At 39.5% G+C, this 243,421-nt stretch overlaps 11 protein-coding genes, 1 long non-coding RNA gene, 1 other non-coding gene and 1 pseudogene across 35 annotated transcripts; 7 read left to right on the plus strand and 7 right to left on the minus strand.

The window, feature by feature from the left end:
- Positions 1-16,510: 16,510 nt before the first annotated feature.
- Positions 16,511-16,583, minus strand: TRNAR-UCU (transfer RNA arginine (anticodon UCU)). The gene has a single exon. It is a non-coding gene; the product is annotated as a tRNA-Arg (tRNA).
- Positions 16,584-17,639: 1,056 nt separating this feature from the next.
- Positions 17,640-29,163, plus strand: LOC105670780 (calpain-D-like). Of its 2 annotated transcripts, XR_010888851.1 has the most exons (12): positions 17,640-18,040; positions 19,012-19,373; positions 19,451-20,820; positions 20,974-21,213; positions 21,312-21,704; positions 21,828-22,129; positions 22,220-22,256; positions 22,375-22,700; positions 22,769-23,111; positions 23,186-23,364; positions 23,677-24,979; positions 25,107-29,163. XR_010888851.1 is itself a non-coding variant. In XM_012364499.2 (11 exons), the coding sequence occupies exons 1-11, from the start codon at positions 17,640-17,642 to the stop codon at positions 23,855-23,857; spliced, it is 4,134 nt and encodes a 1,377-aa protein (XP_012219922.2). In that variant the 3' UTR covers positions 23,858-29,163. The 2 variants fall into 2 exon arrangements, 1 of the variants encoding a protein (XP_012219922.2); XM_012364499.2 differs by having other exon boundaries at positions 23,677-29,163.
- Positions 29,164-29,192: 29 nt separating this feature from the next.
- LOC136998253 (uncharacterized) lies at positions 29,193-30,006 on the minus strand. The gene is made up of 3 exons (XR_010888867.1): positions 29,923-30,006; positions 29,380-29,531; positions 29,193-29,319 (listed from the first exon to the last, which is right to left on the minus strand). It is a non-coding gene; the product is annotated as an uncharacterized lncRNA (long non-coding RNA).
- Positions 29,948-32,219, plus strand: LOC105670836 (SET domain-containing protein SmydA-8). Its single transcript, XM_012364572.2, has 4 exons — positions 29,948-30,372; positions 30,623-31,000; positions 31,085-31,420; positions 31,550-32,219. The coding sequence occupies exons 1-4, from the start codon at positions 29,948-29,950 to the stop codon at positions 31,854-31,856; spliced, it is 1,446 nt and encodes a 481-aa protein (XP_012219995.1). The 3' UTR covers positions 31,857-32,219.
- nord lies at positions 31,999-39,790 on the minus strand. Of its 2 annotated transcripts, none has more exons than XM_012364570.2 (7): positions 39,329-39,790; positions 35,405-35,535; positions 34,777-35,083; positions 34,079-34,322; positions 33,624-33,857; positions 33,294-33,449; positions 31,999-33,049 (listed from the first exon to the last, which is right to left on the minus strand). In XM_012364570.2, exons 1-7 carry the CDS (start codon positions 39,574-39,576, stop codon positions 32,660-32,662), a joined length of 1,710 nt encoding a protein of 569 aa, XP_012219993.1. In that variant the 5' UTR covers positions 39,577-39,790; the 3' UTR covers positions 31,999-32,659. The 2 variants fall into 2 exon arrangements, with proteins under 2 accessions (XP_012219993.1, XP_012219994.1); XM_012364571.2 differs by having other exon boundaries at positions 31,999-33,022; positions 39,329-39,785.
- Positions 39,791-45,615: 5,825 nt separating this feature from the next.
- lov (jim lovell) lies at positions 45,616-195,551 on the minus strand. 7 transcript variants are annotated; one of them, XM_012364560.2, is made up of 7 exons: positions 194,853-195,551; positions 194,409-194,521; positions 181,251-181,372; positions 178,947-178,990; positions 102,668-102,797; positions 59,428-59,806; positions 45,616-57,724 (listed from the first exon to the last, which is right to left on the minus strand). In XM_012364560.2, the coding sequence occupies exons 6-7, from the start codon at positions 59,613-59,615 to the stop codon at positions 55,636-55,638; spliced, it is 2,277 nt and encodes a 758-aa protein (XP_012219983.1). In that variant the 5' UTR covers positions 59,616-59,806; positions 102,668-102,797; positions 178,947-178,990; positions 181,251-181,372; positions 194,409-194,521; positions 194,853-195,551; the 3' UTR covers positions 45,616-55,635. The 7 variants fall into 7 exon arrangements, with proteins under 7 accessions (XP_012219983.1, XP_067206854.1, XP_012219985.1 ...); XM_067350753.1 differs by lacking the exon at positions 102,668-102,797 and having other exon boundaries at positions 194,409-195,551; XM_012364562.2 differs by lacking the exons at positions 181,251-181,372; positions 194,409-194,521; positions 194,853-195,551 and adding an exon at positions 179,379-180,872.
- LOC105670833 (diacylglycerol lipase-beta-like) lies at positions 185,466-193,719 on the plus strand. Its single transcript, XM_012364568.2, has 14 exons — positions 185,466-186,361; positions 189,150-189,248; positions 189,576-189,788; positions 190,578-190,894; positions 191,423-191,566; positions 191,657-191,825; positions 191,915-192,038; positions 192,117-192,260; positions 192,335-192,446; positions 192,525-192,617; positions 192,763-192,917; positions 193,002-193,139; positions 193,218-193,336; positions 193,488-193,719. Exons 2-14 carry the CDS (start codon positions 189,154-189,156, stop codon positions 193,663-193,665), a joined length of 2,001 nt encoding a protein of 666 aa, XP_012219991.1. The 5' UTR covers positions 185,466-186,361; positions 189,150-189,153; the 3' UTR covers positions 193,666-193,719.
- Positions 195,552-195,573: 22 nt separating the features above from the next.
- LOC136998243 (uncharacterized) lies at positions 195,574-198,564 on the plus strand. Of its 3 annotated transcripts, XR_010888857.1 has the most exons (8): positions 195,574-195,966; positions 196,042-196,240; positions 196,334-196,522; positions 196,633-196,750; positions 197,152-197,427; positions 197,551-197,633; positions 197,725-198,002; positions 198,117-198,564. XR_010888857.1 is itself a non-coding variant. In XM_067350805.1 (7 exons), exons 1-7 carry the CDS (start codon positions 195,947-195,949, stop codon positions 197,839-197,841), a joined length of 1,002 nt encoding a protein of 333 aa, XP_067206906.1. In that variant the 5' UTR covers positions 195,574-195,946; the 3' UTR covers positions 197,842-198,564. The 3 variants fall into 3 exon arrangements, 2 of the variants coding, with proteins under 2 accessions (XP_067206906.1, XP_067206907.1); XM_067350805.1 differs by having other exon boundaries at positions 197,725-198,564; XM_067350806.1 differs by having other exon boundaries at positions 195,577-195,970; positions 197,725-198,564.
- Positions 198,565-198,758: 194 nt separating this feature from the next.
- Positions 198,759-200,931, minus strand: LOC136998245 (putative nuclease HARBI1; annotated as a pseudogene).
- A 673-nt stretch (positions 200,932-201,604) lies between these two features.
- Positions 201,605-204,640, plus strand: Tif-IA (RNA polymerase I-specific transcription initiation factor RRN3 homolog Tif-IA). The gene is made up of 8 exons (XM_012364462.2): positions 201,605-201,873; positions 202,065-202,268; positions 202,421-202,640; positions 202,722-202,830; positions 202,925-203,077; positions 203,148-203,618; positions 203,689-203,864; positions 204,041-204,640. Exons 2-8 carry the CDS (start codon positions 202,065-202,067, stop codon positions 204,352-204,354), a joined length of 1,647 nt encoding a protein of 548 aa, XP_012219885.1. The 5' UTR covers positions 201,605-201,873; the 3' UTR covers positions 204,355-204,640.
- A 297-nt stretch (positions 204,641-204,937) lies between these two features.
- On the plus strand, positions 204,938-217,047 carry LOC105670771 (uncharacterized). 7 transcript variants are annotated; one of them, XM_012364479.2, is made up of 20 exons: positions 204,938-205,138; positions 207,497-207,882; positions 209,448-209,566; positions 209,742-209,902; positions 209,987-210,913; positions 211,243-211,424; positions 211,610-211,652; positions 212,733-212,888; positions 213,289-213,418; positions 213,494-213,700; positions 213,793-213,957; positions 214,045-214,221; positions 214,411-214,562; positions 214,651-214,736; positions 214,852-215,184; positions 215,258-215,525; positions 215,599-215,684; positions 215,771-215,990; positions 216,095-216,510; positions 216,787-217,047. In XM_012364479.2, the coding sequence occupies exons 2-20, from the start codon at positions 207,641-207,643 to the stop codon at positions 216,914-216,916; spliced, it is 4,200 nt and encodes a 1,399-aa protein (XP_012219902.1). In that variant the 5' UTR covers positions 204,938-205,138; positions 207,497-207,640; the 3' UTR covers positions 216,917-217,047. The 7 variants fall into 7 exon arrangements, with proteins under 7 accessions (XP_012219902.1, XP_012219903.1, XP_012219904.1 ...); XM_012364480.2 differs by having other exon boundaries at positions 212,751-212,888; XM_012364481.2 differs by having other exon boundaries at positions 209,987-210,892.
- Positions 217,048-217,217: 170 nt separating this feature from the next.
- On the plus strand, positions 217,218-219,347 carry AQP (aquaporin). 4 transcript variants are annotated; one of them, XM_067350809.1, is made up of 5 exons: positions 217,218-217,629; positions 217,853-218,138; positions 218,232-218,506; positions 218,773-218,911; positions 218,990-219,347. In XM_067350809.1, the coding sequence occupies exons 2-5, from the start codon at positions 217,958-217,960 to the stop codon at positions 219,190-219,192; spliced, it is 798 nt and encodes a 265-aa protein (XP_067206910.1). In that variant the 5' UTR covers positions 217,218-217,629; positions 217,853-217,957; the 3' UTR covers positions 219,193-219,347. The 4 variants fall into 4 exon arrangements, with proteins under 4 accessions (XP_067206910.1, XP_067206911.1, XP_012219914.1 ...); XM_067350810.1 differs by having other exon boundaries at positions 217,218-217,602; XM_012364491.2 differs by having other exon boundaries at positions 217,223-217,629; positions 217,954-218,138.
- Positions 219,348-221,729: 2,382 nt separating this feature from the next.
- LOC105670772 (1-phosphatidylinositol 4,5-bisphosphate phosphodiesterase-like) lies at positions 221,730-228,995 on the minus strand. Its single transcript, XM_012364486.2, has 19 exons — positions 228,709-228,995; positions 228,542-228,601; positions 228,322-228,462; positions 227,921-228,000; positions 227,643-227,778; positions 226,895-226,995; positions 226,638-226,804; positions 226,331-226,541; positions 225,890-226,148; positions 225,614-225,805; positions 225,327-225,474; positions 224,691-224,848; positions 224,052-224,454; positions 223,752-223,922; positions 223,512-223,652; positions 223,235-223,409; positions 222,946-223,149; positions 222,589-222,835; positions 221,730-222,522 (listed from the first exon to the last, which is right to left on the minus strand). Exons 1-19 carry the CDS (start codon positions 228,877-228,879, stop codon positions 222,454-222,456), a joined length of 3,234 nt encoding a protein of 1,077 aa, XP_012219909.1. The 5' UTR covers positions 228,880-228,995; the 3' UTR covers positions 221,730-222,453.
- Positions 228,996-229,356: 361 nt separating this feature from the next.
- On the minus strand, positions 229,357-242,454 carry ine (inebriated). 4 transcript variants are annotated; one of them, XM_067350746.1, is made up of 12 exons: positions 242,106-242,454; positions 239,804-240,613; positions 235,962-236,149; positions 233,313-233,447; positions 232,838-233,060; positions 232,415-232,682; positions 231,967-232,195; positions 231,583-231,695; positions 231,195-231,335; positions 230,917-231,117; positions 230,420-230,596; positions 229,357-230,143 (listed from the first exon to the last, which is right to left on the minus strand). In XM_067350746.1, the coding sequence occupies exons 2-12, from the start codon at positions 240,592-240,594 to the stop codon at positions 229,973-229,975; spliced, it is 2,637 nt and encodes an 878-aa protein (XP_067206847.1). In that variant the 5' UTR covers positions 240,595-240,613; positions 242,106-242,454; the 3' UTR covers positions 229,357-229,972. The 4 variants fall into 4 exon arrangements, with proteins under 4 accessions (XP_067206847.1, XP_067206848.1, XP_067206845.1 ...); XM_067350747.1 differs by having other exon boundaries at positions 242,304-242,453; XM_067350744.1 differs by lacking the exon at positions 242,106-242,454 and adding an exon at positions 241,418-241,725.
- Positions 242,455-243,421: the final 967 nt, after the last annotated feature.

A 243,421-nucleotide genomic window follows, 5' to 3' on the forward strand; every position in this document is an offset into this window, starting at 1 on the left:
TGGACTGAGTCAATCGATGAAAGATCGATCAATCTTGCGACTTACAAAACATGAGATATTTTCGATCCATAAATAGACATCTTAAGAAAAATAGATGATTAATATCAGAAAATAAATCAGGTAATAACCTGCCGCATTCTTCTTGAAAACAGTTTCTTAAAATTGCTTATACGAGATGTATTTATTTTTACCAAATAATCTTATATTAACTCTGATATGATGACCACAATATTATTAAATATTAAAATATAAAGTAATAAACTAGAATTTATAACCGCTATAATTAATATAAATATATATATAAATATATATATATATATATATATATATATATATATATAAATAATATTAATTTAATAACCTAATATTATTCACTATAATTAAATTTATTAAAACATTTTAGGAAAATTGACATTTTTTGACGAAACAATATTATTATATGCAAATAAATATTAAAAAAGAATACAATAATTATTATATAATTGTAGACATTATTCCATTATATAAACTGTAGATTTTTTCTCGGAATCTTCTGTTAGTTCAGTCTCTCATAAAAAATTGAACTCACAATGCCATAGCCGCGTTCACAATTGTTCAGAATAAGTCGAGATTTTTATCATGAATATTGTGCAACGCGTTGATAAGGACGATCATGGCTTTTGATGTATTATACAATAGTGAAGTAGTAAAATACGTTTAACGATCCACCGAATATTTGTTAGACCGATATAAACTCGTTGTACACTCGAAACGTAACATCTCTGCGAAATATATAATAGAGTTATATAAAATATTGATTATCTCGTTTTTATTGCAGTCTTATTAAAAGAAATTATTATAATTTTAGATATATTATAATCTTTTTGTTCTACTCTTTCTAAAAAAGACTTTCTAAATAAGTCGGAAAATTTACCACATGTCATAAACATCTTATGCGACTCCCAATAATTTTTAAATTATCTATTATTTTTTTATTAACATTTAAAAAAAATATATTATCGAGAATAATTTTACGTTTTTCGATAACATGAAGAATAATAGTTTTGTACAGTTTAAGTCACTGAGAAAAATATGTTTTTTTTTCTCCTATCGTTGTTTTTATCTAGTTTTTAATTTTTATCTGAATGTATTTTAAGTTATTTTAATATTCTAACATAAGTATATTGCTCTTTGTGAAGCTTCCACTTACGAAAGGAATAGTCTATATGGCAATGCTTCTTGTCGAGACGTCTAGACGTCGCACTTAACATCATCGGCAAACGCGAACAAAAGCGATCGGATACAACGAACCGCTTTTTCTTCTTATCTACTATATCTATTTCTCACGCAAATTCGCTCATACATATGCGCTCATACATATTCGCTCACACATATCACGATTTAATTTATTCTCCGTTCAATTTGATGGTAAACAAAAGTGATGAGCAAAAAACGATAGTACTCACGCGAAGGCTTCAGAGTGTTCTACAAATATTTCAAAATGTCATGATCTTCTGCGAATGTCACGAGATATTAATGCAGGCTTTTTGTACCCCTTTCTGATGCGCGCTGACACCACGTGTTACTCTTTAAGCAAGCGCTGCAGTAAAACCAACGTGAAAGCACGAGAAGTATTTTTGGCGTGCGTGCTTAATGAGACGAACAGTAAAGCATATTTTACATTTTTCCTCATCGGGTTTACCGTGGACTACCTCGGAAAGGATAATGGAACCATGACTCACTACTTAAAAACGAGTTTCAGCTTCGCGGTACTCAATAGCCTGCTTCGTTCTCGGAGACTAATGTCGCGGTGTTACGAAGACCCGTGTGGGCGGATATTTCACTGATTGTGGGATATTCCAATCTTTTGCATTACGCAACATTCTATTTCAACATCTGACCGCTTTTTACTTCCGTCCTAAATTTTAATTTTCGATAATAAATTTCTTTCTTCTTTTATCCTGGTGAATAAATAATGTTTCCTCACTAATTGATTTATCTGAAAAATTAAAACTATATAAATTACACACACACACACACACACACAGACAAATAAGTATAGATTTAGCGATTATTTTATAAATAGATTTATTTACTAGTAAAATGGTTCTATCTCGCCCTTCCATTCGTTTGAATTGTTTTTGACAGAAAACAAAATTATCGATCAACTGTGCTTCAAGCCGGAAACTGGTCCATGAAAACCATCCATTCGAAACGGAGATAAAATGGTAAACGTTGCCCAACCAACTCTTGCCAAACACGACGACCGAGTTTCTTTGCACCAGTTTCCAGGCTTGCGTCAGGGGGTCCTTTCTATTTCTAGGTTAAAGAAAGAATAAGATCGGTAACACGGGAACATTTCCACGATTCTGGTAAATGCAAATGTACCTAGATATTTATAAAGATAAATCTTGGATTTTCTCTCTTTTCCGCGAGGAGAGAAAGCGACATCGTATTTCTCACGCGCACATTTAACAGCAAAAATTTAAAGATATTTCAAAAAATACGTGATATGTAAATTATTTTTCCCTCAGCTTATTTTCTCGATTTAACTACAACATAGTCTCACAAAAATGGCTTAATATTCTTATTAGATTTGGTGTTCTTACTTTTCAAATACGAGATCCTAAACTCACATAGACCAAAGATAGTTTCAGTCAACGAAATTTCAAAGGCAAATTAATCCGTGTAGAAGGGGTGTCGAAATTGACGTCATGGACGGAATGTACATGTTCTTGCGTCGGGACCATGAGAGACAGACCCTCCCGGTCGTCATGGCGACGAGCCAATGGCCCCGAAGAGACCGTCAAGGAGCGGCAGCCTCACACCCCTTCGTCTCGATTAATTCCCAACTGATCCCCTCAGATTTTGTACATCAAGGAAAGATCAAGAACCTGTCATTTGACCCGGTCCACACATACGACATTACACATCATTACGGCATAACAAGCACATATATCCTTACACAATCAATCAATACAGGATTAAATTTCTGCCACAGGAGATTTTAAAAAATTTACTTATTTTTTTATTTTTGATTTATTGAATTACTAAAATATTCTTAAAATTTTTTACATTTTGCGTTTATATTATTTAAAATTATATTAGATATCTATATATAACTTTTATTAATTAATAAATTAATTGTATTAAAAATAAAATAATATTTCTGTCAGCGATACTACTTGATAAATGTGCATTTCTTTTCTGCGATAAAATTCAGTAATTTAAGACCGATTTTATTTTAATTTGATAACAAAACGGTAATGGAAAATTTGCAGAAGTATTTTAATTCTATCCATCTTTTATTAATAGCGATAAATATTGATAAGATACAATTTTCATTTCGCCAAACAGGCAACACCTTTGTTTATCGAAATAGATTGAGCGAGGGAAAACAATACCAAGCGTGTATTTTTCTTCTTCGACATAAATCGTGGAGCAATCGTTAAGTGCAACGTCGTTTGAAATACATATTCCATGAAGCAATTGTACATTGAACTTGTTTTCGAAAGTGGACAAACAAATCGGGAAACGGACATCAGCACGAACAGAAATAACACCGACAGTCTGATTGTCCCTTTAGCTTGGGGAAACGTAGCTAAAATTTGGGGTGAATTGCGAATTGGGGAGATCAACAAAGAGTCTCTTAAACAAACATTGTAACACTTCCAATTACTGCAGGAATACAAATCGGAAAATACATTCTTTTTTTCTCTGTTCATTTAGGTCCAAAGGCATACAAACTTAATATTTAACCTTTGAAATCATTATTTCTCGTTTTTCATCTGGAATATCTCATTGTAATTTCAAAGCTAAAAAAAGACTTTTCAAAATTTATAAATAAAAAATTTAGTAATTCAATAAATCGTGTATATTAAAGAAAGAAGTTTTGTAAATTTTTTACGGTAGAAATTTGATTCCATTAATTGATTTTATAATTTATTCATGTTTTATTAATATTTTTACAATTGATAAACTTTTACGAATCAACTTTCATAGAATTCAGATCTTGTTTACAAAAACGATAGAATGATATAATATGTAGGGAAATATAAATTAATAATTAGATAATATGAAATATATATATTAAAATCCAGAATTACACAAGCCAAATATAAATGTCAAGTGATGAACGAAATATTCCCAATAGGTACTCGAAATCCCTGATAGCAAATCTGCTCAATCCTCATAGGTCATTAACTACGTCATCGATATCACATTGTGAAATTCTATTTCTCGGTTATCGCCGGATTAATGATTGATCAATTGCGTTTAAGCTTATTTCAGCTTGCATTTAATCGTATCATTCATTATTGTGTGCATCGTTAATCTTCGGAGAAAAATCGAAATATTACGCCAGAGATGTATCTAGATACGCATTCACATTCAATAAAATCTCTCTTCCACTAAGCTCGTAATCAGCCAAATCTCATCCTTATCGAATTGTCGTAACTCGTCTGATTAATAACAACGCAATTATTAGAGACACGTGTGAAAAACATGACGCAACTATCGGTGTCGAAAATTTTTCTCTCTTGCTCTACGTAAAATCGCGCTGAAATCGCATTGATTTGCGTCCCACACGAAATGCGTGAAGCTTCTCGATTCTCTGCTGGACAGAATTGCGGCGAATAAACGCGACGCGTGGTATCAGTGGGACGGGTGCACGCGATCGGCGGCTTTAGGATTAATTAATTTGACACCGCACACGAGTGACGCGAGTCACGAGGAAGCTCGTGATAGCCAGAGCGATCCGGATTTAATTAATAATTAAAAACTGCGTACGTAACGCACATAGTTAATTCACAATCGGAAATTTCAATCGGATTATTTTAGACTTCTACGAATCATCGTGAAACACACGAACAAAGCTTAATACGATTCCGTTAATTATTTACGGTTTACAAAAGACGCTCTAACTTGATCATGAGATTTTCTCTCGCAACTGCAGTTTCAGATTCATCATTTCGCTCGTCTCGAATCTCGCGGTCCTTACATAATGATGCTCACTATTACGAAAGTCAACTCGCAATGTTGTCTCGCGAATGCAACAGACCGCGATGATGAGCCAACGTTTCGTAATACTGATTGAAACTCTAGATAACATAATATGTAATCACTACTGACTTTACAGATTGATAGTTAACGAGTTTGTAAAGTATTAAGATGTAGGTACAATTTAAGATATCATTAAGCACGAACAGCACAAGTACAAATGTTCAACGACCTTGGATGAGCACAGTACCATCATAACATGCACAGGATATTCTATATAATTATTATATATTTTATCTACAATCTTTTTCACACAAAATTAAAACGCAGAACATAATTCGTCAGTAGTTTCTGCTCGCATAGAAATTCGCATGCAGTTCTATACGAGTTCAGCAGCGATATCTTGATCATATAGTGATCTGATAGTTGATTTCGTTCGCGTGATATTGACAAAGTCCTCAGAGGGGGGTCTATCTGGTTCGTATGAGGTTAACTGAAGGAGTGACGAGTTAAATGCTTCCCATAGATCCGTTTATACTGGCCTTCTCAACTAGGCATTTAGATGAATAATATCCATTTTATTACTATTAGGAAACGCGCAAGGCACGCTTTACGATGTCTTGCATGAGTGAATCATGGTTTGAGTGTCAAATTGATGATACAACATCTTGTTCACGCTTAATTCATCAAGAATTCGTCTTTAATCCTCGACGTTATATTATTCGTTCCTTATATTTGTTTATTATAGTATTTATCGTGTAAAAGTTGTTTGAAGTAGCGTCGGATAAACTAAATATCGAATGCTAGTTTTACTATCGCTTTTGTTTAAAAAAAAATACGAAGCAACAATTATGACGTTATCGCGAAAAATTAATTCTTGGCATCGTGTTACATTTTGAAAAATCATTGAATCCATGGTTTAATGATTCAGTCCATTATCACGAGCGCTCGCTAATCAGGCACGTGGCATGAACCTCGAGTGCATTATACGAAATAACAGTCTACTGACGTGCGTACGCGCCATACTGTCATTCACCAAGCTCGTGGTCGTTGTTCACACGTGATCACGGTGTTGCGTTACAATGTGCGATTACAATCGTCCTTAATGTAGTATGTCCGTCATGTAACAATCGTGAATTCTTACTACATTATATGAACCGGAAAGCGAGCGACTGTCTACATCTCAGTTAAGCGAAAGCGAGAGATACGTAACGTGACGATACAAAGCCAGCGAAATGCAACATAATTTTACAACACGTGTCACAATTAAAAGCATTGAAGTAAAATAATTTAAATAAAATAAATTTATAAATCACATTGAACAACATTTACATTTTTATATTTTTACGAATTAAAATTTTTATTTTTCTAAAAAAAAAGGATTATTATATATTCAATTATTTAATAAATAATGCGATACAATTCTGACTGTATGATCATTGCAGTATATACATTCATGTCAGCATGACATTCATTAGAACACTTAGAACAAGTCAACAAAATGATTAACACCAGCTACATAAAACACGAATGTCAAATACATGAGTCGAATAATATTTTGCACGGCCTAAATTAAAAATTTTAATTTATATTTCAACTTTAAAGAAAAAATCTCTTTTAGAAAAGAACATTTGTAAGACTGATGTTTATTTATATAATTATTATATTTGCTATATTGTATATATAAATATTATGATTATCCGTATAAATTATCCATTTACATTTAAAGTTTTCTCTCGGTTTATCTATGTTTTCTTAACTTTTGAAAATATCTTCCTGTAGCACTCCTAACTTCCGCTGTTATTACACGCAACTGCTCAATTATTCTTAATTAGACGATCGTGCAGTTGCAATAAACTAGCTATTCGCCTGTAGTGCACCACGTAGAATTTTTAAGTACGTTTTCGATTGTTGGTACGTAATTATACGCGGGCTCATAGGCCGCTTTAATCCCGTTGTAGCTATTATCGTCTCGCTTCACGTCAGACTTTCACTGCTGCTCGAAGAAGCAGAGTGATGACGTCGATCAAAGGTTTTTCTCGTGCCAAATCGTCACCATCAGGGATGCTATCATCGATGTCTTATTTCAATAAGAAGCATATGTTCGTAATGCTCTTACAAGAATACATAAATATTATTCCACCGGAATGAAAACAAATATGTGTGTCAAGGTTTTGTTTGCACGAAATGATGATTTCCACTGGCGATTGATGTTTTCTTACACAAGATTTATTTCACATATTTTTTTATTTTTCCAACTGTTATCATTATCGTTTTTATATCCTTCAAACCACACGAGTAAAACTAATAGAAAGCGCCGAGTATCGCAAAACCTACGGCAATGATATTTTAGTGTCAAGTTAACGAGATATCATTTGCTTATTCGTGGAGGAACTTTCAATCTCGCAAAAAGGGAACACCTTTTACGTGATTATATCTCGACATACAAGTACTAGGAATGTTCTTTTTGCATCTTAATACTGCGCCTTGCTCTCCTCTATCTTTAGAACGGAGCTTGCCCCTTGATAATCAAGTTTTAGCTGCGCGGTCGCCTCGGTAATGACCGTGACGTATGACGACGATCGATTATCGAATTAATGGAGTACGTAGGCGACACCTCGAACGTGTTTCGTTCAAGGGAACTCGGAAAGGAAAATTGCTGCGACGCAATTTGTTCTGCGCATTGCCGGAATCACTTTGAAACATTTATACGTGACGTCAGTAATTTTTATGCAATTTCACTTCACTTCAAGATATGCTTGAAACACTAAAAATAGATTAAATCTGCTTTCAATAGGATTTGCAGCTTACCTAAAGATAGTTCTACCTATAGATACCGTCAATTTGTTATTTTATATTAAAATAGATGTTTATTGAAAGTATTGATTTTAGTAAATCTAATAAATTATTGTTTTATCTTATATTTGAAAAGTTTTATGGAATAATTGTTAAATTTCAAAGATGTAGATCACTGAAAAACATACATTAAGTACGTATTGCGTAAATTTCGAATGATTTTGCGGAAGTTTAAAATTATATATCAAATAATGTAATTAACAAAATATAGTTGACAAACACTTTGGACTTATTTTGCATCAAGCTAGAATTAAGAATGGAAAAATCGCGTATATATAAATATATATTTAGTGCAAAATATAAAGTTCTAAATAAATCTGTGCTTCCACATGTCTTTATGGTAGTTCGTAGCATATATCTAGCTGTAGAATAAAAGGTTCTACTAAGTGTTCTTCTAAGTGTTAGAGCCGGCACAGCCAACGATTTAGTCTCACAATCCTGACTCTCGGAGTTTAATTAACAATTTAATTTAATATTTAATATTAAAGCCATAATTAATTCAATTTTTAAATGTCATCGTGTGATCAAAATATATCATTTTTACTATATTTCAAAGGAAAAAAAAGATTATAACCAATTTCTCCAATACTCGTGCCGTGAAAGGGCGAAGAATACTGGCTTTTGGAATTTGGTTCGATGCGAATCGTTCATATCAGTCCCAGTTGACGCCCATGTATGGAATAGAGACATACATGGATAACACTTTGAGACTTGCAGACTTCTTCTCTCCTTAAAAAGAAAGGGAGATGGTTTTGAACCCGGTGAGTCAGGATTGTGAGACTACATCGTTGGCTGCACGGCTATTAACACTTAGACGAGTAGTAGAACCTTCTATTGTACAGCTAAGTAGTACAAACTACCACAAAAACTGTGTAGAAGCACAGATTTATTTAGGACTCTATTTTGCATTAAATATATATTTATACATATATACGCAATTTTTTAATTCTTAATTCTAGCTTAATGCTAAATAAAATAAGTGTAAGAATAAAATAATATTATCTAAAATTAAATACAATATAAAAAAATAGAAAGAATAGATAAATGCGCAAATTTTAATAATTATAAAAAATTATAAAAAATAAACTCGAAAAAAAATTTGATTTTCAATATAATTTGTTTCAATTTATATGTCGTTAATGGCTTTTAAAACAGTTGCAAACATTTTATGCGGCGTTGTCGAAACGAATTACGAATAGATTCATGCAAACAGAGCAAATTGTTTAGGTAACTATTTTTCGGCATCGTATTTGCATTGGAAGTCCCGAGTTCTAGTGCGATAAACGTGACTTGCGCGATAATTGCATGTGCTTAGAATAAGACATTCGCGAAATTATAAATTTTGTTGAACATTTAACACAAGTTAATGTGCGTCATGTGTGCATGTATGTGTATTTGGCTATATAATCGGTAGAATCAGATGATTGATGCGTAAGCGAGAAATATTGTTCTCTCATTTCGTTCATTCATTTCAGTTCATTCGTCTCATCGGTTCTTTCTCGTCAAATTCTTCAGACTATAATAATTTATATTGTGAGATCCATGAATCTCTATTTCGTATTTCCAATATTTCAGATTTTTAATTATATATCTATAAAATGAGAAATAATAACTGTCTCGAACAATTTCTGTCCGGAAATGGGAGAAAATTGTCCTTTGCATTCCAATTATGGGATAGAATTCATTGTTTGCTGCTAGCTGCAGTTATTTTTGTCTTTCACAAATTTCATTCATGTCGTAGGAAACTGCGTTCGACAACAAGATGAGGCATCGCTCAAGCTGACCTTTGCATTCACCTTTCCACTCGATCTAGCAATCAGCTACCTTATATATTTACACGTCGTAAGGAAATGCCTTGTATCATCGCTCGATAATCCGCCCACTCGAGTGCTAAGCAATGTAATTTGGGAATCGTAAATGCTTGCTCATCACGACGCTACTGTAATTGACATTTTAATCACACATTGGTTCGCATCGGTTTATTGCTTATTTATTGTAGAATCCCACATGTTAGACGCACACATGTTCCCCCCCAAATGTATAATTTAAGAGGCAATAACCTGCTAAGTCGCGCAGCAGATTATCGCTCCGAGCTAACAAATGAGCAATTAAAAGGATAGAAATCATATTCTTCTCTTGTATGAGTTCACATTTTGACATACCATTTTACAAAAGAATGCAGCATTTCCGAAATTGCTATTTTATTATCTCAAAGGAATAGTTTAGATGATCACATTTTCTTTCAATAAAAATAATGCAAATTAAAATTCAAAATTGGATAATGATACATCCAATAATTATAACTATAGATGTAAAAAAGTAATTATTTTCAACACCTAATTATTTGTCTATAATATTTTAAAACAGTTGTGCATTTGCTACGCACACCTTGCATTCGAACGAACTATCACCGCGCACAGGTGACAGGAGTATTCGTGTAAATAGCGAATAGAATGGGCCGAGCGAAAGGCAAGTTCTACATTTTTGCAACGGGGGCAACCTTGCCATGCCTAATGCGAACTTCACGCTAGACTTGTAATATTTCGCACATACGCCTAAAAATATATAAGCGTGTTAAAGTGACGTATGTGAATTAGCGCTTTGCAAAATTCTGCGATAAAGCACGGGCGGAGGAGCGGTAACGCGATCGTGTGAGATGGCTCACAATTTCGGCTGAGAGATCTTTGAATAACTCCGCGCTAGAAAGTGAATCTGACTGCGCTTTCGACGCCGCTCTCGCTAACGTGGAACGCTATGACGCATAAGTACGATGCGGGATGCAACTGAAAGATGAGCTCACGAAGCGCAGCTAGCTCCGACGCTGAAATAAGATTTTATGGCTGCCATAGGTGCCGTCTATTCCAGTTTTAAAGCGGACGCGTCACACTATATTATGGTGAAACACAATGAAAGATGAGAATAAACAGGATGCTGAACACAAGATATTCTCGTCTTACGGCAATTTCGTATCAAGCCTTTTGTCAAAGCCTTTTTCATTTGCTTTAATCTCTCGTTACTCTTGCGAAAGTCGTCTCTCTGTTGCAACAAAAAAAAAATTCTGCAGAGGTGCGTGATAAAAATTCACCGATGTGCACGAGAGACCTCCGGAAGTTACATAAAATCCGCGTGCATGCTGCGAACATGTTCGATACACGTGACGTGCAATGAGTAATAATTGTACACATGTGTATATCTAATCGTGCGACGTGGGCATTTCGGTTTCTAAGTATATCCATGATTGTTAGTGAACAATAAACAGAACGGTAAATTGTAAAAAAAAAATGCGACTTTAATTTTCGATAGAATAAATATGAAAAAATACTTTTTCTAAATAATAAAATAAATACATATTCTTTAAAATTATTTTTTTACTTAATTATTGCACTTCTACTATGTAGAGATCATCAAAATTATATCTCGAGGTCTCGTTTGAAAGAAGAACAAAGTGAACGATGCATTGTAATCGCACTACAATTGGAACGAGACTATCGCGAGTTCAATGACGAAATGCACGTTATCGCCGTAGACTTGAGTGTTTTTCAATTTCTCGCCGAGTCACGTGAGCACCGCAGCTCTGATATTGTTACGCCTTCCGGAAAACAGGTTCTTGATTACTTAATACCTGTCGAGCGGTTGATATGCTTCCATTAAACTGTTCAGTAAAAGGAATGCCTTGCAGGCAGACAACTTTAGTCACACGTGACAACATAAAGAAGTCTGCATTCTTAATGTAACGACGAAGTAAACCGAAAGATGACTCATACGCTTCGATTGTAATTTGCATCGATCCCTGCTTAATATATTCAAAATACGAACATGCAAATAGTGTGATCATGATGAGCGTAAGTTGAGTCAGTGCGCAATAATACATTAAGTCACGTTGCGGAACTAAAAATAAAAATTAATATTATTCTTACGCGAATAAAAAATTATTCATATATTTTTCATACATAATAATTTATAAACATAACTTATCGAATTGAATCATGTAGACATTTTTTTAAATTATTTATAAAAACAAATAAAAATTAACACTTATTCTTTTTATTCCTATTTATTTCTATTATTCGATTTGGCAAAGTTATATTAATTAAATAATTGTATATTTTAAATTTCTAGATATGTAATTTGGAACATATATAATTACAAAAGTCTCACCTTTAGAAGTGTATCTCTGCTTACAGTACATTTTAACTAAAAATTCAAGCACACATTTTGCTAAAAAATAATCCCGAACGATATACCGTTGGCGCTGCCCAAATGCGCGCTCATTAATAATTGATAGCTTATCTATTTATCTCTCTCGAGAGGTACACGAACTGAATTACAGAATTATCACGTAGTAGCAACAATTGTGCGCTGCATACGAAGATTATTCATGTTCAAAACGTGCCTATTGACATGGAACATTTGCATTATAATGTTATAATATGCTAGTGGCAGAAATACGTCTATGTAGAACACATCGAAATCTTGACAATTATGCCATGGGAATTGTTACAATTAGAATCGGAAGAGTTGGCCGCGATAAATGTAGAACATTGCGTCTACAATATAATAGACTGAAACTCGAGCATTTTAGAAAGTTATTTCCGGGAATTGGAAAAATATTTATTGAGAATCAATGCATGGCTAGACAAACTTATTGTTTATACACTCATTGCATTATATAAATGAAAATTTTCATAACATTACTTATATAAACACAATTATAAATCAAATATAATATGCTAGTAAGAAATATTAATATTATCAAAATTATTATAGTTTTTATTTAATTTTATATATATTAAATACATTTATGTAAAGTTATAACTTTAAATATTGTATTAATGAACAGTATGTTTCAATAGAATATTTCGAGACGATGGAAATCTCTTTTATTAAATTTATCTGTGGAGGTTTCCCAAGCCACACAAAATTTCCGCTGGCAAGGGGAAATGCGTTCTGTCGCGGTTTTACTGATAAAAGTTTACATGTATATACGTAGCGCGCGCGCGGTCGCCTTGTCGCGAGTGTCGTACTGATTCATCATAATTTACCGGCGAGCAAAACGCGTTATCATTATGCAAATAATTACATTTGCGCGACAAAACGCGGTCTACTTATCGCAAAGTATTCGACTTTAAAAGGAGCTGTGGTTCTTATTATTAGAATATTCTACATACCATATGCAAAAAAGGAATTATTACGTCAAAAATTATCAGTTCTGAAGTTAAAAATACGTAAAACATTATTTTGCAAATCCGGATATAGATAATACGATGATTAAGTGTTTAAGGAATCTTCCTCTGCACCGTCGATTCGTAAAAATAGTCACAATGAAAATAAATTTATAGCAGTCGCCAACCGGATTCAATGCCATTGACCGTTGATACGTAATATTGATTTACGTATAATCATAGCTCGCGAAAACTGCGGGGGCCAATCCGATAACCTATCGTAACGACACAATCCGTGTTTTTATCCATTCTGCAGTCTGCTTAGGAGGTCGAAAGTTGTCGCGTTGATAAGATGCTTTTGCGTTGCACGCAGTAAGATAACAGTAAATATTGACCGCAGATGTCGGCATCAAAACGTCTCGTAAAAACAAGATGACGTAAAGGCACGGTAAAACATATATTCTTTGATGTTTCCTACACAAGCAATAACTTTTTACAAAAATTTTCGGAAAATTGAGATTCTCTATGTAATATAAAATATCAAAAATCCTATTTTATTTTCCCATCAGTTACTTAGAAAATTTATAGTTATACATATATATTTTACTGTTATCAATTATTATGTATATTATATATATATTATACAATATATTTCTTTCATACTCTAAATATACTGACCAGAAAAAGTTAATGAAGTATGAGCTTGACATATAAGAATGACAAGAGATGCTTTCTCGTATATTTACATTATCGATTTTAAAAGAAAGTTTTTTATAAATAATCGCGACATTAAGCATTTTCTTCGCAGCGAGCTGTTTACCTCAAAGTGAAGCGAAGAAAAATCTTTCGACGCGTGAAGGAGCTACGTCATAGAGTTAACCGTTATTAGACATGCATCAGTTAACGTTATAGAAAATAAATGACGTAATATAGCAGGGTTGCAGCCTCTTGCGATGAATATAATTTTTTCATCGAAGTTTCTTTCTTTCATAATAATTCGTCGGAAACTTGATTAGAATAAAGTACGATATAGAAATTTCTAAAATTCGATTTTAAATTAAACAACCAGCATTTAAGAGTATATTTTACTGATATCTGTTTTCTCTATTTTATAATACAAACAATTATAAAAAATATAGAAATGTATTGAAGATATAAAATGTTATTTATGTTGAAGACTAATTGTGCGCACTCTGCAGTTGCCATGCGCGAAACAAAAGTAATGCAGATGCCAAGCAATTTATTCATGATATCGCTTCACGGAAAATTTTCCATTTATAAGTCTGATTATGAGACCCTCTCAATGTTAAACGGTTAAATAACTCAGGGTAAATGGACAAAGCGGTGTCAATTGTCAGATTTAAGAATTTTCCAAGCAGCAGGGGGCTTTGTTACAATCGCCGCCGTTAATAATGTTAATGTATAATAGATTTAGAAACAACACATTTTATTAGAATGCGATTCTAAGCGTATAAAATTTTAACGTATAAAAAAATGCTTTATTTGTATATTTAAAGCGTTAAGAATAAAATGAGGACGACATTATAATCATACAGCATAAAAGGTACGAGAAAATTTATATTTAAATAAATAATTTGCATTTAATATCATACTATGACAAAGAAAAGATGCAAATTTTTACTAGAGCTTTAGTATAACTAGAGACGTATCTTCGCAACTGATAATAAATTATGAATTATACAATGATATGGAAGAACAGCGAAAGGACGTTTCAGAACGTAAGCTATCACGTGTATAGTAATCGCTACTAATTAAGAGCTTCGGTCCGCCGTTGCAAATGAGAGAGGAGAAACAATACATTTATTTATGAAGCTGTTCTATGATTACGAAGTGGAATCGTGTACTCGGCGACTAGCTGTCTGGTGGTAAATTGTACTGGCTCCATTCCAAAGAGCGTGACGGGCGCGGGAACGCGGCGAGGCCGATTGTGTCCTCGTCGCAATTTGAAAGTCCGAGAAATCATCTCACGACGAGATGAAAAATTAGGACTACGCTGTCGTCGCTTGGCCAGTCACGCGCCCGTCACGCTGATAGTAGGTGAATAATGGCAAAACGGAAAGTTTGCACATCGTTCCTTGGTGAACGACAGTGGGAACATTGGTATTATAGAACGGAAAATTTAGGACTTGGCAAAGTTCGTTTGTTGCAATAATGAAAACACTATTTCCGGTGAATCTTGAAATAGAGACGCAAATACGTTGTTTGAGGTACAATTATAACGTTGCTCGGTGCGCATTTGCACATTTTTATTATGTAGAAAAGATTTTGTAAAGTAATACGTAACATTTTACTTTCAGCAATTGTAAATTAATTTAGCTTGACGCTATTATTATATTTTATTCAAATAATAAATTTTGAAGGAAATTTTTATTTATATATCATTTCTCATATAACTATATGAATAATTTTCAATTCAAGCTGCAGAGAGAAAGAGGACAAAGATATAAAAGATATTATTCCAAATTTATTTATCAAGATAAAAAATATCAATTCTAAAAATATGATGTAGCGCACATCTCTTTCCAGTTAAAGTCCATTTATCTTGCTCTCTGTCTCTTATGCTCAGGCTCCAAAATTATATTTTCGCTTCAAGAAATCAAACAAAACTAAAACAGTGTTACGAGTCGGCGTGCATTCAAAGTAAGACGCTTCTAAGTAAGAAGCAAAGAAGGGGCGTTTCCGTAAATAAACCGACAGGGTGCTGCTTGGGTGACCAAAAGGGGATGGCACGTGAGCTCTCCGGAGAAACAAATCTGGCAGGTCCAGAAGACGCGGAAAGTTTCGTGTGTCATCCCTTAATGATCTACCGAGTATTTACGGATGATTAAAAGCGACATATGCTAAGATTTTCGTCAACATCTTCATTTGCAAATTCTTTCAGCAATTTATTTCTTAAAATACATTTTTCTTAAAATTATCGAGATATTTTGGTATTCTCAGAAAGCAAGACTATCAATGTATCTAACTTAATTCATGTTTGATGCAGAGTAGATTTTAATTCAAAAGTTTTATGAATGTAACATATTTATAGGTGTTACACACACGAGATGCGCAGCTCTTTCAATAAATTTACGCAAAGTAAAACTGCACATAATCTTCCTAAAATAATGCTGCTGACGTAGTGCGTTACTTATGACGTCAGTTAATTTTTTATTAAAGTTTATTGGAAGGAAATACCTTTTGTTTTATAATAAGTTGATAGATAAGCTGATCTCTAGTTTTACTTTTTGTCCGCATAATAGTGTTTAAAATTATTTATACGCCGGCATGTATATAAAACTTACGAAATTTAAAATTTGCACACTGAAATAAGTAGCCACAATTCATAAGTGATCATAATCGATGTATGTTAAACGAGTTGTGGAATTTATCAAAGTTACAAAAGTTATTATATTATTTCAATGTTGTTTTTGCAATTAATTGTTTTAATACTTTTTCAGTGCAAATAATATACGCGTGCAAAAAAAAAAAGCGGTTTAAATTACCGCTCGTGCCATCCCTGGTGGGGATCGAACCCACGACCTTTGGATTAGAAGTCCAACGCGCTATCCTCTGCGCCACAGGGACTTGTTGGTATCCTCAGCTCGCTTGCTATAATTCTGTATGTGCATCTTTCAGACTTCTTTTGACAGATGTCGCCAGTCCGCGTGGTAATTAAAATATCCAGTAATGTATGCTCTGAAAATTCATAATGAATATATAATCATTCACGAAAATATTTACAGACAGAACTATTTGCATAAACCAAGGAAATATTATTAAAATAACGATTACTTATTATAACTTACTATTATTACAATTGTTTATTTCTTTTTATCTATCTATTTAAAGTTTCTTGATAATTAATGTTAATATATAATTAAAGATTATAAAAAAATAATTAATAAAAAATAAATTGCAAATTGATGGATCAAAGAAGCTAATTGTAGACAAATTTCTTATATCAAATGCCAGTAATAACTATTTTTATAAAACATTATACATTTAAATAAGAAATGATTTAAAGAACACTAAAACTTTATAAATGGAAATGAAAAAGAAAATCATTAATAGAGTCTCGTATAGAATCTACTGAAAAATATTAAAATTGAATAATGTTAATTTCAGAAAATGGTCGATGGGCGCAGGGTAGTGTCAACCTCACGCCGTTCCTGCGAGGTCGCTTGTGGCAAGAGGGTTGCTCGTAGAAGAGGGGATCCGACAGGAAAGATGGCCGTCGCGGAACATATGACAAAGAACGGCGGGCTCCTGTCGCAACCGACGACGGCGACATCCTCGCGACGACGACGACGTGGAGGACGCGTACCGCGGCACCGCTGATCGCCGTCGTTAATCGCCGCCCGTCGGCGGCCGCGTCGTCGCGTCGCGTCGCGGCGTCCTATCCCGGTTGCAGCAGTGACGGGGTGACAGGAGGAAAGGAGAGACTTGGCGTGTGGGAGTTCTCACGGGTCAACGCGAGCCGAGGTCGAAGTCGGGGACCGACGTCGCCGCCGCCGCCGCTATTGTCGCGTACGTGCTGGTGCCAGTCCGGTGTGCCGGCGCCGTTGACGCCGTCGTGTCCGTGTCGCGACCAGTGGTGAATATAGCGCGGCGCAGCGGGGGAGCCATGACTACGCGTGGAGAATGGGCTCGATCGCGTCGGTGCTGCAGTGGCATTGCTCGGAGTGCACCCTGATAAACCCGACGGAGAACGCGAGATGCGCCAGGTGCGGGTTGACGCGGCTCAGGAGCGACGAGAGGGCCAGTCGCGGCAGGCCCGTGCGTGCCTCGACCAACGCGGAGTGTAGCGGCAGCGCGCGGCAGGAGGGAGGCGAAGCGGCGGTCGTGATCGCGGAGGGAAGCCAGCGACGGTTGACGACAAGGTGGCGACACGAGGACGGTGAGTGTCCGCGCGAGGAATCCACCTCCGGGGAGTCAACGCCGCCGACACCGCCGCCGAGGACAGACAGATTGGCGCGTAACCCAACGGAAACATCGTTGCCCGTCGTTCAACGCGGCGAATCCCGACGCACCGTTGCTTGCAGGTGAGAGTCGCATTTAACACTTCTTCTCCTCCCCCCCTTCCTCCCTCCCCCTCTCCCTGGTTCTGCACTCCATGTGTGTTTTGTGTACATTATGAGATAATCTTGTCACTCTACGTAGAGGCTTATAAGAGTTGTTTGAATGCACCTCACACTGTATCTTTATATACTTGACAACTACCGTTGTATATCTTTTATTTATAGAATATGTGAAGCCTTATATATTTTTTCTAATTATGTCATATTTATAAGATAATAAGATATAATATTTTGTTTTTGCTAACAAACGGTGATTGTTTTGTTAATTTTCAAATATATTGGAATTGTTTCTAAAAGTACTTTGTTATTCTTGCATCATAAGAATTCTGTTTTAATTGATGATAAATTAAATTTATGTGAGAGTGTAGAGTCGAATGTTTACACTGATATATTTTTATTTGTATGTATGGTCAAACATTTCAATCAACAGATTTGACCCTCTTCAGTATGTATATATATTCTTAGTCCTATATTCCATGTCCACTTTAAATTTTGTTCCTTAACATAATACTTGTAACTGTTTTTTGCAATTCTGTTATAATTAACACATTGTTTTTACTGTATCTTCTTGATTATGGTATGTAATGTCTTGATTTTTTTATTCTTGATTCATTTTCCTTTTAATCAGTCGATTTAAGTCAGTACTACTTTTTGTATGTTGTTAGAATTATGTTTTCGTAATGGTTGTGTTGGGTTTCTGCAATATTAATTATTATTTTTATGTTAATATACTATAGTCTTTCTCAGTGTTCTTGTAATATAATTTTTGAGTTTATGCTTTGCCTGTCAGTGAGAAACTCCGACATTTGACCTTATAGCTGACATTCTCATAATTTAATTTTTACAATCGATAAGATGAAAATGATATATAATTTTGTTTAAATGTATAATTATGAAGCAATTCTTATGTAATATGTGTTCCTGTGAATTTGTAGTTTTGGAAGATACCTGTCTGCATCCGATGTTAGGAAGAGTTCACACCGTGGTTCGTGGAGTGGCAACTCGTCCGAAAAGAAACCGCTGAAGCGTTTTTCGTCCTTACCTTCTTTAGTTACACAGTGGACTTGTATTCGATGTCTGTTGGACAATAACTGCAGCTCATTGATTTGCGCAGCTTGTGATGCCAGTGCTTCGATAGCTCAAATCGACGGGAGGCAGATTGGCGCACGCAAGAGTAAAAAGATTAATCTGCACAAAGAAAATCGTCTTAAAATCGCCTCTGGACTTTTGGCCAACGTCCTAGATGGAGGTGCTGGCACGAGTGGCTCCGGTAATGATGATAAAATTAATGATACAGGTGAGAACACAGTCAGTCTTTAAAGTACAAAATATAATCTGCGGAGCACTGTGAGTTATTATTTTAACAATTTTCAGGCATGGCACAGTTGACAAGCATAAGTCGAAACGAAAGAGGAAGAGTGGGCCACAAAGACTGGATCTTGCCATCAATTGGAGCGATGGAGTCCACTACGCTTCCGTTCACAGATAATACCGATACTCAACGCTCTCCAAAGCGCCACAGTCCCTCGATGTACGAGCGAGTTAAGTCTAAAGTCAGCCGTTCCCTATCGAACGGTTCCGTCGTTCAAAAGTTGTCGGATCACGTAGTTCAAAGACCCACGAGTCTAGTGGTGCCAGAATCGCGTCAGGATGACGGCTTGTGGAGCTGCGACAATTGCACGCTGGACAATGCGCCTGATTTGGAGCAATGCGAAGCGTGCGATGCTCCGAGAAGCCCTGCGCCCTGCAGTGGAGTGGTTATCAGCGTGCCGGCTTGGGTGCCGCGCGCGCTATCGTCCGCCGGGCCTCTATCTTACAGAAGATCCTTTTCCGACGCCGATTCGGTCACGAACGTTACGCAGAAGAAAACTGTTAACCGTAGAAGTTTGAACGACGAGGAACCGCCCGCGGTGCCGCCACATTCCATTGGCTTCAACACGAGACCAAAGTATTCCTACATAGGGATCACGGATCCCGACATACCGCCGCCGTTGCCAAAGAAACAGAGCAGTAAGTTAGGTCTGGTGCCGACGAAGGCGCACAGCGAGGCGACCAGTCCGGTCCTCGATCAGGGGGTGTCCAGCATGAGCCCGCTCAAGCGTATGTGGACTTGCAGAAAGTGTTCTTACGCGTACAACCCGCTGTGGTCCGGCGGTTGCGACATCTGCGGCTCGTCCAGATCGCCCCCGTCGTTGACGCAACCCAGCTTGATAACCGTCACGAAGGACCCGAGTAGCTATCCGACGCATGCACAATCTCCGATCGTGGTTTCGAGAGACAGTGTCAGATACATACCACCGAAATCGGCCACGCTGGCCACGGCGGAGTCCGATCTGGACGATCAGATCGATCCGCCGTCGCCGGTGTGGACGTGCAAAAAGTGCACCCTTTTGAACGCCGCGTCGAGAACGACATGCGAGGCCTGCTGCGGTTCGAAGCTGAAGAGCATCATGCATCTGGAGGACGCCACTTTGCGGAAGGGCGAGAGCTGGGTGTGCCCGTCGTGCACGCTGAGGAATCCGCTTTCGGCGCAAAACTGCAACGCTTGCAAGACGTTGGCAGATTTCCTGGAGGTCCCGAAGGACAACAGAGCTCTGGGCCAGCGGAGTCCGAGCCCGAGACTCTGTTCAACCCCGACAAATTCCAAAGCGGTCACCCCGAGACATAGAAATTCTGTAAGAAGAAACGGTTCGTCAGTGGGCGATAAGAGGCACTCGAGAACTAGAGATTCTTCGCACGCTCAGGTGAGTATTTTTCATAGAATGTTCAAAAATGAATATAAGCTTAACAATGCTTGACTCACTCTTGCGTTAGTTTTTAATTTGTTTTATTTGATTTGTTATTCCTTAATTCCTTGTCAAATATTTGTAACGCCGGTCATTTCTTTATATTTCCAGTGGCAATGTAAGCTGTGCACTTACGAGAACAAGAGTACAACTGCTCTTTGTGAAATGTGCCAAAGCTCGAAGTCAATGTCCCAAATGTCGGGGGAGAGAGGGATATCGAGGCTTCTCGAGTCGGGCACCAGTACTCTTCGAATACAACGGCAAGAGAGCGTGGTGATGGAAAATCTCAGGCAACTGGAAGAGAGAGAGGCGTTAGAAAAGTGGGAGCGCATTGTGCGATATTGCAAGGAGGTGAAATAAATTTAGAGTATATTATAAACTGATTTTAAATTAATAAATTTACAGCGATATGATTATAATTATATACTCATCGCGTTTGTATCTTGCAGACAAATGAACCGTTCGTCGATGATTCGTTTCCGCCTGCTCCGAAATCCCTGTACTATAACCCCGCGGATACAAAAGATAATCACGTCGTCCAATGGAGAAGACCACACCAAATTAACGTGGACTCAAGTGTCGATTCTAAACTGCCTTGGGCTGTCTTTAGGACACCCCTACCTTCTGATATCTCGCAAGGTGTCTTAGGAAACTGTTGGTTACTGTCCGCTCTGGCCGTTCTGGCCGAGAGCGACGAGCTCGTGAGGAGAGTTCTGGTCATGAAAGAGACATGCCCCGAAGGTGCTTACCAGGTTAGACTGTGTAAAGACGGAAAATGGACGACGGTGCTCGTTGATGATCTATTACCCTGTGATAAAAGAGGTCACTTAGTGTACTCTCAGGTACATATTCATATACATCACACAAAAACATGGTATTAATTACAGATTAATTATAGATTGAGAAATAATTTTCATTTTTTTTTACAATGATACTGTTAGTGATGTGTACATCTTACGTTAAAGGCAAAAAGAAAACAGCTTTGGGTGCCGCTAATCGAGAAAGCAGTTGCTAAGATACATGGTTGCTACGAGGCCTTAGTATCCGGCCGTGCCATAGAAGGTCTAGCGACATTAACTGGCGCCCCGTGCGAGAGCGTGCCTTTACAACCTTCAGCATTGCCAAGCGAAGACGAACTCGACAGGGACCTAATATGGGCACAACTCTTGTCCTCGAGGCAGGCTATGTTTTTAATGGGTGCTAGCTGCGGAGGTGGTAATATGAAAGTCGACGAGGAGGAGTATCAACGCAAAGGTTTAAGGCCGAGGTGAATTAAAATTTTCATTATTTCCATTGTATATATCAATTTTACCTCATTTACTAATTGCTATAATTCATTTTTTGTCAATTATTTCAGGCATGCATATTCTGTCCTCGATGTTCGTGATGTACAGGTGGGTGTCACAACTTAATTTATCAATTTATTCAATTGGATTCTTGTCATTATCTGTAATAACAATCTCTGAAATAACGTATACATGCCAAGATAAAAAAAAAGTGATTATTACGCAGGGAATACGGTTGTTGCGATTACGCAATCCTTGGGGTCACTACAGTTGGAAGGGCGACTGGTCGGACGACAGTCCTATATGGACTCCACAATTACGTGAGATGCTTATGCCGCATGGTGCTTCGGACGGTGTCTTTTGGATATCTTTTGATGATGTTTTAAAGTACTTCGATTGCATCGACATCTGTAAGACGAGAGTTGGATGGAGCGAAGTGAGATTGCGCGGTACTCTCCCTCCATTGTCGTCTCTCAGACATTTGTCGTGCGTCCTTCTGACAGTATTGGAGCCTACCGAAACGGAATTCACGCTGTTTCAAGAGGGGCAAAGGTGAGACGATTAAACTATTTCACGGGCGTGTCATAAAAAAATATACTAACAAATACATAATTTTATAGAAACTCGGAAAAATCGCAACGTTCTCAACTGGACTTGTGCGTGGTAGTTTTTCGCACGAGATCTCCGGCCGCTCCGGAAGTCGGTAGGCTAGTGGAGCACAGCAAACGACAAGTGCGGGGTTTCGTCGGCTGTCACAAGATGTTGGAGAGAGATCTGTACATCGTCGTGTGCCTGGCCTTCAATCACTGGCACACCGGGATGGAGGACACGTCCAGCTATCCGGAATATGTTCTCGCTATTCATAGTTCAAAGAGGCTTCTGGTCGAGCAGATATCGCCACCTGCATTTGTCTTAGCCGATGCTATTATAAGTCTAACATTGGCTAAAGGGCAACGACATGAAGTAAACAATTGTGTTATAGTGAATGATGCGTAAATTATTTCTTAAATTTATATTAATACACAAACATTTTACAGGGCAGAGAAGGTATGACTGCCTATTATTTAACTAAAGGGTGGGCCGGTTTAGTGGTGATGGTCGAAAATCGTCATGTGAACAAGTGGATTCACGTAAAATGCGACTGCCATGAGAGCTATAATGTCGTGTCCACGAGAGGACAACTCAGAACTGCCGATAGTGTTCCTCCCCTTCACAGGTAAGATATTTGTTAAAATACACATTTTATTCATTTTTATACCTTAGAATCTTATATCATGCCATTTGATAGGTCTATAATTTTACTATGATGCATTATAATCTTATATTTTAGAATTCTAGATCATTTATTCAAAATACAAGATTTCAATACATCACGATAAAGAAAATGTTCTAAAGTTTCTAATCTAAAACATTCTAAAGTTCTAACCTAACAAATGTTATGATACAACATTATAAGGCATAAAAATTAATTTAATGTTATGTTCTAGTACGTTTAAATTTTACACGACTACTTTTTTCTTGGTTGTAGACAAGTCATCATAGTTCTAACGCAATTGGAAGGTAGCGGAGGTTTCTCAATAGCACATCGACTCACGCACAGATTAGCTAACAGTGGAAATTTGCACGATTGGGGACCGCCTGATACACAGCATTGTCCTCAAATTGACACTCAGGTGGAAGGTTTGCACAGTCCTCGCTTGATAACGTGAGAGCAACAACCGAGAACAAATAGAGGCTGAACGTTACTCGAGGAAAGTGTTGTCGACTATGATCGGGAACGATTCTCGTACACACGACGTCGAGCAATTGACTGAAAACAAAACCAAAGCTAGAAACATTTCAAGGTACTATAAGACGTTCTGAAGACATTAGAATACTCTTTGTGCTTTCTAGCTGATGATACTCCACGGATGCTCTTAGCGTTGCAACATGCTCAGCATTGGACGTAATACAATAAGTAACAATTAATGTACAATGGTTCTGGACCCAGTGGTTAAGAAAAAGAATAGTTTCTGTCTAAAGTAGGCGGTGAATTATGCGCTTCACTCGCGCGGATGAGAGAAAGGACGAACTTAAAAAGGAGAAAAAAAAAGATAAAATAAAACACACGTGCAAATTAAGTGTTTCTGCTGGAACCATTGAGCCGTAAAGAAGACTTATGGAAAATTGAATATTTATGAAGAAACAAGTTAAACACATTTTGCTTGTTATATAAACGAAAAAAAATTATTTTCTCAACGTAACATTTAAGCATCGTAAGAAATGACAAAACCTAAAAAGATTACACAATAATATAATATAAAATGAAACCATTAGGAGACATTAAGAATGTGTGTGAACACCGTACACATTGTTTTTGGAATTGCTTAGAATGTAGTACGATTGCAGATCGGGACATTTCCGATTTTAACCGATGTTCACAGCCGATCCTATTGCTGTAAGGCCGTATTTGAAACCCGCATTTAAGGGAACTTGAATTCTTAGTTCCATTTAACGTTATGCACGATAATAAAAAAAAAAAAAGTGGAATCTTAGGATCTCCATATATCGACTGTAGCGTAGAATGTTTACCTTATCTAGACTTTGTTGTTCCCATCTTGCAACTGGATGGAGAGTTTGTGCTAAAATGGATGTAGCGTACGGCTACAGAACCAAAGATCTCTCTTGAAAGTTTTAAAATATATATATATTTTAACGCGTTCACTGCCATTCTATGCAATGTACATATATAACTTTTGCTTCTGTTACAGAATTGCTTGATCGATTGATAATAGAATTAAAATGGATGATGGTGTTTCTTGCACACAGTGATTACACATTTCTTTGCCTCGGTAAATACAGTCGGAAAATACATGCGCAAGCATGGCAGTCAGCGGGTTAGACGTCGTTGATTCTGTGTTCATGTGCTATTTGAAAAGAAAACATGTGTTAAGGTGTTTTTTTCATTTGTCCATCTAGCCACTATCGCAGCTCTAATATTGATTCTCATGAGAAAAAGGGTTCACCGTTTCGGTTTGAATGTCAAACTGCCATATTGCATGTTTTTGGACATTGATTGATTGATGCAATGATCGATTGGCACGCATGACATGTTTCGCAATGGCAATTGTATAGAATAAAAAAAAAAATTGTCCGGCGCTTTCTACATACATTGAATGTAGTGATGAATCTATACATTGAATGTGGTGATGCGACAATACGCGACGCTGCGATCAGCTAACGATGCTTGGACCCGAAAAATTTAAGAGATCTTTCGTTTTAACAGACTGAGAGCATGTGAACGCTATTTCAATCAATAGTACAAAATTCCTATCTGCTACAAATTCGCTTATTTACGCAAATGATGTGCGGGATATAAGTATATAAGTTTTATTTTGAGATAATTATATTGTTGGCGATGTAACTTATAATAAGTGTTGGTAACTTGAATTGTGCATGAATTTATAATTCATTTCGTTGTTATCGAGTCGTATGATTAGCGGAGATTGGTTTCGCACCGATACATTTTTACGCGTAAATTGAGTTGTGCGAGTCCCCTTGAATTATTCGAGCCACCTTTTCATAAATCGCGAATCATGATTCCATTCTTCGTGCGATTGTCTCCCGCGCGGAGGCAGAACGCAAGCGGGACACTCATTTCCCCATTTCGTCGATCTCAAAACAGCAGGCCGAATTGTCTTAACGAGGCCTAAGTGTTAGCAATTAGCTTTAAGGGTTAAAACGAAGAACATAGTTTTGGGAAATGTCCGTTTAAACAATCCGTAATGCGCGTATTGACGGAAATACGTCCAGATAATCAGTCTTTACAGTGATGCGCTCAAAGTTCACGTAAACGTTCACGATCGAGAGTCGATTCCCTCGCGATCGCTCGCGATTCAAACGACGCTCGGGCGCCGCGTCGATTAATTAAAATAACGGAGTTAATAAAATAATTAAAAAAAAAAAAAGTAAAAAAAATTAACGACTTCGCCCGGGAACGTCATTTAACTCGCCGGGACGTTCAAGGAATTTATTCTTTACGAGTACTCTTAATATTTGCAGTAGATTCTGTATTGAGTGGCCTTCGTTTATAAAAGATAATAGTTTCGTAAATATAAGACACGGACTACCGGAGTTGTGCGCTTCGGGTAATTGGGAAATAAAACGTCAAGGTTCGCCAAACGGTACTGACGACGGCGTGCATGCAGCAGGAAACTGAGAAAGAGAGAAAAAAAAAAAAAAAAAAAAGTTTCATCCTCGAAGCGCACAACTCTCATCATGAGATCACACGCGCACATTCTTCAAACACACATAAGATACCGAAGGCTAGAGAATCCTCATTTTTTGTACCAAGCACGAGTTGCATTTACGCGAGGGCGAGGTGCTTCGGCGAGTACGGAAAACGCTGCTACCCAGTGCCATACGACGAGAGACTCGTAACGACGGGATACCCCGCGTAAACGGATGGCGACGCCCCGACGACGACCGTACATTTCGCATGTCATAACGTAACGTATAAGCGTTTCTCCGCGGAATAAGCAAACAAATAATTCTATTTTACATATTGCATAATCACCGAGGCTAAAGCGTTTAAGACGTTCCCGTTTTTTGCGGCGCAATAAACCGCGTGTCCGGCGCTCTTGTGTTCGGCCAAAGCGGCGATGAATGTATCGCGGCGTTAAATATATTGACGGACGTTTGATCGGTCGCGCGATTTACTTTTACACCACGCGTGCAGCAAATCGATGTAATCCCACGGCGAAAGGAAGTCCGCGGGATCCCGTCGGGACATCCCGCTGGGTGATCATGTCTTTGAAATATTCCGCGTAAAAACAGAGATGCCAATGTATATCCCGCGGATATTCATTGTGGGATAATATCGGTGCGTCGTGGCTGCAACAACCAACGTTACTCTCCACTCGGCTGGAAAGTACGAGAGAGAGAAAAAAAAAAAAAATGTCATGCACTCGGAGATAAATCGCGTAATGTTTCCCGAGGAAGAGTGAAGTCTCTCGCGAGCGGCATTTCGGGATGATGCTGGTTGTTCTGGCTTCGCGATTTTGATATATTTTGATACAAAGGCAAAGCACGAGCTCATCGCCGTTCTGTCAAACGGTCGCCGTGAAAAGATCTGCACAAACTAGAAGCGGACAAGATGTATATTTAGGAGCAATAAACCCGCCGCGCGTTTAGCGCTACGCTTCCCCGATTTTCATCTCGCGGTTCCTCTCGATAAGTAAGATTGAAAGCCACACGGCTACATTTAATACGCGTCGCACTAATTCCGATTGGCACTAAATCACCAGTTAGTTTCTCCGCATTTTGTAGCTAGGATTGTGGAAGCGACATTTCAGCTCGGCGAAATAAAGCTCCGCACGACTGAGTGTTATTAATACGACTGACGCTTAACGCTAAACGCGCGGTGTGAGAGTGCGGGCCTACGTAAACACAAACATCCTGAAGGAAGTACCATTTGTACATAAAGAGGAATAATTTATTCTATTTATGGGGGAGAGAGAAAGAGAGAGAGAGAGAGAGAGAGAGAGAGAGAGAGAGAGAGAGAGAGAGAGAGTGTGTGTGTGTATGTATGCGTGTGTGTGAGAGAGAGAGAGAGAAAGAGGAGAGAGGAGTCTGCGAGGAGTCGCGCACAGTTGTGTTAAATTTTGAGTTGTTTTGCATGTGCTTCGGTGTTTCCGTCGTGCGCGGCTGCAAACAAGCGCGTGCGACGAATTTGTAACGCATTCTATATAAATATATATATATATACATACATATATATATATATATTTATATATATATACATAGCGCAGTTAGAGAGTGATATACCAAGATCGAGATACGACGATGACGTGCGAGGCGTAAATATCCGTGCAGGTCGTCTCGCGCGTCAGCGGCGCGCGTGAGTCCTCGAAAAGTATGTCGCCTCACCTGTGGAATTTCCGCGTTCGCTCGATTTATTATTTATCGTTCGTTTTAGCACGCGGCGTCCGCGTGCCGTCGCCCCGCGGGAACCGGCGGATCGCTTTACGGACGGTCGCACGCCATCGCAGAGTACCTAGGAATATATTCTTAATATGTGAAGAAAATATAAGGAAAAAAAAATATATATATATATATATAAATATATATATATTAACGGTGTCTCGTTGTATTTGTATAATAAGATGTAAAGAAAAGGAAAAAAAAAACAATGGTGTCATTTGCATGGTCATTTTGAGCGACTCGATCTTCATAAATGATGCTACGTACCGGGTGCATTCTAAATTGTGTACAAGCGTTAACTGCGTATCCATATTTTTATCCCGACGCAATGGAATTAGAATGATCGATATGATTCTGTTCGGTGAGGAGAACGACGATGTGAAAAATTCAACTTTGTACATGATACGCTAGAAACCCTCGATTAAAAGAGGCTTAGGGTGACATTCTGTGAATTTCACAAGTTTGTTTTTTTATACCACACGCGTGTCACTTTCTCGAGTTTCATCAATCGAGCAGGATAATATTGATCTTTCTAGTTCCAACGTGTCGATCTTCGTGTGGTGAAATTAAAATCGATGCTCGAGCAAAAAATGTGTGAACGAGAACAGAGTGAGATCAGGGGATGAGGGCGAAAATTATTCGTGGCGAACATCAAATCACGTTTCATGCGTATCGCGGATTATTGACGACGATTATTCCCGAGGTCGCTAAAGAATTGTAAAGAATCAGGTGTATAGCAAAATGTCGAAAAAAAAAAGAGATGTTCTTGGACGCGTTACTTTTATGTCGTTCAGCTCGCGGCTGTGATCATTTTAGAAACACCCATGTACGAACCCGAACCAGCAATCAACTTTGTGATAGTCTGTGTACTGAATCTGATGAACATCGTTAAATTAATCTCATCTCCTATAGATAAGGTGTATAATTATTAGAATCTCATCACACGCAAAGGAGAAAACATATTTACTACGTCATAAAGTGATAATGAGATTGTGTTGTCCCCTGATTTGTATCATGTAGGCACGTTTAATAATAAATCGAAATATTATCTAAATTGCATTCATTATTTTCATTTTCAAATTCCTTCGAGATTAATTATTTCTTCGGATGATAACCTTTCGATCCAATCGATTCGGAGAAAACTCACAGGAAAAATGATTTTATTTCCTTTTTCCTATGTAAATACTCGAGTACATAGCAAGCATTGGTCCTAAAAATATCACAAATTAATTAGAGGTTATTCATAGCAATAATGATTATTATAATTTACCTAGTTTTTGAAAATTTTGATTCAAAGTATGGGCGCGCGGGGCACGTAAATGTATTAAATGCGCATATTATATTTGACCTATGATGTACGTTGGTAGATAAATCTTCGGCGCTTCCTTTTGCCGTACGAAAATAGCATGATGTGCGTCTGATCTATAATTAAACATGGTCACCGCGTTAGCAAATGCCGGTTCAGTATAGTAAAGTTAGCGGCCGGTGTACGTGTAAGCGGCGTGTTCCGCGGTAAGCGTTCTACTTTCCGGAGAAAAAAAAATTGATTTCGTCACAATACAATATTATAACACAATTCCGATCGTCTGATATTACTTGAGCATTATTTTTGTCTTTCAAGCGAAAGTGTTATAAGTATATGTTACATAAAACTTTAAAGAAATCCGACAGCGCGAAGCAACGTGCCATGCACTTTCGATTTATGCTTTCCCAGTTCGAATTCCTCCTCTCTGGGTTTAAATTAATTCAATTAAGGGTCGGACTTCAAATTAAGAATCTGGCCGGTCCAGGTTGAGGATTAAATCGACCTCGCCGATAATTTCAGGAATTAATTGGTCATGGAGACCGCTGCGAGCCACGGCGTGTGTCCGGTTTGCGGTAGAAACGCCACGCTGAAGTGCGGCAACTGCAGGCGCGAATTTTATTGCGACAAGTCGCACCAGTCCGAGGACTGGCCGCGTCACAGGTCCGCCTGCAGCGCCTGGAAGGTGGGTCACGCGCCCGATCTCGGACGGCACCTGCTGGCGACCAGGGATCTGGCGCCGGGCGACGTGATTCTCTCGGAGACACCTTTGGTCTGGGGACCGTCGATTCATGCGAATCAGCGACTATGCGTCGGCTGCGGCGGGCAATGCGGCGAGATCGATGTGAGATGCGGAAGGTGTTGCTGGCCGGTGTGCAGGCCCGATTGCGAGGGGCTGTTCGATAAGAAGAGGCACGAGCTGGAGTGCGCTCTTCTTGCGTGCGCTAGAATTATTCCCAGGTATCGTGTGTCCCGGCACGGGTTGATAATATTTCAAGCTCCGTTTACTTCGGCGCTTAATTAGCCAAGTGTTTAACGGTTAAATTTTATTTAATCATGACTCTCTCTCTCTCTCTCTCTCTCTCTCTCTCTCTCTCTCTCTCTCTCTCTCTCTCTTGTGCTGCGAAATGTTAAACAATTTTGACGCTGCGGTTATTTTTCAAGTCGGACTTGTCTTCGTCTCGCCATTAACTGCACGATTTACGATTAGATGCGAAGTTCTTTTGGTGATTCGCATGCTGATACTGTGGCGCACGAAGTCGAAACGCTGGATGTCCTTGGCCAATCTGCAGAGTCACGAGGACGCGCGGGGACCCGGCACGGAGGCTCACGACGAGGTGACGAGCATATGTCAGAATCTCGGGCCGTTCTTGACGATGACGTCCGACTGTAGAGATATTTTGCCGAAAATCTGCGGCCTGATCGACGTGAACGCGCTGGAGACCGCGCCACCGGAAGGCTCGGTGGCGATTTACGAGAACGCGTCTCTTCTCGAGCACTCCTGCTTGGCGAATACGCGACACAGTTTCCGCGTCGATGATAAAGGCAGGCCACGCATCACGGTGTACGCGATTACATTGATTAAAAAGTACGTATTTCTGAAAATTAGTCAACTCTTTATATTCTTATAAGGAATTTATTATTATTGTTACTGCGTAATGGATATTTTCAGAGGAGAACACCTGAGTACTATGTACACACACGCACTTTGGTCCACCAGAGTCAGGCGAGAGCATCTTTTAGCCACAAAATATTTTACCTGTCGATGCACACGTTGCGCTGACCCGACGGAGCTAGGCACGCACTTAGGCACCCTAAAGTGTCCCTGTAAAAATGGTTTTATGTTGCCGAACGATCCTCTGAACTCGAATACCGACTGGACCTGCAACGTGTGTCCGGGAATAATCACATCTTCGGAAATCGCGCAGTTGACGGATAGACTGGAAGAGGAAGTTACGGAAGTCATGAAGCAAGCGACCGAGCATACTCTATCTGATCTTCTCTCACGGTAAAGTAATGATTTTCTGTTCGATTTTTATTTGTATTCATTTTTAATGAATTAAGTTAATTAAATTTTTATAGCGCCAAAAAGTTGAAAAATTACTATCTTTGAAAATTTAACGTACAATTTATTCAGACTGACGGTGCTGCTGCATCCTGGCCATCAACACTGCATATCCGTAAGCCACTCTTTGATACAATTACTGCCGCCGAGCGACCCACGGAAGTCAGATTTGTGCAAACGCATTATGGACACGGTAACCCGATTGGATCCGTACGGTGCGCGTTTGACACTTTACACGGCGGTCACTCTACGAGAGCTCGCGTCGTGTCCTGGCGAGGACAAACAAGCCCTTCTCTCGAGAGCAGCCACGTTGCTGAAGACGGAGCCACCGAATTCGCCCGGTGAAAAACTTCGCAGACTCATCGAAATAAAATTTTAACTTTCTTATACAGCTTGTAGCGATAGAGGATGAATTCAAACAGAATAGCTGTATTTGAATTATTCGAACATGAAGTATAAAAGACGAGGGAGGAGTCTTGATTTTTTTTACGAAAAAATGTTCTAAGCGATACTTCCGTGAATAATTACTAACATCAAAATTTATTTATTTCATTTTCTCGACTTCAAATATAATTTATATCCAATACGAGTAACTGTAAAAGTAGCGAAAATATTCAATGTACTTGTTTAGGGTAAGAAGTGTACATATAAAAAGACTTACAATATTAAAATGTAAAGAAAAAAAAATGTACATATATGTTATACAAATATCAAAATACACGTTGATGTACGCTTATGGTCATTCCGCGTTTGCCGCGGATGCTGATTGTACGTTGTCGTAAAATCTAGACTAGATGACTGTGCCTCGAAACGCGACTAAACGTAATCCTTCAATCCTGGAAGCAACCTCTCAAGGCATATTAATTATTAATATCGATCTGCCTTCGACGTTCACAAACTGATTGGCAAACAGATTGATAGCAAAATGAAATAAGTCACATAAATAAAAAAGCGATTTAAAAAAAAATCCGATACCATACGCTCGCATTTGTACTTTTCGTCCGAGAGAAATTTTGAAACACGACTTGCGTGTTCAATCGTTAAAATATGCGCGTCTTTTCTCACGTTATATATATATATATATATATTTTTAATAAAAACAAGTAAAAATTATCAACGATGCTCATGCAGATTATCGTTGCATCGCCCATACAGTTCGCTTAGGGAATTACGTAGATTATGTTAACAGGAACGTCGTGTGCGCACACCCAACAGCGGATACGACAAGGACTGGCCCTTCAGCTGCGCCGTGATCTGCAGGAGGTAAGCCTTGCCGGGCTGCAGCCTCTTCAAGGTGAACGTCAGCGCCCTGTCTGTCGGAGGGCTAAGTTTCTCCTCGCACTCTTCGAACGTGTACTCGGACCGCCTGCGCCGATGGAGGCCGCACTGATCCGGAACGGTCGTCACGCTGGCCAAGGACGACGAGCTCCGCAGCTCCTTCACCAGAGTGCAGTACTTCGCAGCGCCGGCCGACTCCACGCCTATCGTCACCTCGTTACATCTCCTTAAGGATCGGTACTCCCGCGGCGGGCTTCTAGATGGTATCTGCATCAAGAAATGCGCCCAATTCGCCTCGAGTGGACAAGATTGAACAATCGAGATTTATTTGCTAATAAAAGACAAGAGGACGAGCTTCGAAGCTTGACAAGTGCTTTGTCGAATTAAAAAAAATGATGCAAAAAAGTTGATGGAGAGTCAGACTTATCTCCATCTGAGAAATATATCATTCTTGTATTTAAAGAAGCGTAAAAATTGAACAGGAATAAAGCGGGATCTGCGATCGCGATAAAAAATTAATTTGTCCGATCTGACGTACTTGCGGATAAATGGTGGACGATTCCTGCGTAGCCAGCACTTTTATGGTGGACACTCGAACCAGCTCCTGCGGTGTGGTCGATATACGTAACGTGTAAGTCTTGCCGGGTGGTAGAGGAGGTACGCGCAATGAGGCATATCCGACCACCTCCTTTTCCTGCCGAGCACACACAACACATTTACACATTTAAATGTGCGTCGTACGAGAATTTCGATTAGCTATTGCAGAATAATCGACTGCTGCAGTATTATTTATTTGTTAGCGATAAATTTTTTTTCCACGTAATATTAATCACACGTTAATCTTTTCTGCGATGTTTTCGATGTTTACCCGCGATATTCCTTGTCCGCTTAATTTCGCTTTCACGATGCCTCCGCCGCAGGGAAGTATGTGAAAAATGCTCGAAATGTTGTCCGGCGGACGATAACGGAAATTGACGAAACCGTCTGTCTTCCGTAGATTAGCTGTGGTGTAACGACCGTTGCGCAGCGTCAACTCCGGCGTCTTCTTGAATCGGATGGCGTCAGTAGTGACCCGATTGGAAACGTTATTCCGGGTGTTTACCTGTCGAATTAGTGCACCATTTTTCATAATTAACCCAACGATAACCAAGCGAAGGATGAGCGAATCAATGTTATTCGAAAAAGCATATGTGATTCTCGCGTAAAACCTTTACGGAGCGAAGACTAAACAGAAAATATTTTTCTTTCTCACTTCAAAATTAATTTTATAGATTTGTGCGATTTTACGAGCCATCGATTCGATTAATATGACGAGAGACCGACCACGTATAGTGTAAAGTTGTACGTAGTATCGTATCTCATCCTGTGAAGCGTCAGCTTCGTCTGGCGCACGCAGTGCAACCCTTCCGGGATGCCTCGATGATGATGCTCCTTCGCGGAAGAGCCGGTTCTCGCGGAGTGCGAATGAGCTTTCAGAACATTTCGAGCGGCGCAGAGCGTCGATGGGTGCGGCTGCGAGCCCGAAGTGACAGCTAAACAGTAGTTCGAGAGATGAGGATCTACGTGGCTGAAAAAACAAACGTTCCATCTTTCGAAATTGCAGTTGGAACGGTATGGGCGCGCGGGGTAAAATTGAGCTTCGAGCTAAAATTGAGTAACAATGGCAAAAAAATTGCTAATATGACGTTCAATATTCAGAAATAGTTATGCGAATATATTCGATTGTATTAAGAGTAGATTTTGAATATTTTGAGTTGCGTTCTTATTAATTACAATTTTGATTCCACGACTTTTGAAAATCTAGAAAATTTCGCGTTGGCGACAAATTGCGGTAATATTGATTGTAACGATGATTATGAAGCGTTTTGTTATACAGAACGTCTTGTAAAATGCTGAAATCTGTATTGGAATTTTAAATCATTTCATGTCTATAAACAAAAAAAAAATTCAAGCTTAAGAAAACGCACATTTCCGTTACTCATCTCGAACTTTCGCAAACGCGATGAGGATGCAATTGATACCTTTTGTTCCAGGATATCGTCAGCCGCCGTTTACTCCGTCGCTGCTGAAATCGCAGAGTGCGATGCCGATGCTCCTTCTCGTTCGCGTACATGCCCGGTATGTGATCCAGGGCGCTGGACGTCGCGTACAGAAGCACCGTGCCGGGCAGATGCTCCGTTGAACCGTTCGCGGACTCCACGGACTTGATCTCGAACCAGTAAAGACCGGCCCGCGTCTTTGGTATCGTGAAATTTTGGTCCTCCGCGCCTTCGTACGTGAAGAGAGGTGAGCCCGGCTTCAGGGTCTTCACGGGCCACCGCGTTTGCGCTACGTGGGTAAATTAATTCAGAATCGTTCGACCGACTTGTTGGTGGAGTTATACGGGAGTGCTCGATTGATCGCGTTTTATCGCACGCGAAGGGACATTACAAACACTTTGTAAAGTACATTATGCCTTTTCAGAAGCGTACTTTCGAGATATTAACTTTCAAATTATATCATTGTTAATAATTTCAGTGTACCGTAAAGAATTAAAGCATTCGGGAAACTAGATAATTTAATTATGACAAATTAAAAAATTTATGTTAATTTGTGAAAATAAAATAGCTGACAAACTGCTAGTGTTATCGTATCCAGAGTTTCACGTACATTTTATTCCTTCCGCTTCCTGATCGTTTTCAGGCGGCTCCACGTAACTGACCGTCCAAGATATCGGACCGCTGCACGGGCTAACAAGTAACGTGAGAGGCGGGCCTTCCCGTGGACTCAGGTAATAGAACCTGTAAGAATTTCATCTGCATCCAGTTTGATATTGGTGTGCGTTCGCGGCACGTTGAGCGTACGCAAACGTCGAATGTGCGATCGGCGTGACGGTTGTGGCGCGACGCGGCTGCAGTCCACAAGTCGGAAGATATACTTTATTTGCAATATTTTCATCGGCCATTTACGATCGATAGGATTTCGCTCCACTTCCGACGCCGCATTCCGCGGCGTCGTGAAGCGCGCTGTCGCAAAAATTGCCGCCGACTGATCGGGTTAACCCGGCGTGTTCTCGTTATCATAATCGACGTCGATCCGGCGGTCAACGTTAATCCGGTGAAGAACACCGCGCGGCGGATGTTGCATATCGTAATCGACATAATTATCCTGTAGTCGCGCAGTCTTCAAGTCACGCAACGCGCATACACACGTATAGCCGTACGTACACGTATACTGAATCCGTACCGTTATACTTAGTTACAATGTTTGATCGAACTGATACAATTCCTTTTTTCCTCCCTCCGCCCTCCTCTTCACCCTTTCGCTCTTTCCCTCTCTCTCTCTCCCTCTTTTTTTCTCGAAAATTATACCGCTCAACTCTTTACGCCTCGATGATGCTGCTCATCCTGTACCGCCTCCGCTCTCCTTCGTACTCCTTCTCGCGTCGTTGTCGGACTCTTTCCTCTTTTTTGCGTCGAGGTCGACAACGCACGCGGTTCAACCCGTTAGCTTCCGAGCGTCGCCGCCGTCGTCGTCGTTGTCGTCGTCGTTCACGAGGAACGTCGAGACGCCGCAGCCTCCGCAGCCGCCACACGTGCTCCTCGCGCTCGCGTCTGGCGGTGAGACAGCTATTGTAAAATTAGCGTCGGGGCACAATGCCGGCGTCGCGGCGTCTGGGGTCGCGCAGCCACGACCCCCGTGATCTAAATCCGGTATCGCGTAGTTGTCCCGTACGCGAAAGAGAGACGGGAAGAGAGACAGAGGCGGGGAGAGCCTCGAATTGATCCTGTTAGACGGTCTGTTTTCTCCCTCTCCCGCCGTCTCTTTTTCTCTTGTCGCGAGTCTGCCGCAAGTTTCGTGGAAAATCGCGACCGAGATAGGTAGGGCGCTTTACGGCGCGTGGCGTCGCTCGTCCTCTTCCTCCTGACGCGCGATCCACGAGGGGAGCGACCCCGCGTAAGGTGCGACTGGACGCGCGTCACGAGAATGATGGTATAATGTCGATGCGAACGGCGAAGTTAAAAGTACTTCGGAATTATTCAAATCCTCCGATTTTATCGGGCCGTATTATGAATAAAGTTTTCATTCGATGCTCCTATTTAGAACTTTGCAGAGAGAAAGGGAATATTGCGTAACATTATATTAAAATATGTAGCTCTATCTGAAAAAATGTAACAAATAAGCGATTTAAAATAGAAATGTTCTCGAGGAACAAAAATGAGAATCGAAACATTTTTTTTTCTAAATTTAAAATTTAGAATTTGAAATTTAAGAATTTAGAATTAAAAGTTTAGAATTTAAAATTTAATAAATTCTAAATTTAAAATGTCTCCGAATATATTGATTTGTAGCATTTTGGCAAGTTTGTATCATGATTACCATCGGCATCACGAAAGTGATTTTGGAATTACTGCTTCCAATAGCACATAAAAGGCATCATTTAACAATAGAATTCGTGCCACGTGATATCAGCGACATAGGAAGTGTTACGGTAGCGTATTTGCACGCGTGAAGATATTTGAGGCATAAAGATCGAGGAAATCTATCGATTGTCATGCTCGAAATTCGACAGACGTAATTCTATTTTGATACTGGAATAAAATATTCTGTGAAAATACTCATACACAATCGTAACTTAAATTCGTAGTTTAAATTTTACAAAATCTTATTTCGATTTTTCAAAACAGCGCAAATGTTCGCTTTAAACTTCTTTCCAATAGTTAAGAGCACAATTTTACAGTGTGCTTACTGACGTTATGTCGATGTTCTGCGAATTAAAGTCATCTCTGAGCTCGCGATTTGATCAAGATTCGACATCAAGAATTTTCGATAATTTAGCCTCGACAGTGCGATAATTCACATGGCATCGAGAACACTGCGTTCATTAGCTGCCGTCTTTAGTTTGCGAAAAATTTCTTTCCGTAAGTAAAGAATTGAGCATAAATATTTGTTCACCGTAAAATCGAAAATTTGTAAACCAAGAGGAGAGTGTAATTCTGTGCTTTTGACTTCAGCCAAAGCTTCGTGGAAACCGTCTGATAGAAGGACTTTATGACGCGTAGCGTCGCGACGGATCGGACCATTAGACGCCGGGTGCATATTGTAAGGGCGCAAAGGAGCACGAGGACAATAACAGAGCGACCAAATTTTATCGTCCGGTTCCATCATATATGCAACAGCCGTCAGCGCGCAGCATCCGCTTTTCCTTATCACCGGGAAAGTTCGATGCAACTATCGAGTCACATAAGTGATACGCAGTGAATCTAGATTGCAGCAAATTTCAAACGCGTAAAAATAGATACGTAATTGTTTTCATCCTTTTTTGGGCAATTAATAAATTCGCTAAAATGAATTAAAAACTAGTAAAAGTAAATGAAGCGAGAATTGAACGAGTTATATTGTACATTTTTCTCATTCATTGACTAAATTAATTATTTCAAGAGTTTGTTATTCAGAAGATTTATAATGGAAATAATTGGAAAATAAAAAAGTTTTTTCAGCTTTTTTTTAGATGAATTTCGTGGAAATAGCATCGATGGCGCACACTTTTATTACGCGCAACGGCCTTCGTCTGGTTTTCGCGCGTATGACGCCGCTACGCGCAACCTTACATCTCATTGCATTCATCGTGAACGAAAGTGTCGGCTACAGTCCTTTATACACTGCTCCGATGTGGGTCGTATGTATCGAATCGCATGCGTATGCAAAATGTGCATCCGATTACGTACACTAGCATCCGCCGCGGTTGACGAAACGCGGCACGGGGTGCGTGACGTTGCTGTAAACGTTCGCGGTTCCCCCAACGTGCGTATCGAGCAAACAATTTACGCACTCAAAAATAGTTACTTAAATATTTCGCGCCGACTAGAAGCATACGTGCGTACACGCATGGCTATAATTGCGCGTGCTAATTTTGCCGCTTGAAATTTATTGGAAGCGAAAAGCAATCACTGCATCGGATTTTGTCGTAAGCAAAGGAAATATTTCCAATGCATTTTGATTGATGGTTTGAATGCGTTCCAATTAGAGAAATAAAATATAAAATTTGCGAAATTTCGATATTATTAAGTTAATTTATATTGCAAATAGTTGTAGAAAAATAATAATTAGCAGAAATATATCATATTAAAATCAAATAAATTTAAATCACAAGTTAATAAAATTCATAAAAGTTTCAACAATGTATTTGACGCAAAGTGAATCTTAAATTAAAATTGTATTCACTTAAATTTTTCAACTAGATTTGTTTATGATGAAAGTTATTCTTTCAAAAATCAAAGAGCTTCATTAAATTTTTCACAAAAATTCACATTCAAACTAACAATCAATCAAGCGCAGATTTGATTGCAGTAATACAATATCATAATTATCCGGACTAAAATGTGCCAGCAATTCTTCTCGGATAATTAAACGCAGCGAACCGAGAATCGACACCGCCGCCAATCAAATGTAAGGCGGTGTATCTGACTTTCGTTGCCGCCGAATGTAAATTTTCCATCAACATCGTCTAAACGCTTAAATCTTCTATCAACAATGCTTAGATAAGACGTCGAGAGAGAATTCTCGCAAACGGCGGAACAATAATGTACTCACTGAGACACGTTGCCGGGCCGGATGGTCGCCGGTATCTGATACTCGGGATGCAGCACGCCGGTGCGGTTGAACTCCTGGACGCGGCTCGGTTTGTCAGCGCCGAACGGTCTCGGGCTGCCGATCGTCCGATACAACTGTTGCTGTTGCTGCTGCGGTTGCTGCAGCTGTGCCAATTGTTCCCTGTCGCAGAACGGGCAGCCGCGCGCGATCGACGCGAGCATCAGGATGCCGATTACGGTGTACGACATGATCGCGTCAGAGATGGTCCCCCAGGTGCTCTTTCGTGTACAGCGACGGCGGCGGCGACGACGACGACGGCGGCGGCAACGACGGCGACGACGACGACGACGACGTCCGTCGTCTAGTGGCGAAGGAGTTCGACTGTGTGCCGAACGAGCGAAGGAACTGCCGTCGCCGCCACCGCCACCGTCGTCGCCGCCGCCGCCGCCGCCGCCGCCGCCGGTTGGGAAATCACGCCGGCGGCCGACGAAACGAAGTAACCCCTCTCGCTTCCTAATCGGACGACTTCGCGTTCGCCCCCCATATTCTGGGAGAAACCCTCCTTCTTCTCTTCTCACCGGCTCTCTTGTGTACCCTCGTCTCCCTCTCCTTCTCGTCGCGCCCCCTCACCTTTCTGCGCCGCGTCTGACCTCGTGGATTTGTTACCCTTCCCGCTGTTCCGCGAGCTTATGTGGGTGCCTCTAATTCGCGGCAAATTTATGGGAAATGTTACTCGTTACGCGTAGCATCTTAAATTGTCTGCGCGTTTCATCTTGAGTTTACCTCATCTCATGTTTTGTTCTTCGCTCTTACGAGCGCCTACTGAAACGAATGCGAAAACGCGGAATTAAAGCGTGGAAATTGCATTATTTCAACGTCAAGTTCTAATCTTAAATATTTTTCATGCTGTTTCATGTTGTTCTCTTTTCAAGTAACGAAACGAAACTATATTTATTTCTTTAGAACGCAACGGTCTCAATTCTTTAATAAATGCATCCATCAATCTTTTAAATTATTTCACTTCTTTCTACGTTTGTTTTTTTCAAAATATCACAGATATATCCATGATCCGCGAAGGGTGAAATTTGTCATAAAATTGGAAGACACGCGATAATAACGCTATCGAGTTTGCGAAATTCGCACCTCCCACCCACAACATCTTCTCGATGAGAAAGAAGGTGATTGTCGGCTTCGTACGGCGGTGGGTATCGGCTGGTTAAGGTAAAACAAGGTGGACGGACTAGAGGGGCGCGGCGCGGCGCGGTGCGGCAAACGGCCTTCCTGTATCAACGGGGCGCGAGGAAAGAAGGAGCCGATATGACGCGAAGATCCGTGCATAGAGGGAAGTTATATACGGCACGGCGCGCTGTATCATGGACCAACCATGGGACGATGATGACAGCAGGTCTGGCGAGTGGCAGGCCAATAAATCATGGCCTGCGGTGTGGGAACCTCTGCCTACATGCTACGTGCGTATGGGCGTACGCCATCGGTAAAACCTTTACTCCCGTGCGGGCCCCGATCGCGGGGTGGTGTTGACGACGGGTCGCCGTATACATACACGCGACGTTATGCACTCATACGTGTGACGTGCACCACGTGCTCGCCTCATTCGATCTCCGCTCACGCTCGCGCGCGACCGCTCGTACGTGAACGTGTGTGTGTGTGTGTGTGCGAGCCGGGGCATCGTTATGCACACATCGCGTTATATTGTTGCGTTGTGGAAGCCAATTCGCCGCGATGAGTGACGGTCCGACTTCATGAAGTTGGGCCTTTTTTGGCAGTCATTTTTGCGGGCCCGCCCGGACCCGCGGGATGCCGCACCGTACCGCGCCGCGGCGAGGAGGAGGCGTGCAGCAACGATGACCGCTTCGTATACAAACGGCTCGCTTCCAAAAACGGCGTTGCTTATCGACGCCGAAAAGATAGAGAGAGAGAGAGAGAGAGAGAAGGAGAGGAGAGAGGATCTTCTTTTATTTCTCTCGTAGGACCAAGGGTCAGGAGGCAATCGATATCCGTCACACCGAGTTAATGAAACATCATTTCCTCAAACACTATCGATTAATGTTAACTCTAACATATCGCCTTAAGTTCGCAATATGTTTTTCTGCCGCGCACAATAATTATGCTATTTTATTCTATTTTATACCCCCATTATTAAAATTTTTTTTATTCTTGTCTTACTTTTCTAATTAAGAATCCTCCAAGCCATTTATTGAGCTATTCAGATTTTGATAACGAATCGAGACCTTGTCTTCTAAGGTTGACTAATTTTAGCTCCGCTTCAAGAGTTTCCAAGATCACATGCTGTGATGCTGGCGGTTCCTATATGCCCGGCAACCTACGATTTTTGTATATTCGTTGTCGAGTTGGACGAAAGGGAGGCAATTGGACGCTCGTAAAGGGCCCGGATAGGGCCTGCGAGGTTGGCGCCTATACACGTCGACCGAGTTCTCTCGGCTTCTCTGAGAGAAAGAAGGCGGGGCTCTCGCATAAATTTCCATTGAATGCACATCCCTATGCAGGGCCGCTACTCGATTCAGCGTCAAATAAAAAATATGTTTACGAGCAAAAATGTCGGGCATTACGCCAAACATGCAATTCTTACAAACGTTATTAAGTAGTTTAAAATATCAAATTAGTATCCTCCAACAACGAATTTGACAAATTTTTTCTCATGAAGATGATACGTGATATTGCCTCTCGGTTCATTAATATTAACATCTCATGCATTGCTGTAATAAGCGGCATTAAAATTAATTAATCATGCGATCATAATAAATGCGAAGTCATGGTATCAATTTTTCTTAAGTTCTTTTTTTGTAAATATAACGATAAAGCTGATAAAATAATGATCTTATTAAATAAAATATTATTTGTTAAGCTTGTTTCTTTTTGTGCAAGACTCTCTATCGCAATAAATCTAAAACGAGTGCGAACTTTTCAGTCATACATGTCGAAAATCAAAGACTACCGCGGGTCAAAAAACAGTGAAACGCGAGACTTCTAACCGCAAAACACACACACGAGGAACAAAGATCGCCGTAGCTAATGCTGTCGTGCAAAATTTCTAAATTTAACACCGTCTGGAACATCTCGCACGTGCTTCCCGAGCTTCAGCAAAATTGATTAATCGATCGAGTTTCGAAGCAATCATTAAAAAAGCATCAAATTGATGAAATAATGCAAATTAAAAATGTTCACCAAAAAAATAAATTGCGAAAGTTTTGTATATATTATATGCAAAAATGTTAATTTTTTAAATCTGAAAATAATTATAATACTAAACAATTATCTTATTTTTAATCGATCTGATTATTTTTGCATTTATAAAGTTTATCGAATATATTTTTCAATTTTATTTATCGATAATGTGAAGAAAATCTTATTATAAACGCTTTGTGTTGGTATTGTTTATCACAAGCTGAACGTATTTACACAAGTAGCTATGCAAAAAATTTTCTCTCAATTCATGAGGATTATGTGTATAGCTTGCCTCATCGCTCGATTGAAGGAGCCTCGAATGTCGGCTTCGATGATCCACCTGTGTATCGAGTTTAACTTGCTCGAATAGCTGGCTCTCCTCCTCCGTCCCGCCTGTTCTCCGCAGCATGAAGACCTACTCCGCTTTAGGTGCTCACCACCTCGTAATACTGATTCTGACTAAGAACCCGCCGACACCTTTCAAGTGTTACATGTGTTACAGGGTGTCGAGTGTCGCATTGGTAACCTTAGATCTTATTTAAAACACGACTGTATGTAACGCACGGTAAATGTCAGAATACGAATTTAGATAATAGAATTATTTTATTATAAATCAACGGATAAAAATAATTAAGGACATTCAACTTTACAGTATATAGCGTTTCTGCAGAAATAAAACAGTTGATAGCGTTCGAAAATATTATAAGAAAAAGTTATCAAATAAAATAAGCAAGTTTATTTTTCTTTAACTTTCTTGAAAAGTTACTTTCGTAATTTTATACATTTATACCTCAATGTTTACATAATATAAATGTAAATTTTTCTATTTTTAATATCAACCATTATTTGATAAACTTGTTGTATCTAATGTTTCTTTCTGTTCCATTAATTACCGTTACAATGATTTATTGAACTGTAAAGAGCAACGCCTGCGACATGTACCGTAATAATTATCGTTTTTGTGGCTTTGTTTCAATCCTCTTAGAAAACGCGGTTCTCGGAACAATTTATATATACTTCCTACTTATTTATCCATTTAAGAATAATGGAAAAAGTTTCTTCATCAAAAAAGAACTAATTGGAAAAGCATCAACAAGCATTAAATTTATACCTTTTAATCAATCGCAAATAAATTCATCAATAGGCTTTATTTTGCGGGAGAGAAATAAAAATACTTTTGCGCGATAAATTCGAGAGGACGGTGAGTTTTTTTCCAGTCAAGTAGAAATTGTTTTAAAAATTTGTCACGACGGTGTCCACCCGCGCACATTATTCGTGCAATTAAACGTTTAATTTAACGTGACGCATTATAACGAAAATATATTCCTCACGAACAGCCTTGATGCGAATGTACGCGTATGCGTGTGCACAATGAGCCGCGATGTTAATAATTTCTCGACCGATGCGACCGATTTTATTCAAGCGGCAGACCAGATACGGCATGTTTGCCGTCTGCGGGAGCACTTGTCGTATATTGCGCGCGGCATGCACGTATTTATAGGTGTCTTCAAAATAGTTCGAGAGCAAAGTGTTGCAAAGACCGTAGAAATTCGAGCGAATACACGCGCGCGTGATATGTCACATCGCTCTCTCCAGAGTCGGCCCTCTCTTTACAGGACGTTATCCCTGTTTCGACGATACATCATAACACAAGAAAATTTTTTCACAACAAATGAATGATAATTTCCCTACAAGCTTTCGAATTTTCACCGTTAATTATTTCTCTAATTGCACAATCGCTTCGAATAAAATCATTCTTACATTATTTTCGATACTGTTTACTTATGTGTTGCAAATACAACAGTAAATAATAATAAAAAACATAGACGACCGGTGCGTTTAATAGTAATAGTATTAAATAATTTATGCAATGACAAAACTATTTCGTCCCATTTTTAGAAAGCAACTCTATCTCGATTCGTGCAAAATTTTCCATTGATAGAGAATGTTAATTCGCCTGAGCAAGAAAGAAGCGTGTGTATTCGAAGAGCTCTCATGTCTCTCAGTGGTTTCAATGACGTCGAAAATAATAGTTGGAAAATCGCGATGCGTCTCGATAGAATTGGCGATTGCGTCTCATCAGCCATAAGGGCGCATAGTGCACGCTCCGTTGCGAGCAGCATCCGTCAGGAGCAGGAGCTCCCGAAGAGCGTGTGTTTGTGTATGAGAGAGATCGCGCACGCGTATGCGCGTTACACACAATGCATACCGGTCCCCGTGCTTCTCTCTCCCGGAATCCCGATCTTTCGGTTCAACCGACGTATTACTTATTTATTAGGACCGTGCCCGGGTGGTCCGCGACATGACGGAATCGATTACGCGAATTCGCGGAACCGGCCTTCCTGGCTAAAGCCCCTTCGGAATTATGCTTCCACTCCTTCAGATTGGGGCCTCTCTATCTCTGTCCCCCATATCTCCCCTTCTCTCTCGATCCGCTCTTTTACTCCACCTCTCCTTCTCTCTCCTTCTCTATTCGCGCTTCGTGTCCTTTCTCGTTCTTTTTTTTAAACTTATACACCCTCTCTCGTCCTTCCTGCCCTTCACTTCTCTCCTCCGAGTGTCCACAGGCACTCCCATTCTATCGCGTCGTCGAACCTCTTCCCTCTTCGCATCCTTTTGCCCTTAGCTTATTACACAATCAGAATAACAATAATTTGCTTCGAAACTGCTTCGACTACTCATCAATCTGAGTGACAGCCGGTTACCCGCGGCTATGCGCTAAAGGCACCGGCCATTTAGTTATCCATGGCTCTAAAGAGGGCAGGTGAGCAGAGAGGCAGTTTTGAATAATATCTCGATGCACCTCGCAGACTTCATTATTGATCCCGTTGTAATTCATGTACGATCATCCATAATTAATCGACACATTAAACTACCAAAAAAAAAAAAAAAAAAATAATCGTAACAAAACACTTAACGTATATGCAGAAACAGGCAACTCCAGGCAAGAGCTTCTTTTTTACAGAGAATAATTCTACAGAATTCTACAAAGTATTTTCTACAAAACTAGATAAACGGCAGGGCAACATAAAATAACTTTCGCAACAGGGATCGGGATGGAAAGAAAAAGTATGCGACGAGCGTTGCAATTGTATGTACAGACTTTATTAGGGTTTAGAGTGAATACGATTGGGTCGTGTACCTGTGTCACCATGGGCGTGAGTAATCCATGTGTTTTTATGTGTTAGTCCGAAGAATGAACGTGGGGTTTAGGTAGCTAGCCTCGTCCTAGCCTCGTGTGCGCATTCACACCACATAATTGATTCGCTTTGAAACCACTTACGCTTACGCTTTTGTAGTCTCTCTCACCGTTTAAGTATCTCACCTAAATTTAATTACGCAATAATTCGATTAATCAATAAATCTGTAATAATAAATCCGTATAAACGTTGAGTTGTGTGCGTGAGTGAACTAGTGGTGCCGAACCTGTCGTAGGACCGGCTAGGAAGTCTCTGTAGTAACCAGCGGTAAACGTATCACAAGTTATGTAGCATTCATTTATTCATTATTCGGCGCGGATGTTGGAGGCTCGAGAACGACCAATGTCTAAAACGCGCGTCCGTCAATGCTGCATCGATATCTATCAGACGTCCTTCTCTCCGCGAGAGAAAAAGATCGGCCGATGACAGTGTGCGAATCCTTCTCCTTTCATTTCTCCCGGTCTTAGGTACGCGATTAGACGTTAATTCGACGATTTGTGCTCCCTAAATTAACGCGTCGATTAATCGCGCGCGACGATTCGCTCTGCCGAAGGAGAAGCCTCATCTTGATAGTATTGTCGCGACGCTCCTCATCCGGAAGCGCGAATCGCATTCCCGATCGCGGGATCTACCGTGCTCTCGCGGTCGCCGTCGATCCTCCAACACTCGGAAGTATTGTAGTTATAGCGTGACGCGGTGCGCGCCGCGGCGTCTTAATCGTTCCGCTGTTCCCACCCTATAAATAGACAGGACGCGCCGGCTGCCGCCGCGGGCGCGCGCCGCGCTTAGGTAATCCTTCTTTTTTTTATTGTATATCAAACTTTATAAACTGTAATACAATGTAAACCTGTAAAAAATATACTGGGTGGCGGCGGCTCTGTATAATATAATAAGTAGTATTATAATCGTTATGGTACAGTTGTAATTAGTATAAATATATCGTTATATTATAATCTGCGACGTGTTGCTTCCGCGCTTTATAACCGGATTACTCTTTCTTTCTTCTTTTTTTTTCTCTCATTCTCACTCCGTCTTTCTCTTGTGCTCTGGTTCCTCATTCGTACGTATCAACAGATTCAGCTAAAGTTATCACATGCTTCTCTATACCGTTTTTCACGATCCTCATTATACCTCGTTTCTCTTTCTCTCTCTCTTTTTTTCGCTCGTTCTCTCAATCATTCTCTCGATCTCTTTCTCTCACTTGCTTCTCTCTTTCGTCGTACGGTAAAATACGATCCACCGGTATCTACATATTCCGCTTCTTACGAGAAACGGTATATATAGTTGCGTACATACAAGCGCGTCGCTCTTTACGTCGGTTATACCACAAGGAGACGGCTTCAGCTAAAAGCGTTCTCTCGACACGTTAATTCGCGAATAACAGACGTTTTTACTTAAATCGCGCCTAAAAGCGAAATAAGAATACCAATCTTTGGTCTTCCTTCTTTTATTCTCGAAAACATGTGTCGAATGTGATATTTCTCATTTTAAAAGCGTTTGCATCAAAAAATGCACATTTAATTTATGAAACAACATAAATTTCAACGCATCAATGACAAAACACCTTTGTTAAAATCATACTATTGGATTTCTCTTTCCTTCTCTTATAAAGTGTGATAAGTATTCGCAAGGATGCGTTTCTCACAAAAGTTTTTAAACGCTTAAATAGTAAGTAGACCCATAGTTATCGATTACAACAATTGACAAGAGACAAGATTAAAATTTAATTATAACGTGAAGTAAATAGTTGAAAGATTAATTAAATTTGTCGCGTTGGATCTTTAAGAATTTCAAATAACGCGTTTCGATAAAAGAGTCAGTAAGAATCGAGATGTCAATAGCACCGATAGCACGTAACGTTTACCGTACTTCGAAATAATAAAACGCGCATCCATTCATTCATTCATCCGTTCGCACGGTATTTTATCATGCGCTCGGGGCGAGGCTAGGGCGATTTAGGAACTACGTGACAGCACAACCGATGCAAGTAACTATTTCATCTGTTTCGCATGTTTCTTTCCAGTTTCTGTTTCTTTATACAATATGAAGTCCTTCGTGAGAATTCGAAACGGCGATCTCTGCGTCGGCGACGTAATCGACGGTGACGCGTCGATTGGAAAAGAAATACGAACGCGGAGGGAGAGAGAGGGGAAATAATCGTTTTGGAGAAGGTAGGGATCCCTCTCGCGCGGAGTAACGGCTGCGAGAGAAGCCGCGAAAGGTACAAGTCTCGAGCGCGAGCCCACGGTAATTCGTGCGTCGGTTCGTTCGGACCGTGCCGCCGGTTGGTAAGCCTCCCGGCGGAGGAGTCCGGAGGATATCTCGGGAGCATGTTTCAGCACCATCTTCCAACGACTGTGTACACCACTCGCTGGATCTCCCATTCGACCGAACACCCGCGGCTATCGAGACCGAATCAAATGTTGGGAGTCGGGAGTTCGCGTGTGACACGTCGATTCAACAATATCGAGCGCCGCACTTTTACAACAACGTAATCGTGACGCAGAAACCGCACATTTCTTACAATGTGCTCGCCTACTTCGTCGTTTGTGTTTTTTTGTTTTCTCGCTTCACCTCTCTTTCTCGTTCGATTAAAGGTTGTATCCGAAGAACAATGCTCGCGACGCACAATCATCGATAAATATACGTATATGTATAATATATATAAGTATGTATATCTATATATTACGCATAAATAATCGACAGCGCGTTTATCTCTGATCTTATGTACAATTGTAGATTACACAAAATTAAAAATAATATTTTGCGGAGGCATGTCTTCTTATTTCTCATTCTCTCTTTCTCTCTCGTTCTCTTCTTCCATTTCTCTCATTCTCTCCTTTGCTTTCACTCCATCGCTTTCTTTCTCCGTCTTTTACTCGTTTTCCTTTTAATTATTGGAAAGTTGTATTATATAGTCGTCTTCGTACAGTAGGAACTTAAAATGGTGACTTCGCTGATCGCAGTCCCAGAAAAATAAAAACATTTTGCCCCATTCGTCAGTCATATCGATGCCAGTGTGGTGGCCGATAAGCGGATAGCATTTGCAATGTAATAATGTAACACAGAATACGAACGGCGTTCGTGATCGCGATAAAGTTACTACTGATGTGTATGAGTCAGAGATGAAAATCGGTGCGAATATACCGGAGAGTTCAAGATTTCGTCTCGGTGTTGTCGATATGTGAAAACGAACGCGACGATTGACGCGCAAGATACGCTCTCTTTTTTTCTCCCGCATGTACACAGTATCAGATATTAATATCGCCGAAATTAGCCAGTTTCAATCTCTGGGGGCGACGAGGACAGCGCTGTCGAGCGGTAAGACGATGATGATGATGATGATAATAATAATAATAATAATAATAATAATAATAATAATAATAATAATAATAATAATAACAATATTCTATTTAAAAGCTAACGAAGAAACAATACATAACGCACAACAGAAAAGATCGCATTTAAAAGCAGAATTCTCACGCGTTCTCGCGATCCTTTACCTATCACGCGACTATGTTTGGCAAATAAAATGTTAACAATCCTAAATAACAATACGGCAACATTAATAAGTCATATCCGTGCTTAGATTTGCGCTGCAAATTAACAAATTGATCACATGCTTAATTCAATTCATAATAAGAATGGCGCGATGTAATAATAATAATAATTGTACTCCGATAATTTTAATAACATAAGTAATGTGTTATGGAAATTGGATCACATATTTTCATATTGCAATTATATCTTCAACGTATATTTCATAAAAATTATATAAAAATTTAATTTATATAGAATGTTAAAAAAGATCGCAGAAGATAAACTGAATAAAAAAGATGTTTAATCAGCGTAAATCGAGAAATTGATGTCAGAGTTAGAAGCATTTTTTTCTTCGATTTTAAGTAAATATGCCTCTAAGTTTGAAGCCCTCTCTTTTTGAACATCCTATATAATAAAAATAATAACACAGCGCTATTTATATAACGTGCAATAAAAATGTGTGATTCCAACATTCGGATACAACCCTTCGCGTGTTTCTTTTTACTCTTCTTTTGTGCGTATATGCCTGTCCGAAGGTTCAAGAACGAATTATAATTACAATCGCATAACTAATTAAGAATTATAATTATTATTACCGGCGCCGATATATTCGAGCGTATAACTAAGCGGACGAGCGAACAACAAGCAACAAACGCAAGATCGGATTTGTTTAAAATCTTTCGGATTTGCTGTTTGCTTCGTCCTCGCTCAAGTGTATGCCGATCTTAAAACAAATCGCAACGCAACCAAGATAATGCGTCGATTTAAATTCAACTAACGTGTGTTACTTGCGATGGTGTAATATTCCTTCGCGATAAGAAAGTAACCAATCGATACGCGTCTCTCTATTCGCACCCTATACGACAGTAATAATGCTCCTTTTTTCCTCTGACTTGTATGCCTGTGTATGTCACTTTCTCTCTCTCTCTCTCTCTTTCTCTCTCTCTCTCATTCTCTCTTTCTTTCACGCACATTCGGATTTCCTGCCACGCAACGAAACACTTGCCTTCAATCCTTCTTCTTTTTCTCCTTATCTTCTCCTTCCTTTAAAGCTCTGCGCGTCGCCTCTCGCGAGAGAAGCGAGAGACGATAAACATCGCGATCGAGGGTGAAAGTTCTCTCATGTTCATTCTCCTAAAGGGATGCCTACGAACAACGAAACAGGCGCGAGAGTTCAGGTATCTAACTAACGTACCGATCGTTTCTTTTTTTTTTTCTTGTTAATTGCAACATAATACTGAAGTCTGCACATGGTGCCTATCACATATGTCTATATATAATATATATGTACCTCTCGCACGCACTCCCACACGCATACAAACAGTCATTGTCTGCGCGATTCGATACAGTTAAAACATAGCTCCTCCTTCTACATCTCTGTTTCTCATTCTTTCCCTCGTCAACAGAGTGGATAAAAAATTGTTAAAACCATTTTCAACGTGGCTGTACCATCTTGAACGTCCGTTGCCTCAATGTCGTTTCACGGTGTTCTATATTAGTTGTTAAAACAAAACTTTACACCTAATTTTCTGATTAAGTAGAAAATTATTTCAAGTACGACGGAATAAGAAAAAATAAATAACAAATATTAATATATAACAATTAAAAAATTAGACAAATTCTAAAGCTTGTTATCTAAAATGTGATTTAATATAAATTCTGTTAATTTTTAAATCAATTTTTGCAAATTAATGGCCAAAATAAGATTTCAAAATAAATATTTTCAATCGTTGAAAATAATATATAATGTAATGTAGTGCTGAGTTTTGTAGAAACGAACAACTCCAACGCGACGGTACAGCCCGCTGGAGCAGTTATAAACTCTTTTAAAACACCCTGTATATATATAATATATATATATATATATATAGTATTAATAATCAATAATAATATCAGTTTGTATTGTACAGGCTGTTTTAGGGATGGGGGCCGAAAGTCTGTGGTCTCTCTAATATTTATTTCAAACCCCATGTCGCATCCATGCGCTCCCTCCGTTGTTTGCGTTCTACTTACGTCGCTATCATTATTATAATTATTATTATTTTCTCATAATATATCTTACCCTATTTCTTTCTAGGAGTAGCAAGGAGTGTGACATAACGGATCCTATCATATCATTCTTATCTGTGCCATTCCTCGCCACTTTTTGTTTCACTTTTCCTCATCTTCCGCTCTTTTTTTTTTTTTTCTTAATCTCTTTAACGAAATAATCGTATCGTTAGTTATTATAACTTTATGTAATTTACCATTACCTTTACAGTTTAATATGTAGCATTTTCTTTATCTATCGTAGATTTGTCTGTGGCTATCCCTGATGTGTTAGTTACCCTGCGCTTCCGTCTGGTTGTCGAAATATTGTTGTGAAATTGTGGTCTACGATTAAAAGTTCATCATTTATTTCGTATTTTTACCTTCATCCACCTTTTTTGCTTTCTTGCTTTCGAATCAGCGCAATTCCTGCGAGTCCAGCCTTTGATGCTACGAACACGAAAACATTTTTCCGTATCCACGTCATCGAGAATTGAACTCTCCAAAATTATGCTGCTGGCAATTCTTAATTTCCTTTAAAAAAAAAAAAAAAAAAAAAAAAAACAGTCCGCCAAGATCGACGATCGCGCACGCTTGCGTCGTTCCTCGTCGAATTATCAGTTCGCAACGAGTTAGCCAGAGATAGTCGTTCGCGTACCGACAGATTGTGCGATTCTTTATTCTGCTCGATATTAATTGTGTATTATTTGTCGGATTCTTAAAAACGCGCTAAAACACATCGCGGAAAGGGAAAACAGAAGGATTCTGCAGCGAGCCAGATAAAACAGTCAACAAGTAAAAATATTATTTACAGGCATAACATGTCATTCACGGATAGTATTGTATTAGTCCCTAAAAATTATGCGCAACCGGAGCAACCGCGTTGACGGCGAATCAGGTTTTCGGGGATTGGCAAACGGGAAATCTTGGCAAGTTCGCTGTTATCGCGTAATCCACGACCGTCGCATAACTCGATAAGATGGTTGATTATATATAAAAAAAAAAAAAAAAAAAAAAAAAAATATATATACAGACGATTCGCATGAAAGTGACGACCAATTTCATATCAATGCTATTCCTACCATTTTATTCACGTGCGTTTGAGAAATTCAATTCAAACGCATTTCGTGTTCTAAATTAAAAAATAGAAATAATTTAAATATTAATTTTATATATAAATATACATAATTATAATTTAATAGCATTCAATATAAAAATACCAGACAAAAATTTAGTTTCGTTAACAATAGGTTCGATTAATTTCATATTTTGCAAATTAAAGTTTGCGAATTTTTGTCATCTCTGTGAAAATTTTTATTAATTCAGAATTTATTACGACATTATAAGCCAAAACTATGGAAATTAGACTCTATAAAAAAATTTACAAATTTTGAATAAATATAATAAATATTCTAATAAAAATATTACAATAAAAAACGTAAATATAAAAAAACTAATAGTCTCTAATATCATTAAATTTATCAAATCACAAAGAAAAATTGAAATACTTGAAAAACTTTACGATTAATGATTAGATTTATTAAAGCAAATTAAAACGAGCTTCTTGACAGTCGTTAATTAATCGTTCAATTTTTGAAAAAGTTTTATTTTATCTTATTTTAAATCTCATTATTTGTCGTTAATTAACATCGAAACGATTGTCACTTTCCATTCGAGACGTCTGTATTGACAATGAATTATGCGAGCTTTCCCAACGATCGTAAGTCTATGCAGCATCATACTTCGTTCAGCCGTTTGCAATACTATTTGGTATGTAATCGCTTTTGCAGCAGGAACTATTTCGTAGCAGAGATGCGAGAGCCTTCTCGATCGCGCCGGCAATATTCTCGATGTCGTATCGTTCGCGCGAAAAGACCCAACGATTTTCGCAATGTCTTCCCCGAAAAAAAATCTGTAATTGTAAACAGCGCGCGAAACAAGACGACGGTCTTCGGTATCGCCGGCGAGCTTGACTGCGTCTAAACGTTCCACAGATATACATTCGAAAGGGCGCGACATACATTCGAAAATTTTTATATCAGGACTCAATTTTTTTATGAAAAAAGCTCCTATATTTACCTCCAATTTTATATTCATTTGAGATATATTTTATTCAGAACCACCTTCAGAGAGCAAAATTATCGAATGGATGACATTTATTCAGAATTAATTTTCGCTCTCTTGTGTCTCCCGTGAAGACACTATTGTTCTCGATCTAAAAAAAATCATCCTGATATAAATCAGATGTGTATATCTAGCCCAATGTAATTATCGGCGGAAGAAAGACACAGCGACCCAAGTGGCAAGCACAGAAACGAGCGGAGAGCAGTTAACGGCGCTTAAGCATGGATTTTGAGCAAAAGCTCGTGGATGTTTATCGAGAGTGTACCCTGGGAGAGCTGCGAGTCGGTTGGTAAAAGTCAGTCTTTTGAAGGATAGTGTCTCATGGAGAATCGCGTGCTTGTAAATCTATATAACTTGCACACCTGCGACGAGGAGCTTCACGAAGGGAGTCGCTTAATTAATTATCGCATAATTAACCCTTTGGCCGCGACACGTAAAATTATTCTCTCAACATATCCATTCGATAGGTGGAACTCTCAATTTTAGCTAGACGTATTGTTGCATCCGCGTCAGATTGACAGTATCGATAGTTTCACTTTGAGTTTACATCGCAATATCACCGATAAAACTCAATACTGAGCTACTACAAAGATAAGAAAATTCAATCGATTGAGAGAAATATTATGGCAAGACACACTGTGTGGCAAGAAGTAAGCAATAGCAGATGATAGTCCTAGAAATTTAGTAACTTAAATTTAAAATTAAAGAAATTTAATTTTACTTAAAAATAATCATTTCGTTACGCCAACTAAAATTTCTATACTTTTATAAAGGCAGATGTATCATAATCATGTTATAATATTATAATAAAATTATAAGCAATGACAAAGAAGGCAATAAGAACCAGAAGCGCGATTGTCGGAACGCAAGCACTTATTTGCTCTGACATGTACGGTTCGTTACTGCGATCGCTGAGTCAAATCTTTGTCTCAGTAATTATTTTGATCGTTTTTATATTTTCTCAAACTGAAGATAATTCAAAATTGCAGCTGAAATGTTCTTTGTGTATTAATTGATAAGAGTTAATAGTTCTTGCACTCAGACAATCGTGCTTCTTATTGACTTCTTCTCTGCCATCGTTTGTCTTTTAAGATTTGTCTTACCGTATTAATTAATACAAAATTATAATATCTTTAAATTTTACAAATTATATAATAAAAAATTAATTGCTAAAAATATGGATAATTATTAATTGTTGTCGACTTTCGATGTGAATGTGTATATATTTAACACGCAAAATATTTTTCGAATTTTAATCAAATTTTGTTGTTTTTTCGTCCCATCAATCACGCAATTTGAGTCCTCTCTAACTTGTCGAAACTCAATCTTGCGAGTGTCTGCTAAGATAGTTGCCACAGGATCGCGTCTCTTTAACCGCATCAAGTCTAACATTTTATGTTTTTAATGGTTTTTTACAATTTCGATAAAATTATAAGCGCGTATAAACTTGTATTAGTTAAGTTCCCGTTTCAGCAAACTTATTTAAGCAAACGTGTCGACAATTACGTTAAACTACATGTAAAAATGCATATGTTAATTAATTAAATTATTTATCAATTAATTTTTATAAAAAACGTTTAATTTTTAATTTTTTTTAATTTTTCTTAGTTTTTCAATTTTTTTTTTATTGTACCTAATAATTTTGAAAATTAAATCTAATTCTAAGTCTGAAATTAAACAATCAAATTCTTTTTAATTAAGAAAAATCAATTTTTTAACACAAATGTTGCATCTATTTAATCCGTGTACCGCGAATGCAATAATCAGGCGTAACATTTTAAAAAGATTCAAAACAGTTGCAAAATACCTCTAAATAATTTCCGACATCGATTACTACGGCACATTCTTCCGAATCGCGGATTTATTATATAACAACGCAGCCGATTGCGCTTACTCGTGGGCGATACGATGTTCGCTGGAACAACACTCGACTTTCTGTTCATATATTGCTAACTCATTGCCACAGAAATAATATTTCCCTTATTTAATGTTTTTACGTGAAATTCAATATTAGCTTTTTATACAGTTTTCATCGAAGTAAAACTATCGATACTTGGATCCGACGGAACGACATGTTTACGGCGTTCGCAGCCAAAGAACCAATCGACCATCCTGTCGTCTGTCCTCGCGGGCGAAAAGGTAACAAATAAATCATCGCTAACATCAACGTACGAGAACGTACTGGTCAAGCCCAACGATCCCAGTCCAATCCTAATCGGAACCGTTTTGCTGTAGCAACGCGGGCACCGATTGCGACGATTGTGGTTGCATCGACGACTCGTGGTGATGATGATGATCGACGATGGGCGATGGTGTCTCGCTGCTCTGTGAATTTGCCAGGTCGCCACCACCGCCACTGCTGCCGCTTCCGTCACCACCGCCACCGCCGTCTCCGCTCGGATTCGCAGACGATTCGAAGGTCTTCTGCTCGCTCGGCGGCAAGAGATGCACCATGTTTACCGGCATGGGAAAGGGCGCGGTGGCAAAGTCGGCGGGGTAAAAACCCTGCGGCTGCGACAGGTTGCCGCCGAGTAGAGAGCGATGGGGGAAGCCACCGTTGTCGCCCGGATGCTGCAACGGTAAACCCGGGATCGGATGGCTCATCTGTGCGGATTGCTGGACGGGCTTGACGGTGTTGTTGTTCATGATCTCCGAGTTGTTGGCGCCGATACAGTCCCTCCGCAACTGTTCGAGCTTCAGACTCTTTCCGTATTTGCCGCGTACGTACATCAGCAGACTGTTATAAGGAATACCGAACATACGACTAGCCTGCGACGTGGTTAATTTCTTCTCCCAAACATGCTGCAAGGCCATCGTCAGCTCATTATTCGTCCACGATCTGGGCGGACCGCCACGCGGCGCGCTATGCTGCCCTTTCGGTCTATTCGTCGCGTACGCGCGGGCGTTGTGATCGTTCCATCTACGCGGCGCGTCGCCGTCGCTTCGATGCTTCTTCGCCTTCTTGCTGGGCGGCGGACCGAGGTTCGGGGTGCCGAACAGACTCTGCAATGCCTCCGGCTTGAAATTGTCTGCGAGAAGCGAGTCCGTGAGAAGGTTGCTTCGGTCGTATGTGCCGGTGTGTGGAAAGAGCCCGCCGCCGAGGCCGTCCAGCGTTGGCGTGAACATCGCTGCGATGGAACTGCGCCGAGGTAGCATCGGCGAATCCCGCTGCTGCTGTTGCGGCTGCTGCTGATACGGATGCGATTTGCCGGGCCCGTGCGGACTGTCCTCGCGCGGATGATGCGCCTGGAGCGGCGGCGGCGGCAGTTGGCTCTGCGGATGCCCGGGCAGCCATTGGCTCGCCAGCTGGCCGAGGCTTGTCAGGTACTCGGGTGGATGCGGCTGCGGCAACGACAACGTCGACATCGTCGGTAGCGTAACGGTGGCAACCGCCGCCGCTACAGCCGCCGACGCGACGATGTCCTGCACGGGGCCGTCGGGATGCAGCAGGCTCGTCCCCGTAAGCGGCGAGCCGCGAGGACTGCTCGTCGCCTCGCTGCCCTCCGTCTTCACGTGATGCTGATCCATTCCGCTCGGCGACAAGGGTTTCTTCATCGATAGATTTTCCGCCATGTCCTCCTGTAGATGCTGCTGTTGCTGCTGCTGTTGATTCTGTGCGTTATTGATAGATTGCTGTTGATGATGCTGAGATAATTGTTGTTGTTGCTGCTGCTGCTGCTGCTGCTGTTGTTGTTGCTGCTGCTGCTGCGTCTGATGCTGACCACCGCTGAGATTGAGAATTCCGCTCGGCAGCGGACTCAAACAGGCCGGCGGGCTCGAGCGTCTGCTCAGATCTTGCGGTACCAACTCGCTGGATCGTCGGCGCGGACGCGCTTGCTTTCGGCGCGCCATTAACGGAGAGCCGCAGCTCTCCCGGATGCCGAAGTTCATGTGACTGATCAGCGGCAGCTTGGCAACCGTCTGGTCCCTCGTTGGTTGAAACAGGATAGGCGGCATTTCCCTCGTGCTCTCCAACGCGTTATCGTCCTCTTCGGGCGTGTCATGCCGCATGGCTTCCGGCATGGGTGACTCGCTCAGGAGGAGGTCGCGCGTCGGTGTCGACGACGACGACGACGGTCTGGGTCCCGCCGACACCGGCCTAGGCTCTGAGGATGACAATCCGCGCACTTGCAGGCACTCCGCGGCCTTCATCAGTGCCGGTAATTCCTCCTGAGCGATCTTCACCTCACCGCGATACATGAAGTCGATCAACGCGGATACCTCGTGACGCGAGAAGTCCTTCACGACGATTAAGGGGTGCTTGCACGGATGCTCCGCGAATATCCTTTCGAAGAATGGACTGCAACATAAAACTCCGTTGCGTGACGCAAACGCTGAAGTTGTCGATGAGTGCGAAGGATGGAGCAGGACGAGACGTGCGGAATAGGACGAATTAGGATGGATGAGCCCTTCTTCTTTCTCAACTCTGTTAGGAATCTGTCGCGAAGACATTTTTCCACTTGCTGTCTTTCGATGAGTTTACGCTAATTATATTACGGCACAATTCGCCTTTCGTATCGCGTTATTTGCGAAACGTTACATGCGTTCAGGCGAGGAACGGTTGCGTGTCTTCGCTCAGTAAGACAGAACGGTGGCCAGAAACCGCGGACAAAAAGCTACCGCAAGAATTAGCGCTCCTTCGCCGATCGAGCGACGGCGAATCAATCAGATGGTACAAGACTTTCGCTCGTTGTCAACTTTACGTCACACGTCCCGCGCACGGCGAAAGAAGAGAGCGTTGCGGTAATGTGTATAGATGGCGACGTGGCTCTGCCGTCCCGGGTAAACCACCAGGAAAGGAGCGGGGAAGAAATTTTTCACGGACAAGAAAGACATTCGCCGAGAGCGCAAGAACCACTCTCAATTTTAGTACGCGTCGCTTCTTTAAGATACGTTGTACACTTCCGTCGATCAATAAAACTCGACCGATCGTTTTCAATCGAGGCATGGAACCGCTACGGGAACAAGTAGTGTAGGAAGTTATTGTCATGAGATATAGAGGCGAGGAGTTAGAAAGCTTCGAGTCTTTGCTATCGAATTAATCTTTCTCGTTCTGCCATAAAAGCATTCTTTTTCTAATCGTCGCTATCCAGGCGTTTTACCTACGATGACATAAGTCACACTACTGGTATCGCGAATCTATTGTGTAAAAATTTTTCTTTTTCGTCTATAAATGAAAGTTCCGTAGCATTATGTTTCTGCTATGTGTGTAGAATAATAGTGAAATTGTTATTTTAATTGATTTTAATTTTAAAGATTGTTTTAATCTGTTAACTGGGCAAGACGAATTAACTTGTCGTGAAAATTTTAAAATTACATTTCTACGGAAAGATAGATATATCATTTTTAGTTTTCATTCTCACCACGTAAGCACTACATCTTCTTTGTTCTTTTACTTTTCTTTTATATGTATTTATGAATTTCACACAGGAATCGCAAGTTATGCTCGAAAGCAAAGATTCATTATCCAGATGTGTGCGTTGCACGTAATGTAGCATTACGTATTATACTTTGTTCCAAGAAATATCATACTTTGCAGTAAAATAGTATTATGATAAAGAATTTTACTCTTTAATTTTTGTCTAGCTCCTACGAATTTTGTCACGTATATACGAAAAAAATAAATTAAGTCGTATTCGTATTTTCTGTGAACAAGACATTAACTCGTTTTTAGTGATTTTTAACCACATCATGTGATCTTTGATTAAAAAATAATGCAGTTAACAAATTAAATAAATATTTTTAATTTATTTTCCAATATTGTTTTTAATTCCTCTGCAAATAAGCAAGATCGTAAATATAAAATAAAGAATTAAAGACTTTCTCCTTTGGTCACACGGATCTTTTGCGAAAAAATCGTTAGATTGGCGATCGTCAGCCATTTTAAATAGATACAGAGAATGCAAAGTTCAGGAATAGTGGAATAAAGCCAGTTAAAATCGAATTTTGCGTAAAATTCTTCGGATAAAATAAAAATTCACTTGTTCCTCTTTGTAGACTTACCTGCAAGCGCTAAGGACGACCTTGTGTGCCTTGAAGCTGCCGTCGGCGCAGACTAACGTTACGTCGACTAGCATCTCCGCTTGCAGCAACGCCTCGAACGACTGCTGGATGTGGGCCTGATGATTGTGCCATCGTAGGGAATAATGCGGCAGTGCCATTCTGTCGGGGCTATCCCCGATACTCGACATTTTTCTTCCGCCGATGATGCCGGAAGCTGGTGTGACTTAGCGGAGCCGCCACCTTGTCCCGCCTCGTTCTCTCTCGTGCGACGTTCTCGTGATACAGTCCTTGTCTTCCATGCACACACACGCGTATTGTGCACGTATTTCGAAGAAATTCTCTTTGTCCCCCCTTTGCTGTTTCGCGCCGTGCCGTGCTCCTGTTATTCAAAAACATGGGGAGTTAGAGTCTAAAAATTTCCTAAGCAAGGAGAGGATAAAGAAAGGAAAAAGAGAAGAATAAACGACACGATGTTTCCGTCTAAAATTCCATCTAGAAAAAAGAGCCAAAGCTTTTTCCAAGAAAAGTGATTCTCATCTTTTCTCGTAGCTAAAAATTTCGGAGAATCTACGACACCATGCGCTTGTGCCGATATATATACATATAAAGTCGGAATATTAAAAGATTTTTATAATTTATATTCGCGAAATATGGGAAACGATAAAATTACACCAATTGTCATTGCAATTTCCACCTTAGACTAATTTTATTCAATAAATTTCGACGAGATTGAGGCGAGATCATGAATAAGACAGAAGTTTTAAGAACTCTTCATTATTCATGTAATTGTCGGACAATCCATTTTATTACAAATGTGACAAATATTTTTAATTTTCAAGAAAAAATTAAAATATAAAAACAAAAAGTAAAATTAAAAAAAAAATATATGGTGCTGTAGAAATTGTAGACGAAAAAACTAGAGAACGGCATAATGAATTGTATGCGTTTCCTGATATTATTAGAGCAATTAAATCATGCAGATTGAGGTAGGCAGGTCATGTAGAAAAGAGACCGAGGAGATTTTCAAGACCATTCAGGTCTTGACTGGATGAAAACTAGTTTCAAACTCAGAAGAAACCATTCAATAGATCAGGAAAAAAACAGGGAAAATATTACAATGGATTTAGCACAAAACAGAGATTGATGACAAAATATAATTTTTATAGCTTTGAACTTTTGAGTTTCATAATACCTCAGAGATAGATAAATAAGAAAAAATTATATAATAATATAATTACTAATATTATATACTAATTACTAATATTATATAATTATATATAAAAATATTACATTATATTACATATAATATTGCATAATGAAAATATTTAGGTATATTTATGTGAGTAAAGATTTTTATGTACATTTGCGAGATGAAATTTTAATTAGATGACATTCGAAACCTAAAATAAATTATAATTGGAACTTTATGTGGATTTTGGCAGACAAATGTCTTTCGGATAGAACGGGATTAAAACAATTCCGTATCGGAAATACGATTTTGGAAAGATTGCAAGCTGCATTATGCGCCAAGCTGGCATTATCGTCGGATCATCGGATACGCGCTGTTCTCGAGATGGCACGCGCGTTAATTATTCATCCGGTCGAATCCGCAATAATTATCGAATCGCACTTCGGGCGATTCACCCTCGCTGCGGCAGCGTCGGCGGCTGCTTCATCGATGTGTGATCGAGTGTTTGGCTATGAATAATTTCGCGCTTCGTAAAAAGGGGTAACTGAGAAAAAGGGAAAGAAAGTGTGGCGGCGGCCACGGCTAATTTGCACACTTTCTATGGCGTCGCGCGAAAAATTTTCCGAGTCGATACTACATGACACTTTGCGGTATCGATACGCGAATTCGAAAGCTATATCAATCGCACCGAGGCACCCACGCGACTCTAACGGATGAAATGGCAACAAAGGAACTTTGTGATTTTCTTAGAAGATTAATTAAGTGTATCCTGCGTAGTTTTTAATCGCTGACCGACAATGCGCCACGTTCGGTCCTTGGAAAGTTAGTTAGAAGACAACTATCCGAGAATCACTCGTCTCTATTAATCATTTCGCTAAATTACAGCGATTCGTAAACTTGTCGAGAAAACACGTTACCGAGCGAGCTTTTCACTTTGTTCTCTTCTGTATAAATGTACGATTTTTAATTAGGTCAATAATTGCGAACTGCATTTCACAAAATTGCAAATACATTTTCAATTAGTTCATACACTGATTGCGAATCCCTTTCCCTACTCATTCTCCCTCTTCCTCTCCACGTCAATAAAATACACTATTTAACGTACATAGATAAGCCTGTTTCGTCTACAGTTCTAACGCAATGGATGACCCTCGAATTTCTGTACGTTGCTCTAGTTGCCTGCACGCGACACAAATCGTCTCAATTGAAACGAGTTTATATAGTGCATGCGCGCTGGTGCGTTTATTTTATAATTAAAACGTAATTAATACAAAAGGCGGCACACAATACACGTGTAGGCGTGCGACGTGACCCGGAATGAGCGCGCTCCTCTTCAACGTCATTCGCACATATGCGATGGCTTTGATTGTAAATTGCATCTCGTTAAAAAAAGCACCTACGGCGCGCTCGATAAATCACTCTCGGCGTAATTACATTAACAATAATACAATAACGATAAAAATAATAAAATTGTTTAAGGGGGAAATACAAGCGCGCCGCATGCGAAATAGGAGAATCCTCCCGCTCAATTTGCGTTCGAAAGAGCTTCTACGTGAAACGAATATCCCGACAGCACCGCGCGACCTTAGAAAATCTCGGAGAGAAAATTCGAATCGATATGGAATACGATAGAGGGATTTCACTTACTTAGATGGTCGAGTATCAATCGTCAGAATCGCTATCGGTATCAGCGCTAAATAAGCAATTAACAAAAGCGCTCCATCAGACGCGTATAATTAATTGCCGAGCCGAGACAAGCGCTCTTACGATTGTAAACAATTCTGCTCGCGAAAGAGATCGAGGTAGGCATACAACCATCTACAAGCGGCAAACAACAACAGAGTACAAAACGATAGACAAGTTTCCCACGTCGCGCGACTAAAATCAAATAATCGAACTCGCTTTTCGACCCACTATCGTCTACCTCTTACTTCGGCAACAAGCGTAAAAGCGGCGAAAGCGGCGTTAAAACACGCGCGGCCGCGCGTCGCTCGCTTTGACGAGAAGTCGCGAAAGAGACGAAATACTTTTCTCCCGCGGTCGGATTCGCGCGATGCGCGTTTCCAGGGAACCGCCGGACCGGAGATACGTCACTGTGCGCCGTCGAAAACTCCCCGCAAGTTTGTTGTCAAACTCGCACGTGTTCGGAAAAAGCGCGGATTTACGTCGACCAGTACTTTCTCGCGGCATCCTCTTTTTGCCCGGCGCATTTCATTTTCCTTTTTCATTTTTCGCGTCCGCGTCTCGAGGAGACCGCTGTACGTTCGCGCGCGCGAACTGTTAGCCGCCCCAAACTTCGTCGGACGGCGAGCGGAAAAGAGCCGGGATTAATGTCGATACTCGCGGTTTTCGCGATATCACGCAAACAATGACGATTCTAATGACCGGTAGTTTTCCGGAGCTTGAGATTCTCATGACGAAAATATACGCGACGATTTGTTAGATTGTACGAAATCGGATTCCCACGTGCTTCAACTTTCAACTAATCATCCAAGAGATGTAAATACGAGAAAATTAATTGTTGAATCATGTATTATTGTCATCTATAAGCAAATCGTTATCTGATTGCGAGATCTGGCAACAGGAAGGAAAATAATAAGTTTACATAAACTTTTATTATTGAAAAATTAAAGAATTAAAGAAGAGGAAAGTAATCCTCCTTCGCTCTAATGAATGTACTTTCCTATATACTTTTCTCCCATGCTTCAAAACATTTTTGAAACTTTTACTTTAGAATGTTCGTTCTTGCACGTTTCTTTATGTCCTACACATCGTCGAAGTATATATGGGTTTTATAGCATCGCAAATAAAATTTTATGACCGCTATAAATAGTTTTTCAATATATCGTGAATTTCAGTCGCAGTTTTGTTAAATTTTGCAAAAATACAACGTTAATGAAAATGTTAGTTCTATCCATCGTTTTCAGATAAAATTGGCAAAATCACACACAAATCTCACACAAATTAGCGCGCCCGATCATGTAAGCTTCTGGAATGAGAAAAGATGAAGTAATCTAGACAATCGCATAATCTTTTTAATTGCGGAAAAAAATCTTGTATATATTAATAGTGCAGTATCGTTTCTCGCCAGATCTCGTATGTGACATTTGAAAATTTATATAGAGCGTTGTAAAATTTATGCAACTTACAATATTATTTATGTCAATCTGAAATTGGCTTGCAAAGCTTGCAATCATAAATACCAGACATGCAATGAGGCTTGATCATCACACAAATCCGAACAATGGATGCTGCTAGTTGAAGGTTGAAGCATCGGTCTCGCTTGAGCGATCTGATCGAGCTCTTACGGATCTACGATTGGATCTCACGAGTTTGATCTCTCGGTGTGTAGAACACAAATCCTCTTCGTTAATGCGACCCGTTCTTCCAAATTGGAATCCTTCGATCCGGTCAAGAGCATAAAATCTGTGATGTCTCATCCTTCCGAGACATCGATTCGCGACTCATCGAGATCATCGAACTCGCAGAGTATTCGTAGATTTTATTGTCACAGAGAGAAATTTTTCGAGAACGCAATCGCAAAATCCGGAAACACATGGAAGTGCAACGCACAGTCGCGACTTAAGTACTCGCACTTTACATACTCAAGCTTTATGCATTCGCGCCACTAGCAATCTGCAGCATCACCCGAGAATCACCATACGGAAGACCGGTTTTCATACTCATATATTGCTCACTCTATGATCATTTCAGAGAATCTTGAATTTGTGGAATCTTGGAATTTCGGAATAACAAAGAATCAGATCAAAACAAGACACTGATTGATGGACAGGAATTTTGCGCGGGAAAACTGCACATTCCGAGGATAGAAAGATATTTATACCGCACTGAAAATGGAAAAGAAACAGAATAACAAAAACAATGACAAAGAAATTTTGCCTTACACGATTGAATTACATACTCCTCGGCAATTAGATTAATATTAAAAAATAATTATAGAAATACATTGAGATAGGCGAGTATGTAAGAAAGGGATACATAACGATTAAAGAAAATTATGTTACAAATGACGATTTTCTAGCATTTTTGTGCTGTAAGAAGATCGTAAAATCTGATCATGCAATCTCTATCAATATTATAGTTAAACTGGCAAGCAAAGATTAGCGCTGCAACGCTAAGAGAATCTTTAAATATCTTGCAATATAAAAAAGACGAGGAGTAAAAAAGAGGGCAAATGTACTAGGAGCCAGGAAGCGTTGAAACGCGCCTTCAAACGATCAGCTGATTCCTCACTGTCACCCACCGTACAGCTCAATGAGATCACAAAAGCGCACAAGTGAAATTACCGGGCGACGGCGGCCACGTGCCAGGTTTTTTTTTTCAAAAGTAGTCGTATGACACACACGTGTGTAACACGTTGCGGAACATCGCACCAAAACAATCGGGAAACGTGTCGCGAGCACTTGCGAGCGAGATCCCGCGCTAACTCTCACCGCGTGTATCTCCGGTAAACACCGCGCGGGTAAACACTGGTTTCCCGAGTTTCACGAAGTCGCTCGTGGGACACCGAAGGAAATCCACGCGCGTCGGTGGGATGGTGGGTTACGCACGGCGAGAGAGATACGCGAGGAAAGACACAGAGCCGGAGTGACGCGTGTGTGAGCGCGCCACACTCGCGAGGGGGTGGTCGAGAGAGAACTGACCGTAACGTGCGGGTTGCGTGTACGGCACACAGAGCGGCGTCGGCGACGGCCGGTGAGTGAATGCGCTGTGACGTTAGGCGCCCCTCCTAAGATTCTACCGCCCCTCTTGCTCCTTAAACCTCACATGCCAAACCCCCTCCTCGCCCCGCAAGCAATCGGAGCGCCTCTTTCTTCGCAAGGCAGTCGCGCTCGCTCGCTCGCCGGTTAACCCGTCTTCCCTCCCACTCTATTTCTCCCTCTTTCGCTCACTCACTCATATGCGAACTACCCTCCTTCCTTTCCCACTCTCCCTCTTCGGAGTTTCTCCGCCGTCACTTTGCTTTCCCCTTCCACCGTCCCCTTCCTCTCCTCGCACATACAAACCGATTCGCTCTCTCTCTCTCTGTCTTTCTTTCTCTCGCTCTCCTTTTCGCCACCCCCGACGCTTGTCCCGCGCGGCACCAACCAACGCTTGCAGACCACGAACTACCCCTTTTCTTGCATTCTATTTTGGAGTGAGTCGCTTGGTCGGAGACCGAAACCTGTCGCTCGGGAACCTTTTCCGCCCCCTGTTTCCTTTTTCAGTACAATACCTGACCATTCGCCAAGATTCCTGAGTCTAATCCATATGTGTAGAATAATTCAAAAAAAAAAAAAATCGAGATGCTGATCAAGCTACTAATTCTTTTAAACGCGCCCTCAAATTCAGTTGCATTAATATTAATTTATGCAAAAATGTATTGTTATTTTGTTGCAATTTTATGATTGCGCTTAACTTTGTACGTGTACAACGCTACGTTTCTGTACATTATTGTTTAAAATTCTTTTTAAACTATAAGCTTTTAGTGATACCATATTGTATGATAAATGTATAAACGAACATATAAAATCATTTCTTTTCTAATATTTATTTGTAAAATCAGGACTTATTTTTATCTCGAGATTTTTCGAATTTTTAGGAAATTATTGAAAATTGTTTTTATTTATAAATAAAAAGATAAATTATTGAATGTATTCAGTTGTTATTCTCTATTTATTATTTATATCTCAATTTTTACTATCATAAAAACTAATCGCAAGTAAAATATTTCAAAGTCGCTTAAATATAATTATAGAATCTTTTCCTTAAAAAGGTAAATTAACTAAAACAAGATTTTAGCTTATTTGTTTAACAGATTATTTTTATCTCTCACATATATAACATGTTCGACAAATAAACTAAAATTGTTTTAGCTAATTGTATAAATATAAACATTGGAAAAAATAAACCAAAGCAGTTTAAAAAATTGTAACAATTTCTCAATATTTGTAATATGTTTTACATATAAAATATTTATGATTACATAAATTAATTTACAAATCTTTGATCCTACAAAATAATCTTTGCTCAAAACCATACTTTGTATAATTTCCGCTAAATTTAATTAAAAAATTGTAAAAAATAAATTAGCTCTACATAGACAACATGTTGCTAAGAATAAATGGCATGTATGTTGCATTTATCATTATCATTTTTACGTCATGAAAATTATATACATCCATATTCCCGATTTAACTCTTTTAGATTTACCGGAATATATTTTATGGCGTGGTTTGTCTTTCATTTTAAATAAGACTACGAATAGAAAAATTGTACTATTGTACAAATATAAATTTAATTCAGGACCAAACTCTAGATTGTAACGAATAAACGAAAAATAAACTAATTATCATATAATTAGGAAACAAACACTTGTAATTGAATATCCAACTAAAGGTGTAGCGAAAATCGAAAAGATGCACATCGAAGGAAGTCATGAAATTCGAAGCTACTCGGCTGATTAAATTCTGCCGATTTTTATGGAATTTTGCAACAAAATAAAAAAAATACCTGCAGTTTTGGCTATTTCTCCATCTTGGTTTTTAGCCTTTCCTTCTTATTTTCCGTGATTTTCTTCCGTGTCGATTATGTTGGTTTGCACTGAATTAGTCTTTTGAACACTAAATGGCATTGCCGTCGAATTTGAAGCTGTATCCCAGATGAGAATAAGAAAAAGACTGAATGTAACGAAATGCGATAACGAGATATTAACAGGTAAAAATTCCTGAAAAATTCCGTATACGATATAATCTATCCGATTACTAACAATTTCGATTACTATTAATTTTCGGCTCTTGAACAAAAGATAAAAAAAAATAAATTCTTCTATTTTATTCGTAGAATTCAAAAAAATATTTAAGATAAAAATTCATAATTGAATTTAACAGTTATTAAATTACCGCAAAAAAACAATTATAAGACTTTTTCGTCCATAGATTCCAGATAACAATTCTATTTTAACTTTTAAGTCATTGGTTTTGTTACTTATCTATATCTATGCCAATTTTAAAACAAAACATCGATTTTGAGATTTTAATTTTACATTTCTGGCAATTTGCGAGCAAATCTTAATTCTTGACACTCCGTACAAATATGCAAAAAACTATAAGGATAATATAATCCTTTTTTTCCTACGTCCGGTGCACATGCTCTCACCCGATCGCTTTTCTTTACTTAGGAATCCTTGGGATCAAGACGGGACCACATTTAGGTCAATTTGTCGAAGGCAAAACACATACACAAACACCACAAATAAATTTAGGACGCGACTAAAAATAAAATACTGTCAGTCGGTGCCCTGTCGGCAGGGTAGCGGCAAAACGGTGCCTTCCCATCGTCCTTTCTCCCCCGTATAACCTCGATTTTTCGATCACGCACTCTCCTTCAACACATTTGCAAAACAGCACAACAGAGATGTATCCCGTCACAAGCGGCGGAATTGGAAAAGAAAAAAAAAACAAAAAAACAAGATGAACGCACCGCGACTCTCGCGCAGGAATCGCGTGGAATTCCGCAGGTGGCAATCCCGATAGATGTAGACTGTATATGTATACACACGCACATGTAATACGGCACATGTATATCCAGCGGCGCGGTGGCCAGGCAGTCTGGCTCTCAGAACGGTCGCGTTGTGACTGCCTTCCCGATCGTGCCACTGAAAGTGGAGAACGAGGCGAAGAGACCCACCTCCTTGTGCCACCTCCAGCCGGGTGGGTACCAGCCCATCGGACCTCCTTCGCTCGTTTTCTCTCTCTCTCTCTATCTCTTTTCCTCTCTCCCTCTCTCTCTCTCTCCCTATCTCTCTTTCTCTCTCTTCGTGGCGTGTCCAACGTTTAATGTACGTTCTATGTGCAAGTACGTTCTGTCCCTTCGAGACAGAAGCCACTGGTCAAACATGCCGCGCTCCGCGTTCTAAAATATACGTGCGTTTCTGCGTTTCGTTCTGCGTCGTGAGAAGGTAGTTTTTTTCTCTATGGTGTTTATAGCACGTATAGAACGATTTAGTTATGCACTACCTGCTTTCCTAGTGGAATTCTTTACCCTACATGGCACGCACCCTCGTTTACGGTATAAACCTCGCTCCGGTGCTTTTTCTTACCACATGGTGAAATCTTCGAGGGTGGCTAGACAACTAACACATTGTACCTGTCCTCGAATTGATCACTCGAGCGACACCTTTGTCACGAGAAACTTATATGATACTGGTCAGTCTTTGCTGACTGGGTAAAATGTTTCCTGGAATCGGCAATTGCCGTTTCCAAAGACATTGAATAACGGATGATTGTTTTAACTTCTAGTTTTACCATTTCAAATTTTTGGGTTAAACTCGTTCAACAGTAAAAATATACGTAGCGAAACGTAGTAACTAGCGAAGATACGCGAGTTAGTAATAAACAAATAGTGAATCAAGTTTTTAGAGGTTTCAGGTATTCGTTCTCTTTTTTTGAGACAAATATAACTCAGGTTGAAATAACGGTTAATACAACGCTCATGATATATCAAGACGTTTGGAAAAAGAGAGAAGAAAAGAAGTCAGCAATGAATGAAAATATAAAATTTTCGAGACTTTAATTAACGTATTAATTAATATATATTTAAATTAACGTATAAGCTACGTTATTTTAATTTCTTTAGTCGACTTTATACTTTAAGACACTTTGCTGTGCCTCAACACAATAATACGATAACACGTGTAGAAAACAATATGCAGATCCCTCTTCGGAGTGAACAATGGCGAACAGCCAGTGCATGGATACCCGTCCATATTGCGCACGAATTTCCCTTGATGCATCAACAGTAAATCGGACTGAATGCGAATCAGACATTTACGAACATTCGTGTTCGTTATAGCGTGCACATTGTCCGAATCTTAACAAAAAATTCGCAATTGCCATTTATTCATTACTCGCTCGTTTAGTATTAAATTCAGCTAGAGAACGGAATTTTTGCTACAGCGAATTAAGCCGTGAATATGAATCTTGTATTACGATACCATATAAAGTAAGATTGCCTTGGTGTTAACTGTTCAATAGAGTGGAAAAGGGTTTTAGGTATGAGCACGTAATCGAGAAAGGTTTGTTGCAATATCCATGTGACCCCTCTTGCATGTTGATAATCATATAAGTTCAAGAAGTTCAGCGGTTCGGAAGAAAAATGTCTTTCAATATGTTGGGAGACATCGTAGGAGAATGCTATCACTTTCGACCACAGTGCACATTCTTATTAAAGTACCTTGAGCTATTAATTATGGTTCAGCAAGCCAAGATGGCTAATACTTATGCGAACGATGCTTGATACGTTAAACTTAAATTTCGCCTAACTTTACTGTGTAATTTGTGCAATTCTTTTGTTTTTTAGCAAATTACATCAAAATCATATTAAAATAATTAATTTCTAATATTAAATAAATTTATTTTGTTGATAATTTTAATTATTTATGTTTACGAGATCATAAATATAACGGTCTTAAAAAGTTCGCGATACTAATTTAATTATAATTGGCGGGTTATTGCACTAACAATAAAAAATTTCGTTCTATTGACATTCATAATTATTTGTTCTATGATTATTAAAACGAATTATATCTAGAAATTGTCCAAAATACTTATTAAGATTGATTTAAGAATGATGCGCTAAGAATAAAAAAATGTAGATTAAACGATTCGTTTTTGCAATTAACACGATTAGCGTCATCGTCTGGACTGTTCATTGACATATTAATAGTCACGCACAAAGACACACTAAAATAAGAATATTGATTAATAAATAAAATGTCGAAGTTGTATCGTCATATATCTTGAAGGGTGATTATTTCGATAGATTGCGTCGGTTGTTATGGCTAAAGAAATTTCCATGAATGATGTGCAATCCGCAAATAGCACTTCCTTAAACAGTGTGCACATCGTATTATCGATATTTCGTTACGTGCAACGCATATCATAGCATTTTGCATGTGAAAAGTCGCTGGAACAATATTTCTTTATAATGACTTCAATGCGCTATGGTTCCCCGGCGTAATACCGGTAAGAACATTAAGAGTTGATGAAAATTAGCGAGAATTATAAATACACGCACAGTAATATCTTCCGGGGTCCGTACGTAAGCCGCTTATTGCACAAACAATTGCAAAGGCGGGATTCGTATTGTTAACAAATTCCCTTTGGCCGGATGGTTCATAATGACGCGAAAGCGCTTTTTAACTGACAATGAGATGCAAAACGCATAATGTAAGAAAATTTTGCTAACTGGCGTGATTTTTCGTCGGCATCGAACATTCTATCCCCCTTCGACAATTAATATGAAAACCTTTGTCATATATATTATTTTGAGAAAAAAAGATATATCGTAATCATTCAATATTTTTACTATTGCAATATAGTACTTTTTTACAATTTGAATGCAATAATTAGTAACAGATACAAAATATCTTTCGCTTTTTCGTAGGTTTAGTTATGTTTTTCTCTTGAATCATAATTATATAAGATATTCTTTTAACATTTCAAACGTCAATATTGTGACAAAAATAGATGTGAGTATCACGTTTTTCTCGTAACAATTATGGTATCTTTTATTTGAAAAAAGGGTGCGTTCTATTGAATGCTACTGTAATATTTGTAAAGATCCCGGCAAGATAGAATACTGCAAATGTAAGATTTCCCTCCTATTTTAGAAATGCATTCTTAATTCTAAAGACATGGTGTCCCACATGCCATCGCCTTTTGTTAAACGACATCTTCATCCTTGAAGAAAATATTTTCCCTCGAAAAATGGTCACATAATCCCATGCATTCCTAAATCCTCAATGATACAATAGATAGAGAAACACATAGGTAGAATAATAAATTGCATCCATTATTTTCATTTCTGAACGACCAGAACTAAGCCATTTTATAAGTATGCATTTCATCACAAGTTAATAAATGCGAAAAAAAAAATTTATAGATTCAAAAGTTATGTACCAAGTTTCATGTGTCTTTAGAACAATTATCATTCTTAAATCCTCGATTGTGCAGGTTACAAAATAAATGTACACGTAATAGGTATTTATTTCATTCTCGAAGAGAGTTCACTATTCCTACAAAGACATTCTACCAATTTACCAGTTATTTGTCGAAATCAAGTAAAGTAATTAACTGCAATTAAAAAGTTCCTTTGCGAACTTATTTCGAACATGGAGAAAAAATTTTCTCTGGTCATCATGATTAATATGTCCGCCGTATTTCGTGTCGCCTTTGAAAATTCCTCACTACGGCCGAAGGACGGAAAGCCCTCGAAAAGCCCGTAGAACGGAAAACAGTCTCGCATAATTTTTCACGCACGGCGGGAAACTTCGGCTTGCGTCCGCTCGCGCTCGCTGCCTCTCATGCCCGACCCAACCGGAATTAATTAGTATTCCATAGCGCGATAATAATCGCAGTAATTAAAAGACTCCGAAAATCCAGTTCGCCGGTAAGTTTCGAACACTGCGCGTAGTAAAAGAGCAGGGGGGGGGGGGGGGGGGTGAAAGGAGTACAGGGGGGAAAAGTCTGAGCGTTGGGCGGGGGATGCACGCGACGGGGGGTACAAGGTGGCCGTGTAGAAGTACCTACTTCCCGTAGCCATCCGCCCGTCCTTGTGTCCCTGTTTAAGGGTTTCGCCGGTGCAGAGCCTGGTACCACTACACACCCTTCCCCCCTGGTCCCTCGTCGCCCCCCGATCGCCCCCGCTTGCCCTCAACGCGTTCCGCGCGCGCGGCACCCTCTCCTTTTCTCTCTCTCATCCGCTCTCCTCACTCGCGAGGAGGAAACGGTCCTCAGAGGTTCTCATTCTGCGCGTCGCGCCCTCCGCACCGTCACACGTGCGCGGTGGCGCCCGCGCGTACGCGCGTACGCGCGGGGACGGGTGGCGGCGGGCGCGCGTCACGAGGCGCTAGAAAAGCGAAGGTGCCCACGGATGTATTTTTTAATTATTGATTTTAATGACGAGGGGAGCCGCTGCCAACGCCATCTTGGATGCTGGGCGGAGTAAGAAGCGTTCTCTCCCATCCCCTGCCCCCCGCGATCCCGTCACGCGTTCTCACTCCCACTTGCTTTCGTCTCTCTCTCTCTCTTCCTCGCTCCTTTCCTCTCGTGCTTCGCTGCGACTCTTTTGGGGGCCCCGCTCCTTCTCTTTCTTTCTTTCCCGCGCGCGCCGGCTCCTTCTTTTTCCACCAACCTCGCTTCTTCCACGGTACCCTCCCGTTCCCACCGCCTCGACGCCGTCGCTCGCCGCGCGGTCTCCCTCTTTCTTCTCTACTAATGCCGAGAGATAGACAGATGATGATTAAGAAAGCGCCGGTACGTGTGAGGACAACGCCGCGACGCCCGGTACCTCCGCCCGCGCGCCGCGCCGCGTTTTCCACCACCTCTTTCCTCTTTCTCCACCTCCTTGTGCTTCTCCACCTCCGGCAATTCTTCTTCCTCTTTTCCTCTCCCGATTCTCTCCGCTGCACTTCTCCCCCCTCCCCCCTTGCGCCGGTCGCGGGCTCTCCTTTTTTTTCCATCGCTTGATTTCCGCTCGTTCGTTCCCTCTTTCCTCGTCTACCTCCTTCCGCCCCCCTGCCCCTCCACCGAACCTTTTTTTCTCTTCGCGAATCTACTCTCCGTTGCGGTTACACGTTTGTCGCGTGCATCATAGTTCGCGGGAGAATGCCGCCAAACGACTTGCCCGCTATTTGTTTGTTACTAACATGATAGTTTTGCGGAAGAATATTAGACTTGGTTAAAGCGTGGTCATTATCAGACGAGCGCGAGTGAGTTGAGCGGCGATGGTGAACGCCAAGTACCAACGATTCGAAGCGGAAAATATCGATCAACGTCGAGACCGATCTAACATGCGTTTCCTCCAAAAAATCCATTACTTTTATCACGAATGACGATTTTACGACTCTCTTAATCTTTCTTGAGATGAATCTAAATGTTGATCGGTGTTACATCTCATCAAATATAAAATAACATAAAATCACTGATAATTGCTACTGAGAATTTTCCGCACCAATACTATGAAAAATCGTCACTTTTACGACGGAATTCTCGGATTTCATTTTTGTATATATCAACTTAATGCCGAATACATTTGCTACCAATCATATGTACGCTTACAAAAATTTCAAGACAAAACTTAATATGAAAAACTAAATTCTCCAAAAATTGATAAAATTTGTATGAAAAGAATATTTTGCAGGTATATTAAATATTTGCCATTTTACTATCGAATTAAATAAATTATTTTCATTAGAATTTTCTAACCTTGCTAAGTAGCCGACTTTGTTTAAGAATTTTTTGAATTGTCTTTTTCTATTTTAATATATTCTTTCTAATGTTCCATTTCTTAGTGGATTTTAGAAAATGCGCAAGTGCATGTATGTAGATTCATTTACGCTAAAAGAAAAGTTGCTGACTTAATATTTCACTCTTAGCAAATTTTTTCAGTCATTAGCAAAAGAGCTTGTTAAAAATATTAATCTTATTTGCTGAGGATAGTTTTGCTGAATGTGCAATTTATTTCTATAATAACGATTCTTATTCAAAGCACTGATGATTTTGCTGCAACAGCATTTGCTAAAGATAAATTATTTTGCTTAAGCAGTAAGTTCTGCGTATATATAAAAAAATCTGCTCAGATACTTCCATTTTATCAATGAAACAAATTTCACGTGTAATATCGAATAATTGGTTATATAGTAACAGAGATTGATTGCTTCCATCGGATATGCACTAGCAGCGACGGTTTTGCTGCAACGGCAAAATTCTTTCTCTCTGTGTTGTAATAAGTAACTAAGAGTACACGCATTCGTAGCGACATATGTGCGTATACAGCGAATGAAAACTGAGACCTGTACGTGCCACACACGCGCGAATTGCATTATCAGTAAGGTCAGCTCGAATGAAGTTATTTGGAGGTCATGTGTTTATTGGCTTTGTAGACGTATATATGTATCCCGTAATATGAAAAATCTACATCATGATCGCTCGCAAGCATGTATAAAATGGGACGGATTCATACAAAATGGATGCATTTAATTATGCAAAAAACTTGTTATCTTAAAACCGAAGTAATCGCATAAAAAATTCATTCGTGATGTTATTAAATTTTTCAATAAAACATTTGGTGTAACGTGAAAAATTATGCATGTATAAAAATAAATAAGTTTGCTCAAGTAGAGCGTATTTAATTACGAAGGAGACTGTCGTCTAGCACAAAAATAGGAATGCTCGCTTTTCGCACATAGAATTATTTCTTGCATTAAAATTAAACGACGTCGATAATGTCTTACAATTATAGCTCAAACATTATGGAGATTATTTGTTTCCAGATCTATTCGTACAGATCGATGACCGTGTTTCGCATAATTAATCCTTACTCAGGCAACCGTACAGTATAATCTTTAATAATAAAAAAAAAAATCATTAAGTTTACTTGAAATTTACTTCTCCAGTATCTTAACTTCCATCTGTCAAAGATTGTTATCAGCCAGTGACGCCAGCGAAAATTTCTCTTACTTCCGATTGCGAGAAGGGGCCGTTTAGATAACACTTAAACCCGCTGTTTATCGACATGACTATATCCTGGCTCGTAAACGTTCGTACGAAATCGATCCTCGACACTCAATCTTCGCGAGCAGCGGCCGCGCGCGTATACGCGTGGAGAGAACGGCTAACTAACCGTACCCGCGATCGATATCATCATAAGGGTGAAGAAGATTCATACATTACGTATGCCGTATGAGAACGAGAAGAGAAAGAGAGAGAGAGAGAAAGAGAGTCAGACGGTCGAGGCCGCCCAGCGCCCCATTGTGAATTAATTACCCAGAATCGTCGCGGGGGGCAGCGCCGTGGCGCATCGCGTCAACGCCGAGTCACGTTTTCGTTAATTCTCACTCTGGCCTCCGCACCGGCTGTCGTTCCACCGCGCTTAAATACTTATCGATAATCCGATCGGTGCGAGCCGAGCCGAGCCGTGCTGGCGACGCAGCCTCGTCTTCGTGAAGTCGACGCGAGTCCGCGATCGAGCGGCGTGACGGGACGAATGTGCGCGCGATGTTCTCCAACGAGGCGATCTCTTCACGCGTGTGATCGTATCAATTAGATGACTCGATATGAGAATTAGAGTAGTATATTTTTTTATTAGGCAAAAAGATCGACGCGGTTGCAAATTGAATTCTCGCGTGAACATCTAATTTGATGTCGATAAGGTTCAAAAGACGTAAACTCCTTCAGACGCGAGGAATACAGTATTATCCATTAATTCGATCTAAACAAATTGACGTGCATGTTACGGCATCATTTAACGTCGCCCGCTATTTCAAGCGATTTCAACGGATGTTTATTCCAAGATAATTCAATAATTATTTCGCGCGATCGTTAAAACGCGTATCGAGCAGATTTGTCGTAGAAAATTTGTCACTTAATATTTTATGTGGAGAAACTGCCTTTTTGCGCAAGTATATCTCGTGTATATCTCTCTTGAACGAGGAAACTTTACGTCATCACAACATCAACGGCGGATTTTGCCGTTGACGTACATATATATAGGCCAATCTCTTTCAGCGACAATGCCGCGATGCACGCTTCAAAGACCGCGTATCCTAAGAACACCGTGAAAGCAGACAATGCGCGACGGTCCAGTAAATCCCGATCGATGCTCAGCGTCCGAGGCATGAGAAAAGAGATCGGACCGGAAAGAGTGGATCGCTCGGTGTAATTTTGTTGACCTTCCCGCCGTTAACCCGCGAGCGTCCGCGGTATTGAGCGTCGGTTCAAAAGTTTTATTCACATGCAAGGGTTATATAAACTGCTTTCTAAGTTTTACGTCGGACTGCAAAATGTATAGATACAAAATTCCCCATTGTATCGCGTTGCGGATAATACACAAAGCACAAATAACAGTTAATCATATTAATAAATTATGAAAAATAATTTTTGTTTTATTTTACACAAATATCTGCGTTGCGCGTTTTTATCATTGAAAAAGTAATTAATTTCAACTTGCAGTTTGAATGTCCCATTCTTTCAGGAATCTGAGATTGAATTTTTCTTTCGTCATCAAAATTTTATAAGCAAAACTTTGTTAAACATTAATGTGATAATTGTTAAAGAAACGACATTTACAATGACGAAGAATCCACGCAACTCAATCATTTGCGACATTTCGTTCGCACAACTTGGTTGTCTCTCGACGCAGTTTTATATGGTCGGAATAATACTTGAATAAATAGATTCGGTTCCAACGCGTCTCGTTAATCTAAACGTCGGCTGCGATTGAACAACGAGTCCAGCGGACAAATCATCTTGTCGCGACATGAGAGACACGCGCGCTATTTATCTCCCACGAAGAGCGATCGAGAATCGATGCGGCGGCCGTTGATTCAGCTTGGCCACACTTGCGAACACTGCAGCCGCGTTTTATGGCTCTTACCTTTACGCGACAGGACTTACGGGATGGTGTGAACAGAGGGTGGTCGCGTGACACGGTATAGTAACGCGGAGAGCGTGTCGGAGGACGCGCCGAAGAGATGGGTTAGGGCGGAAAGGGAGGGCACGGATCAGGGTGTGAGAAAAAGCAGAAGAAGAAGCGAAACGAGATCAGATCGCGGCATCCGTTGAGGTTTACACGGAGAACATCCCGAGGCGCGTTATGCTCGCGCAAAGTTCCGCTGCGGCGCGGGACCACATAAATTTCGCGACCGTTCTCAACGGTAACTCGTGAAGGATTTTTACGGGAACAGATTTTCCGCCTGCACCGCTTTCCTTAAAAACTGCATTTTCTTTTGTGTATAATTACGATGTTGAATAAATTATTGCAGAAATCTCGAAACATCATTATCGGAATGTTGAATTTTTACTAAATCAGAATCCATTTACGTCAGAGGTTTTTTTTTATAAAGGAAGCGTGCAGAAGTAAAAAAATTTTAATAAATAAAAAGAGTGTATAATATATAATATGCTTTGCAGATGATAATTTCATAATAGTTCATTTCAATAACAGTTTTGTCGGTGAATAAAATTCTTGTGAGCGCTTTTTAAAAAGTTACATTAAAAATGTAATCTGGTTAAATTGTATGAGTGGAATTAATCATTTTCTGGCTTCCTGATTTTCGAGTCTCAGTTAGTTTCTATCAGCGCGGCGTGTGTCCTGGCGAATGTCCAGCCACGGGGGACTCTCACCGTAAAATCCGTTATACCATGTCTAGAATAGTATAATCTCTTAATCGTGTTTCATGAAAAAAACTTCACTGTCTTAATTACACGGTTACTTAAGCAGAGGTGATATTTCATTGTCGAACGTCGCCGAATTACTGAAGAATTTATCCATTTAATTTTATTCACAAAACGAAAGTTTCTCCGCATACAACTTTACACTACTTATATATGTATATATATACCGTGCTGCGATATAACTGAGATACGATACGCCATTATATTGCGTATGAGGAGACGGCAGCAAGCATAGCGAGTCGAAGAAGTTGCGTGTGTAACCGAGCGACTTGTCAGGGAGAAAGTTGGCGACAACGATGGTGTCGCGACGTCGCGATAATTATAGATCTCGCGGTCCGCCCACCCATGTTACACGTATACATGCATATATACATATGTAAAGATAATAAAAAATATATTGATAAATGTAAGAAGAAAACATAATGACGTATATTGTTTAAAAATTGTTTAAACACAATGTCTCCGTGACATTATAATGAATATTATTGTTGATTCTATATGAATATCATTGTGTCGTAAGAGAATTAATAAGCTTACAGATCAATGCGGGGCGTAAAATTATTCCGTCTCTTCGTTCGAAGAATAGAACACTTAAATTTTTGTTATAAGTTTGTCGGTCAACAGACACTACAAAAAGACGAAAAATTATACAACACCTGCAGAATAGAAAAGGAACAAGATTAAAAACAATTTCTTGAAACTTGTCTTTCTTTTTTTCAGCAAAGCACGCCCGCTGAGCCAGAATTGCCGCGTAACGTATTGCCGAACTCTTCTGGTTGTACTCGGCTGCGTGCTCTCATAGGCATCGAGCGTTGATGAGTCGAGGGAAGACGAAGGGAGAACAGAAAGAAAGAAAGAGAGAGAGAATGGAGTGTGGGCACGCTGCAGGAGCCCGAACGAGCCTGAAGAGAATGGAGGGCACGAGGAAAGAAGGAGCGCGGCAAAGGCAGAAGGAAGCAAGGAGCGGGCTGGCCCCTGGGATGGGTGAGACGGAGCAGCGAGGGAGCGAGGGAGAGAGACGGTAAGAGCGGGAGAAAGATGGACGGAGGTGGCGGAGGTGGAATTAATGCACGCACCGGGCCACGCACCCAAACCCCTTACAGGCAGCCAGCCTACTTCGTTATACGACAAGTATAAGAGGAGAGCACAGAGACTTTTATTGATCGCCTGGCAAAAACTCAGAACCCTCATTTCGTGCTCCGTACCCCCAACTCTCTTACTCGGCGAGCCTCCACCAGCCTCTCTCTTTCTCTCTCTTGCCTTTCTTTCTCTCGCCTGTACCATTTATCCCCCCGTTCGCGGAAAAAGTGACGGGCTGTCGTCGTCGTCGTCGTCGTCGTCGTCGTCGTCGTCGTTGCCGCCGTCGTCTTCGTCGTTGTCGTCGTCTCCGGTTCCTTCGATACTAAAGCCGCGCTACCTCTCGATAATCTTTTACACTTAAGACCGAGATAACCCTTTCCCTTTCTACGCAACCCACCCCGCACACGTACTGATCCTCTCCATCTCTCTCATCCCGTCACGTTCTCTTCCTCGCTGCCGCTTTAGCCTCCCTCGCAACCAACGAAGACCGAAGGCACCCGAGGCGATGTAGGTACGTGGCGGAATTACATCGGATACCAGGAGGGTGGAGGTCGGGGGTTAAGGACGAGATTCCGAATCTTGGAACGTGCGCGAAAGTCCTTCTTCCAAGATTTTTCGAAAGGAAAAAAGAAAGATACTCTTTTGTTTCAAACGATTGTAAAATGCCCATGACATTGTGAGCTGCCACAAAGACCATATTCATGGCTGTTGTTCTCTATTTTTTAAGAATATAAATATGTAACTTGATATAAAAAAATCATATATATATATTTTTTTTTTACTTTATAAGTTTGCATGTCAAAAAAATTCTTTAAAACTAATTCGATATGTTTGATTCCAATCAATATCGTTAAAATCGTAAAATAATCACAACTTATTTCACAAACAGAAGTTTTATATATGTATACAATGATAAAATAATGCGTAAACAATTACATAAACTTGAAGAGAATCATCGTGAGAGAAAGAGAGAAGTTTAGAGTTTATCGAACTCGGCGACTTAGCGCGGTGCACCGCGTAAACGGTCGACAGACGCGAATTGTTCTTTAGACAAATCGAGACATCCGTGTGCGTCGCGAATTCAGAGGAAAAATGTCCTTCCCCCAAAAATTCCGCACAATACCGTCCGCGCCACGGGAGAACCGGAAATATATTCTCGTTTTTGGATGGATGCAGAAAAACGATGGACCAATCGTCGGGTCTGTCGTGGCGCTCGCTCGCGATCCCATTGTTCGTCCGCGCACGCATAATGCATAGAAATATTAGAGCTTTTAAAGCTTAAAAACGTAAGCGCGTCCGTGACGCGAGGAGAGAGAATGCACCCTCTCGATACCGAAGGAATGCTCTGTGTGTCAGCGGGTAGCGGGAGAAAGGGTGGAACAGGGGGGGATGGGTGGCGGAGGGTGAGAAACGAGTAAGATGTGTTTGTTCCATACGAGCTATTGTCCGCGAAGACTACCTTTCTATTGTTTGTCGCAGTCTCGCCCTCTCTCTTTCAACGGCAGCAGCCACCCCTGTCGTTCAGTATCTTACATCGCGCCCAGCTTTATTTCGAGGGTTTTGCGCCACTCGAAAGAGGAGCGTCGGCTGCGCTCGCGCGAAACTCCACACACTGCTTTTCTTCGGTTACCTAACAGAATCGGGACGGACTCCTTTAGGATCTTAACGAAGATAGTGACTTCTCACTTCACACGTAGATACGTATACACGAGCACATAGATTTACAACGTTCTGGAAAATTTCCTAAAGACGAGTAGAAATATATAGCTGCATAACTTACAAATCGCTGCAACGAAAGAAGCGAGAATTGTAGGAAGAATTATTCCGTCTGCGAATTCTGTTTGCCAAATTTATCACAGGATGAATCGTAAAAATTTATTTACGGAATGTTTTGTACACGTGCTCTGCTCGGTACAGATAATCCCCTGCCGATTAAAGTGACATGCGTGAGAGTTGAAGTGTACGGAATGAAGAGAGCTTTCCTTAGTTTTCCGAAGGTGTTAGATAACTAAAAGCAAGAAAAGCGAGGATGAGGAGCTCGCGTTTCCTGCGACCATAAATTAGTGTGTGAAGTTTTTGCACTACCATAGTCGCGCACGGATGCAATGCGCTTCGCAAGTCACATCCATCATCGCGATCTCGCAAGTCATGCGACCGCCGTGGTTGTCTTCTGGCGAACAGCCGGGGAAGAATAGCGTCATTATCAGAGAAACGTCGACGCGTTCATTGCGCGATACGTCGATTATCATCGTTAAAAATAAAGACACGAGAGAGAAGCCGTTGCAAACTGTTACGAAAAAGTTCAAACAAGACGTATATTATTAAAATAATTATTAATAATTATATTTTCTACATCATATGTTATTAGCTATCATAATTTCGTACAAAACTTTTCGTTAATTTCATTTCTTTTCTTTGTCAATGCCGATCAAGTTTTTTTGCGACTCATCTTTCATTAAAAATACTTCATACTTTTGACCGAGATTGTATATTTTGATTGCCTCTCTTGCTTCGCGTTATTATAAGCTACTCCCTACGTAATGCATTGCGCGATTAGTGTCCTGAAAGGAAGGAGGGGGGATAAAGCGGGCGACTCTCTCCTCAATGAAAGGGTTAAAAGAGAGGGAAAGGATGAAAGGGCCACGTGCTCGGCAGACGACGAACGCGAAAAATCTCGATTTGACTTTGTGCATCTGGCACAAGAGATGCATTCGGACGAACTGCGTCGCGTTTACATGCGCATCCGCACATCCGCAGATCTACTTATACACCTGACCGAACAAAGTACCTGGCCGGTGCGCCTCACTGTTATACGCCGACTCCTGCTCGAAGCAAAGAGGGACGGCGTGTAATAATAATTAAAGTTACGCTCGCACACAATCATAGTAATAGCCGCCAACCGGTCGTCCATCGCGACGTGGCCAGAAATAAGAGGGAATATCCAACCGACACAGAGCACGGTGCCGTCACACTCGAGTGCGCGAACTCTCGCTAAAGACTAAGGAACGGAAAGGGGGAGAGGGGGGGGGGGGTTAGGGACAGATTGGTGGCGAGCGGGGTCGCGGGGAGGGAAGAGCGCCTCCTGGAAATATTCTAATAAGCAAAATTTTCGCTTTTGTATTTAAGAAAAGGGAAAGAAGTGGTGCCCGAGCGCAGTCGTACGCGAGAGGAAAAGGGCGCGAGAGTCGGGAGGAAACGGGCGGTTGAAACCGGGGGGAGGAAGAGGGTGGATGATAAGGAAAGAATGAAAGCACCGAAGCAACCCTACCGTACACTCTCTGGTAGTCGCAATGGTGATGGTGGTGGGCGGGTGGTGGCGATGCCGGTTTTCAAGGGGTTAGAGTGACTTGAAGGAGTACGGGTAACGTAGAGAGAGGCATAGTACAGAGTCGCGAGAAGGAAGCAGAAGAAGCAGAAGAAGAAGAAGAAGAAGAAGAAGAGGAAGAGGAAGAGGAAGACGGACAGACGAAAGGGGAAGGAGGGAGGGCGGGAGAGGGTCGAGCTGGTCGTATTGTCTCAGCGGGGTGGTTACCCGCGGGAGCGCGGATCGAGGGGACATCGCGCGGAGAGAAGGAGACCGTTGGGGGATGGCGGATGTCAGAGGATGAGAGGTAGCGGAAGGGGACCCGGCGGTGGTTGAAGGAACGAAGCGCGGCTGCGGAAGAAGAAGCGGAGAGGCAGAAGAAGAAGGAGAAAAGAAGAAGACGAAAGACAAGGAGGTTGCAACGCGCGAAAGAAGGGGAGAAAGAGAGGGAAAGAGAGAAAGAGGGATTGAGAAAGAGACCGCGGGACGCGAAGGGGGTAAGACGCTGCATGAAGGGTTGGAAATGTAGATAGAATTTCTTCATTTCGCGTCCTTCGCCCCTCCTCGCGCCCCCGCCCGCCCGCCCGCCGACCGCCACCGCGAGTCTCTCTCTCTCCCCCCGCGCCCTCACCCCGCTTCCACCTCGCGTCGTCTTTTCCTTTACCACCCTCTACCTCCCTCCTCTTCTTTCCGCGCCGTCCCCTGCCCACACCCCATATACCCACACCCCCGAACACCCTCGTCTCTACCCCCGGCATTCCCCTCTCATTTCACCCATCCCCGCCATTCTTTCTCTTAAGACTCCGTGGCAGAGGAATCGTTAAAATCTGGCCGTACCCTCGGTGTACCCACCCTACCCACCCTTTTGCCACCCTTTCACCACCCACCGGCACCATCGCCCGCGCGAGTCCTCCTACTCTTACTCTCTGCCTGCCGTTGGAGCTACCGACTCTCCTCCCCCGCGTCCCTACAGTCACTAACCCTTGAATGCCGCTCACTCACTACTTACTTTCGCGGGTGGTTGCGAGGAAGTAGCCCGGGCGGGCGGGGACGCGAGGGGCGCCGTAGGTATCCGCGAGGAGTAACGTTCGGCTATTAATCAGAAGGATGAATGCATATACATTCGCGTTGCGGAGCGCGTCGCGCCAAAACTACCTCCTTCCCCTCCCCGGCACGTTTCGTTGATTAGAGTTTGTTATCGACCACGTTCGATTCGTGATAGTTAACCTCCGCGGAAAGGCGCAACTGGCCAGATGACTTGATCCATTAGAGATTATCGATTCGACATTTGAAAATAGACTTAAACTACTACCGACGATATTGAGTTTTAACTCTCAACTATAATTATATTTACATAATGAGCACCCGATCGATTTGTACCAATAATAAAAAAGTCACTATATTGTTATATGCTATCCTATTGATATTTTATTAATTTAATGTATACAAATTTTAAAAACCAAAAATATGTAAATAGACAATAATATGAGGACGTGATAATTAAACAATTGATAACATCGTGCCAATATCGCGTCGATACGTATCGTATAAATAATCTTATCGTCGAAACTCAGGTGAAAGTTTTGAAGCGTAAGTGGTATCGAGGAATACCGCGCGAAGGAGATGGAACAGCCGCGGATATCGATAGCAGCTGCGATAGTTCTGAAAAGTTTAGGAGCACTTTGTGCGACCTAGAGCACTGCAATATTTACATTGATCCAGTATTAAGTAGAAACAATACAAGTGGATCTTTCGAATTTACATTTCAATTTGATGATTAATAATTAACGTTTTTACTGATTATCTTAATTTTATTTCGTCTACAAAACTCTATTCCGAAATTAATAACTCGATAATGCCATTTAACTCGGAGTTAATAGTTAATTCACGGTGTCATATCTGTTTACCTTCCCCTTTGTCGCAGTTTAATTCTATTAATTGGATATTATTAATACGGATTAATTAGATATTAAGCTTACACAGTTACGAAATATCGCAATTATACTTCAAAATTATGTACTTCTAATTCATTTTTTTAAATCAGTGTTTGAAATTAAAATTTAATGAACAAGGCTCAATTCTTTCTCCTTTTTTTTGCTATTATATTAATTAATTATCATCATCGTGAGTTATTATACGTCATAAAGGCATATCGCGATTACGTTTATTATACGCTTAACTCCCCGCTAAACCGATCCGGACGAACTTGACAACGAGGTGGTGCATGGAGTTTAGGGTCAAAGACGATTGCGTCGCCGGCTCCTTTTCTCTCTCCGTCCCGCTCTGATCTTGAGGCTGGGCGAGCCGAGCAGGGGGAAACGGCAAGAGAGTTTTCGACTGACAACTCAAGGGTTATTGTTTCAGGTACTGCGGATTTGCATTATTTTCTCCGACTGGTCTCGCCGTTCGTTCATTTTTGAATGTTGCATTCTCAGTCACGGCTTCGTCCTTCTTGCGTATCGCGATGCATTTGTGCAGGCGTAATTAGCGATGCGATCGAGTGTCGCGCTTTTCAGCTCCTAACTTATTCAACGTTTCTCATTCTACTGGTTCTCTCTTCTCTCGCGAGAACGAGAACGCGAGACGTCACGACGCGAAGTACACAGGATTGTGCTAGACCTACCCAAAAGTATCTTAAAGGCAGATTCTCTGCGATGAGTCTTTAGTTGATATGCAGTCAAACTAATTTTGAGTAATCTCCAAATACTTATTATTAATTACGTATTATTAATTGCAACATCGTGTGCATTTTCTATATATTTCTGTACGTTTCGCATACGTTTTTCTATAAAATTCTCAACTGCCGCGCTCAACTTTTCTCACACAACTTGCTAAATTTACGCGTCATATCATTAGCGAAATTTAATGCTCATTTTACGATGCGCATTCATTACTACTCGATATAGACTTATCTCTCGCGTAGACCGCGCGTTCTCCCTTTACGTCTTAACTGTGTTAGCCCTCATAGCCTCAAGGGCCAATAAGACATGGATGCCCACGGTTATAAATTCTTGCCATATTATGTATAAGTGAATATATTTTCCTCTCATCGGAACTTTTAATTATTAGTGACGTTAGGCAGAAATTTTTAAACATGTTTATATGTTATAATCATATGCAAGAGCACAAATATCCAAGACACAAAAATATATGAAATATTCGAAAGTTAGTAAAACATGATTTCGTTTGTGTGTAGCGAATTTAACATGTAGATTCGACGTAGTTTAATTTCAATCATGAAGATTAAACAGAAATTCATATTAAGTGTACACAAAAATAAAAATTATATAAAACTATGTGTAACGAGTGACTCTACTGCTTAATATGGGTTTTCTTTTAAATATTCAGCTCGCTTCAAGTTCTGCTCTCATGATTATTTTCCTGCACATATTAGTCGACGTCTACAGATCGGAGAAGAAAGGGGACCGAGAGGACTTGTACGAGATCCAGGGGGACGGGGAAAGCGACCCTCCGCCTTGCGTGAAAAATATGTAAAGTATTGATTGCATTTTATAATTACTTGGGAGCTGGTCGTCTTAGCTACCCTATCCACTCTCGTACCACCCTCGCGCTCACCACCCTCTTCTCTGTGTTCTCGCACCCTTCGCGTTCCTACCGTGGGGCTTTCTTCTTTCTCGTTTTCTCTCTCTCTCTCTCTCCCTCTTTCTCCGTCGTATCCTGATTCCCTCGCTCTCGCTCCTTCGCCGCTCTTTAGTTATCTCGCTCGCGCCCGCGCGCGTTCTTCGTTTCCGTCGCCACCGAACTGTCAGAGATATGTGTGCGTGTTCTACCCCTGCGTGGGCTGGTGTGCACGTTCTCATGTGTTTACACTTGAACGGGCAAAGAGATAGTCGTTCTCGCTTTCTACACGACGTGTACCGAATTAGGAGAGACTAGGTTGATATACTTCAATATTAAAAACAATTGCGATCGCCGATCCTAGGCTTTTTAAATCCGAGTGAAAAACGCTCAGGACGACGATGCTTCTTAGTTTGAACGGTTGCGAAAAGATGTCTCGTATTCCTAAGATTTTTAGCTACAGTTTAGAAAATTACTCTTAAGTATGTGTCCATCGGAAAGTTTTACGAAGTGTAGTTCTTAAAGAATAAAGTAAGAAAATGGACACTTCTTAAGAGCCACTCCTAGTCTATATTCACCCAAGAGTTTTGTTATCGAAAGTTGTTCTTAGAGATTGACACTCCCGAGTGTGCTTCAAACCTAAGCAATACTTCGCCGAATTCTTTCTAACGCATATACCTCGTCTTGAATTATTTAAATTCTAAAACTACTCTTTTAGATTAAACGCTGGAGATAGAGAAACGCTTCTTTAATACGTTAAGAGATCTGATTCTCACATTTATTTACCTCTTACACATTCACGTACCCGTCAACTTTAGCGAGGACCTTCCGATGATCCTCATTGAACTTTATAATGGACGTATTGTTTACGGCGGCGGCTCTCTAAGGAGATTGCGTGTGCAAGCGACTGAGAGCCGAAGGGAGAGATCTTGCTGCAAAGCAGCTCGAAAGATACAATTAAGATTTATCTACAAGTGCAAAGCGGACTGATTAAAAGCTGGAGCGGTACTCTGCGAACGGTTCATTAATAAACGCAGGTTTAGGACGACAACGAGATAGTGGTGCTTTGTATCATCCGATTAAAACTCGTTTAGAAAACTTTTCTTCGTTTCGAGAATTCTATTATTATAATAAAAATTGCTTAAGATGTCATGATATCTATTGCATAATAAATTGTACACGACTGTCAAATAATTTTTACTGATTTTAATTATTGAAATAATTACTAGATTTCGAATGGAGCTAAAACTAATAAAAAAAAGTGCTTGCTAATTAATTTAAAAAACAAATTTGCTATAAATTTTTAATGAATACAATTTAAGAATTAATTAGCATTACAGTGGATAAAAGTAAAGATAGATTTTTCTCATCATAGCTAATCCTACATAAATATTCGAACATATGAACTAGCACGTGTTATCCGTCCAACAACCCTTCATCCCTCCGGCTCGATTACTCCCAGTGGATGGGCGGACAATGTGCGGCATCGATTGTCGTGTCATACGTCCGTCACTCCCATATTTTAAATTTATAGATTTGTCACGTTGATTTCATTAAATGAAAGCAATTTAATGGCAGCTTTTAATTAATGCATACTCTAATGCATGCTAAAAAGCGAAAGCGAATTAAATCTTCAAATTTTTGCACAAACTAGTATACTAATTATTTAGCATTCTTAATTATGATAAAAGTTGTAGGTACTATTGTATAATATAATATAATAACATTATAAAATACATATGTAAGAGCGGTTTTCCATCATAATAATCTGCATCAATTACATGTTAAATTTCTAGACATCGTTAATGTTCCAGTCACAACTTTATTATTTTTGCAAAAGCACTTTTAATTAAGTTAATTATTCTATCAGTCAAACGTTACTATTCCGGTGACAATTTTTTTCCACTGCTGCACTTTACGGTGTATCAAACAAAGCGTCGCCGCGGTGGGGGATTGCCGCGTTTTGCTGTTTGTGCGACCTCGCTCTAGCTCGCGTAATAATTCGTCGCTTCTCTCCGGGATTTAAGACGAATGAGTCTTACGTCTACGCGCGAGCTTGCCGGGAGTGGAATATCGGAAAGGTAAGGAAAACGAGGGAAGAAGCGACGGGTGGAAGACGCGGAGAGTCGGGGGGACGAATGGGGGGACGGCAGTTGAGAGTCGCCGGGGGTGAGAGTCGCGAGGGGGACATGTAAGAGGGTAGCGGGAGGCTCCGGGGGGGTGAAGGGACGGTGAGGGCGGCGAAGGCGGAAGGAAAGGGTAGGCAAGGAGGGCCACTGTTTTTACCAACCAGCCTGCGACTGCCGCGTACTCATTTACTCTCGGTGAACCAACACAGACGCACCGTGCGCACACGCGCGGGGCCGCGTGAGCGTCGTATACGTGTGAGCGGTGCTCAAGCACGCTCGAGCAACGGAGACGAACACACTCGTTCGTGCGGCGTGCACCTCCATGAGAAATTATACGTGTGTATGTATATTCATAGGAAAGGAACGGAAAGACGAAGCGGGTAAGGACGCCGGTAAGAACGAGTCAAATGAAAGAGATGGAAAACGGTCAGACGAGTGAGACGAGCGCGTGGTTATAAACGCGAATCGACGCTTTGTAGGACGAATAAATGTTATTCTGCGATCTCTGAAGGCGAAAGTCGAAATGCGCTATACTCGAACAATTTCCTTCCTTTTGCGGAAAGAGTGAGAAATACTTCTTTTCGGTCCAAAGTATTGTTTTTGTGTTGTTTGGTCCGTATGTTGTTGTTTGGTCCAAAATGTTATGTGGCGCCGAAATATATCATTTTGGTGTCACACATATTATTCTACTCCCTTGGAGAACGATTTTTATTTTAGAGAACATGATCCTCGAGTCGACTCGGTTGTTTCTAGAATGCTGACAGGGATTATCAATGATCTTATTGCCGTTCGAATATATGTCAGGCGTATATCTTTGTGCTTTATACTTGTGCCACTTTTTCTTCATAATTACTGCAGATAAGACTCACGCCAATTAATAACGCTATTTCGCGGTGTTACACCTACTGTCGTATTGATGTGAATTGCTAATTACTTCATGGCAGTGCCATAAAGTGAGGCGACGTTCTCATGTGCAGGACGCGCACACAGTCGCGTTTTACAAGCGTGTGTAAGCGCGAGCGGCAGACGCGGTAATCACGCATACGAGTTCTCGTTACGCGCACATACGCACATACCGGCACACCCCCATATATACACTGACGCGTACGAACTTTGCAGCCTACCCACACCACCGTCCGACGATGGTACACGGGGGGTTGAGAAACTTGAGGTGCGGGTGCGGGTGGTAGGTAGCGAGAACGCACGTAAGGGTTTTCTCGGTTTCTTACAGCGAAGGAGTGGGAGTTTGGCGGAGGTTGGAGCGGAGGACGGCCGGGGAACGGGGGGGGCGAGGGGGATGAAAGGGAAGCTCGGGGTTGGGGTAGAGCAGCTCTGCCTAGAAGTTGCGCCCAGCATTTTAATCGATTTCATTTGCGCGCATGTGAGCGAGCGAGCGAGCCGAGCCGCGGAAAGAGAGAAAGAGTGGAAGGATAAGGAGGAGGAGGAGGTGGTGGGTAGGTAGGATAGAGAGACAGACAGAGGCAATGAGAGGATGTAGGTGGAACAAGGAGCCGGCGTCGGGAGCGAGCGAGCGATAGAAACCGTAAGGACGAGTTGATGCGTGCGAGGAGGACGAAAGAAATAGCGCGAAAGAGACGGGGGCCCGTCGACGTGAAGGAAGAGTGAGAGAAAGGGAGAAAGAGAAAGGGGTGGAAAGAAGGGAAAGAGAGAGAGAAAGAGAGAGAAACGAGAGAGCGTGCGCTCCTCCGGTATATAAACCTTTCTTTGTTTTGCTTTGCTTGCGTCATTAGGGGTTGGGGATGGATGAGGCGAAAGAGCGGGGGTAGGCCCCCCCCGACGGGAGAGGGCGTGGTTCTTCTGCAATCTACATATAGGCATCCTGTGCAGACGACCTTAGTACCACACACGAATACGTATGTACGTATGTTTGTAGGCATACACGTATGTTTTCCGTAGGTGCATCCGAGCCCGGTGCACCTCCTCCGTTCCCCACCGTCCTCGTCCTCGTCCTCGTCCTCGTCCTCGTCGTCGTCGTAGTCGTCGTCCTCGCTGTCGTGCCTCTACTTATAATTCGTATGATGGGCCGACACACGCTCGAGTTAAAACTTCGCGATGTGTCTTCCGCCGGTGAGCTCCGCGCGTCCACCGCCCCGCACCGTCCCCGTCATCTCTTCGGCGTGTAGAAGCGACCGTACGAGCGAGGGGTGGCTTTATATGCGTCTCTCGCTCGTCGAAAGAGACTGCGAAAATACGTCGGCGGATAATACCGCCGAGGATCGGGGAGATTCTGTGTCAAGTTTCTGACGCGAGAATTCGGGGAGACCCGCGCAGATCGCGGACACGCGGCAACGAGGAATCGCGCTCTAAGATAAAATTTCGAAGTCGCGAAAAGTATATTGAATTTTGATCGTTTATTCAATTTAGGAGTATTAAAAGTGCCAATTAATTTGAAGAGCAGTGAACTTGATAAAACGAAGAATAGATTTTCTTCAGAAATTATTTTCAAATGTTGGAAAAAATATTTGAATAATTTTTGCATATTTACATTATTTAGTAATATAGTTTGCTCGGATCAATAAATTAATATTGTAATAATCTTTAATTGATTGACATACAATTGTATTAAATATTAAAAATGTGTTATTATATATATAAATATTAATTATTTTTCTAATAATTTATTCAAACTTTTTTCCAGCAAATAAAATATTATAACACTTAAGAAAGATAGTGCTCTGGCGTGGTATGATACTTTGTAATTTTTAGAAATATTTGAAAAATTCACATATTCAAATTTTCGTCAATTGCGCTTAACGATAAGCTTGTGCGAAAGTGCAATGTTCGTGCAATGTTCTTACCGCGAACCGGCGCGTTAAACGGTGCAGTTGTAGTCTGAGACGAGAAACGACTAAGGAGAGAACACATCGCGAAGTTTTGACACGAGCACTAAATATGGAAACAAAAGGATAAAAAAACGTTCAGAGAAAGACTAATTTGACCGAAAGATAACTGTACAACAATTCATGTATTCCTAGTACGTAACTGTTTGGTTACGCTGGATATGAGAAAGTTAAGCACCAACATAACATCCATTAATTTATCGATAAAAGCGCGGGGGCAAGTTGGATATAATTCGTGAGATAGATTTAACGCCCGTGTCAAAACTTTGCGATGTGTTTCTCCTCAGTGCATCATTTCTCGTCTCAGACTACAACTGCGCCGGTTCGCGGTAAGAACATTACACAAAGATACTTTCGCACAAGCTAATCGTTAAGCGCGATTGACGAAGATCTGAATATAGATTTTAAAAATATTTTTAAAAATTATAAAACATCACGTCAAAGCACTTTCTCAAGTATTATAATATTCCATCTTCCTTAACAAAGTCGATATAATAATCTGAGAAACAATTTTTGAAAAAAAATTTAATTATGTACATCCATCTGAGAATTAATTTGCTAAGTATTGCGTTTAATGCCTTTCTTTCGTTTGAAGCGCGTCAGAATTTCTCCGCAGACTGCTTTCCCGTCTCTCCGGCGAAAGTGCGTGCACGCCCGCCTTCATCCTTAAGTGTATCAACATCTACCATATGTAGCCACGCGTCCGCATTCCGCGTCAAAAGATACGTTCGCGGAATGTTGGAACGTTTGAGGCGGCATCATCCCGGATTTGAGTATCAGCGCCAAGATTACGCTTAGATAATTAAACGCGAGTGTATCGTCGCTACTCGTTGCCATAAATCTCAACTCGTAATTAGTCTCTCGGCACATAATAACGCCTCGACTAGGTGTAACGTTGGGAACTAAAACTCTCCCCAGCCTCAACACACTTGTATGCTCGCACGCCTATCATCCGTGTTCGCGGCAATGTTTTTCGCATCATTTCAGATATCATTAATCATGATTGTTGATCTTCCTCAAAATCGCAACAATCAATTTCAATTGCGAGTCGCCCTTATCATTTATCGTCGTCAATCACGGACGCCTGTGGATTCCAGTACGAGAGAGCATCGCCCACATCACAGTGCACGATTTCCCAAGAGAGAAATAACATAAAAAGAATAAGCGGAGAACGTGAGCGCGCGAGGGACGAAGTCAAACGGCGACGTTTAGAGGGGAGGGCGCGTGTAAAAACAAGCGAGGGAAAAAAGAGGAGAGCGAACGGGGTGGCCGGTCAGCTGATTCTTCGTACTCGGACAGTAGTCACGTGCCGGCGGTGGCCGGACGGCCGGCCGCCGGGTGGCTTATGCCACGTGGCGGCCGCGAAAACAAAGCAAAAAGGAGAGGAGGGAGCAACCGGGGGGAGCGAGACAGAAAGAGTGACTATTCGCAGCGACGCTGCAACGGCGCAGCAAAGGGTGAGCGGAGGGGACGAGAGGGGTGGCGGTGGGTGAATAGCGGCGAGATTTTATTGGTGTCGGTAAAGGATGGTCCATGGTCTGCGTTGGTCAGCTGGCGTCGGCGCGGCTTTAGCCGTGCGAGTCCCGTCCCGAACGGGGGTGGTGGAAAGTGAGTCTGAGGGAGCAGGGGATGGTAGGAAGGTGGTTGGGAGAGAGTGCGAGCGGTCGTCGAGTGCCGAAGGGTGGGGCTCGGTCACCACGTGGCGGAGCACGTGGTCTTTACCCTCCGCCGAGTTTCGCTCTGCCTCTCAGTTTTAGTCTCTCCTTCTCCTCCCCCCTATCTTTCAATATTAACATCTTTACAGACGGCGGAAATGTAAACTGAATCTGTTTCACATTCCAGCAGCGAATTCTCTCGGAACGGCACGCATATAGCCCATAATTGTATGAAATGCATAATCAAAGATATGTATTAACGTGTTTTCTCAAAGTATTATTACTACTTGTACGTACTTATCATACATTATCTTATCATTTATAAAGAATTATATTTTTAATTAAAATATTTCTAATATGAAAATTTCAAGATTCTTTAGAAACTGTGCATTATCGTTCTTTTTTCTTAAGTGTTATGCACTAATACTTTCTTATTATGTGTGTCATATATATATATATATGTTGTGTTCTAAAAGAGAAGTCTCAATCTTACAAGATAAAATACTACTTCTATTCTTTTCATAGCTTCGCAACATCCGTTATCTCCTCTGTCATTTTCTTTCTCTTTACGTTACTTTACTTTGAAGCGGACACACATACACGCCCAAATGAATAACAATCGATCGTTCGCATTATTTTAGTACAAATATCTTTTCTTTGGATTCCCGAAACAAAGCTGTTTTCTCAAGTTTTCCGTCAAAGTTTTTCTAGTGATCTTAAATCGCTGCAAAGGGTTTATAGGACTCGATGTAAGATAGAGTATATTGAGTATGTCTCTGTGCTTTGCATATAAGAAAGCATGCGCGAGGTATGTAGAGTGGAAATCGCTCCATATCGAGAACGAACAAATCATTTGAGATATTATCCTTCGAGACAGCAATCTAAGACATTGTCCTGATTTTTTTAAATCTTCAGAACTTAAACTTCTAAAGAACTTTTATCATCACATTACAGAATTTAATTTTTAATTTTATCTCTTAAATATATTTTTTTATCTATTTCTATCAATTATTCTTTTGACTTTTTATTTACGTGACTGACAATGAATGAAATCTTTGAAGTTTACTTGATCAATGATTGACGATTTGTCAATCTGGCTGGTCCGAAACTGATTGCAAAGTGTACAGTTCTCAAGCTGAGGAATTAAAGTGAATAAAATGCGATAGGAAAAAGCGAGGACGTTGCTATGGGTACCAGGTGTTAACGTCAAAATTGCTTTGGATTAGCGCAGATATTCCGCAGAAGGCGTTCAATATTGGCGGTCTTAGGGACGCATCATCGCTGTGTGCGTCCGTGTGGAATTTGGCATAAGGGGCGGTACGTCCCTCCGTTCTTGCGGATTAAAGTTAAAAGAACACGAGGACGCACGAATTAAATTATGCCCTGAACGAAGAGCTGACGAAGAGTCGTCATCAGTTACGACACAGTATATATATACATATATATATATAGAAAATATTATAAAAGAGCATAAGCTGTGCTATACATATGTTCCAGTGAACGATACGATTAATTTACAATTAACAGTAACAATACATTATTCAAATATATAGTAAATTAGAAATTCTTTTTTACGAAAATAATCTGCCTAAAATTATGTAACATGCTCTTAAGCTTATAAAATTGCTGAGTGTAAATATAAGTAATGTATAGAAATTCATAATATCAACATCTCGAGAAAAAAAAACGAATTGAATAAATATTGCTTTCAAAAATAATCGTTTCAGTATAAAATAATATCGTATTATTATTTCTTGACTAAACGTTAAAAATTTATGCGAGACAAAATAAACGATCTATAGGTGGAGTCCATTACATCAAGTGTACAAGAAAATTTCTTGCATTTTTGATAGAGATTTATATCTTATACTTGCAACAATATTGTTTTTCGACATGTAATAATTGACAGTAAGCAGACTATAAAAAATATGAAAAAATATATATTAACAACCGCGGTCGATTAAGGCGAACAAAAAGAAAAAAACTTTTCAAGTACTTCAAACTTTATTAATGCTTTATATTCGGTACTCAAAGCGGTACGAATATTTTCGATTACCAAATAACATCTCCCTCGTTTATGATGCCTCCCCCTTCTCCTCTCGCGCGTAATCAAGCGAAAGTCTGATACTTCTAGGGGTTAATACGTTCTCGCGCACAAGCGCGCGCGATCGCCGGAACCAACGTCTGCCTTCCAGACACGCGGGCACGAATGCCTCATAAGAAGAGGCCGCCGGATAAGTGTAGCGCGCGCGTCGGCTTATTAAAGGGCGGACGCGCGAGTATTTTCCATATACACACACGCATCCTCGAGGAGGGGGGAAGGCGAAGGACGAGGAAGTTGTAGCGCGACCGGGCGTAGGGGACGGCGGCGGTGAAGTCGAGACGGTGGCGCGCGGGGGGGAGGAGAGTGAGTCAATGGGAGGGTGGGTACATGACATGTCATGCTGTGCCTGGCTCGCCTCCACCTTCTTCCAACCACCTCAGCCCATCGTCTCTGTCTCCTCGCGCCCCTCGCCACCCACCCATCCGGTACACCACCCGCCGCTTCGTTCCCTCGTCCCGTCGTCGCGGCATCCACTGCCACATCGATCCGCCTTAATGAGTGGAAAGAATAAGACAGCCTCCCCTACTGCGAAAGCGGGAGTCTCGCCCTCCCCTACGACGGCGAACGACGTCGTGTATAGGAAAGAAGGGGGTCGCGGGAATCGGAGACGGGAGAGAAGGAACGGGACTCGAGCGCCGTCGAGGCACCGAAGGAGCGACGGAGAACGAAATGAAGAGAGAGAATGAAAGTGAGAGAGCGCGAGAGAAAGCGAGACAGCGGGACGAAGAAAGAGTGCGCGGGACGGGAGAAAGAGAGAAAGGGGGTGAGTTTCGAGAGGTGAGGAGGTGATGGAGTCGGAGAGGCAGAGGAGCGGTAATGCTCCCGTTGTTTCGCGAGCAAGGGAGGCACGCACGCATCCCCCTGGGCCCCCCGCTCGACCTACCATTGCCATCCCCTGGCCCCCGTCCTCTCCCCCCCGCGACTTGCGTCCCTTCGTAGCTAACCCCCTCTCGGCTCCGAGGAATGTTAATTCCCGGCGCTTTAATTCTTACGAATATTTCCCTCGTGCCTGGGACGATCGCGGAGTGGCGGAAAAGACGCGGGCGAAGATGAAGAAGAAGCGGAAGAAGAAGACGAAGAAGCAGTAGGAAGAAATAGAAGGGAGGACAGAACGATAAAGGAATGCGAAAGAACCCCTCAAGACTCGTATCGTTCTTCTTCAGCCGACGACTCGTTTCGCTCGCACTACCACTATTTTCACGTTGTTCCGTATTTTTCGTTTCAAGGATTTTAAACCCTGGCAGGTAGTTTTCGGCCGCTACTCACGGAACCGACAAAGCACTTTCTTAGCTTTGTTTAGGCGACAGAGTTTAGGTGTAAAAACTGACGGCAAAAACTGGTAGGCGATTTTAACCTATTAACTCAATAATACTTGATGATTAAAACCGGTTTCTACACGTAAGTACGTAGTTAAAGATAATTAATGACGAATTAACTCATCTTGTTTACCAAAAAATGTAAATAAGATTTAATTTATATCTCATACAAATTATGTAATAATGTATAAATAACATTTCTAAATTTTTTGCGAAAAATTGATTTGTTTTGCTCTTTGCAAAGACATTTGCAAAAGATAAGTTAACTCGTTAATTGACCGGTCGCTGCTATTATTTTTGACCTGATTATCAATTTGAGGACGATGTATCTTTTTCCTGTCTAGTTAAATTAATTCATGTTCCTTGCAAAAAGTATAGTATCTAATAATATAATTATTGTAATAGTTAAAACACGCGGTATTTAAAAACGATATAAAAATTGAGCGCTAAAAAATTGAAAAAATATCAAATATCTCAATTAAAAATTTACATATCTATATTTGCTACTGTTACATGGCATAACAACAAAATCAATTATTGCACTTTCATAGAGATAAATAAATAAATAAGAGATTAATTACAAATGTGTAATTATTTAACGTTATAGTCTTCCTGGCAGTTAAAACAGGTGAAACTTTCCGCTTTCAATTACGATCTTCGAGGCGGAGCGAGTCCGTTTCGCCGCCGATACACCGTTGAAATAAATGCATGCGATGTCCTTTCTCACACCGGCGAAGCGATATAATATCGATCTGGATCGGGAGCGGGAAGAAGTGGGAACAAAAAAGGAGAGAATAAAGGCAGAAGACACTCGCGAACTATCGAGATAGGAGGTCGTAGGCGTTGAACGGAGAAAGAAACTTATCGGAAAAGAAACGGAGAGCGAAAAAGGGAAAGAGAGAAAGATGGCCCGAGAGGGAAGCGTAACTATTGCGGTTTTTGCCATCTCGTCACATCCGGTCATCCGTCCACTGCGCCGCTCATTGTTAGCCGTCTCATGGCTGAGAGCGTATTTATTCGAGTAAATCATCGAGACGTGCATCGAGGCTTCACAAAGTTGAAGTCGAGCGATTTATAACACCGATCTATAGATCGCAACCTTTACTTTGTTTTCAAGAAAAAAAAACAAACTTCTATCACTAAGTATCGATTCTTTATATGACAAATAATTCAAAAATTTTTCAATTAAAAAAGAAAATTATAATTTTGTAAGCTATATGCATTAATGTCATATATTTAAAAGAAACCGTGTCAACGAAAAGACTATCGCTGTCTTGGGTTAAACAAAAAGAAAGTCTGGTGAAACTCTCTACTGACACGATTTTCTACGCACGTTGATTTTACGCGGCATTTCCTCGGACCCCTCTGCGTTTTGTCCCATCCCAACTCTCGATACGTACTCCCGTCAGATGAAGCAGGCGCGCAGTTTTGTACGATATTAAATAATCAGAAAAGCCCGCACCGGCCCCTTTATCCCTACGGAGGGCTGAATCGTGTGTTACATAACTCTCGTAGTTCTTGAACAGAAAGAATTCGGAATTATCTCCCTCAGACGCGTTGTTTTGTCTAATTGCGATCTACAACTACGATCGCTCCACCTTTTATAACTTTTTTTCATCGCAATTTATCGAGAATCGCTCATGATCTATCTATAGTCTATCAAGATAAATACAGAATACGTCAATAATTATTTCAAGACACAGATTAGCCATAAGTATTATCGTATAACTACAAGTTACGAGAGTTATAATAATATTCGCCTGTTTCAATATACGTGTATTAGGCGCGCATAAAGATTTAATAATCACCTACAAAAGATATCCAGAGAGAATTTCGTTGTCTATAAAACTCACGAAGGTCTTTTCTTTTTATTTCTTTGCACCCTCTCTCGCGCAGTCTCACCCCATGTTACAGCATCACCATCGACGAGTAAAATCAGCGGAAGACAAGCAACGACCAACGCCGTTCGCATTGTCGGTAGTGAGCAGCATCCTAATCTTTCATCTCGCCTATAAACAAACCGGCCCCCCCTCGTCTCATGGAATACGCGATCACGGCACGTTATTATACACGTATCGGGAAGGACAGGTGGGGGGAGGGAGGAAGGGGGAGGGGGGAAGGAAAGAGAAGCGGAAAGCCACGAGGAGAGTTGATCTAGAGTCACTACGGGCGATAAATTCCGCTGACGAATAAAATAGATCCCGACTAATTGTGGGAGATGCACGACTCACTCACTAGCACGCCCGCGCGCCCGTCCGTTTGCTCTTCGCTTCCCCCCCTTCCCTTCCTAAGACGCTCTTCTCTCCCATCAAGCCGCGGTTCTCGTCACTCCTCGTTTGTTCCTCTCTGGATCTTTCTCCCTCCTTTGAAATCTTAGACTTTCCCTTCTTCTCGCTCGTATACGTCCTTCCAGCAGATCGCTCCTCATGCTCCAGAACGTGGCATGCACTCCTTATACTTCGCAATGTCCCGCACGGGGTGAGCGACGGTGGGGGGAGGGGAGGGAAGACGCGAGGGAGGAACAAGGGGAAGTAGGCACCGGTGCCTGGTTAAACCTCTAGAAGATCAGGTTATGCACACCGTAAGTTCGTCCACGGATTTAGCGAGTGATGGGTATGAACTTGGACAAGACGTTATGGCCGGAAAGCTGTTCGACTCGCGCGACGCTGGCGTATTCGATGATTTATTGAGAACAGCTTCCGCCCGAGCGTCTCAAGCAGCTTTTCGAAACGCAAAGATAATCGATGGTTCCCGCTGAACTTGATATGATAAACGCGACAATGGTTTTTACCGATCGTGATCTTTCAATTCCATTATTTTTCAAAAAGTGGATTGTATATAATAATTTCTTAATGTGACGATTGAAAAATCAAAGATTTATTATTGCTTCATCGACATAAAACGCGATGGTGGCGAAATCGCATACAACAAATTTCTTCTCCCTGATTAGACATTTTCATACTACCGATTTGCGTTCTTTGGAGATTTCGTCGCTTCGGCGAAGGAGCGCGCTTGGTAGACACCGCAGCCCTTAATTACTCTGACAATTAATCATTTTCCGGTAAACGGACCGACGCAATCGTGTCAATTTGCCGCGTCAAAATTTCCCGCTTGGGTTCACTTGTCACTGATCTTCCTTCTCAAACGAGCTATTTATGTTTTTAAGCATTGTATAAATGCAAATTTTTAATTCTTTTAAAATGGAGTATTAAATTATATGTTATATATAATTAATTTCTTTTTCATAATTTATCTCATTATATTTTAACACTTGACAATTCGTATAAATCACGCGTATATATTCGCGTGTCATTCACATAAGTGTAAAATAAGAATTATTAACTATAAACCGAATTTATACTTACTTAATTTGTTAGTTTTTTTTCGATATATCTGCGCTAAACTTGAGCGACAGAGCGGGAGAAAAGGAAAAATAAAGAAGCGCTGTACGGCTTATCAGGCAATTTTCGTTCACGAACAAAAGAGCAATCGCGTCGACGCTCGTAGCTCTCGGTAGAAGGACTCCGTGAGGAACAAGCGATCGCACGAGCGCAAAGATCAAGCAGGATCGTGCGACCCGGACCCCTCGACCTGTATGCCAGGAACGAACGAACGAACGAACGAACGAACGGACCCCTTTCGCCCCCTTCTGTTTCTCTTCTGTCCACATACCGCGCGCTGCATTTGCTCTCGCACTCCCTCTTCCTCCTACTTCGCCTCCTCCCCCCTTTCACTTTGGCCACCTTCCCCACCGTCCTCGCCTCACGTGGCGGAGATGTGATCCACGCCTGTGATGCAACTCGGATTGTGTTACCTCACCGGTACACCGGAGTCAAATTATGTCGGATACGGTCGCGGCCTCGTATACATTTGTCGGCGATCACGTGTCTGCTCGAAGAAGAAGCAAAAGAAGAAGAAGAAGAAAAAGAAGAAGAAGAAGAAGCAAACTCGGGATTGGCGTCCGATCGGGTCGTGGGGATTCGGATCGTCGATAGGGGATCTCGCGAACACGGCTCGACTATTCCCCGTGCTTTACTGCGCGGCCGGACCGTTTATTAATCACGGCCTCCTTATTTTTTGTACGGCGGATACAGCCGCGGATGGAAACGGGTGAGCCTGCCGAGTCTGAACTAGCTTGACACTTCTGGGCAACTGCTCGATGTCCGCAATAAAACATACCACTCGTACTATGAATTTTAACTATCCTCGATCTCATTTATCAACGATTGACTCTATGTTTTAACTGATTTTCTCTCCATTTTTACAAGAGATTCCGCGCACTCAACATAGCTTAATTTTAATAATATTGCATTGCTTTTAGGCAAAATTAAAAAAAAGGACTACATAACGTTATATAAATATACTTTGTGGAAATTATAATGAAAAGAAAACAGTATTAATTCTACAATATATATATATATATATATATATACATATATTCGCGCTTCTTTAGTAAAATAAAAGTAGTGAAATAAAAATAATAAAATTCCGCTATCTTCGCCGTTTTTATGGACGATAACACTTTGGGGTCGCAAAAAGTAACCATCGAGAGGAGCCATCTCATCTATCTTAAGTTAGCAAACTCGTGATCTATATCGCGTCGAAGATCTACGTCGTTCCTAAAATAAAATCCACGCGCAACGACCGAAACGCAATTAGGCGAGCCGTGGCGGGTCCGAGAGATCTCGGGCGCGAAGTTCCCCGAGATCTCGAATCGCATTAATACACGGCAAATAAAATCGCCGGTGCAATCTCGTCGGAGGGGTGGAAATGTAACGGGGGAAAAAAGCGCGATTCGCGCCTCACGACCCTCTTACGGGCTTCCCTGAGCGCAGGTATACTTTATTTACGGCCAACAGCCACCCCGTGCGCGCGAGGTAGGAAAGGGGGGAGAGGAATGGGCAAGGCTGGAGGGATGCTCGAGGGGGCGGTTGGAGGTAGGTAGCTGGAGCTAAGATGGCGTCGTGTTTACTTCGTTAAGGAGTTAATTACTCCTGGAGTCCCGGGTCCTGCCGCTCTGCGAAGGACGATGGACGTGGGAGTGACGGCGGAATTTGATGTAGACGCGGAGGACGTAGGCGGAAGGAGAGCGCCTCCTTTTCCTCCCTCTGACTCTCTCTCTTTCTCCCTCTCTTACTCTTCCACGATTCTCTCTCGGCGGTGTCGCGGAAAAGGGTCGCGAGTTAAGTGCCTCGCCGCTCGGCAAATCCGATCGAGGCCTTTCCGCGGAATCTATTTATCTATTTATCTCGGCCTAGACCTAATAAGCCGATATTAAAATAAATGGCTGGCCACTGCCGCTGCCGCAGATCGGCTCGACCGATCTGTGACTCGGCTAAATTGGTTAGCCTATGTGGATCATCTTGAGCGATCGTGGAACCATAAATTTCACGAGCTTGCATTTGTCATCCACGTCTGTGCAAAGCTCGAATTATTACACGCGAAATTTAACACAACTTATTTGAAGAAGGATGTTTTTCAAATCGCAATAAAATATTTAAAATTACTCACACGGATGACGATAATTACTGTAATAACTATTATAACGCTCACAGCTGTTGTTATTAAACTCTTTTCGCGCAGAAATCATTGTACGGATTATAGAAGACGTTTTCAAATTATGTTTATGTGAAATTGCGATTCGCAGGGACAACAATAGCTGCCATCGTGAAAGCTACTCATAAATTATTCCGCGCGAATTAAGAAAAAGAAAAGTATCCGCCAAGGAGGTAACGTCGATTTGATTTCTAAAGTACACGCTAACAAATACGCGGGTGCCTTAAGGTATTTGAAATAAGGAGGCGGAATGCAGCACCTCGTTCCCGGACCGGTGAATGCGGAGGTAAGCAGGCTATTCGTGGGGGTGTAGAGCGCACCTAGGCACTTCTAGCTTCCATCAGCAAAGTAATTAATTTTTAATGTACTTTGCCTGCTTATTTCTTTCGTATCATGGGTTTTTTCCCCCGCGCCTCCGGCGCCCGGCGGGACAGGGGGCGGCGGGGTACCGGGGGCGACGGTTATGAATTTCTAATGAGATTCCGTGGGAGATCTGCGAGAGATTAGCGTAGCTGGAAGGTGCGGCGCGGTCGTGCGCCAGAGGTAAAAGTATGTACCTTGCACGCCTCAGACCGCGAGGAGGACACTTTCTGAGGGAGTTACTCACGGACGAAAACAGGATGCCGGGCAGATAACTGTCCCGGGCTGTGTGCACGTACGCTAAACAGAGATATGCGTTCCGATATGCAAAGGATGATTAAAAAGCCGCTAAGCGAAGAAACGATTTTCACCTCGGTGAAATAATGAGCGGAAGAATATGAACTATAGTTGTGTAATGTTAACGTGCACGCAGAACACATCTGACGTAAAATCAGCCAAATCTCTGAGACATATTGTTACTTGTCAAAAAATCAAGGATATTCGCTCTAACGTGTTATATTAATAAAATATCTGTTTGTTGGTTACTTATATCTTTCCATTTCTGTATTATTTATTTAAGTTCGTATTTCACGCTGACGTTTATTTCTATAAAAAAAAACTACGCGTAATAATCCTATTAATTTATATATTATTTAATCTTTAAAATAATTAAGTAGCATAATCCACGTGATTTTAAACCACAGAAGTTTGAACAATTATCTGACAAAAGTTATATAAAATGGAAATTTTTATTTTCTATTAGTTAGAAATATGCTACTTTCAGGTAGCTCCACATAAGAAAAACTTAGTCGAAATTAGTTGTCCCACTGAAGTACAACAATAGATAGAGGCACATATAATAAATCTTACCTGACAAGATTTATCCGGTCCAATAGAGATTTGCCATTCAACTTGACACATGTGACGGTGAAAATGTATACATGAATATGTGATGCTTTGGGATACAAGTTTCCTTTTTACCTGCTCTCCGAAATCTTACCTGAAGCAAATAATAATAGCAAGATTATTAGAAATAATCAGCATAACAAAATATAAAAATGAAAAGTGCACATTCCTGCTGATTTTACGACCAACATGAAACATTGCATAGTTATTTTGAAAAGATCTTAACTACATCAACCATTTTTACCTGCCCCATTGTTCAAAAAATGCTTTTGTTACGAATATAATCTTTGCATTCACTGAATATACATGTCACTGCCATTTGGCATGTTCCTCTAAAAAATGTTCCTCGCATATTAAACTAGTTCTAATGCTTTTTGTCTTTCGGTGAGAAGTTAAATATTTATCGACCTTTTCAAATCAATTTTGTAGAATGTTTTTGGCGACCATGTAAGTTTGCGTAGTTTCACGAAAAAGCTGTTTAAACTGGGAAATATACATATATCTAAAGCCAGAAAATCAAAAATATTTTAATCGCTGTATCTTAATTGTTACTCTTAAATTTTATTTTGAATCTACGCTGAGCGAGAAAGAGAATATTGTATGTTGTTGTGAAGAGTGAAATTAGTTTGTTATATGAAATTGAGTTCTGATGAAAGTTTGCATAGTTCGAAAAATTTTGCGGCAATTCGATTTCGGATTATTAAAAAACCTAAATCTGTTTCGTATTGTAAAGTTCATTGAAATATGAGTTATTTACAATCACGTATTATAGAACTCGCGTTAATATTAATCGAGAGACATTTGCGACATGTCCCGCGACAATAATTGATTTCTTTCAGAGCGGCAAGATTCGCGCACACTCGCCGCAATACATAATTCAAATATTTGCTAAGCGCTCGTCAGTATTGCGGGCGCAATTACCAGCGATCGAGAAGAAAAGCTCGCATCATGTCTTCGGTATTTAACTACTCTGCGATTGGCCACGCGCTTGCTCTTGTTAAATCGTTTTTCACGACTCAGCAATTCCGTCTTTCGTTCAACCTTGTTCGGTCAGTATTCTTTGAAGAACACGTGAACCCTTCCATTCACGAGCATTATGTGTTTATTCTTTTTAGCTTGATTTTTCTTTTGATCCATATTAACGTTCCCTATTGGAATTCACCTTTTCTTTCTTTATTCTTTTCAAATCGTTTTACACCAAGAAAAACCGCATAATTTTATTCTTAGTGGCTTAACTGCTACATCAATTTGTTTCATCGAGAACGCGCTGCGCCTATTTAAAAAAATGCAAATTACGAGTCATTCTGTATAATCAATTTTGTTCTACTCCGGCATTAACGGTTAAAAATTTTCATCTGATGACAGTCATATTTTCTTGGCAATATTGATACAAAAAGTTGTCATTATAATATTCATGTATAAAAAATTCAAGTGCGCAATGAATGAATTTTTCGCAGAGCAAAGCATCTTGTAAGGCTCTCTTTTCCCGCCTGGTTAGAGGATTATCGTACAAAATCTGCGGTGGCAATTCTTTCCCGCCAAATTATTTTCAGCTTACGCTATCCCGACATACAGGACGTGCACATAATGCACATACGCACGAGATGGAGAAACGTGGACGGAAAAACGCGTGTAAAAGAGCAAATGGAGCGAGTGTCCCAGCTGAACAGAGATAACGCAAAATAGGCGCAATAATTATGAGACGTAAAGTAATAAAAGGTTTGCTCGCGTCGCATGCTCCTACTCGCTCCAATACGCTCTATAATCTATAATATATGTAACGTATTAGAGTAGAATTCTGGAAAGGTCGATCGAGATAACATCGCGTTTCTCTAAAGTATACAAACCACTGAGTTTCATGTGGTCAAATTCTTTACGATTTTTAAGAACTTTATTATTCTGTTTGGTAAAAGTTGAGAAAAGATATACATATATGTATCATATATTTTTTCTCAGAAATCTTTCGTCAAAGTATAAAGCCGACCTTACACTGAGGCAATCAAGCTGCATGCAGTCCAATGCGACAAAGAAAGGTGCTCTTTCCCTTTCAAAGAAAAATGCGGTGTGAACATTAGCCACATGTGGCCGTTTGTTTGCCCATGTAATCTCAATATAAAGCCGTTTTTAGAAACATAAGTTTTTACACCGTAAAAAATCGTACACCTTAATCTTCTTCTATATATAGACCGTTACATTTCTATGAATTCAAAAGGCAGAGAATTTTAACTGTCATTTCTTGCATATAGATAAAACGAAACATGTATAGGCAAAACAAATGTATCTGCTTCAGAAAGTTATTTCGCCAAACTTTTTGACAATTTATTGTTACATTATGTAATATAGTAACGTCGTAAAGAGATGAATGTGGGATAATACTCGCGTTTCTTCTCGTGCTGCAAAAGTTGGCTGGAGCCGGCAGAAAATTGTGATAAATTCCTTACGAGCGATAAGAAGCGGGATCGCGAAGCACGCAAATTCAAAAATAAAAACAATTTCGATTTTTTAAGGTAGCAGAGTAAGGTGTCGAACACAGTTTTAAGGTTTATCCGTATATGCTGTATTGAAAATTTGCGAGTGCTGATTCTGAAGAGAAAAAAAAAAGAAAAAAAAACCAACTACCTGTCTGAATTGCAAGCACGAAATCAATTAAGAGTAAAGATCGCTTGACAACTGAGATATTCGATCCACGTACCATCAACGAATGCCACAGGCGTTGAAAAGTTTAAGACGCTATCTTATTTTACACAACATGTCCTGTCGAACGAATAAATACACACTAACATCTCGAAAGAAGACCATTTGGGTCAAATAGTTTGTCGTGTTTTCTTCGAACTTTGCAGTAATGAATGATGATGTAAGTACTAAAACAATTTAAAAAATTACATATATATAACAGACGAAAGCAGGCACGTGTTTAAAAATATGTATTTTATCCCGAACATTACGGCATACTTTCATCTGCAAAGAAACTTCTTTCTTCACGCAAAAAAAAAAAAAGAAATATATTAAATTCTTTCGTAAGTTCTTTCAAAGGTTATCTGTGCTTTAAAATATTGATATATATAAAATGTGAATTGTCACATAAGTGTACATTTATGGCATTATAAAAGCATCGTGCGACGTTCTTAATTATTTTAGATGGCAAAACGTATGTAGATGTTACAAAATATCTTATCAACAATATATAGTTCTCTAAAAATTTGCATATAAATCAACAAAATTTTTTTTGCATAAGCGTGACTGTTAGATTGTCAACAAATACATGTTGCACCAAAGTGAAAAATTGAACGGTGTTAAATTCTCGATGTAAATTTAGAGAAAAATATTGATCTCGGCGATCCGGCGGTAAGTTGATTAATTCTTTCACGCGAAAGAGATCGACGAAAGACGCGCTATCGAACATATGGTAGACCCTGAATGAACCTTCTCGCAACCCCGAGCATCGAAGCCGTGAATGAATCTAACTATTCCTACGTAGCGCCTCGCGAAGGAGCTGAATCCCCGTCGTTGCCTCTAAGTATGAATGAAGACTGAAATAGCTACGCGCCAGGAAGTGGTGCCATAATAAATACCTCGTCTACTCGGCTCCCCATGCTAGATTCGCCGCCCGTTCTCCGTCGCGCTCTCGCCTCTCCGCGCGCTGCCTTCCACCGAAAGCTCTTTAATAATGCAGGACAGTCGTTTGCCCGTTTAACTCGGATAACCTAATCGTCCATTTCCAGACTGACTCCTCCGCGATATTCCTGTATGTACATTCGTGACTCCGGGCGTTCCGCATTACCTCGGAATAGACACCCCGTTCTATATATACCATCGCCGATGGATTCTGCTGGTCGAAATAGATTGCCGATGCAAATTTATTTTCGCTCCCGATGCGCGCTCTGCGCTCTAACGCGTTTTTCCGGTACGCGCGAAAAGCGACGATCGAAATGGATCAACGTAACCAACTGCACGGCTCCGCAGCTCTCCTCGATATCGCCTGATATATTTCTGTAATCTTTTATAGCGCGCGTTACGCAATTTGAATTTGAATTTTCGTAGTTTAATCCTAGAGCGGGGAAATAGCTGGCGACTGCATAACCGGTGAACCGCATACACAGCGTTTCGTTTCACAGCGATACCCGGCAACGTGAGAAACGCGTCCGTCGGACGTAATTCCCGCGCCTCGCAACAATCGCGGAATTTCGCGTCTTCTCCCTCGTCGACCGATGACATTCCCGTTGACGTTGACTTCCGAATGTCCGTCACCTCGCGACTCGTCTCGCAGACTTCGACGTCTCTCAGACTGTCGATGACTCGCGTCAGCAGACGGCCAGTTGCGAAGCGAATTTATCGCACGATGGCAACCTCCGCGGCGGAGGGTGTCCGGGGACGACAGAAGCGAGCGACGTGCGGCGGGCGGCGGGAGACGCGTATAGTTCCATCGTTAAGGAGCCAGCCCGGCGGTGGACTGGATAGGGAGATGGTTTAGGGTCCATACATAGAAGGAGCCGGCACCAGCACGTATAAGGACGGAACGTGTGGGGTATTGACTAGCCGGCTGGTCCCGGCAAGGGTTGCGGCTAAGACGGAGAGAGCAACGGGCGGACGGGCGGGTGAGAGGAGGGGGGGAGCGGGAATACTCGAAGGGACGGACGGGAGACGTGGCACGGAGAGGCGGCGGCGAGAGGGAAAAGGACGCGCGAACGCAGCCGCGGAGGGTGAGGGACGCGGGACGGGCTCTCTCATTGCTAAAGGTGGTTCCAGGACGGCGGTGCGGGGACGCGGGCGCGGGGAGGACGGCAGGGTGGACTACCTAAGACTGATATGGATTGTAGATTATTCTGGACCTCGGGGTGCGGCTTGGCCAAGGGTTAGTATCTCAGAACCCTTGGCGCGCGCTCACCTCCGCCTCCCTCTTCTTCTCTGCCTCCGGAGCTCTCGTACTCGACCCGCGTTACCAAACCTCTCTCGGGCGTCCACCCGCTTTCCACCCCCTCCCCCCTCCCTCCCGCCCCTCCCCCCCGAAGCCCACGCTTCCTGACCGGCTCCTCGCCTCCTGCTCGCGGTTCCTTCTCGCGGAGAAGTTCGTCCGTTCCGACTAGGCGGCTAGGCCTGCGGCCGATTACATGCCTTCCCGTAATCCGATGTTGCGCGAATCCCCCTTCCCTCGTCCCTCGCGGGCCAATTCTCTCTGTGTTCTCGAAGACTCGAAAACCTGGAGAATCTCTCTCCGACGGCGGAGGGAATTCGCAATAATCACCGCCCGCATAATCGCGGCGTGTCGATTATTATTGCGCGTTGTGCAAAGCCGCATTCGTCGAACGAGAGCGCGTTTTTCGCAAGTATCACGATCTTCCCGCGTATTGGAACGCATTTCTGCGAAAAAATCATCTTATTCGTAATAAATTGACGAGAAATGAACGATTAATATCTCTTGATTATACAAAAGTATTGTCTATTTTCTTAAGATTTTCCGTATTCGTCGTCGCAAAAGTTTACCAGTCGACGAACGAACAACTGTTTACATGCTCTCTCTTCACCTAATGTTGCAAGCGTCGCATCTTTACAGGCAGTTTCCGGCTACAAAGATTCGTGCCAAGATTCGAGGGTTTAAGATCTCGGTGCCGACCTTCTTCCGACAGGAAGAATGTATTACCGTTTGCCGTTTTACGTTCCTCCTATCAAATTAATCAAAATTGGAATAATAATCAACCGCAAGAAAATCATTCTTTCCTTAAATTTACTTGTAAATATTCTATTAGTATCTCATCAAGTATAAAAATGTTATACTACAAATTGTATTTTCTGTGAACCACTCATGACACTTTCCATTAAAAAAAACGTACTAAACAAAAAATCACTTAAAAGATGTAAATCGATTCTATTATTTATTAAGAAAAAAATTATAGAAGCTCCATTTTAGCATATAATATAATGCAATAAAAATAAAAATATTAAAATATAAATGAGAATACAAATAAAAAATAAAAATACAGTGAAGAACTTTTATGTAAGTTTTGTTTTAAAAGAAAGTTGGGAGAGAATACTTCAGAAATTTATTATAATATAAGATATTATAGTAGATGCTTGTGTATGTGAGAAAAAAATAATTAACATAATTATTATTATAATGATAATTAAAATAATAATTAGTGGACGTATATATAAATGGTCAAATATCTTAAGTATTAGTTGCGGACTCGCAATAATAAAATGGAGAGATGCAAAACGCGGTTAATCAACTGATCATCCCAATACTGATTTCCCTCGCTAATCGAGCTTCGCACTCCCGTCTTCCGTCCTTTTCTTCCCCGTTCATCTCAAAAGGTAGTGTTGTTAATGACTGTTAATGACAGTTGTTATGTCTCGGCGACTATTAGTCTCCCGTGTACCTGGTACGCCACGGCACACGCTCGGTAATTACGTATACGTTCCATCGACCGCCGCCGTAGGTTCTGCAACGTAAAACTAGTACGCTCGGAGTGCCGCCTTTGGGAAACAGTGATCTCGTTTACGTCACGCGCGTTATTAAAGACAACGATTACGCAATAATTATGGTTTCCGATAACATCGCGTCGATCGACGAACGTCTGTTTGCCATCGATAAGCATCTGAGATTCTCGATCTTCTTGCATCTAATAAAACTAAAATGGCATATTTTAGCTTCACTCTTTGCCTCTTCTTTCCCTTCATTGCAGTCTAATTATCTCAAACTTATCTTAAATTTATTTCAAACATTTAAAATGTAAATAATATTGTTATGTCACGAAAAACTAAATGAGAATCACAATATATATTTGCTTGCAGAAATGAATATGTACATATTTTGCAGAAAAATTAAATTTTTAAAAATAATTTATAATGTAATAATATCAATAATCCTTGACTTATCAATCACTTCTCCAAATTTTTCATTTACGTTCAATTATTACGTCCAAGAAGTTCGAACAACACAGTGCAAGCTCTCGTATGTACTATAGAAGTCTACTTCACTCGTCTCGATCATCGATCGGTCAGTGACGACGGACGGCAGAGAATCACGATAACAGTGAACGTATGGTCCTATGGCGAAGGACGATCGTCGCTTTAACCACACCGCAGACTCAGGCCCCACTACACCGGTCTCCATTCTCACGGGGCAATCTTTCACATTCTACGCATTCTTGCGCCCACCCGAGTCATTCCGCCGGATACGTAGTATAACCGAGAGCGAGTTCCGAGCCGGCGCGCATTCGAGCCGCACCGTAGGAGCCTTGGCAGTTTCGCGGAAGCAACAAGCTGTTTATGGCTGTTCCTTGCGCTTCTCTCGGTTCTCTCTTAACCTACCTCTCTCCCGCCCTCCCGTCTGCCTCCTTTCCTCCCTTGCAACAGCCTGCGCTGCCGTTGCTTCTCTCGTCGCCTCCGCGCGGCACCATCGGTCCTTACGTACCCATATCCGTGCCCTCTTCTCTCCACAAAAGGGTAGCATGTAGCTTACTGGGGAAAGAGAGAGCGAGAGAGGAAGTGAGAGAAAAGCGCGGGTAAGAAGAGTAAGAAAGAGATAGAGACAGACAGAGAGAGAGAGAGAGAGAGACGCCGGGAAGCCCTCCTGGGAGCAACCATCGGCGCGAAGAGCGTGCCAAGTGGCTGTTTACATCAATTTTATCGCCGATTTCTGAACCCCGCTGTCAGAACAGATTCCGCGCGCCCGCGACTATGCCGCATGATATATGCCGTTGAGGGACGTCGGGAGCGATGATCTCGGTGCGATAGAGTAGAAGAAGTATCATACCGGCGCGATTGGAGATTTATTATCAACATGAGTCGGTACTAACCGCAATTTATCAATTTATCAAAATTGTTTTCTTCAATTCTCTCGTACTGCAGCTAAAGTTATAACATAAAGGCAAAATTAACTGATTAACTCGAAAGAAATGTGTCTGACGGAGAAAATATTATCATTCGGCAAAGCAAGTGCGATTATGTAACAATATTTTCTATTCATTCACGATGCATTTTCGTTAGCGTCGGCTAATAAATAAAATGGACCACATTGGCGGATTAAATTAACGAGAACGTAAATTTTGGCTCATTCTAGATACAACGTCAGTTCGCAATATCCGACTGAGAGACCGCGTACAAAGCTAAGCCTTACGTGATTCACGGAGAATAGGACATGTTCGTGGCAGCGCGTGCAGCAAATAGTCGCGTAAACCCGAGTCTTTGCTAACCGGATTATTACGTATAATATTCGGCCTTGGAGATAAACGCGCGCGATCTGCCATTCCGAATGAGCGAGGTGCATTAATTGAATTTCCGATGATGCAACCGACAACATTTTCTTTCGAAACGGTGGTTGTAAATCGTACAGCCACTGACGGAAACGGCCGCGAATAATTATATAGGACAAACCGGAGGTAAGTGATAATTGAATTTGCGGCTATTACCGCCTTGTCCGTTATTTACGTCTCTTCTAAATTTATTCCGTTAATCAGCGAGCATCTCTTTTTCTCGCTCACCGATATCTTCGTCTCATAATTTTACTATTCAATATTAATATATTGTAATTTATAATTTAATTTCAATATGTTGAAATATTTGAAATAACGAAATAAAATATTTTTTTGCTATAATCATTAATTAGATACAAAAATAATGTTTACGTCAGATTTATAAAAATTTAAATATTAATATGTGTGTAAAGAGTACGCTTCATATTAACGGCATTGACAAGCGGGGGAAATCAAATCTGTCACTTTTTCATTTTACTTAAATAATACTAAAACAAAAAGCTTATCTCTAATTTTTTTAAGTCTGTATTTTTTCGTAATTACGACCGAATCTCGTGTTCGTGCGGTTTCAAAATCACAAAACCTTTTATTTTTCTTAGCGCTCTCGCACTTAACGCCGTCAACGCGATCGTACGACGATCTCAGAACTTTTCTTTCGCTGTTCGTTGATTCTCCGGGATAGATTTCATTTGTACCCCGATAGAGAATGTTGCGGCAATGAATTCAGTGCCGGACACGGACAGCGCTTGACCACCACTTCGTTCGTCTGGATGATGGAAGGACGTGTCCACTGTGGACGAAAGAGCGCACAGTGACGGTGAGCCGGGAGTGGGTCGAGGGGGGGGATGCAAGGGGGAATGTTGGGAACGGACTTAGGTGTGTATGCGCGCATCCTCAAGCCGTTGCATCCCTCTATCTGGGCAATAGCGGCTCCTCACCCCGCGACTGTACACACCGGTACCGGATAGAGGGTTGCTCGGGAGCCGATCTGGGACGTGTGCTGGGCAGGCGAATACGAAGGTGGTCGTAGCGGGGTGAGAGTCGTAAGACGGCGGGCTGTTGGACGGGCAGGGGGCGGCGGGGGGCGAGGGGCGCGAGACAGAAAGACGTGCAGATATACATGCGCGCGTACATATAATAGAGAGACAGAGAGGGATGGAGTTGGAAAGATGGTAAGGGATTCGAGGGAGTCGCGGTGAGAGAGAGAGAGAGGGAGAGGAGAAAGACGAGAAGGAAGGAACAGAGGGAGAGGACGAGGGCAAGAGAGAAAGCGCGGAACAAGAAGGACGAAGAGGAGACGGAGGCCGGTGGTGGTTGAGGAGGGTTGAGTTGGTGCACGAGAGGGCGCGCGAGGGGGGAGTACCGTTAATTCCCCGATACAATGCTCATATCACCTTCCCCTCTCCCTGACCACCCACCGCCGCCGCCCTCGTCCTCCTTCCTTCGCGCCTTTCCCCCCCGCCGACTCCACGGCCCCCCTGCTTGCCTGCCAGCCTGCCTGCCTGCCTGCCTGCCTGCCTGCCTGCCCTGGCTTCGCCTCGCGGACGTTCCTTGTCTTACTGGCAAACTTAATCGATATTTCACAGTTTCTTACCCCCCTCCCCGTCCGCACCGTCCTCCTCCGTCTTCCTTTCTCCCTTTCCTGCCTTTATCGCGCCCTCCCGTTCCCGTACTCGCGCTTCTGCCGCGCGCTCTTCGTGTCCGGCCGCAGAGGGTGGGACGAGGAGAGCGAGTTGAGAGAAGAGAGGCATCTTCCTTCCCTCCAATCGCACTTCCGAGAGAACGGCACGGGGCAGCGGCGCGCCGCGCTGGCTGGGCTAGCTCACTCTCTCTCTCTCTCTCTTTTTCTCTCTCTCTCTCTTTCTCTCTTCCTCTCGCTCTCCCGATGCGCGGGTTGCAAATATCTATCTGCATATTGTATTACACGTCACGATAATGTAGACCCCCCGGGTCTCTTTCTCTATCTCTCGCCATCTCGGTCCGCTCGTTCTCGCCTTCTCCTTGCGGACGCTGATCACTAAACCATCCCCGTATCCTCGCGCGTCTTCTCGTTTTCGGACGGGTATTGTGTGACGTCTTGCAAAGCGGCGCATCGTCCACGGTGCGAGGAACGATCCCTTCCCATTTTTCATGGGCGGCCGCGAGCGCGCCGGTATCTCATTATTGTAATTGGGTGACGCGCGCGTGCCTCGTGGGTCGGCAAAGAGGAAGAATCGGCCCTCACCGAGCTGCTGTACGCTGATGGGTTAACCTCGTCGAGAGTCCGTCGAGTGCTCGTCTCGGAAAGAAAAAAAAAAAAAAAAAAAACTGTGGAATTATATAATTTGCCGTAGCTGTCTTTAGAAGACTATTAAGTACGAATGGATAAACGAATTTGATGGTACACGTAGATACATATGTATACTATTAATAGAATTATGCATGTTAAAAAAAACTTCATAACTTTTTAATATTTTAAAAATTAAAGTTTGCATGCTTTTTTCTGTTCTTGTTAAAATTAGTGTGATCAAAGTAATTTGTTTAACACATGCTATATTTGTCTGTAAAAGATTATTTATATCATGTCATTGTGTTGAAAAAATTTTAATATTAAAATATATACAATTGTGGTACTTTAATTGAAAAATTTAACTTGATATTACTGACTATGTATCTAGAATATAGCCTTTTCTATTTTTGTCAATTGCAAATAGATTGCCAATTATAGAAAATTATATGTATACTTAATGATTGTTTAATATACCGCGTCACAGAACGGTTCCTAAATCCCGAAATCTGCCTACAATTTTCTTATAGTATCTCCGCTCATTATTATGTCTTTACGTTATTATCTGCAATACCGCGCGCTTTGCGAAACCGCAAAGTTTGCCGACCATATAGACATCTCCGTCCCGTACACTTATTTCGAGATCGCGTGTAGATACTTTTAGTGAAACCGCGATCGATTGCGTAACGACTCGAAGGAAAAGAATACAATGCTTTTTCGATTAATGTATTAATCATTATCAGTAAGCTTAATTCACGAAAAATCATGTTTCTTGCTTAATCGCATTATTTGCGCGGCATTAATACTAGCTACGAAATATTTAACGCAACGACTATCTTGCATTTTGCGAATTAATGTAATCGATCTCGCGGAATTAATCGTGCATTGTGCTGAGTAACATTTCGAAGGCGAACAACCGGCGAGATATCCCAGTGGCGAGAACGAGTTAAAAAGTAACAGAAGAGAGTGCGGATCGCGGCTCGGAAGCGCACGGTGATACTCGTACATTTAATATGACGTTTATACGATTTACCGCTCCTGTTGCATGTTACTTTCGAATAGGCAAACAGACTTCGATCACGAACGTGTGTGACTATGCGAACGCAGTGAATTACGATTTCATGAACGTAGCGCGAAGTATCTTGTCCCAGAAATCTCGCGGAAAATCGTCGAACAAATCACAGTTGTATTAAACCAGCTTTGCGCAAGTTTAAGACAATTAGGTTAAAAACACTAAGATGATTGTGCATTATGCATAAATAAGAAAAATGCATTTGTTTTTACGAAATGCCAAATTTTTATATCCAAACTTTTATGAAAGATGTCTTTCCTGGTAAAAAGTTTAGTTTCCAATCCAATCCAATTTTCTTTATTAAACAAAAGCGTTACCATTCCTCAACATTGTCCAGAATATTATCAAGCGTATTCCAAATCGTTCGAGTATCTCTATCGAACGCTTTGGCGCGAGATAGTTTCAAATCGAGTTTTTTTTTTTTTTTTTTTCTTTCGTCAATCCGGGAAGAAGCGATGGGGCCGATAGTCGTATCCGTGTAGATATCCCTCGTAAAGGGGAGAGAGGATCCGTTACTGTCAAACAGTGGCGGTCGTCGCTGCTGCCTCTGCCCAAGCACCTTGTGCACGTGAATCAATAGCATTAACCCATTCCACCCTATCAAAAGGAGCCGGGGTGGGTGGCTGCTGGTCTGGCGAAGGAGAAGGGGGGTGCAAAGGGGTGGCAATAGTAACAATCCTGAGGTATTTAGCCGCTCGCCCCCAGGACAGCGAGGGAGCCAAGATACCGCTAAGACCGTCCGCGTACTGTGCAGCATCCATCCCATCGTGCACACCCCTTTCTCTCTCTCCCTCTCTGTCTCTCTCCCTATCGCTCTCTCTCGCCCTCTGTCTCTCCCTCCGACACTCTCTTCCTCCCCCCGCTCGCTCCACCATCCCCCTCGCGCACTCTCCACACTCTCGAATGTATCGTGGTGTATTCTCATACGGACTCGCCTTTCTCTCTCTCTCTCTCTCTCTCTCTCGCCCCGGGAGCGAGTGTGGATGCTCGTGAGTGTGTCCATACCGGGTGATCACCCGGAAAGCTGCCTGGCTCGGCGGGGCCTCAGGTCAACGCTTCCGAATTCGCGAACCGTGGATCGGCATTGTCGAAATCCCGGCCCGTTGTATTGTTTTGCGCGATCGCGCTCTATAAACGCCGAGCTGTCCGCTAATAGCAATCGCCCAGAAGATGATTACGGACCGGCTGTACATACAAGTTATTATACATAGAACGCTGAATGCGCGGTTGCGATATATGGCGATGCGATAAATGAGGCGACAATGGATTCCTGCGCAAGGACGTCGCGCAAAGGAGTCTTAGCTTTGAGTCTATTGCGGCATGATTTTTATCCTTCACTCGTGTTTACTTATGCAACAGCGGAGTTTTGTAATACTTCATCGTGCCTGGCGATTTGCGTATATAGCTCTTTCTTTGATCTCTAACAGAGAGATACTATTTCTCCGTTCTTTTATTCTATATATTATTATTATATACAAACACATATTACTTATATACTGAGCCTATCATTGTATATTAAATAATTAGTACGCGCTGCAATGCACTGTTCACATATTATAATTGTTTCGTCATATAATTCAAAACATATCTATGTATTGATACTGCGTGCTTTACATATCTTCTTTTATATTCTTATATACAAGTGACCCATATATGGGGAATTTATATAGGATTACCCATGACCCATGACCTACATAAGTCACTCGTGTATGGATGACATTGCCGTCAATATATATGGGTGACACGAACATTCCATCGGAGGCGGCGTTATTTAGCATTCCATTGGAGACCGCAAATGGAAGCCAATTTTATTTATTTGTGCAACGGCTATATACGCGTGGGCTGATCGAATTTTTGGCGAATAGAGCGTGGCTGTTAACGCGTTAAGGAGAACTAATTGTGAAACGTAAAAAGTGTGAGATATACTTTCTTTCTCTTTTCGTGAGCGTTGCTGGCAACTATGTGTGACATCGCGTATAAAAACGTCATCAAGATATTTTATATCATTCTGTTATTTTCGCTGCGATTGCAAACGTGACGCATTCCCCGACGAGCGTGGTTTAATCGTGACTACGATTCAATGCGAAAGTAATTGGAAGCTATTCAATGAACACATACGTACATACGTACACGATTAAGTACGTGTGTACATAGCGCGCGGAATAATCACATGCGGAAAAGAATTGTGGAATTTCGAATTTTGAGCTATCGAAAATAGGAAGCGCGTAGCAAATGTCGAGTCACTTCGTTAAATATTCATCGAGAGATTATTGTATAGAACTGATCGAGTTAAGTCTTATCCTAATCGATATTTTCGCCTTATCTTATCCACACCGCAGAAGTAGCGCGCGTTATTTGATTTCCTGATACGGAAATACGCTTGTCGCCTGGTTCCAGCGTAACTCGCTCCTTCAGGCAGGACCATTTTGTGACTTTATTTAATATGAGTATTTTATGCTTCCGTATTTTCGCGATCTAATTCTATGTACGTCTGTCGCGAAACGTAAAGAAAGAGACTTGATCCTAATGAATCATTCTAATTATATATAGATAGAAGGAAATAGGACCTATTTGTCCTAGAATAAAGGTATTTCGTCAAAAATATATTCATGAAATGAATGATATTTTTTTAACTATAAAATATACCTCGCTTTATTTATTGCAAGATAGTAACAAATCGCTATGTACATTTATTTTGTCTAAATCGATATTCTTAAGAAACGACATAAACGCAGTGATATTTGTGCGGCGGCATCTTGTGCAATATCATCGCGCACGTTAACGTATACGACATCGACGGATTACGGCGACTTGCCGCTGCTGTTAGGAGCGCACTAGTCGCCTTTAGATTTAACCAAGGCCTTCCTTGTTCCGGGGAAGTGGAGCCCGGCGAAGACCAGTAGAGCGCAATAAAGCGAGCGTTCGGCTACAGCTAACCATTCGAGTATGACATAAATATCTCCGCTACTTTTTTCCACCGCCGTCGCATTTGTGATATGCGTCTCGCAAGAACATATTCCGATATCGAACATCTTTCCCTTGCTTCTAATTTTACTGTGCTTCACCCTTCACGCGTGCACACTGCGCGCATTCTCATTCCGCCGCGTTCGATCTCCCGCGAGATTACGTATTTTCCGGTGCGCGAGACTACGAAAAAGCGGACGGCGATGTTTTCCGCTTTTGATTCTTGCGACGTTCCGTTGATTTTATTTGTTATTTACTATTTGCCCGGACGGCTTTTCGAACTTCGTACGAGGACTTAAAGTGTACCCTTCGGCCCGCGCCGGTATCCGAGTTTTCAAGTGTTTTTAGGAAAAGGCAACTTTCTCGCCGTGACACTTTTCTTTGCGTCTTGCGGGCAACGAATTACACGAGCGCCGTCGCTACTCGAGCTTGTCGTTCGTCGAACACCCATAAACTGCACCTATTTTCTCCTCTCTTCCTTCTTTCTCACCGCGACCGCCCTCTTACATTTGTAACAAATCTGTCGCAATGACCTCACATAAAACGAGCTTGCCCGGAATATCACAGCTATTTGTCATTACGTTTATGTAATGCTTCGTAAATACATTACATATTAAAAATAAACAACAGATGGACGTTTTCTCGATAAGATAACTGTAGTCTTTCTCGATAAGATAACTGTAATCTTTCTCAATAAGATAAAGATAATCTTTGAGTAGAGATTTTGATTTTGATTTAATTTTTTTCCTTCAGCAATGTCTTTTTCGAGAGAAATACATTAAAATCTTCTCATGTTTTAGAAGATTATTTACCCACATTTTGTTGCTCTAAAATATCATACTACAAAACATTACAATATATCATAAAATATGTAAGAAACTTTGAAAGTATATATGTATAACACAATTGTTGTAATTAAAAAAATAATATGTGTTAAATAATGTGAATGTAGGGGCAATATAGTTCAATGACAACGCTTGAGAGTTAAACAAAGGCCAGAGAAAAGAAAAAGGAAGATAGGTGCGAAGGGTTTCGTTGGCGTAACAATCAGGAGGTGAGCAGATGATAGCTGAACGGAGATGAAGAGTAAGACCGTGGCCGGTCGATGATGCCGGATGTGGACTGCGGTCTGTGTCATGCATCAGCAATTCACATCTCTTCGGCTTTATTGTCTATATCGAGGAAGTCCTGGTATCTCGCGTCGTTAGTTGCCTACGAGCGATACTTGTGCTCTTGCAAACAGGAAATTTGTTTTTACGTCTCGATGCGCATGTCGCTTTCGTTCGTTCTTGCCGTTCCGACGAAAAAGACCGTGATCGTCGTTTAGAGAAACGAACTGAAGATATATTTGTAGTATTAATCACTGAGAGAGTCTAATAGACATTCAATCTGGTAGAAATTTTTTTTTTAAATCAAGTTTCTGCAATCAAGTTTCTTTTAATACTACGGAAAGAAACTGTAAATTATTATCTACATTTAAAAGAAGCTCTGTTACAGAAAAAGATCGATGTAAAATAAAACGTTGTCACTTATGCCAATGCAAATTATACACATCGTCGCTATAGAGCACAAGAGATTGACAAATCGTTTATTTTTAAGATCTTTTTCTTTTCGCTCTTTACGGCTTAAATCCACGGCGTTCTCGGCGCTTCAAACATGTACCGAAACGAATCAACTTTATCGCAATCCCTCTACACTTTTCCGAGGGTGGAGAAGTTCGAACGCGCGAAGTGCTTTGTTAGGAAATCGAAGTCGGCGGCGAGGTTAATGGTGTATATGTACGCTGGGTGTGTAGAGCGCCGGGTCGCGGAATCTCCGTGAGGGTCGCGACTACGCGTAATCGAAGGGGGATAAAGTTACACGCGAGGCACATCGGGCCAGCCGTCACATTTGCGTGCGCCTATTGTTGCGCAAGTTAAAAAATCCATGCCGCCCTATATCGTGTACCACGCACGCCGCCCGATTGCCCCGATAACATGTTCTCGATGCTTATCAATGCTTTATGGGCGACACGAGCGACTATACATAAAACGCGTTGACCACTTTTGGAAGGCTTTTGGGCGCGGCTAATAACACGGTTACATTACGTAAATGCGTTGTAGAACAGACATTGCGACTCGTTATTATGCGAAAGAGAAATTATTCGAAGGAGAAATTATCGTCAGATTCATAAAGAGACATACGTCTTTGAGCGCGGAGCTTTATCCACCTTTTTATTTTAGGATCAATTTATATAAAATGCTGCGCTGTTCTCTTGTTAATGACATATACTTTTACGGAGAATAGAAGAGAGAAAAAGAGAATTCGAAATTAGAACATTAAATTATATTGATGATAAAAATTAAAATAAAATTTTTATTAAAGTTTATTTGGAATTAATTAAAAAATAATAAATTACTTATTTAATCATAGCAGATAAGCAATAAAAAAATGAATGCGCGATCTATATCGCGTTACGTCGGGCATGCTATATTATACTCGTTTAATTATTACGCATACAGAGAGAATTGCGCGCCGTAGCGAGCCATCAAATTTCACTCGTTTAAAACAAAATGCAACTTCTAACACGTGACACGCGTATCACCTTCCTTTTCCGACGCTCACGTAACGCTCACGTGTACCATGCCGTAAGTGTCTGTAACACGCTATTCTAGCCGAGCCATAATGCAACGCGGAAAAGGTAATGGTACAGGACAAACCTGCACGTGATGCGTTGCATACTTACGAAATCGCCTTCCCTTACTTTCTATCCTTGCTTCTCGAAAACGGATTGAGGGAAACTCCATCTCTCTCTCCTTCTTTATCACGCGTCTCTGTGTGGGTGTCTGCGCGCGGATACGTATGCGTGCGTGAGCTTCCGGGGGATGGAAACCCGGTGGAAGCGCGGAGGTGGTATGAGAGCGGGCGGCCGAAGGCAGAAATGGGGCGGGCGGTGGATCGGGGGGGTTCGAGGGAGGCGGCAGGCTGCTTGGCATGAGGAGCGTTCATCAGCCCCGAGGTTTTAAATACGAAGCGAGGAAGGGAACTAAGGAAGAAACCACCCCGTCTCTACCCTACCAGTGACGGATTGATTAAAAATCTAAGGGGCGAAAATAACATCGGGCGCCTCGGCCGTTCTCGTTGCGCTCCGACGACTCGTCAGAATGACTTCTCGGATGCGAATCTCTTCCTGATATCGCGCGGCGTGTTTCGTCTTAGCTTTCTTTCCGCTTTCTTTTTTCAGTGGCGCAACAAAGTTGCACGCCATGTGACAGAGAAGAGAAGAAGAACAATTGTCGATCGTGACCTTTCCGAAGAGTGTTAGTCGGGCTTGCGAGCGTGACAACGAATAAACTTTGCATGCACGGTAATTATATTCGTTAATGACTGGGAAACGTATCGAAAACGTTTCGCAAAATAAAAAGCAAAATGCATAGTAGCTCTTAATGTATTTTAAATTGCGTAACTTCCACAAATTTATTCTTGATCCTACATCGGATTAGTTATTCGTCGGCTATTCACCAACGTGACGTCCTAATTTATACTCGGTTCAAGATAGCATGAAAATTTCTTAATGATTAATACGATATAAGTTCATTATTTCGACGCCAATAAATATCGTATCAGCGACATCATACCTTGAGATGAATAAAATTAAACTGAATCTTTAATTAAATTAATTACGTATATAATAAAATTATAGTAAAACCTGATGTCTCGTTTTTTCGAATTTGCGTGATTTCCGAATTAGTTGTAATTGGTAAGTTTATTTGGTTGAAACTAAGTTGAGAGAATAAACGCACATACACATATTGTATACGTGCATGCATACTTAGAAAAGTATTCTAATGTGTCGCGTATATACGATTATATAATATAGAAAAAATATTCTTCGAAGATAAAGTTGGAAAAACAATGAGTAATTCCGTATAATTATTACTAATTACGCTTCTCTTTTTTCAAATAGTTTTCCTAATTACATAATTAATCCTAGTTTATATATGAAATAAAAGTTTCATAGAAAAATAGATATTTGGAAAGTTAAAAAGTAAGTTTGTTGCGGTGACGGTTTTACGAGTTATATGCATCACGCGAGTAAAAACGCGGCGCAAAGAAATCAGAAAAGAAATTCGCGACGAGCTCGTCGGCCCTGAGCCGAGCCAGTCCGTCGTCTTACGCATTGGCTATGTGTAGTTTTAAATAGTCCGCCGAGGGGTGGGCGCCCGGCCGGAGTACGGGGTGCTCTCACGTTCTCGCTCTCTCGGCGGATGGGGTTGATGTGGGTGAGGTGGATGAGGTAGTCGAGGACGAAGGGGGTAGAGACAGCGGAGAGAAAGAGGGCGAGGGAGAGAAAGAGAGGACGGGGACCGAGCAAAGGGGGCCGACTGCGAGAGAAACGAAGAGAAAAAGCGAAGAAGGTGGCGGAGGGGGGAAGGGGGGGAGAGACGGGGATAAAGAGCGGAGAGTAGACGACGAGGGCCGTCGGAGATAAGACGCAAACGAACCCCCTTTCGCGTGTCTCGATCGATAGCTCTACGCGGAAAATTCGAAAGTAAGATGCAATTAAACAGCGAGCGAGGGTAAGCAAGAAAAGGGGTGAGTTTTCCAGCCCCGTAGGCCCTCGCCCCCGCCCCCCCGACGCGTCTTACCACTCGCTCTCCTCCCCGCGGTACCGCCACCCTGGCAGCCCTTCGACGCCGCGCTACCCACCCGTCCTCGACCCTCCTCGATATCCACCACCTTTTCTACCGCGTAGCCTTCCTTCGTCCTCCCTCTCCCTTTCCCCTCGTCGCCCCGCCGCGTCTTTCTTCCGCCGCGCTTTTCCTTCCATCTCCCACCGATGGACTTTCGTCTTCTCGTTTTCTCGCGCGCCCGCTTTTCTCCCTCATCGCTGAATCTCTCTTTCCTCCTGCTCCTCCTCTCCTCGCAGAAAGACCGTGCACGCTCCGGCCGGCGTCGTCGGCCCGAAGGGAAGCAACCCTTTTTCTCTCTCAGCCCCCTCTAGTATTTATATTGAGCGTCTTAAAGCATCCCCTTACCGTCCCGCCACGCTCCTTTGCCACCTCTCTTTTCTCCTGTCTTTCTATCTCTTCGTCACCCGTTAGAAGCCCTCGAACCGCGTCCACCTTCTCTTTCCCCATCTCTTCGTCTACTTCTTCCATCTCCTGTTCTTCTTTTTTTCTGATTCCTCTCATGCGCCTCCTCCTCAGCTTCGTCTCGTAACCCACACTCTTGTGACGTCAGCGCTCCGACGTTTAAATACTCTCTTTTCGTGGGCGATGGGTACAAGGGAATTGGTAGTCACTGTCTTCGCGGAGAGAACTCGGGCGATCTCCATCTCATTCTCTCTATCTCTCCATCAGCTCTTCCCTTTTCCACCTAGGCTTTCTCTGTGTTCCCGCTCCACTCGCGTCCTGCCTCTCTTTATCTTCTTCCTATCCACTTCCTCCTCTATTTTCGTCCACCTCTTTCTCTCGTCTCTCTTGTGAAGACGTTGCCCGACCGTGCCGACGTTATCTCCACTACGCAACGGGAATTAGTAAATATTCTTGAGGTCGGGTGACTGTAATGCAGACAGTACACGGTACGTCCCTCTCACGGCCGGAAATTCGCGACTTTTCGTGGCGTATCGTTAAGGACACGCGGCTTCATTTCGGTGCCCGCATATTATTTTCCCGCGTTAGCTTTTCTTCTTATTCCATGCGCTAGGAAACGGAAGAAAAATAACGGAAGATATTCGTGTTCTTTTCTCGAAGGTATACTTGCATAGGCAAGTAGATGAAGTACTACAGACACTATCTCGAGCTGCTTTACTTGCGTAATTTTTGTAGGATTGTTTACCTTCAACCCCGTAAAAAATTGTCAAATTTGATGCAATGTTATGAACGCGATCAAATATTCCAAATTACATTAATAATTATTTATCATTTAATCTGAAGATAAATGATTGTTATCGATTATCAATCATAGTGTTGCAATAAATTGAATATATAATCTCAACTTTTTGACTAAAAATATATAAATCTCTTCTTCTTTACATTTGAATAAAATTATTAAATATCTTTTATTTGAATAAAAAAAAATAGTAAGAGTTTTAAATAAAAGAAAGTTAATTATTTTTCAATAATTAATTTTTGTGTAGAAAAACTATTACACATTCAACTCCAACAAATTTTAATTATTATAATGAAAAAATTGAGATGCACCATTATTACTTCCTAATTAATATTTTACACTCAATAAACTTTAAGACTATAACCTAACTCTTCGAGCAATCACGGCAGTACTGGAAATGTGTGGTTTTATTTCGGCAGCCGCTTTTTTTCCAGCATATTTACCGAAATCCTGCTACCTCTATTCTGTTTCAGCGTCGTAACGAAGAGCTTTCCCCGAAGTTAAAAAGCAACGTGCACAGTCTGGAACATATTCGCTGTGAGTTTTTATTACCCAGTAACAGTGACTGTATAAAATGCAAACAGCACATTTTGATTCTACGTATCCCGACCGCCAGATTACTAACGGAAACAGCATGTTTTTATACATAATACGCCAGTCCGGAATTTAAAACAAAGACATTAATGCAGCGAGGAATTTTGTGCGCGCATTGTTCTGAGCATAATAATTTAAAAATAGCCTACAATATTGCATTCGATAAAAAGACTAATGCAACATTTCTGCCAAAAGTTTTGCTCGTATTACTTTTATGAACTAATTCTTTCCCCCCAAAGTCTCGACGCAATTATTGTACAGTATTTTCTACTTGCTTTTGCCAATACTTGTAAGCAGGGCGTGTGTCAGACACGCGATTTCATTTCAACTCCTGACTTCTTCGAGAATCTTCATACTTCTGTAACACCTTCTCGAAAGTGAGCGACAGCCCGGATATGTAGGTTGTTAAACACACCGCTTATCACTTCTGTACTTTTTGTCGACGTTCCATCGGTTCGTGCGATACAACGTTCGCAGTTTGCGAAGCGCGATAGAAGTACAATCGCGTAGCGTGAAGACTTTGAAGAAATCGTAATGCCTAAAAGTAATTAAAAAGCGACGGTGGAGAGCTTGGAAAACAGGAATACACTTCGGGCGAGTGTAATACGGAGCAGCACATGGTACGCTCCTTACGCAAACGGAAGTCCGCGACTTCCCTGGTGGAAAAGCGCATATCGTTAAAGACACACGGTTTCATTTAGCCGCGCGCGGCTCTTCCGCGTCTTAATTTCTCCGTCGTGGTTACGCTGCCTAGTAACAACTCGCGAAGTTAAAAAGTCAGTAACGTCGGTGTCTAAAGATAGCTATATTACGTTTATCTTCTTCTTTTTTTTATTACATTCAGCGCGCAACCGAACTTCTCCGTTTCTCCTCTCGTGTAATAACAGTCATAATGATTATTATGAAACAGATGCCGTGCAAAAAAAATAATATATTTGCATAAAAGAAGTAAACGTAATATCAGGTTTGACACATTTATATCGTTGTATCGAGGAAAGCAAGCTGTCTTTGTTTCGAAAGAAAGAAATGGAAATTAATCGTACTTTTAAATTAGATTTCGTCGTGATGAGTTTCATCTATTGATACCCGCTACAATGAAATTTCATCGTATTTTCCGGTTTTATTGCGACACGTGATATTACGCGCAGGAGGTCCGCGATCGTTACAGTCGGTCCATTGGGCAACACGACTGTGCAATGGAGTCGTAATTATGAAGCGAGTGCAGAGTAAATATTCGTGAGACCCGGTCACTTCTTTAACAGACAATAGAGCGGCCATTTTACAAGGACCAAGTCTTCTAGGCGAAGTGCATATCATTAAAGACACACGACTTCATTGCGCCGGCTTGCTTCGCTCGGGACTTAATTTCTTCGCCGTAGAATCGACTGGATAATAGCAGACCCTTCGTAAAGTTCACAAACGTGAGTATACATCGTGACGGCGACATTCGCGCATAAATATACTGGATGATGCTTTTTTTACGCTTTTTACCACGGCTTGGAGAACTGCCAAAGTTTGTCGACATCGCACAGTTGTAATTATAAAATATGCACAAGATAAATGTTCGCTCCTCCCACTCTGAGCCGTGGAAACCGTAGTAAAGCAATATGTCTTGTTACAACCTTTTTGCAAGCAAACGTTCGAGACTCTTTCTCGTGCTGTCGTATTTATCTTACGGGTATATTTGTTATATCGCTAATCACATTTACAGGTATTCTTTTTATAGAATAAAATTTAACTCGGAAAGCATATTAAGAAAAAGCGTATTAATAAAAACGTAGAAAATACTATAAGCAGATAAAAGAAATAAAATTGCCTGGAACAAATGTAACAAATTCAATTTAAATTAATGCTAAAAATATATTGCAGATAAATAATTTTAATTTCATATGATTGCAAAAATTAGTTTAAATGTATTTAATTCGTACTTTTAAAGGTAAGATATTTGAAAAATAAATATAGAAATATTTGATCATTTAATAATAAGAATAAACTGCTCAATATTATCGTTTAATCGGTTATTCATTGGCATATCTACCTTCACTAATTTTTATATCGCGCCGAATCCGACCGATTATACGGCGATTATTTCTTGCGTTCCATGTTCCCCGAAAATTTCGATTCTCCGTCGGCGGAGAGCGAACTGGATAATGAGAAATTTCGCCTGGCTCATAAACGGAGGCACGCGAGTTCACATAGAGTTCGTGCACGAAGATACTAATACTTTTTTCTATTTTTCACGACCGCCCTGGGCAAACTTCGCCCGGGGACTCCGCAGTGCTCGCCGATACCGCGGCTGGAATAGCAATTACAAGATATGTATGAGGCAAATACATATATATACATATATATAACCGCGCGCAGTCCGAAGGACCGAAGTGAAGGTGCGCGTGATAGAGTCGGGATAATCCAGGACAAGTATGATCGATGCAGGAAATAAGGAGCCATCGGGTTTTACGACATCCTGCGGCGGCGCGCAGTTTCCTGAGCGGCGCGAGGAAGAGGACGCGGAGGAGGGAGAGGGAAGAGAGTAAATTCTTCGTAGCACGTTCCGCCACCGAAAGGATTCCTGAAACATTTTTTTTTCCAGCCCGGATCATCTACCGCCTTCTCGTGCGTATGCCGCGACGAAATGACGGGGGAATGCTCTTTCTTCCTTCTCGCGCGAGAGGTACGAGGTATGCGTAAACGTGGTAGCTGCGCGCTCCTATACCCGGTACTCGTGATTTATTCATTCTACATACATAATCGTTCACCCATAAAGCGAACGGCAGATACCTTCTGCTCGGTTGCGTACGTACGCGACCGGTATCTGTAGCAAATCCGCGAGCTCCTCTCGTAATTTATATTTATAGCGCCGTAACTTCGCATATTCTTCCGTTTCGCTCCGCACGCATAATTAGCCCGGTCGCGATCGCTACTCGTCTCGATCGCTACCTCGAGGAAAAATCACGATCGTGTCCTATTGCGCTTGCGAATGAGAGGCGCAATTGACCTTTCCTCCTCCTCACATAAAGATAGATCGAAGCACGTATAGTCGCGAGTCTCGTTCGCGACTATATCGTACAGAAAAGGGTAGTTGCGGAAAAAAAGTCGTGTTCCCATTGCCGCAAATGAACGGAGAGACGAGTCCGTAGCGTCGAGATCCGTGTTTATCCGAAATTACGGCGGTTTCAATCCCACAGAAGAGGCCGCAAAAGAATCGTCTCTATCGCTTAATTGTCGATCGTTAAGGCTCGCGCGCGGCATTTTGCCATGATCCATGACTTGTGTGCGGCAATCCGCTTGACGCGGGCCGGTCCCACATTCGCCGAGGCACGATAGCTCGCTCGTTGGTCGCTCGTTCTCTCGCTCGCGCGCGCCCGAATCGACACAAGAAACGAAATAGATCGCGGGAGACCGCTCCCACATCAATCATCTTTCGCAGTTTCGTGGTAGAAAGGATCGGTTGCGGAGCAAATCGTTCCATTGGGGGTCAGTCCCGGTTGCGCAACGAGTCAACATTGGACCGAGCGCGCGAGCGCGCGCGCGCGCGCTCGCGCTGAGACAGCGGGATCCGAGCGGGTACACGAACGGAGGAGAGGAATACACCGCGCGCGTATAACTGGTCTTGTTGACTTAACGGATCAATTTGATGCAAATCACTCGTTTGCGATATACACTCCTCCTCCCCCGGTCGGCGCAGATACCCGTCGTAATGCCAGCCAAGAGCGCTCGCCGTGCTCGTCGTCCTGCGGTCGTCCGGTACGTCGTGTCGGTAACGGCGCAGCATTTGGAAATTAGCGAATGGGTCAATTATGGGCCGTCGAAACGACAGAGGTGCGGGCGAGAGGGAGGGTGGCGATTGCGCGAACTGGAAGACTTCTCGCGGGTCACGGGGTGACTGTGGGAATCCTCGTGACGCGTCCCAATCGTTTACCGCGGTTACGTGCGCCCGCGTGATCCCACCGCCGACGCCGCCTTCTCGCTTCCCTCGTTGCGAAAAGATGGCTTTAGAATCATGCGCTGCCTCACTCGATCTCCTCGGAACGATTTATGAGCCGCTTGCGAAGTAACTGCCTCGCGGTGACACGTGGCGCGCGTGCCAGACGTAATACTTGGATATTTCTTTGCGGAGTGTTCTCGAGATATCGAATGTATAATTATGCTAATAAAAATAATCGGAAAATAATTGAAAAGCTTAGGAAAAAATTATTACTCTGCCATCGCTACTACTATTTTCCTATTTCCTACACTTTGATTAAAAGACCTGATTGTGAGAAGAAAATCAGTCTAAAATAATATGTTAATAATAATTATGATGAGCCTAGTGTGTGTTAAAATTAAGAATCTATTTATTGCATCTCATCTTTCTGATAAATCCATATCGTTATACGGATGTCTAAGCTCAGCCTTTTACGCTTTACATTCGTTACAAGTCTACTCGCGCTTCATTCTCAGTGCGCCTCGAATTTCCTTCCCCTTGATATTGTGCGCTAGAATAAGGCGCGATTGTGAGTGGAATTTCAATTATCTGGCCCCAATTTAACTTTGCTGAAATTTAAAAATTATGTACGACCCCGGCGTTTCTCGCTACCGATTGCAGAGAGAGAGTGCGTTGCCTCCATTAAAAGGTAATTAAATTACAGCCCGCTATCGATTGTGAGAGACTCGGAGAGGCGGCGCGGGTCATGAGGTGACTATGGAAATCTTCGCGGCGCGCCTCGACTGTTTATCGTACGCCCGGGTTAACAATGCGAATGTCTTATACTCCTTTTAATCGATATTACGAACGGAGCGCTTCGGGCGATAACATGCCGAGGCATGTATAACATAATATAACATTAATTATTAATGGTACTATATGGTATCGATTATCGATCCTTAATAAGCTGTACAATACCGTAAAAGATCGCCATAATGCAATCCTAATACCGTACCGTCCCGAGATAAGTTAAACGGCGGATAACTACACGGTTTACTCTACGATATACGTCGAGGAAATGATATCACACATCGAGACCTGAGTTCGCGATAAAGCGGCAGCCACGTAGCCGTCGAAAGCTCGGGTGTGTACGATGCGAATCCGAACGGAATCGCCAGCGGAGCCGATCTTGAGCGGCCATGGCGCGGAACAGCGCTCGATGGAGCGGAACTACCAGTCACCTGCTCGCTTCCGGCACGCCGCTGTGGTCGTCCTCCCGCCACACAGCATCTCACCTGACCCCTCCGACTATCTTCTGAATATCTCCACCGTTCTTACGTTCCATCCCTCTCCCTCTCTTTCATTTCTCGGTTTCCGTCCCGCTTCGGTCTGCTCGAGCGCGTACATTTGCCGCTTGTACGTTTGCACGCCGCGCTTTTATGCGTAAGATATACAATACAGAGTGTTTCAAAGTCCCCGGTTTCACAACGATAGATTCTTTAATCGACGTTATTGATTTTTTCTACCAAACATATTAATGAATTAATTGCTTCTTAATAAAAAACAAAAAATAAAATATATTTTTCGTGTGCAAATTAGAAATAAAAAATAAAATTCTGTTCTTCAGATAGTTCAAAAGTAGATTCTGCTTTCTCAGAACTTTAATTTCATACTGAATGAAAATATGGTGATAATTAAGAGATGCTTTTTTTTTTAAATCCGAGGTGACAAAATTGGAAAATTAAGATAAAGGGTTCCAATACATCCTGTATCTATATATACATATACGTGCATGTTTCTTCGGTGGCCACGCCATTCGCCTGGGAACGCCGAGCATGACTAAGCGCTGTACGGTTGCTTCGGATCTGGACTGGACGACCGGATCGAGCGATCGTCGGCGGTCGACGGTCGGCCGGTTAATCGGGACACATTCGCACACAGAGAACCGCGGGGCTGTGATTGCTCGCGAACGGAGACGGTCCGAGACGGAGACGTCACTTCTTACGCGCGCGCTTCGGACGACGCGTTTCTCTTTCTTTGCGGACAAACAGAAAACAATTGGAAATTAAAGTAGTATTGCTACAAAATCGTACCGTATTAATAAGATTGTTACGACTTTGACGTACCGTTAAGTGAAATTTTCACTCTTATCGGCTTCGATTAATCTTCAATTTCGTTGCTAATTCAATCATTATTCGCTCGATTAAGATCTCAAGTTACACAATTTGCACATGAAGTACTTGGAAGCTCGGTAAATCTTATATTTAATTTAGTTAAAAAGTAAAGTAACGCACGAGAGTCTGCGACGCTCGTAAGTTACGCCGGATGTTTGTCTCGCCTGTGCAACTCGGCGACTCGCGACGTCGTTTTATCGGAATTATCACGGCGGGGTAAGAATCCGTTGGTGTTTGGGCCGGTCTTCAATTAGCGGATTTAAATCGTGGATTTAGAGGGGCGGCAGAGGGAAGGGGTTAAGCTAAGAAATGATCTCGTTTAAAGTTTCGGTCTCGCCGGTACTAATCTGGAGCTGAGGCTTAACGACTAACCTCCGACCTCCTTCCACCTTTCCAACTACCCACGTAAGTGCACACACCCACACAAGCTCGCGGCGGAAAATCAGGAGCGGAGCTCGGCGCGCACTTATGATCGGCGGTCTGGTCCTTCACGATCCTGCGATCCGAACTCTCTCGTGGCTGCGCTCTCCACCCGTCCCCCGCGTCATCGTCGACGACGATAAGTCGATTCCTGCAAAGCGATCGCGCGTGCGCTCTTTCGTCGAAGGCGGATAATGACGTCGAACTTTCGAACCTACTGTTATTACCGTTACCGCGGAATGCCTCTCGCGCTCTTACGATTATTACCGAAGAAACGTTTCTCGGATCACCGGCGTGCGCTCGCGGGAAACTTTCGTGCGAGTGCCAGGCTCTCGCATGGGTTTAGACGCAAAATGCCGAGTACATAAAACGTGATGGATGCGTAAGAAAGCTCGAATTAAATCTAGTCAGAAATTCCAAGTGAAACGTGGCAAATAACACATTTGTTACTCAATAATATAAAGCAATAATAATACAGTTGCAAATTAAGTTGTTCCGAGAACAGAATTTCATTTCTTTCATCATTTTACGGTCTGCAATTAATCTTCAACAAAAAATGTCAAGTGCCATATTTAACACCAAAAACCCATCAAGTAATCATAACTTTTGCTGATTGCATATACATAATAAACATTACTTATCCAATGAATAGACACATTAAATATTACTCATTGATAGACAGATAGACTCATTGACGACATGTCGCAAAAACTATGACATTATAGAAAGAATGTGAGCTCACATTATTTATCGTAAAAATAAATCTGCGCTTGTGTCCTATCTTAATCATGCCGCCTGTTCGCCGGCGTAGGATCGCGAAATTCTTACTCTCTCATGGCACGATTCGTATTTCTGATTCATGCGCGCCCGCGAGCTCCTCATTTTACAGAGAAATAACGAGGCGCGAGAACATCGCTATCGTTAGCTTCGGCGCTCATTCTTTCCCGGCAGCCGCGTTCCAAGCATGACTGTAACGTTATCGTCGCGAAGCATTACGATATTTTTATAAGCGGGTGTCTCGCATTCCATTCAGAGGATCGCGGTTCCAGAAATACACATCGGGACGGAAATTTCGTCGATATCTGCGATCGTGAGACACGCGGTGAGATGCCGCGCTCGACTCTAATCGCGTAAACGCAATTAACGGCGTCGTGTAAAGCGCGAGCCCACCGTCTCTTTGCGATTCGTCAACGGAAATCCGATACATAAGTAAAGCCCTCGTCGTTCGTTTATTCCGCCCGTCTCCCGCCACGCTTCCCAACGAAGACAACGACGCTATCTGCTTCTCCCGGAATAACCGCGCGCGAAAGATTTTTCTCGTCCCAAAACGTGGCATTTACGAACGGAGCGCGGAATCGTGGATGCTATAACTGTTTGTCGAATGAGATAAACGCGCGCATAATTATTTCATGTATCCGGTACGCGCCGTTGCAATGTACCGCGATGCAATGCGGTCGCGGATAAATATTTTATCACGCAGTCACAAAGATTGCCAGACATACGTCAATCTCGAAGATACACCGACGTCTCATTGTCACTAAATACGATTTTAACGACAAATTCTTTGATAAACGTGATTTTAGTCTGTTGCTAATAAAAAATTCTAGGAAAAACCATTATCTTCACTTTATAAGTACGGAAAAGATGTCGATTAAATATCTAAAATTAAAAATTGTAGTTCTTACAAGATATGAGTGAGTTATTATTTGTGTATACTATTCACATACACTACTATTGCTCATTAAATCATCATGGCAAAACAAAACAAAAAACAAAAAGATTAAAAGTACTGTACTCTACTGTACCTAACGTTACAATTGGATCGCCGAGGCCTTTATTACGGACAATATTGATCAAGGCTCCGCATAACCGCGCTCCGAGAAAATAGAGAAGATTGAGTAAGCGGCAGAGCTGGGCCTCTTCGAGGTTTTCGTACGTGGAAGTGTGTAGCGCGTAACGACTAAGAAAACGCCGGTGAGCAGGTATCGGGACTCCGTATTTCTGCCCTCCAGAGGAGTGTAAGGGGCCCATTACACGGCCATAAAATCTGTAGACTAGGAACCTCATGCACTGTTATGCGTATCCCGTACACCGGTAAAAAAGAAAAATCAAAAAAAAAGGAAAAAAAACGCCACATTGTTCTACTCACGACAGTCGCATACCTTGCAACTCGAAAGACAGGTATCTATTCGACGCTAAACATTTAAGTTAAAAAAAAAAAAAAGTAAAAAATGTTCTGACTACAGTCCGACTGAGAGAGCGAGACGATTATTTCTACTATAAATGACGATGTTTCAAATTGCGCGAAACAGCGGAGCTATGGAGCACGTGGAAGAGTAAAGATCTCTCGACAAAAAATTGCGAATAATTACGGTAGTTAGAAGCAATTTTTAAAGAAACTTTAGATTGAAAAGTATAACAGTTTACTTCAAAATTAGACGAGAATGCACTAAGTTATTTTCTGTATGCTATCGATGATTATTGTTTTTTCAAAAGTTTAGATGTCTTTATAGCTACGTGACTTACCGCGTAAACTGTGCCATGCATGATCGATCATAAGTACTCACCTGTAACAAAAAAAATATAAAGAGATTAGTTTAAATTGTCAAATACTTATAATAATCAATTGTATAATAAAAATTAGAACTTAACTTTTTACGAAAAAGAATTCAATTATAAACACATCTCTATCTCTATTCAATTATAAATACATCTCTATCAATCTATACGAAACGTTGTGTTCGATAAATTGATTGTGATAACATATGTAGAGTGATAAAAAGTACAATTTTCTGTTGCAATAAAAATCGTGAATGATTATAGTGCCATAATTATTATCTTACGAACACAGAATAGAAAAACTTTGACATAATTATAGCAATCAAAACAGCATAAGAAAGTTACATACGCTCAATTGCAAGGAGCGATGGTTTTTCCACAAGGAAACAGAGTTCAATGTAGCAGCTTCGACCACAAACTGCACATGAAACGGACTTTATGCACATTCTATCAATCGGCCGGCTACGCAAAAAATCCATGTACGTCTAAAGAGCGTAGCGAATTTATTGCGCACAATGTGGCGCTTTATGGTCGTAGTAAGAAACGCGTGACCTTTGCAGGCTAACAAGAAATATATATTCTTTCCAAGAGATCGTGCAGGAAATGTGTGGCGAGGCGATAAAATTTTATAAGATCCGTATGAGCAACGAATAAAACAATAGACAGGAAAACATTTGACTAACGAGATTTCTGCGCCAATCGATTCTAGATCATTCGATCTATTTGATATATCGCAAATTTAGCATCGAACTGTTTTAGACTGCTAGGTCAACGATGACAAAAAGTGTGTTCAAAAAGAGATAATAGAGAAAAGTTTAAAAACTGAATAGTACAATGTCATCCAAATTAAAAGAAAATAAAAACAGAGTAAGATAAAATGATTAAAAAACTGAAATAAGATTATATCATCTGTGCAAAGTGTTCAAGAAAATTACGTTAAGCAAATCGGAAAAAAAATCAGTCCGATACTGTGCGAATTACTGAGCTTCTGTATTCCGGAAATCTATTAGATAAAAAAAATATATATGTGCACACGTGCAAATTGCGGTAAATTATTGCCGTGCGATTGTAAAGTAACGTAAATAAACGAAATCATGAAGGATTATAGATGTCACCCGAAAATGGAAAATGTAAAACAGCAGAAAATCGTGTAACATTCAGATCTCTGCGCGAAGGAGGAATATCAAGCGTGAATATCGCACCGCGGTAATAATCGGTGGGGGAAAAGTCGATTCTCCGGGATGATGATACCAGAGGCGAGAGGACGCAGGGGGTAAATCGTGGTGGCAGGTATCGCGTTACTAATTCAGCAACCCCTGAAACGTATCCATTCATCGTCGGCCACCGGGTACGTGGACGGACGCGGGAAATCAACCGAGGCCCGCCCTTCTCGGTGCTGTATTATACCACGATATCTCCGGTGTAACGCCACCAAGACACCTAAAGAAAGATAGCGCTGAAAAAGCGTAGAGAGAAGATGATAGACGAGGTGCGAGTGTGAATTGTTCGATATAAAGTATTGCTGCTAATAAAACGCTCAAATTTCTTTTTCATAAAAATGATCAAAACTTATATTCTTCAACTTTTAAACTAAACATTTTAAGAATACAATTATCATAGAAAAATAATTCATGTCTAAAGAAAATCGAGAAAAAATAAAAATATTTTCAACAGCTTTTACATTTTATAAATTTCGAATTAAGAGATCTTCATATATCACGGAGAATCCTGCATAGCAGATACTGGTAGCAGGGCTAGTATAGATCCTGAATGGAAGGAGCCAATGAATTCTTAGAAAGAGATATGGTGACAGGCAAAACGGGAGGAGAACAAGGATACGCGAGTAAAAGACGGATACGGCGGTGAAGATAGAATAGAGAGCCGGTGGGAACGGAGAAGAACGAAAGCTGTCGGGGATAACAATGCGAGCGATAGAGAGCCGAACCGGAAGCAGAGTCAATGACTCGAGGCTCGAGTTAGTTCATTCGAAGTGACAAGAAAGTCGGCGGTTCGCGTTTGTGTACGCCTTCGCGCGAATCAACGCGGTCGCGCATGATCGTTATTGAACGAGCCGTGAAAATCATGCGGGATGCCGCATGCGGGGAGAAAAGGAAGTGTATCGATCTCCCGCGATCCGCGATGTAGACATCTAAAAGTTATTTGGTAAATCAGACACGATGTTTACAATTATTATAATTAATATCAGATTTTATCTTTTATATTCTCTCATTTTTTGCCGTTGACAAATTAATTTTCGAAAATAAGCAAGATTTCTTAGTATTAATAATTACAGAAGATATTTTAGTATTTAAACAAACGCATATTAAACAAGCAAAAGAAAATATGTAATCGACAACGAAACGGCAACTAGTTTGCGATGTAAGAATATAGTGAAAAATATATCTTTCGGACGATCGTGATAACTCGTTCTCGTATCAAGGAGCGTTAAGCGACAATTTTCTTCGCGCCGGACGAACGAAGATGTCTCGAAGGCGACAGCCTCCTGTATCGCTTTTTTCGCGTCCACGCTTCTTAAGACCCGATACACCCTGACGATCAGGCCAGAAGCTAGCCGATGTCCGGAGCGCCGCGCTTCCCACACTCGGCTCGCACGACCCCACATTAACTTCATTCGTAGCCCGGACCACGCCGAGATGCGCGACTGATGCGTGTCCAGGAGATAGAAGCCGGAGGCAGGATGAGGGAGTAAAGCATGCCCGAGTGTATTACGAGAATCGATCGGCTTCCCTCCGGCATCTCCCCTTTTTCTTCTTCTTGCTTCGGCTTCTTCGGGCGCTCCTCTTTTTAACTCACGTCTCCCGCTGAATGAATGCCGCTCTCGCCGTGTGAGCTTCCTCCGCGCGTCGCTTCTACCCACCACACCCTCCCCCATCCGGCTGATCCCGTATACGAATCTTTAACGCGATTGCGAAGTTTATCCTCGCGCCTGATAGACAAGCGATTGCGCAAAGTGCAGAGTTCGCGATAGTTTTGCAGTTTGGCAAGACTAACGCGATTTTGCAGGAGAAAACATATCTTTCCAGCATATTTTTTGAGAAAAAACTTAAGTAGAACCCCGAACTTAATTTCAATGCCAATTGCTTCGGTGGACTTGTAATCGAAAGTGCATCTTCTCTACCTGCGAACGTTATTCTATAAAGCGTGAAAATTTACGTTTCAAAATTCGCGTAACAAAAATTTGGTTTCTTTAACTAAATATTTTACCTAATGTACGGGACGTCTTGAATTTTCTGATCTTTTAATTTCATTACGCAGAAAGCTTTGGTCCCTCTGTCCCTTTGATCTTCGGGCGGTCTCTTAGCTAACTCAAACGATCGAGCGCGTTGAAGTCGAATATTTTACGTCGATAATCTACGACGGTGAGCAAATAACTTCTCCGCCGCGAGGTGTTACTGCAATTGTTTAATGCGGTTTGAGAATCTGTGCGTTTTTCGATATTGTCATTCATGCGAGACGATAATGATAACTGTAAATCCGATCTCGAGTAAGTGACGCAGCCGTCGAATTCCGCTTCTTCCCACGAGGGGACGGCGCGATGACACCGCGATCTCTCTCGAAAGTTATCCACGTAGAAATTCACATGTCCACGGGTGTGAAATTACCCGCTTTCGTCGCGCGTCTCTTTTTTTGCCCAACCTGCGATTTTACAGTCCGCATGCGTGTCCTCATCTCACCGCAGCACGCCTCCGCAATAAACGTGACGGATACCCACCGCGACGACGTCTCTCATTCCCGGCTGTTAACCCGCGAGAATGTGGAATAAAAAGCGCCGATATAGATGTACGAGAGCGGGGCGAGGCTACCTTTTCTTGTTTCTCTCGTTGGTACCGCCCACGAACACGTTGGACACGCCGCTGTCCACCTACGGCGACTCATTCGAGCTCGAGGACCCTTTCCCTCGCGAGAGGCTAATTAGAGAGGCAAATGGAGGAGGAAGGTATATCGTTTTATGAAAGCCGAAACCTTCCCGGAAAAAGATAAATCATATACGCGTAGCAAAATAATGAATTTTAAGTTCTAAAGTAAACGTAAAGATTTGTCAGAAATAATTATTTTTTTTCCCTCTTACAATCATCATTTTTCGTATGTAATGAAGACAAGATCCTGAAAGAGATCTCTCTCATCTTAATTAAGACCGCTCTGATGCTTTTTGACGAAACGGATTGATTTTTGTATAATTCGCACCGCCTCCTCCTCCACGGTCGAGCGGTCAGTTTCTCTTTTTCCGTTCAATCGTTCGTCGCCGATGGTACACGGTACAAAGAGGCACAGAACAGATCGCCGTCAGTCACCGAAAACTGCTTTTGTGCGCAGAAAGCCTGGTTCGCAATGGAAAATAATTATCAAGGTGTCACGAACGGCGTTCATACGAATGAGAAGAGATCGGAAGATCGAGGCGTGAAATTAGCAATCGCTCACCGAGTGCGGTAAAACATGGGAGAGTCGATATACGAGCGCGCGACCGCGTTTTACGAGTTTATCGAAACACAAATTTAATATATTTATACAGGATATGAAGACTGGCAAAAGACTATGGCGCTGCTAGCGCGGGCGCGAAGAGGAAATAGAGATTGGGGAGAATTCCAACGATGTGGAGTAGCGGTTTCTGCAAGAGGAAGCCAACGCGGCCGTTTCCGCCGCTCGTATTTCCTCTCCCACTGGAGGGTTTAAGCAATTTCTACTCCCTACACGGTAGATCCGAATAGATATGACAAAAGTTTTTATTTATATTTTTCAATCGGTTTTTAAACAAAAAAATATTTAATCGCATGTTCAAATTGCTGTGCGCATCTTTTTTATATAAATATCGTAATAATTGTAGTTGAAAATGATTTCTAATATTTTCTAAACAATGTGTTTTATCTTATTAGATATTTTTATTTCAACATCAAATTTTTCTCACAAAAAAATCTAAAATGATTTCACTCGCTAATAATTTATTTCAAATTTAGTTATTTTTGTCTTCGGATCTGATATTTCTTTCTCGCAAGCTCGCGACTTAAACCGACTCATCGAACAATTGCGCGATTTATTACATTTCAAATAGAAAACAATATTTTCGTGTGAGAAATATTCTCTCGTGTCTAACCCGATCTCATCGTCGACAAACAGAGCGGCGCGAGACGATCGCGTCGACGCGTGAAATTCATCGATCGAGCGCGTCCGCGATTTCCGTCGGGAGGTTCGCGAAAACGTAAAACCCGCATCCGCCGAGCCCGAGAGGTTAAAGAAGAAGAAGGACGGAAATGTGCCGAGAGGATTTGTACTGAAAGTGCGGTTTGTTCTGCGAGGATCGGAGGAAAGGGCGGAGACGAAGCGGGAGGAGGATGAGACGAAGGACCAGCCGTACAGTTAAATTGTTATGACATAATTAGGGACGATCTGAGTGGCATCGGTGGTAGTACTTTTCGCTCGTGATGATAGTAGTAGTGCTAGTAGCGGGCAAGGGGCGGGAAGAGAAGAGGGTTTGCTCGAAGTCGAATCGACTGAAACTGCCGCCGTGAACCATTCATTCCTCGACTCGGCCATTTGACCAGTTCATTCAGGGATTTAAGACTTTTCCTAGAGCTCGCCCCGTGTCTTTGTTTCGCTCCTCTCGTCTTTTTCATCTGCCGAGCCTGTTTCCCCTCCCCCCCGCCTCCGCCACTGTTTCCTTTTCCCCCCCCGCAATCCCCCGGCGGTGCAGCGCGCCCGCTCACGGTGTACTCGCGCTATCCCGGCGTCACGTGAGCGCAATTTTCTGCGCTGCTGACGGATCGTGCAGAGATCAGCCTACGAACGCCTCGAACATCCCCGCGCATCGCGTTTCACCATCTCGCGCGCGGCATTCTTCCCGGAACGGGATACCTTCTTTCTTGCCTGATATTCCTCTCCTCATCGCCGGTCGCGATTCTGTCGCTTAATCGCGTTAACGCGATAACTTCGGACTTATCCGCGCGAACGGCAATGCGCCGGCATCTCACGCTGGATATTGATTTCGCGCATCGCGTTTATTTTTTATGACGCGTTAACGAGCCACTCTTTCTCTCTTCTTTTCTTCCAGCTGATGAGTCATTGATTTAACGCGAGAGTTTAAAAAAAGTATCCGGTAATCTCGGCCGCAAGACACCGTAATATTATAGCGTAGTTGCAATACTGTCGAGAGATAAGATGCAAAGTAAGATGCACTCAAATACCGCGCGCTTGTTTTTACAGTATTTAAAGATTGTTTCGAGGTGCTGAAAACGCTGACGTTGATACGACGCTCCGGTTGACATGTTAATCATCGATGACGTTCTTATAATTAACAGCAGTTTCTATTAGGAGCGTATGCCCGGCGATACTGCTGTTATCGGGCTTAGCATCGAAAAGTATAATGCGAGCGGACGTTATCGGCCGCGTTAACGAGTTTCTCGCTGGTCATCGTCGGGACAAGTCCCGCGGCGCGTTCCTATCTCTCGCCGTCGCGAAATTAAACACACGTTCTCACACGAGCGAAGTGAATTAAGATCGCGACGCGATACTTGTTCCCTCTTATGCCGCGTCATTGATTTCACCGCGGGACGTTTCTACTTTGCTCTATGCCGCGTGGAATAGGTCTGCGTCCTCCGGCACAATGGCCGGCGTGGAACAATCGGCCGTCGCTACACGTCGAATCATACGTGCGCTCGAGTGCGAGAGCACACACGGACGCGCTGCGTGATTTCTCGATTTAATCGATCGTGCTTGCGTTCCGTTTCTTTCTTTTTCTCTACGCTCTTACGAGCCTGTCGTCGGACTGTCTTCAAGACTGCCACGCTACATCCTTCGCACCGCTTCGTTGCCACTCGTTAACATCGAGAGCGCCGTTGAAAATAAAAAAAAATCGAATCTCGGATTGACTGGAACTATATTGGGCTTGGGATTTGCTTTCTAAGTTGCGCGAAAAACTCGTGCCAAGTTTAATCGTGGTGAACTGTTAACAAAACCGAGACTGAATATCCATCGGCGTCGTTTCTTTCTCTTGTCTCTATTCTAAAATTTTTCCTCATCTCATAATTCACAGTGTTTTTGCATCATTGATTTTTTTTTAGCAAAATTTATACGTAATCAACTTAATGGTATCAAACTTGCACAACTAGGTTATAATTTTATGTTATGCTACTGTTCAATCTTTTTTTCGTAAAAAATGAATATTGACGTTCTTAAATTTTATCATCTCAATATCGTTAAAATTATATTGAAATATATATCCTGTATTTTGAGACCAATATTCATCATAATATACATTAGTATCTATTTTAAGTTATTCCTACAACAAATATAATCCTGCCTTCTTCGATCAATGGAGAAGATGAGTGGAGAAGCTAAACTCAACCGAAGGTTACAGAATTCGCTACCTCTGGTGTGTGTAGTTATCGATTAATGATTACATGAGGAAATGTGAAGTTCCAAGATTAACGAAACTGATCAACCCATTAATTTATCTCTTTAGTGTAATATCACTTTGAATATAGGTTGAAATCGAGGTGATCATTTAGCGAGATCATTATTCGACTAAATGCGCCGATGATCCGCGAAAGTCGACACTCGGGCGCGCGGTGACGGCGACTGGCGTTCTGGGTGCCAAGAAGCGTCGTACTTTGTAAACTTACACGCCGCCTAAGCTCCAGCATCGTGCCGAGGCTGCAGGGACCTCCGGCATGTAATCACATCGTGAACAGCATTGTACGACAAATCGAATCAGATCCAAGATAGCGAGAGAGAAGGAGCGCGAGGGAACCGAGCGAGAAGGCGCGCCGACGGAGCGAGGTAAGGTGCGAGAGGGTGGCCCCGAGAAGGAAGAGGGCGCATGGTCGAAGTTGAAGAAACCTGGGGGGATAAGAGGGGGAGTGATAAGGGGATGAGGAGGAGATGAAAAGGAAGAGGTGGAGAAGAGGCACGAGAAAGGTAGATGTAACCGAGTGTATCGTGCATCGTGGCGAGAGTACGGATGTGTCACGCACGCATACACGTGCGAACACGCGTGTCATGTATGATCGAGCGCGAGCCGAATACATAGACCCACCTTTGTCAGGGTCTTTATCGCAGGTAATTCGTTTAAAATGAACTACACACACACAGACGGTCCTGACGTGCCCGACTCACGGGCCGCACGTGTGTATTTTCGGCCGCGATGATCGATAGCCGATAACCGTGTTCAATTAATGTGCCACCTTCCCTGCAGAAAGTACCGGTGGATTTATTTATCAGCACGACGAGAGAGAACGGGAATGAGCATTCACACGATCGTGAGATCCTTCTTGAATCTTCTAGAACAATGTCCTGAAATAGAGTAATATTTCGAGTAACAGAAGACGCGTCGCAGGAAATCCATCTGAATTCAAGTTATTTTAGAAATGTTTTTGCCATAATTTATTATAATATGAAAATTTTGTTAGACAATGCAACATCCTTTATCCGATTAAACATGAAATAAAAGCAACCATGTAAACTTCAAACCTCGCTCAAAATGAGATTGCATATAAAGCGAATTTTATAGATTTCGCGTTTTACTTTGCCGTCAAGTCGCGCAGTATCGCCTAAATAATCAAATAGCTAATGAATTTCTTTCATCTTATCTCAAAGTGCGCCACAGCCTTGTGTATCGAAGAATTCAGATTGAGTCGTCGCCAGCGATCGGGCATGAATAAAGTTTAATCAATGGTTAATCATCATTGACAGCAGGTGTTATTAGCTCTTCCTACCAATCGAGAGACGCGAGACGCGTTCCGTACGCATTGAATCGTGAAGCGAAGAGCGCGAACCGGTGATCGGGACGAAACCACATTGGTCTTTCGATCTACATGAACTCGGACTTTTTTTTTCTGTACGGGTTAGGATGTGTTTCGCGGAGCAGCAGGAGGCGACAGAGGAGACGAAGGAGCGAGGGTACGGCTGTCCGTGATGCGTTAAATTAAAGTTTAACTCCGAAGCAGCTGATGGCCGGGGCCGCCGATGGGTTAGAGATGAAATTCGTGATTCCCTCCGTCTCACCATCGGCGCGCACGCTTTTCAAACGATTCGTTTGATGAAGCAGCGCGGCAGATGCGGGAAAGTATTTCCGCGTTCAACTTCACTCATTTTCCTTCCGACGGGATTTCCCTCGCGAAGCGTTTATTCTAATTGCTAATCGAAATGTAAGAAACTTCGTAAATACGGCGGATATCTATTTTCATAAATAAAGAAATTAACCTCAAAGTAAAAAATTTTTGAGTTAACGAATGATTTAACGAATGATTCGTTTGCAATGATCGATTCGATAGAAAAGATGACTTGAATATATTGTTGCCGTTAAAAGTTAAGAAGAATATTTCTTACAATCTTGTTTCTTTCTTGCAATAACATAAAAAATGAAATTACTTAGCAGTCGCAATTTTTACACTAAAAATGCGATGTCTCGCGAGCAAAGTGTTGATGATTTTTGGACGACTGCTACGCGCAAATTAGTCAACTCCGATGAGAGCGTCATTGCTGTTTCGCCAATTCGAATATTTCAACGAATGTACGTTCTCTCTCTTTCTCTCTCTGTCTTTCTTGCCGTAAGCGCGGTGGCGCATCGCCGCTGTATTAATCCGCCACTTTGATCGTAAAATTTACATTCGCGTACCTCCAGGCTCCTTCCGTATGCGTTCGCCATCCCAGCGAGCCCTCCGGGTCCCTCCCGGCCACCCTTTTCCTCCCCATCCCCCCCCGAGAGAACGTGTCTTACAACCCTTTCCTTGCTTAAATCCAAATAAAGGTCGAGATTCTTGAGTCGGTGGGTCCTTGCCCCTCGCGTCCACCCCCGTCGAAGGCGCCGTTCCTCGAACCCTCTCAGATTGGAACCGCGCGCGCCTCGCCGTCTCTCTTCGCCGCGTTTGCTTTACAGACCTTTTTCTCCGTTCTCCCTTGTCGCCTCGCCCTCGTCGTATATTCCTCATCCTCGTCTCGCGGTCTCCTGCTTCCACGTCGCGCGGCTCCCTCCCACGTCTCTGTCTCTCGCGACCATCTAGATCACCCTCCCTGTGTCCGTCTTCTCTCTTTCCCGGCAACCGCTCTCTCCCTCTACTCAACACGTCCTCCTCCCTCGATCCTCCCCTCTCGCTCGCCCGGCTTTTATCTCTCCCTCGCCTCGACTCGCTCGCTCTCCGGTAACGAGAGGAGAAACACCCTCGCTACTTTTAATCGACCCGCGCTTTCTTCTGCTTATACATACCTAGCCGGCTCTGCCGCTCTCCCCCCTTCCCCCTCCCCCTACCCACGCCCTCGTCCTCATCTCCATCCTGCCTCCCCCCCTCGTGCCACCCTCGGCCATCTCCCGCGCACCCCCGCCGGGCCCCGACCTCCCGCTTCTTACTTCTCATCTTTACCACCAACATCGTATATAAATACCTAAGGGCGTTGTCTTTGGTCTTTCGCGCGTTTCGCTATGCTCGTCTCGGGCGTGTCTTCTTTCTTTCTTCCCTAAAAATTAAAGCCTGCAGCTGGAAATTCGCGAAACGTCACGGGATTTCGGATCGACTGACCTTCGGTTTTTTTTATCGATCAACTGTCTCGCGAGAGAGAAAGGAAAAAAGGTGTCGCATTGACTCAAGTGTCAGGAGGCTCGTTTCGATGTTAATTTTTGAATAAGATCGTTAAATGTTGACTTAACGGAGGAGCTACGTAAATTGATGTTGCTGTAACCCGCTGGAGACAGCAGTTACAATAGAGCGAACCCGTGGGAAAATTAATTGCCGGACGGAACAATCGATCTCCTTATTAGTTCTTTGTGCAATGTCGCAATGAGACTTACTCTCAATTCTGACTTTTATTCCATGTTCCTGCGGCGTGTGACAACAGTTCGCGAAGAATATCGGAAGCAATGCATGAAAACAGCCAGACAACTCGACCACTGTACATCCCAATATAGGAAGCATCAGGCAGAATTGAGTTAAATTAAACGACTCGCGCCCCGACTAATCACCACCGAATGCGACTCGCGGCGGGTCCTAACGAGAGGACAATGCGGGGCTTTGTTCGCGGAGCCGCGCGAGAGAGATACGCGTCTCCCTGTGCTCACGGCGTCCTGCCCACTTTCCGAGTATCCGCGGAAGCTGGAACAATTCCAATAGACAAAGAAGATTGACTGCAGGTGCAAGACCAAACGGGAAGACGCAGCTCGACGCGTATGTAAGGATAGTTTCGCGGTTTATGGCCGATTACCATGAAGGCCGTAACGTCCTCTATGTACTACGCACGTACGCACGTACAATACATATGTATACAACGACGCGCGAGAAATACATAGGTATATACACACATATATATATATATATATATATATATATATATACACATTTACACTCTGCCGCTCCCCCAACGTACGTGAATGCGTACGTACGCGCGTTCTTGCATCTCTCTCTCTTTCTCTCTCTCTCTCTCTCTCTCTCTCTCTCTCTCTCTCTTCTCTTGTGGCTTTTCACGGTACACACGGGAGAAGAGACGGTAGGGGGATACATCACCTTGCACCACACGGCCGGTACACCTCAAATACACTACGAGTCAGTCAGTTAACTCCGAGTCAGACCTTTCACTTCGTGGTCCAGAGAGCACGCCACGGCGCGCACGATGGTTCCCACAAGTGGAAGCCCCTCGCCGGCCGGTCCGATGCTACAGTTTGTTTCTTGTTTCCACGGAGGGCCGAGGCGGGACGAGCGCGGAACTCTCCGCGCGGAGCGCATCCACGGACCATCTCGTATCCGGAAGATCGCTCTCATTTTTGCGCGGATCCCCCGGGCGTCGCGATCGGCCTCGGATCTCCGATCCGGCGTTCAGCGTTAAATTAATATCTCTTAGCGCTTTTTCATTAAATTCTAAACGCGTCAATGTTCGTCACATGAATTCGCAGTATTTTACATACAATTTCATGTGTACTTTCATACATTTTAAATTTATGCAAATTATATTCGGCCATTTTATTATCGTAACGATTTTCCGAATTGTATACTACGTTCTGTTTGACATGTCAATTCGATGCTCGACTTTGACTGAAAACTGCATGAAGAAAACATGACAGATTTTAAATGTCGATTACTCAGTAAATATTATCAACAAACTTGTACAAGTTGATGCAATCAGATTGATCTTCGTTTGTACGATTCATCGATTTTAATGAAACAGATCGAGAACAATACCAGTTTGATCGCAATATTAGATAATAAGTGACAAATTGCACTGATAATGCGCCACACGCCTACTCAGTACCACGCTACTAGAGCTTGACTTATCTTAGCAATTACTTAGTGCACGTTAAGTTAATACCATAGTATTAAGTACATCTACCATGATACTTGTTAATGTTAGCGACAGAGAAGTTCAGACGGTGTGACCTCTCTCGATATTACGCGGCAGCACTATTACCGGTAAATATCGATCTCGCGCGTCTATCTGGCAATGGCGCAGGTCTATTAAATATGATTTGCCATATCAAGAAAAGCGTGAATGTATTAAATATTATTTGCCACGCCAAACTTTACAAATAAACAATAAAAAATGGCTAGTAAATTAGCGATGTGATTATTCACAATCAACATGTATAGCTCTTTAGTGGATAAAAATTGCAACCACGCGATACTTGATTGTTATTTAAATTAACATTATATATTTCCATTTAACGTTATATAAAATAAATAATTGTGGTCACTAGCAAATTGAATGCCTCGAATGCCAGCTCGGTGCAGAACTCGGATTAATTCGACAAAGGAACGAAATGAGAAGAGAGAAAGATGCGTTCCAATCGATTATCTATTTTTTTCTATAACAAATAACGGATTCCTCTGCGTCGAGGCAAATACTTCAAAGGCATTTAATATTCCGATTGTCGTTGAATTCGCTCTCATCAGATCCGTTTCACGCAACCGCGGACGAAAAGAAGTAATGGTATCCGCTACGCTTTGTTTCGCCGCCCAATCAAGGCGAGCACCGCGATACACTCTTCGATGAAAGATTGATTATCGCCGCGATCATATCGATTTAGTCTCTGCTTGATGTCTCAAGCACGTTCCGAAAGGGTACAGTGCCTCGAAATATAAAAATGCGCAAGATCGTCTAAATGCGCAAGATTATTCATTCAAAGAGCTTGCTAATTTCTTAAATTAAATGCTTCAGAAAAATTTATGTTTAATAAAAGATGAGATCTAGTAAATTTTCTCCATCAATAATCTTTTATACAAGCGAATATTTTAATATCAAGTATAATCAATTGTAATAACTATATTCACATTTTGCGACAAGTTTTCTTCGATAAATTAGAATAAAAATATTTCTTCTATTTTATTCATATAGTCTATAATTAACTGTATATAAAAGAGCAATTTCGCGTAATGCAGCCAGTGCGAAATCATAGCCTTCGCTGAATCGGACCTATTGTATCTATGTTCTGTAAGGCTTCTTTGAAAATGTGAGCGGCAGACGCGTGTATACACGTTACCGCGGCGCGTTCGTACGGCCCCACAAAAACGTAATTGGCAGGCACTGAAGCTGTGATTATTCGAGTAGAATTTCACGGAATGAAGCTAAATGGGTTTAAGGAACAAACAATTTGCGCGGGGCAGCACCGGCTGATTGCTCATAAAGCCGTGTAAGTACAAAGTATCGGTGGATGTTTGTTCTTTGCCGGACCCGATGCAATCACGACGCTGCACTTTTGATCCCCACGGCCGTACCGATGCGCAAGATGTATTGTTCCGTCCCAGCGCGTAAGACCCTTGTTGTACGAATCGTTTCCCGGACGAAAGATCTCGATGAGCGGCGTTTCGCAAAAAGCGAATATTACTTCCTAGTACCGCATCAGATATACTTCTCCGTGCATTTCCGACAATTTTTCGAAAATTCTCTCGCGATACTCTCGTTTCGCGCCATTTTCCACCCACATGTGTCGACATATAAGCGAGCGAATATAATCGGTGGTGAAACCGTAAAGCGACACGGCCGTCCGGGATTTATTGCATCTTGTCCTTTGATACGGCACGCGCGGCCGATACATACGTACTTGGCCTGTTTTATGTCATGCGTGACGAAAAAGGTCATGCTCGCGTCGAAATCCCGCGAGAGGAGAGCACCGAGGCGACGCATTAAAAACGACCGGCACGTAGTTACACCGTAATATAAACGAGCGACCGTAAAGAAAGATGCAACTTCCCCACCACCATCGTTTATATACGTCCCGTATATCTCGTTTGTGACAAGCGACAACAATTCGAAGAAAGCATAAACGCCGAGTATTCCAGCGCGATGATGGAATCGCGACGTGGACGCAATTAGACGTCAGCCGCGGTAGTAAAAATGATCGTTCATTCGTTGGCAACAATTGAGCCATCAGCGGAGTAAGTCGGTCTCTCGCTGCGGCCATCGAAACATCGTCGTTAATCCGCGTCGGATCGTTAAATTCTCATCGAGCGCAAAAATATCCCCGCGCATTTGCGATCGCTTGATTCTAATCCACGGGAATCCGCGATTCTCGACAATTTCTTCGGAAAGTGGTCTTGATTTGTGAAACTGCACAAATTAATTTATTTTATTGTCGAATATTTGCGACGATAATTTCTCGATAATTTGCGAAAGCGCACGTCTTGCAATAATATCGCTGCCTTTACACACAACAATTATAAATAAATAAAAATATGTAAAAATAATTCATAAATATTAAAAAAAGTTTAAAACCAGATTTTAAATATAAGCAAAACCCCGACAGCTACGCGATAAAAACCAGAAATGTATCTTACGTCACGGATTGTCAATTCATGGCTGAGAAAGCTGCAGAACAATTTCGCATTGGATTATTCGCGAAACGAACGGAAAAACCCACGGGGACTCACATATCGACTTCACGCGGAAGGGAGAGACCGCTATTGATAACCGAAAGGCGTCGCTCCGAAAATACCTGTTAACCGTGGAAACCCGCGCCGGATCGGAACGGTGGAAGGGACGAGCCGCGGAAAAGAGAGGAGCGCGCGGGTGTCCCGCCGCGGTGGGGGCGGGAACGGAAGAGCGAAAGGAAACAGAGAGACGGAGAGAGACGAGAAAAGAGGAGCTGTCGCGCATTGAAGTCTCCGAAACGCCGGGGTGCTCTCGGCGAGAGTAACACGAACGAACGAAAGGAACGAACAAACGAACGAAGCATTGTACGCAGAGAGGAGAAGACGAAGGTGGACACCGCGATGAAGGGGCGAGGGAGGGAACAGGAGGCTGCACGGAGCGGAGTAGAGCGCCCGAGTAGATCGAAGCAAAGCCGTGGCAGCGAGCCATTGACCCGTGGAACGAGGGGGTAAGCCGGGCAGGGGTACCGGGCAAGAAGAGCATGCACACCGCCGGCGTACGTACGTGTACCACGTATGTACGTTCGAGCGCGCCTTCGTACAAGGCGCATACATATGTAAGGCGCGCGCGCGTAGCCGCAGCAGATATTACGGTACAGATAGATCGAGAGCGATTAAGAAATCCGTGACGGGCATTGTGTTTGCCCGGCTCTCATGACGCCTGTGTCTGCGCCGCGCTGGACCGCGCGTGCTCTTCTTGTATCCAGCGAGAGCGAGAGCACATCGAGTATTCCCGTGCACGATTTCTATCATTCCGAGGTAATTTTGTCATCAACAATATTAGGCGCAAATGTAGCCGCAAAGGGAATTAATTACGCTTCTTGTAACTGCTATCCGAAGATTGTATCATTATTCAATAATATTATTCAGAATAAAAATTGGTATTTATATCATATATGTTAAAATATTGTTTGATTTGTGATTTGTAAATTTATTATGTAACGATTGATTGAGTTGAAACCTTTATTATATGAGCTGCGAAATATGTGGAAAGCGTGAGACAGGCTCAACTATATATTCATTGCGATATGCTAGCATTATTTGTATTATGTAAGTTTTCTCCTCAAGTCTTACAATGCCCACGTACTTCCAATTCATATTGTAAATTATATGAATGCTGTATAATAAAGTTTAATTATGTGTGTTATTGGTATGCATTCTATCAGATATAATCTCTAATGGGATTCGGAATTAAGTGATATATCAAATCAATATGCAATCATATTTGGAATGAATACTGCACAAATACCCACAAATATCTAACGCTAGATATATCCATAGTATTTCTAAACCACGCTAACCTAAAATTCAATCCTCAAATCAGGGATTACAATTCAGGCTAAATTCAGTCGCAATTAAACTTAAAGCGTATTAAATATAAAGTGTTTCCTATTCAATGCACTTTCAGCTGCTGACATAAATCGTAATTTAGTCAATCGTCTAGCGTTTTTAAGAAAATATATCGATTTCAGCAAAACAAGCACCGATTTACGTGAACCAGGAATAAATCGAGAGCTACGGAATGATCGACACCTGTCGAATCGGTGAACCGCGATTACCCGTGCGTACATCGGCGAGAGTGGACAGATCGAGAGTGATCGAAAACTCCACGACGATGCACGGTGTTCCTTCGCTCTCTCACGAAGGCGATTTCGCGTGTTTCTCCGCGGCGCAACGCGTCGGCTCTCGTGTGTGGAGTACCATGTGTACCCGTGTGCGCACGCGGACGGACGCTGGATGGCGAGGCTGCCGCGGTACCGATCTTCTTCGTGGCCGCCCAGGGTCATGCCCTACCCTCTCGCGCTACACAATAATCTTCCTCGTCGTGTGTGCTCTGGTATCTCCGCGAGAACGTTACTGCCCGCCCGCCTTTTCCTCTCCCCCGCCCGCCCACCCTTTTGTCTCTTGATCGGTGTTGCGGCCGTGTATTTCGTCCTTCTTTTATCCGTCTCCCTCGCCCTTCGTGAACTCGGCGCCGTAGGAGTTCCCTCCTCGTCGGTTCCCTTCCGTCGGCGATTTGTTTGCCTACTCGACGTACCGTACGCGTTTCTCTCCGTCCAATTGGATCGTTTATAAAAATGAGATTTTAAATCTATTTGTATCGTGTTTCTCTGAGAAAAGCCCGACTATAAAATCGTCGTATTTTGTAGTCGGGCTTTTCTTATTTAGTATTTTTAATATTATATGGCTCCAATAATCGATCCTTTAGGTTGAAAAGACTGAAATATTGGCTATCAGAAACATTAATTCTTCAATTTTCTTTCGATTGTCTCTCTCGTGTCTTGTTTTTTTTTTTTTTTTTTTTTTTTTTGTAAACATGTAAGGTACTTGTTATACTTCAATCTTACGTCTATTCTCGTGTGCTTCGATGTTTCTACGGCGTGCAGTTTCGCTTGCATTTCATCAAGTTCTCCTGAATCGACGTTGCGGCCACGTCTCTCGTTCACTTCATTATCCTCTTCGAGTGCTCTCTTGCATCTTATACCGTTTCGTCCTTTTGTTACGCATTACTCTTGCGCGGCTAATTTCGTGGCATAAACAACATTGTTTGAACAAATCGATCCATGAATCGTGCCGGCTGATCGACTAAACGGCCTCATTAATATGTTGCTGCATACCACTTTCACTCCTCGGATCTTCGTGTTGCCGTCGTGGCGGATGACTCCGCGAACGGTTCTTCATTTCCATTCATTAAGCGAACCCTTTAATCAGCATTTTTCCACTATTATCTTCTCTTCGTGAAGATCTCGTGCTTCGTCCAGCAGTTTCCGCGTTATTTTCGAAATTCGCCAAATCACCTGATTATATATCTGTAGTAACCCGTTTAGATGCGCTGGGCGTGCTGGAGAAGAGATTTTTCAAAGATAGCATCTCTCACTAAGCCTTGAATGGATCCAGTGACTCACGATATGTAAATATACCTGGTTAATCACATTACTGATTTTGGAATTTCTTATAAGTATAGATGTCATATCGAATATATCAATCAAAATATTTTTACTGTAATGGAATTATTTAATCACTATCCTATGCATAAGATACGAATAAAATATGATACAATTTGGAATTCAATTTGAAAATTCGATGGATTAACGAGGTTTCCGAGTATTTTCCAACGATGAATTTACGCAATTTTATAAATTTTCGTTTATAGATTTAGTAATCTCTTTCGGCATTTTCAAGTCTTCGATCTCCTTTTATAAATGTCAGTCAATTTGCATTACATATTCAAAGAATTCTCGTTTTAGCACAAATTGCTATTATGGTGCTTTATAGACTTTCTAGCCTCTCTCCGAGAGAGACTTTCAAGATTTCAACGATGTCTTTAGTCTTTGTGAACTATCCTATTCCACCTTCTATTTTCTCTTACTCTTCCGCATGTTTTCTCTTCCTTGCCCTCAGATATAATGAATGAATAACTGCCCTATTCCCTATTTTCTTCAGAAAATATTTTCTCGTACAAATGAGATAATGGATTAATATACAAATGAGAATGCACCTAGAGAAACAAAATTCTATGTATTCAACATTATTATTGTGGAATTTAGAAAGTTATCGATTTGAAAATATGCACCAATGTTAAATTCAGCGTGTATGCATATAAAAAAAATGACACGACTAAAAGTCATTATATCTCTCAATTATAAGAGCGATATATAACTAATGAACGATATTAAAATAAATTATGTGTGTAGCACTGCATAGAAATTGAAATTACTGAAGCGGGCGTTTACAACGCAAAGAAAGACAATGGTACTCCGCACAAATGCAAAAAGAAGATAAAAACAGGTAGAAAAAGACGAGGGCATCGCACTCGCGCGTTTTGCGGGTCGCGCTAAATGGAATCGCGCGCGGAATCGCGCGGGCGGAGAATAAGACGGAGTGAAAGGGGCACAAGGGGGGGAGGACAGGGGCCCATTTGACTTCGCGGAGACGGCCTTAAGGCTTCAAACGAAAAGCAGTTAGGTCGTCACGCGTTGCGGTTTAGCAGATTCGCGGCATTCGCGGCGGAAATTGAGCGGGTTCGAGTGACGGGAGGAATAGAACAAAGTTAATGGAATGGTGACAATAAAGATAAAAAAAGGCAGAAACTCCATATAATAAATAAATAACAGTTAAAAAAATACAAATACGTAAACATTCCGTATGATTTCTTCGAACGCGCTCTTATCAAAGTTAAATCACGAAACATTCCTTTATATTTTTACAGAATTTTTACGATTCAACAGACTTCGTTACTAAATATTTCTCTTATCCGTTCTTTTGTCCTTTCCAAGCGCGTAGCATATTTGTTACTTTTAGTTGAAAATTATATGGAAAAACACGCGTCCGATTGCGAAAGGCCATTCTTCGGGCGACTTGTCCGGAGCAAACAGACCGGCGGAGAAGAACCGACACAAAGACGCAAACCGCGAGCAAGGAATAGCGGGAGCGATAGCAGCAGCGGCAGCAACAGCAGCATCAAGCGCTGCGGTGCAGCGAAAGGAGACGCAACTTGGGCTGGCGCCCAAGAGACACACAGGTGGGCGTGGCGCCTATCCCTACGCGGCGCACCGGGTCGCCGCGATATGAAATTATATACGGGCTCCACGGTAGAGAGTATATATTCCTCTTTCTTTCTCTTCCCCCCGATCGCCTCCCTCGCGTACGACGTTATATTCCGGTTGCAGTCGCGGCCGGCGGCGGCAGCGCATGGCACGGCGGTACGAATAAATAAGAAAAGCTCTCTCTCAAGAGCGCGCGCTTGTTCCGTCACGAGCTGCGGTCGACAGGACGGACGCCGCCGTCTCATCTCGGCGGCGGCCAATCAGCCTCGTAATCACTGAGCTCTCCGCTTGAACGTCCGTTGTTGCGTCCGGCGACTTAGGCCGTATCTACTGGCCTTAACGCGCCGCGGTGACGGTGGCGGCGGCGGGCCTGGAAAGGACACTCTCCTCCGCCCTCTCCCTCGACCAACACCCTGAATCAAGCACTGTCTCCCTTCCCTTCTCGCCCCTTGTCATTTTCTCTTTCTCTTTCTCGTCATCTTTTCCTCACGTGACCGCTCGCTGCTCACCGCTACCGATTACTCCACCCTGCGCGACGCGGAATAAACGCGGATATGATTGATAAAAGTCTGTGTGGTCGAACGGAAGAGTTGACTGCACAGCAAGTCAATTAAAACCTTCGCTTACAGTAATTTCAATCGTTCGAAACAGTTATTCGCGGAGAATGAATTTATAAATGTATATTTATAGATACAAGGATCTTTTCCCTGTTATAGATTGACGGATGGTGGGTCTTTAAACGTGGGAAGGAATTTTGCAAGACTAGATAGACTGCGCCTCGCCGTGTAATTTCAGTCTTTAACTTGTCTTTAAACGTACCTGACAGACGCCGCGCCTTCTGCCCTCTGTTAGGAAAGCGACCATGCCTTCGATCGGCACGCAAGTTCTATGTCACGGTCGGCGTCTGGCGAGAGCTAGCGTGGCATCTCGCAAAATCTCCCAGAGCGACTTTCGACGACATCGAAATCGCGCCAAATTTCTATTGCAATTTATCACCGTTAAAGATACGGAATGAATTTCTATCGTGCTCAAAAGCTATCACAAGTAAAACAATTAATTAACCAAATTCGAAATAATGTTGAGATGAAAAAATCGCTAATAACCTACAGTTAACAAATTCTTCAACAGGCGATCAATCATCGATCTCATATTCGTGAAGATGGAGCAGAAGGAAAAAATCCGATCGGCGGAACAAAGTCCGTTTCCAAGCGGTATTACCGCTCTCCGCAGAAGCCTCATTGCATCATCGGTCACACTCTCACCCCTTTCATGCTTTTTCGTCCGCTCATTCATCTGTCAGCTGTGCGAAGTCGAGCGCGATCGATTTCGAAGAGGCCGCACGAGCACTTTCAATGCTCATTCGAAAGTCGATTGGAAAGGCACTAATGAGGCGTTCGACTCTTGCGGCGAGAGCGTATCGCGTCCTCTGCGGCGACTCTCCATACGAGCAGACATTACTTCATGGTTGGCATACCGTACAATCTCGAAGAGGAAGGCGACAATTAAGGCACTGCACCTCTACCTGCCTATTTCGCTATATACCTGCGAATGTTTAGTGCCGTTACCGTTCGGAAGGGGCACCTATTGTGGCACCGCATGCGTGTGACGGAAGAAGAAAACCGCGTCTGGCGGTGACGACGGGCGCGGACGAGGGAGGGAAGAAAAAACAATAGAGGAAGACAAGTGACCGCAATCTGCATGTGCGCGGTGCCCATCCCTTGCTTTACGAAGCGAAACACCTGTTAAATAGTACAGACGCAATCTCCATGGAAGAATTCGCGATAATCTCACACGGAGCAAATAGCTTTCTTACAACTGTAGCGTTAAGTTTTAAACAATCGACTGAATGACTTTCATCTTCGGACGTACAGCTAATAAGAGTTTGCAAAAAATAATTTTGATAACTTTAAAATTGAATATTGTGGAAAGATAGTCTTCAATTTTTGTTAAAAATTAATTAGATTGAAGGCAAGTATTATGAGCATATCATAAAAATAAATACTGCAAAGTTTCAAAGACCCAACTTATCCATCCAAGAATTAATATCATGACTATTTGATATTATATCTCTAAGAAATTATTAATTATTGCACGCAATCAGCGTTTTAATAATTTTTAATGCCAACTGCGGGATCTAATTCCACGATGCATGACGATGGAATGTAGTTCATTGCCAAAGGATCTTGAACGACGGGGAATGATGTATATCAAGAACCGCAGGCAGACCGATATCGAAATAGAATCACGCCCTCGCCAGATCGCAGTAAGCTCCATTAAGGGAAATCTTACACGCTTCGAGGTAGCATACGTACGTGCGCGACCTGCTCGATCTTTCAATCTCCCGCTGTGCGCTTTCGATGACGTAATTCCCGAGGGATCTCTCTCTCTCTCTCTCTCTCTCTCTCTCTCTCGATAACCAGCCGTACGTTATATTAATTACCATAAAATTAATGATACTCCGATGAGACATGATCGTTGCAGTGCGCGCGACGATGAAAAATCGACGGGGCCAAGCCACTCGCATTCGTACGCACTTTAATTTATCGCTGGCAAAGGACCGAGTTGCAAATAACAGGGAACCCGGCGGCCTAAAGTAATTTAAATCAAGTCGATACGTGTATTATCCGTCCGATACCGCGCCGTGGATATGCATTGACTTTGCGGTACGACTCGGCGGTCGCAGCAAACCCTCGTTCAATTTGCGATGTTACAGATGAAGATCTTGTGTTACCCCTACCCATCCGGTTCCGCCTTCCCCGCCTGCCCGCCGATTGCCCCGATGCCTCTTCACGTCGGTCGATTCGATCGGCCGCGTGAGAAAACGCATCGCGGATAATACGTGACACGTGGTTTCGTATCGGCTGCAGTCGGAAGGTGCAATTCGATCAGCAGCTACATGCGGTGGCACTGTCGCGGTCAATGCGATTGCGAGATTGCTCTCTCTCTCTCGCGTATGTGGCTCGATATTCCCGGCGCTACGTTTATTATTTTCCCTTCAATATCCCGGAGCTAAATTTATATCAATTTCAAAATAGGCTAATAATAAGAATTCGAGGCTAAAATGTTTTCTTATCAAAATTACAGAATAATATTGGAGAGAGAGAATTTTTAAACAATATCAAGTAAATGATATAATATCAGGATAAAATAAAAGTCGAGAAAAGTATCTCGACATTAGAGTGCGTAACTTTATATTATATGATTTACATCACCGTAGCTGTGAAAACAGTCCGATTATGTGTATATATATATATATATATATATATATATATATAAATTCTCTGGAGTGGAATATTACAAAGCACACAATGGATGCGCAAGAAATCTTTTGCAATCAGAGCGACCTCACTATCGCAGCTAACAAAAAAGTTATTACAACGTACTGCGAGGGTCACGGATCCAGAATACGCGTCAACAACTTGTATAAAGTTAAAATCTTTGTAAAGCGTGTCGTGAATTCATGTAATTTTTATCGCCACTCTTTTTTCCCTCTCTCTTTCACCAGCAAAGACGGACGAGACGATCGCGAAGGGCGAAGGGCGTGAGGAGGGATTGCCCGCTCAAGGAAAACGAGGAACGCTGCGCTCGTAATTTTTGTCTCGGCAGTCGCGCGATGCATGATTTACGTTGCGAGCATCACGATTGTTCGGGCCATAATTCTCTTTATCATCCACGAGAGATGCTTAGATGTCGATAGCTCACTGGCCAGCGGAAGAGCCATTATAGCGATAATAACCGGCGACTGCCGGTAGAAGAGAAAGAGGAACTGTGCTCTCTCTTTTTCTTATTGAATCTTTAGTGTGTATTATTTTTCTAGTTAGTACAAGCATGTTGGAGCGTAACACGTCCACGATATAAACCAACGCGTTCAATTTAATCTGGCGGACAATATTTCTAAGGCAAAACGGTGCGTAACGCGAGCGTACGGCCTAATTAATTATCGAAAATCACGCGAGTATCCACCCTGTAATAATTTTTATCGTCACCTTGCGTACGTAATGGCAAGCAAACTCGCCTGGGGACAGCGATGATACGCCCGGATAAGGACTTTTATCGGCGCGCGGTCGTGCGAGGCGGGATTCGCACTGGTCGGACGAGGACGAGGCGCTCATCGGTAGTATGATTGTGTAGTAACCGAACGCCTCCCCGCCCTACGGAAAGTACGCGGCGCGGCAGCGCGGGGGAGAGATGTATGTATAACGTGAGCGTGTATGTCACGGGCAGTCACGACCGCGGACACGGCCTCATCTTTCTCTCGCGGCCCGCCCTACGTGCAGGGCTGCCTTAACCATTAGGCTAAATGGACTATAATCTTTGGGTGCGCCGTGATTTTTCGACTGTTTATTTTACTAAAGGCATTAATTTTCGTTTTATTAAAGAAGGAAATGTCGATCCTAGATCGTAGATCCTTTTTTGTCTTTTACAATCTGCTATCAAACTCAGTTACGGCAGATATATTGCATTATCAGCCTGAAACATTGTTTCGCTAAAAAAAAAAAAAGATTACTTTGTAATTTCTGTCTTGTATTTCTTTGCTAATGTAACGATACGTCGTCTATCGGTTCTAAAGGATTAACATAATCCTGCCTCTGTGATGTTTTCTCCGCGAGGTTCGCGAGAGATCGCATTTGTACCGGAGATGCACCCAGCCCTGGCTTCCTTGTAGCTCGCGGCTTATTGTACACGCGCGCCTGAGTATTCATGCACACATGAAACGCGTACACGCCTATATGAGCGGAGTTTAAGGTGTTATGTTACTCGAGCTAATCCAACTAGCGAGCCATCGCGGATAAAAGCACGGTTGCACATCGGACGCGCTTAGAAGAATACGTTGCAACCGTGTGGTATTCTGGCCCGACGTTCAAATAAAATCAGAATGGAGCTCCGGCATGATATACATCCGGTAGGCTCGTTTCGAGGAGAAGAGAAACGGCTCGGATAATCGTGACGAGATGCCTGAACCGTAACGGTGTTAAAAAATAGAGTAACTGTTCGCTACAGCTTTGTAGTAAGAAATATACAAGAACAATATAGATCCTTCACGTTTTAGAAAAAAGAAAGAAAAAAATACCTCGTATATATATATATATTATATCTTTTGTCAATTAAACTTATTAGCTTACATACAAGTATAATTCATTCCAATTTAATTAAACCCATAAAATATAGCAATCGGTTTGCTTCGTCTAGATTTGTAAAATATTCGGATAATAGAAGTTATTAAAAAAACACACAATAATAGGATCGTGAAAGTTGCGGTAAGAAGGCAAAGAATTAATAACGCGGTCTACGCAACAGAATAAAATAAAGTACATCAAATGTTACCAAGTGTCTATAAAGAAATATACTAGTGTGCAAGAAACAATCTATTTAGCGCAAAACTATCGTCGTTGAAAAGGGAACAAGCATCTCCTCACTTTCCTTCTTCCCGTTCCCCTTTCAACGATACCGTATCGATATAACGTTTAGTATCGATATAATGGAAGGTACATACACGTGAGAACCGCAACCGCGCGCCACGCACTCGGTTTCAGGTGTTAAATTACTTCGAGCCGTGGTTTGTCTCGCATCTATCGCGCGAATAAACGGTATGCTTGGCCGGCGCGTAAACGCGCGTATAAGCGCCTCGATGAGATACGCCGCCCGTAAACGCGTACGCGGTATCCGAATATAAAATCGGAGGGAAGCCTACGTGAAATAAATATCACGTAGACGATCCCCGAGGATAAGAGGGCGGCGAGGGGAAGAGCGAAGGAAACGCCGAGGTGCGAGAGGCCTCCGGGTCGTGGCCGCGGGAGATACAAATGATATCAGCTCGAAAACCTGCTCTGCGCCACCTCCTTTATGTATATGCATGTGTGTATGTGTGCGTAAACTGTTTGCGTGTGTGTATATACACTGGCTATATGGGCAGTCTACCTGTTCGCCGTCAGCGCGACGAGACCTTTCGGTGTGCTCACGTGTTAACGAGCACTTAAAACTACGTGCTGGCGGCCCGATGTAGATCTAACCCGAGTTATGTTATTCGTTTTTCGGATACAGACTATAAGAGCACGCTTCAGATTCCCAAAAGAGCTGAGAAGAGTGAAAAGTAACACCTGTTACGTTACATAATGAGGATGAGAATTTTGCTCTCACACATTTTGTTCGTACCCAAGTCATCCTTTCGTTTGTTCTTTTTAGATGGTGTTTAAAATTTTAAAACGCAATAAATAATGACATTTTTAGATGAGAAAAAAAAACAAGAAATTTGAATATGTAAGTAATTTGATGAGAGTTTTCAAACATCACTTATATCGTTTCGAGGGGATAAAGAGACTCTTTCTCATTTACGTAAGAAATTATACTACGAGACACGCTCTATGCTTGTTTTTCCGATGAGAACGGGCGTGAGATGGGATGAGAGACGAGGAGGAAGCTGCGAAAGTCGCGCACCACGCAGTTCGGTACAAAATACCACGTCGGCAAATAATGGATATATTGCCTGGGCGGAAAGATTACTACTTGCGAATGACGGCAATTTCTTTCGCGGTTATGTGTACCGTCGCCTGATGACGGGTTTTTTCGTCGCCAAGAACGCGGACTTCCTGTTGCTCGTCGCGCTATTAATGACTCTGCCCATTTTTCAAGGAATCGGAGAAACGATGAAATTCGACGACGCGACATCGCGATAATAATCGCGGGAGATCGAAGGCGGCTGTCGCACGCGAGATTAGAGCGACTGCACGATTGATTCAAAACGTGAGAATTTAGCGGAGATAGCCGACTAGCGCAAGGGAACACGGCCGAGCACCGAACCCACCAATTTGGAGGGAACTTTGTAAACAGACAGAATGACTCAAGACACGAATAATGGTATGCTTCATTCGTGGCCAATTGCCCTTTAAAGGTGTAACATCTAACCTCAAGATCAAAAGAGCACTAGAACTCTTTCACGTGTAATGCTCAAATTATTAATGAGAAAAGGAAAAATTTGATATAAAACCAAGAGCCAGAAAGTTGATAAAACAAAAAACATTGGAAAAATACTTTTAAAAACTCTTCTTCCGTGGAAAAAAAAGCTTCCATCATTCTACTTGCGTATATTCATGAAGTTTCGTGTAAATTGAGGACTTTGGATAGGCGGTGCTCTCTTCCTTGCAAGTTGGAAAAGGTCGAAGAATCTGGAATCTAGGATCGCGCGGTGTTCGACGCATCTCGCGAGCCGCGCGCGCGCTTCTTCTCCGCGATTCACCACGATTAGGAATCGCGGTTTACCGATGCCGGTTTCACCCGTTTGATCTCCTCACAGATTCCCGTAATTGAAACGCGCGATTCGTGTGCTCAAACATCGGCCATCGAGTTTATTCGATCCTCGCGTTTGCGCGATACATCTCAATTAGATCCGCGGGACGATCCTTGCGCGAGGATAATAATCTCGCAAACATCGATCGCGCGGGGAGCGGAGAATGACGCGCTAATTACGACACCCTTAGTTAGCGTGCTTATCGCCGCGCGACATTAATCGTTCGCGTGCCGGCGGTCGAGCCCCTTTTTTTCCACGACCATTAATAAGGCAGCACCCACGGAGGTACGATTGTTTATTCGTGCGAGCTCTCCGTTAAATCCGAAGTGTCCGGGTTCCTGAAGCGTGCATAAGCTCAGACCCCACGCTGGCCTGGCATCAGCATTTTTTACTTTGTGCCGTGGAATAGGTACGCCGTACGGCGCTCGAGTAATGATGGTTTCGAACAAGCGCTTATTTTGTACCAACAAACCACTCTTCTCGCGACGTTAAACTCAAATCAGTCACATCTCTTATTACTTCTCCATTATTTTTAATTTAACATGTTGATTTATATCCGACATAACATAATGTTTTCTATGTATTTTATTCGTTTCTAGTCGCACTTGTTGCTATTTTAAATTAAATTCGTATCATTTCTTTCTTCTCACGATAACAAGTACAATTTTTTAATAAAAAAAATAATAAAATATTTTGTCGATTTTTTATCCATACGAAAATACATTATAATTATGTAAATTATTGCAAACGGAATTCGCTGTTAATATATGTTAATTGCAGCACGCAGCGATAAGTAGAATAAATATAGCAAAATCAGAATAAATCGAACGACAAATAAATTTGAGAACGTGTGTAGATCGCGTGAAAATATATAACGCGCGCAAACTGCGAATGCTTCCACTTTATGAAATTCCATTTTATGGTATCTCCTCGGAGCCGAGGTCTTCGATTTGGTGTTGAGAACTTGAAGCAACAGGTGCGACGCTCTAGCCTTTACCTCGCTGCCTTTAGAAGCTCAGGTAATACGTACGTTGTCGGGGCAAATCATTTTAAGAAATCTTTTATTCACCTTGCCACTATACCTATGTATCCGGTATCTCCTTTATACCGGTATATACATGACGCCGCGCACCATGACTGAACGTCCTATCCCTTCAAAGTTGTACATTCCGCCTACGAATAGACTCTACGTGAATAAACTCGCGATCTATCAGTGGAACGTTATATCAAATATGGAATGCACCTAAATTGTCGAATGTGCTTTAAATCTCGCAAGGCAATCTACAAATTTATATCTCTATCTCACGATTAAAATACAATATAACGATACATTTCTTTAAAAAATGGTTTTTGTCACAATATGTGTACTGGAAATTGCAATGATTTAAAAGAAATTCGTCGTGATCGAGGATGAAAGTTTGATTTATCATTTGCCGAGTTGTTCGAGTGGATTTGCGCGGTGTCGAGTACCCATCGCTACGACCGTGTCTCGGATCTTTTAAGCGGCAGGCAAACCACTCACGCGGCGCAGCGGACCGCGAAATCGACGCTCACATATGAACTGGGAACGGGAGAGGTTCTCTCCTCTCTTTCCCTTTTTGCTTCTATATACCGACATCGAGACGGAGGAAGAGTAAACGGACCGTATACAGCCTCCGCTCGTGGCTTTCCGCGACCTTTTCCCCGTCTTTTAACACCGGATCACGTGTCAACCGACCACTTTTCTATCGAACTTCTCACCCCTGACCTTCTTCATTCTCTATCGTAACTTCGCCATCATGCGCTTCACTTATGCTCTTTCCCGCTATGCCAGATACTGTACGAGGATGAGAATCTCGATTTCGTAAGATTTCGCAGAGAGGTTTCACAAACACGTCGAGAGACATAAAAGCGATTGAATCTTGAAATTTCATGGACTCGGAATGCACGTAGAAAATATGACTCTTCAATGCATGTACTTCGCGAAAAGATAAAGATACTCGCTAATTGATTGTTGCACATTATACAAACAAATTGCGCCTCATGCATATATCGGAATCATTAAACTGCTTCGCAAAGTAAAAAGGATTCTAACTACTTCGAGAACTTACGTAACTGTGAATTTTTCTTTCCGTGTGCCGTGAAATAGAACAAATTTGCTTAATTGCTGGCGGATCGTGCTTTATTACGCAAATTAATTCTTCCTCGTATAGAATCGCTTAATTGACGTGAGGAACGTAAGCGGCGTCGCGCAAGGAGCACGTATCGTCGCGAATTTTCATAAAAGGGACGGAAGGAGGAGAGGCGGGAGCGGAGAGAATCAGACGATCGCCAGGCACTGCCGCGCTCGTGTCGCCCCCGCAGGGAAGGGTAGTTCGCGAAGGGGTGGATGTTCCAGGAGTGGGAGACAAAGAGGGAAGACTTTAATGTATGCCTACCGAGAGAGGCTATAAAAATCAATACCTCAAATTACCAGGCGGTACTTAATTTTCTTGGAGCAACCAGCGCAGTACGCCCGTCTATCCCCGTGTCTTCCCCGATCCCTCCCGACTCCTCGTTCGCCCCCACCCACCACCAATCCTCCGGAAATTCTTCCTCCATCGGACGACGAGAGACGGATTTCGCTGCATTCACGTGCATTTACCTTCAGAGGGTCCTGCAATTACGCGACGGGGGGGGCGTTTGTAAATGTTAAAGGAGAAAATCCGCCATTAAAAGTGTACGAGAGACGACGAGCGGCTGCGCTTCCACGTCCTAATGATTTCGCTACGGGTAAAAACAGATCGGAATTATTTATAATCGAGCCGCGGAACCGCGCGTTTTCCAAATGGTTATTGGAGAGCCGAGTAATTACAGCTAGAAAAATGTAATTCGCGCGCTCGAAGGGAATAACCACTGCAATGTATTATGTCATCGATATAGTACAAAAAAGAGAAGGACAATGAGAAAGAAAGACTTCCCTTTTTCCACGAGATATGAAATAGCTTCTGTAAGCTCTCTTGATACGATATTTATTAAACTTGAGTATAAGTCATAAAACTTTTAATTTAATTAATGACTGAAATTCCTATGTGTGTAATGTAGAAAAGAACGTAAAGTATGCGAAAGCATAATTCTTTACGCATGCTCTAAGTAAAAGCTCTGCAATTATATTTTATTATGATAATTATGCAGTATACAACATTCTCATCAAAGTCGTACGTTATTTGCACCTCCGAGCAAATTCCCTCATAATAGAATTGTTTGGTGAGACATCAGTATATGAAACGTGCTAAAGTTGGCTCCCGCGATTTACCAACGTAATGCTAATTAATTACCGCGGCGGAAAAGAAAATGAGATCTCGTAGGCCTCGACCCTCTGGCGGCGAGCAAGATTACGACTCAACTCCGGCGGAAGGGTTGCGGCCCCGGTGCTTGATTTTATTGCCCGACCTATCCCCCTCGCCGCCCCAAACCGCCCAGGATTCTCTCGTGCTTTCTCCGCTCCCGGTCTGGATCTCCCCGGCTTTCTTTTTCTTCCTCTTCCTTTCCCGGCTGTCCCAACCCCTCCGCTAAAGGAAAAGTTTCCTCTCTGTATCCGGTTATGTCCTACGTTTTATATATCGTTTAAGGTCAAACTGACCCGCGCAACGGATGACCGAGAGAGAAAGCTTCTCCTCCGCTAAGGTCAAGTCCGCGGCATCGTCCGATATTTCCGATAGCACTTGTTTTCGCGAGGAACCGAAACCGAATATGATCGATACGGAGTTGACGCAAATTTTAATTAATTAATCAAGTGAGATAAAAAAGAATAATATTACTCGTTTATCAAGATTTTATAAAATATAAAAAAACGACAATTTTATTACTTATAGCTTGTGCTTATAGACATGTTATACAATTAACTTTTCCTTAAGACGATACCCTTCTATTTTCAGATTAATGAGCCCAATCGCCCTGTTAGAACGTTCTTTGCACATCTCTTTGTGTCTTTAAGCCTTGCTTTTACGTTCGAGTTAACATGACCCCATATTAACGCACTCCCCCTAAGCTAAGAAAAAAGTGCGGATCGAGGCCAAATATTAATTATTAATATTATAAATTTAACATTAGTATCGGTGATTGTTACCGTTATAATATTGTTAAATTAGATGAACTCTCTCTCTCTCTCTCATATAACTTCCATGAATTATTAGAAATTGCGGTATATTTAAAAAATAGCTAATATTTAGAAATACTATTTAGACCGATGCTCCGATTACCGTACATCTTATGTTATGCGCTTGTGAGCTATCTATGCGAAAGGTCAACAATGCATCGTGATTTCTCTTCGCTATTAATTAATTATCATTAGTATTACGTAATATCATCGAACATCGTGAAGGGCAATAAAGAACTCTAATATAAAATATAACAAGTATGAATAATGTTTCTAATACACAAATTACTTATTGATATATTGTGGCTTGGATTCTTATTATCTATACTATGCTTGTTCTATGCATTTTCTTTTTGTATGAAGCAAAAGTCGGTCAGAACAAAAATATGCCGAGTTTATCATTTATAAGAAATCCACTTTGGACGTGTGATTACACATTTAAAGCAAATCTTACGAATTATAAATATATTGCACTTTTACAATTCTTCGATACCTTCATCTTTCATTAAGTCTAAGATTTAAAATACGCGTGTGAAGAATTTAGTAGAAATGTATGCAAATTAATTATTTTAACACACAATATATCTCAATATTCAGTTGCTAAGATTTCATGTCATACTCGCGCGATGAAAGATCGCGTCAAATAGACATAGCACCGATCCTCCGACAGGTCAAATGTAGTCAATTAATATTCCTCTGAATTAATGAGTTCTCCCCACCCGGTTGAAAGACTCGACTTTATACAGACGTCCACTGGCGGCGAACGTAGCACGTGTACGCCGTTCTTGCGCGCGCGTGTAGCAGGTTGCATTCGTGGCATGCACTGAGGCTTAGGAGAGACGAAGAGGGAGAGAGATGTGAATGCACCGCTGGCTGCGAGACTGTACAAGCCGCGATCCTATAGCCCCGAACTGACCATCGCTACGTTGCGCTGGTCATGGTCGTTTCGATTCATTCCTCTCTTTTTCTCTTGTTCTCCTCGTCGTCCTTTCTTCTTCTCTCGCTCTGTCTTCCGCTCCGTCTCGCTCTCTCTCTCTTGCCTCGGCCGTTTGCCCCCCTCTGTCCCCCCCGGCCGTCAAGCGGATCGCAAAAAGGTGGAGGGAGGGGGTGGACGACCCGAGAAAAGAGGGAAAACGAGAACGAGGTCTGAGAGGGAAAGTTGCCGAGGGTTGGGTGATAAATTGATAGTGGACGTGCGCCATGCGCCCTCTCTCTCTCTCTCTCTTCTTCTCTCTGCCCCTCGTCCGACCGACAGACCGACAGACCAGCAGACCGAATGACACCCTCACCCCAAAGTGCTAGTCCGTAGCGGTGGTGCTGCTGATACTACTTGTAGAGTGGAATTAAATGGTTAATGCGGTCGTAAAGTCACGTAGTCCATTATGGATCGCAGGACGGGAGGTACTTGCCTAGCGACACTGGGTCAAAAGGGAAATTATAACGGCAAAGACCGGAGAAGTTGTATATATACAAATGTATTTGTAAATATTATTCTGCGGTGTGTATAACAGAGAAGCGAGAGATAATTTGAGTGACCCTTTGAGCGACTAAGAAAAAATATTTAGTATTTTATTGTAAATGAATGCTGTTAAATACGTAAGTATTTTCCTATTATTATTAGCGATCAAAAAGCTAAATAAAGCATCGTGTATGTTAAAAAAAGATATTAAAAATACTTCACGAAATAAGGTATTACGAGATAATAATATTTCTTGAGCTAAAAATATTGTACAATTATATTGTTATTAAGGTATAATGGTATAATTCTTTGAATAAGTGATAAGCATAGTGACTTTAATATAGGATAATTAGTGATCTAAAAATTATAATCAAATAAAGCAAAACCTTTTCAAACGACTTAGAAGGCAGCGACCTTTGTATTAAATCGATTCACCTCTGCATACGCACATCGCTACTATAAAGACATTACGTTACGATCCTTATTATTATGCCATACTTCACCAAACATATTGAATCCCCGAGTAAAGCAAATTTAATCCGACGGAAGACAAAAACAAACTCTCGTTAAGTGCGCGTAAAAGAACCTTGGTATACCCATAAAGTATAAACGTACAAAAGCGAAATATCGGAGGGCCCGAAGTTGCTGCCGCCGACTCGGTAGACGCGACTTCCGTTTTAATCAGCACGAATCCAAGTTATTAAAATTCCTCCGGAATTTTAGCGGGTGAATGGGCTCGATGGTCACCGACCAACTCGGCTTGAAAGAAAAAGAAGTTCATTCATTCCAATAGAACGGGAGATATAGCGTTCGCTCGCATTCGCGGAGAGTTCGGTCTCTCGAAGAATATCGGCAAACTAAAAACGTTAATTTATTCAATGGCAAAAGGGCATGAAGACACGAGAGCATCGTAAGAGATGACCCCGGCGATGAAGAAGAAAGGAGAGCGCGCGAAGGATACCGTCGGTGGAAAGGGAGGATTGGGCGTGAGGAGAGAGGAAAAGTCGTGGAAAAAGGAGCTACCTGGAGTCAAACGAAAGCCTCCGGCAATTTTTCCAGCGGTGGTCGAGCTCTCGAGTTTCGAGTTCTTTTTTTTCTTTCCTGATTTTTCTAATTAATTATCGGTATTGATTGGTTCCCGATTTGACTTTGTAGCCTTTGGCTACGAGATGGCGGCGAGATGGAAATGACCGTGCGCAGAAATAACCGCAAGAAGCTCGAGTAGCCGAACGAATTAAGTGTCCGCGATTTGCCTCGAGTTCTGATTGAAGAGCTGTCGTGTTTTAAAAGATGAATCGGTGCTTTTTAATACTCCTTTCTGCTCGCATATTATTCTACACGTAGTTTATACGTTTTTTTTGTAGAAAAAAAACAATTAATCTAATAGCGCCGCGGTGATTAAAATTCATAAATAATATAGTATTCATGAAATATAATTTCAGATAGTGCAATCGGCAAATCGCCAATCATGATAGAATTATAATCATAATAGTGAATCGTGATCCACATTGGTAATTTAGATATCATTACATCCAATGTTCCTAAAAATTATCCAATCACACGCTACAATCTCAGATTTCATTATAATAAGAATTTCAGACAACTTTATAAAATGGATTACATAATTAAAATAAAAATATGGGCATGTGATGCGTGTCCCGATGCAGTTATTTAAACGGATGCAATGTTGAAAAATACAACGTAGACCGTAACTCGAAACTTTCGTGTCGGAATGACGTTGAGAGCACCATGTAATGTAAATTTATCGCTGGCGCAACCAACGATTAACCATTCACGATTTTGTTCTTCGGATCAAGCCATCACGCGCAACCGGGTGGAAGTTTCTGGGAGCATAGTCGGTACGTTGTAATATGGTGAAAGTTCTCTTGTAAACGTGGTCAGTATACTGTACAGCCAAAGATTAATTGCCTGCGAAACTTTTAACCGCGAGACGGTGCGAAGACGATGCGAAATGACGACGCAAAGTGACAGGAACATATAAAGAAATTGGAAAAAAAAAAAAAAAGAAAATAAGTAAACGATGTTGACTAGTCAGTGTTTGATACTCGGGCACTTTCGATAAATCGGACAGCGAATTTCTTAATGCAATGCATCGTCAATGTGTAACAATCGGTAGAATTGGCGATTAACATTTCACGATTTCTCACTGTAGATTCATCTCGAGCGAAACTTTCGCGAAACGTACAGTCGTGAGACGGTAGATCGATTAAAACAATGCCGGGGGAGCGAAATAATGCAAATTCGTCGTATCCGTAGAACGCACGATTAAGCATTCGCGATTCTTTTTCGTCGGATCTACTCCGCAATTGCGAGCGGCTGCTGGAATTTTCTCGGAAGATGGTTAGCACGCTGTAAGACGGTGAATCGATTGCCTCCGAGGCACAAAAGGGGGAGAGAGAGCGGTAGATGCTGGAGCGCGCAGTGTGCGGAGTTAAGAAAATAAATGCACCGGACGCAAGACCCGGAGCAAAGAACTGCAACAGCGAAATTGCTATGTTTTTCTAACCAGGTGACAGACACATCGCACCTCCGATGGAAAGAAATTACAACTGTAAGATCGTCATTTTTTAATTAAGGACATGTTCAACGATCGATTTGTCGTCTCTAGAAATAAAACAAACTAAAATCAAATTGTTGTAAAATAAACTGCTCTCAATTCCTAGATTATTTGAATTAATTGCACTTAATTGCAATTAATTGTTCAAAAACATTTGTTTCTTTCAAATGGTTCGAAAAACAATTCTTAAATAGTTCTTTCTGTCAGGTGTCACGGTAGGAGACCCATAAAATTTCAATTGCCTTCGAAGTAACGATTAAAATTACATGCGCATAATTAAAGCGACAAAGCGACGTTATCAGGGCATTAATTATCTCAGGAAATAATTCATCTAACCAGTCGATGAGGGCAAATCGCACAAAAAATTCAGCGTCTGCTTCTTTTGGAGGCTCGCCTCGCCGCAACGACGGAAGTTTCCTGGAAGGTGGTCAGTGCGCTGTAAGGCGGAGGATTGATTGCCTTCGAGGTTTCACGATGAAGTGGCACGGTGAGAGAGACGGAGCGAGGAGAGAGAGAGCGAGGAGAGAGAGAGAGAGAGAGAGAGAGAGAGGAAGAGAGAGAGAGAGAGAGAGAGAGAGAGAGAAAGAGAAAGAGAGAAGAGAGAGAAAGAGAGAAGGAGCGAGGAGAGACCAAAGAGAGACCGAAAGAGCAAGTAAGGGAGACCCGAGTAGAGCCGAAGTGGCGAAGGGGTGAATCAAGGGTGAACCGTAGGGTTGAGAATGCGACTAAGGTACGCGCGGGGGAGGACAGTGGGGGAAGGGGTGACGGTGAAGGAGGATGACTTGTGGTTGTGTGTCGCAAGATAGGGTTGCTATGTACCGCGCGTTCTGTCCTGCGTCCGTCGGTCCGTTCGTTTCTCGTCCGCTCCGGCTTCTAACCACTTCACCCGCTTCATCCTCTTCCTTTAAGGTCCGTGTCCGAGGGGGAGGATGGACGAGGTGGTTGCGCGCGAGGGTGGCGCGCGCGCGAAGGGCTCCGGGAGATGTTCTTGCGCTCGCTAGTAGCTTAGACTCTCGCGTGTATCATCGACTCGGTGAAATTGTGTGTGAACCCACACGCGCATTGTGTGAGTGGACCATACGTGTGCGCGCGCGGCGAGCCGGGGTACGGCTCGAACACACACCGTAGGGTGGATTGCCGCGTCGCGTGCGTGTACGTGTATATGCATGTACATGTATATATGTATGCGCGCAAGGGCCCCGAGACTCGGCTAAGGAGTTAGAAACCACCATGCGCTCGCTCGCGCTCACTCGCCTGACCATTTATTTCGAACAAGAACATTAGCGCCGGGCTGATCTATCAGGTGGCGCGACTACTTGAGCGCCGTGTGTTAATTCAGTAACTTGCCAGACCGTACAAACGCGTATATTATATATTCATGCCAAGCATGTAGTACATATGTACTATTTTTTAGGCATTTGTATCGAAAAGAATGTGTGGAGACATGGGATTTTTTTCCTATAAGATGTTTGAAGAACGCATTAACGCGTAAAAATAGTTGCTTCCAAACTTCGTCAGACTTAGAAAAAAATTTCAAATTATTATCGAATAAATTAAAAACTTCTGTAAAAGAAGTGAGACTTAAATAATATCATATAAAATCTTAAACTATTATGCCAAATACAATTTGATAATTGAGAAGTAGAATGCGCACTTGCAATGTATAAAAAAAAACTTGAAATATTTGTTTTTTTTTAAATATACTTTTTCCACGATATACTTTGCAAAACACATGTAAGCGTAATTTATATAAATTCTGTGAACAAGAAATTATAAGAATGTATATTAAAAATCACACAAAGTACTCTCTTATATAAGAATGAGATAGCATTAGTCTTACAAATCCTGAATCAATTTGCATGTCGCATATCAAGATCTTCCATCGCAGCCGCCACCGTAAAAAAAAAGTCTTCGACCCTCTTTTTTATAAAACGGGTAAATCCGCAATAACCGTCGCTGCCATGATTCTATCTACGAGGCGATAACTCGAGCAATCCGCGGCGGCGAAGACGTCTTCCTTTCGCAGGAAACTGAACGCCCACCGCGGAAAAGTAGCAGTTCAAGAGGCGGAAAAAGAACGCCGCCGCCGCCGTCGTCGTCGCCGCCGTTACCGCCGCGTGTGAGAGATCGATCGATACGACGGATCGACATTCGTGCGACCGATTCGCGCTGACGGTGCGCGCGAGTACGCTTTACAGGATGACACCCGTTAAATGCCGGAGCTCCCCGGTGCGGAGACTATCGGACGAGACATGTAAGGAACTCGGATACACACGGACACGCGGGATCGTCGGTGTGGCTCTGCACGCATACCATCCTGCGCGAAATCTCACGACAAATACACACATGTGTGGAGGAGCACAATAATTACTATAGGTAGCGAGGACGAGGAGGAGGCGGGTGCACCCACCGCGAGGGGGTGTGGAGGGGGAGGGAGTTGCTTGGCCGGCAATCGATATATACACACACGCAACCGGGTTACGCTGTCGGTACACCTACACGCAGGATACACGTACAGGCACGGCTTGGAGATACACACGCGCGGAGCGGCCGGCGCACACCGTCTCACCGGTTTACATAAGTGAAGTTCCTTGGCCACCACCCTCAGTCACCACCTCTTATATACCCCTCTGTCCTCCCACGCCACCCTCGTCCGCCTTCACCTCCTCCTCCTCCTCCTTCTGCTTCTTCGCCCCCTCCTCCCGCTTTCTGCCCAAGCGTTTCTAATTTGCATTCCCCTCCGTTGGCACTCCTCACCCCCCCGCGACCCTCCATCCGTCGTCTCCTTCGCGTCCTCATCCCCCAACGACGCCATCCACCCAACAACCCCGTTGTCCGTCTTGCGAGGTTTCACGCACACGCGTGTCCTTCGTCCGTGTATCACGCGTACGACGCGAGGGTCGCTCGAGTTGGCGGAGACCGGAGCGGGGAGGGGACAAGGGAGAGACAAAGAGACCACCCTTAACTTCGGCCCGCAGAGTAAGACGACCACGGGATACGAAATGAGAGTAAGAGGGAGCGAGAAAGAGAAAGGAATGGAGAGAGGAAGAGGAAACGACGGAGGACGACGATCGGTCCAGGGACTGCTGCAGTTAGGTTAGAACTGCCTGTACCTTCTTAATACCTTTCGTCGACGATCCCCCCATGTATACTACCTATACGGCGTAGCCCTATGGTTCTCGGTCGTTAAAGGTGGCGAGCGATCTACGCCTCGCGCGCGAATGCATTCTCAGCGTGCGGGGGATAACTCTAAATCTTCGATCGCTTCACGGACGCAAAGACGCTTCTCCGTGAGAGGCTTATAAGATCGACGGCTATATCGCGCTTTGATTTACTGCCCGCGGACTGCGGCAGAAAGTGGCGCGGGTTACGGCGATCGCATAAGGAAACCGGCGGCTTCCGTAAGACGCCCTAAGAATTATCTTCGCATATCGAAATTAAAAGTGCATGACGTGGTGCCTGATGTCTTCAGGGGGCATTCTTGATAATTATAAGTCTCTTTGGGGTGCAATATTTATGAGATTTGTTCGCAAGAATTAACTTTATTTTACTTTTAATTTTAATTCACTTTATGATTTTGAAAATATTTATTTAGCTTTTTATCCAATACAATTGCAATAGAGAGTTATAACATTTTATTATTATAACAAACTTTTTCTTTAATTCAAATACTGAACTGTAGGAAAAACTGTGTCATTTTCAAATAGATGGCAATCCGTTTCGTCAGTAAACTTGTTACACGTATAAATAAGAACTTTATCTCAGAATGCTAGTAAACATTTCAATAATATATGACTTTCAAATTTTAAATGTTTTTGTACATCTAGTTTGGAAAAAAATTATTTAATTTTAATGGAATAAAGAATAAGCAAATATTGCAAAAAAAGATTATAAATGATTGTAACTAATCGTAAATTATGATAATCTATCATTAATTCTCTGTATTATTACAGCGATTCTCTATCGGTTCGCCTATTTATGTACCAATCCTTCCGCCGTCTCTCCAAAAAGCTTTTAGGAATAATTAATAAAAACGGCAGATTCTGTGCTGAACTTGCGAGCGACTTCTACCCAGAAAAGAAACTCAAAGTAAGATAGTCTCGATCAGCGAAAACTTTCCCTCTAATTAAGAGGACAATGTACGAGTCGGTACAACGCAGCGGGCCAAAGACGCCGCGCTTTTCCCGGCAGGACAATGCCGGCAATGAAGATAAAGAAGGGTCGTGGCAGGCATAATTCCGAAGTGCGTTAAGAGATCCGACTGACTGACGGATCTGTCGGGGATGGATGGCAGTAAGGGTTACGAGCATCACTCATCAGTAGCGGCCATATTGCCTCCCCGGCACCCCCCCGCGGCACCCCTCACGCGCGCGAGAAGAGCGCGAGCCCTGATAATTCCCCAACCCCCCTGGCACTCTATCTCCCTCGCGTTCCCTCTTTTCACCCTTCTTCCACCCTCTGTATCCCTCGGCTCTTCCTCTTCGCGCTCACGCTCGCGCTCGTTTGCTCGCTCGCCACCCGCTCTCTCACCCATCCCCCTAGCCGCCCCCTTCCCCCCATCCCTTGTGTCTTAGTCTTACTGGTTTCTTCTCCTTTTCTCCCTTCTTCTTCCAGCGGCGCTTCTTCTTCTTATTTGAACCCCCGGCGCGCGGTGCCCGGGCTGCTTAATGAGAACCTCCACCTCTTCGTGCCACCACCACTACCACTACCACCACTTCTACCGCCGCCGCCGCCGCCGCCGCCGCCGCCGCCGCCGCTCACTCTTGGCCATCTCCCGGCACCCCTCGCCAAGCCTTGCCCGTTCTCCACCGTCCTCTCCTTCCAACCGGCAACGTGGGGTTCAGCCGACTCCCGCCGACGAACTACGACCCCTACACGCGGCCGGCTCGCCACACACGCGAGACATTTTAGACTTTTAATATTGATTACACCGCGGAGATGAAGGTTCCTCCTTAACAACTGTGGGCAATCCCGTACGTGAGCTTTGAGAGGGACGGGCTCGAGGAAATCATCGCGTCGGAAGACCATCGGTATCGTTCTTTGTCGATGAATTATGACTACCGTTCAAAATACGCTTCGTTGCGAATAAAGAGCATTCTCCAAAGACCAACCTTCGTACACTCGAAGAGTACAACGTTTCCAATATTTATGAGACATACTTCAGGCATGCGGGTATTGCTTTTTCTTTTACTGTTTAATTTCACCATTGTTCCTCATTCGAATATTTAAATATTATTATTCCACAGCCCTGCTTGCAAGTGGGACAACGAGATATTTGTGCTTATTATCCGCGACGCTTTCCGCGAAGGCATATTTTTGTATGCAGGTTTGTACAAAATAATAAAAAAAAAAAAAAGAAAAAGCAAGACTAAGATTTATAAGCTCGCGCTGCGCGCTGTAGATGGAAATAATTTTTGTTGCTTATGAAAGTAGATACGCGGTGCTGGGTACATATCGCCCGAAACTTACTTGAACTTTGGGGCGCGAATGTATGTGCCGAGATAGTTGGAGTCTGTAATTAACCCTTACCAACTTAGCGGTGCCATGTGGAATCATATAGTGTCCTATTCATTCGGAGTAAATTTGTGAAACAAAAGCTATTTACACTATACGTCGTCCATAAAACTCGATAAACAATTTTCAACTATAACTCAACCACTCGTTAATTATTTCGTTAATTTATTTTCATCGCGAATCACAAACGTAATTGACATATCAACTATTTAAGAATCGGATCTCGATATTTTAATTGTACTTTCTTTGGTCAATTTTATAGCCAATTTTTCCCTAAGAAACTATCATTAAAATTAAAGTCGACAGCTTAGCGATACTTATCTTGTACATCGCTATATCGGGGAACCTTCTTACTGAATATTATACACAGAAATATTACGCGTGAAAACTTGGAAACTGTCAAGAACGGTAAATGCAATTAAGCATTACAATGGCGACAATCTTTGACATCGGATCGCATTATAAAGACGTTCGCGCAGCGCAACGCGACCTCATTGCCGAGCGCTGCAGGGTGACGCATATTTAAAATGGACACGATCGTTGACTTTCGACCTCTGTGATCAATACCGGTTTCCCTTGTACATTAAATTTAGTCTGTGAGGGGGAGTTATTACCGTTTCGTGTGTAGTTAACCAAATCGTGGTTCCAATCTGATTCGTATGTCCTAGCCATTGATTACATCCAAACGAATTAGGTCACATGTAAATGAAAGCCGTAAATCTGTCCCCACCCATACCGATTCTTTTTCGGATTGTTCATCGGCACACTCACCGAAATTAAATTTAGTGCGCGATAGGAGAGGATTGTGCGTGAAACTAATGAGTCGAAAACGTAATTCTTAATGTACAATCATAATAATGTGATGTCGTAATAAGTATAAATCATTAAACATCATATGTGTGTGTGTGTAAGAACTTATGTTGATTAATATAAAATAATGAAAAAAATTTCAATAAAATGCATATTATATCAAAAATTAAAGGCATTAAATATAAGTATATAATCATTAAAAAATAGATTATAATAATATAATAAAAGTGGCGATATACAATAGCGAAAGTAAATATCAAAAATGATAAAAGATTAAAAAATACTATTGCTCCAAGAATTATGATCCTTATAATTTTCTATCCTATAATTTTTTATTATGTATGCATGCGTAATGTCGTGATGACAGTCCGCAATAATGCTCGCGAGTTAGATCAATGTAAATGCAAATGCATGCAATCTATGCATTCGGCAATGTTTTACGATCAATTCAAGTTTAGACAAATCAAATAAGTCTTTCGGGTCCTTGTTTTATGTTATTTAGATATTGATTATAACATAAATAGATGTATATGTGCAGTGATAATATACGGTTCACATATCTGCAACGATAATGCGCATCACGTATCCCCGAGCGATGCGCTTGATGCTTGCAAAATCGATGCATATGCAGTATCCGCGAGTGCATAATTTTATTCTTCTATAAACAACTTATATTATATTATATTGTAATTGAGCGTTTCAAAATGCATCCCTAAATTCGTAACGCCACATCACATGGTGAATAATAAATGTTATCACGATCGTTCTTTTTAGAAATTGCAACAGGTGGCGACATGTATTCCCAACTCTAAAACAACCTTAACGTTGTGCTATTAATATTATCTAACTAATATTATCGTATGAAATCTGTGTTACATAATCTATTTCCGCGCGCGTCATCTTTGAAATAAATGCGCCGAGACACACTGTGTAAGATCGTTCATCGATCGCGATCAAATTTAAACCAACTATGCGATAAGGATGAATATCATAAGTACCTTAAAGCCGCCACTGAGTTGCGCCTTATCTATAGTTTCGATCGTAAGCAGATTTCAGGGTTATCCCTTCGACGTGCGAAAATCTACTCTCCTCGGTGAAAGAAAAGCCTCCTTAATAGCGAATTCACGTTCGAAGGGATCGCTCGAATATTCGCGCTTGTTGTTAATCGTGCTTTTTGCTGTGCTCGACAATGATTCAAAGTCTCCTTAAAGTCGAAGGTCCCGAATCAGAACTTGGACAGTCAACATAATACAAGGCCAATTAAATTGTGTCGTTAGATAAGGAACTGTGTTATTCTAGGATTGAGAAAAACAGCTTTGTGCAATATTAAAAATAAGAATCAAAATAAAAAAAAGAAGAACATTGAAATAAAAAATAAGAAAAGATAAAAAATTGTTTTGGTACTAATTTTAAATTTCAGTAGTGGATACTACTGATTTTTATATTGTTGAATGTAGTTCAAATAAAGCGTTGAAAATAATATAAGATTCAACGACGAAAAACCATCTTGAAAGCAAATAAAAAATATTCATCAAATTCTATAATTGAAATAAATAACTTATACTGATTTAAGTAATTGAGCACTATAATAATTACTAACTCATTGCTTTATATTCAGCAATTCGCTGTTTTGCTTGGGCAATAACTGTAGAAATAGCCAACTATTATGTAATGCTATAATATGCATAATAAAGTGAAATACAAATATTTCATTTATATTATCTCAATTTTGTCGCAAATTTAGCTCAAGTCTCTACATCATCTTCATCTTGCTTCAATTATATAAATAAACAATGAAAAAAATTTCTTGCTAAAGCTACTCGTCGCTAATTGGTCCACATGGAATCGCGCGTTTACGTATTTCCGCGCGTACGCTCTTACGATAATAGGATTTATATTCCTACCTGCCACGCGATGGGATTCGCGGTGTAACGCGGATTAATCGGCGCGGGCTGGATCGCGGCGAGGCCCTCTCTCCATCCGCCACCGTCTGGACATCGTGCCGATCGAAACGATCCACTAAACCGATCGCGTTCCTGCCGCGTCGACCACCCTCTTTTGCACCGCGGACGACCGCCGTCGTTCCGACTCCGCCGCGTCTCATCTCCGTCGTCGCAGTCACGTCTTCCGAGGGTAAACGAGGAAGGAGGACGGCGAATTTACAAGAGAAAGGAAGAATGAGCTTAAAAGATGGAAAGAAGGGGACGGGAACGAACGAGAGGATAGCGGTCGGGAGTGGTGAGAGACGCGGCGGGGCGGGAGAGAGGGTCGGCGGAAGGCGGTGGAAGTGCGCGCGGGGTGGCTCCGAGAAGGAAAAGAGGGTGGCGAGGGGTACACGGCCGGTGGGTCGTTATTTTTGTGCCTGCTTCGTCTTTAATTTCTCCCCACCTTTTGCGCGCCGCGGCGCTGATGCCGCGCCGCGCCGCACCATACCGCGCCGCGACGCCGGGCAGAGGAGCCGTGGCGCTGGTTGGTGTGCGGTTGTCTTAGTTCGTATGCATATCTCAGTGCCTCACATATTGATTCAGGGCGTCATTACGCGTCTTAGCTCGGCCCACTCCCACCACTGCTTAAACCACCCTCCACCACCCTCTTCCAGTTCTCGCCAGTCCCGTTTTCCCTCCCCCGCGGACCCCTCGCTCGGCCCGTCGCCCTCCTCCACCTTCTTCACCTCCAGCCACCACCGTCCTCCTGTGGCTCTCCTTCGCCGACCCGACCACCCCATCTACCCTGCACGAACCTTTACTACCCCCCAGCTGGAAGAATCTTCTTGCAGACCGGTCCTTCTCTATCCTATCCTCCCCTCGTCCGACCCCCCTCCGTCCTCGTAGCTTAAGCGACACGCAAGTCTCGTCTCTCTTTCCCTTTTCATTCTCCCCGTTTCGTGCTTAGGGCCGCGTGTGTGTTCGCGAGCGTGCTCGCCTTGGGGGACACGTGGGGCCGCGCGCGTATAGTCGCGTGTATCGTCGTCTCTCGCGCGCCAACTCGCATAATCGATACGAGATTAATTTTGATCACGGCGAACGCTTTGTTTCTTAGCGACGACGTAGAAGTTCCTGAACACTCGCGTTTTTTCACAGTTTTAACTGGAGATTTATTCTATACGATTCGTATATAAATCATTTATATAGTAAGCAGTACGTAATCAATTATAAATGAGTAATCAACAAAATGATAGCCATTTGTACGATTGACAAATGCATTATGTATGCAGTATAAATTCATAAAAAATATAAGACCACGTTGCAACGTTGTCTACATTAATTAAATCATATATTCATTTATTTTATAGTTCCATTTATCATATAGTTTCATTTATCATATAGTTCCAAATCAATTATCAAAAATACTAATTAAAAATTCATTAAAGTCAAAAATAAAATCAGTAAGAAATTATTTGTGCAAGTTTTCAATGTAGTACTTTAAATCATGTATGTAATACATGATGTATATAATCTTGTTATTGTTGAGAAATATGAAAAATAAACCGATCACAAAGTATTAATAAAAATAATATTCTGAAATCAAATAAGATTTTCTACGTAATATATTTTGATCGTAATTTGAAAAACACATTTGCATACTTTTCATTTGTCATACTTTTCTTCGTGTAATTTCATTTTATGCAAAAAGTTACGTATATCTTACATAATCCATGCAACGCAAAGTATTCTCAAATACTTAAATTAAAAAATAGCTAAATAATCTGTATTTAGAGTACGTAAAAGTTAATAAAAATTGTAAGATCTCTATCATTTAAAAAATATGCAAATGTTTATCATATTTATATTATGAATTTGATCGAACTATCATAAATAAATATCTTTTAGAGATTTTACACACGCGGAAAAAACTACTTGTTTATTATTTCAAATTCTGATTACTATAGTCTCCTTATATATCAGTAGCGGCATCTGACGTGCAAGAGAACGACTGAGCAATGCTGAAAAGGTTTCTCTCGTGATATTACCAGAGAGAAATCTGAGAGAGCGAACATTCCGTTCTCAGGTATTTTTCATGGAATGCTTACCGATCTCTGTCGGTATTTGCTACCTAAATCTATCTTGAAAAATAGGAACTGTATGGCCATATTTTTTAACAATAACATATGATACTCCATTTATAAATTGTGAATTGGAAAGATATCTCACATGTACAGATTTAATTGTATAAAATAATACAAAAAATATTCCACAATTCCAAAATAGATGCAGATATTTTTTTCATCAATAAAAAAGAATGAATTAGAAAAGATTAGAATAAAATTAGCGCATTTAAAAAAGAAATACGCTTAATAATCATTGACTGCATACGCGTTTTCCCACCATATAAATTAGTTGAAATATGTTTGTAAAATATTTGTTATCTCTCTTTGTGTTACATTGCAATGTATTTTGAAAAATTCTCTGAGAATTGCTCCTTATCAGTTTATATAATATAGTTTAATTTGGAAAAATATAGCAATAAAATTAAAGAGTTACCGTAAATAATTTGAAAAATATTTGAAGAAAAAAAATTTTTTTTAAATGCACTTAACAAATTAACAATTATTTCCTATTCTGTTTTATGAATATTCATTTGTTTTTATTTTATACAAAAATATGTGCAATACATAAGTTTTTTGTTATCTGTAAGATATGATTAGCATAAAAAGCTTAAAAATTTTATATTCTACTTATTCTTTATATTTTTGTCTGCATTTTACTAGAGTGCTAAATCGTTTACAATACTTACAATATATAATATTAAGTATGTGCATCATTATGTAACCAATGAAACGATAAATAATCGTACGTGTTACAAAGTTAAATATTGTATTAGTCTAATCTGTTCTAACTCAACTACTTTGAGACAATAAATTTATGAAATGTATTTATAATATTCTCGCAAGTTCTTAAACAGAATGTTACAATATTTTTTACTCGCAATATAAAGAATTCAATTTTCATAAATTCATTATCTTGCAAGATTACATTAAAGATACTTTAACACTTACCAGCATACGATGCGCAACAGCGGAGTTGTAGAATATGCGTTGATCTGTAACATGTAAAAAAGTAAATCCAAATTATAACAACGCTCAAAATAATATTTCCAAAACAATTATTGTATACATCAATTTTTTATTTGTTTTCTAAACATATAGATATTTAATAGAAGAATTAATGTTTGTAAAACTATTAATGTTCACATAATTATGTGAAATAATTAGAAATATTAAATATTTTCAAATAATTTAATTATTATAATTCATAAATATTGCGAATATTTTAACGAATAGTTATATATATATATATAAAGTATCTCTTTCTTAAATATTTTAATACATTATATCATACAAAAGTGCAAAATTCTATTACAAAAGCTAAACTATTAATATATTTTCTAAATAAATAATAATTAAGTGATAAAATTTTTTTTTATTTACCATACGGTTGCTCCGCCGGCGTTTGATGCCCCCTGGGCCTCCTCCTCCTCTCAATGGTCCGTATCTGTTCTTTCATGGCACTCACTCGCGGAAATGTTAATTATTCGCGCAAATCTTTATGCAATGCAACTGATGTGAATTTTATTGCCAATTGAATTACAATTGCGTGTTACACGATATTTTCGACGCGCACTTTGCTCTATCTTGACAAAGCAGTAACTCACAAAACGCGATTGCACGGTTCGACATTCGATATTCACGGCGTAAGAGTAGATAACGGCAGCAAAGACAAATCGAAAAGTACGCATTATTTGCCGCGGCTGTATTACGTCTAAACTACTTCGGTATACATTCTGCGCTTCTTGCATATGAAAAATAGTACATGTTCGCGTTTGCCGCATTCATAGCGTGTTACTATTATATATTATATTGTATGAACGTGAATAATTACATCTAAAATTGAAGATAATATCCGCCGAATTTAGTACGTAAAATCACGTTAGTCGCGTGAATCAAGGTGAGTATATCCTACTCATAACGATTAATTGGCAATTATTATTAAGAAATAATACGTATAGCGATTATGATACGAGAGGTAAATGGTACGATACGGAGCTATTTCTGTCACGTCTTACTCCTTCGAATATCGCCGTGCGAATAATAGCAAGGTGATAGAAGACAAACAAGAGCGCGCGTATATCGCGTCATGAGGGTCACGAAAAAACAAAAACAAACACGCTGAGCACCGCGCGAGTCGGCACAACATACGTGCGTAATACTTAAACTACCTTTACACACATACCTTACATACCACAAGATAATATATATTCTATTCTCATAACTTCGTAAAATTATGTTTCTCGAATATTCCTTAGTAGCGATAGGACAAAGTACGCGTTGAAAATGTGCAAAAATCGTACAATTGTCACGATAAAATTCAAAAGTATCGTGTAAAATGTTGCGTAATAATAATTAACCATGTTTTTGCAAATGAGTATGAAAGAAATGTATGAAAGAACGATTATCGAGGAGATCATTAAAGATCATTGAGAAGACAAAGAGGCCCAGGAGATATCGTCGGTGCAATCGTAAGGTGAATAATATATCGATCACTATTTATGTGTCATTTGCAGAATATATTAATTATTTAATTCCATTTTGATCTTTATGTAATGATGTATATCTAAGTATATAAAATATCTGAGATATTTGAAATACTGATAAAATATCCACAAAGTTTACTACTTATAATAATTAAATATTTCGAATATATTAAATATTTGAAATTATATTCCAAATAATTATATAAAAATTAATTTTTTTCAATAAACATAATTTATTTACTAAATATCTGTACGTTTAGAAGATAAATAAAAAATGCGATCTGTGGAATAATTGTTTTTAAAACATTAATTATTTTGAGTGATGTTATAATTTAAATATATACTTTTTTATATATTACTAATTATATGTACTACAATTTCGCTGTTCTGTTCATCATATCTTAGCAAATGTTAAATATATTATTGTGTAAATTTATATTTTGCAACAAAATTCAATGAATTGGATAGACGATCATTAACATTTTTGATCAACAACAATGATAAAAATAAATAAATAAATAAATTTTATATATTTGCAAATAAAATATGTTTGCATTTGTAAATTTATATTTTGGTATGTCAAATGAAATTCATTATACACACACATAAGTTTATTCATCTTTTTATATATTAAATATATTTTATTATGTTAATATATTTATATTAAAAACTTAATATGTTATGCCATAAAACTAGTCTCAAGCACAGTAAATACGATTATTGCAAAATAAATAACAAAGTGTCATGCAGATATAATAATTTTACTTACCAATAATACAGCTATCACTCCAATTGTTTCACTTGATTTCAACTTCTATTTGATTTCCATTGATGATATTCAGGGAGGTCTGATTCCGAAAAAAGCACGCGAAAATGCAATCATACTTGTTGCTGAAAATAAAAAGACATATTCATCATAGCGGATTATTTCAAAATATAATATCTAATTATATTGTCATCAAGAACAGATTAATATCTTAATTAATAGAGCAAAAATGCGGTTTATCATAATTATATATCGCACTGAAGTATCTCATATGTGTAATTATATTCAAATATTGCAAAATGCACAATTATTGATAATAATGCATTATAATATTGCAAAATAAATAATTGTTACTGCATAAATTAATAATTCGATGTTATAAGCATTGCAATATTAGCAAGAAATTATACGAACAGGTAACCGAGAAAATTACTTTAGTGTTTCTTTTCAGAGTAATATAATATGTTATCTGAAGGATGCATTATAAAAATATCGGAAAGTGGGCTAAATAGATAGCGGAGAAATTAGATAAGATAGATAGAGTAATTAATGAGATAAACTCCCAGATTGACGAAAACCCGTCAGATAAAACCCGTCAAATAAACCCAATAGAGAGTAAGGAAAGCCAGTAAACAAGAGAACCAAAGAAACAGAACAAAGTTAGAGTCGGAGATAAGAGAAAAGAGTATAGAGAAAAAAAGAAAGGAAGCGAAAGACTGTGTGTTCGAAGGAATCTATGAGTCAGATAATTTAAACTTAGAAATTAACGCAGGCTGATAACGCTAAGGTACAAACTATCTAGCCGCGTCTGAACTTATTAATTGCAAAAAAAAAGACTTGTGAATTAATTGACAAGGAAGAACTGAAGTTTAATTAACATATTATAATCATTATATATGTGTATTTTTCTAGTTTATAGAATAAACATTTTATATATATATATATAAATATTATACATATTTTTTATATATAATAAAAAATAAGATCCGTATTATCCAAAGACATTACAGTATCCCGTTATCACTTGATGTATATATACATGAAAAATATTAATATTTTTCTATATAGAAAGATTTGAACTCTTGGCCGGAGACACTACCGCGTCTCCTGATATCTGTGTTAATCACAGGATGCATTCGATACAAACAAATAGTCCGGTAAAAAATATCTGTTCTTATATAAGTCGGACATTTGATGCTCATTTATCAGCGTTTGAACATTACAATTAGTATTCTTCTAACAAATTTTCATTTGCAATTTGACAACCGAATAAGAACAAATTGAGAATTCGCGATCAGCTAATTAATGATACGCCGGATTTGCTGATGCTGCAATCGATCGCGTCGGCAATTATGCGCCGCTCGCGCGCTTATGCACTTTTATGCACACGTATGCGCAACACAGAATCGAGGAGGCTCGTCGTGATTTCGGTGCGCAAGTGAAAGTACACGTCTCTATAAACGCGTGTGTAGCGAAACGAGTTAAAATGCTCGTCCGATCTGTTCATGTTCCACTCATTCGGCAAATGTACTAGTTGCCCTTCTGTTATTATTATAACGCGATCGGCAAGGCAAACCTGTTGTATCGTTATATTTTGCATTGCACTACATTTTGACATTATGCAGATATTACAGCATCAATCTTGCAGCATCAAAATTTTCAAGTTTTTTTTTAATTTTTACGAAACTGAATCATACTTTTGCTTCAATTTAACAATTTTCTTATACTGTTTATAAATTTCTATAATTTTAAAATAAAATACGATGTAATAACAAGAATTCATGGTATAAATTTCATATTCATGTAACAAGTAATATTAAAACTTACGTTATTATGTAAATCACACAAAAAGTGTGTATAAATTATAAAATTTATACGCACCGGTTTTTTTTCTGGAAAGGTCATATGTTCACCTTCATTTAACCTTCTTTTTAAATAAAAATAAAAAAATTGTTAAATTAATAAAACATACTAATAAGATTCCAGGATTTCAGAAAAATACTATCACGGACAAAGCAAGATATTCCTATATTAGCATAGGTCGATATATTTCGAAAAAAGTAGAAATTTCATAAAAATTAACATCTAGAATGTTAAATTGACTTTATTTTCAACACTTTGAAATTATAAATTGCCTTTAATTTGCTTTCATTAAAATTTAAAATCTGATTGTAAAGATTTTTTCATTCTTTTATGAGAAAAACATATTAGATGAGTACTACTGCATATTTTTTCTTTTATATCTCTTCAAAATTATTTGAAAACTCTACAAATATAAAAATGATGATCTAATATCTTTTATTTCATACTGTGGATTAAAAATTATTTGTACTATTACTGTGGATCAAACATTATCACCATATACATATTTAAAATTTGTATATAAATTCAACGGATTATATTCAAATTTATAACAAAACATTATACAAAAGATAAAAACAAATATCGCAGTAAGTAGTTTTTTAGGAGATACAAATAGAAAAATGATTACATAATAACACATATCATTGGTGATCACTTCACCATCACTTGTAGCAATAAAAAAAAAAATTCTCTGTAAAAAACTAGAAAGATGCATTATAAGAAAATTAGTTTACATATTAAATTAACGAAACAAGATTAACCGGTTTTTTGTCATGTGCTAAGTTTTTAGAAATGATTGCGAATGGCAATCATTCTTACACTTTTCTTTTTCAACTATTTTAATCGCTACTATGTCGACAACAAGTCGGCGTATGATCTCGGAAAGATAATGATGCGATTTTCCCGCATGAGCAACGTTGATTACGACGTCGTTCTACGAACTCGCATTGGCTGCGGCCGCGGTTTACAAGAGGAAGAAAAAGAAATTACATCCTGTATCGGAAGAAATTACATCGAGTCGGATGCACAAATGCAAAAGGATGCTTAATTCTCGAGTCAGTAAACGGATGCATTTTTCTTGAAGAAGGAAGAAAATCTGTATCACGCGTGATACAGATTACGACCATTATTTTGTTCTGTTGAGCACGTCCTTTGTCTGGTATGGATTTAATTGTCCGTGAAATCATGATGACGTATCCAAACATACGTTAGTCATTCTTTCAATGTTTATTCTCTCGACATGCCATTTATTACTACATACCCTTGTCTTTACAACTGCCTGAACACTAAAAACATAAAATGTACAAGAATTTTATATCAAACATTTTTATATATAATATAAATATAAAAGAAAAAAAATGTATCATTTCTTTTTTTACTATTCTTTGTAAAAGCGGATTTAGACACACGCGCGTATTTGCTAATTATCATTATTTACAATTTTAGTATTTTGTTACAGTTTCGGCTCAGTTTCTATCTCGAGTATCTTTTCGTAATTGCAACACAATGTAATACATTGTAAACGTGCTGTTATTTTTCGCTGAACTCACTGAATCGCCACTGCGAAATTTATTCTGCGTATTTGATCCGCTTCATGACGTATGAACCTACAGCGCAAATTGTAATTGCACAATTAAGAAGTTGATGCATGTCCGATATGTGCAATACGCGCGATTATAAACGTATATCTCCACTGTAATGTGGTGGCAATGCGGTTGCAAGATAAGTTTCAACCTGCAGAAAACGGCCGATACCACTATGTTCGAGCAATAAATAATATAACGGGATTAAACTCTTCTCTTTCAATTCATATTTATGATTTATATTTACAGTTATAAGCAGAATCATAGAGAAATTCCTTCGAAAGTTTTTTACAAAAATATACCGCGTTACTTGATTAAAATTTTATAAAAGACAATAAAATTATCACATGTAAAAATGTTAATAAAATGCTAATAATACGCTGATAAAATATAAATCAGATTTGACTTATTCGACAGCTTCAAGAATACGGATGTTAAATATCAAAATTGTGCGACGGATTTAAACTATCGACGGATTTAAACTTGTTTTACATATTAAATAAATAAACTATATTCTTAATAGTTAATTGAGCATCGCGTAGTCCCACTTCTTGGCTAGCTTTCCTTTCTAGATTCATCACCGGATATCGACAGTCGCCGCATTTCCTATTCTCGCGAGAGGAATAGCCAGGCACACAGCTGCGTTTATTCGTCGCTCCCACCATCTCGGCTCGGCTTGACTCGGCTCGACCGGCAACTGTTTATCCCTCTCCTTTATCCAGGAGCAGCCTGTTCCTTCCTCTTCTCCTTTTTCGCTGCATTTTTCCTTCTCGCGGTCAGAACGCGGCACGATAACCGGACGAACGGAGGGAAAGTTCTCGTAGTCTCTGCAGTGGTACTGGACCGGTCGTGGCCAACCAGATCGTAAGATTCGGTCGCTCGCGCGGGGTGTCGCGTGTTGCAAGGTGAACGAGTTGTAGCGCGGTACATCGTGTGCAGTCCACGATTGTGTTGACCAGTCATACGATATGGCAAAGGTTGTGAAGTGTCGATCAGACTGAAGCCTCCTCCTCGTTGTGTTAACATCGCGATCGCGGTCGCTATCGCAATTCATTATCGTGATTCACGCGAATGTCTAAAGGCCAGCTGGTACCGGTTGCTGAGGGACGCGCTTACCGCCGACGATATACATATCGCTATACTAGTGCGATAAAATACGATTTCGATATTAAAACCAAAGTGTGCGATGAACGTTTGATCAAATCAAAGCGATTGCTGCATCGCGGGGACCTGTCGTTTCGCGGTTGACAACAGCGGCGGACGAACGCAGGAGAATCCAAGCGACATTGACTCGCGTGATTTCGAGAAGATCGGTTTCCGGCGCGCGGTGCGTTTAACGGGAACCTGAGCTCAGGAAACGTACCAGTTTCATCGCGGCTTGCAACGCGCGCATATCGAAGAAAGGTGCAGGCCTGGTGACAGTGATTAGGAGAAAATTCCGATCAAATTCGTTGGTTCTTCGGACAGTGAATTCCGAAGACAGAAGTGCGGAGGAGGTGGAGTGCGTGGTGTGAAAAGTGGTGTGTCTTTGCGGCACGTCGATTGAGGGGAGATTTTAACGCGTGTGCAACGCGCGTTCGGATTCGCTGAATATCAATTCGTGTAATAACCGTGAATAAAAAAGCGTGATGCATCTTCATTAGCAGCTCGACAGTGTTAACAAGTGTAGTAAGTCAATACCATGTATTATAAAATGTTAATAAGCTAGTTCGTTTTCATCGCCAGAGTTGGCTGTTTTCAGATAATTATTTAATTTAATATTATTGTTAATTATTTGCTGCAATACATGCAATAATATTTATTGCAAAGAATAGAATGCTAGACAAGATAAAATGTTTCAATTTAATTATAAAATATATGAATAATTTATACTACATTGGTTTTGTTGGTATTTCTAATTAATGAAAAACATTCGCGTGTGCAGCAATAATGATAGAACTTCGTATCTGTATAATTACCATTATGAAAGTTAAAATTATGAAAGTTACCATCGGGAATTTGATGTTTTCTTCAAACGATATATAAAAAGATATATCATAATTTACATTGTAATATAATACAAATGTAAACATACGTAAGATTACTTTTGTGCGTATGTATATGTATATGGTATGAAACATGAGTTCAGTATATGAATTTCAATCCTTACGAGATATATAGTTAAATATGCAGAAATATTTGCTAATGTTAATTAACTATGTTCACACGGTCCAAGATATTTGCGAGATTAAATACTTAATTTTCGTAGTATGACACCGAAGACGCTAACAATGGATTAAGCACAAATGTTTAACAAACGTTTTCCAATTTGTTGCGTCAAAATTTGCGATGACGCAATGCGAATGCACGCGTTTCGAGTCGCGGAATGTATGCATTTTGCGTAATTTGACCTACTAACATCGCGAATTTAGTACACGCACATAATTATATCTTATACATTTTAAATCTTATTTTTATCTATTCGTTTAACTTCTTGCTAAATTATATCAATATTAAACAATATCAGAGTTACCTCCTCGCGAATTGCGTTCATTTCTCGTTCTTTTCCACTTTTTAAATTATATTCTTTTTCCATTAGTATAAAGTGTGATTCTTCAAAGACAAACAATAGTAGAGAAGGCAATAAAAATCAAAAGCATAGAAATTATAAAGCACAAGAATTATTGTTAATTAATGTATAAAAACCTTTCGACCGCAATTTCATACACACAAGCTTTTTTCAGTTTGATAAAATAGAAAAAAGTTCCTTCGTTCGAAATTGTGATTGAAACATTTTTGCACATTAATTGATAATAATTAAGAATTCTTGCACTTTGACAAACGCGTCTCTGGTTCTTATTGTCGTCTTTGCCATTAGTCATCTTTTTTTTTTTTTTTTTTTTTTTTTGAAATATGATGACGTATATTTAAATGAGTTTTTTACATGATGTTTTTATGCAAGATAATAGCAAAGCATGTTTCAAGAAAATGTTAATTGCTGTTAGAGCAACTAGCATTGTAATATTTTGTTCTAAATTCAACTCATAATCTTTCAAGAAATAATTTTTAAACGTAAAAATAGTCCAAGAACGTATTACAGACAGTTTCCTCGTATCTAATTTATTAAATTATTAATTATTTAAACCTATAATATCGTTTGAGATTTAATGATGAATAACAATTTGTATCCTTGATACCGATAAATATAAAAGTAAGTCATCTGTTTTTATCTCTCGTTAATAGCGACGAAATTATTATATTAACTTTCTTTTCTCCACGATCCCATGATAATATGCCATAATTATCATTTCCGCGTTCTTGTTATCTCGCTCTTTGTAAAAGAAAGCAGTTGGACAATCGTATTTACAACTAATTGACGCATTCAAAAAGTACATGTATTATGGTGTAAACCGTGTGCTTTCCCGTGATTTAAACACTTGAAAGTCATTTACGCAACTAGTTAAGGGGCGCTAATTCGTGCACAAATCTAAGAGTGTCATAAAAAATAAAAAAGATATAAGAAGCTAAGAGACACAGACGACACTAAAAAAGATTTAAGTGCGGGTTAGATTAAAAAATATCGATAAGTAAAAAGTATGTTCGATAATTTTGATATTTTCTTTTTAGAACTTAAAATTTCTTTTTCATAAAAAGACTAGAAGTCACACAAACATATGTTTCAGTTAATAAAAATGATACAGCACAACATGTATTATTACGAACAAATTGTATACAATGAGCAATACTCGTGTCGTTTATAACCTATCCGGATTGCTTATGAATATAATCTACGCTACTAGTATGATCAGCTGTGCGCTCTTAGCTTACAGCGATTAAAATCGCCGAGTTCAGGGTCCATTTAAGTACGTTAGAAGGCTGTGTCAATACGATTTTAGATGTGAGATGGACACACGCACTTTCTCCCGACGCTTTCTCCGGAACGGCGGTTCGTGATCAAGTTGATATTCGCGTGTGTGTTCGCCCGAATCTTGGATATTTATGATCATAGAAAGCCACGTCTACTTTGTTCTGTAATATTGCGAAACGCATAAGAGTGCGTCGTTGAGTAAACTTTCCGCGGTGCGTGTTTCGCGTCCCTCGCAAGACCTTTACGAACGTGACCAAGTCGATTAGTTGTATCTCGTTGTGTCATAAAGATTTAAATATAAAAATCTGTACATAGACGAACATCTAGATATAAAAATCTAATTAAATATCTATAGATATGAATCTATAAAGAGGTAATTTCGACTTTTTAGATAAAATATAAATAAACTATTAAAAACGCCTATAATTTATTTTTAACTTCTATTAATTTGAAATAAATATTTTATAAACATGATATACTATATTATATTGTAATTTTTTTCTTAGTTAATAAAGTAGTTATTAAAATAAAATTAAAGACAAATGTCTTAGCTAATAAAATAAATATTCTGAGAAAGGTACAGCGTTTACAAGAATATTTTTTACACAGGGAGATGCCTGCGTTGAAGCTTTTCGGACGAAAATGGTTGGCGGCAACCGACGATCTCGTGTATCCCGGCTTGTTCGAATTATTTATACGTGTCATATGGTGAGTGTCATGAATAATCAGTAATTATTATTTTTAAACAGTTGAAATTATCTTATTACGTTAGTCGTAGTCATATCATATAAGTAATCGAACATTATATTAGTCGTAAAAGTTACTATTTGATGCACGAGCTATACATTTTAAAATTATTCTGTCAGAAGTCAACTTTTAAGACACAATAATCTTAAATAAATTAAAAATTTTCAAGATTTGATTTTATGGTATTGAGAGCTCATCTTCGATATCAAGTTTTTGCACAAGCTGTTCAACCACAACCGTTCGAATAATTGCTAGTTTGTTTCTCGTAATCGGCTATGTGTTTTACAGGTTGATTCTTATAGGGATCGCCTGCGCAAGGTATTACGAAAATACGTGGAATTGTCGGTTGGGAGGTGAATTAGTGCGTGCTTATCTTCTCGGCGAAGCGGTCATGCTTGGTATCGTTACGCTTTTGATACTAATCATCATTAGGCATAGCGCGAGGGGGGCCATCATGGACACGCATGCCCGACGTTACGTCGAACCGCTCTTGATGTTCAAGTAAGCAATAAAAGTAAACCAGCGTCGCGTCAGCTTTCTAGACCAATAATTTTCGCAAAGTGTTCTTTTGAAGAGCTTCATACTTTTATCATATTATTTTTTTAATAACGATAAATGTTCGGTCAATTTTTCTTTAAAAAATTAAAAAGATCATAATTTATTGCAACTTTCCAATTTTTTATTATATATATGTAAATAATTAAATCTTAAATTTAAATTCTATTAAAGCAAAGATTGAAAATTACTTAAATAATATAATTTTCTTATTGATTTTCTCTTCTTTCCTAATTTGTCTGAATTTCTATATTTTCACTCAATAATGACATAAAGATTGTAATGTATAAGTAAATTACAAGTTCGATAATTGCACAAAAGTACAAAAAAATTTACATCCTGCATATATAAGAAAATAGATTACACTAAAAAAAAAAACCAACTAAATATATATGATTTTTTTGCTTTATGCAAAGTAGCAATTTTCTTGTAAAGTAACTATAATGCTGTGCACGAGATGTATTCACACATGGATATACGTATGTATATACGTATAGAAGTGTTACGAATAACAGGAAATCTCATATATCTTCTCTGTACATCCGTATTGCGATATCACATCTCAACAATCACCGAATTTATATTATCATATCGATAAATGTTAACCAACGTCAATTTTGATTATATTTTCACTATATTTACCTATTTTTATATTTCAATATTATCTATCTCATCTAATTATTGCAAGTATATTTAGTCACAAAGACTAAAATTTCCCCTTTTGATTGTAATCAGAATATTAATGCTGCTGCCAGAGGTCGGATGGAACATTTTGGGCACAATGTGGATTTTCGGGCAGAGCGTGGAATGTAACCACGAGCACTACTCCATCACCGTTGTGAAAGCTTTAGTGTTCTTCGATTGGATCTTAATCGGTCTCAGCATCTTTGGCCTCGCTTTAGTGTTCGACCCGATCGGTTCCTTAGAAAAGAAGCATCTGGAGAATTCCGTGGAACATGGCAAGGTCTCGCGCATCTGGCTGCGGAGATTCAAGTTTCTGTGGTGGATGCGCAAAGACGAGAGCGCGAGCGAGACTTTTCAACATGTTGCTGGTGAGACATAGGTACGGCTGACCTATGAGAGAAGGTCCTGCCGCATATAAAAATTGGAACGCGGGTGATCGTTTACGATCGAGAACCAAACCCACCGGGGATGCCCGTCGATAAATCAAATCATTAATCACTGTTCCGGTTTTCACGTCGGTGGGACTTTCTTCTCGACGTGTGTTGCTCTCTCTCTCTCTATTTCTTTCTTGCAGCTCGAGAACAGCGATTACGCGATCGCTTCGTAATATTCGTGATTATTTCGACATGCCAGAGAGAATAAATTTTAATTTGCGATGCAACGTTAAACATTTTGGTAAGCAATTACGTATAACAATATTTAACGTTGTATATTAAAAAATTGCAATAACCAGTCGAAGTTTTTTCTGAAAAAACTAAAACTCGAGATTCTGTTATTCTCGGCGCTTTGTATCACTGGTGTGTACAATGCAATATGATGTAAAGAGAGAGAGCAGCTTGTTTACTCTTTAATATGACTCCTCTGTAATAGTAGTGACACAATATCTATCTTTGCAGGTCTTTTAACCGCGTTATTCCGAGGTACGGACTTGGTTCCTTCGGATGTAATGGCAGGATGCATTCTACTGCGAGTCCGACAAAAACAAGAAACTCACGAATTGCGAAGCTTGAATCTAATCGGGCGTTCAAAATATACTGCAGGTACGCCACGTATATAAAAGATATGTAAATGCATGTTTCAAATGTAAATGTTTGCAATGGATTGTGAAATTTGCTATTTGTATTTTATAGACGCCGATACAATTTTTGCCGGGACGCCTACCTGGATGTCCTTGGAAGCTGCCCATCATTTTTTACGACTGTCGATCGCTTCCTACGGCTGGCTTTTTGTAATATATCAGCATATGTGCACTGGATGTTTTCGTTTAATACGCGGCATGACGTGCTGTGCTTGTTTTCGGTGAGAAAAATAAAACCGTACATGTCATATCACATAATCTTTGCATATTACTTTATAAATGAGATAATTAAATATTTATATTTTTTTAGGCGAAAACGTAACATTATTCTGGGCGACAATTGTTGCCTCTGTTATCTGTCCGGTGTTAAATATTTGTCGCAGCTATCCGAGGAGGATATTCTGTTTGCTTCCTTCAAGAATCACTTATGCGAAGTAGGTATATCGCTTCTAAATCACACGCTTCTTCCACACTTATCCGATGTCTATGTATTACTCTTGAAAATCTTGCAGATACCGTTCTGCGTAATTGCCGATCATAAAACTGGTAGTATCGTCGTGGTTATACGAGGGTCATTATCTTTACGGGACTTGATCACTGACTTCGCGGCTGCATCCGATTTATTCGAATGTTCCGGCGTTCCTCCGGGCAGCACGGTTAGTAATCGTTTTATTTTCTTTGCGTAAATTTGATCGATCTTATTAATTGTGAACTGAAATAATTTTTACAGGCACACAAAGGCATGATAATAGGCGTGAAAGTAATCTTAAAGCGATTGGAGAATTATAAAGTCCTAGAAAAAGCGTTCGCTACATATCCTAATTATCATCTAACGATTACAGGTGAGTAATCTACTTTCATCGTGAATTATCATTGAGACGTAATTGTAAATTGTGTAATAAAATAACTCGTATTCGCAGGCCATAGTCTGGGAGCTGGTTTAGCCATACTACTAGGATTATTGATACGTCCTCGTTATCCGAACGTGAGAGTCTACGCGTTTGCTACGCCCGGTAATTGCATGCGTATATGATTAACGTTAAGTTTATTTCAATGATCATCATAATTTTATCAGTAGAAAGAATTGATTACCGCCAGTTATTAATTTTTTCACAAATATATTAAACTAATTTATAATTTTTTTAATTATCCAAAAAGCTGGACTACTCAGTAGAGAAGCTGCCAGAGTCACAGAAGAATTCGTGCTAACCATAGGACTTGGGGATGATCTTGTAATGAGGCTCAGTGTGGATAGTATAGAAAATTTAAGGACGTCGTTATTAACAAATCTGCAAGCCTGCCGATTGCCTAAGGTATTTTTCAGAAAAAAAATTATGATTGCCAGAAATAATTATGTATAAATCGAACTGCTTTGATAAGTATTCTTATATTTTTAGTACAGAGTGATTTTGAACGGATTTGGATACGCTTTGTTTGGAGTTCCTGAACGAGATTTAACTAAAACGTGGACTAATTATAATTTAGTTAACGGAAATTCCGGTCAATCGCCTTTGTTTACTAAGCCCAGCAACACGGTAAGAAAAAATTGTTGCGCTTATAAAATTGTAGGAATTTCAATAATGACGTTCAATACAAGTTTCATCTTTTTGCAGGACGATAAAAAAATAGAGCGCGATATAACAAAAAGAAGATATTCGCAAGTAAAACTGTTTAACGCTGGTCGTATACTTCATATCGCAAGATGTAAGCTTGAAAAAACAAAAGGAAAAAGGTGCGTTGTTCTTATTTAAATAATTATCTTGTATATATAAAGTGTGAGCCTGTATTCTTAAAAGTACAAAATTTAAATAAGATAATTCTAATAAAAATTGTAGCATTTTGATAATAATATAAATTATACGTATATTATTTTTGCATTTTAGCAAAAAACAACTCATGAAAGAGAGAAAATATGAGATGCGATGGGCACAGGCAGAAGAATTTACAAAATTATCAGTAATGCCACGCATGCTCTTAGACCATTTGCCAGAAAATATGGAAAAGGCTTTAACCAGGTTGTTGGAACAACAAAAGGACATACCTTATTACTTCGATCCTTAGTATAACCCAAAGAAATAACTTTATAATTTTAATAAAAACAAGTTTCAAAACACACACCCCGAATTATTTATCTTAACATTATTTATCAATAATTAATATTTTATTTTCTATAAAGAGAATTAATAAAAAATAAATAAATATTAAAATAAAAAAGTAGAATATTTATCATTGCATATAAATAAAATATTAGGAATATTATAGATATATTTTAAGTGAGTAAATGTTAGTAATATTATTTTATTTTATAACTAAATGTTTTAATTATCCACAAATTTATTCTTCTATACTTTTAGATAATAGAATTTTAATTTAAATATATAAATGTATTCCTTAAAAAAAGATATAAGGAAAGATGGTAATGTTTTTATATTAATTACTTAATACAAAAGAAAAGTCATTAGCATTATAATTAATTTTTTTTTTTTTTTTTTATTTTTTCTTCCCCTCTTGCTTTCCTACTACTTTACAAATTTTAATATTAATAAATAACATAAGACAAAAAAAGCATAATTTTTGTAATACTGAATTAACAGCATAACATAGTATATTTTGTTTTTTTGACTTCTCACTTTAATATGCTCACATAGTTAAATGCCAAGTAGCAAAAAAATGGCAAAGAAAGACAGTGAAAAAATAGTAAAAAACAAACGGAAAAAATATGGAAATTTAATGGTAATTATAATTGTGTGTGTATTATCGCAATTATGTATATAGTTAAATGATAAACGAATAATTGTACTTACCAGCTAGAGTATTGCAATTTGCTTCCCCCGCTGCGGATTCCGTCTTAAACTGCTCTGCATCAGCTCCGTTAAAGAATCGATGAATATCGGGAATCAGCCTTTTATTATGTGTGCTACCAAACAAAAATCAATTATTAAATATTCTAAATATATATTTCCAACTTTATAATACATGCATTATATTATGCAAAATGCTATACAATCATCGCGTGCAATCGTCGAGTCAAATGAATAATATATCTCGCAAGTAACCTCTTAACGCACAAATCTGAGTTAATTCGGGTAAATTGTACTTGCAAAATTGCGCAAGCCCGAGTTTATTCAGGCCTCGATACTCGCGAAGACTATATGAGGGTCCAAAAATTACATTTATTTTTGACACTTTATTATAGAAAATCTGTGCATTAAGGGATTAACAAGCAAAAGTATCAAAATTTTACTCACTTTCTTTTCCCGCTCTTCTTAGCGGCCATTTTGTTACTCGACCGTTTCTTCTACACGACACTCGCGGAATACTCGCGGATTTTACGATCACGCACACGTTAATTATCAGAACATAATAAACGCACGATACTCTACGGCACTCCCGACCCGTATTACTACGCATAATGCAGAAATAATGCAAAAAAATACGATAACGCGAAGCTACGATACAACAACGATACTCACCATGCTCCGCAACGATGACGAAAAGACTTGAAATACGCGGCGAAGTTAGCGCGTCACCACTGCAATGCTGTCACCATGTACATCGAACTATCCCTAACTCCATCCATCTTTTTTAGTAATAAATTTCTAAGTATCTATAGGTCTGTTCTTTTTAGCTGAACTGACTGAACTAAAAATACTGGCTGCGTTCCGTAAAGAGCATATGCGCGCATGTATCTATAGTATACATAACGTATACTGTAGATACATGCGCGCATATGTGCTTTACGGAACGCAGCCACTGTATGCTGTATGGTGCATTTCTAGTATTTTACTAGCTCGCCATCAATCCAGTAAGCAAAAACGTACCGTGTGTCGCTAGCTTAAGATAACGTAGTAAAAATTAAAAATAAGCAAGTTGTTGACCAATGAAGTCATGGATACTTTAGTAAATTTGATTATTTTACTACATATATGTAAATACCATTGAGTAAAAAGAAACAGGAGGGAGCATATACTAGCCAGTGCCGGGATTCTGTAACTCTTTAACGACAAAAATCGTTATCGTTAACTGACGACAATTGTCGCTTGCGCGACCGACGACCATCATTGTGGGTGATTCTGTAACATGGCCTTAACGATTGTAATCGATGCAAAAATCGTTACAAATGTATCGAAATAATTCGATAGATGCGCAACGTTGCCAGACTTTAAGCAGTTAAAATCTAGTAACTTTTGAGAGAATTTAAGAACACGTATACACAAAACTAGATCTTGTGGATAGACTTCATTAAAATTAGTCTATGATTTTCAATACATTTTGACAGTCAAACAATTAGTCACAGAATTAAACACATTAGAAATAATAATAATTATAAAATAATTGGAAAATGTCACAAGTCATATATAAGTAAGTATGTATTATAATATGAAATATATATATATATATATATATAATAAAACATAATTAATTTTTATTTTACAGCAAAAAAACAAGAACTGCAAGAGCATCACAGTTACAGTTAACAAACATGGTTGATTATTTTTATTTAAACAAGGGTCTTGCGGAAGGAAAGTTTCACGCTCTACATGGAAAAGAAGAAGCTCAAGAAAAATGGACAGAATTAGCAAACGAATTGAATTCCTTTCAAGGAGCGACAAAAACAGTTGAACAATGGCAAGTGGTATGAAAAATTATATGCATATATATTTAGTATAAATACAAAATCTTACAAGTTCTGTATTAATATGTTGGTTTATTTACATATATGGTTAAGGTTTGGAGAGACTTAAAAAGTCGCACTTCTCTAAAAGTAAAAGAATTGCGAAAGGCGAAGAGATTAACAGGGAATAAAGCTATCGCGCAACCTGAATTGACAGAATTTGAGCAACGTATAATTGGAATAATAGGAGCCGAATATGTTGAAGGAAGTAAATATTGTGCAGATAGTATCCCTGATGAGGAGGTAATTTTTATAAACTTTTAAAATCATGTTATGTATACAGCAATATGTTATATTTAATAAAAGTAGTAATTGTTTTTAAATATATAATACTTATTTGTCTATGTATATAGAATTTGCTGGAAGAACTTGAACATGGAAATAATTCAGTTTTGTCGGAAATTCCACAAGTGATAAGCGTTTGTACAAATATTCCACACGAAATTTCTCAAGACTCGCAATATGTAAATGGTAAGAAACCTAATTTTTGTTTTTAAAATATGTTAATATGTTCTATGAAATTTGTACAAATTTTTTTCGGTTTTTTTTATAATAGCAATAAATAAATTCTAATAAAATTAACAATAATTATATAATGAGTAATTGTATAATGATACGTAATATATGTGCAGTAAAATAATAATAACTAAAGAGAGAGAGTATATAAAGTAATAACTAAGTGAATAAAAACATATTGTCATATTTTTTAAATATTTTATTATTATTAAATTTCAAAATTATTAAATTATTTGATTTCTAATTGCTTAAGTTGTTTTTTAAACTATATAATACATAATTACTGTTGATGCAGATTATTTTCGAACTAACATATTAAAATATGAAATATTTGGAAATTGTTCTTTCTTTTGCAGCTAATTCCTTGAATAATAATGACAAGGACTTAATTCTCGATGATGATTATTCATTTGATAACAATTTTTTATCAGGACATAATGAAATTAAAAATTCTGATACTCACATTCAGAACCAAAACAATCAAAACCTCGCTAATAACGAATCAAGAAAGGCTTCAAAAACTGTTACATCTCTTAAGACAAATAGAAATACCCCGTATCTTCCAACATCAAAAGCAAAACAGTCAAATAGTTCTTCACAAAATATTAATTTGCCCATTTCTTCAAATAGAGGTAACATTAAAATCTATTTAGATTATAATTTTTTTCAATTTTTTTATTTTTTGACATTTATTTATAATTTTAATAACAGTACATAAAATTTATAAATATGTTTTACATCTCTTAATTTTATAGCTAATCGAGTTACACCGTCAGCATTGTATTCATCAAAGGAGCACTTCCAATCAATTGCTCAGAAGCAGGCTGTTGCTGAATTTGTAAGACAAAATTTTCAATTAGCGTAAAATGTGTGATTTTTTTTAAAACAAATTATGTAAAAATTTATGAAATATATTGAAATGTTTGCAGATGCATGCTGAATCTGTCAAAGTGCAAGCAGAGGCATCTAAAATGAGTGCACTTGCAATGACTGAAATTGCACATGCTATACAAAAGTTGGCAGATACTGCTGCTACAAGCTGTTAATGATAGTGAACGAATACGGGTTTTCGAGAAACTTACAACAATCTTGGAAAATCTGTCGCCTACTTATCTGAACGAATAACTTTTGTGATATATGGAGCTTATATAATGATATCGTTATAAATTATGGAAAGGAGGCATAGGAGGCATAGGAGGCATAGGAGGTGTGATCTCTCTATTACAGCAAATTATTTAATATAATTAATAGTATTGCCATTTAAGTTATGTTAGTTTTCATATTATAAAATTTTAATATATAATATTTTTTTGGAGACCAGTTCCTAGAGAATTGAAGACTGTGAATACCATTCTGCCAAATGTGATTTGCTCTACCGTACATTGTATTTTTATAACTATAAGTTAATCTATAGTATCTATAATAACTGTATTTATTCAATAATTTTTTTTATTTCATTTTCAATGTAAAGTTATGCAATATTTATAACATTTGCAATGTTAAGTTTTGCAATATTAAATTTTAAGTTAAGTTTTAAGATAAGTTAAGTACCTTTTTTAAAATTCTATAAACATATACGTGAAAATAGCATACTAAAGATGTGATATTATCAAAGATATAATACTATGAATATGATATGAAAGAAATGTATAACATAGTAATGTATTTTTTGTAACAGATTTGTGTATTTTAATTTTTATATTCAAACCTGTGTATACATGTATGTTATTGTCGATTATATGCTAATAATATTTTTCAATTGAGTAAAATTATTTGGCAATTTGTTAATTTTATTTGCTTTTTATTACACTATAGTAGATTGAAATAAATAAACAACTCATAATCATAATAAAAAAATATTTATATTTTTTTCTTATTTTTTTTATAAATCATTCACGATTGAATACAATTTGCTATATTTTAACTAGTTATAAACATTTTTATTATAGTATGCTAACTCAAGTTTTAAAAAATTTCAGTCTTTTATTTTAAATTTACATTATACTTATATTATACATATATTATACATTATACATTGTGCAATTTTATCTAGTAAATCTTTCTGCTATTAAACGATCTTGAATGCGACGTGCAATAGCAAGAGGTCCACGAATATTATTATCCAAATTTATATCATGAGCATTATTACAATTTTCATATATATGTTCGTTATCATTATACTCATCTAATAGATCATCATTAAATATGCCGTGATAATTCCGCATATTATGGAGGACTGCGCAAACGTTGATAATTCTTCCAGCAAAGCCAGGCTCATATTGCAAAACTCTGTGGCGAGACAGACATCTCCAGGTAGACTTCAAAACACCAAAGAGACGTTCAATACAATTTCTTGCGCTACATAATGCTTCGTTATATGCAAAACGTGGAGTTCCTTCCGGCTCTCGTGGCAAAGGAGTTAATAGCCACGGTTCTAACGGATAACCTGAATCACCTGTATAAATAAAATATTCTAGATTTATTTCAGCTCCGTTATAAAAATTTTTTAATACATTTTAAATTCAACACAACATAAAATTTATGCATTAGAATAAACAGTAGAGTATAAAGTATTATGTCGACAATAAATCGACAAAATAAAAACTTTGTACAACAAACATCTTTAATAAAAAGTTAAGATTATATACCAATAAGATATGTTTGTCGTTCACCACGATTGTACGCGCGTTCCATAACTCGTCGCGCAGCAGAAGCATTCCATATATATGCATCGTGTCGTGCTCCAGGGTATCTTGCATTAACGTTGAGTATTTTTAAATTAGGGTCACATATCTAATAGATTAAGTTATTGAATGTCATTAATTGGAATATATAAAACACGTTTTGTATGAATCAATGATTTAAATATTTACCATTTGCACATTCAATGAATGATATCCATGATGATTAATGTAGGCTTCTTCATGCTCTTGGGAGCAAGGATCGCTATGTGAGTACAGTCAATCGCTCCGATAGCTCCTTTAAACGGTTGACGTGCATTTTGAAATTTCATTCTTGCTAATTACCTGGCTCCTGGAGTCATTGGAAATTGTACCCATTGTCTAAATATTAATTCATTGATCGCATCTGTTACTTTGTGTATACATCTGCTAATCGATGTCTGGCTCATCGAAATGCCCCACTGTTCACCTACTGGACGTTGAAAGCAGCCAGTTGCATAAAATCTTACTGCCGATAATACCTATAACATATAAAATATATATGAATATCATAAACTCAAATAAAGAAAAAGATAAGTATAATAAATGTAATAAAACAAAAATATTGTATATACAGTTACAAATTGTAATTTGTATTACTTGTTTTTCTACAGCCAAACCAGTGATCCTTGTCCGCTGTAATCGAGGTTCTAATGCATCGACAAGATCAAAAATTAAGTCCGGTGTTAAGCGGTACAACTCCCTAAATTCATTATTTGTCAAATCAAATGGATTTTCTGTTGTTCGCAACAATTGTCTCTCTACTCTTCGTTCAAGGTGTTGGACATGATCTTCCATCATTATTAAATTTAAAGCAAGATAGCCGAGAGCCATCCTAAAATAAAAAATTATCAAATTGTTTTATCAGAGAAACTATTAACAGTTTAAATCGACTACAATACTATTTTTATTTTACATTGTTTATCTAAGATTGAGATTATGTTTTTTTTTATTGTTTTATTCACTTTGAAAACTGAATATTGTATATGTCACTTAAATCTTTACTTTTAAACAAAAATGAAACACCCTGTATATATATGAAAGATAAAAGTTCAAGGCTTAAAGAATGGAAGTATTTACACTTACTTTCAATCCGTATTAGCTGTTTTTATCAATAACTTCTAACATTTTATTGTCACATGTATTACATATATATGTATGCATTCCACACTAACGTATCACCGACTCACATCAACTATCGTTAATGGCTTAGCGAGACCTCCGGCATCGATCGCAATCACATCGACACGGCTTCGATACTTTTCGGAATTTAACGATTCAAATATCGAGAATTGTCGATACCCACTAGTTACAGAATAACCTTTTGCGATTATCATCGATATCGATAGTTAACGATAACGATTTTTGTCGTTAAAGAGTTACAGAATCCCGGCACAGGACTAGGTAAATCCGCGGACGGATGTACGTCATGGCAGCCATCTTGAGCGACCACTTTTTGAAAGTGAGAGGGAATGCTCGAGCATAGCGGCAAGCGGCATACCGTACACCGTACGCCGTACGCATTAATATGCAGTGTATAGTCTTTTATGCAACAGTGTATGAAAATAAACGATCAAAATGGTATACTGTAGAGCTTGTGGCATAACAGCAGCAGCTCGAAATCATGGAATAACGTTTCATCGGTTAGTATTATCAACAATAATGAGATTTTTATTTTGGAGATTATAATCATATGTATAGTATTGTGAAATTGTAGATTCACAATAATTACTAAATAATTTTCACTCACAAACAGGTTTTCGAAAAATCCGGATCAAAGAAATGCATGGATAAATTTTTGTAAGGATGAAGGATTTAATATAAATTTAGATTTTAGATTTTAACATTGCTCTTATGGAAATACTGCACGAGTGCAATCCCAATGAAAAACGCCATTAAAATTTGGTATTATTGTTGCATATTATAATTATTTTCTTTTAATTGTACATTATTTCCTAATTAAACATAACAAGTCATTCAATATTGGCGCCCTTGAGCGGCCATCTTGAGCGACCACTTTATATAGTCACTTTCGTCCGCACTTTTACGACCAAATGCTCCCTCCTGTTTCTTTTTACTCAATGGTAAAATGCGGGCATGTCCACTCTCAGTCTTCTCTCTGATACCAGCATGACTTCACAAAGTATTGTACGATGAACATACTAACTATACTTTTAAATCCATGGCGATATTCGCACCTCCATTGTCTCCGTTATACATGTGGCTGGAAGCGCGTGGTCGATAAATTGTTTGCATGATATTTGCAAGATAGTATATTTCCAAAACATAAATAAATATGCGTGCAAGAATCTACAAAAAGATTGAATATTGTATAAAGTGAAAACCATATTTATCAAGGTATGTAACTCATAATTCATCTTGACATACATATAACCTTTTTTTTGTTGCCGCATTTGATATTTTATACAATGTAATATTATTGTATTGGCTAAAATTACTCAATTATTGTTAATTTTAAATAGAATTAGTAAGATAAGTTATTAGTGAGAATTGGTGAATTTTTATGTATATATGTGTACTTCAAACAGATGTCTGTGGTATCCTCGAGGGTCAACAGTGTGTCATCTCTACTAAAAGGCCCTGGCGTTAGAGAACAAATTATTAAGCAATCTAATAGGGTATACTTTAAACTCCCAAAAGATATTAAAAGTATACTATATAATTTTGAAACAGGTAATGACATTAAAGAATACGAGAAGTTAATACAATTACTTCGAGAAGATGCTATAAAGGTAAGAATAAGTAAAGGGATTTACAAAATTTGCTTAAAAATAATTTTTTATAACTTTAATATGCCTTATATAGTTTATATATCAGAGTTAATCAATTACATAATACGATGTAAGATGTTTTGTTCAAAGCTTTTTTTGTTTCTTATTTTTAGGATTGTGATTTAGCAGAATTTTTAGTTGAGACAAGGCAATGTGTATCCATGTTAGATGCTAAACATGAATTATTTATTCAAGTTCTTCTTAAAATTCGATGGACAAATAGATCGCCAGGAGTTATTTCTACTTATAAACTCTTTTTACAAGATTTAGTATGTATGCAGACTCCTCATATAAAAACTGTAATAAATCATCTAGTTGAATTGTTTAAACCAGGTAAATATATTTAATAATAATAATAATAATGTTCTAACATTATAGGTAATAAAACATTTGTTATAATTTTTATTGTTATAGTTGAAGATAGTAACGTAGAACATGAAGCTGGAAAACTTAAAAATGAAGATATAGAAAAGTTAAACCACATACATGACATATTGCATAAGATTTTGGAAGTGGTTCCAATGTACGATATAAAAAAATAAATATCAAATTTTGACCTATCATCATATATATATTTTATGTATATATATATATATATATATATTGTAAATTTTTAGGTCGAACAAAGTTTTGCTGCAAACCCTTGGATTACAATTTCCATATGTTATACATGGCACTTATACACATGAAGTTTATATCTATGCATTATTACAAATATTGAATTATGCACCTCAACTGAGATCAGACATTTTATCCTTAATTATTAATAGGTATAAATCTCATAGATAGTTAAAACATGAAATTTTCTTGATTAGAGAATAAATTATATTTGTGTCTTAGATTGATGGTGTTGGATGTCAACATACCTCGTGAAGAAGCAGGTGATGAGGAAGGTGATGATGACTTAACGGATTGTATTGATGAAACAGTTGATAATCAGACTAATAATGATGTAGATAAAACAAATCTTGTGCATCCATCTGCACATACGCTGGATATGTGTATGGAATTATTTCTTAAATATATGCACGAGTTTTGTTTCGAAAATGGAGTTCTGAAGATAAAATCCACAAGAATATTGTACTTTGATGTTCTCCGAGCATTCGAAACAGTAATATTACCTACACATGCCAGTCAGTATATGCAATATATTGCATTCTACATTTGCAGTTTCAAAGCTGTAGTCGCGGAAACTTTTATCGATTGGTTGTGGCGTAAAGTAATTGATCCAAATGTAGCATCAGTTACACGGCAATCAGCTGTGTCTTATATTTCTAGCTTGCTCGCTTCTGCTACATTTATTCCTTCTGGGTAATTATCATAATGTCAATATTACAACAATTTTATAGAGTTTACTTTATCTAAGGCTATTTTCTTTCAGACTAATGAAACTGATGATGGTTAAATTGACAAAATGGATACATAATTATATCTCTATACAAGAGTGTTCAGAGCATATCGATGATATGAAACAACACGTTGTATTTTATTCCGTTTGTCAAGCGTTCTTTCATTTACTTATTGCGAGACATAAGGAATTCCTGAGATTGAAAAATGGTGAGTCCGCACACATTTTCATCACGCACGCACGCATACGCGCGCACCACACACACACACACACACACACACACACACACACACACACACACACACACACACACACACACCTAGGCAGACGCACACACATTATATGTTTACAATGACAATGTTGAAAACACGTATTTTGTTTTCAGGTATATTATTTCTTCAGGAACTTGATATATCGAGGATCATTACTTGTAAATTAAATCCTTTGAAAATATGCGATAGCAAAATAGTTTACAGTTTCGCCGATATTACAAGCACGTATCAGTTAGCTTATTGTTACACTGTAATCGAAAATAACGAGCGTAATCAACTGCCCATTTTTGGGATAAAAACTCGCTTGCCTATTTTAATTTCGAATTTTTTTCCATTTGAATCTTATACTTTAAAGTATAGTGGAGAAAGAATACTTCCTTTATTTCATAACAATATAGTAAATGCTGTACGAAGAAATTGTGAATAAAGATATGTCTATAAAGCTTTGTTTGCGTTGCATGCTCCAATATGCTCCTACTCGCTTCAATATGTTTCAATCTATAATACTACATTACGTACACTATAGATTGGAGCGAATAAAAACATGGAGCTTGTGATGCGAACACCTTAGATAATGGGTATAAATGATTGTGATGTAGCTAAACTAATATACATAAGCTTGATATTTTTATTTTCTATAGATGAAATCTATATTTATAATTATTATAAATTATCGTTGATGTACAATAAAATTGTATGTAAAACTTTTTAAATTTGCTATGTTTCACAAAATATACATGAACATAATATTTAAATAAAATATGTTTTTCTATGCATATTTTATGCGATTTACATACAAGTACATGTAGATTAAGACCCTTAAGCTTAGGAATCTTTAATATTTTATCTTGTTGCGTTTTTACCCTAAAAAGTACATAATGTGTTCCACATCAAAAGGAAATGTTAGCATTGGTGCAATGACTCGTGATCGAATTTCGCGGTCGAATGGCGTCCCGGAAGTTAGGCGCAGAACCTTGCGCGTTAGTGCAATTTCCTGTTCAACGTTCCGTCCATTCGTGTCGGTCGCAGTGGTCGCCAGCGCGATTCGGATACGCTCATACAAGTGGATGCGTAAAATGGCGAAGTATAGTTGTTATTTACTCGCGCCGAATTCAGCGAAGTAAAAACGAAGAAGAACGAGTTGAGACGTACGGCACATTATTTTGACAATTTGATTTTACGTGTCAGCAAAACAGCATATGCAAAGAATTGTGAGTATTGGCTGTTATATATTCGTTCGAATTGAAAGTTATTTAATGCGTGCACAGAAAGAAATCGCCGCTGTCGTCTCTGCTGCCGTGTGTCTCGTTCACGTGTTCAAAAAAGCAGCATGTTTTTCTGCAATTGAACTGTCATTCATACCGTTCTTCGCAGATTAGATAATATCCAGTACCGGCGCTCAGTCTGTGCAAATAATCTTATAATCTGTGCGACGAGGTTATGAAAGTTCTCGCAGCATAAAGTTCCGCAGATAATTTAATTCGGTTGTAAAAAAACCGTGCGAACCCCTCGTTTCCTGTCATTAGTATTTGTTTCATACATTCAGTCGAGACTTGTTCGATTTTTGTGACAATCGTGTCAAAGAGACATAAGTGCGATCGTGGCTATCTTTGTTCGCTGATTTTTAGGTTATGATCATTGCGGAGTTTAAACTGTCGTTTGCCGTACATCTTTACAAGACCATCGTCTTTATTAGCAGTTAATCCGATGATAAACGATTAAACTCACTGTTTTTCTATTGTGAGTTATTTTCCAGAACGGGATAAGATCTTATGTTAGCTTCCACGAAAATTAAAGCTGTAATTTTTGCGTTAGAATCCACTGCAAAGTATTCTCTACGTGTTTGTGAGGTTAATTGTTTCGTCCTAATTATTTATGATCAGTCTTTAAACTCATTTTAGATGTGTTTTTGAATTATAACAATATATTAACGATGGTGCTAGTGTTATCTTCTTTCTCACTCTTTATATTTTTTACATAAGTAAATTGTCAAGAATAATTATTATTGTTATTTATATCTTTTATCAAAACTATTTATTTAATTATGCTTGTATCTGACAATATAAAAAATTAATATAAATTATTTTATATTAATATTTACTGAATATTTTTTAAATTTTATATATATTAAATTATTATACATCAATTACTTGGTTCGATATAATAGATTAAGTTTGATAATTTTATATTAATTGTATATTTTATATAAAATATACCTCCTTTTTTTTCATGGAAAAAAATAATTGCACGTTAATATAATACACGCATTATTAAAAAACTCTTAATTTTGTTTATTAGAAACTTAAGACAAATTTGTTAACATCATATTCATGCTTACTATGAGATACGTATATTCCAAATTTTATTGGAACGTAACTCAAATTGTATTTTATGTTGCTACATCCATATCACATATAGACGAGCAATTAAATAATCTTTAAATTTATGAAAGAATATGTTTTTAATAATTGATTGTGTTATGAATCACACACTTTACACATGCATAAAATATCAAAAATTCAATGTCGTACATTGATTTACATTATAATTTTGTTGCACTATAAAACATAATCTTTAAATTTATGAAAGAATATGTTTTTAATAATTGATTGTGTTATGAATCACACACTTTACACATGCATAAAATATCAAAAATTCAATGTCGTACATTGATTTACATTATAATTTTGTTGCACTATAAAACATTCTTGTTTACTGTAATGCTTATATTATAATTATTTCAAGTATATTTTATAATACATACTATTGTGATTTGCAATATGTTGGTTTGATAAACAAATTAACACATTGTATAACTTATATAAAACATACATCATTATCTCGTGATCAAATTTTTTAAATTAGGATACAGTCTTTGAAGCACATGTTGTACAAAAATTTGTGATTTCCTCAAAATGAAGAAAGATGCATAGAAATATTAGCAATACATGTATTGTTGCTATAACTATTCGTAATGAATATAATTTATGCTTAGAGTTTTTCAAAGAAATTAATTTTTAAGAAGACTGCTTTAAAGGATGAACAGTTTTTATTTATTAATGTTATGAGAATTAAATTTTTAAATTTGTATTCTTACCAAAATCTGCTTTTAATAGACTGAAAATCTTGCTCTATCTAATATTTTAATAGTAATTTGTAATTCTAATATAATTTATCTTTATATATTACGGAATGTGCATATTAAATATTCAAATACAAAATCAGACTTTAATTACACAACTACATAAATACATAATTTTTGTAGATATATAATTTTCTATATATGTTGGTAATGTTTATGTATTTAAAGCTTATCTTGCAACACACATGGTTGTGATTTCTTATACATATATATGATTTGTTATATGTTAATGAGTACAATTTACATACATATATTTTCTAATTTTAATAATTCTCTAATAAATCTCTTTCTAATTTTAATAATTTTGTTAGTAATTTTATTGTTCTACTTATTTTTTAAAATAAGCAAAATAGATAATTACTTTTTTTTTAAATATTAAAAATTAAACGCGTTAAAAGTCAAATATATTTGTGATTGTTTTTCATAGGTCGTATCGCACAAAACTAGCAGATTCTTCTATAGACATGATATTGATGGATTGGTCTAACACACTACTAGCAGCAATCTAAATTTTGGTCTTTGTTAATTGAGAAAAAAGATCATATTTGCGAGCAGTAAAGTCTTAAATAATATGGCACAATATTATAATCTTGTGACTAATGCTGGTGGTGCTTTGACATTTGAAGAAGTACCGAGAATCTGCACTGTAGATGGACAGCGGGTTCAGTTAGTTGTTGAAAATGTTAATAACAGCGGTAATGGTTCACAACAGCTTGTGACTTATACTGCTACACCACAAAACAGGCAGGCAATATTCTCCCCACAAACTATTAATTTAGGGAATCAAATAACTGCAACGCGATTGGAACAAGGGTAACTTGTACAGCATGCATTTCAATTTGAATGTATCCAAAAAATTATTTTTCTAAACTTTCGATATTTTATGACAAGTAAAGATTCAAGAATTTAATTAAACTTATAATTTTAAGTTTAATATTTATTTTAGAGGAAATAGATGGAGTATTGGTATGTGATACACACATTAGTTGTGAGAAGTGAATGTTTTAACAGTTTTAAAATAATATTTTAGTGCAAACATTTTTATATCTTAATTTATAAAATGTATATTTCTTAACCTTTCCATATAATAGGCCATACATTCTGATTAAAATGTTTGATTCGTAAAAAGTATCTCAATTTTATGAATAACTTAAACTTGAACTGGAAGATTTGATTAAATTTTTGCATGTATTAATATCAGGAGTGCATAAAACACAGCAGAGATACATAATGATGCTTTTTAAAGATGCTTTTTAAAGTAGTCTTCTATCACGCTATTTTTAAATTAAATTTTAGGTATGACTTCTTGATAAAGCATTAAATAAAATATAATTTTAAACATCTAAATTTTTTGTGCGTTTTATAAATAATTCAATATATATTTTTTAAATATATAGCAATATATTAATAATTATTTGATAATATTGGATATAAAAATGTAAATCTATTCATAGGATAACAAAACGTACCTTAATAATATTTATAAGTAATATAAAAAAATTAAAAATTTTTATATAACATATATATAATTATATAATTTTTAAAGTGGAAAATTTTATATAAAATCTTTTGTACATGTGTGCCTCAATGATATCAAAGCTATTTTATTATAAATCTGCCTACTAATGTATTGATTACGAGTGTATTGTACACGTAGGTAATAAATTGTATCTGTATAAAAAAATTTATATTAATTTTAAAAAGTACATATATATATAAACTACATTTAATAGAATATGATGCATAGAAATTAAATATAAAAATGTTGAATATATATTTTTATTGCAGTTATATTTATTTTATTTTAAATTTGAGATATTACATCTATTTGCACCTATCAATTTATATTATAAGATTTAAATACTTTTTTGTTTATCTAAAATATTGATTATTTTAAAATTAATATAGAGATGACTAAAAGTTATTGTAATATGTAATACATAAAAATTGAATATTTAGATAAATTATAAAATAATATATGACGCATAATATACAATAGTTGATGCAATCCATCTTTAACATGTGTGGCCTATAAGCGATTTCTTATTAAAATTCTAACTCTATTCTAAATTTTCTGGTTTATTTCACATATCTTGTACATGTAGATTTGGGTATTCTATTAATATTTCTCGTTGAATTATTAATTTTAAAAATTTATATGTGCATCCAGAAATAGTAATAAAATTTTTAAAAGTTTTTATACCAATGCACCTCTCTTCCTCATTATCTTCATCTAATCACTTATCATAAATAATGTCTGAAATAAAATGGTTTTTTATGTTTGTATGATCTTAGTGTATTAATATTTTGTATGTTCACAACTAACGTAACATATACTTGTGGAATAATATATTTGTAATAGTGCTTATTATTTTCAGGCAAAATGTTTTCATAATCAAAACAACAACTGATATAGCTACAACTCAAGGAATATTAAAATCTAATACCTCGAATGCACATGTTAATGAAAATATTGTGAGCATTGTAGATAATATAGGTAATTATTAGCACTCAAACATGCTACATTAATATGTTTAATAAAATATTTAATCTGTTGCTAAACTGACTGTTAAATTTATTAAACTGTTGTTATACTTCAGCATTGTATAAATAACACTGGTAGCTGATATTTTTGCTACTTATGATCTTCTAAATAAACCATTTTTTTATAGGTGCTAAGACAGAATGTAAGAACGAAGGACAACAAGTACAGTGGATAAAAATGCAAAACGCTAATTCTACTACATCAACAAAGCAAAGTACGTTGTTACAAGAGAAAAATCAGACTGCCATTTCAACTAGAAGTAATATACAAAATAATATTACATCACCGGTGAGTTTATATATTATAATAATTTTTAGGCAAAATTTAAGTTTGTTTTTTTGAATTTTATAATCTAACAATGTCTGTTTTCAGTCATCTATTAATGTAAATTCTGGATCATTTAATTCTGGACAAGCAGAAAAAAAACTATCTAAACCTTGTCAAAATAAAACTCGACCACTGACAAACAGTGTGAAAGTAGGTGTTACATCTCAGACTCCAGATGAAGTCAATGTAATAACTACAATGGAAAATCGAGTTCAAAATTCTAATATAGCACGCTCCAAATCTGGTATGTCCGTTTGCAGTAAAGTTATCGGTTCGCAGGAACAGAACATAACTATCAAGCCAATTAGTACTTCTTCGCATGTACGGCCTGTTGCCATAGTTCCTCCTGAAATCTGTAAAACGCCGGAAATTTCTAAAGCGCCGGTAAGATCTTCGGACATAAAGTATTTGACTGAGCAAATCAAGTACGCTAAACTTAAACAACTACAAAAACAGCATATTGAGAAACAAAGGTTTCAACAAAATAACGCACAACGACAACTTCCTAACGCTTCACAACAATCTGTTCAATCCTCACTGAGTAATACAACACGTCGCTCGGTAACCTCAAATTCTGTGCAACAAAGAGTGCAACAGCGAGTTTCGATATCTCCACAAAAACAACAAAAGTCATCTGCAGTAACGTCGCGTCTTTCCTCAACTGAACATAATACGCACGTTACTAGTACTAGTACGGAAGTCAATCCTGCGGAATGCGCGCAAGAAAAAGGAAATAGGACACAACAATCTCCATCACGATTAGAACAAAACAGTCCAAATGAGAGCATTGTTTATTTCCAAAAAGTTATTCATGATCCAGCAAATACCAAAGTTAAACATCAAGTTAAAGGAAATACAGCGAAAATGTTAGTAATAACTATGAGAGAACAGAGATTAATTGGGTTTGATATACCAAATGAGGACTGTACTGTGCAAGACCTGTTAGATCAGGTACGTGCAGTCTTGGGTGAGGTACGTCTATGCAGTGTTAAAAATTTGTTAAAAAAGTATATCAATATAATCAAAAATCGAGTAAAAGATGATCGATAAATTGTTACGCAATTGAAAGAATTCAAGAATAAAAATTTCAGAATATCATATTAATGTATATTTATCAACATTTATATCTCAGATTAAAAGTTTTCTTGTACAATAAATCGCATAAATTAAATAAGTGTAATAATTTGGATACTACTTTGATGATCTATATGAATCTCAGAGTTATTGATATAATGATTAAGTAATAATGATCACAATTTTTGCGACTGTTTTATACATTTTATATATTGTAATATTTATAGGTAAGCATTTCACTCAGCAGTAAAACAGTAGTCTCTTTGGTAAACGATTCTTCGCTAAATATAAACTACATAGTGGATGTCGGCACTGGAACACTTTCGGGATCTTTTGATAATAGTGATCATGGCGATTGTAATTCTCAGGAAAATATAAGCTCCACAGATAATTTATCTCAAAATACCAAGTAAGATATTCAAATTATCTCATATTTGTTGATAGCGTTTTTGAATGAACGGATTTTAATTCATCCCGGAGATGGTGCAACGACGTCATTAATCAATCTTGAGTCGATCAAAATCTGTTCACTCAAAAATATATTATAATTTTATGTCCAATCAATAAAGAATATTACAATGATGATATTTTTAGTGCCTCAGACGAAAACAGTAATACTTCTCTATCAACTTCTGAGGTAAGTTTATAGATTTGTTATAAAGAAATTAAAATAAAAGAAGGATATTGGCATAATTATGCTATTAATTTTTTTTAATTTTATCTATACACGTTACAAATATATCTGAAATATCAAAATCTAATTTTTCTAAAATTTGAAATTTTTTCTAAAATTAATATTTAATTATTAAAAAATATCGTTATATTTTCAGTTCACTAATTTCTGGCAATAATTTTTCTCACTGTGCCAATTTCTTTGTTTTAATATTAATGATGATAATAGATATTGTATTCGATTGATATATTGTATAGAAGTGTATAATACTAATCAATATGATTTTTGTCACAAGAAAATTAAGTGGTCTCTTTAGTGTATTTTTTACTCTAAATTCAAATATGCAATCAATTTGTTCTATCACCCATAGTTTTTCTCTCTTTCTCTCTCTATGTCAGTTATTTCTGATATTACAATTTCAACGTATTTTATTATTTTTAGTATTTTTTTTATAGTAATGTTTGTATTTCTTGTGAATAATGTATGGACATTAAACACTTGTTATAATAATAGCAAACATATATTCTCATTCGTCAATTAAAAAAGACCGTGCAACCTAAAATTCTGACATGTTGAGATACATTATGCAATTCTTAGTATTATTATTATACAGTTAATATTATTATTATTATAAGAGATTTATTTTGTCAAACTAAAATCATGTATTATTACTTAATAACTTTGATAGAAAAAATTTAAAAATATATTAGATTTCAGCATAAAAAGTTTATTAGATTCATCCATTTAAGTTCTTGTGACAAAAAAGAGTTTATTTTTGTTTATTTTTGTTAACCAGTGTAATTAGTAAATATTAGTGGATATAACGAATAAATATATTATGATATATGAAAATAATAAAGTGTGTGTGCAAGAGTGGAAACGTGAAAATAGATAATACATATAAAATGTAATTAATAATTGTCAATCCAAATATATTGTTATATTGCTGCAACCGATAAGAATACTATACATTAAAGGAGTAGACGTTAATCACATGATTCAGAAGTATGCTACAAGTACGAAGTATACCATGTAATTTACTAGGAACCTATTTTGGTCAAGGGAATGCTTGCTCTGTGTTCTCACTGCGGCTACAGTTCACTCTACTTCAACCGATGTGAACGATGTAATACAAAATTTTCTGAAGATGTGAAGTCGATACCCATAAGAGAAAGGAAGGAGACCGGGATGTCAGTCGATGTAAGGTTTTGACTGCGGTGCCAGAAGACCGATATATGTATATTACTACAATGCTCATCTGATATAATGATCGATTGTGTGACCAATGAATGGCTAACAAATTGAGATTGTTTGGGATTTTTATATTATACACATTATAGTAACATAGTCTTTTTTTAATATATTAAGTTTAAAACGCTCTCATTTCAGCACAGTTACTAAGAAGTATGCTCCATGGAATTTAATAAAGAAACTAACTTCTTAGAGCTAAACACTATCTTATCTCATTGCCATATCATTACAGGTCATATTGAAAGCAGTTTACAACGATCATCTTAATGCATACCTTTATCTCAACAATTTCCTTCATCACTTTTTGCGCGATTTGTAGATATACAATTACAACTCTGTATCTTTACAGATGTTTTATAAGAAGAACAACGAACGAAACGCTGCAAAATTGGAGAAAATAGAACGAGATGGTCCTACATGCAAGCGGCCGAAAGGAAAGGGTAGAGCTTCAAAACCAAAGCCTATTCATAAAGAGCCAGGTATAATAACGTGTTTTATGAGAAAAATATGTATGTGCAACATTAACAACTTAACATTTTATCATTAATTTTTAGAATGTCTGACAATATCGTCCGATGAAGAAGAAGAGGGCAGGACTAAAAAAGTAGCATGCCTCAATAATAGTGTAGCTCCAGGCAATGCAAGTAACGCTTTACCAGAAGATATGGACACCATTTTAGATAAAGAACCAGTAATTACAAACACTTCTGTTTTTAGTTCATATAGCGATTTTTTGGCGAATATCGAAGAAAGTAGTAAAGGTAACGTATCAAAGAAAGACATATGGCTATCAACGATTAACTAATACTATAAAATAGTATAAGTACAATAACGAGATAATATTGTATTTTAGGAATATGTGATAATCAGAGCTTTTTAGATAATGAACAATTACAACTAACACAGATTGCTATAGAATGTCGAACAGTCAGGATAGGATCTTATAAATATTATCCTCGAGAAAAAGTAGTGATTACTTATAATGGTGTAAGATTTAGCGTACCTTTGTTAGAAGATGGTAAGTTGCCTTCACTCATTATTTTTATATAGGTTCTAAAGAAAAGCTTAAAATATTAAAATTAATTAATATTTTAATATTTTACAGTTACAAGTTTTGTTACTTTGGATGTCAAATATCAAGATATAGTTAAGTTATTAATTCATTATGGGAAAGGAATGCCAGTGCTATTCTTTTATACATCTACAAAAACAGGAGCCATGATACGTGAATTATTAGGAATGCAAGATCCAAAAGGACCGTATTACGATCCTGCCGGAAAAGGTATTTACTTGACGTATACGAAAACATCTATATATATATATATATATATATATATATATATAAAACATTTACTTTTACAAACATTTACAATTATTCTTAACAATATTATTTAATTTTTACCACAAACACATATGCCAAGAAATGTCAAAATTTTTAATGAATTGACAATATTTTATATTTTTTTTCTAGATCAAACACATAAACGTATTACGTTATTACCAGAAAAGTTACCAGATGATTCAAGAGCAACATTAAAATTATTATTTGCCCGAGGAGGTAAAATAGAAGAATTGAATCCTAAAGAGGCAAACGATATACTTATACGGGCATCGCCGAGGGATGTATGTATTTGATTAGATTACATTTTAATTACATATAATAGCGTATGCGTATATATTTTTACATATTTATTTATATTTCTCTATACAGAATCAGCAGTCGCAAGATGTTGTAAAAAAACAGGTTCAAGGATCAGTCATACCAAATTCGGTCGGTGTCACTGAATGCATACAAACGTAAGACTCTCATTTAACAATTGAACTTTTATCCTTGGATAATTTAATGTTATACAATTATGTTTAATTATGTATCAAATATGTTTAATATAAAACCTTTAATTTCTTTTTACAGAATAACTGTATATCCACCACCTCCTGCAAAAGGAGGAATAGCCATCAACACTGAAGATTATTTATGTCTCGCCGAAGACCAATTTTTAAACGACGTGATTATAGACTTTTATTTAAAGTATTTAACCTTAGAGGTATTATCGGAGTCTGATCAACAAAGAACTCATGTGTTCAGTTCGTACTTTTACAAACGTTTGACCAGTCCGCATGCCCAAGCTGCCGAAAGTAATGTGCCAATGACACCTGCCGCCAAACGACACGCCAGAGTGCAGAAGTGGACGAAAAATGTCAATATATTTGAGAAAGATTTTATTATTATTCCTATTAACGAACAGTAAGTGATTTTAAATTAACAGTAACGTAATATCTCATATTGTTTTAATACAATTTAATAATATTTTTTGTAGTGCGCATTGGTTCTTGGCTATTATCTGTTTTCCTGGATTGGTTGGGAAAATTTCGACGTGTGTTACCAAAACTAATGAAAATGACGTTAATAAAGCAGCACAAAAGAGTAAGAAGTTAAAAGAACTGAAAGCAAAAGCTGTCACAATTGGCTCTACAACAATCACTCCTGTACCTACGACTATAACGATAGATCAGCTGGATGATGGATCTGAAAGGGACGAAGCTGAAGGCGACGATGAAGAAATGGAAATGTATAGTGAAGAGGAGGTGATAAATTCTATCAATAGTAATATTTCCATTTTGAACTAATTGATTATGACACAATGTATTATATTTATAGGAAGAAGAGGATGATCAATCAGAAGAAAAGAAAAATCAAGTTGAAGTTCAAGTTAAAGTTGAACCGCAAAAAGAAACTGTTAAAATGTAAGTGGGAGCATCATGCACAATTGCACAATTTATTTTATTCTTAATATTTAATTAATATAATTTAATTAATGATTTAAATATAGGCCCTGCATATTGATATTTGATTCGCTGGCTGGCGCAAGTAGAGCACGAGTAGTTGCTACGTTGAGAGATTATTTAAGCTGTGAACATCTTGCCAAACTTGGCGTAGAAAAGACATTTTCGAAAGATACTATCAAAGGCGCGTGTCCTAAAGTACCGCAACAATCAAATTTTACGGACTGTGGATTGTACGTGTTGCAGTATGTGGAAAGTTTTTTCCAGGTAAACAAGACATTAAAATACATTCAATGTTTTTTTTATTCCCATAAACTTTTAGCATTTCTTATATAAATCATTAACATGAATTCGATCACGTCTTTTTTCAGGATCCAATTATAGATTATACTTTGCCAATTAAAACACTAAAAACGTGGTTTGAGGAGATTATTGTGACGAGGAAAAGGGAGGAATTATCGCAGTTATTAATTAAATTGATGAACAGCACTAAAGGTGATAAAACTATTAATTTGCCTACTGTGAATTTTCCTACGCAAGATGGCAAATTGAAACCGAAGAGCGAAAATAATACAGACGTAAAGACTGCGAAACCGGAGGCAGAGATCAAGAGAAAAGCATCTGCAAGTTTAGAAACAGAAACACGTATTGTTTCAATTGTAACAGAAAATACCGAACAAAATAATGAGTTTGGTAATAGAACTTATCAGTTCATTCCTCTTTCTACCAGCTCTAACTCGACTGAAAATAATTCAACGGAAATGTTAGCTGAACAAAAACCAACGAGGTATACATAATATATCTTTTATAGCTTTATAATGGATGAATATTGTTTTCCGCATTACCGAACCTATGGCTATGCAAACCATTCTTAATTTGATTTCGTTCTCTCACCGCAATTCTTAATTATAACTTGGCCTTCTCCAGAAATGCTTTCCTGAAACACATTTCCGTACCAATAAAAGTATGATAAAATTTCTAAAGATTGAATTCCTTAAATATTTTTTTATGTAAATAAATATAACAGATGTGTTAATATGTTAAATATTTTATTGGTTTTTAGATCGTCGAGTGAAACGATGTCTTACCTAAAAGCTAAACGAATTCCTAGGCTAATGTCACGGACGCAGAATCAAGATGACTCTCAGAGTGCTAAGAGGCACAAAGGAGAGTCCGTCGATTCCTGTAAATAAATGTTTCTTTTTTTACAGTAATAATTAATGTTTATCTGCATTCGCATAAATACACGAAATCATTTATCTATATAATGAAATATGTAGTTAATTCTTCATAAGATGAATAAAACTACAGATTTGATTCCTGATTGTACGTCTGGTATTTTTCTACAATTGATCTTGATATGTATTTTGTAATGAATTGTTTAATATCATTGTTTTTTAATCTAATAAGTTTTTTTATAGGGCACATTTAAAATAAAATGTTAAGTTTTGGCTGCGTCAGATGTACATATTGCGTTGTTTGCGACGTAATTGGTACAGTGCCAACTGGGCGTTTTCCTACGAGAATTTTCATCGATTGTGTTAACGAAACGATGAAAGTGCATTTTTCCAGATTAGTTGAATAGTGGTATAGGTCTGTGATACAATTTTATCTTTTTGAGAATTTCTGAGAGCCAGTTATTTCGAATTCCTCGCGTCTTCGACCAATAGCAACTCAATTGCTATATCATACTACGCTATGAGATGATTCCAACGAAAGCTATTTAAAGCTGCGCGACATAGTCGCGACATAGTCGCGACATATCCGCGTAATATGCTTGATACTTGTAGTTTTAAATAACTGCTACGCGCAAAGCTCTACTCAATGTGAATATTTTCTACGATAAATATTTATGAAAATCGAGGCAATACAAGTTGAGGTAATAACGTGATTCAGTGATTGCTTCGTAAGTTCTTCATTATACTTCAATTAAGTTGCAAAATTATAATCTGTAGAATTAATTAATTGATTACATAATGCGTTCATTTTACTTTATATTATTTAATTCATATTACCATACAAAAAATATTCAATAATTAACAACAGCATATTCATTCATTTATCTTGATGGCAATAAAAAAAATATTGTTTTTTAAATTTAATTATACCATGTTTTGTGTCAACTATAGGTCTCTTTAGTGTGTAGAATTATGTCGGATGTGCTTCATTAAGCTCATACGTTTTCATCATGCTGATTTTGCACTTGTTTAAATGGCAAATACCTTAATAGGATAATGCCTGGGTCAATAGACTTGATAGTGTCTACAGTGTACATTGGACTTACAATTTGGATAGCATATTGGCTGAGGGTATATACGTTATTTTATCTTGATTCTCGTCCCCTCACAAGGACTTTGGTTCTAGAATTTATAGCTACAGCTGAACTTTGTGGAGCATGTTTCGAACTCATTATAAGTAAGTCGATTCTCTGTAATATTTCTTTTGCATCAATATACATTCAATATCATACAATTGACTTTTAATAATTGATGCACATTTTATCTTTAGTCGCGGACAATTGGGGAGTATGGATGTATGCGCTATATTTGTTTCTTCTAACGATTTGGTGGTCGATAATGTGGGATGAGGCTTCAGCATGTCCTTACACACATATGGAAGATATAGCTGTTGGTAAGAAGCCCATCGGAGTTGCTCTTCTGACAATATGTGCGCAATTGGCTGGCGGTCTTATCATATTTAAATACATTCAAATATTATGGGCTCTCCAACTTGCTTCCACACACAAGAACAGAGCCTATGGAGAATGCACTACGGATTTACAAGTAAAAAATCATTATTATTTTTATTTTATAAGACTTAATTTGCATAGAAGTATTATTACTAAATGATACTAACTTTTATATATTATATAAACTGTTAATATTAACTTTTTAAATTAATACTAATTATTATTTTACTTAATTATTAGCTATTAATTAATATTGATTTTAAATGTTAATACATTATAACTTGCATAGTAGGCAATTAATGTATGTATATTTTATTTAGAATAATTTTATTATGAAATCGATTAATTGACGAATTCTAGGTATCCGCTATAATTGGAGCGTTTGTAGAATGCATCGCAACATGTATATGTAGGGTGGTATCCCGTGTGTTAGGTGAATTGAATCCAAGATTTAGTACAATTATCGATGCTTTTGTTGGGACATCTATGGTAGTAGCAGGTTAGCGAATAATTCTATAATGTTTCATGCGAAATAAAATATTTATTCTTGATCTTCAATACATGCGACGCATTTCAGCCTTTGATTATACCGGCGGTTATTTCAATCCTGCATTGGCAACTTCTTTGAAGTACGGTTGTCTGGGGACCTCGTCGTTCGAACATGTGATAGTTTATTGGATTGGAGCGTGTATCGGATCTATTGCTTCTTTGCATGTGTATCGTATGCCACTTATCCAAAATTTCGTCCAAGGATTGGAGCATACAGATGTATATTCTTAAATAGGATGCAAAAGGATTTCAAGATAATGTATATAAATATTTATTTAATTATATATGTATATATTAATACTTCTCTCTCTTGCATCATAAGAATAGACAAAAACTCAATGTATAAAATTACTCGCCAAACGATATTAAAAAGATATTTTAAATAAGACCATGAATTTACTTTGAGCATATATTTGAAAAAGTTATAATTATATATGTTTATTATAATTATATACATTTTTAAATATTGAACAATTAATAGCACTACATGCACACATTGCTATTTTGATTATATAATAGATTTCAATTTTAATTTTAAGTTAGTTTAGTTTTTATCAATACTAACAAATTAATTTTTATAGTAGTTATCTAAATATAATGACACATAACTACTTTAAGTCAAATATACTATTTACATAAATAGGAGAATACATAATATGAAAATTCTAACAAACTACGCATTTGAAAACACTGATTATTCGCGCGTATTGTCGAATATTTCGATTTCAATATATCGATTCCAATATATCGATAATGTGAAGCTATCCGTGCGCCATCTTTCGTCATAATCATTGTCATTGTACACGTCCGTTCGCGAACGCTCCACGATTAACCGTGTATTTTACTTGTTAAAAGTGTATAATAAGTGTATATGTGTGAGTTTTTATCGGGAGTGCCGATTCAAATGACGGGCGATTGCAGGAATGTAGATTTACCGCGAATATTCACGATTTACAGCAGTGCATCGTTAGGACCGGGTTGGCGTTTTGGCGGCGGGACTGTAAATTCAAACTGGTACAAGTTCAGTGAGTATAAATTTCCATGCCATAGACACGCGAAAATGATCACTATGTACACTCAAGACGATCAAAGATGGCGAATTTCTCATTAGATGGTAGCATCTAGAAACTCAGCTAATTGAAATTAAGTCGAGTAGAACGTAGTTATGTGCATACCTTATAACCTTCACGACCAAAACAATCATTGCCTCGTTCACTATGACGATGAATGTATATATGTACAGACGGATGTCGAACAGACACTAAATGAATAAAATAATATCTTAAAATTATGTGCGTAGGCACGTTGCAACACAAAGAATTTTTATCTTGTGTTTTATATATTGTAGCAAATTTACAATATCAATCATGATTTTTCGGCAGTGTGCCTAATTAACAAGTATTGATTTCAGATATTCATCAATTTTTCGATGGAACTGATGCATCTCATACTTTGCTAGGATGAATCGAGACAGAATCTGCAGCGAATGGAGTAAACTACAATACTCTAGTTGGTAAGCATAATTATTTGTTCATTTAAATATGTACATGATGGTGTAATAATATATACCTGCGTACATAATTACAATACGTGTTTATCAAATATGTATTAAGATATTTGAAAATATTTATTAAAATATTTATTATAACATTTGTTGAATATTCATTAAAATTGTGAGATAATTATTTATGCAATTTATTGCATATAATTATGTTTTAATCAAAATGGAAATAATTGAATAATACATAATAATCAACATATATAAAATGTATTAATTCATAATAATTAAAATGTATATTAATTTTTCCAGGTGCAGCTGAAGGCGTATTCAGCTAGAGTACAACGACCGGTGAGTCGTGAAAACTTATTTATTATATTTGCGTAATTATTTAAAATTGATATTTATTGTCTTTTTATTCGTCAATGTCATATAATAATTAGGAATCGTACTTTGATAATTACATTTTTTTTTGCAATTTACATTTTTATATTATAAATCAAAAAAATATAGTAGAAAACTATTTTCTTTTTATCTTAATAACAAAAAATATCAAATTATACAAATATGTATACAATTTATTACTTTTAAATTGTAGCATTACAAAATTTTCGAAATAAATTATATAAACATATATGTATGTATAACAAAAAATTTTATAAAGACATATATTCGAAATGTTAATTTAGAAATTACAATTTAGAAAGTATAAATTTTGAGATTATAATGTTTAATATATTTTTCGCTCAAAAATCTTATTAATCTTATTAAAATCTTATTAATTACTTTTATTATTTAATAAAAATCATTTAATTTTTCTAAAAAAGCAAAGTACGATTTCAGATGTGCAGCTCACTGCTGTAATAAAAAAGTGATTATTGATGATATGATTATTGATATAATTGGTTATACAAAAATTTATGCAATTAACTTGTTTTTGTGGCGTAATGATTGCGAATGATTCTTCTTTTTTGCGGAATTATAAAATTATAAAATTTGAGAGGTTTTTAAATATGAAACGCTTCGCGAAGAAAGTCTTCTTTGCATAATAGCTACAAAAAATATCAGAGTGAGTACATGATATCTTTTCTCATTACAATTTTGTTATAACTTTCATAATTATCCGAGCAATCTCGCTGTTGCTCATTTTGAAACTCAGAATTAAATTATGACTGAATTTTAATTGTATATTTGACTTTAAATACTTCATCATTACGTTCTCTATTAACAAGAATTGATATGTTGATATCAATCGAAAATAGACCAACCATTGAAATGGAAATCTTTATTGAATGATGCAATGTTACACAGTAATCGCGCAACGCGCATGTGGTTATCGTTATTTATGCATTATTTACTAATATATACATAATTACATATATGCATTATTACAATTGCATACCTGCAATGACTGTATCTATTTGGTCAGTGCTGATCATTAAGCAGAATATTCGAATGTGTTTAATATATGTTTCTTGCACAATTCTTTAATTATTCATAAAAATATATTAAAAGTATCAAATAAAACACACTTTTATCTTTGCAATTGCTTAAGAAAAAATTATCAGCTCTTTCTTTTTCTTAAATAGTCACAAAAATAAAAGTGTATTTTATTTAAATGAATAATTTACTTTCAATATATTTTTATGAGTAATTAAAGAAATGTGCATATATAGCCTAACAGAAATTCAAGAATATTTTACAAAGATATTTTTAAAATAAAATTTTTTTATTTATTGTGATATATATATATAAATCAGCATATAGATTTATTTATAAATAATTCAAACTGATGACTAAAAATTCTTTATATATAATTAATTCTTTATATTACTAAAAATTCTTTGCTATAGTTATTATTATGGTATAAAAAACCATATGCAATAATAATATAAGAGATGGAAAAATAAAAGATAAAAAATAAATATTTAGCAAAAAATATAAGACAAAAATATTAATAAAATATAATCACGTCAAAGAAATGCTTAAAAAAATTATACGTAGAACTGCGCCTTGCAGGATATATCATATTCAACTGCTTCCTTCGTATACAATTCAATACTCTGCAATATAATTAAATATGCATTAATTTATATGACACAAAAATTACGCAAACATAAAAAACTTACCCCTTCAATATCGTTGTCCAAGTTTGCCACTTGCTTTTCGTGCGTAACTTTTAGCTTTTCTTTTTCACGACTCTGCTTAATCTCGATGGTCTTCCTCTCATCCACGAATTTCTTCGTGTTTTGCTGCTTCTTTTCGCGAAGCCGCCTGTCCTTATCACCCTTCGTCTTCAAAGTCTTATCGTTCATCACTTCCTTCGCCGTTTCCACAGACACTTTTGCTTGATTGGAATTCAAGTCTTTCATATCTCTGCAATATTATTGCGCGTTTTATTTAAGAAACATGGGCAAAGGAAAATTAAAATTTATATTATTGTGATTAATTAGTGAGAATTATATCAAAGTAGATGGTAAACTAACTTGTCATGTTTCGTTTGCATCTGTTTAACTTGCGTGGCTTGCACGATCTCGATCAATCTCTTTAATTCATCGCGTGCGCTCTGTGTTTGATTCTTCAATAATTCCCACTCCTCTTTTCTTTGCTTCTCTACCATAGCGGACCATTGAGCCGTTTGTTCACTAATAATTTTTTTCAAATTGGCATCTTGCGCTAGAGCAGTTTTACTGAAAATGCAAAATTCTTAAAAATTTGCTCGAGAATTATATTGAGGTAAAAAATTTTTATGTAATTGAATTTTAAAAAACGCACTCTTTTCCTTTGGTGAGCTTCTCGATAGTGCTGCAATGGTTCTTTTGCATTGTTTGTTTCTCTTTCAAATGTTTTTTTCTCATCGCATCCAATTCTTTCTGATGCTTCTTACCCATTTTGAACCCTTTCTCTTTTTTCAAGGAGTCTAACGTGATAGGTTCCAATTTCAATTCCTCTAGAATCGTACAATAATATTCAATATAATTTTCTCTTTCTTGATCTGATATTATTTTTTAAACAAACATAAAAAAATCGTATCGAATATATAATTTGTTACCTCTCTTTGCTTCTTCCTCTTTCTTCTTCTTAGCTTCCGCTTTGGAATCCGTCTGTTCTATTCCGAGATTCTTCATTGTTTCGGTTTGCTTCTCAGCAGCCTTGGAAAAGCCGCCTGGATCCGACAAGGCGGCCATAAAGTCTAAAATCAGAAATTATTGTTGGAAATTGGGCATTGAGCGAAAGCAACGCGGAGAGTTATTATTTAGATATTATTTTTAAACCGCAAACTTTACGCTACCTTCGAATCCGTCAGGCACATAAATCTTTAGCTCTATGTTGCAGAAAAGCATGGGCAATGCCATCGGAAAATTAGCTTCAGTCTTCAAAGAGATGTGCCTATAGCCGGCTTGAAGACCGTCTAATGGCAAAATTCGTTGGCCGAGTAGTTTGCCATTCTCTTCATAGACACCTGCGCGAAAAAGACATAATTGTAAAATATTCCGTTCGCCGACATTCGTTATTTGTTTTCCAAAAATTTCTATTTTTATTTAAAAGAATTTTACTCCAAATTTATAATAGAAAAAACACGCATTAGTACCGAATCTAAGCACCGCCAGATCGGGAAGCACGACTTTCCGGAATAAAAACGGTTCCTCGTTGTAAACCGGATTCAGACCATTCGCCGGCACCATTCGTGTCCTGAATTCTTTCTTTATCGTGTCTGCCGGTAGACCGTACATATCCACTTCGACGTACGTGCCCACCTTTTTGTCTGACAAAAATTGTCCGGCTATGACCTGAACTGAGCACTGCGCGGTGATGATGCCATCGACGTCCTCGGAAAAAGGATCGAAGCTTCGATCAGGTCTTCGCATAAAATCGGGCTTTAGTAGATAGCCCGTCGTGCCGTTGTACTCGAATTTCCCCTGATTGAGCTGCATCGGCAAATCGGGCGTTTGGAAATTCAGAGCTACCATTTGACAGCCGGCGTTCCAGAAAACCTAGAAAAATGTGTCGCATAGAAAAGATGTATAAAAAATCGTATATTCTCTTTATGTACAATTTGGATATTGTAAATCAAAGCGGGAAACAGCATCTACGAGAGAGTGCGTGACTTTTGGTGTATTGTTCTACATATTGTTAGATAATCTGTAGTCTGTATAGCGTTAGATAACAGAAATACATGAGCAATAACTCCATGGGGAGTTTAAGCGCGTTTGTATATTATTGCTGTTACCTGGGGCATATAATTCGACGAATCAGCCCTCGTGCCCTTTGGATATATTCGACTCATTTGCCGCTTGTTGTAATTAACGAACTCCACGGAGTGAGTTTTCAGATAGTTAAGAGCGGCAGTCTCGGAGAACGAAGACATATTATGATGTATATTCTTGCCTGCAACGTCGGGGTCGGGACATTAGTACATGTCGCACACGCGACGCGTACGCTCATTCATTTAACCCTCCTTAAGCCTTCAGGATATACGCATTTCTACCCGCTATTTCGGCAGCCCATTTTAATTTCAAGTAAATTTTTGTACGTGAAATTCGCAAAAACTAGTATCTATACACATACATATTTATTAAACTATCTTTTTGCATTTTTTATTTGTTGTCATAACGGTAAAAATGGTCGCGGGCGTATATTGATCCAAAAAAAATATTGCATAAAATTAAAAAAATTTTTTAGATACAGAGAATGCTTCAAATTGACACGATGAAGTTTTTAAATAATTAAAGATTGTTTTAATTTACTGATTATTTTAGCATTCTCGATTACTGGGAAAACAATCAAGAACGACAATTTTTTATAAAACTTCGAACTACTATTTTAACATACATAGACATTTTTATTGCATCAATAGACCACGTACTTTCCGCAGTTTCAAAACTTTGAAACTTTATTGGTTGCGCGTAGTTTATCATCGATGAGAGCCAAGGATGAACTGCCATGGTACTGCCTGTGTATTGAACCGCTTGCACCTCTTCAGTTCCTTCGCCGCCGGGAGCAGCTTCGCCTTCCTACACAATCGCAAGTGCATTAAAGATAATTTCAAAATTTATAGCTTTCCAGAAAGAGAAAAAGACGGAATAAGATTAATCTAGTTTCCATCTTTTTAAAATAATGCAATTATTGTATCTCGTTAATGTAATTAATTGCCTTCGGCGGCTCGGGAGGTGGAGCTGCTACTGGTGCACTGGCATCCTCTGTCACTTCATCTTTGACTTCAAATTGTCCTGCACGGAAGAGCTCGAGCTCGGTTTTTTCCACTTCCGGCTTCAATCGTTTGTTCTTTATCAGTATCTTGCGCTTCAATGCGTTCGGCGGAGGGAGGGGGCATCCAGGTTCAAGCTGATATAATACACGTATGATATATGATATCGATTCTAATCCGCTAATTGCAATCATTAAACGCGACATCTCGCGATTACTCACGGGATAATCTTTCAAAGGCTCTTTTAGCAACAGGTCCCCGAATATTTCGTCGCAATATTTTGCCAGTTTATACTGTTGCTTCATGCAACAATGATTTTCGAAACTCAAAATTATAGGATAATCGGTAGTGACGAACGCGGTGTCTCTTATAGCGTAGATCACATCCTTGAAGAGGATGTCGGTGCACATAGCTTTGCCGTGGGTGATGATGGGCTCCTCATCTTCGCCTTTACCGTCCCAACAATCTAACTCGACGCATCTGCAATCGAGATAAATTTCTTTCAGATTCTCAGAATTATTTTCAAACATTTCTTTAGTCGATACACGCACGCGGATTAAATTAGCACCAAATTAGCACCTAAATAGCACTTTATTTTGGTATATATTTTATTTTAATTTTTTGTGATGGGGGTGCTAGCTTAACAAGGGTAATTGTATTACCTGCAACCAGCAAGTAGAACTTGTCGATACATCTCGACGGTGCTCTTGCCACCGATTTGACGACCACTGAGATAAGTGTTGTGACTTGAATTAATATAATAATGCGAGAGCGGCTGATCCATCTCCATCCACTCTTCTAATTTGTCTAGAAACACCGGCGCGTTCTCATCCGACATTAAGTAACGAATAAAGCCATCTTTCGTCAACTTATCTGTACGCATGTGACGTAAAATCAAATATTAAAAGACCCTGTTTTGATATAAAAAGAGATAATGACAAAATAAGAACGAAATGCGCAGAGACTTACTTTCCGCTTTCATATTATCATTCAACTCATAGTCATTGATTATTTCCTTGCATCTCTTTTCGGTATACAGAGGATATAAAATCTCGTTGAGTCGTGGATCTCTTTGTTTTGTGTTCATAAATTCTACCAATTGCAACAAATTTATGGCATCGGTTTTCCCTTTCGTGCTGTAAAACGGCATGAAAACGATGACGCTTCCTCCATAATGTATTTGAAATTAAAAGTCGCTCTTTTTTATGGTCGGGTTGAGTACTTACATTGATTGAAAAAGTTCTTCGATATCATTCCTAGGGCAAATCTTGAAGTACATGGCGTAAAACTTCTCGAATGTAAAAGCTTCTGGCTCTATTTTGTCGTTCTAAAACATGACAAGTAGCAATTTGCAAAATATATTGCCTATAGTCTTTTGCTAGTTAAATAAATAATACTATTTAGAAACACATAAAATTTATACGGAGTGTCTCAGACCAATTATATCATTCGTTGATAGCAGATTCCTCAAATTATTTGAAGATAAAAAAAAATTGTTTTATTTTAATATCATTAAGAGAAGAAATTGTAAAATAATATAAAATATGGAAAGTGTCTCACAGATTAATCGTATTACCGTTTGATAACAGATTTCTGAGGTTCTTCATATGATAAAGATATAAAAATCAATATGCGACGTGCTTAAGCGCGTGAATCCTTGACAATCTTAAAAATTATTGTAGTTTCGATATTTTGGTGCAAATTTTCATCTTCAAATAATTTGCTATTAACGGATGATATAGTTAGTCCGAAATACCTTGTGTATACATAAATCTTATGAAATTATATTTTTACAAATTATTTTTTACGAAAATATCCATGCGCAAAAAATATTTGCAAGCAACACATTTTAACATAAAGTAATAATAAAGTTTAGTAAATACTAACTCTGGCGATTATTTTAAAATTTTCGTAAGTAAATCCTTGATCGCACTTTAATTAATTTTTTTTAAATTCCCGTATTTAATGACTCACCTTTCCACTAGGCAAACCTAGTTCCGCTAAACCTTGATAAACGAGTTTCTCGGTCTTTCCGGATGCAAAAGTCTTTGATATCACTTTCACGGGGACCTTTCCTTTCGGATCGACTTGGAAACTTAGTCGCATCCAACTGACAGATTTGATTAGTAATCAGTTAAGTCTCATTTTATGATTAAAGTAGAAACAACGTTAGTATAAAGACGAATATTTATTTTATTTTTGTGAAATTACATTAGAGTCAAATTGGTGAATACATATTAATGTATACGTACTGTTTCATAAGCTGCGTTGTTGGACAAATATTACATGCTTTTGTGCTGTGCGTAATTAAGCGCAAACCAGCTTGCCAATCCTGAATTGATTAACCACAAGTTAGCATTAGAGAAGCTAAATAAGACAATGTTATTTGACGATAAATCAACACAAGTTTAGTGAACGTAATTATTCAAAATAAAGAATGTGAGACATATTACTATAGGTGTGTAATTAAATAAAATTTTATTTAATTAAATTAAAATTTAAAATTTTTAAACTAAAATTAATAAAATTTTATTTAACTAAGTCAAATACGGATAACTGAATTACTACGGAAATAGAGCATTAGGAATTAGGTCAATTAAATAATCCCCAAAGATTTTCTAAAGTTAATACATATATAGTTATATTTCATTACCTTAGCTGTTTGTGCATCCGGACACACAATGTGCTGGTAGTGTATATTCGTATAATCTACTCCAGAACATATAGTTAAACTTTTCTCGTCTATTTGTTCTAACGTTCCATGTTTATTTAACTTATTGCATAATTTTGGATCCTAGATAAATTGGCCGATGTTATTCGACAAAAAAATTGTTTATTATAATCTTTTGAGCTTATTTATGAGTAAAATTTACCTTCGGCGTGCCACCGTAACGAATGTCGCTCACTTGAGCCAATTCTATAACTTCTCCGTCCTATCAAAAAATCGCGAGTTATATGTGTGCGCCGTTCGTTGAAAAATAATAGAACAATATTTATTTGCTGAGAAACAAAGCTACAAAAACTACGCGAGATAGATTACCTTGCCGTCGCTTTTCCAATAAACGAAAAATCCATATTCGTCAACTTTGAATAGACAGCTCGGTTCATATTCAGTCGTCTCTTTGTCCTCGAACCATCGATCGAATACTGCACCCTTTCTCAGGAGCTCCGGCACTTCGATGCGCCAATTAAATTCAAACTTCTTTGTCATGGTTCGGCAACTTTAAGCGGAACGCTGTTAAGGCGTCCTGTTAAACTTCGATATGAACTTGAGCTTGCCCGCCGCTCAAATGAGAGAGTGCCATCGCGGGACTTGTGTCCCAGAGACGGATAATGCAATTAGTTATATCTAATTTACTGTATGAGGATTCAATACTATCGAAACCCGCTGCGTAACGGAGGTTCTATAACTTACGTAAGCGCGTGTACGGTGAAACCCTCTCTATTATTATGATCTCTATTATATAGTTGCTATTAGCGAAACACAATGCGCGGTTACGAAATGTAAAAAGATATAGTCGATATACCACTAAATATCAATAAGCATTTTTGAAACATTTTCTATTATAAAACGCTATTAATGGCTGAAGTAGTTTAATATTAACACATAGTTTAATATTAACTTTACGCAATCAAAAAAGCCGGGAAAATTTGAGAAAGATATGCACTGAACAATATACAATATATATATATATATATAATAATTTATTTAAATTACAGTTAACAATGTTTACGCATTATGTTACGTCACTAACGGATCCTGATGTCGATAATAGGGGGGGGGGGGGGGTTTTGACCTGATTTAATGCATTTTTCACCAAGATTCTTGAAACGGATCCAGCAAAATTGATTTTTTTTAACTTGGAAGGGGGGGGGAGGTTTAACCCCAAACCCTCCCCCTCCCCCCAGGATCCGCTAGTGTGTTACGTATCGATTACGATATATACAAGAATATGTTCCTACTTCGAATCAGTGCTTGTCTATAGTCTATCACACGATGGCGTCGAGAGTAACAGTTTACAAGACCTAATAACATTAGTAACAGACATATTCTTATCTTAATGACTTTCTTGCAAATTATTGTCGTACTTTTAACGAGTTATCAACAGCGGAATATTAATTATCAACGCGACGCAAGCGATAGCTGTTGCTAACCGTTGCGATACAAGATACGCGAGCACGTATATACATAAATACTTACATATATACGACAGCTTTTGTTAAATAATTATTTTTTAAATAGTTTCAATCTATGAATATGTTACGTGTGTACGCTATTAAATTCTGATCACTCTTGCACGATATCACATCTGAGGCTTCAGCAGATAGTGCGAATTCAGTTGTATGGGTGTATTCACGTCTGCTTGCGGTTCCTTGAGCATGTCCTCTTCCAGATAGTGCATGGGCTCCATGCAGTATTCCTGTCCGCAAACTTTGCACGCCTCGAAGTGCGGTTTGATGGAATTCTTGAGTCTCTGCAAATGAGAATTTTTCTTTTTAGAACGCGAAATAATCCCTCGTTAATTTTAACGATACCGCGGTATTTTAACGAGTAGAATATTACAAATATATCTGAAACCACGCTTTCTATTATTAACTTTTTTAAATAGAAAGATTGTTAAATGATTATATTAACCTTTAAATTTGCTTTTTTGTAATAAAATAATTAAATTCTTTATGCTTAGTAATAAATAAGTAAATTGATTTTAAGATAATGTTAAAGGTTTAACAATATTAACGAAACGTTATACCTCTGCGAATGTGACACCATCCGCTCTGACGAATACATAAACCGCAAAAGCAGGAATGCAAATTAAGGAGAAGGACGCGATGCTCCAACCGATCGCCTCTGCCCACCACGGATACGTATAATCGCCGTTGTGGTAGGTCGGCGGCTCATAATCAATTAAGCTGAACACCCATACGGCCTGAAAAGATAATTATGAAAATGCGCCTGTCATCCTGACGATCGCCGGCTACATCGAAGAGAGTGTAACGAAACACGGAACTGAAATTAAAAACTGGCAATTATCCGCGTCGTCGTTATTATTTTCGAAGAAACACTTTGCGTTTCTTTGAAAATAACAATCGCGCGAATAATTGCTTGCTTTTAATCTCAGTTCCGTGTTCAATAACACTTCGCTCGAAACAGTCAACTTGCAATCATTACGTTTTATTCAGATACGCAGTTTTGATACCGCGAAAATTCTTACTTATCGAAATTTATCGATATTTATTCATTGCGTACCATTATGAGAAGAGGTGCAGCGAGGAACCAGCAGAAACGAAAGTACAACGAAGGCAGGCGTCCAGTCATCTCTTTAACGTTATTGCATAGCCGTCGCACGCCGTAAAGCCAAGAGATGGCAATTACCTCGAAAAACGCCAAGAACATGATGGTCATCGACGCGGCGTAATGATCGATCAGTTGGAAGAAATAAATGCCACCCTGAAGCGATCAGAAAATTATTTAGTGACAGATAAAATATGGCTCTTATATAAACAACATTTCGATCGCTATTCTACCTGCGTAATATTCGGCAGTCCAAATAAGAACGAAACGACGCAAATGAGAAGTACGAGCACTTCGTGGCAGAGAAGATGACGTTTCACCCATCTCGGGAAACCGTCTTGAATTGATGTAACAACCACTTCAACAACAGCAAACTGAAATCGTCAAGATTTACGTAATATTATTAAAATATTGCAGAGAACCAACTAAAATCTAAAAAATAGAAAGCTTGTAAAAATACATTTATCAAGCACCGATTGAGCAATGTGACTAATATTTAATTCCGATGAATTTTTCGCATGATTAATGCGCGCTTTTATACATATATTTGACTAAATTATCGTATTTATTTGCTTACTAATCTGTAATCATATACATATATTTACGACGTAATATGCTTACTTGACTATTCAACGATAGACAGACCAGCATAAAGAAAAATAGCACAGCCCAGAGTTGAGAAGCTGGCATCTTGGCTAGCGCTTGCGGATAGATGACGAAGACTAGACCAGGTCCTTGAACGGAAATTATGATTTATCTATAAAATGTCAGGGGGAGTTATAATTTGACGATGTGAAACATTGAGAAAAAATTTAAAAAAAAATATATATATATATATATATAATAGTCTCGCAAGAATCGTGAATTTTAGCGACGAGTGCGAGCCTTGCAATGCGGCAAGTATTGGAATGCGATTAGAGGAATCTATATGTAAAACAGTAACATAAAGTATAATTTATTATATTTAGCGTGACGCAAACTTTATTTCTCTAATTCTATGCGTACCGTCAGTCAGGACATCTTCGACGGACGTGTTTTGCTCCAACGCTATATTGCCGATTGTAGCGAATGAGAAGATTCCGACTAATAAACTACTGAAGGCGTTTATGACCGTAACGGCGACGGTGTCAACTAAAATCGTGTTGTGGAATCTGTTATAACTCGCGAAACATATCATCGAGCCAAAAGCGATGCCTACGGAATTGAAGACTTGCGCCGCAGCATTTATCCAGACCTAAACATGATTGATAACAGTATAATTAATTTGAACTAAAGATAACTGAAAAATGACAAAATGGAACAATCATTTTTATTATAAAAATTATATATATATAAAAGGACGTCACTGTGATCTGAAAGTGAAATATTAATTTTTTCGAACGCAATTATGCATATATATTTTATTTGTGTCAAGTCACTCATTGTTTACGAGGAATTAATTATTTTACGTCACCTTCGCATCGCCGAGCAATTCCCAGCGTGGATGAAAAAAGAATTGTAGACCTTTCGCGGCACCTTCTAGAGTGAGAGAACGCGTGAGGAAGACCACGATTAGGAGGAAAGGCAGCGTTGCTGTGAGATACCTCACTTGCGCTGATGACTTAATGGATTTCCAAATGGAAAAATATACCATAATCCACGCGGTTATCAAACAGGCCACAAGCTCCCATCGCAAAACCCCCGGTTCTTCAATGCCGCTACTAATTTGCAGGACCTTGTTGCTAAATGGAAAAATTACTTTTTTGTAAATACTTTATATGCGCGTCTTATATGATTTTTTATGCACAACATAAAATTTATATACATATTTAAAATTGTTTTGAAACAGATTTATAACAACAGTAAAAATTAACAAGTTTTGATTTTGAAAAATTACTCGAAAAACTCCTCGGACGGTGTTCTTGTTGAGTTCGGTCGAGTTCGATTATCGACTCCATAACTGGGCAGCCAACAACGCGGCGAGTTCCATAAATTGTCACAACGTGACCATGGCTGCTCCGCTCGAAACGCCGCAAAGAAATAATAAATTGCGTAGGCTATTATCACATTATGATAGGTTGATAGCAGAAACGATATCACAACCGACGACAAACCAGCTCCTATAAAGATAGAAATAATGTAAAAATTGTAGAACACATGGCTAGATTCGAATTAAAATTCAGAATTTTCGAAAAATTGCTTCCACTCGCAAAAGATAAAGATAATTTTTATTTAAATAATATTTTTGAAATTAATTGCGTGTTTTAAGTTAGCGCACTTTACAATATAAAAGTGAGCGGACAAAAGTGAAAAGCTTTTTAACGAACAGTCGTTGAATTTTATCGACGGTCTATTATGACTTATTCATATACCTTTCAATAACGGGCATACTTGACCCAAAGCGCCGATTGGGCCGCGACGAGTGAACTGCCCGATGCTGAGTTCCATGTACAACAATGGTACTCCACATACTACGAGTATTAAAAAGTAAGGCACGAGGAACACACCTGGAAATGATGCGATCGATATAAGTGTCTGAGGCGGCCGATACGAGGCGTCTGTAATTTTCTACTCGGAAATCGTTCGTTTTTTTTTCTCCCGAGCAGAAAAAAATTAATATATCTTTGGCGAGTTTGCCAAACGTTTCGCTAAACATGTTTCACGCGTGTACGTAATAATACTCAACGTTAATCATACTGTGGGCAGTGGCAAGGTCACTGGATGTAACTCTTTATTCGCAATAAACGATGATCGTAGTGACGTGGATTACGACTTAATTTGACATGGAGTGTTTAATCGCCGCGATGATAGGTGACGATTAGTCAGTTGTTGGCAAGTTTTCCTGAATTCACGAACTCGCTGCTTGCTTGTATCAGCTTACCGTCTCGAGTTCACGAACGGCTTTTTACATATTCCGCAGCGATTAAAACACGGTTAGCTGGACGTTATTTATTATTTTTTTTTTTTTTTTAAGATAAAAGAGATCTTGTTCGACGCATTTGTGCAAATGCATAACTATATCACATATGTAATTTGTTTCGCACCTCGGGAAGATGTAAATTAATCCCACTCGGTAGCGTGTTATATTTCGCGTTGCGCGTATAAATCATACCGCGTTATCCGATCTGTTTCCTCGTCGCTTCAATCTCGTCGAACAACGCGTGGATGGCAGTTTTCATTTAGTCCGGGCGGCGATACAAATAATATATGCGATCATATACTTCAAATAAATTATCGCCAGATATTAAACGTGGACGCGGAGATAACAATCGGCCGATTCACAATGTGACGTATCAATAGAGATTGCAGGCGATTTAATTTCTGGCGAAAATCCAATCGCATCGTTACAAGGCGGATAATGACGCACATTCGCGCTAATGCTGTTACAGTTATTTGCGACAATGTCGCGTCTTTATCATGAAAATGCAATTTAGTGTTGCGGCACAATGAATACCGAAGCGCGTGCACATCTCGTGCAAGGTAGAACCATATTATTTCCCTTGATTTTCCGGTCTTCCCTTTAATATATGATTTCGTAAAATTACACCCGCGGTATATTTTTATAGTGGTCCTTGCGTGTTATTTGTACAACAAATTAACTTGCGCGTGCACGGATTGATTAAATTGCGCAGTAGTTCCTAGTTTTTATATACGCGGAAATATACTCCGCAAAGATAGAATTAAATAAAACTGCCTTTAAATTCTTTACAAAATTATTTTAATGAAGATAAATTTGTGATTTAATTAATTTATTAATGGCTTAAATTTTGCTCCTTTTTTGCAAATCTAGCTACTTTACATTTTTATTTATGTTACAGAATCATTAAAATCATGGTCAGATATTTTTTTATTTTTTGTATAAACATCAGAATCGTGCTAGTAGCTTTGCCAGCTAACCAAATATTGGCTTACGAAGACTACGTATTTTGACACGCAATCGGCACGCGTTTGATAAAATCGAGACCTTGCCAATCCATTTTAGTGCGGGGCGTTGATCGACCTTTGATTGTTTCGATACGATCTTCCTAATTTTCACGCACAGGTTTTAAATCGTTACCCGAGCGCAACAGTGAATCGTTTGAATCGTCCAAATCGAATCGCGTTATTCGAGCCAGTTTTCCGGCTCTTCAATTTAGACCGGCAGTGCGCCAGTGCGGTGATACTCGTCCGATTATTTCCACCGGTGTCATTGAAATCATTTACCATGCTCGTGCGGAGTAGCCGTGTTCCGGCAAGGTCATGTATCAAGTTCCGCGAGCGAATTGCGCCACGCATCCGGGCTCCGGATGCTTCCAGACTTTGAAAATTGCCGGCAACACGATACGCGCTCACGTTGCAGGGATTGCAAGAGAGCACACGCTCTTGCCCTGAATCGCGAACCCGGCTTACGCAAGATGTCACGATTTTCACCGGATCCGCCTTAATTCGGTCTTCCGCAATAGGTTGTAATTTTTCCCTCATTTGGAGCATGCGATTTTTATTCAGTAATGACACTCTTTATATCTATGAAGCTAACCGCCCAGTAACAATTTAAGTGTTAAAATTGTTATCTTTTAATGACATATCATTCTCGTAATAACATAATGAAAAAAAATTGGAAGATATATGTAAAAGACGCTTAAAAAAAAAGAGATAGAAACGTTTCATGGTTCAAGTTTGTAATGTGTTTGATATTCGTAAAAATTAGAGGACAATAGCTCGGACTGTTGCTTTGTCAGCTGTTTCGCTACTGACGTTTTCGTGGCGTGCAAAATCGCTGCGTACTGTTATCACAGTTATGCTAATCGCAACGAGTCGTGTCTCGATTGTGTTGTCCGTATTATTTGACACGTTATATGAATATATTTCGACCTTATATCTGTAACGCTTACGTGTCTCTCCTTCATTTTATTTTCTTTTTCTATTTCTCGCGTCGCAAAACTCTTTTAACACTTGGTGAAATTACATATGAGATTCACGTCACGATGCCACGATTGCGCGCAATTTACGTAATAGATTAATACATTAATCGTGAGACTCACCGCCGCCGCTTTTGTAGCATAAGTAGGGAAATCTCCAGACGTTGCCGAGACCGACGGAGTAGCCTATGCAGGCCAGCACGAATTGCACTTTATTCGCCCAATGAGGCCTTCTGGGTTGTCGATAATCGCCGGGATCATCCGCATCTCCGTCGTCGAAACTAGTGCACGTGGAAAGATCGTCCTCGAAGCTACAAAAATGCGATGCGCGTTGTGAAGCTTTTATATTGCAAATGCAGCAGAACTAGAACGAAAGACAGCGCGGAATGCGAAAGAAAAATTGAGAGAACTCCGGGAAAAATGTCGCGAGTATCAAATTTACGAGTTATGACGTTAGCGGAAAAATATTGAAAATAATAGCGTATGACTAATATGAATGGAATGTTTTTATATACTTATGAATACATATAAGTATATATCGATTACAAATTCTATTTTTTATCAATATATTTATTAATTATCGGACGTAACAAGCACTTGGCTGAATGTCAAATAATGTAATTTAATCACTGCAATGAAATTTGAAAATTAGCTCCTGTCATGTTTTTTCATATACCTTGAAACAATAGATCGATGTAGAATTGTTATTACCGTGAGAAATTTCTTAAGTATTTAATACTCTTACACCTTGTATTGTATGTAAATAGAAAATGCTTTATGCATTTATTTGATGGAAAATCATACTGAGCTGGTCACGCGTCAGTCATGTTACCGGCGCATTTACATGATGACACGCGTCCGTATACAAGTCCGGTAGCAGCTATTAAATATTCATCGTCATTGTTTATAGAGCACGATAGTCATCGGTAGAACGCAGTAGTTATCGAATTCGATCATCGTGATACTCGATTAATGCAGTTCTGTACTACACGAAATCATAGATTACCAATTACAGGCTGATTTCGCTCGCGTTCGCGCTTTGCGGACGTCGGAGGCGGCTCACCGCAAACAGATCAATGTTGAAAGAATTCAGTCGTATATTATGATAAAGTGTCGCGCGAAATAGCGCACAACATAAAATCGACCTTGCGCGGTGCATTACGTAAGCATTGAGATCGGGCAGGAATTTTTATGCGTTTATCGCATAAATTCATGCTTTACAGTGCGGTGAGCGTAGAAATGGTGTCAGGCCATGGGCGGGCAGAGGGGCAGGAAAGGGCGGTCGACAATGCTGAAAGATATACGCGACGCACCTGTGTACATTCCCGTTCATTTCACAACGGAAAACTAATACACACCACGGGTGCGAGAGTATCGCGGGCGCGATAATGCGCACCATTACTCGCATAGTGTCACTAGATTTAAAAAAAAAAGAAAAAAAATGCAATGCCATCGCGAACGTGATGAAGAGCATCTGATGGCATTGTATAGTGACAAAATTTTTGCAGACAACTTGATTTTGTTTCTTATTATAGTATGCAATGTAATTATTTTTTATTTATCGCGGAATTTACAGATGATCTCGATCATTTCTTTTAATCTCTTATCATGAGTTTTATAATGATAATTGGAAAAATTGGATGTTTTTCTACATCGGATGTGATTTAATTAATTTAATGAGGGACATTTAATGAGGGAAAATAAAATGTCAAGATAGATACGCGAATTTCTAACGTTCAATTCCTCATTTTGGTCCGTTAACAATCTCACGGCGAGCGGTATCATTTTCGCAGAAGAACCACGCGCACGCTGATTCAAAAACGTGACGTGACGAGCTCTAAATGTAGGACGGCGATTACGGGTCGTTTCAAGCGCCGTCCCGTTTCAATGGAAGAAGCGGGACGGATTCGTAACTATAAGCCACACCGCACGAACACATGAATTTACAACAACGGCTATGGTCTTACATTGTGCACCTATTATCCACTTACGTCTCCGGGACGATACGCCGGAATTGCAATCCCTGGATGACGAGACCTGCCGGCTTCGCGTCGAGCAGCTTAGATGGGTAGCGCATCTCTCGTCACGTAGAATCCGCCGCGGCTGGATGAGAGATGACACTCTAATCGGGGTAATCGAAACCGGTCTAATTTAAGTGAGTTCAATTTTCGATGACACAGATACGCCGGACGTCGCGTCTCATGAATAGAGACGCATTTTCGCGTCTGTATGCAGTATCGATGTTTAAACTCGAAATTATGCCGGAAATTATACCGGTTTCTATCTCGGGCTCTAACACGTACACACGGAATCGATCCTGATGCAATAGCTACTGCACTTTAGAGCAGATCGCAGCGATGTCGATTATCGCTATTTGTGGTAAACTGAGAGTCAATTTCATCGTTGATTAACTAACTTGACCCTTGCTCCTTTCTAGATCACAACCCTGGCTATAATGCAGGTGTATAGTGCGAGGATTCTATCAGCGGCGGTTAGTGTTAATGAACAGCACAATCGATCCTAAATTTTCTATCTAAGATGACCTCGGGCGGATAATTAAGCGAAAAGCTGATTTTAGCAGCGACAATTAATTTCGACTGTCAATCAAATCTAATTTTATGCGCGAACACCGTGTAATTTTAAAGAAATTAATCCGCGAAAACTTACACATTTTAAAAGTATAAATGTAATTTATTTCAATTTCTTTCATCAATCCATTTTAATTTTTTTACGTCAAACTTTAATGAATTCCCTTTTACTCTGCATTTTTTTCTATTTTAAAACCACGATTCTTTCTCTAATTTAAAATTATGATTCAGAATAGAGCAAAAAGTGTCGTAATTAGTTAATTATTATTGATGCAACTGACCTTTAGTAACGTGAAGAAATTTTGTAACATTATATCCGCGCGCTCGCTACTGCATCAACGCGACGAAGCGAAGTGGCGAATTTGCAACTTTAGATGTAATTAACACGCATTAGGCAAGCGGGTTCGGAAAGTTTTACGATAATCTTTAATATTTGAAGATAATTGCTAAGGTAGTTACAATCTTCCAAGTTACCGTGGATCTTTCCTACTAAAACTAACATCAAGTCGCAGCTTCATTTTTATGTGTTGCGAACATGGTTTAACTTATTCAGGATATTTGCACAAAATATTAGCTGATACGTGAGAAACATATGGCAGATGCGATTTCTTAAAAACATTTTAATTTATTTTTGATATTAGTCTACATTATTATATTACTCTATATTATTTTAATATGATTTTAAAATGATTTTAGTATGATTTTAATGTAATTTTAATGTAATATTAACATTTTAAGGAAAAAGATTGAAATATTAATTACTATATATTTTTGCAAATTAATGTCAACTCATTCAAACTTATTTTTGCGCGTGTTATATTATCGTCTATTTTTCTTGTTTGTTTATTTTTAAGATAAAATGGTCTCAATAAACTATTAAAATTCAAAAATAGCACAAATATTCAAATCAAATGTGTGTCAACATTTTTCTTCTGAAAATATGTTTTATCTCTGAGTGTTATTTTTACCGTTTATTGCAACTATTTGTGCCTTTCATAAAATACGTGAACTAATAACCGTTGCCGTCAGTTTAAAAAGGATTATTTATCTTTTAGAAATAATTTTTTTATGATAAAGAAAAGAAAATTAAAATCATTTGAAGAAAAAAAGGATTTTTAGAACAGAAATACAAGTATTAATTTGTCACATCATTTTCGTTCAACGTCGAACTTGAGCATTCCAATATTACGAAACAAGATGCGAACATAGCGCGATTGTTGCACTTCATAGAGATTCGTTCATTCTTAGAGCGCAAACGTATGTAAAAGTTGAACTCGAGTTAGGCACGCACGCGACGAGGAGCACGGCGCGTGATTCGCATTTCGCTTTTCTTCGAAAGTGCCGCGACATAAGGCGTAGGTAATGTATCTCACTTACGGCGGCGGATGTACCACGTTAAGCAGCTCCGACGGCGATGTGGGAACTCTACGTATTGTGAGCTTCCGGCCATCGGAAGAGCCCAGACCGATCGACGCCAGGGACCTGATCGAGATCGTGTCGGGGAACGTGCGGGCCTGCATCTCGTTCGCCGAGTCCGCGTATAGGATGGAAGCCCAGACGGGCGATGGCTGATGACAGCAGGGACACTGTTGCTGATTCTCGTTTATAATGACGGGTGTCCTCGGCGAACGCGCGTTGGAACAATAATATTGCCGCGTCGCGTGCTGCTGATCGACGCTTTTGACGCTCAGTCTGCCGGGACTATGCGGTCCGTTGTCACGACCCGGGCTCGACCTGGACTCAATCTGATCCGCGATCAGCGGTCGTGACTGCGACCACTGCGGATGAACTCGATCCTGAACAGTCTCGATACTGTCATCGCGATTAATCGTCCTTCTCGCATTGCCGTTGCTCGCGCTTGTCGGCGCGATGACGATTTTACGTCCAGCGGAATTTAGCAAACGACTTCTCTCCTCCGAGGTCCACTCGGGTTCGATCTCGGAGCGTTTCTGTTGCTGGTGGCCGATCTTGATCACGTCCGGATCCGCGTCGTCGGACATGATGTCCTCCTCTTCCGGCATTGTACTCATTTTACGTACGGCTTGTCTACCGTGTTTGTTCTGGGTGGCATTACTGTGTCTCGGTAGAACGGGCGTGTTACTGTCGCGCGATTCGTCACTGATGCTGCCGCTGATACCACTGTCGTTGTTACTGCTTTCGTTGTCCATGATCACATGATCACGGCCTCTGTAAATAAAGAGAAACTTAATTTATGATCTATGAGAGGGAGGGAGATGAGAGAAAAAGTATTTTATTACTTTTTTTAAGAATATTTTAGGCCGTTGATATCGTATATTTTAAATCCATTTCTTTAGCGATATTTATACCAAAATTATTCCAGAGAATTTGCAATTAGAAAAATATTTGGTAATTTGGGGACATTTAGCGCGACGGGAAAGAGAAAATTATTCCACAGACATTTAGCAACGGTGTTTGAATAGGCTTTTGTTGATTTTATCGAAAAGGTATGATAGTGGGCGGCGGAACGATAAAATACTCATAGAATTTAAATGAGAAAAATGTACGAACTGTTAGGTATCAAGCAAATGGGTATTTATTTTGCGGTTAGATTTGCGGTTGCTCTTTGATGATTCCGATGAAATGTCGATTAGATATTGCGCAAAATCTCTCTTTCGAGGTTTTTAATAAAATATTTAAATCGCACGCTCATCGTTATCCGTGATTTGTTTATCGGTAGAAACGACTTTGAAATAGCAAAGATTTTTTGTGGTATTCAATTACATAATATAAATTGTCATATATATCAAACGCTATCTTGCGATAAATTTTAATTTATAAATCAATCAATTTGAAAATATATTATCATCAAAAAATTTTGTTTTAAGAATATCGCAAACATTTAAAATGAATGAATGTATTAACATGTTTAAAGTTTCAAAAAAATCGTATAAGATTTTTTACCTTCTGAACTTAAAACAAATTTTAAGTTCTTTAACTTTCGCGAATATTAGCTGAGTCTTTTTTGTTTACCTGTTTAACGAAATAAATTCCATTTTATAGTCTTGCTTTTTTAATAATTCAAACTTTTGTTAAAACAACTTTCTTTTGTCTTGACGTAACAATGTGAAGAAAAATCTATGTCTGTACTATAGATACTTCTTGTAGATATGATCGACTATCATTCCACGACTCTTTACGACTTCTGATAGCTAGAGATAGCGTCATCGCAGGTGTGCACGGCTATCAATCCAATTGATTTATTGCAAAATTATTATGCTCGACAATGCTTACACATTATACATTTTACGCTACTTAAGCGTTTTTTATACGAACAATTTGTCATGTCCGATAATGGAATGACAATTACGCGTATATTGTCTAAAAATTATATAAGCCTTAAATTACAAACATATTTGTTATCTGAAATTATATCTTGTGCAATTTTAATTAATATCTTAAATAAAAATTTTAAATTATATAACTATGCTGGTATTAAAAGGTCAAGCGATTATCAGTTCGTTTTGCATAGCGGAAAATGTTCAAAGACATAACATTATCGCGCAAGCATTACTGCGCTTTCATTAAGAAAAAAGAAAAAAGATTGCACTGTTCGAGCGAAAGAACGATCGGAACGCGCGCTTTTTGGAACGCGCGTCATCAGGTGAACGTCATTTCAATGACACTTCCACATCACGTGCCGTGCGGTGAACGGTTTTACCTGTCAGATTGCAGCGTGGCTCGAGCGAATCGAGCGCGTATCAACGAGTCGGGCAAAAGTCATCCGCGTATCGTTCAAAGTGATAATGCGGTTCAATACGCACAACACACACGCGGTCGCAAACCTGTACACGTGTACTATCATCGACGTGTGTAGTATAGCATACGTTCGTTTTTTATTCACACTCTCTTTCCTTACCGGAGCGAGCGCGAATCGGCGAGGTGCGCCGAATGCGCGCGTCAAAGCGCGCACGACGCGAAACTGTCTTTGGGTCGCGAAACGACGACACCGCTGTGAACCCGCGTTTCGCGGCGATCCGGGTTCGTGTGTACGCCCCGTGTGTCATGATCATTCTCGAATCGTGACACGCATACATACACACCTATACACATATAAGCACACACACGCAACGCACTATGATACCATGCCGCGATGTCAGCGCCGTCATACGCGCGTGACTCGTGACACTTGCATAGTTGAGAGACTCAAGCCTGAATCGTATGACTCGTGCAACTCGGCCAGTTCTCGGTGGGAACCAGTGATATCTTCTTCTGAATGCATACTTACTCTCTCAAGGCCAGTACATTAAGCAGGTCGAGGAAAAAAAGATATCAATGTTTGCTTGATATCTTTCTTTCAATATATGATTAGAGAGAGATGAGTAAATGGATAAATATAATGAAGAAATAGAGATAAATATATCAAAGATTTATTCTCAGAACTAAGTAATATTAACAAATAATTTCAGATTATTAGCAAAACGAGAGCAAGTACTAAAGTCAAAGTAAATGATAATGAGAAAAAGAGAGAGCAAAAGAGAATGATAGGGACATAGAAAAATAGGTTTAGAAAAATATTGATAACTCTTTTGCAAATTAATAATAATTAATACTTTAAATTTTATCCATGTTATAAGCGACACAGTGAAAATCCGTAATTCTTGCGTAATATTTGAGATTTGATTTTATATGCTTGAGAAATGATATCGTATCATGTATGGCCATTATTTAGATAATTCGCTACCTTGTATTTTCTTTTCGGCACAAGGTCGCTTTCAAATCCCGCCGTGAACAGTGTAAATGTTGTCTATCCATGATTAAAGCAGTACGGGAATATGCCTATCTTTCCACGGATCTTGTAGAAAGTGTAAGCGAAAGAGATAGGTTTCTTTCATGTAAAATTCTATAGCTGTGGATTAGGTAACACGATTAAGTGTTTCTGACGCGGCCACGTGACTGATTATGCGTAGAATGCGTAAAACTTCTCCCATGTTATTTAATTTACCAACACTTTACGAAACGACACTGAATAAACGA

This window comes from Linepithema humile, chromosome 2, assembly GCF_040581485.1.
Source record: "Linepithema humile isolate Giens D197 chromosome 2, Lhum_UNIL_v1.0, whole genome shotgun sequence".
Classification (NCBI taxonomy): domain Eukaryota; kingdom Metazoa; phylum Arthropoda; class Insecta; order Hymenoptera; family Formicidae; genus Linepithema; species Linepithema humile.

Coding starts and splice junctions, on each gene's coding strand:
- lov (XM_012364560.2), bottom strand. CDS start 59,615: ATGTCGAGTATCGGGGATAGCCCCGACAGAATGGCACTGCCGCATTAT. Junction 57,725..59,427: donor GTCGTCCTTAGCGCTTGCAG/GTAAGTCTACAA, acceptor TTTATGTTGCAG/TCCATTCTTCGAAAGGATAT.
- LOC105670780 (XM_012364499.2), top strand. CDS start 17,640: ATGGGCTCGATCGCGTCGGTGCTGCAGTGGCATTGCTCGGAGTGCACC. Junction 20,821..20,973: donor GAGATTCTTCGCACGCTCAG/GTGAGTATTTTT, acceptor TTATATTTCCAG/TGGCAATGTAAGCTGTGCAC. Junction 22,257..22,374: donor TCGATGTTCGTGATGTACAG/GTGGGTGTCACA, acceptor ATTATTACGCAG/GGAATACGGTTGTTGCGATT.
- LOC105670833 (XM_012364568.2), top strand. CDS start 189,154: ATGCCTGCGTTGAAGCTTTTCGGACGAAAATGGTTGGCGGCAACCGAC. Junction 189,249..189,575: donor TTATTTATACGTGTCATATG/GTGAGTGTCATG, acceptor TGTGTTTTACAG/GTTGATTCTTATAGGGATCG. Junction 192,261..192,334: donor GCGTTCCTCCGGGCAGCACG/GTTAGTAATCGT, acceptor TAATTTTTACAG/GCACACAAAGGCATGATAAT.
- LOC105670836 (XM_012364572.2), top strand. CDS start 29,948: ATGGAGACCGCTGCGAGCCACGGCGTGTGTCCGGTTTGCGGTAGAAAC. Junction 30,373..30,622: donor TGCGCTAGAATTATTCCCAG/GTATCGTGTGTC, acceptor ATTTACGATTAG/ATGCGAAGTTCTTTTGGTGA. Junction 31,001..31,084: donor GCGATTACATTGATTAAAAA/GTACGTATTTCT, acceptor GGATATTTTCAG/AGGAGAACACCTGAGTACTA.
- ine (XM_067350744.1), bottom strand. CDS start 241,440: ATGGAATTTATTTCGTTAAACAG. Junction 232,196..232,414: donor AATTGCTCGGCGATGCGAAG/GTGACGTAAAAT, acceptor AATCATGTTTAG/GTCTGGATAAATGCTGCGGC. Junction 230,144..230,419: donor ATGGTGTCACATTCGCAGAG/GTATAACGTTTC, acceptor TCTCATTTGCAG/AGACTCAAGAATTCCATCAA.
- LOC105670771 (XM_012364479.2), top strand. CDS start 207,641: ATGGCACAATATTATAATCTTGTGACTAATGCTGGTGGTGCTTTGACA. Junction 213,958..214,044: donor CGTACCTTTGTTAGAAGATG/GTAAGTTGCCTT, acceptor AATATTTTACAG/TTACAAGTTTTGTTACTTTG. Junction 216,511..216,786: donor GCTGAACAAAAACCAACGAG/GTATACATAATA, acceptor ATTGGTTTTTAG/ATCGTCGAGTGAAACGATGT.
- AQP (XM_067350809.1), top strand. CDS start 217,958: ATGCCTGGGTCAATAGACTTGATAGTGTCTACAGTGTACATTGGACTT. Junction 218,139..218,231: donor ATGTTTCGAACTCATTATAA/GTAAGTCGATTC, acceptor TTTTATCTTTAG/TCGCGGACAATTGGGGAGTA. Junction 218,507..218,772: donor AATGCACTACGGATTTACAA/GTAAAAAATCAT, acceptor GACGAATTCTAG/GTATCCGCTATAATTGGAGC.
- LOC105670772 (XM_012364486.2), bottom strand. CDS start 228,879: ATGACAAAGAAGTTTGAATTTAATTGGCGCATCGAAGTGCCGGAGCTC. Junction 223,923..224,051: donor TCTGGCGGTGCTTAGATTCG/GTACTAATGCGT, acceptor TTTTTCGCGCAG/GTGTCTATGAAGAGAATGGC. Junction 223,653..223,751: donor TGTGCCTGACGGATTCGAAG/GTAGCGTAAAGT, acceptor TTCTGATTTTAG/ACTTTATGGCCGCCTTGTCG.
- LOC136998243 (XM_067350805.1), top strand. CDS start 195,947: ATGTCACAAGTCATATATAA. Junction 197,428..197,550: donor GCCCATTTCTTCAAATAGAG/GTAACATTAAAA, acceptor TTAATTTTATAG/CTAATCGAGTTACACCGTCA. Junction 197,634..197,724: donor AGCAGGCTGTTGCTGAATTT/GTAAGACAAAAT, acceptor AAATGTTTGCAG/ATGCATGCTGAATCTGTCAA.
- nord (XM_012364570.2), bottom strand. CDS start 39,576: ATGTCGTACACCGTAATCGGCATCCTGATGCTCGCGTCGATCGCGCGC. Junction 35,084..35,404: donor GGAAGCGGAAGGAATAAAAT/GTACGTGAAACT, acceptor TTACCCACGTAG/CGCAAACGCGGTGGCCCGTG. Junction 33,050..33,293: donor CGTCCACCATTTATCCGCAA/GTACGTCAGATC, acceptor TGTCCACTCGAG/GCGAATTGGGCGCATTTCTT.
- Tif-IA (XM_012364462.2), top strand. CDS start 202,065: ATGTCTGTGGTATCCTCGAGGGTCAACAGTGTGTCATCTCTACTAAAA. Junction 202,641..202,721: donor AGTTGAATTGTTTAAACCAG/GTAAATATATTT, acceptor TTATTGTTATAG/TTGAAGATAGTAACGTAGAA. Junction 203,078..203,147: donor TTATCCTTAATTATTAATAG/GTATAAATCTCA, acceptor TTTGTGTCTTAG/ATTGATGGTGTTGGATGTCA.